Source organism: Bufo gargarizans, chromosome 8 (genome assembly GCF_014858855.1).
Source record: "Bufo gargarizans isolate SCDJY-AF-19 chromosome 8, ASM1485885v1, whole genome shotgun sequence".
Taxonomy (NCBI): domain Eukaryota; kingdom Metazoa; phylum Chordata; class Amphibia; order Anura; family Bufonidae; genus Bufo; species Bufo gargarizans.
This window is the reverse complement of record NC_058087.1, coordinates 180,071,845-180,332,802: the sequence shown is the minus strand read 5'-3', so window position 1 is coordinate 180,332,802 and position 260,958 is coordinate 180,071,845. Positions and strand designations below refer to the sequence as shown.

At 45.7% G+C, this 260,958-nt stretch overlaps 4 protein-coding genes, 1 long non-coding RNA gene and 2 other non-coding genes across 14 annotated transcripts in view; 1 reads left to right on the top strand and 6 right to left on the bottom strand.

Moving 5' to 3' along the window:
- Positions 1-5,288, bottom strand: part of LOC122944987 — a 14,521-nt gene extending 9,233 nt beyond the window's left edge. The window contains exons 1-5 of the long non-coding RNA XR_006391075.1: positions 5,208-5,288; positions 4,729-4,789; positions 4,458-4,530; positions 1,577-1,637; positions 1,306-1,378 (exon numbers count right to left, since the gene is read on the bottom strand). This is a non-coding gene — a long non-coding RNA (uncharacterized LOC122944987). The remainder of the gene's footprint in view (positions 1-1,305; positions 1,379-1,576; positions 1,638-4,457; positions 4,531-4,728; positions 4,790-5,207) is intronic.
- LOC122945900 lies at positions 1,447-1,529 on the bottom strand. Its single transcript, XR_006391170.1, has one exon. It is a non-coding gene; the product is annotated as a small nucleolar RNA SNORD60 (small nucleolar RNA).
- Positions 4,599-4,681, bottom strand: LOC122945899. Its single transcript, XR_006391169.1, has one exon. It is a non-coding gene; the product is annotated as a small nucleolar RNA SNORD60 (small nucleolar RNA).
- A 256-nt stretch (positions 5,289-5,544) lies between the features above and the next one.
- On the top strand, positions 5,545-40,455 carry TRAF7 (TNF receptor associated factor 7). Of its 8 annotated transcripts, none has more exons than XM_044304956.1 (21): positions 5,545-5,646; positions 25,348-25,465; positions 25,827-25,884; positions 25,993-26,084; positions 27,868-27,984; positions 28,774-28,866; positions 31,275-31,308; positions 32,292-32,475; positions 33,505-33,639; positions 33,887-34,104; positions 34,333-34,406; positions 34,490-34,538; positions 34,615-34,742; positions 34,901-34,983; positions 35,374-35,413; positions 35,519-35,635; positions 36,194-36,316; positions 36,573-36,692; positions 37,163-37,294; positions 37,658-37,777; positions 38,457-40,455. In XM_044304956.1, exons 2-21 carry the CDS (start codon positions 25,388-25,390, stop codon positions 38,469-38,471), a joined length of 2,010 nt encoding a protein of 669 aa, XP_044160891.1. In that variant the 5' UTR covers positions 5,545-5,646; positions 25,348-25,387; the 3' UTR covers positions 38,472-40,455. The 8 variants fall into 8 exon arrangements, with proteins under 8 accessions (XP_044160891.1, XP_044160895.1, XP_044160899.1 ...); XM_044304960.1 differs by having other exon boundaries at positions 5,599-5,646; positions 25,348-25,397; XM_044304957.1 differs by lacking the exon at positions 5,545-5,646 and adding an exon at positions 18,452-18,670.
- LOC122945498 (proline-rich extensin-like protein EPR1) lies at positions 5,860-10,746 on the bottom strand. The gene is made up of 2 exons (XM_044304562.1): positions 10,655-10,746; positions 5,860-7,756 (listed from the first exon to the last, which is right to left on the bottom strand). The coding sequence occupies exons 1-2, from the start codon at positions 10,744-10,746 to the stop codon at positions 5,860-5,862; spliced, it is 1,989 nt and encodes a 662-aa protein (XP_044160497.1).
- A 5,313-nt stretch (positions 40,456-45,768) lies between the features above and the next one.
- Positions 45,769-186,222, bottom strand: CASKIN1 (CASK interacting protein 1). The gene is made up of 21 exons (XM_044304306.1): positions 185,688-186,222; positions 108,458-108,509; positions 95,895-95,992; positions 95,083-95,228; positions 91,435-91,530; positions 90,856-90,986; positions 88,724-88,832; positions 87,617-87,725; positions 87,270-87,364; positions 85,359-85,476; positions 78,604-78,795; positions 77,214-77,312; positions 72,403-72,518; positions 71,738-71,807; positions 61,350-61,444; positions 55,602-55,712; positions 55,263-55,364; positions 54,580-54,718; positions 52,227-54,266; positions 50,530-50,914; positions 45,769-50,163 (listed from the first exon to the last, which is right to left on the bottom strand). The coding sequence occupies exons 1-21, from the start codon at positions 185,779-185,781 to the stop codon at positions 50,064-50,066; spliced, it is 4,497 nt and encodes a 1,498-aa protein (XP_044160241.1). The 5' UTR covers positions 185,782-186,222; the 3' UTR covers positions 45,769-50,063.
- Positions 186,223-217,473: 31,251 nt separating this feature from the next.
- Positions 217,474-248,540, bottom strand: LOC122944728 (hexosaminidase D-like). Its single transcript, XM_044303303.1, has 14 exons — positions 248,245-248,540; positions 244,993-245,083; positions 242,980-243,235; positions 240,417-240,526; positions 231,130-231,217; positions 230,479-230,643; positions 229,325-229,508; positions 228,489-228,560; positions 222,228-222,432; positions 220,933-221,015; positions 220,780-220,858; positions 219,962-220,063; positions 218,878-218,967; positions 217,474-217,810 (listed from the first exon to the last, which is right to left on the bottom strand). The coding sequence occupies exons 2-14, from the start codon at positions 245,079-245,081 to the stop codon at positions 217,618-217,620; spliced, it is 1,716 nt and encodes a 571-aa protein (XP_044159238.1). The 5' UTR covers positions 245,082-245,083; positions 248,245-248,540; the 3' UTR covers positions 217,474-217,617.
- Positions 248,541-260,958: the final 12,418 nt, after the last annotated feature.

Genomic DNA, 260,958 nt, shown 5'->3' with positions numbered 1-260,958 from the left:
AGAAAAAGCTAAACGTCGGATCCGGCAATGCGCCGAAACGACGTTTAGCTTAAGGCCGGATCCGGATCAATGCCTTTCAATGGGCATTCATTCCGGATCCGGCCTTGCGGCAAGTCTTCAGGATTTTTGGCCGGAGCAAAAAGCGCAGCATGCTGCGGTATTTTCTCTGGCCAAAAAAAACGTTCTGAAGACATCCTAATGCATCCTGAACGGATTTCACTCCATTCAGAATGCATTGGGATAATCCTGATCAGGATTCTTCTGGCATAGAGCCCCGACGACGGAACTCTATGCCGGAAGAAAAGAACGCAGGTGTGAAAGAGCCCTAAGTTCTACTACTACTACATGATAGGTACTGTATTAGGAGGCCGGATATTGAAGAATTACCAGCTAGTAGTTAGTGTCACATCTTCAAGGCCATGTTCACACCATCTGCAGTGCACAAGTGACAAATGCAACATCTAAGCTCCGGCAAACATCCATAGGCCCCCATGGAGTCGTTATGATCATGCACTATCCCAGTATTTAAACAGGCTTTCCAGGAATAAAGATTATTTTTAATCCAATCCCTGCAGCTTTCCTCCACAAGTCATGCTTCCCACAGCTCTGGTCCGCCAGGCTGAGCCCCGCATGTCCATGTTCCAGTCCTTGGACAGCTTACATCTGGTGCTGCATGGTGACATGCCGCGCTGCAGCAGTGACGTGGCCACAAGCAGCACATCAACACTGAGGCCAGTTATTGGCTGCAGCAGAGGACGTGCCCCCTGATGTACAGTCTGGGGCCCAGACATGTGGGAGCCAGTGAGGACTACTGGAGCAGCAGGAAGCAAGAAAGTATTTTACAGAGGCAGGCTGTAGGCGTTTGCTAAAAACAGCATCCCCAGCTGCTGCAAAACTACAACTCCCAGCATGCACATGCAACCAATTTGAGAAAGCTCCTTAAAGAGAACCTGTAACGTCTCTGGACATGTCCGTTTTAGTAACTACTTGCAATGTGATTGGGGATCATCATGACTGTAGTGCCATTCCTCCTGCAAGAAGTTATGAATTGTCAGCAATGTGCAATGAAAGTCCAGATGGAGCCGCCTGCACAGTGACACTATCCGATCAGTGCTGCCAGGGTCAGTGACACTCCCAACTGGTAACACCCATCTGGACATTCATTCATAACATCTAGAAGGAATAGTAGAGGACTAGCACAACAGTCAAGACTAGAGGCTCCAGAATTACTACATGGGGAATAAGCTACTAAGATGTCAGGAGAGGAGACCATCCTCTGGCCACTACCATAGATATAGTACTTACCACTTTCCAGCAAGCAGTGGTATGGCGGTCTTCTGCAGACTAGGATTAAGAGCTACTCATGTCCTCCAGGAACCTGTAAAGGACAGGGATGGGTTAATGGCTTAACCAGACCTCAGTGCCTACACATTTCTTACTGCGCATGTGCCTCAGCCCAAAGAGCAGAATCAAGAAGCTGCTTTCACAGTTTCATATGAGGTGTCAGAATTTAGGATACATCCCAGGCAGCTGCAGGACAAGGGGAGGAGGATCAGTGAGAAACCCCCAAAATTACCTCGTCAGGGAGGGTCCGATAGAACCGCCACAGCGTGGCACATGGTGGAAGGAAGCTCCACCTACAAAGCAAACAAAGAACAGGTTTAGGCAGCTGGAAGAATGCAATACAGTGCAGGCAACATATGGCGGAGATCGCCCCAGACTGTAGACTGCGGTGGAGTCAGCTTGTGACCCCATACTGGAGCACATTCACTCAAGAGGTAGAGACGCCCTTGAAGGATGCACAGATTTAAAGTGTTTGGTCCATTCAAGTCATAAGAGGGTTCACGTGCATCCAGTAACCCCCTCAGCCATCACTAGGGGGCACTATATACCCATAGTGAGACCACCAAAGCAGCTACCACTGTATGAGCCAACTCTGGGAGAGGCAGCAAAGAGCGCCAAAAGGGATAAAACACCGCACTGCACGCAACTCCAAGACGTGCAGAAGACTAACATTAGAACAGTCAGACCCCAATATTACAGTAGAATGCTCCGCCACCATCTCACCCGCTCGGCCTCTCCACCGGGCATCCCTCTAAAAAAAGGCCGACTAGTCCCAAAATAGAGAGATGGACTGCTGCACGCCTATTGGTCCACATGAGCTGCTGGCTCTGGGGTGGGGGGGAATGAAGGCTGTTTGGGTCTGATGAGTTTTTATAAAGGAAACTAGTCTATTTTATTTTTTTCTTATTGAATACTCAATCATAAAAAATAAATAGAATACTCCATTTCTAAAATGGTTTACTGCAGCCCTAGTCGAGTATCTTCAGGATTAGGGCTCATTCAAACAGCCACATGTTCAATTCCACACCTGTTCCGGAATTCTGCGGGATTTGTGCAGACCCATTCATTTCAATGGGGCCCACAAAAGCTGCGGACAGCGCGCCATGTACTGTCAACATCTATACGTCTGGTTCTGCAGCTCAGCAAAAAAACAAACCACATGTCCAAGTTCTTGTCCACAACTGCAGACAATAGGAGGGCTGTGGAGTCGGTAGATAAATGCTCCGACTCCTCCGTTTTTGGTACTTCCGACTCCTCTGTATTTAATAATGCAAATGTATTTTATACATTCCTTGAAGGAAAGCGGCAACATACAGCTGTTCCACCAAGTTCTCCTAATCTCTTATAGCAGGGGGTAGTTGGGCAGAAGCTGCTGCCTTCTCCTTTGTGCGCGGATCTTCTGCTAAAGATCGGGCAGTGGGGGGATTCAGGAAGAGGCATTTATTGTAAAACATGATTTCCCTAGTAGAATCCCATATAAGCTAACAATCTGAGTTTACAAGTATTTATAGCCTTAGCTGAATGACAGCAGTTTTTCAAATGGTTTACAGCTTCTGTCTTTAACTATTGACCATCCATTCCCTTCACTTATACAAGTGTCTCTAGTCCTGCAAAAAAACTATTTACTTAATCCGTTATCAGTGAGAGGCTAGGTAAACCATGGGCGTTGCGTTCCCTGTAACAGCGGAACACAACACAATGGAAAGTATAAGTATTGCCGCTCCTTAACTGTGCCTTGCGTGCCGTATAGTGAGGTATAGGAAAAGCATGCTTCTTCACGGTCACTTAACGTGTTTGTTTTGCGGTAACGTGACGCACTGCATGCATTGGCCTTTATTCTTACAATAGAGAAGTAATTATAACTTTGTGAATTGGGACAATAACTTTTTTTATAATTCCAATTTAAATTTAGTAGGTGTAGGAGTCAGTTCATTTTTGCCGACTCCAGGTACCCAAAATTGCCTCTGACTCCACAGCCCTGGACAATAAGCATTTTCTATCAGTGCCAGCGATGTGTGGTCAGCGAAACGCACAGGACGGTATTTGTTTTGCAGATCTGCAGTTTGCTGATAACAGGCCTGCAGCTACCGTCTAGTATCAGCCGGCCACAGATACAACCATTATGTTACAGCCAGGTCTCCAGGTAAGTTCTACTACTACACGATAGGTACTGTATTAGGAGGCCGGATATTGAAGAATTACCAGCTAGTAGTGTCACATCTTCAAGGCCATGTTCACACCATCTGCAGTGCACAAGTGACAAACGCAACATCTAAGCCCTAGCAAACATCCATAGGCCCCCATGGAGTCGTTATGATCATGCACTTTCCCAGTATTTAAACAGGCTTTCCAGGAATAAAGATTATTTTTTAATCCAATCCCTGCAGCTTTCCTCCACAAGTCATGCTTCCCACACCTCTGGTCCTCCAGGCTGCGCCCCGCATGTCCATGTTCCAGTCCTTGGACAGCTTACATCTGGTGCTGCATGGTGACATGGCGCGCTGCAGTAGTGACGTGGCCGCAAGCAGCACATCAACACTGAAGCCAGTTATTGGCTGCAGCAGAGGACGTGCCCCCTGATTTACACAGTCTGGGGCCCAGACATGTGGGAGCCAGTGAGGACTACTGGAGCAGCAGGAAGCCAGAAAGCATTTTACAGAGGCAGGCTGTAGGCGTTTGCTTAAAACAGCATCCCCAGCTGCTGCAAAACTACAACTCCAGCATGCACATGCAACCAATTTGAGAAAGCTCCTTAAAGAGAACCTGTAACATCTCCGGACATGTCCGTTTTAGTAACTACTTGCCATGCAATTGGGGATCTTCATGACTGTAGTGCCATTCCTCCTGCAAGAAGTTATGAATTGTCAGCAATGAAAGTCCAGATGGAGCCGCCTGCACAGTGACACTATCCGATCAGTGCTGCCAGGGTCAGTGACACTCCCAACTGGTAACACCCATCTGGACATTCATTCATAACATCTAGAAGGAATAGTAGAGGACTAGCACAACAGTCATAAGAATAGAGGCTCCACAATTACTACATGGGGAAGAAGCTACTAAGATGTCAGGAGAGGAGACCATCCGCTGGCCACTACCATAGATATAGTACTTACCACTTTCCAGCAAGCAGTGGTATGGCGGTCTTCTGCAGACTAGGATTAAGAGCTACTCATGTCCTCCAGGAACCTGTAAAGGACAGGGATGGGTTAATGGCTTATCCAGACCTCAGGGCCTATACATTTCTTACTGCGCATGTGCCTCAGCCCAAAGAGCAGAATCAAGAAGCTGCTTTCACAGTTTCATATGAGGTGTCAGAATTTAGGATACATCCCAGGCAGCTGCAGGACAAGGTGAGGAGGATCAGTGAGAAACCCCCAAAATTACCTTGTCAGGGAGGGTCCGATAGAACCGCCACAGCGTGGCACATGGTGGAAGGAAGCTCCACCTACAAAGCAAACAAAGAACAGGTTTAGGCGGCTGGAAGAATGCAATACAGTGCAGGCAACATATGGCGGAGATCGCCCCAGACTGTAGACTGCGGTGGAGTCAGCTTGTGACCACATTCACTCAAGAGGTAGAGACGCCCTTGAAGGATGCACAGAGTTAAAGTGTTTGGACCATTCAAGTCATAAGAGGGTTCACGTGCATCCAGTAACCCCCTCAGCCATCACTAGGGGGCACTATATACACATTGAGACCACCAAGCCAGCAGCTACCACTGTATGAGCCAACTCTGGGAGAGGCAGCAAAGCGCGTCAAAAGGATGAAACATCGCACTGCACGCAACTCCAAGACGTGCAGAAGACTAACGTTAGAGCAGCCAGACCCCAATATTACAGTACAATCCTCCGCCACCATCTCACCCGCTCGGCCTCTCCACCGGGCATCCCTCTCTAAAAGGCCGACGACTGCGCTGTGCCCAAATTATATAGAGACGGACCGCTGCACGCCTATTGGTCCACATGAGCACGTGATAACGGTTCAGCCAATGATACGCGTTTCTTATTTTTGGGAATTTATTTGAAGTAGGAGAGGGTTAAAACCAGCTGCCTCGCCCCCTATGCTGACGCAGGGAGTCAGCTGATGAGAGAACAAGCATATGATTGGTTGGTGGCGAGAGTCGCAGACGCTGTCGGGATTTGTAGTTTAGCTTGTGAGAAAGGTAGTCGGTTTTCTCCCCAAAAGGACTACGATTCCCATAGTGCTGATGGTGGAATGGGAATTCCCGGAATGTGTCCGTGTGTTTGAGGGGGAGGGGCTGCTGCGCTGTTAGTGGAAGCCGGAAAACATGTCTACGGATTGGTGAGTTTGTAACGGAGGAGACGGTGGTCGGGGTGCGGGGTTGTGGGGGGCCTGGGGGGTTACCTTGGTATCTGTGGTGACGAGAGGCCTGAGGAGACAGACATGTCGTGACCGAGTATGGCGGGGGAGCTGTGTACTGATACCATCACTGTGCATATCGTGATTGTGAGGGTGCAGGAGTGTGCAATGTGTGAGGGGAGGAAAGGGGGGAGATCAGTCACTGGAGAGGTGGAAGGTGGAGGCCACAGGGTGAGGGGAGGGTTGGAGAGGTGACAGCAGGGATGACAGGAGGACTGGAGGGGGAAGGTGAGGGTAACTGGAGGGATGAGGGGAGGACTGGAGGTGGAAGGTGAGGGTAACTGCAGGGATGACAGGAGGATTGGAGGTGCAAGGTGAGGGTAACTGCAGGGATGACAGGAGGATTGGAGGTGGGGGAAACTGGAGGATGAGGGGAGGACTGGAGGTGCAAGGTGAGGGTAACTGCAGGGATGACAGGAGGATTGGAGGTGCAAGGTGAGGGTAACTGCAGGGATGACAGGAGGATTGGAGGTGCAAGGTGAGGGTAACTGCAGGGATGACCGGAGGATTGGAGGTGCAAGGTGAGGTTAACTGGAGGGATGAGGGGAGGACTGGAGGTGCAAGGTGAGGGTAACTGCAGGGATGAGGGGAGGACTGGAGGTGCAAGGTGAGGGTAACTGCAGGGATGACAGGAGGACTGGAGGGGGAAGGTGAGGGTAACTGCAGGGATGACAGGAGGACTGGAGGGGGAAGGTGAGGGTAACTGCAGGGATGACAGGAGGACTGGAGGGGGAAGGTGAGGGTAACTGCAGGGATGAGGGGAGGACTGGAGGTGGAAGGTGAGGGTAACTGGAGGGATGAGGGGAGGACTGGAGGTGGAAGATGAGGGGAGGACTGGAGGTGCAAGGTGAGGGTAACTGCAGGGATGAGGGGAGGACTGGAGGTGGAAGGTGGGGGTGACTGGAGGTGGAAGGTGGGGGTAATTGGAGGGATGAGGGGAGGACTGGAGGTGGGGGTAACTGGAGGGATGAGGGGAGGACTGGAGGTGGAAGGTGGGGGTAACTGGAGGGATGAGGGGAGGACTGGAGGTGGAAGGTGGGGGTAACTGGAGGGATGAGGGGAGGACTGGAGGTGGAAGGTGGGGGTAACTGGAGGGATGAGGGGAGGACTGGAGGTGGAAGGTGGGGGTAACTGCAGGGATGAGGGGAGGACTGGAGGTGCAAGGTGAGGGTAACTGCAGGGATGAGGGGAGGACTGGAGGTGGAAGGTGAGGGTAACTGCAGGGATGAGGGGAGGACTGGAGGTGCAAGGTGAGGGTAACTGCAGGGATGAGGGGAGGACTGGAGGTGCAAGGTGAGGGTAACTGCAGGGATGACGGGAGGATTGAAGGTGGAAGGTGAGGGTAACTGGAGGGATGAGGGGAGGACTGGAGGTGGAAGGTGAGGGTAACTGCAGGGATGAGGGGAGGACTGGAGGTGGAAGGTGAGGGTAACTGCAGGGATGAGGGGAGGACTGGAGGTGGAAGGTGAGGGTAACTGCAGGGATGAGGGGAGGACTGGAGGTGGAAGGTGAGGGTAACTGGACGGATGAGGGGAGGACTGGAGGTGGAAGGTGAAGGTAACTACAGGGATGAGAGGAGGACTGGAGGTGGAAGGTGAGGGTAACTGGAGGTGGAAGGTGAGGGTAACTGCAGGGATGAGGTGAGGGTAACTGGAGGTGGAAGGTGAGGGTAACTGCAGGGATGAGGGGAGGACTGGAGGTGGAAGGTGAGGGTAACTGCAGGGATGAGGGCAGGACTGGAGAGGTGACAGCAGGGATGCTAGAAGGACTGAAGGTGGAGGCCACAGGGTGACAGGAGGACTGGAGGGATGAGGGGGTGGCTGGAGAGGTGACAGGAGGGTTAGAGAGGTAATAGGAGGACTGGAGACATGAGGGGAGGGATGAGGAGAAGGCTGGAGATGTAACAGGAGGGAAGACCGGAGAGATGAGGAGAGGGCTGGAGAGGTGGCAGGGGAATTGGAGGTATGAAATGGACTGGCGGGATGACAGGGGGACTGGAGCTGTAAGGTGAGGGTAACTGGAGGGATGAGGGCTGGAAAGGTGAAAGAAGGGGTGACAGGGGGACTGGAAAGGTGAGGGGAGGACTGGAAGGATGACAGGAGGACTGGAGGTGGAAGGTGAGGGTAACAGGAGGGATGAGGGGAGGACTGAGGAGGTGACAGCAGGGATGACTGAAGGTGACAGGAGGACTATAGGGATGACAGGGTGGCTGGAGAAGTGAAAGGTGACGGAATGACTGGAAGGCTTACAGGGAGACTGCAAGTGAAAGGTGAAGGCCACATTGTGATGGGTGAGGTAGCAGGAGGACTGTGGAGATGGGAGGACTGGTGATTGGTCACTGGTTTCATTTTCTAAAAGGCCTCTCAAAAAATGTCAGCTGTGATCTGATTGGTTGCCTGGAGTAACTTGCCTTTGCAGCAGTCGTGCGTCTTGTTGTTTTGCTGCAGATCTTCATGTCTGATACATTTTCTCGATTATTCTTATATATTTTTTGGATGGGTTGTAAAGTATTTTTTGTGGTTGTTCTTCATTATTAAGTTGGTAGATGCTGGGTTCACACCTGAGCGTATTCGATAAGCGCTTTTTACAGGTGTCTTTATCGGGTGTTTTTTGGGGCGTTTGTGTGATTAACCACAGAGGCATCCAATGAAAAACTGCCACAATACGCGCGACAATACGCCCCAAAGAAGCTTCTGTACTTCTTGGGGCGTAGGGCATTTTACAGCGCGTTCGTATGCGCTGTAAAACGCTCAGGTGTGAACCTAGCCTAACACTGGACTGCCCCCCCACCGAGGACACCCCTAATCTTCTCTTATTAGCCATCATGCCCCCTTTAGACCTCATGCACACGGCTGTTGTTTGGGTCAGCATCGCGGCTGAGATGCGGACCCATTAACTTCAATGGGGCCGCAAAAGATGCGGACAGGACTCCGTGTGCTGTCCGCATCCGTTGCTCCATTCCGTGGCCCCACAAAATAGAACATGTCCTATTCTTGTCCGTTTTGCAGACAGGAATAGGCATTTCTATAATGGGCTCCCAGTTCCGCAAATTGTGAACCGCAAAACACGGCGCGGTCATGTGCATGTAGCCTTATCCACAGGAATGCTCCTCCTGTGATCCATAAATCGGCCCAGTGGGGACAGGTTATTACGGCTCTGGCGCTTCCATTCTGTTCAGGTTGCAGTGTTCTTTAATTCCAGGATATCACAGTCCTCTCTCTGGTGTGAACAGAGCCTCGTACACATCACCGGACATGACTTTGTGATGTCAGAAACGGAAGATTATACAGAGATCAGCGGCGCTATTGACACTGCTTATCTCTACTCGTCGGAGATTATCTTTTTGCAATGTTGTTTTTCTAGTGCAAATCATTGACGCATCTAGCGCTCACCTTCCCTTTAAAAAGTAGTTTTTCAGTAGCTACAATTGTCTCAGCTGCTGCAGAACTTCACAATACACACCTCCCCTCAAACTCCATGTTTACAGCCTGCGCTCCTATCGATTTTCTCTCCGTATTTTATGCTTTATATTATGTGGCTTCACCAGGATTTGTGTATTTATCACCAGTCCATATGTTCTAGAAGTCCCTGGTGCGGTCCTATTCCCCCTCCATAAGTTAGAGTGGGCACCTTATATCACTGCACTAGATCAGTCATGCCCAACCTGCGGCCCTCCAGCCCTTGTAAAACTACAACTCCCACAATTCCCTGCTGTAGGCTGTTCGGGCATGTTGGGAGTTGTAGTTTTGCAACAGCTGGAGAGCCACAGGTTGGGCATCCCTGCACTAGATCAACCATTCATTTGAATGGACGGCATGTAATACTACTTTTTCCCTCTAGTGGCCACTGCAGGGAAGTGTATGGTACCCTAAGGCCTCTTTCACACTTGCGTTGTCCGGATCCGGCGTGTACTCCACTTGCCGGAATTACACGCCGGATCCGGAAAAACGCAAGTGAACTGAAAGCATTTGAAGACTGATCCGTCTTCAAAATGCTTTGTGTTACTATGGCATCCAGGACGCTATTAAAGTCCTGGTTGCCATAGTAGGAGCGGGGGAGCGGTAAAGTGTAGTGGGGAGCGGGGGAGCGGTTCAGAATGACGTCAGAGTGCCCCATGCGCATGGATGACGTGCCATGCGATCACGTGATCCATGCGCTTGGTTCGCCCTGATGTCACTCTGGAGCGCCCGGGGAGCCGCACGGACGGTAAGTATGCTGCTCCCCGCTCCCCACTACACTTTACCATGACTGCCAGGACTTTAGCGTCCCGGCAGCCATGGTAACCATTCAAAAAAAGCTAAACGTCGGATCCGGCAATGCGCCGAAACGACGTTTAGCTTAAGTCCGGATCAATGCCTTTTAATGGGCATTAATTCCGGATCCGGCCTTGCGGCAAGTGTTCAGGATTTTTGGCCGGAGCAAAAAGCGCAGCATGCTGCGGTATTTTCTCCGGCCAAAAAACGCTCCGTTCCGGAACTGAAGACATCCTGATGCATCCTGAACGGATTTCTCTCCATTCAGAATGCATTAGGATAAAACTGATCAGGATTCTTCCGGCATAGAGCCCCGACGACGGAACTCTATGCCGGAAGAAAAGAACGCAGGTGTGAAAGAGCCCTTAGTAATCTGTGGTAAAGAGAGGCTCTTCCAAATTGACATTTAATGGAATCTCTGGTTTTCCCTTTCATCCTCCATGACGGCATACCATGAGAGATGACCCGCCTCCAACCAGGTAGGGACAGGAAGTATAAGTTTGACTCTCCTCCGGCTCCTCCTCAGTGTCTTCCTGTCCCTCCAGGTAGGAGATGGGTTTTCTCTTATGGTCGCCGACCATGAAGAAAGAAGTAGAAGAAGGAAAGATGCCATGTGAGGAGGCAGCAGGGTCCGGTCCCCATTGGGGAAGCCGGGCTCTGGAAGACCTGTCTCTTACCTGCTGCTGGTGCGGGCAGACAGGTCCATGTGGGGCCGGACACTCAGGGAGTCCCTCCGGTCGGTGCGATACTCCACACTGCGATCCGGCATGGCCGGCGCTCACAGTGTCGTCACCGGAAGTGGACGCGCGTTATGCGTTCCACAGCTCACTTCCGGACTGGGGCCTGAGAGCACTTCCGGGCGGTGGAGCGCATGCCGGCGGCGGCGGGAAAATTCAAAAAACGCACAGGATTATGGCGGAAGTCGTCCTCTGATCTGAGGTCTGGAGGTAAAAACTATTTAAAGAGGGGGAACAGTGACCTTTGATTCCCTAAAAAAGATGCTGGACCCAGGTGAAATTATGGAGAACACTCAGGGATCCGTACTAGTGAGTAATTTACCAGGACAAGGGTAAAAGGCAGTATATTCTGTTAGATTAACCCTTATGTATTTTCTTTCTTTCTGTATGTGTGCAGAGCGAGAAAGAGAGTGCTCAGAAAGCAAAATCTAGTCAGAGGGCAAAAAAGTGCAGTCTCTGTTCTATTAAACTTTCTGATTCTTCTGATAGGAAAGTGTGTAAAAAATGCACTGACAACATTTCTAAGGATTTAGTTCCGTCCCTAAAAGAAGAACTTAAAAACACAATTAGGGAAGAAATCAGGGCTGCTATGTCAGATACCTCATTAATTCCTTCCTGCTCCAAGCAAGCGCAGGGACCAGCGACAAAAGCATCTGATTCAGAATTGGAGGAGGACTCAGAGTCAGGTGAACTCGGGTCTGAAGATTCTGGTTCAGATTCCGAATTCAAAAACTATCTTTTTTCATCAGAAGATACCAGAGAATTAATTAAGGCAGTTAGAGCCACTATGGATCTTTCTGATGAAAAAATCTGCAGATCAGTCCATGACGAGATGTTCAGTGGTTTGGAACAGAGATCTAACCGAGGTTTTCCGGTGCATAAAAACATGCACGATCTGATTAAAAGAGAATGGAGGTCCCCGGATAGGAAACTATTCATTCCTAGGACAATAAGGCGACGTCTCCCCTTTTCTAGCGAAGACGAAGCCTTGTTAACCACCTGCCCTAAGATAGATGTTTCTCTGTCTAAATTAGTGAAGGGTCCTAACGCCTTACCATTTGAAGACATGGGGTCATTAAGGGACCCCATGGATAAAAAGACAGATCAGACTCTTAAAAAAACATGGGAAGCTTGTGCTGCCCTGTTCAAACCAAACCTAGCGGCAACCTCAGTATCCAGATCATTAAAAAAATGGCTCACACAGTTAGAATCCCTATTGAAAGGCGGTAGTACATACGGTGATCTTAAAGATTCCTTTCCGCTCCTAATCAAAGCGGTGGATTTCCTATCTGATGCCACTGCGGAATCTGTCAGGATAGCTGCTAAGGCATCTGGGTTAGCGGTCGTGGCAAGAAGGTCCCTCTGGTTAAAATCCTGGTCAGGTGAGGTCAGTTCAAAATTAAAATTATGTACCTTACCTTTTCATGGTAATCTATTGTTTGGGGAGGATTTAGAGTCCATCCTAGAAAAGGCTTCCGATTCTAAAAAGACTTTTCCCAGAGATTCCGGGAAGAGGAAATTTCCCTTTCGGAGAGTTAAAAAAGGGACCCCCTTTCAAGCAAAGAAAACTAACAGGGACTCAGGCTGGTCAAGGGGAAGAAACCAGAAGAGTAGAGGGTACCTATTTTCTTCAAAGAATACGGAACCGTCAAAGCAATGACGCCAGTGCTCAGGTAGGAGGGAGACTAAGTTGTTTTTTAAACTATTGGGAAAAAATTACAACAAACCCTTGGGTCTTAAATACGATCTCGGAAGGCTACAAAATAGTTTTCCGTCTTCCTCCTCCCTCAAATATTTTCAGGGTAACTCCTATTCAAAAGACAACTGTTCTCCAAACAAATCTGGAGGAAGGGATTCGGAAGCTTCTGGCTCAAAGGGCCATAATTCCGGTTCCCTATTCTCAAAAAGGTCAGGGATATTATTCAACCGTTTTTCTAGTAAAAAAACCAGACGGGAAATTTCGGTTAATAATAAACCTAAAAAACTTAAACAGATTCATACAGTACAACAAATTCAAAATGGAGACAATAAGATCAACCGTGAATCTGCTGAAAAAGGGGGACTTTTTAGCCTCCCTAGACTTAAGAGACGCATACTACCACATTCCGGTATGCAAACAGTCCCAAAAGTTCCTGCGGATAGCGGTTTATTTGGGGAAAGTTCTGTTCCATTTTCAATTCCAGGTATTACCTTTTGGGATAACATCGGCCCCCAGGGTCTTCACAAAGGTGATGCTGGAACTAGTGGCCCACCTGAGAAGGAGGAATATCTTGATTATTCCGTATTTAGACGACCTACTGATAGTAGGCGAGTCAAAACAGTCACTAGAGAACAATCTCTTTGTGACCTGCCAGACGCTGTATCTGGCGGGATGGCTAATAAATTGGGAAAAATCAAAGCCAATCCCGTCCCAGGAAATAGTTTTCCTGGGCCTCTCCCTGGACACCACTCGTCAAACGTCTCTTACAGAACAAAAAGTCTCTGGAGTGGTAGAAAAGGTCTCACGGTTTCAGAGTCATCCATCCTGTTCGATACGAGAAGCCATGAGACTACAAGGGACCCTGACTTCTTGCATCCCTGCAGTAAAGTGGGCTCAGTTCCACTCTCGAATTCTACAGCAGTGGACGCTGGCCTGCTGGGACAGAAGCCAGGGCTCTCTGGAACAGACAGTTCTGGTTCCTGTTTCGGTGAATCAGAGTCTTCAGTGGTGGAAGCAAGTAAGCCACCTACGCCAGGGAATTCCGTGGAATACGGAGGAGCAGGTTTTCATCACTACAGATGCAAGTCCTTGGGGGTGGGGAGCGCATTACTCTCATCACTATTTCCAGGGGGCCTGGGTAAACCACCAGAAAACTTGGTCCTCAAACCAAAAAGAATTGATGGCAGTTTGGGAGGCCATAAAAGTGGCGAGTCAAGACATAGAGGGAAAGGATGTCCAAATAAGATCAGACAACACCACAGTGGTAGCGTATTTAAACCATCAAGGCGGAACAAGAAGCCTATGTCTGAGTCAAATAACAGAAAAGATTTTTTCCTGGGCAGAAGGAAATATAAGATCCCTTTCAGCGGTCCATTTAAAAGGAAGCTTAAATGTGAAAGCAGACTTCCTAATCAGGGTCAAGATATATCAAACAGAGTGGAGTCTGAAGGAAGAAGTTTTTCTCCAAATAACCCAAAAGTGGGGAGTTCCCCAAATAGACCTCTTTGCTTCAGCCACAAACGCAAAAGTAGACCGTTTCTTCTCCCTCAATCCAAGAGACAAAAGCGAAGGCATAGATGCCTTTTCAATAAAATGGAGGTTCCATCTAGCTTATGCCTTCCCCCCCCCCTACAACTAGTGTCTCGGGTGATAAAGAAGATAAGGCAAGACAAAGCCCATGTTATTTTGATAGCTCCCTTATGGCCCAAAAAATCATGGTTTCCTCTTTTGAAGGTCATGTCAATCCAAAGTCCATGGATCCTTCCTTGGGATCAGGATTTGTTGTCGCAGGGTCCCCTTCTCCATCCCGAGGTGGAAAAGCTACATTTGGCAGCTTGGAACCTGAAAGGTTGATCTTAAAAGCTAAAGGCTTGACAGATCCCGTCATCAATACTATGTCGGCCAGTAGAAAGGAGACAACCTCTAAGATCTATAATAAGGTTTGGAGAACCTTTAATACATGGTGTGTAAAAGAAAAAGTATCCCCTGAAAAATTTTCGGTCCTTTCAATTCTAGGTTTCTTACAGTCTGGGCTGGAGAAAGGTCTTCGTCCCAATACTTTGAGGGTTCACGTATCAGCCCTTAGTGCAGTTTTTGATGAAAAAATTGCAAATCATTCTTGGGTTGTCAGATTCCTTAAAGGGGCAGATAGACTGAGACCTTCATTGAAAGCTATGACTCCACCATGGGATCTTAATTTAGTTCTATCAGGTTTAACAGAAAGCCCCTTTGAACCTTTATAATCTGTCTCTATAAAATATATAACACTTAAAACCCTGTTCTTAGTAGCAATTACATCAGCCCGCAGGGTTAGTGAAATCCAGGCCCTGAAAATTAATGAACCTTTCTGTGTTATCTCTGCAGATAGAATTACGTTTAAGTTAGACAACTCCTTCCTTCCCAAAGTTGTGTCTAATTTTCACAGGCAAGAAGAGATATTGGTTCCCTCGTTTTGCGACGACCCGAAAACAGAAGGGGAGGAGAAGTTTCATAAATTGGACGTGCGGAGAGCAGTGCTTATATATTTAGAGGCCACGAAGGTTTTCAGAAAGACGGAGTCCTTGTTTGTTCAGTTTCTTGGCTTAAACAAAGGGCAGAGAGCGACAAAAAATACCATTTCAAGATGGATTAAGACGGCGATCTCAGATTCGTATAAAGCGCTAGGGAAATCACCTCCTGAAGCCTTTACAGCTCATTCTACGAGATCGGTTTCGGCCTCTTGGGCAGAGAGGGCAAACGCTTCATTAGAGCAAATTTGTAGGGCAGCCACCTGGTCTAGCCCTAATACTTTTATTAAACATTATAGAATCAATGTTAAGGCAGGTCAGGATCTAGCCTTTGGGAGGAAAGTCCTTCAAGCTATAATCCCCCCCTAAAATTGTTAATATGTTATATCTCATGGTATGCCGTCATGGAGGATGAAAGGGAAAAACCAAATTACATACCGGTAATTCCCTTTTCATGAATCCTCCATGACGGCATAGGGGTTTCCCACCCTAAAAAAAAAAAAAAAAAAAAAAAAAAAAAAAAAGAGGTATATGTAAATATAGACGTTCATAAGATTATGATAGGCCTACACATAGGTGATGGTGTGTGTGTGATGGTGTGCAAAAAAAAAAAAAAAAAAAAGATTCGAAAGAACACTCTCTAGGCTGTCGATCCAGAAAGACACTGAGGAGGAGCCGGAGGAGAGTCAAACTTATACTTCCTGTCCCTACCTGGTTGGAGGCGGGTCATCTCTCATGGTATGCCGTCATGGAGGATTCATGAAAAGGGAATTACCGGTATGTAATTTGGTTTTTGTATCAATAAAGTTTAATTAAATAAAATTAAAAAAAATTATGCACGGATTGTACAGTCCTTGATTTTATTTCAATAAACTTTATTTATGCACAACAGGAGAATCCCTTTAAGATTATTGGTATGCCCTGTCTTATGATAGCCTGATCTCTCCTATCATTGAAGTCAATGGAAACACGTTGAGAGGAGGAGCCTGTGCGGCTGCTTGTGGGCTGTCGTGTGGTTGTTCTCAGGGGGGTGGGGGGGCCCTAGGAGTTTCATACACCTGACATGTACAGTACAGACCAAGTTTGGACACACCTTCTCATTCAAAGATTTTTCTTAATTTTCATGACTATGACAATTGTAGATTCACACTGAAGGCATCAAAACTATGAAGTAACACATGTGGAATTATATACATAACAAAAAAGTGTGAAACAACTGAAAATATGTCATATTCTAGGTTCTTCAAAGTAGCCATCTTTTGCTTTGATTACTGCTTTGCACACTCTTGGCATTCTCTTGATGAGCTTCAAGAGGTAGTCACCTGAAATGGTTTTCACTTCACAGGTGTGCCCTGTCAGGTTTAATAAGTGGGATTTCTTGCCTTATAAATGGGGTTGGGACCATCAGTTGCGTTGTGGAGAAGTCAGGTGGATACACAGCTGATAGTCCTACTGAATAGACTGTTAGAATTTGTATTATGGCAAGAAAAAAGCAGCTAAGTAAAGAAAAACGAGTGGCCATAATTACTTTAAGAGATGAAGGTCAGTCAGTCCGAAAAATTGGAAAAACTTTGAAAGTGTCCCCAAGTGCAGTCACAAAAACCATCAAGCGCTACAAAGAAACTGGCTCACATGCGGAGCGCCCCAGGAAAGGAAGACCAAGAGTCACCTCTGCTGCGGAGGATAAGTTCATCCGAGTCACCAGCCTCAGAAATCGCAGGTTAACAGCAGCTCAGATTAGAGACCAGGTCAATGCCACACAGAGTTCTAGCAGCAGACACATCTCTAGAACAACTGTTAAGAGGAGACTGTGTGAATCAGGCCTTCATGGTAGAATATCTGCTAGGAAACCGGTGCTAAGGACAGGCAACAAGCAGAAGAGACTTGTTTGGGCTAAAGAACACAAGGAATGGACATTAGACCAGTGGAAATCTGTGCTTTGGTCTGAGTCCAAATTTGAGATCTTTGGTTCCAACCACCGTGTCTTTGTGCGACGCAGAAAAGGATGGACTCTACATGCCTGGTTCCCACCGTGAAGCATGGAGGAGGAGGTGTGATGGTGTGGGGGTGCTTTGCTGGTGACACTGTTGGGGATTTATTCAAAATTGAAGGCATACTGAACCAGCATGGCTACCACAGCATCTTGCAGCGGCATGCTATTCCATCCGGTTTGCGTTTAGTTGGACCATCATTTATTTTTCAACAGGACAATGACCCCAAACACACCTCCAGGCTGTGTAAGGGCTATTTGACCATGAAGGACAGTGATGGGGTGCTGCGCCAGATGACCTGGCCTCCACAGTCACCGGACCTGAACCCAATCGAGATGGTTTGGGGTGAGCTGGACCGCAGAGTGAAGGCAAAAGGGCCAACAAGTGCTAAGCATCTCTGGGAACTCCTTCAAGACTGTTGGAAGACCATTTCAGGTGACTACCTCTTGAAGCTCATCAAGAGAATGCCAAGAGTGTGCAAAGCAGTAATCAAAGCAAAAGGTGGCTACTTTGAAGAACCTAGAATATGACATATTTTCAGTTGTTTCACACTTCTTTGTTATGTATATAATTCCACATGTGTTAATTCATAGTTTTGACGCCTTCAGTGTGAATCTACAATTTTCATAGTCATGAAAATAAAGAAAACTCTTTGAATGAGAAGGTGTCCAAACTTTTGGTCTGTACTGTATTTGCGTTCTTCTTCATTGTGTCCAAAGTGATTGACTCCGGGGGCAGCTTTCTGTCTTCAGTTAAGGCTGTGTTCACACGGGCGAGATTTCCGCGTGGGTGCAATGCGGGAGGTGAACGCATTGCACCCGCACTGAATCCGGACCCATTCATTTCTATGGGGCTGTGCACATGAGCTGTGATTTTTCACACATCACTTATGCGTTGCGTGAAAATTGCAGCATGCTCTATATTGTGCGTTTATCACGTAACGCAGGCCCCATAGAAGTGAATGGGGCTGAGTGAAAATCGCATAGCATCTGCAAGCAAGTGCGGATGCGGTGCGATTTTCACGCATGGTTGCTAGGTGACAGTCTATTCACTGTATTATTTTCCCTTATAACATGGTTATAAGGGAAAATAATAGCATTCTGAATACAGAATGCTTAGTAGGTGATCAATTGAGGGTTAAAAAAATAAAATAAAATGAACTCCCTTTCTCCCCTTGATCGCGTAGTTCCCAAACCTGAACTTCTGTGAAGAAGTTCGGGTCTGGGACCACAGTCGGTATTTTATCACACGCGTGCAAAACACATTGCACCCGCGCGATAAAAACTGAACATCGGAACGCAATCGCAGTCAAAACTGACTGCAATTGCGTACCTAATCGTGCGGGTTTGCCGCAATACACCGGGACGCATTCGGACACGCCCGTGTGAACCCAGCCTTAGGGAGAGCAGCTCTGGAGCACAAACTGCTGCTCTGATGGGTGGAGTACTGTGCAGACTGAGCAGCAAGGTTTTATTATTAGTGTCTGTGTAGGGGTCGTCCAGCCAGCTTGTATGGGCCCCGTACTCTGCCAGCTTCCCGTCCCGCTCGCCAGTACATTGCGGCGCGCAGAGCTCGGCGGCTCCTGCCAGGGATTTTCCACTCTTGCGTCGCCCACTGCTGGACATGCCTTTGTGTTTACATCACTCCCTGCTGCACGCTCAGCGCTCGCACTCACGTACACTCTCACAGAGACTGGGGACGCTTGTGCAATCTTCCATCAGGAGGAACTTCCTGGGCTCGGCTCTGGCTGCAGGACAAGGTACGGAGGCTGCGACTCTGCGGTGGGGGGCTGGGGAGACCAGGGGTAGCCCCCCAGCAGATGTAGCAGTGCTGGACACAACTGTGCGGGCTGCATGTGTCCTGCAAGGTACACGACTTCTTATCCCGAGTCCCTATCCTTCATACATGCCTTAACCTAAGGGGGCACTTTTATTGGAAGCGGGGGGTGGGGTTGTTTTAAATATCACAGTTTTTGTGCTTTTTTTTTTTTTTCACCCCTGAATGTTGTGATGTTCGACAGGAAAACATGTTCTGTCTGTGCTGTACCTTGTATAGAACTTGCATGTCCTCAGTCCTGTCTACAGTGCCTTGCAAAAGTATTCACCCCCCCCCCCCCTCTTGACTTTTTTCGTATTTTGGTGCCTCACAACCTGGAATTAACATGGATTGTTGGAGGATTTGCCTCATGTAATTTACAGAACTTGCCGACAGCTGTGAAGATGTTTGTTTGTTTTTTATTGTGAAGCAAACAACAAATGGGACAAAATAACAGAAAATGTGCATAACTATTCACCCCCCCAAGTCAATACTTTGTACAGCCCCTTTTGGGGCAATCACGGCTCCAAGTCACTTTGTATAAGGCTACTTTCACACTTGCGTTCGGGTGTCCGCTTGTGAGTTCCGTTTGAAGGGGCTCACAAGCGGCCCCGAACGCTTCCGTCCAGCCCTGATGCAGTCTGAATGGACGCGGATCCGCTCAGAATGCATCAGTCTGGCAGCGTTTGGCCTCCGCTCCGCTCAGCAGGCGGACACCCGAACGCACCTTGCAGCGTTCGGGTGTCCGCCTGGCCGTGCGGAGCCAAACGGATCCGTCCAGACTTACAATGTAAGTCAATGGGGACGGATCCGTTTGACATTGACACAATATGGTGCAATTTCAAACAGATCCGTCCCCCATTGACTTTCAATGTAAAGTCTGGACGGATCCGTCTGACTAACTTTCACACTTAGAATTTTTTCTGAAATATAATGCAGACTGATCCGTTCTGAATGGATCCCATCGTCTGCATTATATGAGCGGATCCGTCTGTGCAGACCCCAGACGGATCCGCTCTGAACGCAAGTGTGAAAGTAGCCTTTAGTCTCTATGAGCTTCCCACATCTTACCGCTGGGATTTTTGCCCATTCCTCCTTGAGAACTGCTCCAGCGCCTTCAGGTCGGATGTTTGCGCTTGTGAACAGCAATCTTTAAGTCTGACCACAGATCTTCTATTGGATGGAGATCTGGGCTGTGACTCGGCCATTCCAACACATTTACATGTTTCCAGTTAAACCAGTCAAGTGTTGCGTTAGCCGTGTGTTTGGGGTCATTGTCCTGCTGGAAGCAGAACCTCCGTCCGAGCCTCACATCACGCACAGAGTGGGACAGGTTCTGCTCAGGAATATCCCTGTATTTAGCACCATCCATCTTTCCCTCCATTCTGACCAGTTTCCCAGCCCCCCCAGTATGATGCTGCACCACCAGGTCTCACTGTGGGGATGGCGTTCTTTGGGTGATGTGATGTGTTGGGTTTGCGCCAGACATAGCGTTTTCTTTAATGGCCAAAAATTTCTATTTTAGTCTCACCAGACCGGCGCACCTTCCTCCATACATTTTGGGAGTCTCCCACATGGCTTTTCACAAACTCACAACGCGCCTTTTTGTTTTTAGCTGTAAGTAATGGCTTTCTTCTGGCCGCTCTGCCATAAAGCCCAACTCTATGGAGCGTACGGCTTATTGTCGTCCTATGTACAGATCCTCCAGTCTCTGCTGTGGAACTCTGCAGCTCCTCCAGGGTTACCTTAGGTCTCTGCGCTGCCTCTCTGATTAATGCCCTCCTTGCCCTGTTTTGGTTGGCATCCGTCTCTTGGCAGGTTTGCTGTTGTGTCATGTTCTTTCCATTTGGTTATGATAGATTTGATGGTGCTCCTGGGGATCATCAAAGATTTGGATATCTTATTTTATAACCTAACCCTGACTTGTACTTCTCCACAACATTGTCCCTTACTTGTTTGGAGAGTTCCCTGGTCTTCATGGCAGTGTTTGGTCAGTGATGCCTCTTGCTTCGGTGCTGCAGCCTCTGGTGTGTATATGTAATGACAGATCCTGTGACACGTAGATTGCACACAGGTGACATCATGTCACTAATTATGTGACTTTTGAAGGTAATTGGTTGCACCAGAGCTGTTTATGGGCTTCCTAACAAAGGGGGTGAATACATACGCACATGGCAGTTTTCTGTTTCTAAACAATAGTTTTATTTATATATTTTTCTTATTTCACTTCCCCGACTTGGACTATTGTGTTCTGATCCATCACATAAAATTCAGATTAACAAAACATTGAACTTAAGGCAGTAATGTAACAAAATCCGAAAAAAGTCAAGGGGGTGAATACTTTTGCAAGGCACTATATCTATCTTCTCACAATGTATTAGCTATCTTATAATCATCTATCTATATTATTTATCTAATATCTGTCTATCTTCTACATTTTAGGCCGCTCTGTAGACAGGTTGAATGCAGGGGTCATGTATGCAGCACGTGTACAGACATGGAGGGTCAGGGAGGTATACAGCAGGTGTATATAGACCTCCCCCCATGCTCAGGTTTTGGGGCTCTTACCTGTCAGTGTATTGGTGGGGGCAGCACAGTAAATGGCTGGACTGACCTGTTTTGTGGCCGTGCATGTTATTTTTGCATTAGGTTTTCAGACGGGCAGTCGGTAATTTCTGCTCCTGTTTATCGTAGCCGTGTCACGTGTTCACATTGCACAGATTCCTCCTCCAGCAGGTAATGGACATAACTGACCCCTCGGACCTTGGCCGGGACTCAGGACTGTCAGCAACTCTCATCATCCACAGGGCGGCACAGAACGATCTGTGCAGGATTACAGGAAAAACATGCAGGGTAATTGGGGGGGCTCAGCCCCGCCCCTCTGGGATACCGGACCCCTGATCCCTGTTACAGTGGGTCGGTGGCCGTGCTCGCCTGACTGTGGCATCTAGGACATATGACGTATCCTGTGGATATACCGTCACTGTCTGTGCACCTTTACAGGGGGTTCAGACCTGAGCGTTCTGAAACGAGCGCTCTGTATGCGCGATTGTACGGGCGTTTACAATCGTGCATACAGAGACAGGCGTGCACACATTGTCGCGCGTTCCCGAATATCTATGTGCGGGAACGCGCGACAAACGCCCCAAAAAAAGCTCAAGAACTTGTTTGAGCGTCGGGCGTTTTACAGCGCGATCGTACGCGCTGTAAAACGCCCAGGTGAGAACCATTCCCATAGGGAAGCATTGGTTTCTCCTTGTTGAGCGTTTTACAGCGCGTAGGAACGCGCTGTAAAACGCTCAGGTGTGAACTTAGGGTTAGGCCCTGTTTTCACATGTTGGATTTGACTGTCAGATTGCAGTCTGGACTCCATGCCGAAGTGTCAGGTCGGACCTCAGTGTTCCCCTCGTGGATGTCAATGGGCTTTTTGGTAACCCCGTTCACATGGAACAGAAAATTTCTGCAAGAAATGACGTACGATGGGAAAACAATCAGTAGTTTGCCCGGAAAAGCTGAGGATGAGCCCATAGAGGAGAGCCTCAGTCCTCTATATGCTAGTAATAAGGACCCGGTATACACGTGCATCAGGTGTTATGCAGAAAGCACCATATGGCGGCACACAGACTGCTGATGGGTCTGTAATAAGTAGCTGTATCCTGTCATACAGGCTCCGCTCGCCCAGCTTTGTCCTGTGCATGGACCATAAGGATCGCTTTGGGTTTAGTGTTCCTCCTTTAAAGGGCATCTGTCAGCAGTTTTGTACCTATGACACTGGCTGACCCGTTACATGTGCACTTGGCAGCTGCAGCATCCGTGTTGGTCTCATGTTCATATGTGTCCGCACTGCTGAGAAAAATTATGTTTTAATATATGCAAATGAGTCTCTAGGAGCAACGGGGGCGTTGCCATTACACCTAGAGGCTCTGCTCTCTCTGCAACTGCCACATCCTCTGCTTTTTGACAGGGCCAGGCAGTAAAAACGATATCACACCTGGCCCTGTCAATCAAAGTGGAGAGGGCGTGGCAGTTGCAAAGAGAGCTGAGCTTCTAGGTGTAATGGTAACGCCCCCGTTGCTCCTAGAGGCTAACTTGCATATATTAAAACATAATTTTCTCGGCAATGTGAGCACATATGAACATGGGACCAACACAGATGCCTTCAGCTGCCAAGTGCACATGTAACAGGTCAGCCAGTGTCAGGTACAAAACTGCTGACAGATGCCCTTTAAGAGATATCAGCAGCCCCTCTGTGAGTTGTATGGTGTGTGAGAAAACACTCTGCATTAACGGTTGGGACGGCCCGGGGTCGTGTCTTGGAAACAGTCTTTGTTTTTACTGCTGTTTCCACATAAGAACTTTCCAACAGCGTCTAATAGGAACAAGCTGTGGGAATGTATAGAGCGGATCTCGTGCGCCTCGCCGCTATACGACCCTCCAGAGCCTCCTGCAGCTACAGCCTTTCCTGCGTAGATTATAAGCAGATCCGCCTATCCAAGTGTATTATGTGTGTCAGAGGAGGACTGCAGAGCTCGTACTGACAGCGAATGTTCCCAAGATAAGTGGGGAAGACATTTTACAAAGTCCTGTGACGCAATCCCAGTGTTTCATACTGAATGTCACTGCCATCATGTCTCAGCGTGGAGCTTAGATCTCATCTTCTGTGTATCTGGAAGGAACCTTCCCCCAAGGGTGCACTTTAAATGAGCTAAAAGGGGGGCAGTGAGGGAGGTGACTACCTTTAAAAAAACGGATATCTACTATGATACCGCCCTCTATGGAGAAAAATCTAACTGCTATAATATTGACCTCTGTGCACAAGTGTAAGTCTACTATAATACTGCTCCTATGTACAAGAATATAACTACTATAATACTGCCTCCTATGTACAAGAATATAACTACTATAATACTGCTCCTATGTACAAGAATATAACTACTATAATACTGCTCCTATGTACAAGAATATAACTACTATAATACTGCCTCTATGTACAAAAATATAACTACTATAATACTGCCTCCTATGTACAAGAATATAACTACTATAATACTGCTCCTATGTACAGGGATATAACTACTATAATACTGCCTCCTATGTACAAGAATATAACTACTATAATACTGCCCCTATGTACAAGAATATAACTACTATAATACTGCTGCTATGTACAAGAATATAACTACTATAATACTGCCTCCTATGTACAAGAATATAACTACTATAATACTGCTCCTATGTACAGGGATATAACTACTATAATACTGCTGCTATGTACAAGAATATAACTACTATAATACTGCTCCTATGTACAAGAATATAACTACTATAATACTGCTCCTATGTACAAGAATATAACTACTATAATACTGCTCCTATGTACAGGGATATAACTACTATAATACTGCTGCTATGTACAAGAATATAACTACTATAATACTGCTCCTATGTACAAGAATATAACTACTATAATACTGCTCCTATGTACAAGAATATAACTACTATAATACTGCCTCCTATGTACAGGAATTATTGTACTGAAGTGACGTCTAGGGATCGACCGATTATCGGATTTACCGATATCGGCCGATATTCAGGATTTTGAACGCTATCGGCATTTATTTTGCCGATAGTGTATGGGGAACACAGATCGCGCTGCTGACAGCGCTCTCCGTGTTCCCTCAGCAGCAGTGTCTCCTCCCCCTGTGCTGCTGCTGCCAATGAGAGGACAGGGGACAAGAGGAGGGGAGGAGCTATGGCCACTGCGCCACCAATGAAGCTTAATCTCTCATTTATTCATATACAGGAGGCGGGAGCTGCAGGATCACATAGCCGGCTCCCGGCCTCTATGAGCTGTAGCTGCGATCTGCGGTAGTTAACTCCTCAGGTGCCGCGGATCGCAGCTACTTGTCATAGAGGCCGGGAGCCGGCTATGTGATCCTGCAGCCAGCTCCCGCCTCCTGTATATGAATAAATTAGAGATTAAGCTTCATTGGCGGCGCAGTGCTCCCCCCAAGCCCCCCAGTATTAGACATTGGTGGCGCAGTGCGCCCCCCTTCCCCCCCAGTATTAAGCAGTGGTGGCGCATAGGGCCCCCCACCCCAGTCGCAGCCCCCCCCCCCACCCCAGTCGCAGTGCGCCCCCCCCCACAGGATCCCCTCCATGGCAGCCAGGACGCTATTGAAGCCCTGGCTGCCATGATAAGCTCCATGCTGCTGTGTGCACAAAGCACACAGCAGCAGGGACAGTGTGAGCTCCTATTCACCCTGATAGATCTCTATCAGGGTGAATAGGACAAGGTTTCTAGTCCCTAAGGGGGCTAAAAGTTAGTTAAAAAAAAAAAAAAAAGTTACAAAAATAAAAACACCAAAATATTAAATATAAATGAAAAAGAAAGATTTACAAAAAAAAAAAAAATACACATTAACAATAAACATTAATTTTCAGCAGATTTGTGGGAATTTTTTATTTTTTTTTCAAAAATGAAAATTCCCAGAATATCGGTATAAGCTATCGGCCTGAAAGCTCACAAATTATCGGTATCAATATCGGTCGATCCCTAGTGACGTCCCCTATTTCTGAGTTCTCACAGATTTTTATGGCGGTTTTCTCTTTTGTCTGCAGAGAGGATCCGCGCTTCTGCCCAGAGATGTCGGTGTAGATTATGACCTCGAGTAAGAATCCAAGATTCAGTCCTTTTTCAGCTGGTGCCACGAACACACCACCAGAAAACACCGCCGGGGTACCAGCCTTTTCTCCACACTCTTCCCTGCTCCTCGTCTTGTGTGACTCCCACTTCTGATATAAAACAAATTTGGTTCTAATTGGGAGGGGAAAATTAATGTAAAAGTGTCCTCCAGGTGGCGCTCTTCTACCTCTGGGTGATCAGCATCCAGCCCTGATTATTGTTGGGCTGACGATATGTCTTTTGAAGAGGTTTGTAATTGTGAGCCCTGTACCGCCATCTTTCATCTTCTTTGTTGCCCTTTTTTATACCTTGCGCTTTCTTACATCCCCTCCTCCACCTCCATTCTTTACTCTTCCATTGTTCTCCATCGTTCATCATTTTATAAGTTTAGTTTTTTTGTTTTTGTTTTTCTTAGACCAGAATGGAAACCACGTTTGGTCCAGCCTTTACACCGGTGACCACCATTACTAAAGGTAAAGATTTTGGGCTGTTTAGTGTTTTTGTCTTTACTGAATAGGTTAATAAGACACAAATGATATTTACAATATATTAAAGGGGCCTTATCTGGTTTTTTCCTACAGCGGATGGTGCAAACACTTTCAAGCAGCACCGCCGGACGCCCTCCTCTTCCAGCACCTTAGCCTTCTCACCTCGAGATGATGATGATGTCATGGTAAGCAGCAAACACAACCTCAAGAAGTTTTATAGAGACCAGGGGCCCATTTGTGACCAGACTAAATATGCGCCCTCAGCACATCCAGCAGCCAGTCCTACCTATGGTGACCTTCGCCAGTTCAATAGCCGGTCATTTCCCCTGTGAATTTCTCTTTTTTGGTTATTCAAATCATTTTTCCAAATTTTTTATTTATAATTTTTTTTTTTTTTTTTTTTAGATACCAGTATTTGTTGTGAAATTGGTTGAAAATATTATAAAAGCAAAGAAGTGTCCATTTTTTTTTTTTTAATAGCACAAAGTACTTATAATATAGATATTTAAGTTGTGCCCCTCTTTCCATTGCGGTCCTTTTTATGTGCAGGAAGTATAGTTTTGGTTCTTCGGGGGCGGGGCTATACGATGTAATTTCTTTGCTTATTTTTATTATTATTCGTTTTTGTATTTATTTTCTTTGTACATTGTGTCCCCCTCCCTTAATTAGGTTATAAGAGATGTTCAGGGGACAGTTCAAAGGGGTTGTCCAAGATTTTGATATTGACTGTCTTTGCCCATATCTGATCGTTGGGGGGGGTTTCTGACTCCCGACACCCCAGCCAATTAGCTGTTTGAATAGGCCGTGGAGCTTCAGTGACCGATGTGGCCAGTGACGTCACAGTCATCGGTCACATGGCCTCGGCGCAGCTCAGTCCCATTCAAGTCTGTGGGCCTGGGCTGCAATACCAAACATGGCCACTATACAAAGGACGGCGCTATGCTTGGTTATCTGTGAGGAGCCTCTTCAAACAACTGATTGGCTGCAGTCCCAGGATTCGGAACCCCACCGATTAGATATTGATGACCAGTCTTAAGGATAGGCCACCAATATCAAAATGTTGGAGAGCCCCTTTAACATGCATTTTTATTTTTTTTCTGATTTCCTCTGTAACTGGTGCTGAGATGTTTGCCTCCCGACTGCACTTTAGGGCCCGTCTGGGTTTGCTGAGATACAGCAGTTTCCCAGCACCCGGTGATCATGTGATCGCCAGGACTACAGCAGTTAGCGGTGGGCGATTATTGATTGCGGAGTCTACAGTGATCAGTAATAAACCGTCTCTGCCTTTCATCTGGGCAGTCCTGTCTCTGAAGCCAGTTCTCCTCTTCTCCAGCTGTGTCATTTCTGTCCATCTGCAGACTCTGCTGTCTCTGCGGAGTTGTTTTTGGACTAGAATTTTACTGGTGCAAGAATCCACCCGAAACCATAAAATGCCCCTATATGACAGATTTTTGCATGAGGGCGCAGAGTTCCACTTCTGCAGCAAGCGTGCTGACTGCCAGGAACTTCCAGAACGCATCGCTCTGTGCCAGCTTACAGAGTGCTGGTAATACAGTGGGCAGGCCATCAGCCTAGCTACGAAGGGGTTAAACCCAGTGGGTATAGCATTCCCCCTATATATCCCCCTCCCTCCTTCCCCGGCCTCCTCACATATCCAGCAGGAAGCAGCCAAGCTGACCGAATTCAATAGGAGGAAGTGTCTGCATATACACTCTCAGCGGCACTGCCAGGACCGAGGCTGGAGTGTGGAGCCGCCACTGATATATAGGGTGTCCGGAGCCTCCCCTGTTCCAGGCAATGCGGGCGAATGTGAGATCGGCTCGGACGCTCCGGGATTAGCCGCTGGAGGGGCCGTCCACCCGAGACTTATAAAAATGTGAGCCCCCCCCAAAGCGGGGCCTGACGGATGGACATTGTACGTATGACGTCTCTCATGGTCGCATCCCTTTGGGTTTCTTTTCTTCGCAGCCTCCGATTAGCACCTCGCGGCGCTCGGACTCCGCCATATCTGTCCGCTCCTTGCACTCCGAGTCCAACATGCCCTTGCGCTCCACCTTCTCACTCCACGAAGAAGAGGATGAGCCGGTAAGCGGAAAATCTTAAGAGCTGTAAGTCGTCCGGCCCCGTGTCGTGCTCGGTCCTGGGTGGCTGCCCCCGTACATTACACGTGTCCTGCGGCCGCAGCTTCATGCATGGGGTTCGGTAAACCATTACATTAGGACCCCATTTGTCATAACCCCATTTTATATGTCCTGTGTGGGGACCCCCTTCTGTTACATGCTGCCCAACAGTATCCTCAGGAAATACTTGTATTTCCCTTAAAATAACAAATCGTTAGCGTTTTTGTTTTTTTCCCTTGCATTGTGCCGTTTCCCTGATATCCCTCCTGGAAATGTGTGAATATATTAACAGCTGGGTGTCACCTTCTCAGAGGAGGCAAGTTAGCCCTGATTGGACAGGGACAGACCCATGGCGCAAGGTAGTAATCATTTGTCGATGTCTTGTTTCCAGGGGGAATAATAGAGGGATCGAAAAGATGCTCCGGAATTTTTATGTTATGGGGGTTACAAGTTTTTGCTAAAACAGCGGTGTCCGGAGAGCGGACCGGTCCTCTGTAAAATGGCTTTCCAAGCACAGAGATGGATCTGACACTGGTGTCCGATTGGGGGGGATCCGACTGCTGTGACCCCCACCCACACTGGTCAGAGGATGGAAGATAGCTGCACTGTGCTTATTATAAATGCTGTTCCATCATTTTATAATAGTCACATGACGGGTGCAGGGAGATGAGCACAGGAACTCCCATCATTCAGGCGTCTCCAGGGTACAGCATGGCTATGGTCTCATTCACACCTGCCCTCTGTGTCCATACAGGACCCCCTGGTATTCGCGGAGCAGCCCTCGGTGAAGCTTTGCTGCCAGCTGTGCTGCAGTGTATTTAAAGACCCTGTTATTACCACGTGCGGGGTAAGTGACCTTTTGACATTGCCTTAAAAGGGTTTTCCAGTCTCCTGAAAAAATTCTGCCACTTTCTAATAACATTTGTGTTTCAGTTTCAATATCTCTGCTGGCTGTCAGGGAATGGTCACATGCTGAGGGTAGAAACCTGTCCTGGACTAGTCCGGTTCACACAGCTGAGGGTTTGCTGCCATGTGTGCAAATTAGCACGGTCTGGATCTGGGCGAGATTTATGCAGAAAACTGCAGCGGTTTCAAAACTACAACCCCCAGCATGCTCTGACAGGCTGCGGCTTAACAGTTTGGCAACAGCTGGAACGCTGCAAGTTAGAAAACAGTGGCCTCTACTGACTACGTGTAATAAAGCTGTGAAGCCTTTGAGTGTGAACAAGAACGCTTATTGCCGAACCCATGCCATTTTCCTCTAGACAATCCCAGGCACCTGTTGGGGGTGGTAGTCTTCTTTCATTTTCAGCAATATCTGGGGAACATTTCATGTGTTGATGGACCCGACTTTTGGCAGCGTCGGTATAGCGGACGGCAGTGTGTTGTTTGGCAGCCGGCAGCACTTTTTGGCTGGCGGCGGCTCGGTGCACCTGTAGCTACATCTGTTCTCAGTGCCTGCTGGGAAAGTAGTGAAAGGGGCTTCTCATATCCAGAAAGCCCGGGGGAAATAATATGGCCGCCGGCTCGTTAGTGTCGATCATGTCGCTCGGCCACTACAGTTATAGGCTGATAACGGAGGACAATAGACTGCAGGCAGCTGCGGAGCCATAGGAGATGTGACGGACTGAAGGTTCGTGTCCCTTTAAAGACGACCTTTCATCAGTTTAGCCCCTTTAAAGACTACCTTTCTCACCTTATAGGGTTCGTTGGCTGCGTTGATTTCGGCGCCTTATATTATAATGAGCCGACTCTAGTATAACTGAGTTGGCTCATAATATAAGGCGTGGAAATCAACACGGACGAACAGGGGGGGGGGGGGGATTCTTGGGGGGCCACCCTATAAGGTAAGACCATAATTAGACTAGGGCTAAACTGATGAAAGGTCCTCTTTAAGGCTCGGCACTCCCCCGGAAACCTCCGAGCAGTGCTGGCCCAGCCGTGGAAAGTTCTGCAGCAGGAAGCGCTCGGTTTCTTGCCCAGTATTGCTTCACAGCCGGCACCCAGCGCAGGAAGGGGGCAGGGAGCATGTAATATCTCCGGGGGAGGGGGGGGGGGGACCTCTCTGGCCAGAATACACAGTGAAAGTACAAGATGTGCGATCGTGAGAGAGAACCGAAAAGAGGAATCACAAGGAGGAACGATTGAGAAACCTCATAGGGCTGGTGACATGTGCACGCCCATATGCAGTGCGACTGATTTGTGTCCGTCTATACAGTAGTATTGGTTTAAAGGGGTCGTCCATGACTGATGTAAAACATGAGAATCGGACAACCTCTAACAAAAACCAGAACCGGCCCTGCACCTCACATGGATCCGGAGAGCTCCCCATTCATTGCGCCATTTGCTCTGCTTTGATTTATTTCAAGCAGGCAGTTCAGAGAGTGTGTCCTTTCTGCAGCAGCTCTCTCCCTATCACAGCTCAGACTGCATGTCCTCTCTGCAGCAGTTGAAGGATTGAACTGAGCACAGTGCGACCGCCTCAGCGATGCTACCCAGGTGGACGGAAGAATAAGTAAAGGAACAAACAGCAGGTGGCGCTATACAGATGCATTTTATTGCATAACTCAGTGGCCATACTACATTTTTTATTACATGCAATTACAAAAGTATTCAGATCCAGGTGCTGGTTTTTAAAATGTAGAATATTTTTCGTGGGACACCCCCTGTAACCCCTTGACGACCAGGCAATTTTTTTATTTTTTTGCAATAGACTGCTATACTTCCATATGCCTTTATATTTGCCTGTGCATAAAAAATACAGGGCATCTGTTAGGGCACTACACCTACAAGAGACAGTCCTGGGCACCTCCATTTGGGTCCTGGGTGTGATTGTAGTGGCACCAGTCCTTGCCCACTATGGCGAGCCACAGCTTCTATAGGGTTTCACCTTCCCCCTACCCTTGTGCATTGTCCCTAATCAGGCTTGTGAGGGTTAAGTGCCGGGATCAGCGTTTTCTATGACCACCCAGCACCTGTCAGGTCCATTTCTTTTTTAGAGCGATGTCCTCTTTGCAGAAAGAGCATCAATCTGCTGTGTGTCTCCTCGTTAAGCCACTAGGTGGCGCTGGCAGCCATTGACTCGTCTCTAATACAAATAGGTTAATCTTTTCTTCCGTCCCCCTGTGTATGGATTATGTGACAGCGGATCAGAGAATGGATTGATGAGGCTGCGGGGCCTCGGCGGGCGGGTGTAGTATAGATAAGAGGGCGCTGTCTGGACCGCTGCTGACTCTTGTCCCCTCTGCTCCACAGCATACGTTCTGCAGGAGGTGCGCCTTAACATCTGGTAGGTAGAGTCTTCTGTTACTACATTATAGTCTTTTCATAGGACGAGTCAAGGGGGAGACTCCGATATTTATTCATTTGCTGATTTGAATGGCCTGTAATGACCTGAATAGGAGGCCCGAGGCTGCACTACTGAGACATTCTGATGCCGACATGTCCCCTTCTGATATCTGACACTAAATATAGCAATATCTACATCCTACAAGTGGGTGTCATGTATATCTATGTGAGGAGAAGGGCATTAATACATTTAGTGATTTTGGAATCTCAGTAGTGCAGCCTCAAGCTTTGAGCCTGGATCATATGTCTGCCTTTTCAGATCACTCCATACACTCTTATGAGAGCCGCCATTGAGACGGGTCACATGACCATGCTGCCAGGTCTAACTAGACTGTTTAAAGTGGTTTCCCGGGCATTTGATTTTATTGGCCTATCCTCAGGATGGGACCTCAATATCTGATCGATGGGGGTCTTACCTTAACTACCTGCACCTCCACTGTTCAGCTGTGAGCGACGCAGCCTTTTCCTAGATCAGTGACATCATATTCATCGGTCACATGACCTAGGTGCAGTTCACTCCTATTCAAGTGAATGGGGCCGACCTGCAATACCAAGCACAGCCACTATACAATGGACGGCGCTGTGAGAAGGCCACGGTGCTCCGGTGAGAGCCACAGCCTCTTCAAACAGCTGATCGGCAGGGGTGCCAGGAGTCGACCCCCCCCACTAATCAGATACTGATGACTTACCCTGAGGATAGGTCATCAATATCAAACTTAATTGGGTTAATCCTGCTGTCAGAGGCCCTTTCATAACCTAACAATAGAAAGGTTATAGCCGTTTGATCAGTACATGCAGAAAACCCCCCAAAATTGTTCCGGTCATTAAGACCCAAAGCAGCGTGGGCATTAAGGGGTTAAGTCGGGTGTCTGATTAAATATTTGCACTGACATAATCCTGTTTCCTTTTCTCTCCTCGTACCAGAGAAGTGCCCGGTGGACAATGCCAAACTAACGGTGGTGGTGAATAACATCGCCGTCGCGGAGCAGATAGGGGAGCTTTTTATCCATTGTAAATACGGCTGCCGGCCCTGCGCCAACGGGAAGCCAACGACATACGAGGTGGACCCCCATGGCTGCCCCTTCACCATTAAACTAAGTGCCAGAAAGTAAGTGTCCGGTGAGGGTTGCATTAGGGAGGTACAGGTACTGAATCCTGGTGGCGGCCAAACGGGCGCAGCCTCCAAGGTGAATGGCGAAGAAATCCTCCTATCCTCACAATAGATTGGAGGGGGTCCGACATCAGCACCCCCTGCCCAGCTGTTTAAACTGGCCATGGCACTGGGGTCTGAGCACTGCGGTCTCTTCCTCGGTCTGTGATGTCACATCCATCAGCCACATGTCTTTTGTGCAGCTCAGTCCCATTCAAGTGAATGGGATTGAGCTGCAATACCAAGCACAGCCACTATACAATGGATGGCGCTGTGCTTGGTAGAGGCCACAGCTCTTGTCCAAAGAGGTGATCAGTGAGGGTGCTGGGAGTTGGACCCCCACTGATCAGATACTGATGATCTATCCTGACTATAGGTCATCAAAGTTTTCTTTTTTTTCCAGGAGTTTAATGTTGATGGCCTATTCTCAGAATGGATCCATATCTGATCGGTGGGGGTCCAACTCCTGGCAGCCCCACCGATCAGCTGTATGAAGAGGCCATAGTGCTCCAGTGAGTGCTGCAGCCTTCTCTCTGCTCACCAATCACAGCGCCGTCCATTGTATAGTGGCTGTGCTTGGTATTGCATCCCTGGCCCATTCACTTGAATGGGACTGAGTTGCACCTAGGTCATGTGACTGATTAATGTAATGTCGCAGGCCTAAAAGGAGACCACAGCGCTCACTGCAGCACCCCAGCCTCTTCAGACAGCTGATCGGACCCCCACAGATCCAATGGTGAGGGGATGACCTATCCTGAGGACATCCACAATATAACATTTCTGAAAACCCCCTTTAATCACTGGAAGTCCCTACCTTGACAAAGGGATAACTGCATATGAGTACTAAGGTGGGAAGCCTCTGGAAGATTTGACATGATGGGCGTTGTAGTTGACTAACACTGGATTGTTTGACTACTCCTCTTGTCAGTATGGCTCTACGACTCGCGTCTCATCCCTCGCATCTTTCCTTCTGTTATGTCGTTGCAGGGACCATGAAGGCAGTTGCGATTATCGGCCGGTGCGTTGTCCTAATAATCCGAACTGCCCCCCACTGCTGAAAATGAACCTGGAGGCCCACCTGAAGGAGTGTGAACACATCAAGTGCCCTCATTCAAAGTATGGGTATGTTCAGGGGTGGGGTGGAGTAGCTCAACCCACATAGAAGCTGCTGGTGGACAGAGCATACATGACATACAAGGCTTATAGGGACCCCGTCTGTAAACGTGCCCCACAGGACCCATTTAGAACCGGTTTGATGTATGCACCAGGAACTTTCCGGGAACATATGGCAAACATACTGCCGTGTGAATGTAGCCTAAGGGTGTTGTCGTGCTATATGATATTATACCTGCTTCCTTCTGCCATCCAGGTGCACGTTCATTGGGAACCAGGACACCTACGAAACACACCTAGAGACTTGTAAATTTGAGGGTCTCAAGGAATTCCTCCAGCAGACAGATGACCGATTCCACGAAATGCAAGTGGCCATGACACAGAAAGACCAGGAGATCGCCTTCCTCCGCTCCATGCTTGGAAAACTCTCAGAGAAGATCGACCAGCTGGAGAAGAACCTAGATCTTAAGTTTGGTAGGTCGTGGTCCAAGTCCGTTTTCACAGTGGCCTTCTAGCTGCTGTGAACTGTGCTGTTTCAACATCCTGGGAGTTGTAGTTTTCCAACAGCCGAAGAGCCACGAGCTAGAACCGGACATGAATAAACAGACTAGACAACCTATGAGTTCCCAGGAATCGGGCTGGGTGGAGGCTGACTGTAGGGTTGTTCCTGCTCCTGACCTGAACCTTGTTTTTCCTTTACAGATGTCTTGGACGAGAACCAAAGCAAGCTGAGCGAAGACTTGATGGAGTTCCGTAGAGATGCCTCAATGCTGAATGTGAGCTGAGAAGACATCAGAAAGTAAGTGCCCTCCTGCTGTCCCGCACGTCGCCTCTGACCATACACTTCTCTGTGTTACAGGATGAACTTTCCCACATCAACGCTCGGCTGAACATGGGAATACTTGGCTGTAAGTAGAAGACAAGACACTAGCCTGTCACTAACCCATTACAGCTGCTCCTCTGACTGCCTGTTCTTCTCTGCAGCCTACGACCCCCAGCAGATATTTAAGTGTAAGGGCACTTTTGTGGGGCACCAAGGCCCAGTGTGGTGTTTATGCGTCTACTCCATAGGAGATCTGCTGTTTAGTGGCTCCTCTGACAAAACCATAAAGGTAATGAGTGTTTCCATACTCGCTATGTGTGGTCCTGGCCCTGGCTGTGAGCGCGGCCCTGGCTGTGAGCGCGGCCCTGGCTGTGAGCGCGGTCCAAATACGGACCTTATGTGGTCCTACTCCCTTTATCACCTTCCTTACACTGGCATCTTTTCTAGGTGTGGGACACCTGTACAACGTACAAATGCCAAAAGACGCTGGAGGGGCATGACGGCATCGTACTGGCCCTTTGTATTCAAGGGTGAGTCCTTAAACCACTGTGTGAAAACCGTGTCATTGTCATTGCTTTTGTTACATTATAAGCCGTCAGCGTCAAGTGTTCAGTTCTTCTGCAGCGCCACCACAGGAGAAATGAAGCATTACAGAAATCGGTGGGCTGTGTGTGTAATGCAGGACTGGACAGATCCTCCAGAGACGCTATTTGTAGCTGTTTTTTGCCCTGAGTAATGGGTTGAGTTGAGGGTCTTGAACAGGAGACCCCTCAGAATAGGGTGTATGATTGTTCAGATGTGTCCATTACTATGACTAGAAATGATGGCGGCACACTGAATATCTCCCGCGCCTCTTATCACAGTACGTTGGAGTCCGTCTAGTCCATTGGTATTGATTCCTTGTTTCTCCTGTTCTACAGAAGCAAGCTCTACAGCGGCTCAGCGGACTGCACTATAATTGTGAGTATGATGGCCGGAGTGTTCCCCAGATGCAGGTACCTGGAGGAATGATGGAGGACAGCCCAATTCATTGTGATCTGCTATAGCGAGTGTCTCTGCTTTCAGGTGTGGGACATCCCAACTCTCATGAAAGTGAACACTATCCGAGCGCATGACAACCCAGTGTGCACTCTAGTGTCCTCACACAACATGCTCTTCAGCGGCTCCCTGAAAGCCATCAAGGTTGGTGCCCATCTCTGTGGGTTTCTTACAATTAGCCAGAGTCCGACCGACCACTGGGAAAATGTCGGACCCTAAAGGTTATATACAGATTTGCAAACAATTGATTTTTCTCTCTAAATCTACATGAAAAATGAGGCAAGTTTGCAGTAGGTCTTAAGTAAAAATATCCTATTGTTTTTCTACAGCCTCTGTGCGGAGCTATGGTAACAGACAACAAGCCACTTCTGTGTCGTGTAATCCTGCAATCTTGCAGTCTCATACTGTCTTCCATTTAGCCTCTGCATTATGCTCCCATATGAGCCAGAAGTAGAGGACAGACAGAAGGGAATGGGACTGCAGGATCAGACTACACAGGGCTTGTCTGTTACCATGGAAACTCATAGTTGTGCAATGAATTTGCAGAAATAAAATGGGAAAATTCTAATTAACACTTATTGCAAAATTGAGAGAATAAAAAAAAAACTATTTACAAAGGTGGACATAGCCTTTAACCATTTATTTTAGGATAGTAGTAGGAGATGACCAGAAGTGACACCATGTTTCTTTTCCTCTGTGCAGGTTTGGGACATAGTGGGTACAGATTTAAAGCTGAAGAAGGAGCTGACCGGTCTTAACCACTGGGTCCGTGCACTGGTGGCCTCACAGAACTACTTGTACAGCGGATCCTACCAGACCATAAAGGTAAGAGATGATGATGAGGGCAATTCTGTCATATTAAAGGAGCACTCCGGGGAAAAAGGTGATGTGCTGTTTTATCACTAGAGCAGGGCTGAGGGGGCGGAGCATGACACAGATTTCAAGAACACCATGGAGAATCCCTGTGTCATGCTGTACCCCTCAGGCCCTGCCTTTAGAAATAGCACAGCCTATCAGTTCCTTAGAAAGGTAAAGAAGATATTAAATATCATCAGAACATTTCTTCTGTTGTCTTCACCAGATATGGGACATCCGGAGCCTGGAGTGTGTCCACGTCCTGCAGACGTCGGGTGGAAGCGTTTACTCCATTGCCGTCACCAACCACCACATCGTGTGCGGGACATATGAAAATCTCATCCACGTGAGTAGAAATGTTAATTCACACATACTACATAAGAATTCTATAAAATAGAAGGATGTGGAAAAGAGATCTACGGCCCGACTCTCAATATTCTGCAGAACTACTAGAGATCCCTCTTCTATTCCGCCATCTTTATTCTGGTGACTCGTAGCTGTCATCAGGGACGGATTGGCCATAGACCGTACAGGGGAATTTCCCGGTTGGCCGATGACCTGGGGGCCGCCTGGGCCCTCCTCATGGCGGGCCAGTGGAAGTTTTTGGGGGTGTATTTTGTGATGGACGGTAATATATGGCTCTGTTGGCGCGGTATAATGTGCCACAATATGGTATTGCTGGCCCTGCCTTCCATCAATTTGGGCCCAACTACAAAACGGGGCCACTTCTAGTATGTTTTTCCAGGCAAGTCCACCCCTGGCGGTCTTCTCTCTATTTTTCCTATATCACCAGTTTTTGTTCTTTATCTTCTCCAGGTCTGGGACATCGAGTCCAAGGAACAAGTTCGTACATTAACCGGACACGTTGGGACAGTGTACGCTTTGGCCGTCATCTCCACCCCTGACCAAACTAAGGTTTTCAGTGCCTCGTATGACAGATCTTTACGGGTACGTGACTCCTTATTGCTTCCATTATCCAAAAATGACTATGGGGGCCACAGTTAAGATGTCAGCTTTCCTTATTGACCTGTTTATTAAACTCTGGCCAAAAGTGCGTGCAAGTTCTGTGGGGAAATAAGTGGCAGCCATAGTGCTGCTTATCACTGAGAAATCCGATAAACACAACCACCGATGTCACTAGAGGCTGTGCCAACAGCCATAGACGCTGGTGCCCCGCATGTTCAGATATCTCGGACCTCTCCAGGGGATTTGCATAAAAGTCTAACTCTTTAGCTTCATGCCTGAATCTGACTGGATCTAACCACTGAGCGTGACATCTCTTCTCTGCCACTCTCTCTTCTTCTTCTTAAGGTCTGGAGTATGGATAACATGATTTGCACACAGACATTGCTGAGACATCAGGGCAGTGTGACCGCATTGGCCGTATCCAGGGGACGCCTGTTTTCCGGTGCCGTAGACAGTACAGTAAAGGTAAGTTCTGGCCATTGCTTTGTGTGGTGGCATCTGAAGGCCACTAGATGGCATCATTACTGCAGGCCGTTCCTAGCTTGGACTTGCATGTTTGGGATAGAACACCATGAAGGATTGTCTGGATTGGACAACCACTTTCCAGATCCTGATGTTGGGTAGGCTAGTTTCACACTAGCGGCCGGGGACTCCAGCGGGTGAACAGCCTGTCGGATCCGTCCTGCCGCTAGTTCACGTGTGCCCCTGGACTGCCGCTCCGTCCCCATTGACTATAATGGGGGCGGAGTTCCGGCGGCAGCGCACGCGGAGAGGTACTTTTAGTCTGACTGCCTCTCGGAGTGCGCTGCCGCTGTAACTCCGCCCCCATTATAGCGGTGACAAAATTATCCCATTACATGGAATTCCCATTGATTTTCCATGGAAGCCCTTTACCTACCCATGGCAAAAGATACCCCTCTGCAGTGCCCTCTGATAGATGGGCGGTCTCTCCCATAATGGGGTCCTTACTTCACAATTCCCTAATAAATCATACTTTTTGGGGAAAGACTTGCTATTTTTCCACTTTAGGCTTCATTAAAAATTATCTATAGTCAGGTACTACTGCCCATGACAGTAACTCCCATCTTCCATCCCTTGGCTGCATTGTGTGTCTGCCACTTACTCATTCTTCTTGCCTTCTTAGGTCTGGACCTGCTAATTGTGACCAAACTCCTCCAGTTATAGCCTCTGCCCAAACCGCTGCCAAGTCTTCTGTGCCAGCCTTCCACATATGATGCCACGGACACGTCACTTTTGATAACAGAACTTTTTTGGGACCTTGTCCTCCTCCTGCTGGAACGTTTTCTCCCAGTTCTGAGCTCTGACACCACAGCGATATTGGAACTAAATGGAACAGCGGACAGGAAAAAGCCAGTTCACCCTAGCTGTGCCCGCTGTGCCCTCTATGCTGGGCAGGAAATTATAGTGATAAAGGTGACTGTGGGATCAGGAATGGATAGTCAATATTTATTACGAGCCGGACAAGGGTTAAAAGTCATTGTCTTATTGCATCATGGGTTGCTCCAAAGTAGTGGCCGCCTGAGCTATGAAGTTGTTTCTCTTGTGTAGGCTTACATTAGCTTGACACATTCCACCCCGATCTGCCCGGGCATTGTGCCCAGTGCGATAATGTGATAAAATGCTGCCGGGTCCGCACATGGCAACTGCCGGCGACAGGACACAGGCCTTTTTCAGAGGATCATATACATTGTTATATACAGTCTCCACAAAAAATGTTACTTCCAGACTAGTCGAGTTATGATAGATCATGCCACTAGGTGGCACCATTCTCACGGCCGCACCTTGTCTTTATCCCTGTCCACCGCTGGAGGGCATAAGTGCTTGCGTCCTACTTCCCGTCCTGCTGTAGGTATATACTGTGGTGTATTCTACACTACAAGGCGGGGAAGTATGGCACAAGAGTCTCTGCCATGCTGAGAAGAGGGGCATCGTGACGAGCTGTAGACATCATTAAGAAGGGGAGCGGTACCATATATAGTGGGAGGAGCACCCCAATATTCTTGGCATAACAGAAAAGTCAGTTTGTGACTTTTATTTCAGGGGGTAACGGGCAAATGGCAAATCCTCCCATTACTAAATGCAAATGTGTGGAGTAGCCAAGATCTACTTGGATTGGCACAGTTGCCTTCGCCTTTAAGGAATGTAATCCGCACCCCCCTCAATACTGTAATAACCCACGTACGCCTTGGGTCCCTACACCTGGGCTGGGCGCTTATCGCTGCTGTGACCCCCAGTCTGGTTGTCCCATAACCACCAAAGAATGTGACCCATGATCAGACCCCACTGTCTCGCTCACTATGGACCTGAGGAGCTCGATGATAACATGGAGCTATAGGAAGGTATTTAATGTACAGGTTTGACTATCTAGCTCTTGTAGAAATAGCTGGCGGCATTGCTGGGCCTTGTAGTACCTGTGGTCTGTACCATTGTAAGGGGTGGGAGGGAGGCGGGTCTTGTACAAGCGCTCTCTTCTTTTTGTCACAGATGTTTTTACGGTTTTGTACACAATGTATTGGTGTATAGGTCGTCCCGCTCGTGATTATATACTGTGCACGCCCATCACTGTATATACTGTAGATTTTTATCATTATTTTAAATGGACGCTCGACGAGGTTGGTGCTCAGAACCGCTTTCTCACGTCACTACTGGATATATCGGACTATAAAAATCCTAAGGGGCATTTACCTCCAAATGTAAAAAAATTCTATAAAAATCACCAGCAAATAGCAGTCCTGGGTGACAGTACGGCAGCAGTGATGGGGGTTGTCACCCAGCTTTCCCAGAGGCTGACAACACAAGGACTTCTGTCTCCTGGTGATTTTGTGGGATTCTGGAGGTGCGTGCTCGCTCCTCATCACTACTTTTCACGCGCTCTCCTGCCTGCAGCGAGCACAGGGGGTCTGGATGGATCATACTAATGGGGCCCATTCCCATCTCTGTCCATCTTACTTCCCAGCAGTGACTCTCCAGGTACGCCTCGCGCCTCGCGGCATCCCGGCTTCACTCCCGTCATACATCACTTTCCATAAACTCATTTTTTGAGCCCCTTTTTCTACGGTTTTTAAATATTGTATTATAGAATCAGCGAATCTTCATTAAAAATAAAACTGAAATGAAGGTAAGTGATCGTTATCTGTGTCATTTAATATCGCCATCCTCAACTCGGCATATAGCACTGCCAAAGAGGGGCCCCAATGGGAAATCTGTAACAAACACCCCACCATGTGCCGTTATTACTGATGTCCCCTTATGTGACAGAGCGGCCTTTGGGTAACCTTAAAGGGGTTGGCCCATTTGAGACTGTGGCATATCACTAGGATATGCCATAAGTGTCAGATAGTTACAGGTTCCACCTCTGGGACACACTCCTATCTCTAAAATGTGGCCCCCAAAGTGCAAAGAGAGCAGCTGTGCACCCTCTATTCACTGCTGTGGGAGGTCAGAAAATAGCCGAGCACTTGCATGGCATATTTCCGGTGAAAGGAGAGGTGGCCTCGCTTGCACAACTTACACTCCATTCACTGCTTTAGGACTAAAAATAGCAGAGCACACTCACTTGGCTATTTTCGGAACACCCATAGCAGTGAAAAGAGTGCAAGCGGCGCATGCGCAGTGTGCTTTCCCTCACTACAGAGTCCTCATTCTGGAGGAGCGAGTCTCGGCGGTGGAACCTGCACCTATCTGATGGTAGCATATACTAGCAATACCATATCAACATCCTAGATGGGACAACCCCTTTGAAAGAGCATCTGTCAGCAGTTTTGTACCTATAATACTGGCTGACCTGTTACATGTGCGCTTGGCAGCTGAAGGCATCTGTGTTGGTCCCATGTCCATATGTGCCCGCATTGCTGAGAAAAATGCTGTTTTATTATATGCAAATGAGCCTCTAGGAGCAACGGGGGCGTTACCATTACACCTTGAGGCTCTGCTCTCTCTGCACTGCCTGGCCCTGTCAATCAAAGTGCAGAGGTTGCAGATGATCTAATACCAGATGAAGCCTATATGTAGTAGTGATAAATTAAATGAATGATAAAAGTTATCGGAATAATCTTAGTCTTCATGTTTCTGAAACAAAGTCTTGCAGGAATTAATGTCCTGCTGATCTGGTCCAGGGGAGGACTTAAAAGGGTTTTCCAAGATTTTTTTATTTTTATGATGACCTATCTAAAGGATAAGTCATCAGTATCTGATTTGTGGGGGTCCGACTCCCGGGACCCCCCACGATCAGCTGTTTGAGAAGGCACCGGCGCTCCTATGCGGGTCGTGGCCTTCTCTGTGCTCACCAAGCACAGCGCCGCACATTTGTATAGAGGCCATGCTTGGTATTGCAGCTCAGACCTATTTACTTGAAGGGAGCTGCTCCTAGACCATGTGCCAGATGAATGTGTTAACGCTGGCCTAGGAAAAGCAGAGAGAAGGCCGTGGCGCTCACAGGAGCGTCGGTGCCTTCTCAAACAGCTGATCAGCGGGGGTCCCAGGTGTCGGATCCCCACCGATCAGATACTGATGACCTATCCAGATGATGGGTCAGTATAGAAATCTCAGAAAACCCCTTTAATGATCTTTTTGTCAGGGCAGAGGGAGGAGGACACAGAGGAGGAGGAGAGGGGACATGGCTGATCTCCAGATCAATTGAGATGAAGACGGACAAGCCAGGATTACCTTTTATTTTAATGTTTAGTGTCCATGTAGACCACTCCTTAAGCGTATGTAAATGGTATCATCCTCCTCCTAGCAGTAGTGTATATATCCTCAGGACAGGCCGCCATTATCTGATTGGCGGGGTCCAACACCCTGCAACCGCACGACTATCAGTTGTTACCGAAGTAGCTTCAGCACCAGAACTAACAGAAATTGCCCTTTACATAATGTTTCAGCTGACTGCAGCCACCACTAGGGGGAGCTGACTGGATAGGATTTTGAGCTCAACAATAAAACATACAGTGAGCTCCCTCTAGTGGTCGCTGCAGGCAAGGAGAATTAGATTATTTATTTCTACATCGATGCAGGGGATGTGTGTCAGAACAATGAATATTAAACAAATTAATTCAGCACAGAATATTGATACATTTAGATTAAAAAAATATATCTGCCATGACATCCCTCTCCTATACCAGGCTGTTCGTACCAAATGTAATGAGGTTTGTATACTGACCTGTCTATAAGGGGAAACTGTATCTGAAAATTCTGCACTTCCCATGTGCATCATATTTGTCATTTATTGTCAGATTTTCCGCTAAAACACCCCAATTTATTTAGACATTTAGATCATAAATGGCACACTGACATATACCACAGGCATCACCTGGGTCAGCTTCTCATGGTACAGATGTTGAGCCATGTCATGACCATTCATTTATTACAGTACAGAAGCCTGCTCGCGTATGACGTGGATGTGCTACACGTCACATGAAAAAAAAATGGCTGCAGCAGCCACCACTCATTGCATGGGAATTTATAGTTACCATTAAACTCAATGGACACTGTACAAATCTCTGTACACTGAGCTCTCTTTACTGGTGGCTGCAGAAAAATGCAGATGTTTTACATCGGCAAGCAGAGGAAGGAGTTCCCCCTCATGGTGGGGGGGGCCTCATAGCAACAGCGGGGTCTGTCTTTATGGTTAGTACGCCAAAGGGCTTCCTCAGCATGCTGTCATGGAGGCTATATGTAGCAGTCACCAGAGGGAGCTCACTGCATATAGTAGGGTGCCCCCCCCCCCCCCCTGCCCAATCCAGTTTCCCAGTCACCGTCATTCACCCAAGCAATGCAAGGTGCAATGCCCAAAATTTCTGATTAATTTTTTTATTATGCAAAATAAATTGAAATTAACATTTTTAATAAAGTCACACCTGGCCTCGCCCACTTTATCTGCCTTGTATGTCCTAAAACGTGAAACCGGTGCTTCATAAAAATGGCGCTTGTTTTGAACATATTACATAAAATGTATTTTACACCAGACAACTGGCAGGATACATTGAAAGCCTCACCTGCAGCCACCACTAGGGGGAAGCACAGTGCATAGGAATTTACGCAGTTAGATTATTACAGCCTCAATCAATTATGTTTGCACTAAGCTCCCCCTAGTGGCAGCTATGTGTATAAAAGCTCCTCTGTACAGATTATGAAATTAATCAGACTTTTGTACCTAAAGATAGAACGGTGAGTTGTAGCCATTGGAAAGGTGTTCTACATTTAATGGAGCTCTCACTAGTGGTCCTACTGTGGGTTTAGCTATGGGTCTCATTGATGTAGAAAAACTCTCCACTCTACTCGCCATATAACATCTCACCACCTGTGCACTTGACCCAATCTCATCCCTAACCTCACCACTGTGTTTATCCCAGCCCTAACTCATCTCTTCAACCTATCATTAACCTCTGGTATCTTCCCCTCTGTTTTTAAACATGCTACCATTACACCCATCCTCAAAAAGCCTTCACTTGACCCATCTGCTTTATCCAGTTATCGCCCCATATCGCTTCTTCCATTTGCCTCAAAGCTACTTGAGCAACATGTCCATTCTGAACTGTCCTCTCACCTCTCCTCCTGCTCCCTCTTTGACCGCCTACAATCTGGCTTCCAACCCCCACCACTCAACTGAGACTGCCCTCACCAAAGTCACCAATGACCTACTAACAGCCAAAACCAGAAAACATTACTCTGTTCTCCTTCTCCTTGACCTGTCCTCTGCCTTCTCCATTACTCTGTCCTCCTTCTCCTTGACCTGTCCTCTGCCTTCTCCATTACTCTGTCCCCCTTCTCCTTGACCTGTCCTCTGCCTTCTCCATTACTCTGTCCTCCTTCTCCTTGACCTGTCCTCTGCCTTCTCCATTACTCTGTCCTCCTTCTCCTTGACCTGTCCTCTGCCTTCTCCATTACTCTGTCCCCCTTCTCCTTGACCTGTCCTCTGCCTTCTCCATTACTCTGTCCTCCTTCTCCTTGACCTGTCCTCTGCCTTCTCCATTCCTCTGTCCTCCTTGACCTGTCCTCTGCCTTCTCCATTACTCTGTCCCCCTTCTCCTTGACCTGTCCTCTGCCTTCTCCATTACTCTGTCCTCCTTCTCCTTGACCTGTCCTCTGCCTTCTCCATTCCTCTGTCCTCCTTGACCTGTCCTCTTACTTCTCCATTACTCTGTCCTCTGCTTTCTCTATTACTCTGTCCTCCTTGACCTGTCCTCTGCCTTTGACACTGTCGACCACTCCCTTCTGTTACAAACTCTCTCATCTCTTGACATCACTGACCTGGCCCTCTCCTGGATCACATCATACCTCACAGAACGGACGTTTAGGGCTCTTTCACACAAGCAGATGCCGTGTGGGTAATCCGCTACATGAAAGAGAGCCGAGCCCCGTCCCGGACAGCAGAGACACGGAGCATTAACATGATTGATAATGCTCCGGCCTCTCTCTGACCTTTTTACTACAAAATCACAGTGAGATAAAGTTGTCACCGTGATTTTGTAGTAAAAAGGTCACAGAGAGGCGAAGAGCATTATCCGTTATGTTAATGCTCCGTGTCTCTGCTGTCCGGGACGGGGCTTGGCTGTCATTCACGCAGCGGATTACCCGCACGGCATCCGCTCATGTGAAAGAGCCCTTAGCGTCTCCCACTCTCACACCACCTCCTCGTCTCATTCCCTCTCTGTTGGTGTCCCGCAAGGCTCTGTCCTGGGACCCCTGCTCTTCTCTATCTACACCCTCGGCCTGGGACAGCTCAGAGAGTCCCATGGCTTTCAGTATCACTTTTATGCTGACGACACACAAATCTACCTCTCTGGTCCAGACAGCACCACCTTACTATCCAGAATCCCACAATGTCTATCTTCCATATCCTCCTCCTTCTCCTCTTGCTTTCTAAAACTTAACATGGATGAAAGAATTCATCATCTTTCCCCCATCTTGCTCAACTTCCCCAACAGACCTATCTATCACGATCAATGGCTGCACACTCTCCCCGGTCAACCTAGTTCGCTGCCTTGGAGCGACCTTGGATTCTGCCCTCTCCTTCTGACCGCACATCCAAGCCCTTTCCATCACCGGCCGCCTCCAACTCAAAAACATCTCCCACATCCGCGCTTTCCTTAACTTTTAGTCTGCGAAACTGCTTGTACATGCCCTCATCATCTCCCGCCTAGACTACTGCAACACTCTCCTCTGTGGCCTTCCATCTAGCACTCTCGCACCCCTCCAATCTATCCTCAACTCTGCTGCCCGACTAAACTTGAAATTGAGGGAGGGGCCCGAGTTAGGAGACAGCCCCGGGCCTATTGTGCACTTAATCCGCCCCTGAGTGGAATCCTTCAAAAGAAACCTAAAAACCCACCTCTTCAGACAAGCCTACAACCAGTGACCCTGCTGCCTCTATACCGCCATGACCAGCTTCACCCGCACCTACGGTGTCCTCACATACCATGTAGATTGTAAGCCCTCACGGGCAGGGCCCGCTCTCCTCCTGTACCTGTCTGTAACTCGTCCTGTTCATGCTTAGTGCAATTGTCTGTATTATGTATGTGCTCCGCTCATCATATGTACAGCGCTATGGAATGAATAGCGCTTTATTAACAAATAAGAATAATGTAGCATAGTGAATATTCAATCTTTGGTCAGGGCCAAGATCGGTAGCCTTAGTCTCTCATCATGGTGTCCATCCTGGCACAAAGGCTATAAGACTGGTCACCCCTCCCTCGCAGAGCTGCCCACAACCACCAGAGACCCCTCCTATATTGGAGACAGATCAGGAATCCTAAACTTCTTATAACGGAATATGAATTCACGCACACATGCCAAAATGAAAAAAAGGAATTAACAAAAACAATTTTTATTTTCTCAGACGTATCGATAACGGCGTCACAGATCACAAAGAAAATGCAATAGTCATCAACCGTAAAAGCACAGCACTGTAGGGAAAGCACCAAGATGCATAGCTGTCACAGGACGGGTGTACAGTACAGATCTCTTCCATAACTTAATCATAAAAAATAGATATATATATACTATGTATATATATGTTATATATGTATCCATCATGTAGACCTTTCGTGAATAGTTTAGGATTTTCTCGCTGCCTTCTTCATAAATAACACTCTATGTATTCGTATATTTCATTTATAATTGTACATTTTATTTATTTATTTTTTTTATAGTAGTTCTGTCATTTGTTTTCCAGCAGTGAAGGGGTTATTACGTCTGCGGCAAAAGAAAAAAAAAAAAAAACGTAGGCCCCGTGAAGATACGAGGGGTCCCTGACGACCGTATACACCATATCCGCCACATATCACGTCTTTTAGTTCACACATACACCCCCCCTCCCTCAGTACACACAACGGATATACTTATGGCACAGTATGAATGGTATAGGGTGGGGGTAGGGAGCGGTGACTAGAGGTGCAGCGCTGGGCACCATGACTGCTCATCTGGCAGGAGGCTACAGGCTAGGCTTTATTACGTGCCTATGGAAATTAATATTTTGTGTCCATGAGACATGAGCGGAATCGAATTGAAACCTGAAATCTGTCACAAAAGTATTTTTTGATAACCTCAAATATTACCGTGTTCTAGCCAATAGTATTTTGTTTTACAAAAAATTAACAAAATTGCATTCTGTGTCACAAAATTTGGATTCTGTGAAACAATGGTAATTTAGGTCACAAAATGTCATTCTGTAGCACCATGTACAACAGTACACAACAATGACGCCGCATCTTATGCCTATAGATCTGTCGAGAAATCGTATTTTTGTGACAATCGCTATTTTGTACCATCTATCATCTTGTGACATATTCGTGTTACACAATGATATTCTGTGTAACAGAACGGTATTAAAGTTCACGAAATGTCATTCTGTAACACCAAGTTGTGTCTCGTCTCACAAAATAACATTACAATTTTGTCACCGTTAGTTTGTGACATCTATCATTTTGTGACACACTCGGTGTCACAAAATGTCATTCTGTAAAACAGAAATTTAGGTCACCAAAATGTAATTCTGTAACACAATGTTGCAGATTAAAGAACAGTGGTGCCGCGTCTTATGCCTATACATCCGGTGACAAATTCTATACTTGTGATCGGTGACTATTTTGTGCAATTTTGTCACCGTTATCTTGTGACATCTATCATTTTGTGACACATTCGGTGTCACAAAATGTCATTCTGTAAAACAGAATGGTAACTTAGGTCACCAAAATGTAATTCTGTAACACAATGTTGCAGATTAAAGAACAGATTAAACAGATTAAAGAACAGTGGTGCCGAGTCTTATGCCTATACATCCGGTGACAAATTCTATACTTGTGATCGATGACTATTTTGTGCAATTTTGTCACTGTTATTTTGTGACATCTATCATTCGGTGTCACAAAATGTCATTCTGTAACACCACGTTGCTTCTCGTCTCGCAAGAGAACAGTACATGACATTGGTGCCGCGTCTTATGCGTATACACAGTATCTGTTGAAGAATCCTATTTTTGTGACGACCACTATTTTGTACCATTTTGTGACCGTTATTTTGTGTCACAAAATGGTACTCAGTATAACAAAACCGTATTATAGGTAACAAAATGTCATTCTGTAATACTAAGTTGTATCTCATCATGAAATAACATTACATCACCATTTTGTCACCGTTTTTTTGTGACATCTATTATCTTGTGACACATTCAGTGTCACAAAATGAACGGTTTTATAGGTCACAAACTGTGATTCTGTGACCCCATTTTGTGTATTGTTTCACAAAATAACAGTACTTGACTATTTTATACAATTTTGTCACTGTTATTCTGTGACATCTATCATTTTGTGCCACAGAGTTCACTTTTGTGACAGTTGGATTTACCCCCGACTACGTTCATGTATTTTGTGTGTACAATTTTTTGGCCTCTTCTAGTTGAGATTTTTTGTTTCGGGCATAACTTAGGTCTAATGGTCCATTGACACTGGCATAGGCCACCATCATCAAGCAGTCCCGTTGTCAGTGCCAGACTTATGTAGAGGACAGCATGTTCAAAGACCTGCCCTTGTGGCACCTTAAATTGCGCCAGTTTAGAAAGTGAAAGCTGAATTCTGGTTGCCATAGTCAACGACACCGCATTTCCCCAGTATTAACACTTATATAATCACTTTTAGGCCTAATTTTGAGGCAAATTTCTTTGGTCCCGAGCCCCCACACTCCCAAAAGCAGGGGCATTTCTGCCCGATCCAGCACCCAATGTGTAATGTCTACCAGCACCGGCCCCCTCACCCTTCAGCATAATATAATATGGAAGCAAGGCACAAACCAACAAATAAAAAATTCTCTATATACACATAAATAATGGGAACCAAATGTGCAAAAATATAAAACACATAAATCAGCAGATGTCGGGGGTTTGTGCTCTCTCATTTTCTGTACATATTATCCAGAAATTAGGATGGGGCGGAGGGGATTGGCGGCTATTCCGTGGATTCTGTGGATTTCCACGCACCAGTTATGGAATTTTTTTTATCTTTCAAAAATATAAACGCCCCAATTTGGACTCCTCCTCCATGACCCTCCTATCCTGAAATATAAATTCTGTGCTTTCTTATTAGTTGCTGGCGGGTAGAGGGATCGGACCTTGGGATTCGGGCTCTCCCATCTTTGCGCTCCAGGAATGGGAATGAGTCAGCGGAAAGTGGAGGCGCCATGGTGGTGGTGGTTCTGTGGTCACGGGATCCGTCAATATTTCTATTCCTGGTCCCCCCCTGAATCTCCAAAATACTTATTATTTCTGATTTTGTAAAATATTTTCTATGTAACGGAAGATAATTTTTATTTTATCATCGGTGGGTTAAAATCTATATTTGGTAAAATAGGATATAGATAAATATGGGTGCAAAAATATACCTTATTCCCCTATCTGAGATATCATTGTTAAAATTTCTCAATATAACTAATAGGGGTAAAACACTGTGGATGCTATACATCTGCTGGCCACCAGGTGGCAGAAGACAACCGAGGAATGTTCTAGGCAGGGCTCTCTACTTTTGCTCTGTGATTTGCATGCTCAGTGGGTGGTTTACATGGATGGAGGGGGTAGATTTGCGTTACGCTGACTACAAATGGCTATTGGGATACCGATTGGATGATGAGAGTTCAGGTAATGACCTGGTGTTTGCCTTGTTGAGTCTAGTCATCACCATATTCTTTCAGGGGGGCTTCTAAATTCTCACCAGCAGGGGGTGCTATAATCACCTTCAGACAGCCGATAACGATGGGGGGAAAACGTCTATATCCATTTCTCACACTGAATGGTAACCGCAATCTTAACAAGACGAAAACAAGAAATACAAAAACGGGAAGCTTTCCGCGTAAGTTATGGGTCTGACGTCCAATAGGAGGCGTGCTGCTCCGCTGCTCAATGTGAACCCTTAGTGCTAACAACACAGCGTAGTCCTCACGGTCCAGGTTATGACTGAACTCTGTGCTGCAATGCATTCTGGAACTTTTCTTCACGTTTTTTGGACCGCCAAAGCCATAGCCGTTGCCGCCTCCCGGTTGACCTCGGCCTCCCCCTCCCCGAACTGACTGAGCACAATCCTGAGGTATTCGGCTTTACTTGCTTGTGCTAAGGTTTAGACGTGTTCTGAGACCAGGTGGCAGAAATCGGAAGGGCCCTAGGAGGAGGCGGGTGGTCTGTACAGGACCCAGCAAGGGAAGCGGAGGCAGTCAGTATGACCTTGCCTTTGAGGAGAGCACTGTAGCTTCATTCCAACATGGCGTCCAGCTGGTCTGCGAGGTCGTCGAACATGCTGCCTATGTCATCCAGGATACTGACTGTACTCTTCTCCTCCAGGGATGAGCTACTGGAGAAGGCGAGAAGAACAAAGCAGAACATCAGATACTCAACAAAACGGGGTTGACCTGTGATCTCTCACCGATTGGTCAAAACAACTATGGTGCCAACTTGTGTGAGCTTAGACAGGACGTTCCCCCCAAATCCTGACTTGGTATGGCCAACTCATGCCTATATTAAATGGGTTTTCCAGGAGAAGAAATACAGCGCCTCTCCTATCCATGGGGCATGTGTGGTATTGCAGTTAGCTCCACTGAAGCGATTGAGACTGAGCTGCAATACCACACACAAACTGTGGGCAGTGGCGGTGCTGTTCATGGAAAGAAGCAACCCTACTGTTCACAAACCCCACCCTATGCCTGTAGACCCCACTTACTCTTTCTGTGCGTCCTCCTGCTTGATCTTCTCCTCCACAGCTTGCAGGGCCGCAGCCAGCGAAGCACTGGTCTCCTCCAACTTCTGTTGTGCGGCTTCACTGCCCCCTCCTTCTAGGGAAGAGCTTGTGATCGACAACCTAGGGGGTTTGATGGGGACCTGTAGGGGGTGACCCGGAGTCAGAGGCTTAGCAGGGCTGGAACACAGAGACGGGGGCGTGCTGGAAGGTTTGATGTTGTTGGGTTGCTTGACGGGAGACGGGGCCGGAGTTGAGCTTGCGCTAGAGGATTGTATGATCGCATGGGGTTTGGTGGGCTTAGGAGCTGTTGGGGGAGGAGTAGGTTTGGGAGAGACGGGTGGAGGAGTTCCCATTACCTTCTTTACTTCTGAAATGCAGAAAGAAATGTACGTTACTCCAGATTATGGTCAAAATATCAAAGGAAAACTTCACTTATGACCATCATTTTCGGCAGTTTTGTTCTCCAGTCACCTCCAAAGCTAAATCTGCAGGAGCGTAGATAATGTTGACCCAATTGAGTTAAGGGGAACTGTAAACACATTTCAAGCGGCAACTAGCAGAATTCTGTAATCTGCTTTGGATGTGAATGGAGAAGACAGCACAATATAACCAAAGCAAATTCTCACAATAGGCCCTTACTCCCCAATAGCTAACATATATCTAGGAGGGTCATTAGTTTACAGGTCCACAGACGCACATGGACATCTGTATGGTTCTGCTCATAATATGGAGGCTCATGTAAAACACCTGATGGGGGAATGGGAATGAATGAATCCATGGGGCGCAGAGAATGACCCTTCCCCTCGCGGTCCTCCATATTTATTGGTCTCATACCTTCCCTTATGTCTGAGTGTGCCTCATAATCCGGTGAATGGTTTCCCATCAGCCGGAGGGGATCAATATCATCCAGCGCTTTGTGTTAGTAATTCTAATGTTCTTCTCTCGCTGAATCAGAGTCATAGAAAAGCCAGTGTGACGGAAAGAGAACATTTTCATGGTTGGGAATCCGACTGGAGACTGACTAGTAATAATTCTAAATGGAGCCGCCATGTTTCACAGTCCTTAACACGTAAAATAAATCTCCACCGTTTATCATAGGTCCAAAATTCTGTGCAGATTCATTTCTTAATATCTTTACAGCGTTCAGTTCATTTGTCTTATACAGAGCTCCAAAATCCCCTGAATAGAATATTTGACTTCCTGCAGTCCGCACTAGAGGGCGCTCAATGCATACTATGTTATTGAGGAGTTCAGTGTATAAGTAGTATGCAGTTAGCTCCTGAGTTCCCTCTAGTGGTGGCTTCAAGCAAACAGAATTGTATCACTTTGGAACTCTGTATCAGATAAAAGGATCTCCGACCTTCATACAAATATATTAAGAAATCAGTCAGCAGAGATTTGGGAACCTATGTAGATAAGAGATAAGGGAAGATAATATGGTGTTCAAGGGTGGACAATTACTAAGTCTATTAGCTATGACTTCCACCAGTTCCATGAGCAAAGGGGTCTCAGCTCTTTAGGGGCTATTAACTTCACAGTGACTGGAATCTCAACATTGTGTTCCGCGAAACTCCCCTTATGAAGATCCTACCACTCATTACCCTGTTACCTCTGCACTTAAAGGCCCCAAATCTTCACTAAGCTAAAAAGAAAAACATTTGGATCACAGGTGTCTTTACCTCCTCCGGGACCTGTGACTTGAGTCTTCTTTGTGGGAGTGGAAGGGGTCTTTCCAGGAGGGTGAATAATGGTGGGCTTTGGTGACACAGGTGGTTTAATGCTGCGCTCTGGGGTCTGCAGTATATGTTCTGAGCTGTCCTGTCGTCCTACTGGACCCACGCTCAGCTCCGAAACAGGGCGGCGTTTTACTGTGCCCATTCCATTTTGATAGACTACCAGTGGCTCTGCCCCTCCACCGTCCTTGTCTCGGGGCTTTGGCCTGCGCTTCACTGTGTCTGATTCTGTCAGTAAGAATTTCATATCTCCAGGATGCTGGCCCTGTCTGGCCTTCACCCGGCGCTTAAGTGTCACACTGGACTCAACAGAGGTCAAGTCCGCGTGTTTGGCTTGTTCTGCTGTTAGAGAGCCTGCCTGCTCCTTTGTTGATGGCCGTGGACGGTGTTTAACAGTAAGCTTGCGCTCTTCTGCAAATGGGATTACTTCAGAAGGACTGCACGGCGAGTCAGGGGGCTTCGAGGCCTCTTGGCGTTCTCTCCGTGCTGCAGCCACTAGTCCGGTTACTGGTCCACTTATGGTCCTCCGACGATTAACTACCTCTCCATCCAGTCCAATGGCTTCACGGTGCTTGACACCAGCCACAATCCCTGGAAGTCGGTGAAGTTCAGGGCTGCCTGGATGTGGCATGAGGTGAAAGCAGTACCCATCAGACCCCCTTGGTCTCTGTCCAGATATAGCCCTTGGTCCCCCACCAATGGATGATAGTTCTAGCATGGCAGTAATGCTCTTTACACTGCCAGCACTTCCAGTGTCCACTATGCCACCAAAGTCACTAGCTCTCCTCTGTTCCCTATAGCCCTCGCCACCTGCATCCTCAGCAGATAAACCATCACCGAGGTTGGTCCCAGAGATGGCAGAACTAGAACGCTTGGGTGGTGGTGGTGGGGGTCCTTTTTTCCTGGGACGCACTGCAAAGGACTGACTACGATTAACGTTCTTATCAACCCCAGATTGTGATCTTACAGAGTGGCTCCTACCCACTCTTCTCTGTCCTGTACCGTATGGACCACCATCAATAACCAACAGCTCTTCTTTATCTCCATCAGAACCATCATATCGATTCAAACTATGTGCCCGCTTCTTAGGACGTCCATGCTCTCCTTTTCCTCCTTCCTGAGCATCTTCATCATCATCTTCTCCCTCGCCCGCCGGTGGAAGGCATAAGACTGGAACTGACACTGGCAACACAGGCACTGCCTGTGCCAAGTGGGAAGGGACTCCTTCACCCTCAATAGGCTGTGGAAGAACATAAGCAAAACCTCTATGGGTGGGAGACTGAGGCAAGGAACGAGGAGACATGGGTCTGTCAGAAGGTGGAAGAAGCTGAGGTGTTGGCTTCACTTTGGCAGTAGCTTGTGGGGTATTAACTGCTTGTGGTGATGAAGGGGTTCCCTTAGTTGGGGTTTGTGGTGGGGTATAGGTCTGTCCTCCTGAAGGAGGGAACGACTGCCGAGGCTTCCCTGGAACTGGTGGGACGCTGGCCCTTTTTACTGAATGTCCATGCTTGAGGGGCCTGGATTCTCGGGTTACATCTTCTCTCTTCACTTCTTCTGTCAAGTATTCCTGGCTCTTCGACATAACAGCACTAGGCCCTTTGCTTCCATCACCCAAGAGTTCCTGGGAACTGCTGATGTGCCTAGCTCGACCACTCAGACTCCCTTCATGATGAAGCCTTGCTCCAGAGGGTCCTCTGTAAGAACCTTCTCTGTGGTGCGGTGCATGATTCATTTGATTTTCAGAGCCATCTGGAGTGTCACCAGTCATGGCTGCTTGCAACTCATCACTCAGCTCACTGTCCTGGAAGGTCTTCATTTTTGGGGACTGACACTCTGCACTGTCCGGTGGAGGAGACTCGATCGACATTGACTCCAGGTTCTTCTGCGGTGGTCTTCTTCTCATGCTGCCTGAATCGAACTTACCATACTCAGACCTCTGGATCTCAGACAGTTTCTTTACGGCCAACATCAACTTTTTCTGGTGACCTTAAATTAAGAAAACAAAAAAAGGTCATTGAGTAGGAGATGTTGGAAAAACTGTATTAGCACAAGTTTGGAGTAATGAGGGAAGTAAAGTTGGCCACAGCTATCAGCCAAATGAGCGTATGGCTGAAGCTGTCTTTAGAGTAAGGCCATTGGAGGCCATGGGCTAAAAAATGTACATGGAAGGCACAGGACCACCCAACCCAAACAGCAATGATCTTAGGATATTGTCATGGGTATAAGGAAGGATTGCAGCCACTAAACATTATAAAACTCTTTACCTCTAGAATATAATTATAAATTTTCATGACCTTACCCAGCTTGATGATTCCAATTTCTTGCAAATCTTCCCAAGTGATATCGGTAATGAAATCAATGTTCTCATAACCATTTTCCACCAGGACCTTGTAATACTGACCAAGCCCAATCATTGATAGCCAAAGGGACAGGTTTGCCTGAAGTGAAGAGAAAATATGAGCATGAAAACTGCTGTGCACCATTTTTTATAGAAAACACCAAGGTCATCATAATCAAGGAAGAATTAAAGGGGTTGTTGCATGAAGACAACTCCTGCCTATATGCCCATCATGGAAGGAGGTCCTCCATCTAACAGCCACAATTAGGGATGAGCGAATCGACTTTGGATGTTTCATCCGAAGTTGATTCGCTCATCCCTAGCCACAATGGAGAGCTGATCTGTAGGAAAAGCTTCCATTCTGGTGGACTTGATGCCATTTATACTAGCTGGCTGCAAAATCAGCTGTTTTCTGGGAGTGTCTGGAGCCAAACCCCTGGCAATCTTCCATGCCGATTCCCATATGAAAGGGGTTATCTATGGTGAGACGCAAGTTCAGCCATCACAACCTAGGTTTACAAACACAACTGACAATTTTCCATGGAGACGACAGGGTCGTAAAGAGGAGGGCACATCTTCTCTTAAAGCGTTATTCCTATCTCAGCCTTTCATGGCCAACATGGTCTTCTAGTTCGTACACTCACTGGTTTGTAATCAGGAAGCCATTCTCCGATATTGAGGCTATTGATTTCGGAGAAGATCTTTTTCCTGTGCCCGGGTTTAGTCACTCCAATGGCTGTGAGATCCTGTGAAGAAAGCAGAACTTGATAAATGTGCCTGGAGCATATATACTGTATGCCTCATAAATAGTTAATAAAGATGATGGTGTCCTAAAGTCCTAAGCTTTTTGGGCATTTGATGGTCACTATGGGTGATGTAAATGTGATTAGTGGTCTGCAATCAATGAACCAATGGTAGGTCCTAGTGGACCATTTGATCTATACTTAGAAAGTCCCATCCACAATAAGTTATCAGGTTCTCACCTCGGGCGTCATCCGGCTGATGGTCGGGATGTCATATCCAGAATTAATAAAGTTGGGAGCATACAACTGGAGCTGAAACTTGCACAACCACTGGAAGACGGCTTCTGCGCTCTGTGAACGTGACAAGGATTATATTACAGGAAGAATATCTCTCGTATATTTCGGTCACCTCCCCCCAATTTCCCATTACATCTTCTAGGTGGTCTCTTATCTCGGAGCGCCCATGTTACCCAGTTAGTGTGATGATATCCTGCATGGTGGTGTATGTACCACAGGGGCGAGAGAGGGCCTGCCATTGAACTGCTTCTTGCTATCATAATCGCTACCTGTAACCACCACTTGAGGGAGCTATCCATATGTATACAGATCCCATTGAGTTCTATGCTAATTTTATAAAGGAGCTCCCCCTAGTGGTGGTGGTAGCAAGAATTATATCTTCAACTCAAGAATCTGAGCTTCTCTGTACAGATATAGTTTGCAATTAAAATAGAATGAGCAGAATTAACTTTAATAAAGACGTAGAGCATTTTTCGGCGTGGGGCTCATTTACAGTGGAGCTGTGAGGCAGTATGATTTCTGTGTACGCCCCTCGCTCTGCTATGTCCATATTTTAATAAGGTGCATCCTCCTCAGATAATACTAAGACATTTCTGTGTACCGGGAATACACTAGAACCCATTCGGCGACGGTCAGGCTGTAATGGTTGGTTAGTGGCGGTCGGTGTATCGCTCTAGATGTCTGCAGGATAATATATTATATGCTGCAATGTGTGACATTCAGCTCCAGTCTATGAAGGCTGTGGGATTAGGAGGAATCCGGCTTCATAGATCAATCTGTTGTCAAGATGCCCGCTACAGCAGATTTAGCGCATTTATCTTGATCAGTGAAGTGTGGCGCGGTGTTGGGTCTGACTCGTGAACCGCTTAGCAGAGTGGAATTGGGCGATTTCCTGCGGTGCTGTTTGCTGGTGCTAGCTATTAGATTCATTAAAATTTCTGGCGTATAGCATTGTTTGTTGTCTCATTATTATTCCGGCTCCGGTCGGGCTGATGGGGACGGTAACGTAGCGAAAAATGAAACGGACCGCGAAAGAGAAATACTTATTTAGGAGCGATATGCCATGGGGTGTGTCGGCATGGCCCAGGCCGTCTGCTGTGGCATATGTGTACAGTATATACAAACATGGAGATGAAGGACGGAAATGGACGGCAGGGGCTGAGACGATGGGTGGCCATTACTAAGTGAAAAGTGCTAGAATAATGGCACAAGTGACGTCCCGTAAGAAGAGTTGGGCTTTTTTGTTTGGAATATGTATGACAAATTTGTAAAATTACGTGGAAAAGGGTAAAAGTTTAATTTACTGCCTCCATCACAGTCCACAGCTGAATGCAGTCTTACAAACCATCTGCTCTTTCTCTTCATACTTTTGCTTCTAACTTCAGGGGATATCTCTCCTAACCCTGGCACACCCTTTTCTAATTTCAACCCCTTCCACATCTCCCATAGTAACTGCAAATCTCATAAACATTCGTTGTGTGTCCTCTTTTCCTTCTTTTAACTGTGCGCTCTGGAATCCACAGTCGGTGTGTAACAAGCTCCCATACATTCACAACTTCTTTCATACTAATTCTCTTAACCTGCTGGCCTTCACCGAAGCTTGGATTCAGCAATCTGACACTGCTTCTCCTGCTGTTCTATCTTATGGTGGCCTACATGTTTCACATACCACCAGACCTGACAACAGATAAGGTGGTGGAGTAGGTGCACACTTTCTAGGTTAATACCCCGGGTTCCATTGCTCTTATTCCAATCTTTTGAGGTCCACACTCTCAGACTATGCCATCCTCTCTCGCTCAGAGTGGCGGTTATTTACTGACCCCTTGGCTCACAGACTTAGTTCCTAAATCACTTTGCTACCTGGCTGGCACACTTTTTGTCCTCAGAACTACCAACTCTCATCCTCCTCTCTTGGACTTTCACAACTTTCAAACTTTCAAACTTTCAGACACATAAAGACAGTAACGCACTTGACCTGGTCTCTTTGCAGCATTTGAGACTGTAGACCACCGTCTCCTCCTCACCATGCTCCTAAAGGACAATGTTCTCTCTTGGTTTTCTTCCTATCTCTCTGGCCGCTCTTTCAGTGTGTCATTTGCTGGCTCTGCCTCCCCTCCTCTCCCTCTTGATGTTGGGGTTCCTCAGGGTTCAGTCCTTGGTCCTCTCTTCACAGCCCCAGTTGGAAAGGATAACAGCAGATTTGGTTTCCAGCACCATCTCTATGCTGATATCACCCAACTAAATACTTCTTCCCGTGATATCACCCCTGCTGTACTACAGAACACCACAGCTTTAGGTGCTCCCTAAAACCACAACTTTTTAGGTTAGCCTATCGCATCCCCTGATCTAACTCTGCTCCATTCTCTGTTCCCCTATGTCAGTTATGGAGAACCTTTTACAGACAGAGTGCCCAAACTGCAACCCAAAACACACTTATTTATCTCAAAGTGCCAACACGCACTTTAACCTGAATGCCAATATAGTATATCTTCCATGTACTTTATCATGTAGCTGTAATAGCCTGCCTACATTCAGTGCGCTGTCTGCGCTGTTCATAGTGAGCCCTGCGCTGATGAATGGCAGGAAAAGTCTAAGGCATACTGGTACACCATACCAGGGAGCGGGTGCCCACAGAGAGGGCTCTGAGTGCCACCTCTGGCACCCGTGCCATAGGTTCGCCACCACTGCCCTATGTCATCCTTACAGCATCATACTTCTGAACCTGATCGATCGGCAGATAACCACCACACCCCATGCTGTCAGAAGCACTACAGATATCAGCTGGTGGCGGCTCTTGCAGTCTTATATCTACTCCCATGTTTTAAGATGGCCGGACCAATGTACAAAACATGCACTTGTTACCTTCTGTGTCCCCCCTACCTCCTTTATAGATTGCAAGCTCTTGCGAGCAGGGCCCTCGTTCCTCTTATTTTAATTGTTGAATTGTCTGTTGCTATGTTATTTATGACTCTGATTTTATATGAACCCCCTGATTGTAATGTTGCCGCTATATAAATAAAGATTATTATTATTATTAATGCTGCAGCTTATGTAAAAATCTCCAAGCACCCCCTGCTAGTTCAGTGTCTTGAAGATGTACTCCTTAGACAAGGTACACAGTGACTGCACCAGCAGAACAGTGAGTGCAGCTCTGGAGTATAATACAGGATGTAACTCAGGATCAGTACAGGATAAGTAATGTATCTACGCAGTGACTGCACCAGCAGAATAGTGAGTGCAGCTCTGGAGTGTAATACAGGATGTAACTCAGGTTCAGTACAGGATAAGTAATGTATGTACACAGTGACTCCACCAGCAGAATAGTGAGTGCAGCTCTGGAGTGTAATACAGGATGTAACTCAGGTTCAGTACAGGATAAGTAATGTATGTACACAGTGACTCCACCAGCAGAATAGTGAGTGCAGCTCTGGGGTATAATACAGGATGTAACTCAGGATCAGTACAGGATAAGTAATGTATGTACACAGTGACTCCACCAGCAGAATAGTGAGTGCAGCTCTGGAGTGTAATACAGGATGTAACTCAGGTTCAGTACAGGATAAGTAATGTATGTACACAGTGACTCCACCAGCAGAATAGTGAGTGCAGCTCTGGAGTGTAATACAGGATGTAACTCAGGATCAGTACAGGATAAGTAATGTATGTACACAGTGACTGCACCAGCAGAATAGTGAGTGCAGCTCTGGAGTATAATACAGGATGTAACTCAGGATCAGTACAGGATAAGTAATGTATGTACACAGTGACTGCACCAGCAGAATAGTGAGTACAGCTCTGGAGGATAATACAGGATGTAACTCAGGATCAGTACAGGATAAGTAATGTATGTACACAGTGACTGCACCAGCAGAATAGTGAGTGCAGCTCTGGAGTATAATACAGGATGTAACTCAGGATCAGTACAGGATAAGTAATGTAATGTATGTACACAGTGACTGCACCAGCAGAACAGTGAGTGCAGCTCTGGAGTATAATATAGGATGTAACTCAGGATCAGTACAGGATAAGTAATGTATGTACACAGTGACTCCACCAGCAGAATAGTGAGTGCAGCTCTGGAGTATAATACAGGATGTAACTCAGGATCAGTACAGGATAAGTAATGTAATGTATGTACACACTGACTGCACCAGCAGAATAGTGAGTGCAGCTGCTGTGTGTGAATATACCCTAACACAAACCTGTACTTAGTGTTGACCTGTCCTTATGATGACACCATTGAAAAGTCTATAAACCATTATTAATACTAATGACCATACATGCAGTGGTGGCGGGTGTCTCTGTGTGTATAGAAATGATCTACAGTATACACTCCATAGACAATGGCGGTGTAGGTACAGACCTTCAATCAGCTTTCTTGTAGCTACATGAAAATAAGTATGTGGAGTCAGGATCTGCACCTGCCATAATGTAAGACTAAGTACAGCCATGTCTGGGGAGAAGGAGAGGCAGGCGGCTTCTCTTACATATGGCCATTAGTCACGGCTGGGAGATCAATGCACATATTGATTGAGGATAAGAATAAACTCGCTCAAGGTGAACCCTCTAACAGCAAAACTCCCCCATGACGGAGATCTGCCTGCAGGACAACAGATAGGGGGCGAGCGAGTGCGGGACACCCAGGGTGTGATGATGACGAGGCCGTCTATTATCAGGTGCATTACAATGGTTACTAGAAGGGAAGCTGATTACTTAAAAGGTTAAATAGTTAAAAGGTTTACTTAAAGGGTTAAGCTGATTACTTAAATGGGTGCTATCAGATTATAAAAACATGAAACCGTGTATCCCTCATCCATGGTTTGTTTCTGGTATTTGAGCTTCTGGTCCATGTAGGCGGCCATGTTTTTTTAAAATCTTATACAATCGCTTTAAATAGTGACATGGTTATAAAGATTGAAAATCCTCCTTTCCCCTATAAAGTCTCTACAGGCGAAATGTGAAGGTCTCCCAAGAATGACGGGGATTCATAAACCATAGCTGCCAGGATTGTACTGAATTTTCAGAAACAATCCAAACAAATGAGGCTTGTCCTGGACTGGAAATGGGCAGGGCTTATGTAAGCCCCACCCAGAAGTCGATGGTGCTGGGCGGGTTTGTGGCATGTCCGGGGTTGGAGCGTAAAATGACCCAAATTCACCAACAGAAATGTTAGTAGGTACGCATATTCTCACTCCTAGAGGAAATACGTTAGGAGTGGGGGTTGTCCCTTTAAAAAATAAAGGGCGGCTAACACATTATAGAAAGTGACTACCACTCCTGCCGTAGGACGCATGCTGTTCATGCACTCTGCTAGAGGGTAAATTGAAGGATTGTCCGGTTGGAATAATTTCTTTATATATGGGGTAAAATGGGTTAAAAAGAAGCAGCATTACTCACCTTGCTGATGTCCTGCTGCTGCTGTTCTCGGGCCTACAATTTCCACACTGGTCCTGATGCAACAAACAGGAAGTGCCTAGAGATGCCTGCTCAGCCAATTACTGTAGGTCCCCTCTGTGGCCAGTGATTGGCTGAGCAGGCATCTCAGTTATTTTCTGTGTATCGGGACCAGTGGTGCCCGGCAATGACAGAGATCAGTGAGGTGAGTAATGCTTCTTTTTTCCATATACAGTAAAAAAATGAAATCCTGCTGAAAGACCCCTATAATCACATTACCCTGTCACTGTCACTTACCTTCCCTTCTGTCATGGCTTCCATCTTCTTTGAGTGGTCTCCATGCAATTGCTCATTGTAGGGACAGCTTGTAAGGCTCTGGGGTCGTCCGGATCCTTCAAATAAATGAGAATTTTTTGAGAATATGATTGTGACACCCGCAGCCTCTAATCCCAGTTGGGGACAGCGAAGAATTAGCAGATTGTTAATAATAAAAATCTAAAATTATCTAAGGAGGAATCAAAATTATAACGCAAACCATAGTCTATAGAGGGGGACGGACAGGGGTACACAGTACACTCAGCACCAAGGAGCCGCCATTTACAGGTCACAAGGTAGGAGCAGAATACTATAAATACTATGGTAACTAATAGTACAAAGCAATGCCATAGATCAGAGCAGAGACATGCATTGACAGGAGGAGTAACTGGGTACAGGTCACATGGGAGTACAGGACAAGGCAAAAGAAGAGCTATCAGGATACAATAATAAACCAAGATTGTGTTAGTACAAAATTAGGATTATACAGTAATCTGTCAGATTAGTCCCAAAGCAGAGGGAATAAAGGGTTAAGGCAATACAATCAATTATTCTAATGCAATATTAGTTGTATAAATGCAGAATGAAGTGAATCTCCACCTTTTGTCATCATGTCATTTTTAGGTCCAACATTTGGAGCTGATTAACTTTATTATATATCTTTATAGCAGTCGGAGAAGCAAAGCCTTTGTAAACTTCTGTCTGCCTGCAGTCACCACTAGGGGCAGCTTACTGCATGCAGATATATACAGTCACCACTAGGGGGAGCTTACTGCATGTAGATATATACAGTCACCACTAGGGGCAGCTTACTGCATACAGATATATACAGTCACCACTAGGGGGAGCTTACTGCATACAGATATATACAGTCACCACTAGGGGGAGCTTACTGCATGCAGATATATACAGTCACCACTAGGGGGAGCTTACTGCATGCAGATATATACAGTCACCACTAGGGGCAGCTTACTGCATACAGATATATACAGTCACCACTAGGGGGAGCTTACTGCATACAGATATATACAGTCACCACTAGGGGGAGCTTACTGCATGCAGATATATACAGTCACCACTAGGGGGAGCTTACTGCATACAGATATATACAGTCACCACTAGGAGAAGCTTACTGCATACAGATAGATACAGTCACCACTAGGAGGAGCTTACTGCATACAGATATACACAGCCACCACTAGGGGGAGCTTACTGCATACAGATATATACAGTCACCACTAGGGGAAGCTTATGGCATACAGATATATACAGTCACCACTAGGAGGAGCTTACTGCATACAGATATACACAGCCACCACTAGGGGGAGCTTACTGCATACAGATATATACAGTCACCACTAGGGGAAGCTTATGGCATACACATATATACAGTCACCACTAGGGGGAGTTTACTGCATAAAGATATATACAACCACCACTAGGGGGAGCTTACTGCATACAGATATATACAGTCACCACTAGGGGGAGCTTACTGCATACAGATATATACAGTCACCACTAGGAGGAGCTTATGGCATACAGATATATACAGTCACCACTAGGGGCAGCTTACTGCATGCAGATATATACAGTCACCACTAGGGGGAGCTTACGGCATACAGATATATACAGTCACCACTAGGGGGAGCTTACTGCATACAGATATATACAGTCACCACTAGGAGGAGCTTATGGCATACAGATATATACAGTCACCACTAGGGGAAGCTTACTGCATACAGCTATATACAGTCACCACTAGGGGGAGCTTACTGCATACAGCTATATACACTCACCACTAGGAGGAGCTTACTGCATACAGATATACACAGCCACTACTAGGAGGAGCATACTGCATACAGATATATACAGTCACCACTAGGGGGGCGCTTACTGCATACAGATATATACAGTCACCACTAGGGGGAGCCTATGGCATACAGATATATACAGTCACCACTAGGGGGAGCTTACTGCATACAGATATACACAGTCACCACTAGGAGGAGCCTATGGCATACAGATATATAAAGCCACCACTAGGGGGAGCTTACTGCATACAGATATACACAGTCACCACTAGGAGGAGCTTACTGCATACAGATATATACAGTCACCACTAGGAGGAGCTTATGGCATACAGATATATACAGTCACCACTAGGGGAAGCTTACTGCATACAGCTATATACAGTCACCACTAGGGGGAGCTTACTGCATACAGCTATATACAGTCACCACTAGGAGGAGCTTACTGCATACAGATATACACAGCCACTACTAGGAGGAGCTTACTGCATACAGATATACACAGCCACTACTAGGAGGAGCTTACTGCATACAGATATATACAGTCACCACTAGGGGGCGCTTACTGCATACAGATATATACAGTCACCACTAGGGGCAGTTTACTGCATGCAGATATATACAGTCACCACTAGGGGGAGCTTATGGCATACAGATATATACAGCCACCACTAGGGGGAGCTTACTGCATACAGATATATACAGTCACCACTAGGGGGAGCTTATGGCATACAGATATATACAGTCACCACTAGGGGGAGTTTACTGCATAAAGATATATACAACCACCACTAGGGGGAGCTTACTGCATACAGATATATACAGTCACCACTAGGAGGAGCTTATGGCATACAGATATATACAGTCACCACTAGGGGAAGCTTACTGCATGCAGATATATACAGTCACCACTAGGGGGAGCTTATGGCATACAGATATATACAGTCACCACTAGGGGGAGCTTACTGCATACAGATATATACAGTCACCACTAGGAGGAGCTTATGGCATACAGATATATACAGTCACCACTAGGGGAAGCTTACTGCATACAGCTATATACAGTCACCACTAGGGGGAGCTTACTGCATACAGCTATATACATACAGCTATATACAGTCACCACTAGGGGCAGCTTACTGCATGCAGATATATACAGTCACCACTAGGGGGAGCTTATGGCATACAGATATATACAGTCACCACTAGGGGGAGCTTACTGCATGTAGATATATACAGTCACCACTAGGGGCAGCTTACTGCATACAGATATATACAGTCACCACTAGGGGGAGCTTACTGCATACAGATATATACAGTCACCACTAGGGGGAGCTTACTGCATGCAGATATATACAGTCACCACTAGGGGGAGCTTACTGCATGCAGATATATACAGTCACCACTAGGGGCAGCTTACTGCATACAGATATATACAGTCACCACTAGGGGGAGCTTACTGCATACAGATATATACAGTCACCACTAGGGGGAGCTTACTGCATGCAGATATATACAGTCACCACTAGGGGGAGCTTATGGCATACAGATATATACAGTCACCACTAGGAGAAGCTTACTGCATACAGATAGATACAGTCACCACTAGGAGGAGCTTACTGCATACAGATATACACAGCCACCACTAGGGGGAGCTTACTGCATACAGATATATACAGTCACCACTAGGGGAAGCTTATGGCATACAGATATATACAGTCACCACTAGGAGGAGCTTACTGCATACAGATATACACAGCCACCACTAGGGGGAGCTTACTGCATACAGATATATACAGTCACCACTAGGGGAAGCTTATGGCATACACATATATACAGTCACCACTAGGGGGAGTTTACTGCATAAAGATATATACAACCACCACTAGGGGGAGCTTACTGCATACAGATATATACAGTCACCACTAGGGGGAGCTTACTGCATACAGATATATACAGTCACCACTAGGAGGAGCTTATGGCATACAGATATATACAGTCACCACTAGGGGCAGCTTACTGCATGCAGATATATACAGTCACCACTAGGGGGAGCTTATGGCATACAGATATATACAGTCACCACTAGGGGGAGCTTACTGCATACAGATATATACAGTCACCACTAGGAGGAGCTTATGGCATACAGATATATACAGTCACCACTAGGGGAAGCTTACTGCATACAGCTATATACAGTCACCACTAGGGGGAGCTTACTGCATACAGCTATATACACTCACCACTAGGAGGAGCTTACTGCATACAGATATACACAGCCACTACTAGGAGGAGCATACTGCATACAGATATATACAGTCACCACTAGGGGGCGCTTACTGCATACAGATATATACAGTCACCACTAGGGGGAGCCTATGGCATACAGATATATACAGTCACCACTAGGGGGAGCTTACTGCATACAGATATACACAGTCACCACTAGGAGGAGCTAACTGCATACAGATATATAAAGCCACCACTAGGGGGAGCTTACTGCATACAGATATACACAGTCACCACTAGGAGGAGCTTACTGCATACAGATATATACAGTCACCACTAGGAGGAGCTTATGGCATACAGATATATACAGTCACCACTAGGGGAAGCTTACTGCATACAGCTATATACAGTCACCACTAGGGGGAGCTTACTGCATACAGCTATATACAGTCACCACTAGGAGGAGCTTACTGCATACAGATATACACAGCCACTACTAGGAGGAGCTTACTGCATACAGATATATACAGTCACCACTAGGGGGCGCTTACTGCATACAGATATATACAGTCACCACTAGGGGCAGTTTACTGCATGCAGATATATACAGTCACCACTAGGGGGAGCTTATGGCATACAGATATATACAGCCACCACTAGGGGGAGCTTACTGCATACAGATATATACAGTCACCACTAGGGGGAGCTTATGGCATACAGATATATACAGTCACCACTAGGGGGAGTTTACTGCATAAAGATATATACAACCACCACTAGGGGGAGCTTACTGCATACAGATATACAGTCACCACTAGGAGGAGCTTATGGCATACAGATATATACAGTCACCACTAGGGGCAGCTTACTGCATGCAGATATATACAGTCACCACTAGGGGGAGCTTATGGCATACAGATATATACAGTCACCACTAGGGGGAGCTTACTGCATACAGATATATACAGTCACCACTAGGAGGAGCTTATGGCATACAGATATATACAGTCACCACTAGGGGAAGCTTACTGCATACAGCTATATACAGTCACCACTAGGGGGAGCTTACTGCATACAGCTATATACATACAGCTATATACAGTCACCACTAGGGGCAGCTTACTGCATGCAGATATATACAGTCACCACTAGGGGGAGCTTATGGCATACAGATATATACAGTCACCACTAGGGGGAGCTTACTGCATACAGATATATACAGTCACCACTAGGAGGAGCTTATGGCATACAGATATATACAGTCACCACTAGGGGAAGCTTACTGCATACAGCTATATACAGTCACCACTAGGGGGAGCTTACTGCATACAGCTATATACACTCACCACTAGGAGGAGCTTACTGCATACAGATATACACAGCCACTACTAGGAGGAGCATACTGCATACAGATATATACAGTCACCACTAGGGGGCGCTTACTGCATACAGATATATACAGTCACCACTAGGGGGAGCCTATGGCATACACATATATACAGTCACCACTAGGGGGAGCTTACTGCATACAGATATATACAGTCACCACTAGGGGGAGCTTACTGCATACAGATATATACAGTCACCACTAGGGGGAGCCTATGGCATACAGATATATACAGTCACCACTAGGGGGAGCTTACTGCATACAGATATATACAGTCACCACTAGGGGGAGCTTACTGCATACAGATATACACAGTCACCACTAGGAGGAGCTAACTGCATACAGATATATAAAGCCACCACTAGGGGGAGCTTACTGCATACAGATATACACAGTCACCACTAGGAGGAGCTTACTGCATACAGATATATACAGTCACCACTAGGAGGAGCTTATGGCATACAGATATATACAGTCACCACTAGGGGAAGCTTACTGCATACAGCTATATACAGTCACCACTAGGGGGAGCTTACTGCATACAGCTATATACAGTCACCACTAGGAGGAGCTTACTGCATACAGATATACACAGCCACTACTAGGAGGAGCTTACTGCATACAGATATACACAGCCACTACTAGGAGGAGCTTACTGCATACAGATATATACAGTCACCACTAGGGGCGCTTACTGCATACAGATATATACAGTCACCACTAGGGGCAGTTTACTGCATGCAGATATATACAGTCACCACTAGGGGGAGCTTATGGCATACAGATATATACAGCCACCACTAGGGGGAGCTTACTGCATACAGATATATACAGTCACCACTAGGGGGAGCTTATGGCATACAGATATATACAGTCACCACTAGGGGGAGTTTACTGCATAAAGATATATACAACCACCACTAGGGGGAGCTTACTGCATACAGATATATACAGTCACCACTAGGAGGAGCTTATGGCATACAGATATATACAGTCACCACTAGGGGCAGCTTACTGCATGCAGATATATACAGTCACCACTAGGGGGAGCTTATGGCATACAGATATATACAGTCACCACTAGGGGGAGCTTACTGCATACAGATATATACAGTCACCACTAGGAGGAGCTTATGGCATACAGATATATACAGTCACCACTAGGGGAAGCTTACTGCATACAGCTATATACAGTCACCACTAGGGGGAGCTTACTGCATACAGCTATATACATACAGCTATATACACTCACCACTAGGAGGAGCTTACTGCATACAGATATACACAGCCACTACTAGGAGGAGCTTACTGCATACAGATATACACAGCCACTACTAGGAGGAGCTTACTGCATACAGATATATACAGTCACCACTAGGAGGAGCTTATGGCATACAGATATATACAGTCACCACTAGGGGGCGCTTACTGCATACAGATATATACAGTCACCACTAGGGGGAGCCTATGGCATACACATATATACAGTCACCACTAGGGGGAGCTTACTGCATACAGATATATACAGTCACCACTAGGGGGAGCTTACTGCATACAGATATATACAGTCACCACTAGGGGGAGCCTATGGCATACAGATATATACAGTCACCACTAGGGGGAGCTTACTGCATACAGATATATACAGTCACCACTAGGGGGAGCTTACTGCATACAGATATACACAGTCACCACTAGGAGGAGCTAACTGCATACAGATATATACAGTCACCACTAGGAGGAGCTTATGGCATACAGATATATACAGTCACCACTAGGGGAAGCTTACTGCATACAGCTATATACAGTCACCACTAGGGGGAGCTTACTGCATACAGCTATATACAGTCACCACTAGGAGGTGCTTACTGCATACAGATATACACAGCCACTACTAGGAGGAGCTTACTGCATACAGATATATACAGTCACCACTAGGGGGCGCTTACTGCATACAGATATATACAGTCACCACTAGGGGGAGCCTATGGCATACACATATATACAGTCACCACTAGGGGGAGCTTACTGCATACAGATATATACAGTCACCACTAGGGGGAGCTTACTGCATACAGATATATACAGTCACCACTAGGGGGAGCTTACTGCATACAGATATATACAGTCACCACTAGGGGGAGCTTACTGCATACAGATATATACAGTCACCACTAGGGGGAGCTTACTGCATACAGATATACACAGTCACCACTAGGAGGAGCTAACTGCATACAGATATATAAAGCCACCACTAGGGGGAGCTTACTGCATACAGATATATACAGTCACCACTAGGGGGAGCTTAAGGCATACAGCTATATACAGTCACCACTAGGGGGGGCTTATGGCATACAGTTATATACAGTCACCGCTAGGGGGAGCTGATGGCATACAAATATATACAGCCACCACTAGGGGGAGCTTATGGCATACAGATATATACAGTCACCACTAGGGGGAGCTTACTGCATACAGCTATATACAGTCACCACTAGGGGGAGCTTATGGGATACAGATATATACAGTCACCACTAGGGGGAGCTTACTGCATACAGATATATACAGTCACCACTAGGGGGAGCTTACTGCATACAGATATATACAGTCACTATTAGGGGGATCTAAGGAGTTTTCTGCATACAGATATATAGAGACGCCACTAGGAGTAGCTCAGGAGCTTACTGCATACAGATATATACAGTCACCACTAGGGTGACCTTATGGCATACATATATATACAACTACTACTAGGGGGATCTCAGGAGCTTACTGCATACAGATATATACAGTCACCACTAGGGGGAGCTTACTGCATACAGATATATACAGTCACCACTAGGGGGAGCTTACTGCATACAGATATATACAGCCACCACTAGGGGGAGCTTATGGCATACAGATATATACAACTACTACTAGGGGGATCTCAGGAGCTTACTGCATACAGATATATACAGTCACCACTAGGAGGAGCTTACTCTATACAGATATATACAGCCACCACTAGGAGGAGCTTACTGCATGCAGATATATACAGCCACCACTAGGAGGAGCTTACTGCATGCAGATATATACAGCCACCACTAGGAGAAGCTTACTGCATGCAGATATATACAGCCACCACTAGGAGAAGCTTACTGCATGCAGACATATACAGTCACCACTAGGGGGAGCTTATGGCATACAGATATATACAGTCACCACTCGGGGGAGCTTATGGCATACAGATATATACAGTCACCACTAGGGGGAGCTTACTGCATACAGATATATACAGTCACTATTAGGGGGATCTAAGGAGTTTTCTGCATACAGATATATAGAGACGCCACTAGGAGTAGCTCAGGAGCTTACTGCATACAGATATATACAACTACCACTAGGGAGATCTCAGGAGCTTACTGCATACAGATATATACAGCCACTAATAGGGGGAGCTTACTGCATACAGATATATACAGCCACCACTAGGGGGAGCTTATGGCATACAGATATATACAGTCACCACTAGGAGAAGCTTACTGCATACAGCTATATACAGTCACCACTAGGGGGAGCTTACTGCATACAGATATATACAGTCACCACTAGGAGGAGCTTACTCTATACAGATATATACAGCCACCACTAGGAGGAGCTTACTGCATACAGATATACACAGCCACCACTAGGAGAAGCTTATGGCATACAGATATATACAGTCACCACAAGGGGAAGCTTACTGCATACAGATATATACAGTCACCACTAGGGGGAGCTTACTGCATACAGATATATACAGCCACTAATAGGGGGAGCTTATTGCATACAGATATATACAGTCACCACTAGGGGGAGTTTACTGCATAAAGATATATACAACCACCACTAGGGGGAGCTTACTGCATACAGATATACACAGCTACCACTAGGGGGAGTTGATTGAATACAGATATATACAACCACCACTAGGGGGAGTTTACTGCATAAAGATATATATAACCACCCGGTATAGAGAGTTTACTGCATAGACATATACTGCCACCACTAGGTGGATCTTACTGTATACTGTTAGTACATTGAACTTAATAATGACACAGTATGCAGTAAGCACCCAAGCTCCCCCTAGTGGTGGCTGCAGGCAGACAGAATGTTCTCATTCTTTATCTATGCAGCATAGTTGGAGCTCTGTATCAGAAAAACACAGCTCCAACCGCTATAAAGATCTAATAGGAAATTATTTAGGACCTATGTAGATTGAAAGAATGGAAGATCACGTTTAGTCTAAAATTATCCTCAGTAAATATAAGACCTATTCAGCCACTTTTAGCTATATCTGTTTTGCAGAAAGCTGAGTGACAAACGATGCTGCTCCTAGAACAGCTTTCCTAGGGTCCTCACTGACTAGAGCGTCTGTTTGCACAAATCGGCAGATTCATAGATTAAGAGTATGTGAAAGCTCGGTGGAAGCCGTAAAGGCACCATATTAGTTGCCACCCAGCATTCCCAGGCACTGATACAACTATCACCAAGCTTGAAGTCTTATATTTAGTGGTGATTTTGTTATTTTTGGAGCCAATGTTTAGTTTGAGTTTAGACCTCAGCGGAAAATAAACTGATGCACCTATAGGGAAATACTGGGTAGAGTTCTGCTGCGGAGACCTGGGGAGAACGAGGAGACCCCTTGTGCCCTCCCAATAACCTGGCCCTGGTTTTAGACCACCGGCATGACTGAGTGGTGGGAACCCATAAACTTTCAGGTGTAACTTGAAGCCCCTAGTGTCTTCTAATGTGGCAGAGGGGCCCCTCAAGCCCCCGGGTGTAACATCTACCTCTGCCCTTCAGGTCCGGCCCACCCACCCCCTACCAGAACCGCGCAGGCCTCCTCAGTATTGCTGTATTGTGCATCAGGTTTATTTTCTAGAAGATCCGGCTTCTTGGACTGGATTTATTTCTCCACGCACCTGTGTGGCCCTCACAGGCGTCTCCGGGCTCCTGCCCCAATGCCTTCTGGGAAAGAACAGTGGCGAGCAGCTGAAATGGAACGGACGTGAGGACAGAACCGAAAGAAAAGGATGTAAAGAGGGAAAAAAGTGAGATGGAGAAATATGTGATGTCCTAACACCCACTATTCACGCCGCTCCTCTGGGCATCAGATTTAACATAAAAAACTTCTGTAAACTAGGGCACCCCCCCCCCCACCAGCCCCCTCTACACAGCACTGCCTACCTCCACCCAAGACCCACCCAAATCCCCATCCATACTAGGTCTATCCTTGGGAAACTGAGATCTGAGAGGCTGTTTGCCACTGCCTGACACTGAGGAGCAGATTCCAGGGCTTCAGGTTGGATCATTATATCCACCAGTGTGAACACCCTGCAAACAGCAGCCAAGATATCAGCTTCCTTGACACCTGTCGATATGATTGGCAGAAGAGCTTCACTTTAATCTCACGTTTAGAGGGGAGTTAGGCTTTTGCTTCTGTCAAAAGCGATGCAGACGTTCCAGCACCCATGTATAGGGAGGGGGTGCTATGACCTTTGCATCACATATATTCACCAAAAGCCTAGCTCCACCCCAGATTTGATGCCACCCACTCTAATGCCACCCACAGGCCCATTCTTTATACCTTGACCCCCTCTGCGGAAGCAGGTATAGCATGGGGGCTGCCAGCACTCTGGCCGCTCCCAGAACTCCGACCGCTGGTGGCGCTTCCTGTGCTGCCCATGCTGCTGCGATCACCACCTGGCATGGGGGCAAGAACATATTTGCATTAAATCAACGTATAAAGCCCCTCATTTTTTGTTGTGCCATGTTCCAGGGTTGGGGGGATGGGCATCGTTCCCTAAATGTGTGCTATCGCAGCACTGTACATCCCGCACCCCTCAGTGCATGCATAATCCAGCACGGTAGTGCTTCCCCTGCTGCCCATGCTGCTGTGATCACCACCTGGCATAGGGGCAAAAACATATTTGCATTAAATCAGCGTATAAAGCCCCTCATTTCTTGTTGTGCCACGTTCCTGGCTTGGGGGATGGACATCATTCCCTAAATTTGTGCTACCACGGCACCGTACATCTCAGCACCCCTCAGTGCATGCATATTCCAGCACTGTTGGCGGTTCTTCTGGCACACCCCAGTCGTGTAATGTCACGGCACGGTGTGTAAAACTGGCAGGTACCAAAGCAAAAAAATAATCTGTGATCTGATGGAAGACACACGGCGGAAAACGTGAGAATGAATTATTTATGAGACACAGGGACTGAAGATGGGGGGAGGCGGTTGCTATCTGTGAAAAGGCCCCATGAATAGCAACCGCCCTTTAATCCATTTCACGGGTCCCAGATCAGGGCGTGTGCGGCGCGGCACAGCAGTCAGGCGGTGAAGTGGTTAATAGGGTCGGTGACATGAAGGGAAGGCATAACTTGGCTTGAGAGTCGGAAGAATCCAGTGGGTGACGAGTCCTTAAAGCTGTGACCTTAGACTTAATCTGGATTATTAATGAAGGGGGATTTATGGGATTTTGTACAGAAACAGCGCCACATCTGAGCACTGGTTGCAGGTGGTACTGCAGCTCAGCCTTACCTCTATGGTGATGAGTTGTAATACCACTGACAACCAGTGGACAGGGGTGGCACTGTTTCTGGAAGAATTCTGTACAGCCTTATAGGATTGGTGCAGTTTAGCCCAGAGGGGGGCACATACTATTTAATTGCAACCTGGCTGGAATAGGTTAAGGGGTGCTCTGAATTCTACATATTGTATGGCAGAAATGTGGGTGACACGACCGGATGGCTCCTCTTCTGTTCTAGTCACCATGCCGGAGAGCCGAGCATGCTGTCCATATCGTTACTCCATTATTATAGATGTAGCAGAGCTCAATTTGTTATTAAAAGTGGTTGTCCCTGAGCTAAGTATAATATAATATGGTGACCATTCAAACCAGTGGGTGACCATGTACTATATTGGTGTGGGCTCCGTGCAGGGTACCCTTCTCTATAAAGTCCATATAGTCTTATGGGGCATATAAGGACAACCTCTTAAAGGGGTATTCCAGTAACAACAACCTATGCCCTATTTACTGGCTAGGAGCTACAGTAACTGTTAGAACAGTGGGGATCTGACCGCTGGGACCCCCAACAAGCATGAGACTGGGGGTCGCGGGTCCCAATATGAATGTAGCTGCGGCAGAGCATGCGCACTGATGCTCCATTAACTGTCTATGGGAATGTCGGTGACAGCAAATACAGCACTCGAACTGCGCCAAATGACACTGTCAGCTCTGCTACACCCACAAAAGGTAAAAAAAAGGTGAACTTTGCCATTTAAATCAATAGGAATTAATTATTTGAGGTTCAGGAGAAAATCATTGCCTTCACATAAAGTAAACTTGCAGTCCGATGAAAAACTGCGTCGGCTCTGCTACACGTACCCGTATTAACTCCAAGGCCCGAGACTTTTACGTGTCATTTGAGATCATTTGTCAAGTCCCTGCTTTGGACAAAGTAGAACTGACCCAAGGTCTATAATCAAATACAAAGGGAGCGTCTCTGCAGAATAATCGGGTGAATGCGCTTCTCTCATAGAACGCGATGCTTTTAGCGGACAGCGATTTCTTAAAATGTTCCCGATTACACATTAAACTCCAGTGATTGAGATCTCACTGTCCCCGGGGAATGGTCGCCACAGTCTCACCAGCGTTTTGACCGTAGGAATTTCTCTCTTTAATCGTCCCCTCTGTATAGAGTTTACAATACGGCGGCTGCATGACTAGTGACCTCTCCTTGTGTGCTGGACCCGGGGGGAGGGTATCTGATCAAAGTGTTCCCCAGGCTACAGGGGAAAACACCAACTTAGAGGGAATCTGTCACCCCAATTTTAGACTATAGTATTAAATACGTAGTACTGCAGATAAGGAGTCCAGATCACTATTTTATATTATAGCAGTTATATTCTTGTACATAGGAGCAGTATTATAGTAGTTATATTCTTGTACATTAGAGCAGTATTATAGTAGTTATATTCTTGTACATAGGAGCAGTATTATAGTAGTTATATTCTTGTACATAGGGGGCAGTATTATAGTAGATATATTCTTGTACATAGGAGCAGTATTATAGTAGTTATATTCTTTTACATAGAGAAGGAGCAGTATTATAGTAGTTATATTCTTGTACATAGGAGCAGTATTATAGTAGTTATATTCTTGTACATAGGGGGCAGTATTATAGTAGATATATTCTTGTACATAGGGGGCAGTATTATAGTAGTTATATTCTTGTACATAGGGGCAGTATTATAGTAGTTATATTCTTGTACATAGGAGGCAGTATTATAGTAGTTATATTCTTGTATATAGGAGCAGTATTATAGTAGTTATATTCTTGTACATAGGAGCAGTATTATAGTAGTTATATTCTTGTACATAGAGAAGGAGCAGTATTATAGTAGATATATTCTTGTACATAGGGGGCAGTATTATAGTAGTTATATTCTTGTACATAGGGGCAGTATTATAGCAGTTATATTCTTGTACATAGGAGGCAGTATTATAATAGTTATATTCTTGTACATAGGAGCAGTATTATAGTAGTTATATTCCTGTACATAGGAGCAGTATTATAGTAGTTATATTCTTGTACATAGGAGGCAGTATTATAGTAGTTATATTCTTGTACATAGGAGCAGTATTATAGTAGTTATATTCCTGTACATAGGAGGCAGTATTATAGTAGTTATATTCCTGTACATAGGAGCAGTATTATAGTAGTTATATTCTTGTACATAGGAGCAGTATTATAGTAGTTATATTCTTGTACATAGGAGCAGTATTATAGTAGTTATATTCTTGTACATATGAGCAGTATTATAGCAGTTATATTCTTGTACATAGGAGCAGTATTATAGTAGTTATATTCTTGTATAAAGGAGCAGTATTATAGTAGTTATATTCTTGTACATAGGAGCAGTATTATAGTAGTTATATTCTTGTACATAGGAGCAGTATTATAGTAGATATATTCTTGTACATAGGGGGCAGTATTATAGTAGTTATATTCTTGTACATAGGAGCAGTATTATAGTAGTTATATTCTTGTACATAGGAGCAGTATTATAGTAGTTATATTCTTGTACATAGGAGCAGTATTATAGCAGTTATATTCTTGTACATGGGAGGCAGTATTATAGTAGTTATATTCTTGTACATAAGAGGCAGTATTATAGTAGTTATATTCTTGTATAAAGGAGCAGTATTATAGTAGTTATATTCTTGTACATTAGAGCAGTATTATAGTAGTTATATTCTTGTACATAGGAGCAGTATTATAGTAGTTATATTCTTGTACATAGGAGCAGTATTATAGCAGTTATATTCTTGTACATAGGAGCAGTATTATAGTAGTTATATTCTTGTACATAGGGGGCAGTATTATAGTAGATATATTCTTGTACATAGGGGGCAGTATTATAGTAGTTATATTCTTGTACATAGGAGGCAGTATTATAGTAGTTATATTCTTGTACATAGGAGCAGTATTATAGTAGTTATATTCTTGTACATAGGAGCAGTATTATAGTAGTTATATTCTTGTACATGGGAGGCAGTATTATAGTAGTTATATTCTTGTACATAAGAGGCAGTATTATAGTAGTTATATTCTTGTATAAAGGAGCAGTATTATAGTAGTTATATTCTTGTACATTAGAGCAGTATTATAGTAGTTATATTCTTGTACATAGGAGCAGTATTATAGCAGTTATATTCTTGTACATAGGAGCAGTATTATAGTAGTTATATTCTTGTACATAGGAGGCAGTATTATAGTAGTTATATTCTTGTACATAGGAGCAGTATTATAGTAGTTATATTCTTGTACATAGGGGGCAGTATTATAGTAGATATATTCTTGTACATAGGAGGCAGTATTATAGTAGTTATATTCTTGTACATAGGAGGCAGTATTATAGTAGTTATATTCTTGTACATAGGAGCTGTATTATAGTAGTTATATTCCTGTACATAGGAGCAGTATTATAGTAGTTATATTCTTGTACATAGGAGCAGTATTATAGCAGTTATATTCTTGTACATAGGAGCAGTATTATAGTAGTTATATTCCCCAGTATTGGCATATCTATAAGAAATGACCATTGTCTATACATATACAGTATAGTTGTTGTAATATTGTATTTAACTGGTGAACTCTGACCCTCACATTAGCACTGGGGACCCTTCATTATAAGGATCAGTGGGGGTCCAGTGGTTAACTCCCACTGACCATAAGGCAAGGGTCAATCTTAGCAACATGCCATGACTTTACAAGATAGAAATATCCCTTTAACTCAAGAGTCCAATTCATAAGATTAGATAACAATAATGAAGACACATCAGTATAAATAATTGTAAAACAACATTTGGATATGGTGTTTGCAAGGTACCTGCAAATGGTTTCCTCAGTACCCAAATTTCCTCCGGCGGGGCCACAGAAGTGGGGCCAGGAGACATATGAGACGGACTGGATTCTGATCCTCGAGAACCTTTATAAAAACATGTAGACATAAGTAAAGATCTAAAAATATAACATGTGTGCAGGGAATTGACTAAAACCTGATAATTGCATAGATATAGAGATATGAAACCAAGAACTGTATTTCTTGCCACTCGTCTGCAATGTTTCCCCATACAGAGCTCCATTCCTTGCATCAATATATGAAATGATACAATTCTGTATGGCTGCAGCCACCACTAGAGGGAGCTTAGGCGCTTACTGAGGAGTTCAATACATTGGTTGTATGTATGAAGGCACCTCAGCTCCCCCTAGTGGTGGCTGCAGTCAGGCATAAATTTATCATTTACTTGCAAAGACTGTTTGGAGCCATGGATTAGAGACACATATATTCTTAGATGTTTTTTGAGGTCTGGAAACGCCAGTCACTCCTTGTTTCTTTGTCTGGCACAGGCCTCCTCATCATTACATAGCACTAAACCCATTATCTAAACGCTCTTTGCAGTCACAGTGGCTTTTAGAATGCAATGTCCCAGACCACATCATTGATCGACTCCATTTCTAAAGTCTTTCTGATAAGCTGTTCTCGGAGTTCTAACCTAACAGGGACAGTGCTAAAAAGAGGGGAAAAACAAAGGCCTTGGGTAATCGATTAGAAGTAGACCGAGTCTGGAGGCAAGTTCGAAACTGAAATATTTCTGACATTTGCTGGTCCCTATAACTTAGGACATCTGAATAATAAAACAAGTCAATGCTTGTACTCACCACTGCTGAGCGCCCCCTAACTCCCAATTGGAGGACTGCAAGAAACTTTTTCGCCTATGCAAGTTTAGTGTCTCGCACCCAGTTGTGCTCACACAGCTGCAATATGTTACATAGGCTGCATAGAGCAAAGGGCCCCTGTGCTAAAAGAGCATTTGGGGCCCTAAATCTCCAGCAGCTTGCAAAGAGAGGGGTATTTGTCATAGACCTCCTCGATTATGACCTCCCTATTAATGCTTCTCACATGTTATCTAGTGCCTTAGCTCTCAATGTTTGCTCCCAGAAATCCATTTCTTGCCCTGTACATGGGTATTGTTACCCTGTGTTCACTTGTATGTGCTTTAAAAACACGCTCAAGCCAGCGTGACCAGAATCCCTTTATACCCACGGACCTAAAAACTGTTCTTTGCTCTACTTTATCAGATTTTTTAGCTTTTTTTTTTTCAAAAAAAGGAGAACATAAAAAAGTAACAATGCAAAAATAAATAAAAACAAACAAACAAAAAAAAAGAAAGAAACAATACAAATAAGAAGCACAGAAAGATGGTGGCGTGGACTACCTGGTTCGTAATGCAGTTTCCCTGCAGGAAAGCAGGACTTTTGGTAACCAAATGTACTGAAAAGCATTGGATTAGAATGTGGTGGCGGCATCAGGCAATGGAAGGAGTGGTGCAGGTCACCATTAGATACTGGTGCCCTTCGTACGGTGGGCTGTGGCCTGGGGTTTTCTATGTGACATGAGCCCCATGAACCTAAAGGTGAAAATGGTAACAAAACATAACAACAACAACAAAAAAACAAAAAAAAAACATGGCAATAAAAAATATTTCCAAAGAAATAAAATGCAATTAATAAATAAATGAAAAGCAGCTCATGATACAGAAACAACTCAACTGTGATATGTATGAAGTAAAAATAATGGAGAGTACTTTGCAAGGTGGTGGGGGGGGGGGGGGGGGGGTTGGGGATGATCTTATTAGTCCGGTTTTTCTGTATGCATTGTAATTGGTGAAGGATGTGAAGTTACTCTAGGGACGCTGGAGGATAGCGGGACTCGCCGGCACTGAACAATGGCTAAAGCTTTTGTTAAATCAGGGCACTGTGTGCTCTGTGGGCGGGGATCCGGGGCTCGGGACCCTGGGCGGCCCGGGGGCGGGGTGCGACCCGTAATGCGGTTCTCTCTGTTGATATGCGGTTTGACTGTAGGCAGTGATATGATACATGTTGTATGGGTGCTATTAGGGGACAGGGCCGATCTTTGGTGGTGCCCTTGTCCGCATTCCTTTTAAAATGCCGGCGATCGCCGAGTGATATTCGACCTGAGTCCCCTTGCACCTGAGATACTGGTGTGATTGTATGTGAGGTACGGCTAAGCTGGGCATTAACTTTCAATTTTAACTATCTGGGGATGAGGCACCAAAATATGTAGGTGGGGTCTTTTTCCTTTCTTCACTGCGGTTAGAAGACTGCTGGACCCCCTAGGTTGCCTTAAGAAATGTTTTCGATCACAGATCGTTGTAAGCCCGCCATGCATGGTTAATGTGAGTACCAGGCGAATGGACCTAAGATTGTTAATCCTGTCCTTCTTCACCCATATTTGAGAGTGGACGCGTGGGGTGTACGCCCGTTCCCTGGTGGCCGCAGGCCCCCGATCTCTGCCCTTTATAGACACTAACATGCTAAGTTAGATGCTGTATGTGTTTGCCCGATTGGGCTGTTGATGTCGGGGGAGCCCCGCTCTCCTCTTAGCAAGTGAGATCTTCACTTGATCTGTATTATCCCCATAAGTATGGGTAATTGAGTGAAAATATTATTAACTATGTTTATAAATCAGAAACTTACGGACTTCAGGATCTTATAATAGCATAAATGTTATATGGATATGTATTTTTGTATTACAAATAAAATATTTAAATAAAAAAAAATAAAAAAATAATGGAAACTATATGGAAAACCCTCACATGGGTGGTGAGTATCCGAAAACATAGGACTGCCACGTGTCACTGGGTTAGAACTCATTAGGAACAGAATTCTAATAGATGGCGGCGTCCAGGGAGCAGTGCATTGTGGGAGCTCAGTCACACAGTTAGGGCGCATTCACACAACCGTATCCGTTTTGCGGTCCGCAATTTGCAGATCCACAAAACACAGATACCAGCCGCGTGCGTCTCGCATTTTGCAGTCCCACACATTCCACCCTTTGTTAGAAATGTCCTTTCCCTTAAGTCCTAACCAGCAGCACAATAATGAGGTATTTAATCCCCCTGTACTAGTAGGACAGATGGAATTTTTTATCAAATGAATGACTAATTAGAGACCCCTGAGCCTATATAAGGATATCTAGTGGTATTACATTCCTTTACCCTGCTACTGTCTCTAATGGTCTAACATTAATGCCATCTGTGTATTTATTTCACACTGTGCATTTCTATTATTGTTATGAAACTGTTATGTTCGTGTAATATGCCTGGTTCACCAGCAGGTGGCAGCATGTATGGCAGAGCTATCTTTAGATAGAATGGAACTTACCATTCCATTCTCCCCATTTTGGGCAGAGGTGGGCCAGTCCTGCTTCCTACCAGAAGGAGGGGTTGCAGTTCTAGTTTGTTGCAGTTTAGACTCCAAAGTGGAGCTGAGAAGACATAAAAGATGTAGCAGCGAGGGGAACGTTCCACCTCCTGCAGCAGAAGTCTCAAAAGGGAAGTAGCTCATAGAGCACCATGACTTCTTACAAATCAACAGACAGAGTGTCACTAGGGGGTCAGCAGCCAGAAGCACCCCACTCCAAAGATATCAGAACAGTCCTAAAGTCCAGCTGCAGAATAAATCCGAGTTTAGCACAGCAGAGAGAGAAAGCAGAGTACTCAAGTTTGCCTGCCAGTTTATGCCAATGCCTGCTGGAAGAGAAAGCCGGAAAATTGTCTGGATGCAAGTTGATGCGAGTAAAGCTGTTGAACTTTATAAGAGTCTGGACTCGACTTATTCTCCACAATTACTCATCCCCTTTATTGCTTCGGAGCCTAACCCTGGGGAGCGACGGTATCCAGGTTGGAGCACCGTGTGTCACAGAGACTATTAAGGGCCGCACCACACCACTCAGCATTCCTATAGACCTAGGACACGATCGGCCCTAGGGGGCCACACGTTGCACTACCATGTGTTTTTTTCTGTCTTGTGTGGACTTGGACAGATGGGTTTTCTTTGCTTGTGGATAGAACTAAAAAGTCAAAATGTTAGCCATGTCTATTCTTTGCATGCATCCTTGTCGAAGAGTCCTTGATAAAAAAGGTTCCTGAAAGGTTTGCCAATGTGTGGCCTTAACCCTAAAAGTCATCTCCCTTTAATAGCCACCATACATACCCTGGGTAGATAGTTTATGGTTGCCATTAGACTGGTTTAGGCCCAGTTCACACATCAGTTATTTGGTCAGTTATTTCCATCAGTTTTCGTGAGCCAAAACCAAGAGTGGAGTCTACACAGCGATAAGGTATAATGAATAGATCTGCACCTGGTTTTGGCTCACGATAAGGGTCCATTCACACGTCCGTGTGTGTTTTGCGGATCCACGGATCCGTGGATCCGCAAAACACGGACATCGGCAATGTGCGTTTCGCATTTTGCGGACCGCACATCGCTGACACTTAATAGAAAATGCCTATTCTTGTCCGCAATTGCAGACAAGAATAGGACATGTTCCATTTTTTTCGGGATCGGAATTGCGGACCCGGAAGTGCGGATCCGCAATTCTGGATCCGGGCAGCACATTGTGCTGCCCCATAGAAATTAATGGGTCAGCAATTCCATTCCGCAAAATGCGGAACGAAATTGCGGACGTGTGAATGGACCCAAACTGATGGCAATAACTGATCAAATACCTGATGTGTGGACTCAGTCTTACTTTGTTCAGAACTTGGGTTCGTCCAATTTTGTTAGAGCCCCTTTTAGAAAAGTGTCCACATCTTGGGCTAATGAAATCTGATCTTGCTGGATCAGATGTTTGCGTGTAGCATATAGCTCACACTTGCATGTTGAATTTAGAGTTCTCAGAAGAGACTGCACTGTGGCGGTCTATTTGAGTTCTACCACACAAGACGGCCCTCCTTATGGGTATACTTCTGGTTAATTCCCCATTATTGTGCTGCTGGTTAGGACGTAAGGGAATCGTTGATTTCTAACGTTAATCTGTTTTCCCTTAATCCTAACAGCAGCACAAGCTTCCGTCCCTAAGTACATTACTTCATTATAATGAACACATGGCAGGAGGGGCCAGATATCCTTATATAGGCTCAGTGGTCTCTTATTAGTAATTAATTTGATTAAATAAAAAATTCCATCTGTCCTACTAGTACACGGGGCAGAAATACCTCATTATTGTGCTGCTGTTAGGACTAAGGGAAAACAGATTAACATTAGAAATCAAAGAATCCTTGTATGCAAAATGGACTAGAATAGGATATGTTCTATCTTTTTTGCGGGGCTGAGGAACGGACATACAGATGCAGCACAGTGTGCTGTCCAAATTTTTTGTGGCCCCACTGAAATGCATAAACGTGGTGAAATTCTGTGGATTTTCAGCAGTGGAATTGAAAAATTTGCAGCAGGTACAGTAGCAGCAAACGGGAGAAATCTCATCCACGTGCTGCGGAAATTCTCTGAATCAACATCCGCACATGACTTGACCTGTGGTACGAATTTCCACGGCACATCAATTTATGCTGCTCATTTCCACCGTGGTTTTCACCTTTTGCAACGCAGAGTGAGAAATCCGTTGCAAAATGACATCTAACTGGGATCCACGGTAGATTTTCTGGAACGAATACCTCACATGTAGATACACCCTTAGTGCTAAGCTGTTAGGTCACATGTCTGACAGAGGGGTCTGTTTCCAAGGACAACCAGCTCTCGGAATGAAGAAAATAAATGAAATAACTCAAAATCATTAAAAAAATATATATATATGGTGTAATTTTTATGCACCTCTGACATGTCTCTTTTAGTAACTACTTGCATCCCCCGTGTCATAACAATTCTGAAGCATCTATTCTTATGACTCTGTGTTGTGCCGTTTCTCTATTATTCCTACTAGAAGTTATGAATGAATTGCCGGCAGTCTGCAATGAAGGTCCATCTGGGTGTTACCAGTTTGGGGTGTGTCTGATACTATCCAATTAGCACCGCTAGTGTCAGACTGTGCATGGACACACTCAACTGGTAACACCCAGCAGGACCCTCACTGCAGACTGCTGGCAATTCATTCATAACTTCTAGAGGAATAATAGAGGAGTGGCACAACAAAGAGTCATAAGAATGGATGCCCTAGAATAATAAAGCGAAGATGTAAGTAAAAGAGACAGGTCAGGAGAGGGGACGGGTTCTCTTTAACTTATGAAATGTTTTCAAAGGAGAAGGTGTTGCCATCTGGACATGTATAACATATTGACGGGATAGGACATAAATGACTGATAGGGGACCTGCACCCATCTCAAGAACTGAGACATGACTGAAGGGCATGACACGCATGCGCAGTGTCCACTCCTTTCGCTGTTAGGGGACTTCCAGCAGGTTCGGCTATATTTGGAAGTCCCACAGCATTGCATGGACAGGACACAGTAAATTTGGGACCTCTTGCTCCATTCACCCTATGGGATTTTCGTAGAACTTGGCTATATTCGGAAATCCCACTGCAGTGAATGGTGAAAGCTGTGGATGCGCAGCGTACTCTCCATTCACATCGGGTGAGCGTGCTCGGCTATTTCGAGAAGTCCCACAGCATTGAATGGACAAGACACCACACATATGTGGCTGGCCAGCCCTCCATTCTCCGCTATTGGACTTCCATAGTATTTTCAGAAACCCCATTGCAGTGATTAAAGGCTATGTACACCTCCGGGGGCAATTTTTTTTTTAGGATTGAATTTGACTCATTTTGGGCTAAAAATCACGTATTCAGCCATTCTGTCACAAAGGGTTAACAGCTTGTCTGGCGGTGTCACATAAACCTTGTGTATCTAATAAACCTTATCTCTAAATTGCTAAAAGGCCATAAACACTTATTTAAGCCACATTCTTATCAGTAAGATAAGGATTGAGCTATAATGAAAGTTTAGGAGGTCAGAGGTGAGAGATAAGGAGCCGTCAGCTGAGCTGCCTGACGGAACAGAGTAAAAATACAGAGCCTGCTACTAAGGAATCTCAAGGCTGTACAGAGAAAGGGGCTCAACATTTTTAATAAAGACCAATTGAAAAAGTGATTTTTATCTCAAAATTAGTACAATGCAATAATAATTTTTAAAAATTGCCCCCGAAAGTGCATATATAGCCTTTAAAGAAAGCCATGCATGAGTGACATGCTCTTCATTCACGTCAGGGCCCTGTTTTTGCGATAGGTGCTGGTCCTAGAGGTGGGACTCACACCTATAAGACATTTATGTCCTATCCCATCCATATGCCATCAAGGTCCAAATGGGACAACCCCTTCAAGATAGTCAGATGTGCAGAAAATGCTGCCCAGTTGTATTCAATTGGAAATAATCGGATAAACCCGTCACCACGTGTGTAACCACAATCACCGGCCTCACATGGGAATTATTTTAGGGTCGGTGTTACACAAAGCGCAATTATGGCCGAGAAAATGGCCACTGGGTGTGACAGAGCAGGTCCCACAGGTTGTGGTCACTTCTGTGAAGGAGACCAATCAGGTTGCTTCTTTCATTTTCCCAACAGCCTGTGAAAAATGTGAGCTGCAATCTGATTGGTTGCTATAGGCCACTGCTCCACTTCTCCTCTACGGGCCTAGTTCAGATTTGTCTGGATGAAGCTGCACACTGGCTGAGGACACCACATAATTAGATAAGCTGCCTTTGTGAAGAATTTTTCCTCCCGTCTGTATGGCGGCATGGTGCGCGCTGCCAATCTAATCTGGTCGTGTTCAATCCAACTATAAAAATAGTTACGCTGTAATATAATGAGGCTGCTGATTAAAAGGGACAACAGGATGTAATTAAACTGTTTACTAAAGAATCCGTCGATGTTCGCGAAAGCGTATCGTAGCCCATAATGGAGGGGTTGTCCAGGATTAGAAAAAACATGGCTGCTTTCTTCCAAAAACAGCGCCACACCAGAACGCAGGTCGCATGAGGTATTGCAGCTCAGCCCCATTCACTTCAAAGGAGCTGAGTTGCAATGCCAGACTCAACCTGGGGACAGGTGTGGTGCTAAGTCTGTAAGGAAGCAGCCATGTTTTCGTGATACTGGACAGCCCCTTTAAATATGGATAACACATAGCCGTATAATGCTGCATAAAGAGAGGCTTTGCCTGTTCGCTTGCTGATGGCCTCCACCAGATTGGCCGGGAAGTAGCCCACTCTATCATTGCCCGTCCTGTTGTCATGAATGCAACCTTTCCACCGACCGTCAGGATGCTGCTCCAAAACCTGCCCATAGGGGGAGAGAGAGAGAGAGAGCCACGGTGAGAACACGAACAAGATGGACTGTGCCGCCAAAGGGCAGATTCACGTGGCCATAATAAGGACACCATTTTAGCCTTTGCATTATGACCGTAACACCTGGACCCTCCGTGGTTTTACTGGACCTGTCTTGGTTCTATTGTGATCCAAGCAAGGCTCAGTGGTGGGAGGGAGGTCTGGGGATTGCGGTTTAAAGGCCTCTTTCACATGAACGATACGGATTGTGTCCGGATGCGTTCAGTGAAACTCGCACCATTTCGCTAGCAAGTTTAGTCAGTTTTGCCTGCGATTGCGTTCAGTGTTTCAGTTTTTTCGGCGCGGGTGCAATCAGTTTTAGGCCTCATGCACATGACCGTTTTTCGGGTCCGCATCCGAGCCGCAGTTTTTGCGGCTCGGGTGCTGACCCATTCACTTCAATGGGGCCGCAAAAGATCAAACATCCGTTGCTCCGTTCCGAGGCCCCGCCCAAAAAATATAGCATGTCCTATTCTTGTCCGTTTTGCCGACAAGAATAGGCATGTCTACAATGGGCCGCCTGTTCCGTTCTGCAAATTGCGGAAGGCACACAGACGGCTTCCGTTTTTTGCGGATCCGTGGTTTGCGGACCGGTACAGTCGTAGCATGAAGCATTAGGCTACATGCACACGAACGTTGTTTGTTTCCGTGTCCGTTCCGTTTTTTTGCGGATAGGATGCGGACCCATTCATTAAAATGGGTCCGCAAAAAATGCGGACAGCACACAGTGTGCTGTCTGCTACAGTATATCCGATCCGTAGCCCCGCAAAAAAAATAGAACATGAGTTGACCTATTCTTGTCCGTTTTAGGCATTGTTACAATGGATCCGCCCAAAAAAACGGATGGCATTGCGGGCCGCAAAACACATACGGTCGTGTGCATGTAGCCTCAATGCGTTTTTTTTTTTTTTTACAAACATCTCCTAGCAACCATCAGTGAAAAACGCATAGCATCCAGACTGTATCCAGGTTACATCCGGATACAATGCGTTTTTCACTGAAGCCCCATTCACTTCTATGGGGCCGGGGCTGTGTGAAAAACGCAGAATATAGAACATGCTGCTATTCTTCCGCAACGCAGAAATAATGCATGAAAAAAAAACACTCATGTACACAGACCCATTGAAATGAATGGGTCAGGATTCAGTGCGGGTGTTCTGCGTTCACTTGACGGATTGCACCCGCGCGGAAAACTCACTAGTGTGAAAGAAGCCTAAAAGTATTTTCTGAGACTTTACTACTCATGACTTATCCTCAGGACAGTTCATCAATATCTGACTAGTGGGGGTCGGAAAACCCCTTTAATTATAAAATCTGCCCAGGATTAGAAAAAACGCTAGTGTGTGGTATTATAGCACAGACCTTCAATAGAGCCGAACTGCGAGGTGTGGCGCTGTTTTTAGAAGGAAGCAGCCATGTTTTTTTTCTAATCCCGGACAAGCCCTTTAAGGACTCATGCACATGAAAGTAATTTCTTTCCGTGTCCGTTCTATTTTTTTTTTTTTCCGGACCGTATGCGGAACTATTTATTTCAATGGGTCCGCAAAAAAAAATTAAGTTAGGGCTCATGCACACAACCGTGTGTATTTTGCTTCCGACAAAAATGGATCAGCACAGAATATTGATGACGTCCGTGTGCATTCCGTATTTTGCAGAACGGAACCCGGACCGCAAAATACAAAGAGACGTGTGCATGAGGCCAAATAGTCTGTTACGGCTGCGCTGGACGTAGGCTTAACACTCACCGTGATCACGTCTCCCATTTTAATATTGAGACTGGTCAGATCGTAGTTATTGCAGTAATCCTTGAGCGCCCTGACCTGCAGAGCCGCCGAGGCATCTGGGAAAGACGGCAGAGAAATAAAACGGTCACCAAATTTATAGTGCAATCATGCAGTCTTGGTGGCCTCATACCGGCGGGCCGGGAGATGGGGTGTAAAGAGGTGGATTGGCAGATTGGCCAAGAGGGGTCAGATGACCTGCAACGTGACTCCTTGGGTACCAGGTCAACGGCCAATCAGAGAGGAGAATATTCTATCTGATTTTGGGGTCATTCTTGGGGTGATATAGCCATAAATTGGGGGTTCCTTACCTCGTAACATCTGCTTAATCTCTTTGCTGGCCTGAGTGCCCGTAAACTGATTGACGATGTCCAGGGCTGACTGATTGTAGGTGTTCCTCACGTGAGCATTGATCCCACTCTGCAAGTGAAAGCAGACATTAGATCACGCAGCGCGCAGGGCGGTCAATATGGAGGAAATCGAGTCCTTACAGGACAGGTTCTGCCTGCATGTAATAAGATGTGGGGAGGACAGGGTTAAAGCAAATAGAAGAAAACCGCAGGGACCGCATACCCTATGGCTGCCCGTTTTATCTGCCACGGTCCCTCAGGGTTTATCTTTGAAGTGGTGAGAATCAGCCGGGCCCCTGAGGAGTCCTGGACTCTTGGGACCGCCAGATCAAAAAGCATTAAATCTCTCTCTACAGGATCCAAACCTCCGGGGCATTTACAGCCGCACAAAACTATTAGAATACCACGCTCTACATCTGCAAGACGAGAAGAATTCAACTATTGCGGTCAAAAATGACCAAAAAATTCCATTTGTCTGGCATGTGGAACTGGTACTGGAAAATCTGCTAGACTTGAACCATGCCAATCCTGAGGTTTCCAGATTATTGGAACCAGGGGTGGACTTTACCACCACACAAACCAAGCAAGTGATTGGGGCCCCAGAGATCAGAGGAAGCCGCCTGTGCAGCCCATTCAACTGCAGAGGGGCCCAGACGGGTTAGGGGAGCTGTTCCCAGCTGTGGATCAGTAGTAGAAGTGCCCAGGCGTACTGGGTTGGTGAATTATAGACAAAGGGCCTCCGTCCTGGGAACCACCCCAAACCACATGGGAACTCCTTTTTAAAGGCAGGAATTATAAAACCCCTGCCCATTTTTGGAGAGGAGCAATCCAAACCTGCAGGGACTCTCTATGAAAATGATGGACTGTCCCTGCAAATTCAGGGCTTTTGGGAAGTATACTCAGGCTGCACTGCTAGGCTGATAGTGAGGCTTAGCGGTACGATGGGGCGGAGCTTACTGGTACAAAAGGGTGGAGCTTAGTTGTGATGGGAGCTTGAGGCACCAGAAATGATGGCAAATGGCGGGACGTCCTAATAGCGTACACCATGTGTTACCTCCAGATACCTACATCCAGAAGGAGCCGCACCACCTCCGTTTTCCCGCACAGGGCCGCCTCGTGTAGAGCTGTTCCCGATTTGGTTTGACGATTAATATCAATTCCCGCTTGCAAGAGGAGCCTGGAAATACACAGAATAAGGAAACTCATTCGTAGGACTTCATAGCGAAGTCTAGGGTGGTGGAGCCTCACATGAGATGTGGAGAGACCCTGTAGAGATGTATATGTCACACCAGAGAGGAATGCTGGGAGTGACCACCCATGTGAGCTTCTCCCTCCCCGCTATCACATCATCTATGTGAGCTTCTCCCTCCCCGCTGTAACGTCTCAGCGGGGAGGGAGAAGACTCACCTTCCATACATGGGCAGAAAACGCATTAAAAATAGTTAAATAATAAACGTCAACCTGATATAAAATAGTAATGACAACGATAGGTAAAATCAGGAGGGAATATCCGTTAAAACGCCAGTAAATATAAGTCGTGCTGTGTTGTCCGGATGAGGCAGCTTCGGGGGGTTTAGAAACATGAAGAGAGCAGTTCAGGTTATAACAGCCGTCAATATTTCACAGTTATTGGCGGCTTACACCAGCAATATAAGGGGCAGTGTTACTCCCGATGCTGCCGTCTGCTGAAAGTAAGAGAAATGCCTGGGTTTTATTACCAAATATTTCTAGAATTGAGGCGATTGAGGCCGAAATGCGTCTGACAAGGTCTTTTGTCATGTACAATACAGGAACTCACAGCGTATAAAAGCTCTGCAAAGCTCATCTTGTTCTAAGATGGACATTATCCTGTACCCCAAGTGTCAGCGTCATTATCCTGTACCCCAAGTGTCAGTGTCATTATCCTGTACCCCAAGTGTCAGCGTCATTATCCTGTACCCCAAGTGTCAGTGTCATCATCCTGTACCCCAAGTGTCAGAGTCACTATCCTGTACAACAAGTGTCATTATCCTGTACCCCAAGTGTCAGTGTCATTATCCTGTACCCCAAGTGTCAGCGTGTCATTATCCTGTACCCCAAGTGTCAGCGTGTCATTATCCTGTACCCCAAGTGTCAGTGTCATTATCCTGTACCCCAAGTGTCAGCGTGTCATTATCCTGTACCCCAAGTGTCAGCGTGTCATTATCCTGTACCCCAAGTGTCAGTGTCATTATCCTGTACCCCAAGTGTCATTATCCAGTACCCCAAGTGTCAGCCTCATTATCCTGTACCCCAAGTGTCATTATCCTGTACCCCAAGTGTCATTATCCAGTACCCCAAGTGTCAGCCTCATTATCCTGTACCCCAAGTGTCATTATCCTGTACCCCAAGTGTCATTATCCTGTACCCCAAGTGTCAGCGTCATTTTTCTGTACCTCTAGTGTCAGCGTCATTATCCTGTACCCCAAGTGTCAGTGTCATCATCCTGTACCCCAAGTGTCAGCGTCATTTTTCTGTACCTCTAGTGTCAGCGTCATTATCCTGTACCCCAAGTGTCATTGTCATTTTTCTGTACCTCTAGTGTCAACGTCATTATCCTGTACCCCAAGTGTCAGTGTCATTATCCTGTACCCCAAATGTCAGCGTCATTATCCTGTACCCCAAGTGTCAGCATCATTATCCTGCACCCCAAGTGTCAGCCTCATCATCCTGCACCCCAAGTGTCAGTGTCATCATCCTGCACCCCAAGTGTCAGTGTCATCATCCTGCACCCCAAGTGTCAGTGTCATTATCCTGTACCCCAAGTGTCAGTGTCATTATCCTGTACCCCAAGTGTCAGTGTCATCATCCTGTACCCCAAGTGTCAGTGTCATTACCCTGTACCCCAAGTGTCCGTGTCATTATCCTGTACCCCAAGTGTCAGCGTCATTATCCTGTACCCCAAGTGTCAGCGTCATTATCCTGTACCCCAAGTGTCAGTGTCATTATCCTGTACCCCAAGTGTCAGCGTCATTATCCTGTACCCCAAGTGTCAGCGTCATTATCCTGTACCCCAAGTGTCAGTGTCATTATCCTGTACCCCAAGTGTCAGCGTCATTATCCTGTACCCCAAGTGTCAGTGTCATTATCCTGTACCCCAAGTGTCAGTGTACCATATGTTGCACTGGTCAGATACACCCCATGATCAGGGAGCTGCGACGCTGGTCCAGTTACTTCCTTACCTGATAATATCGATGTGACCGTTCTTGGCGGCCAGGTGCAGGGGGCTGGTCCCGTTGGGGTCCGTACTATCTCCGGGCTTTGGCTCTAGCAGCGCCGCACACATGTTACTGTTTAATAACAGCTGAACGACCTGCAGATGATAGAGGTGGATCCTGCTGTTAGAGGATGAATAATTCAGCGGCAGGACAAGTCCCTTGGCATCAATGTCAGATATCACAACGCTTCTCCGTCTCATCTCTGCCGCTGGCTCCTTCATGGTGCGGCCCCTTTATTCTAACAATGGATTGTGATGAACATTTTAGTATCCTGGCAGGTTTCTGGTGGACAGCGTTTACTGAAGATAATTCTGAAGTTATACAGCCTTGTAAAAACACGCTGCCTCCTCTACCTATCCATGGTTTAATGGCCGCAGGAAAGACAAAAATATTCTAATTCCAAAGTAATGATCCAGTCCTGCCCTAGAGAAGCCTACAAATTTCTGCATGATCACCATCTAGTGGCCAGAAACGGTACTACCACAGATTACAGCATTGGATTTCAGTGTCAAGACTGCTCTCCAGAAAACAGCAAAAACTTACCCCAACTCTTCCAAACTCACACGCCAGGTCCAGAGGAGTTTTTCCAGAGATATCCATGATACAGGGGTTAGACTGGTGCTGAAGTAACATCTCAGACTGGAAATCAAAGGAAGAAAATACACAAATCAAGAATCATTTCCAGACAAAGCAACCTAGACTGGAGAATTTACCTAGCAATGCAGTGATATGTCTGCTATTTTACAGCTGTAATGGTGGCCATTATGATCTGTCAGAAGAGGACACTCATATATAGCGGTGCTTTTTGGATTCTCTCTAACAGTTAAAGGGGTATTCCGGGTGTTAAACATTGGACAGTCCTTGGGATAGGCCTCCTCTGAGCCATTGCTAACCATCAATCCGAGTGGAGACGTTCACAACAGAAGGGGAATAACGTTCCGCTTCTGCCCCCTCATTTCACTGGTCAGTGGGCATCGGACCCCCACTAAAGCTTCTGACATGTCTCTTTAAAGGGCGTATGGAGACTATGGAGAAGGGTCCCTCACTTGAACGGAACGGAGGCATTTTTTTTTCGCGGTGCAGAGGGATCAACTTGAATGGGTCTGCATCCGTCTGTGGAAACCGCCCTGATGTTGCAAATTGCGGTCCCCAATGCGCGGAACGGCCGTGTGCATGAGGAATTAATGTGTGACACTGAACGCAGCTTCCTAAAGCTCCTCCGACCCCTTTATCTCTCCTCATGCATTTAACACCTTTTGCAGCATCTCTCCGCTTTCACTCGTCCGCACATCTTTTCTATGAGCCGAGATCGTCACATTTTAATAACAGACCTAAATACACGGGTATTTATAGCGCATTCGGCGGCGGCGTTATCACAAAGGAAAGAGGGGATTTCATATTTCATATAAACGCCGACTACCTCATCTGAACCCTGAAAAAAAAAAAAAAAAAGGAAAAGGGGGGGGGACATCCTCTGCATCATTAATATTGCGTTCCATAAAATATTCCCTTTTATGCCTGCCGCGCAACATAGATGCTCAAGCGTCAAGATTCAGTCACACCCTGGGAGATCAATCCGGAAACAGAACCGATAATCCGAGGAACAGAAGACTGCTGATCTCCATACAAAGCCTAAAAGGGTGACTGCAGCGAACCTCGATATCCCTGAGCCCCTTATGCCTCACACGTGTGGGTTGAAGAGGATGAGATATGAGGAGCTGTTTCTGGGGGTCCTCATACAGTGGATATAAAAAGTCTACACACCCCTGTTAAAACTTCAGGTTTCTGTGATGTAAAAAAAAATGACATAAAGATAAATCATTTCAGAACTTTTTCCACCTTTATGTGACCTATAAACTGTACCACTCAATTGAAAAACAAACTGAAATCTTTTAGGTGGAGGGAAGAAAAGAAAAGAAAAAACTATAATAATGTGGTTGCATAAGTGTGCACACCCTCTTATAACTGGGGATGTAGCCGTTTTCAGAATTAAGCAATCACATTCACAATCCTGTTAAATAGGAGTCAGCATACACCGGCCATCGTGTAAAGTGCCTCTGATTAACCCCAAATACAGTTCAGCTGCTCTAGTTGGTCTTTCCTGAAATCCCACAGCAGAAGCCACGGTCCACAGAGAGCTTCCAACGCATCAGAGGGATCTCATTGTTAGAAGGTATCAGTCAGGAGAAGGGGACAAAAGAATTTCCAAGGCATTAGATCTACCATGGAACACAGTGGAGACAGTCATCATCAAGTGGAGAAAATACGGCACAACAGTGACATTACCAAGAACTGGACGTCCCTCCAAAATTGATGAAAAGACAAAAATGAAAACTGGTCTGGGAGGCGACCAAGAGGCCTACAGCAACATTAAAGGAGCTGCAGGAATATCTGGCAAGTCCTGGCTGTGTGGTCCATGTGACAACAATCTCCTGTATTCTTCATATGTCTGGGCTATGGGGTAGAGGGGCAAGACGAAAGCCTTTTCATACGATGAAAAACATCCAAGCCAGGCTACATTGTGCAAAAACACATCTGAAATCTCATAAAAGCATGTGGGAAAAGGTGTTATGGTCTGATGAAACCAAGGTTGGACTTTTTGGCCATAATTCCAAAAGATATGTTTGGTGCAAAAACAACGCTGCACATCACCAAAAGAACACCATACCCACAGTGAAGCCTGGTGATGGCGGCATCATGCCAGGGGGCTGTTCTTCTTCAGCTGGAACTGGGGCCTTAGTTAAGCTGCAGGGAATTATGGACAGTTCCAAATACCAGTCAATATTGGCACAAAACCTTCCGGCTTCTGCTAGAAAGCTGAACATGAGGAGAAACTTCATCTTTTAGTATGACAACGACCCAAAGCATACATCCAAATCAACCAAGGAATGGCTTCACCAGAAGAAGATGAAAGTTTTGGAATGGCCCAGCCAGAGCCCAGACCTGAATTCGATTGACAATCTGTGGGGTGATCTAAAGAGGGCTGTGCCCAGGAGATGCCCCCCCAGGTTTAGAGTGTTTTTGCAAAGAAGAGTGGGCAAATCTTGTGCCATGCTGATAGACTCCTACCCAAAAAGACTGAGTGCTGTAATAAAATCAAAAGGTGCTTCAACAAAGTATTATTTAAGGGTGTGCACACTTATGCAACCATATTATTTTATTTTTATATTTTTTCTTCCCTCCACCTAAAAGATTTCAGTTTGTTTTTCAATTGAGTTGTACAGTTTATAGGTCACAATAAAGGTGGAAAAAGTTCTGAAATGATTTATCTTTGTCTCATTTTTTTACATCACAGAAACCTGACATTTTAACAGGGGTGTGTAGACTTTTTATATCCACTGTATAGACAAGCTGTCCCTGTGCTGCCTGTGACTGGGAGATAAACTGTGCTCAATAGGGACTTTGGGTTCCACAGGTTTAAAGGGTCACAACTTTTTTCACGTCTGTTCTAGGGTTCTATCTACTGGGAGTCCATTTTTATGTGGGCCTGATTTGTGAACTGGGCCTCAAAGGGGTGTGGCATGGACAGATTTGTATAGAGAGACTGTTTTGGGGACATCCCAGGGCCTAAGCAGGGGTGGCCCTTACAGCTATATACACAATTTGACCCTAGATATTTTGGGTATGACAAGAGTCGGACTGAAGTCTTCTGGGCCCACCAGAGGAAATGATACTGAGAGCTCACCCACTGTGCATATAGGGCCTTGAGGTCCCATTATTGTCATAGCTTGGGCCCACGGAAGGATCCTCTGGTACTCTGGTGGGCCCATCCAACCCTTGGGAAGACACTGGGGGAACAGGATGATATGCCTCCAAAGTGTCCCTCTTTTGGAGGGACAGTCCCTCTTTTTGACAGAAGTCCCTCTTTGATCCTTAAATGTCCCTCTTTTTGACCTGGAGAATTAATGCATGAATGCAGTTCTGACGGAGTCAGTAATTATGCTTTGGGCGGAGTTTGAGGCATGGCCTGGTATAATAAAAAATTGCCACGATGCGTTGGGAGGTATGGGATGATGGCTGAACCTGGAGGCCTACTTGGATTTTCTGAACCTGCAAAACCATATACCTATCTACAATCCTGGATTTTACAGGACAATGGAGGCACAGAAGATACCATAGGAAGACTAACCATAGCAACCAACACGATCACCTTAGACATATAATAAAGTATAATAGACACTTTTTACCTACCACATCGTAGTGTCCATGCTGAGCCGCCTGGTGCAATGGGATCTGCCCCTCGTCTGACTGGATATTCACCGCAGACCCAGACTTGAGAAGCAGCTTCATAGGTTCCTTCTTGCCCTGCCAAGCCGCGTAATGGAGCGGACGCATCCCTGTGTGACAAATCCAACACTGATCAGTGCCCTCTGCCGGCCAGTTCCACATGGGCTAACAGTCCTGTGAAGGTGGACACCACGATGGAGCTTCTGGTGTAACACCTTAACCTAGGCCCACCACCTGGCCATCGATGACATCGCTATCTTACCCCAGCAGTGATCATGGGTCATAGAACACACTGGTGATCCATATGTCAACTAATTCATATGAATCATATCTTTTAAGGGGTTCTGCACATTTGTCCATGTCAAAACTAAACCTGGTCTCCAAAAATACTTCTATCCCCTTGTCTGCATTACCCCCAAAGGATGCATTTATGGTAGACCCAGTTGACTACTTCAACCATGAAGGAAAAGGCAACAGAAAATGTCCCCAAAAATTGCCAAAATTTAGAGAATGGAAAGCAACATCTCAGGTCCTTGGAGCTTCCTAAATTACTAGATCCTCCTGTGGTCTAGATGTTCTCCAATAACCTACATCAGCTTCCTGGGTTCTTTCTTGACCACAGATTGTGTGAAAATCAGTGCAACTAGAGGGACACAGTTAGTGGTACTCCTGTCATGGATGGATGCCATTGGCCGGGCATAAAGCTGCACCCTAAGCCTCCAGTTCTATTATCGTCATCCCTGACTCGTGTCCTCACCATTGACTCGTCCTCTCACCTTTGTTATCTTTAATGTCCACAGCGGCCTGTGCTTCCAGGAGCAGAGAGATGAGCTCAGTGTTCCCTATGAGGGCCGCATGGTGCAGGGCCGAGAACCTGCAAGAGACAAAATCCACACAATGACATTCGGCGGTGCTGTTCCTCGGCTTCCCCTATGAATGAATTACTAGCAGTTTGCAGTGATGGTCCAGAAGCGTGTTACCAGTTGGGGGTGGGTCCCTGCACAGTCTGACACTGTCCAATCAGCGCTGCCAGTGACTGCACACCCTGACTGGTAACACCCATCTGGACCTTCACTAAAAACTTCTGGCAATTCATTCATAACTTCTATCAGGATATAATAGAGGGATGGCACAACACAGAGTGATAAGAATAGATGCTTCAGAATTGTTATTACATGGGGGATGCAAGTAGTCATTAAACAGACATGTCAGGAGAGGTAATAGGGCGTCTTTAAAAAAAAAAAAGAGCTGTGCGGTGCTTCACCTCCCCTGTGGTGGCGCTGCAGGGGAATTCAGCACTTACTGATTGGTTCCTAATAATTTGCACGGCATCGCATGGAGATACTGTGATGGATTCAGACAATAAGCAGGCGGATTACAGAACCTGGCAAGTGCAAGAGACTTTACGAATCTCAACCACATGCCACTTCAGGGTCGGGGGGGGGGGGGGGTGAAATCTGCAGCGAATCGGCAGTACATTCCGCTTGGTAACACTTTGGTGGAGATTTGTGGAGAGTTTAACTGCAGAATATTTCCGCAACAATGAGGACTTAGGTTATGCCCACATGTATGGGAAAATCACCCCTAGGGTATACCCACATGTATGGGAAAATCACCCCTAGGGTATACCCACATGTACCAGAAAATCACCCCTAGGGTATACCCACATGTACCGGAAAATCACCCCTAGGGTATGCCCACATGTACTGGAAAATCACCCCTTGGGTATGCCCACATGTACCTGGAAATCACCCCTAGGGTATGCCCATATGTACCGGAAAATCACCTCTAGGGTATACCCACATGTACTGGAAAATCACCCCTAGGGTATGCCCATATGTACCGGAAAATCACCTCTAGGGTATACCCACATGTACTGGAAAATCACCCCTAGGGTATACCCACATGTACCTGGAAATCACCCCTAGGGTATACCCACATGTACTGGGAAAATCACCCCTAGGGTATGCCCACATGTACTGGAAAATCACCCCTAGGGTATACCCACATGTACTGGAAAATCACCCCTAGGGTATACCCACATGTACTGGAAAATCACCCCTAGGGTATACCCACATGTACGGGAAAATCACCCCTAGGGTATGCCCACATGTACTGGAAAATCACCCCTTGGGTATGCCCACATGTACTGGAAAATCACCCCTTGGGTATGCCCACATGTACTGGAAAATCACCCCTTGGGTATACCCACATGTACCGGAAACAAATGTGGACTGAGTTAAACCAGGACTACACCTACACGGGCCGAGCTGCCATGAGCATCCACTGCGCCAGTCCTGTGTCAGCGTTCCAGGACATAGCTCGCCCCAGTGCCCAAGGGGCGGAGAGGCCGCAGGTAACGGCGCACCCCTTAGGCTAGGTCTACACAACGACATTTGTCGTGCGGCAATAAGTCGCGCGACAGATAGGGCGCAACATTTGTCGTGCGACATTTTGTTGCACTAATGTCGCGCGACAATTTTTATAATGGCAGTCTATGGTGTCGCACTGCAACATGCGACATGCTGCGACTGCGACGCAACAGTCGCAGAAAAATCCATCTCGAATGGATTTTCTGCGACTGTTGCGTCGTAGTCGCAGCATGTCGCATGTTGCAGTGCGAAACCATAGACTGCCATTATAAAAATTGTCGCGCAACATTGCTGCAACAAAATGTCACACGACAAATGTCGTCGTGTAGACCTAGACGTAGTCAGCTAATTATAATTAGCTGACTAAGGGGCGCGCCGTTACCTGCCGCCGCTGTTTTGATGCTGATTAGGACATCAGGGCGAATGTTAGTGAATTCCGAGCCACGCTGGATAAAGTTGTACAGGTTACTGAAGCAGAAAATCACTATGGAGATTTCCCCTCCGCGCCTCCTGCCCGATACTGCAAAGTCAATGCCAGGCGATGCAGAATTACATGCTCCGCTGCCAGGGGGTACAGTAATTTATGTAAAGCAGCCAGGAGCCAGTGCCAATAGACGAGCCCTGATGTACGGTACACTGTGTATAGCTCAGCACAGGGACTGGATCCGAAGGATCTGACAACAGTGACAGATGTGACGCCTGACAACACCTGCAAATCTGTTAAAGGGGAACTCCACTCTTAGTGTATGTGCTAGGACTTTGCAATAAGCTTCATCCACTCTGTAATTTGTGTGAGGTGTTCAGTTTCCCTGCAGAGCCCCCGCAGGTGAGATGAAGTATTACACAGGCAGCAAGGGTTCAGTTTCTCTGCAGAGCCCCCGCAGGTGAGATGAAGTATTACACAGGCAGCAAGGGTTCAGTTTCTCTGCAGAGCCCCCGCAGGTGAGATGAAGTATTACACAGACAGCAAGGGTTCAGTTTCTCTGCAGAGCCCCTGCAGGTAACTAGTCGACGAGTGTTCAATTCCTCTGTACAGCCCCCGCAGGGGAAATAAAGCATTACACGGGCCGCAAGGGTTCAATGATCCTGCAGAGTCCCCACAGGGGAAATTAAGTATTACACAGGCGGCAAGTGTTCCAATACCCTGCAGAGCCCCCGCAGGGAAAATACAGCATTACAAAGGCAGCAAGGGTTTAATTTCACTGCAGAGCCCCCACAGGTGAAATTAGGTATTGCACGGGCAGCAAGTGTTCAATTTCCCTGCAGAGCCCCCACAGGTAAAATTAAGTATTACACAGGCGGCAAGTGTTCAATTTCCGTGCACAGCCCCCACAGGTGACATGAAGTATTACACAGGTGGCAAGTTTTCAATTTCCCTGCTGGTGACATGAAGTATTACACAGGTGGCAAGTGTTTAGTTTCCCTGCAGAGCCCCCGCAGGGTAAATGAGGTATTACACAGGAAGCAAGTGCTCAGTTGGCACCAATATCGGAAACCTATAAGCACCAAATAACACCAGCTTAGGGACCATATCCCTAATATTTGGTCCCTGGGTTAGAATCATTAGGCCTAAGCGCTACAATTTTACACAAGACTTTGCTCCAGCTTCTGGAGCTGGTCAACACTACTACTACTACTACTACTACTACTTCTCCATTCTCCCCACCATCTCCCTATCATCCAGGGGTTTGTTTCCCATAGCTATGCTTGTGGCACGTGTGGAGAGGAGATCTCAATGGTGGTTATCAAGACTCACAAGTTCTTATCACCCATTATAATATGAAATGCAGCCATCTTGATCTAGGCCCAGCTGCAGCCTCTCATTGCTGCCCTCTGGTGGCTAAACCTCTGCACCGCCGGGTAAAGAGCTTTCTCATATATAGTGATTTATTTTAAGTTATATAAAAAGAAATAAAAGCTGAAAATATAAAAGTGTTTGCAATAACAATAATAATAATAATAAAAAAAAAAAGCAAGTTAAAATGCTGCCCGTCAGCGCTTGTGTATGCAAATCAGGTAATTAGCATTCTGGCAGAAGCAGAGCACAGTGACTTATGTGCCACATTTGGAGATGCTCTCCAATTAGCTGGCCAGATGTGCTCGCTTTAATCAAAAGCAGCTCATGAGGACAGAGGCCACTAGGTGGCGCCCTCATACATTGACAGAAATCTGTGTGCTGTTATAGGCCTGCATTGCAGGTCCCACTGGGAGCGTAGCTGACATTTGTATCTGACAGTCTGATGTAGTGCGGGCTTTGTATCCTCCGGTACATGTCAGGTCTGACTTGGACATGATGCTGGGGCAGTAGGAGGAATTCGGTGACTATGACAGAAAAATGGTCATCCTTTCCAAAAATGATCAGTTCTCATACCAGCCTCATACACTGGTGATATACATCTGTGTGTCCTCATCACAAGAGGCACTGTATACTAACCCCCCTGCATCATAGGAGCCTGGATAACCTGTTAGGAGGCGTGTCTATCAACAAGCTTGCTGACCGTTTCCAACCTTACTGATTGTTACTAATAACAAAGGGCAGAAATACGAGTGCAGCTCTGGAGTATAATACAGGACGCATGTCAGGATTAGGCCTCATGCACACGACAGTATTTTTTCACGGTCCGCAAAACGGGGTTCCGTTGTTCCGTGATCCGTGTCCGTTTTTTCTTCCGTGTGTCTTCCTTGATTTTTGGAGGATCACCAGACCAGAAAAGTGAAAAAAAAATCTAAGTCAAGTTTGCCTTGAAAATGATAGGAAAAAAACGGACATGGATCACGGACGCGGATGACAATCTTGTGTGCCTCCGTGTTTTTTCTTTGACTTGACTTGAATGGGTCCGCAAACCGTTGTCCGTCAAAAAAAATAGGACAGGTCCTATTTTTTTGACCGTCAGGAAACACGGACGCGGATGACAAACGGTGCATTTTTTCGAGTTTTCAACGGACCCATTGAAAGTCAATGAGTCCGCAGAAAATCACGGAAAACGGAACAACGGACACGGATGCAAACAACGGTCGTGTGCATGAGGCCTTAGAGATGAGCGAATTTCATGTTATGAAATTCGTTCACGCTTCCTTTGGTGGTAAAAGCAGAATTGCGTTATGGATTCCGCTACCACGGACCATAACGCAATTCTATGATGGAATGCATAACGGAAAGCCGTTAGAGCAGCGGTTCTCAACCTAGGGGTCGCGACCCCTTTGGGGGTCAATCGGCCCTTTCCGGGGGGTCGCCTGAGGCTTCCTATTGTGGGGCGCCCGTGTAGCGTTATACTACCCTACCTCGTGAGCAGTGGCGTCGCCAGGGCCCCCCCCCCTACATCATGTTGTGCCCCCCCAACTAAAATGCCCCCGTTCCCGCCCCCCAAGTGAGCCGCCGCCGCAGTCAAGCACAGGGAGATGAGCGCTTCCATTGCGCTCATCTCCCTTGTAATCTGCCTGTGCTGCGGCGGTGCAGGGGAGGGAGAGGTGTGTCCCCTCCCCTTCCTCTGATAGGCTGCCGGCGCACTAGGCCGGCGCAGGCGGCGCGATGACGTCATCACGCCGCCTGAGCCTTACAGCGCGGGACACAGGCCAGAAGAGGCCTGCATCGCATCGCTGACACTGAGGTAAGTATAAGTGTTTTTTGTTTTTTTATTACAATACTGGCACATGATGATGATGGGGGGGGGACTTAATACTGGCTGGCACATGATGATGATGGGGGGGACTTAATACTGGCTGGCACATGATGATGATGGGGGGGACTTAATACTGGCTGGCACATGATGATGATGGGGGGGACTTAATACTGGCTGGCACATGATGATGATGGGGGGGACTTAATACTGGCTGGCACATGATGATGATGGGGGGACTTAATACTGGCTGGCACATGATGATGATGGGGGGGGACTTAATACTGGCTGGCACATGATGATGATGGGGGGGACTTAATACTGGCTGGCACATGATGATGATGGGGGGGACTTAATACTGGCTGGCACATGATGATGATGGGGGGGACTTAATACTGTCTGGCACATGATGATAATGGGGGGGACTTAATACTGGCTGGCACATGATGATGATGGGGGGGGGGACTTAATACTGGCTGGCACATGATGATGATGGGGGGGGACTTAATACTGGCTGGCACATGATGATGATGGGGGGGACTTAATACTGGCTGGCACATGATGATGATGGGGGGGACTTAATACTGGCTGGCACATGATGATGATGGGGGGGACTTAATACTGGCTGGCACATGATGATAATGGGGGGGGACTTAATACTGGCTGGCACATGATGATGATGGGGGGGGGACTTAATACTGGCTGGCACATGATGATAATGGGGGGGGGACTTAATACTGGCTGGCACATGATGATGATGGGGGGGACTTAATACTGACTGGCACATGATGATGATGGGGGGGGACTTAATACTGACTGGCACATGATGATGATGGGCGGGGGGACTTTATACTGGCACATGATGATGATTGGGGGAGGGCGACTTTATACTGGCACATGATTGGGGGGGACTTAATACTGGCACATGATGATGATGGGGGACAGGGACTTAATACTGGCACATGATGATGATGGGGGACAGGGACTTAATACTGGCACATGATGATGATGGGGGGGACGGGGACTTAATACTGGCACATGATGATGATGGGGGGGACAGGGACTTAATAGTGGCACATGATGATGATGGGGGGATGGACACTTAATACTGGCACATGATGATGATTGGGGGGGGGACAGGGACTTAATACTGGCACATGATGATGATGGGGGGGACAGGGACTTAATACTGGCACATGATGATGATGGGGGGGACGGACACTTAATACTGGCACATGATGATGATTGGGGGGACAGGAACTTAATACTGGCACATGATGATGATGGGGGGGACAGGGACTTAATACTGGCACATGATGATGATGGGGGGACACTTAATACTGGCACATGATGATGATTTAGGGGGGGACAGGGACTTAATACTGGCACATGATGATGATGGGGGGACAGGGACTTAATACTGGCACATGATGATGATGGGGGGACGGACACTTAATACTGGCACATGATGATGATTGGGGGGGACAGGGACTTAATACTGGCACATGATGATGATGGGGGGGACAGGGACTTAATACTGGCACATGATGATGATGGGGGGGACAGGGACTTAATACTGGCACATGATGATGATGGGGGGACACTTAATACTGGCACATGATGATGATTGGGGGGGACAGGGACTTAATACTGGCACATGATGATGATGGGGGTGACAGGGACTTAATACTGGCACATGATGATGATGGGGGGACGGACACTTAATACTGGCACATGATGATGATTGGGGGGACATATCAGATATTTACATTACAATTCATAACAGTAGCAAAATTTGTTATGACGTAGCAAGGAAAAGAAATGTAATGGTTGGGGGTCACCACAACATGAGGAACTGTATTAAGGGGTCACGGCTTTAGAAAGGTTGAGAACCACTGCTTTAGAGGCATTCGGTTACTCATTCCGTCATAGTAGAAGTCTATGGCCTGTCCCTTTACTGGACAGCGACTGCACATATGTGGACTCTTCTCTGCCCAGAATGGGCACGAGGCCCAGGTGTAGCTGCGGGGGGCTGGCAGAGCACATGCACAGGGTGCCGGAGGACATTTCATTTCCTGGGTATTTATACAGAGGCCTTGGGCAGCAGACTGAGCCTTTGACGCGGCTGATGACAAACAAATCTAATCAGAGAACAGCTTTCACTAATAAAGGGTTAATTGTGAGCCCTGTAGATTACCAGCGGTAAAACCTCACATCTCTATCAGTATATCTGCTCAGCCCTATGTAAGTGCCAGTCTTTACTGATGTCTTGGCATCCTATTCCTGAAGCAGGAGTCCCTGGATGAGCAGGGGCCTCCGCTTGCTGTGTGCCTTCAGGCTGTCTGACTGTAAATGAACCTTAACAGCTAAAAACAAATTCATGCTAAAAAAAAAAACGAGTAAATGAATCAAATCTACGCAATCTTTCCGAAACGCGCCTGCCATGAGGTAAATGGCCTCTCCAGCGCCGTTATTCTCTAGCAATCAAAATTGGCAATTAAAACAATGTTATATTAATTAACTGCGACAAATCCTTAATCCGGAGGCTGGACCTCTGTCAGGAACCGGTGCTGATCTCATGAAATGGCAAATATTACTCTGGATGGGAGCGGCGAGTATATCTGGCGGTATAAGAGGCGCGTTGTAATTATTTACATTCAAGAGGGGCTCAACTTACTCCGGAAAAAAATAAAACCCTTAAGGTTTCCGAGCTGAAGAATCTCATTCCCTTTCAGAAAGTAATTATTTCTGTGCAGCGCGGTCCGTTATCCCCGGCCTCATTAACACCTCTTCTGTAGCTGCGCTCTCATGCATTTGTTAGTGTAAGTGTTGACTATTCGACTTGTCTTTTTATTTAAAAAAAACCTGATGTCCTATTTTGCTCCTGGTTATTCTTAAAGGGACACTATCACAATTTTTTGGCGAAAAATGAAACATTATTTTTGTGGATTTTATACCATTGCTATTTATGTTTATTATTTCCCAGTATTATTTGCCTTACGGAAACAGCCGTGAATGACAGACTGGTCCGTCCCGAGCAATCACTATCTGTTTTACTGTAGGCTGTAAAATCAGATGCTTTTCTACAGCGTGTATAAAGGTAACATCGACATCTAGTGGCCAACATGAAAATTGCAAGGTTTTTTCATTAACAGTCTCAAAGGACTCATGCGTGTTGGCTGTACAAAGGCACACTGGCCCAGATTTACTAAGCCTGTAGATGGCGTAAACCTAGACAGGCTGCCTAGATCTGCGCCAGATTTATAACAAGTGCCTGTGCCCCTGGAGCTTTGCTGTAGGTTGTAAAGTGAGGTGCTTTTCGTCAGTGTGTGTAATGTAACAGCGACATCTAGTGGCCAATGTGATAACTGCAATGTTTCATAAACAGTTTTCTTTAACAATAGTCACAATAAAAAGCAATTAAAGAATAAATGTCTTAAACAGGACCTTTCACCGCTCCTGACATGTCTGTTTGAATAGCTCCATGCATTCCCCATGTAATAACAATTCTGGAGCCTCTATTCTTATGACTTTATGTTGTGCCATTCCTTTATTTTTTTCTACTAGAAGTTATAATTGAATTGCTATTAGTCTGCAGTAAGGCCCCTTTCATACGGGCGAGTTTTCCGCGCGGGTGCAATGCGTGATGTGAACGCATTGCACCCGCACTGAATCAGGACCCATTCATTTCTATGGGGCTGTTCACATGAGCAGTGATTTTCACGCATCACTTGTGCGTTGCGTGAAAATCGCAGCAAGCTCTAGTTTGTGTGTTTTTCACGCAACGCAGGCCCCATAGAAGTGAATGGGGCTGCGTGAAAATCACAAGCATCCGCAAGCAAGTGCGGATGTGGTGCGATTTTCACGCACGGTTTCTAGGAGACGATCAGGATGGGGACCCGATCTTTATTATTTTCCCTTATAACATGGTTATAAGGGAAAATAATAGCATTCTGAAAACAGAATGCATAGTACAATAGCGCTGGAGGGGTTAAAAAAATAATAATAATAATTAAACTGACCTTAAAGTGGTTATCCCATCTTAGATAATGGGGGCATATCGCTAGGATATGCCCCCATTGTCTGATAGGTGCGGGTCCCTCCAATGGGACCCTCACCTACAAAGAGAACAAAGTGAAGAAGGTTGAGTAGGGCGCACCGCGCATGTGCAGCCGCCCTCCATTCATTTCTATGGAGCCGCCGAAAATAGCCGAGCACTGGCTCGGCTATTTCCGTCGGCCCCATAGAAATGAATGGGAGCGGTGGCCGCGCATGAGCGGTGGCCGCGCATGCGCGGTGCGCCCCCATTCACTTCAATTGGAGAGGCGGGGAGCTGGGCCTGGTGGTGAACGGACCCCGGGAAACCCGGGGTCCTCCAGCCACAACTTTCCCCGGCTCCGTTCTCCTTGTAGGTGCGGTTCCCAGAGGTGGGATCCGCACCTATCAGACAATGGGGGCATATCCTTGCGATATACCCCCATTGTCTAAGATGGGATAACCCCTTTAATCAACTTGCTCGCGCAGCCCGGCTTCTTTTCTGTCTTCTTTTTTGCTGTGTGCAGGAAAAGGACCTGTGGTGACGTCACTCCGGTCATCACATGGTCCGTCACAAAATCTTTTACCATGATGATGGATCATGTGATGGCCCATGTGATGACCGGAGTGACGTCACCACAGGTCCTTTTCCTGTACACAGCAAAAAAGAAGACAGAAGAGAAGCCGGCTGCGCGATCAAGTGGATTAAGGTGAGTTTAATTTTTTTTTTTTTACCCCTCCAGCGCTATTGTACTATGCATTCTGTATTCAGAATGCTATTATTTTCCCTTATAACCATGTTATAAGGGAAAATAATACAATCTACAGAACACCGATCCCAAGCCCGAACTTCTGTGAAGAAGTTCGGGTTTGGGTACCAAACATGCTGATTTTTCTCACGCGAGTGCAAAACGCATTACAATGTTTTGCACTTGCGCGGAAAAATCGCTCATGTTCCCGCAACGCCCATGTGAAAGAGGCCTAAGGGTCCAGAGGGGAGGTAACCAGCTGAGGGTGTGTACCTGCACAGTCTCACTTTATCCAATCAGTGCTGCCCTTTTCAGACTGTGCAGGTACATCCCCCCAACTGGTTACCTCCCTCTGGACCCTTACTGAAGGCTAATAGCAATTCAATTATACCTTCTAGTAGAAAACATAAAGGAATGGCACAACATAGAGACATAAGAATAGAGGCTCCAAAATTGTGTATTACATGGGGAATGCCTGGAGCTATTAAAACAGACATGTCAGGAGCGGTGACGGGTCCTCTTTCAAATATACCATTAATAAATGATAATATAATATAGTAAATGATCACAGTCTTTCTTTATGCCACACGTATAGCTTTCGCTGCTTACAGTACGGCTTTGTCACACTTTGCAGTACTGGGATTTCATCTGCTCTTAGGATATTATCTTTGGTATACTTTGTTATATGGGTTGTTGTTTGTGTGAAAAGACGTTTCGCGGGTGTAACCTGTGATTTTCTGTGCTGGTTCTCCCTATGGACCTCGCTTCATATAGAAGAAGAGAATGGTTTTGCCCTCAAGACCTTGGAAGATCTCGCACTTGTTAAATAAGTGAAACGCTCCCCTGGCCTGTATATCCTCGAGATGTCAATCCTGAAGAGCTGAGATACAGACAGGTCACACATTAATATACAGGGGGTGTTGGCGTCATGCTTATGTACAGGCTGCAGATGAATTATTCGGGGATCAGTATTGGCAAAATAATAATATTTATTATCTTGCCCAGGTGGTTGGGAATGGCCATATTTTTTCATTTTTTGGAGTTAGCACAAAGAGAAAATATATCTACGGTAATTTATCCTGGTTTAGGTATCTTCAGTTACGTTCAGCACTTTCTAGTATTAAAGAAAAAATCGCTTTTTGATATAGACACCTCCACATTTTTGCACGATTTGATAGTAAAGACAGCACAGAGGGTTAAAATTTCTCAATGTTTTATAAATAGTTATGAATATATATATATGTTCCTCTGGGCAAAATGCCTGGAGAAGGGATTGCCCAATGGTTCAATCGGATGATTGGGACAATATATTGGTGAATGTGGGATTACTTTCTCTATATTTTAATCACATATTGGTTCAATTTAATATTTTACACAGAATTTATGTTGCACCTTTATGGCTTAACAAACAGAGTTTGAGAAACACCTCTAACGGCCCACGGTGTGAGCCGCCTGATGCAGGTTATTTACGTATGTTTTGGACTTGTCCAGAACTAAAAGAATATTGGGGGGCAATACATAACTATATTACCCAAAAATTGAAAGTGGTGATTCCAAGAGTGTTGGATTTTGAGCGATATATGTGGCATAAATATAAAAGTATTTTTTGGTTAAAATACCGTAATGTTTTTGGCAAGGCTCCTGATGGCACGGGCTTGGTTTTCATCTAATAATCCAAGTATGAATACATGGTGAAATCTCGTTAACAAGATCAAAATGTATGAATATGTTCTATATAAACAAAGAAACTCTGAGGATAAGGGTCCATTCACACGTCTGTATGTGTTTTGCGGATCCACAAAACACGGACACCGGTAATGTGCGTTCCGCATTTTGCATGGACCGCACATCGCCGGCACTTAATAGAAAATGCCTAATCTTGTCCGCAATTGCGGACAAGAATAGGACATGTTCTATTTTTTTCGGGAATGGAATTGCGGACCCGGAAGTGCGGATCCGCAATTCCGGATCCGGGCAGCACAATTCCGTTCCACAAAATGCGGAACAGAATTGCGGACGTGTTAATGGACCATAAATGGCTTAAGATATGGGAAGAATGGAATTTCTAATTTTCTTGCCTCTCTCCTCATTATTCTCTTTTTTTTTTTTTTTGGTGGGGTGGGGGGGATGGGAGACGCATCACAAAGGGGTGGGAGTTTGGGTGGGAATTGGGGGGGTAAGGTTTACGAAATGGAAATAATAATATGGATGTTTTACTTTGTATGGTGATATCATTGTTTAAAGATTGAAAATAAAATTTATTAAATATAAAAAATATATAAATATATACAGGGGGTGTTCGGCACTGAGGGATGCCCGCTCTTCATCCGAATCTGCCTGACCAGGAGTTAGTATATGAGATTTATGAAGTCTAATTGATTTTGGTGGGTGAATCCTCCTCTACAGATGTAAATAAAGGGGAGTCCAGGAAAAGACAATGTGAAACCTGGGCCTATTTTAGTATCTAGACATTTTCAAGATCTCTGCTTGCAGTCGGTGAGTGCATACAAAGGAACAAACATATATTACATATTCCATATACCAGGAGAAAGAGCAAGTTACTCACCCATCAGTGTCTTGAAAATTTACATTCACTCTTTTGGCGGATCCGAGGAGCTCTGTGACAAGGAAGGAGAAAGGAAATAATTGAGGACTGATGTAATTCATGAAATAAGAGCTCATGCTGAACATGGCAGGTATGACACAGGTGTTTGACCAAATTTGCTATCAGGAAAGGCATGTAGTAAATCATGCGACATGCAAGGACCTACAAAAGTTTTTGTTTTTTTGTCTCACTAGGATGGTAATGTTGCAGTTCTGAGGGTGGCCAGCAGTGGCTGCTAGAGAGCTCCCTCCTGGTCTGCCCCACAGCAGATTTTTACTAGGTCCCCCATCATTCATAACATAAACCATACAGATAATACCACAATACAGAGACCAGGGAATACCGCCTTACATGATTTATGTAATACATAATACTGCCTTATACAGGCCATATAATACTGTCACACTGAGCTTGCATAATGCCACAGTACACAGCCCATGTAACATCACTGTAAATAAGTAATGACCACATACACAGCCACCTTAATACTGCCAGACACAGCCCACATAGTACCAGCATACACAGTTCATGTCAACTGACATATTGTCTGACTTGATACTGCAATACACAATTCACAAAGTATACACTACGTGCAGAATTATTAGGCAAATGAGTATTTTGAGCACATCATCCTCTTTATGCATGTTGTCTTACTCCAAGCTGTATAGGCTCGAAAGCCTACTACCAATTAAGCATATTAGGTGATGTGCATCTCTGTAATGAGAAGGGGTGTGGTCTAATGACATCAACACCCTATATCAGGTGTGCATAATTATTAGGCAACTTCCTTTCCTTTGGCAAAATGGGTCAAAAGAAGGACTTGACAGACTCAGAAAAGTCAAAAATAGTGAGATATCTTGCAGAGGGATGCAGCGCTCTTAAAATTGCAAAGCTTCTGAAGCGTGATCATCGAACAATCAAGCGTTTCATTCAAAATAGTCAACAGGGTCGCAAGAAGCGTGTGGAAAAACCAAGGCGCAAAATAACTGCCCATGAACTGAGAAAAGTCAAGCGTGCAGCTGCCAAGATGCCACTTGCCACCAGTTTGGCCATATTTCAGAGCTGCAACATCACTGGAGTGCCCAAAAGCACAAGGTGTGCAATACTCAGAGACATGGCCAAGGTAAGAAAGGCTGAAAGACGACCACCACTGAACAAGACACACAAGCTGAAACGTCAAGACTGGGCCAAGAAATATCTCAAGACTGATTTTCCTAAGGTTTTATGGACTGATGAAATGAGAGTGAGTCTTGATGGGCCAGATGGATGGGCCCGTGGCTGGATTGGTAAAGGGCAGAGAGCTCCAGTCCGACTTAGACGCCAGCAAGGTGGAGGTGGAGTACTGGTTTGGGCTGGTATCATCAAAGATGAGCTTGTGGGGCCTTTTTGGGTTGAGGATGGAGTCAAGCTCAACTCCCAGTCCTACTGCCAGTTTCTGGAAGACACCTTCTTCAAGCAGTGGTACAGGAAGAAGTCTGCATCCTTCAAGAAAAACATGATTTTCATGCAGGACAATGCTCCATCACACGCGTCCAAGTACTCCACAACGTGGCTGGCAAGAAAGGGTATAAAAGAAGAAAATCTAATGACATGGCCTCCTTGTTCACCTGATCTGAACCCCATTGAGAACCTGTGGTCCATCATCAAATGTGAGATTTACAAGGAGGGAAAACAGTACACCTCTCTGAACAGTGTCTGGGAGGCTGTGGTTGCTGCTGCGCGCAATGTTGATGGTGAACAGATCAAAACACTGACAGAATCCATGGATGGCAGGCTTTTGAGTGTCCTTGCAAAGAAAGGTGGCTATATTGGTCACTGATTTGTTTTTGTTTTGTTTTTGAATGTCAGAAATGTATATTTGTGAATGTTGAGATGTTATATTGGTTTCACTGGTAAAAATAAATAATTGAAATGGGTATATATTTGTTTTTTGTTAAGTTGCCTAATAATTATGTACAGTAATAGTCACCTGCACACACAGATATCCCCCTAAAATAGCTAAAACTAAAAACAAACTAAAAACTACTTCCAAAAATATTCAGCTTTGATATTAATGAGTTTTTTGGGTTCATTGAGAACATGGTTGTTGTTCAATAATAAAATTAATCCTCAAAAATACAACTTGCCTAATAATTCTGCACTCCCTGTATTGCATCATAACCCACGTAATACTACCAGACACAGCCCCCGTAATATCGCCACGCATCTCATGTTATACTGCTATACACAGCCTCCTAATACTTTCATATACAGCCCACACAATACTGCCATACACAGGCCATGCAATACTGTCACACAGCCTATGTAATACAGCCATACAGAGCTCATGCAGTACAGCCATACACAGCCTACATAATACTGCCATAAACTGTAATGTAATACTGCAATACACAGCCCATGTAATACTACTATTAACAGAAAGTGACAAGATCTTCAGCTCACCAGCACATGGCCATTAACAGAAAGACTCTAGGTGACAAGATCTTCAGCTCACCAATGCACGGCCATTAACAGAAAGACTCTAGGTGACAAGATCTTCAGCTCACCAATGCACGGCCATTAACAGAAAGACTCTAGGTGACAAGATCTTCAGCTCACCAATGCACGGCCATTAACAGAAAGACTCTAGGTGACTAGATCTTCAGCTCACCAATGCACGGCTATTAACAGAAAGACTCTAGGTGACAAGATCTTCAGCTCACCAATGCACGGCCATTAACAGAAAGACTCTAGGTGACAAGATCTTCAGCTCACTAATGCACGGCTATTAACAGAAAGACTCTAGGTGACAAGCTCTTCAGCTCACCAATGCATGGCTATTAACAGAAAGACTCTAGGTGACAAGATCTTCAGCTCACCAATGCATGGCTATTAACAGAAAGACTCTAGGTGACAAGATCTTCAGCTCACCAATGCACGGCCATTAACAGAAAGACTCTAGGTGACAAGATCTTCAGCTCACCAGCGCATGCCCATTAATAGAGAGACTCTAAGTGAAAGATGTGACGCATGCTGCTCGCTCCCTACATGTGCCCACAGTATAAAAACCTGGCTGCTAAATAACCTCCCACCTTTACTCAAGCTGCTTCATTATAGAAGAGAGCATCTGATTGGCACCATTACCCAGACTGAAGTTGCCAAACTTCTTGCCAAATTCAGACACCTATATTCGGCCTCCTCTCCCTTTTCGGTGGGGCCTTGTTCCTTGAGATAGAAGCAGCTCTCGCTAGTAGGACCATATCCTGTGGCTATGCCATAAATATCTGGGTGGGACAACCCCTTTAAAGGGGCTTTCCAGGAGTACAATATTGATGATCTATCCTCAGGTGAAGTCATCAATGGGTGGGGGTTCGACTCCCTGCCACCCCGCAGATCAGCTGTTTCAAGAGGCCACAGCCTCCTCTCAGTTTACCAAGCACAGCGCCTTACATTATATAGTGGCTGGGCTTGGTAGTGCAGCCCAGGTCCATTCACTTGAGCTACATACAGGCCATGTGACCGATGGATGTGACGTCACTGGTCTGGAAAGAGGCCACAGTGCTCACCGAGGATGGTCCAGTGATATTAAAATCCTACAAAGGCCCCTGAGGTGACCACAGAAGATCTTTATGCTCTTTAGGAGACAACAATGGTCACATTCTGGATTAAACCATCATCCCTCCAAATACCTGCAGGAGAAGACGGCTGCTACAGACAGTACACAGGCTGCCATAAACAGCGCTCTTTTTTCTGCTGACTGCAGCCAATGACAAGGAATCGATTTTACCGTTTTATCAGGACATTAGCACAACCGATACCGATATACAATGCATTTCTGGGATTTTAAGGGGTCACACACTCTCGGGTCTTCGTCTGCACCTCCACATTTGACAGATGTTCGTTTCATCGAGTTGCGCCATGATAAGAAAAACAATGTCTCTGGATGATGGTGGTGGTGGTGGCGGGTAATTACCCGTCCTCCCACCCACTTTCCACACCAGTCTGCTCCCTTCTATTTTACTTGCAATTAACAAGGCAAATTAGCACATTACAGAACCTGTCAGCTCCTGACACATGGGACGCTCGGCTCCGCACGGAGAAACGGCAGGAAATGGGAACGGTCGCCTTGCAAACAGCGATGATGGTGCAGAAAACAGCTGTCTGCCATGCTGAGGAAAAGTGCCAAGAAAACCTGGCAAAGAAATGAAGCCACTCAGTAAACGTGATGGAAAGATGATTCGGCAATATAACCAGTATACATATAGTACAACCAGTATACACAGTATACATATATAGTAATAACCAGTATGTACTGTACAGGATTCACTGCACCCAGAGTCAGGGACCCCACAGCGAACCCCCAATAAAGTGCAAGCACAGAACCCCATGACATCCATCATAGTGCCTCCATACAGTGCCAGTCAGATTCTCCTATACAGTGCCAGTCACAGAGCCTAATATACAGTGTCACATAGAGGCACCATACAGTGCCAGCCACAGTGCCCCTACACAGTGCCACCACATAGCTAATATACAGTGCCAACCACTGTGCCTCCTATATAGTGCTAACCTCAGCGCCTCCTCTACAGTGCCAACCACAGTGCCTCCTATACAGTGCCAATCACAGAGCCTAATATACAGAGTCACATAGAGGCCCCATACAGTGCCACCACATAGACTAATATACAGAGTCACATAGAGGCCCCATACAGTGCCAGTCACAGAGCCTAATATACAGTGTCACATAGAGGCCGCATACAGTGCCAACCACAGTGCCCCTACACAGTGCCACCATATAGCCTAATATACAGTGCCAACCACTGTGCCTCCTATATAGTGCTAACCTCAGTGCCTCCTCTACAGTGACAACCACAGTGCCACCACATAGCTAATATACAGTGCCAACCACTGTGCCTCCTATATAGTGTTAACCTCAGTGCCTCCTCTACAGTGCCAACCACAGTGCCTCCTCTACAGTGCCAACCACAGTGCCTCCTATACAGTGCCAATCACAGAGCCTAATATACAGAGTCACATAGAGGCCCCATACAGTGCCAACCACAGTGCCCCTACACAGTGCCACCACATAGCCTAATATACAGAGTTACATAGAGGCCTCATACAGTGCCAACCACAGTGCCTCCTATACAGTGCCAATCACAGAGCCTAATATACAGAGTCACATAGAGGCCCCATACAGTGCCAACCACAGTGCCCCTACACAGTGCCACCACATAGCCTAATATACAGAGTTACATAGAGGCCTCATACAGTGCCAACCACAGTGCCTCCTATACAGTGCCAATCACAGAGCCTAATATACAGAGTCACATAGAGGCCCCTATACAGTGCTAACCACAGTGCCACCACATGGACTAATATGCAGTGCCAAACACAGTGCCTTCTATATAGTGACAATCACAGTGCCCCTATACAGTGCCAACCACAGTGCCCCCTATACATTGCAAGTCACAAAGCTAACTATGCACTTACAATCATACAGCCCCCTATACAGTGCCTCCTATACACAGTGCCACATGGAGGCCCCTATACAGCGCCAACAGTGCCTCCTATGCAGTGCCAACCCCACAAAGCCCCCTATATAATGCCACTACATAGCCTAATATACAGTGCCATATAGAAGCCCCTATACAGAACCAACCATAGTGGCCCACTATACAGTGCCCATCACAGAGCTTACTATTCACTGCCAATCACAGAGCACCCTATACAGTGCCACCACATAACCTAATACACTGTACAGTACCCCATAGAGACCCCTATACCGTGCCAACCACAGTGCCTCCTACACAGTGCCAGCCACATAGACCCTCCTATACAGTGTCAACCACAGTGCCTCCTACACAGTGCCAGCCACCAATCCTGGATATAGCCCTGGCCACCTACTCCTCCACTAATTATCCATTGAAAGGCTATCCAATATGGTTAAGGAGCACTATAGGACAGACGCATGGTTATCTAGGAGCAGCAGGATGATGCCCCTGTGCCCCTGTACCCCTGCTAGGTATTTAGTGGTTCTTTCGCTTTAATTCATTGTCATGCAGTTGGTTAGTAGGACCAGGGACAAGGCTGCGTTTCTGAGGTCTGTATATGGAAGACCTTTAGGAGGGGCCAGATAGCTAGAAGACATCTAGACGTCTCCAGAGGGCAACTCCATTGAAGACATCCTCAGGGTAACATGTGTCTTGCTACTACCACCTCTTTTCGTATCATACGGGCGTTGGCCAGGTGCTTTGCTGGAAACTGGTCAATGAGGACCTCACTCATTTGTCCATGGTGACTGTTACATTACTATCATAGTTCAGTAAACTTTTTATGCACCTAAGCCTTGTTAAGCCTACTTATTCCCGGATCTCGGAATTCACAGTAATTCAGTAATCATACCTCCGGTAAAGAGTCTCAGTTCTGAAGGTACCATCTACCTATCAACATATCCACTTCTAGGGATTTGCCATAAAATGAGCCCCTCAGGAGACCCTCCTTACAAAAACAGAAAACAGAATGCGTCAATCAGCTTTTCCACAAACAAAAAAAGCTATAGAAATAAAAAAATTGAGAGGATTAATGTATTTGTCAAGAAGGTATCAGCTCCGGTGACGTGATTTGATGATAAGATTATGGCCGGATATTTATCGGATATTATAATTTATGCATACAGTCATTTGGCACTCGTGTCATTACCACATGCCATCTATAAGCTGAGGAGGAAAGTGTGCACGATTGAGAGGTGATCACGACACAAGGGGGGCTGTTGCTATGGTAACCAGAGCAAAGCATTAGATGGGAAGTAGATGGAAGAGCTCAAAAGGTCAGCCTTTCACTGCCTGTGAAGAGAACAGGCCTATAGAGCAGTCATTACCGCCTAGCCCAAGGCCATTCCTTAGTAACTGCCTCTTTTACTGTAGCAGAATATCACTTAAAGGGGAAGTCCATATAAAAATAACTATCAACAATAGCATTGGTAATGGTCTCTGTGCTGGAGCCTTTGCTGGTTCCCAAAGCATGGCTGACCCTGCTCTATGTACACAGTGACTGTACCAGCAGAATAGTGAGTGCAGCTCTGGAGTATAATACAGGATGTAACTCAGGATCAGTACAGAATAAGTAATGTATGTACACAGTGACTGTACCAGCAGAATAGTGACAAATGCTCTAAAGAACCCTAGATGATTCTAACTAATCGCCATCTATTCTCAGGATCAGTAAAGGATAAGTATAGTTATTTATGTACACAGTGACTCCACCAGCAGAATAGTGAGTGCAGCTCTGGAGTATAATACAGGATGTAACTCAGGATCAGTGCAGGATAAGTAATGTATGTACACAGTGACTGCACCAGCAGAATAGTGAGTGCAGCTCTGGAGTATAATATAGGATGTAACTCAGGATCAGTACAGGATAAGTAATGTAATGTATGTACACAGTGACTGCACCAGCAGAATAGTGAGTGCAGCTCTGGAGTATAATATAGGATGTAACTCAGGATCAGTACAGGATAAGTAATGTAATGTAATGTATGCACACAGTGACTGCACCAGTAGAATAGTGAGTGCAGCTCTGGGGTATAATACAGGATGTAACTCAGGATCAGTACAGGATAAGTAATGTAATGTATGTACACAGTGACTCCACCAGCAGAATAGTGAGTGCAGCTCTGGAGTATAATACAGGATGTAACTCAGGATAAATACAGGATAAGTAATGTAATGTATGTACACAGTGACTCCACCAGCAGAATAGTGAGTGCAGCTCTGGAGTATAATATAGGATGTAACTCAGGATCAGTACAGGATAAGTAATGTAATGTATGTACACAGTGACTGCACCAGCAGAATAGTGAGTGCAGCTCTGGAGTATAATACAGGATGTAACTCAGGATCAGTACAGGATAAGTAATGTATGTACACAGTGACTGCACCAGCAGAATAGTGAGTGCAGCTCTGGAGTATAATACAGGATGTAACTCAGGATCAGTACAGGATAAGTAATGTATGTACACAGTGACTGCACCAGCAGAATAGTGAGTGCAGCTCTGGAGTATAATACAGGATGTAACTCAGGATCAGTACAGGATAAGTAATGTAATGTATGTACACAGTGACTCCACCAGCAGAATAGTGAGTGCAGCTCTGGGGTATAATACAGGATGTAACTCGGGATCAGTACAGGATAAGTAATGTATGTACACAGTGACTGCACCAGTAGAATAGTGAGTGCAGCTCTGGGGTATAATACAGGATGTAACTCAGGATCAGTACAGGATAAGTAATGTAATGTATGTACACAGTGACTCCACCAGCAGAATAGTGAGTGCAGCTCTGGAGTATAATACAGGATGTAACTCAGGATCAGTACAGGATAAGTAATGTAATGTATGTACACAGTGACTGCACCAGCAGAATAGTGAGTGCAGCTCTGGAGTATAATACAGGATGTAACTCAGGATAAATACAGGATAGATTAACTCTATCTGTACATCATGTTCAGTTGGACATACAGTATGACAGCTTCTGTGAATACATAATTGAAAGATAGAAATTTTTATCTGCAACAGATCCACCTGCAAAAAAGATGCCAAAGGTACAGGGGGCAATATTCTTCCATAGGCACATACGTAGGAGCCCCAGGAACCCAGCGGTCACAATTTATCAGCACACATAGCAAATATGAGCCCAAGAAATGCTCATTTACTAGGCACGAGATCCCTTTAACCAACATACTGATTTCAAATTTTTGATCAACTACACAAGTTCTTGATGACACAGAAATGCTGGTCACGTGCATATATCAGGCAGTGAGCCATATATCAGGCAGTGAACGGCCCCCTGCAGGTGACAGGCGGTACAGAGGTGTGTCTGCATGCTGAACACGAGCCATTTCCAATCACTACAAAGAGAGTGTGCGTCTAAGAGGCAGAATGATAGAATCCCTGCAGAGCTGGAATCGCACTCCCACTGGGCACAGTCACACTTTCCTTCACGGCTCTGGACCTCCTTTTAACCCCACTGCCATTGTGGCGGACCAGCTCTTCTTTCACCTGGACTATGTGATCATATTAGCTAGTCATTTCCATGAACTGTCCATTAGTAGGAATATGAGGAAACGGAAAAACAAATTCTAAAGCTTGACTAGGATTAGAAAAACATGGCTGCTTTCTTCTAGACACAGCGCCACCCCTGTCCACAGGTTGTATCCGGTACTGCGGCTCAACTTCATTGAAATGTGAAATCATTCTGCATTTATGTGCGACCCGAATCGTTCAATGTAACGCGTTTTAGACTGCAGTACGTTGCACCCCTGGGTCTAAATACACGTCTACACGTTTGCCATGCCAGAGGCGCACAATGGGAGAAGGTTGGCACAATGTCTGTGGAGGCAGACAGTGCAATAAGGCGGGGGTGCTAGAACAGTGCCCTGAAACTTTGCCCGGTTCCTCCGTCCTCCTTTTATTCTTAATGAAAAGCGAAGACAGAGACACTTCTATTACCCCCGACTATTACTCCTGGCATATTCCCATCTAAGCCTTGGCTGCGGCTCGGTGGGAGGATAAATGAGATGTCAGGCATCGCACCTCTCGGTCCGCACCGCGCTGAAGTTAAGATCCGTCATGTAGCACGGGGGGGGCGGGCAGAGGCGGGCATATGTTCAGCGGAATAAGGATTAAATCTTGAGAATTAAATTAGGCGAGAGATTAACTGCGACTAATATAAAACATGTCTGAACGGTGTCGTGGTCTGTGGACGTTCACATTTCCATAGGACGCATGAATATGGTGATGAGTTGAACATTTCAATGGCGGGGTGTGGAACGCGTTGGAGCAGCTCATTATCAGGGTTAGATCATTTCGCTGGCAAGAGTAAAAGCGGTATTCTCATCTCAGACAATGGGGGCCTATCGCTAGGATGTCTGATAGGTGCGGGTCCCACCTATATCGAGAACGGAACCCTGAAGGTGGTGGAGGGGGCACTGCGCACGGGCAGCTGCTCTCTATTCATTTTCTATGGTGCTGCAAAAAAAGCTGAGAGCTGGCCCATAGAAGTGAGCGGTGGCCGCGGTGCACTCCCATTCACTTCTATAGGGAGAGCGCTTGGTGGTGGCCGGACCGGAGTCCTCAAGCCACCACTTTGCAGGGCTCCATTACCGATATAGGTGCAGGTCCCAGCGGCGGGACCCGCACCCATCAGACAACAGGGGCATATCCTAGTGACTTATTCTTTCAGCCGTATCTCGTCTCGACAGAGTTTATTACACAGACATTTCTTATAATTGGGGTCATTTATCAAACTGGTGTAAAGTAGAACTGGCTTAGGTGCCCACAGCAACCAATCAGATTCCACCTTCCATTTTCCAAAGGAGCTGTCAAAAATGAAAGGTGGAATCTGTTGCTATGGGCAACTAAGCCAGTTCTACTTTAAACCACTTTGATAAATTATCCCAAAGGTCCCTATAGTGTCTGCAGCAGCTATAATGTCCCTAGAGTGCCCCCAGTAATAATAACACCCTATATTGTGCTCCAGGTAATAATGCCTATATAGTGTCCCCAAAAATAATGTCCCCTAATAGCAACGCCCCAACACTGCCCCCACATAATTTCCCCCATACTGCCCCCATATAATAATTCCCCCATACTGCCCCCATATAGTAATTTCCCCCACACTGCCCCCATATAGTAATTTCCCCCACACTGCTCCATATAGTAATTTCCCCCACACTGCTCCATATAGTAATTTCCCCCACACTGCTCCATATAGTAATTTCCCCCACACTGCTCCATATAGTAATTTCCCCCACACTGCTCCATATAGTAATTTCCCCCACACTGCCCCATATAGTAATTTCCCCCACACTGCCCCCATATAGTAATTTCCCTCACACTGCTCCATATAGTAATTTCCCTCACACTGCTCCATATAGTAATTTCCCCCACACTGCCCCCATATAGTAATTTCCCCCACACTGCCCCCATATAGTAATTTCCCCCACACTGCCCATATAGAAATTTCCCCCACACTGCTCCATATAGTAATTTCCCCCACACTGCCCCTTCATATAGTAATTTCCCCCACACTGCCCCATATAGTAATTTCCCCCCCACACTGCCCCCATATAGTAATTTCCCCCACACTGCTCCATATAGTAATTTCCCCCACACTGCTCCATATAGTAATTTCCCCCACACTGCCCCATATAGTAATTTCCCCCACACTGCCCCATATAGTAATTTCCCCCACACTGCTCCATATAGTAATTTCCCTCACACTGCTCCATATAGTAATTTCCCCCACACTGCCTCCATATAGTAATTTTCCCCACACTGCCCCATATAGTAATTTCCCCTCACACTGCCCCCATATAGTAATTTCCCCCACACTGCTCCCATATAGTAATTTCCCTCACACTGCTCATATAGTAATTTCCCCACACTGCTCCATATAGTAATTTCCCCCACACTGCTCCCATATAGTAATTTCCCCCACACTGCCCCATATAGTAATTTCCCCCACACTGCTCCATATAGTAATTTCCCTCACACTGCTCCATATAGTAATTTCCCCTCACACTGCTCCATATAGTAATTTCCCCCACACTGCTCCATATAGTAATTTCTCCCACACTGCTACCATATAGTAATTTCCCCCACACTGCCCCATATAGTAATTTCCCCTCACACTGCTCCATATAGTAATTTCCCCCACACTGCTCCATATAGTAATTTCCCCCACACTGCCCCATATAGTAATTTCCCCCACACTGCTCCATATAGTAATTTCCCTCACACTGCTCCATATAGTCATTTCCCCCACACTGCTCCCATATAGTAATTTCCCCCACACTGCCCCATATAGTAATTTCCCCCACACTGCTCCATATAGTAATTTCCCCCACACTGCTCCATATAGTAATTTCCCCCACACTGCTCCATATAGTAATTTCCCCCACACTGCCCCATATAGTAATTTCCCCCACACTGCCCATATAGTAATTTCCCCCACACTGCCCCATAGTAATTTCCCCCACACGGCCCCATATAGTAAGTTCCCCCACACATGCCCCAATAAGTAATTTCCCCACACTGCCCAATATAGTAATTTCCCCCATCACTGCCCCAATACTAGTAATTTTCCCCCACACTGCCCCATACTAGTAATTTCCCCCACCTGCCCCAATATAGTAATTTCCCCACACTGCCCCAATATAGTAATTTACCCCCCCACTGCTCCAATATAGTAATTTACCCCCACACTGCCTCATATAGTCATTTCCCCCACACTGTCCCCATATAGTCATTTTCCCCCACACTGCCCCATATATTCATTTCCCCACCACATGCTCCCATATCGTCATTTCCCCCACACTGCCTCCCATGATAGTAATTTGCCCCCACACTGCGCCTCCCATTGAATGTAATTTGCCCCCACACTGCCGCTCCTATGAATGTAATTTGCCCCCACACATGCCCCAGTTAAGTAATTTTGCCCACAAACAGCCCGTTAAGGGAATTCACCATGACGTAATTTTCCCCCACACTGCTCCCCATGAAGTAATTTGCCCCCACACTTGCTCCCCATGAAGTAATTTGCCCCCACACTGCTCCCCATGAAGTAATTTGCCCCCACACTGCTCCCCATGAAGTAATTTGCCCCCAAACAGCCCCATGAAGTAATTTGCCCCCAAACAGCCCCGTTAAGTAATTTCCCCATGAAGTAATTTGCCCCCACACTGCTCCCCATGAAGTAATTTGCCCCCACACTGCACCCTTATGAAGTAATTTGCCCCATGTAGTAATCTGCCCCAAATGAAGTGATTTGCCCCATGTAATAATCTTCCCCCAAACTGGTCCCCCTCATGTCCTCCTCTGCCCCCCAAAGTTGGCACACACCGAAAAAAAAACTAAAAGCTAATACTTACCTGTGTCCGGGATGGTGAGGCATTGAACCTATTGATATGAATGGACATTGTGCAATACTTCATTTCTCCTGTGGTGGCGCTGCAGGGCAAGTAAACAATTACTGCCAGGTTTCCCCACAGATAACAGCTGATCTCTGGAGGTTTTAGCAGAAGGACCAGGGGCCTCACTATAGGGGAAGAAGAGGCAGCGGCCCTTTTGGGGGATCAGACCCAGAAGGGGCCCCCTCAGGAAGAGACTAAAAGATTTTATTGTCAGGGCACCCTCAACAGCATTAGGCTACTTTCACACTAGCGTTCTGCTTTCCGCTCGTGAGCTCCGTTTGAAGGAGCTCACGAGCGGAGCAGAACGCCTCCGTCCAGCCCTGATGCAGTCTGAATGGATGTGGATCCGCTCAGACTGCATCAGTCTGGCGGCGTTCAGCCTCCGCACGGCCAGGCGGACAGCTGAACGCTGCTTGCAGCGTTCAGGTGTCCGCCTGGCCGTGCGGAGGCGTGCGGATCCGTCCAGACTTACAATGTAAGTCAATGGGAACGGATCCGCTTGAAGATGACACCATATGGCTCAATCTTCAAGCGGATCCGTCCCCCATTGACTTTACATTGAAAGTCTGAACGGATCCGCTCAGGCTACTCTCGCACTTAGAAATTTTTCTAAGTTATTAATGCAGACGGATCCGTACTGAACGGAGCCTCCGTCTGCATTAATATGATCGGATCCGTTCAGAACGGATCCGATCAAGCGCAAGTGTGAAAGTAGCCTTACACAATGACATTATATACAGTACCACTGGACGGAGTGGCTGCTGGGCCTTGTCTGAGAGCTCAGTCTTGACTAGTCACAGGAGTGGGGGTTGCACATGAGATGGTGAGATGGAGGTAGCAATATGCCCCCATTGTCCATGATGAGACAACCCCTTTAAAGGGGTTGTCCAATAGTACAAATACAACCCACCATGCCCGGGCCCCTCATATAGACAAAACTTACCAGGTCCCTTGCACCCATGTCCTTCCGATTCCCTGCACGGCCAACGGTGCATCTCCCCATCGCTCGGATCAAAACATCCAGCGATGGGGGGTGCAGCCAATATCAGGCCACAACGGTGACCGGCCTCCCTAGCGTCACCTGCGATACTAGGGAGGTTGGTCACCATTGTGGCCTGATATTGGCTGCTCCCCCATCGATGGATGTTTTGATACGCGCAACAGGGAGATGCACCGTTGGCCGCGCAGTGATCCGGAGAGGACTAGGGGGCCAGGGACCGGGTAAGTATCGTCTATAGGAGGGTCCCGGGGATGGTGTATTTGTACAATTGGAGCACACATGTAAACAATCAGATCCCTTCTTTCAATTCAAAATCTGAATTAGAGATATGAAAGCTGCAATCTGATTGGTTGTTAGGGGCAATAACTCCATTGTTGTCTTTTGAGGCTCAATATAGTTAGAAAGGGACAATATAGGTTTGTCCAGGACTCTTAACCCAGTAAGACGCCATCCATACTTACCTGCTCCTTGCCACTCCATTCTAGCTCCCGGGCTGCCTTCCCCGAACTTCTAATCCCTGCATGTAAACCTTCTGCAAGGATGGGGGTCACAGGAACTGCTGCAGCCAATGACTGGCTTCAGCAGTCCCCAAACCACACGTCACCTCACACACTGCTGAGGCCAGTCATTGGCTACAGCAGCCAACATGACTCCATCCGTGTAGGAAGTTCATAGTTCACACTTTGCAATTGGTAAATTTGGGACAAAAGGCCCCACCCCAGGAAAGACTAATAAAGTGCAGGGCCGTCCATTTATGGGTGGGGCTTACATAAGCCCTGCCCATTTTGGTCTAAAGCAATGCAAACTTGCAGGGACTCTGTGAAAATCAGTGACAGTCCCTGGAAATTCATCTCGGGAGCCACGGAGCCCGAGTGGAGCGGAGCAGGTAAGAAGAGATCTCTTCATGAGACTTAAAACCATAATCCTGGACGCCCCTTTTAAGGTTATGGCGGAGGTGGTTGCTATGGACACTGAGTGCGAGAAAGAATGCGTAAGGCTCTTGAGACTCACGAAAAGGAAAGTAAATGATGATGGAGAAGAAAGTTAAGACGTGCGCAAGTTCCTTTCATCTCAGTGACACCAGAGCGGCTCTTCTCTAGATCGTGCGGCTGCCGCGTGTTATCTGATGTCGCTATGGCGGTATGGCGGGGCCCTGTCTATAGGCTTTACCTAGAGAAGAGACGGCAGTTGCTAGGTTACCAGCTTCTCTCTTCCCTTCCGCCATCCGACATAAAGAAAAGGCACAGAGATCTAAAGGCGCCAGGGCTCCCTGCAAGCCTCGCATCTTACTTTATAATGCACAGTGATGCACTTGGCCGTCGAGGACACGCCCCAGGTCTTCACTCTCAAGAATGGGGCCCATGTGAACATGCCCTTAAAGAGAACCTGTTGCCTGGGGCCACTAAACTACCAGCATGCCACTATGCAGTTAGGGTTCAGGGTAACGAACCTGCCCACAGCAAACTCCTCTGGAGGCCAGGACTCTTCTCCAGCGGCATGGGCTGCACCGATGAAGTGGAAAATGGTACACTTTGCTTCAATGTAGGAAGACCATGTAACTGCTAAGGGGCCCTGGGAAAAGGGGGCCCGATGCTGAACTCCTTCCTCTTCTCTGGCAAGAAAGCAGTGGTTTTTTTTTTCAGTAGTGGCCACTAGGTGGAGCTCAGTGCAATGTCTACATTTCTTTGTACTGAGCTCCCCCTAGTGGTGGCTGCAGGCAAACAGCTTTGTAACAGAGGAGAAGCAGATTTATCTGTGTATATAGTGAGAAATATGGCGGTCAGAATGAGCGCAATAGTTGCGAAGCACTAGGTGGAGGACAACGTTTTTCATTAACAATCTTTTTATTAAAATTTATTTCAGTTAAAAGAAAAAAGTAAGGCCTCTTTCACACGAGTGTGTCCGGATAAGGCCCGGATGCGTTGCGGCAAACCCGCCCGATTGCGTTCCGTTGTTCAGTTTTTATCGCGCGGGTGATAAAAAACTGACTGTGGTACCCAGACCCGAAGTTCTTCACAGTAGTACAGGTTTGGGTTCAAGGTTGTGTAGATTGTATTATTTTCCCTTATAACATGGTGATGGATCATGTGATGGACCATGTGATGGACGCAGTGACGTCATCAAAGGTCCTATTCCTCACAGAAGAAGACAGAAGAGATGCGCGAACAAGTGGATTAAGGTGAGTTAAATTATTATTATTATTTTTTTAACCCCTCCAGCCCTATTTTACTTCGCATTCTGTATTCAGAATGCTATTATTTTCCCTCATAACCATGTTATAAGGGAAAATAATACAATCTACACAACCTTTAACCCAAACCTGAACGCTCGTGTGAAAGAGGCCTAATGGGAAATTGGGTAGGGCGAGGCCTTTATGCTACGGGCCCTGTGAGATCTGTGCTTGCTTCACTGCGCATGTGCAAGGTGCACCATCCCTGGCTTCAGCGTGCACAGTGTGTATCATCATCATCATTTTTCAAGACCTCTGCTAATGGGAACGTTACTGTTTACATCCAGAGGCTGAAAACTTATAGAGGCCTAAGGGTATGCTCACATGGAGGGTTTTGCCACTGTAAAAACCTTGAGTTTTGCATTGTGCATGCCGGTGGTCCGCCCGCAGTTTGAGCCCCATTCAATGGAAGGGGACACCCCCTGCATCCGAGCCAACAAGAAACAGATATCCCTTTTTGACATGGTTGTGAAACCCGCCTGGAAATAGTCCATGGACTCCTACTGAGTGAGGACTAATAGTTCTCACAGCTGAGGGTTTGTTACAATTGTTTCCAGCCTACATGATCCAGTCTAGAGTGAAGTGAGTAAAAGCACAGAATTCAGGTTAGGCGTCTCTGTTGTAGATCAGGGACACCATGACGGACCCCAATGGGATCTATCGGGTCGGTCAGGCGCCGTTAGTGTCCGTCTTGTCCTATGACGGTGCAGCACAACAGAAATAACAAAAATGGGAACATGTTACTTTGCTACAATGTATCAATGCAGCTAACTACTAGCTCGGCCTTAAAACACCCGTCTCCCTACCCCAAAGATGTGCGGCACTAGCTCGCCCATAAAACACAAAGCTACTGTGCACCACATGGGTTAAATCTAGTTCTTGCTCGCATGGGCTGAGCTGTGAACAGTACATTCCAGGGACTGACACACTGTGATGGACTCCTCTGCTCCGAACACCTCCTCTTCTGCACACTGCCGCTGGCAATTGTGATTAGTCAGCCAAATGGCCTGCATGTCTCCATTCCCCGTCATAACCTCTTCCTATACCAGGGGGGACCATGCTGCCGAGAAGGCGGGCGCTAATCCCCCCCCAACAGCGGCCTGACCTGATTAACAGCAATAGACACAACTGCCGTCTGATTCCCAGCGGGTTCTGCCATACATAGACATGCAGAACCCGGACGTGGAGCTGCCAGGTGCCCCTGATCTCTAGGGTGGTCCCAGGTGTTAGGTTTTTACAATCCCTTTGTTATAATGTTGTGCCAGTGAGTGTACAGCTTCCCCACAGCACTCCCGCAGGGAAAATGAGGCATTACATGATGTCCACTGAAATCAATGGTCTGTCCTTGTAATGCAAAGTCCTCCAGAGGGAGAGAGGTTATAGGTAGACAGGGAGGGAAATGGGGGTTAAGCTATGCATGGGTTTCTCCTAAGTGTGCCAAATTGTTACTATTTTTTTGCTAATAACCTTGAATTTATGCTCCCCGGACTAATACTCATCGATCAGGAGCATTTCAGGAGTACATCCAGTGGAAAGGATCTTCTGCCATGCTGTAGATAAAGCTGAGGAGATCACAGTGTGTCCTCCGGACCGCCACTCATTCTCCATCTCTATAGAAAGATGAAACCCCTTGGGCACGGCTCAGAGATTTCAGATTCTAAGCAAAGGTTCCAATTTAAATCACTGATACTTTGTATCGGATTTCTGGATACCTTTCCATAATGTAACAAAGTAACTGGCACTGACTAAAGCGACCAATCATATCTTATCGTTCCAGGGCTATAGCCCTGTAATGTATTTATAGACCAGGTCTACTGTAATTGAAGGGGTATTCCCATCATTTTCGGAACCCATAGAAGTCAATGGAGAAAGATGCGCATGCACAGCAAGAGGCAGGGACCACACTTGAAATAGGAGCAGGTGTCAGAGGTGGGACCTGCCACTATCGGACATTTATGGCATATCCTATGGATATGGAACAACCCCTACTCGCTCTGCCATTTTCAGAACTCCTATAGAAGTGAATAGAGAAAGACACGCATGCGCAGCAAGAGGCAGGGACCCGTGTTTGAGATAGGAGCAGGTGTCAGAGCTGGGACCTGCGACTATCGGACATTTATGGCATATCCTATGGGCGTGGAACGACCCCTGGCCGATATAGAACAACTCTTGGCGCTTATTTTCAAACTCCCATAGAAGTGAAAGGAGAGAGCCGCGCATGCGCAGCCACCTCTCCATTCCCAGCGGAGTAAGATAGGGGCACCGTTCTTGAGACAGGAGCAGGTATCAGAGGTGGGACCTACACCTATCCAGCATTTATGGCGTATCCTAACGATATGGAGAAACCCCCTTAATTAGTCTAGGTTCCCTCAACACCAGTCCTAGTTACGTATAGGGGTCCCCATGCTCGGGGGACTCAACATGACCAAATAATAATTGGATGGACACTATATCTGGATGGGTACTATTTAGCTTTGTGCTAAAAACTGCAATCTGATTGGTTATTATGGCCCACACTTCCATATCACTTTTTTATACATGGGGTCCTTTTTAGGAGGGTACCTATAGGAGGTGTAGAGGTAGTGGTAACAGCCAGGCCCTGGTGGAAAACCATGGCAGCTTTCCTGCAGGAACAGCGCCACACCTGTCCTTTGGTTGTGTCTGGTATTGCAGCTCAGCTGAAGTGAATGGGGCTGATCTGCAATACCAGACACAACCTGTGGACAGGCGTGGCGCTGTTTTGGGAATGTTTATGAAATCCTGGAAAACCCGTTTAACAAGGAAAGAAGAAATTGTGAATTCCCCTCAGGTCTTCCTTGCAGCACAGTTTCTGTTCGGGGATCTGTGTTGCTATACTTGGTAAATCTTCTCCGTGGTGCTTTCTCCCCAGGGCACCATATGTGTATTTTTGGAGCTCGCATGCGAGCTGTTTGCTGTGAGTTAAAAGCAACTTCAAGGGAATACCAGAATTTAGTAAAGCCTCGGCCCTCCTGCCGCCCGGCATAGTCAGTCGTGAGAGGGGCACATGGACCCGTCTCATCTGGTGGCCAAAAGTAATTTTAGACGACCGTTTTCAGCACCAGTGTCCATTGGGCTAGGCTCCATGAACGAGACTAGGTTTCTGGTAGATCCTATACACAGAAGTATATATATATCTATATTTATATAGCTAATTTGACCGGAGAACTTACACTTTATCTGAGATTTTAATTCATAACATCGCAGTATGGGCAAAGACCGCCAGTACAGTCTGAAGGTGGCCACACATCTATCGCTATGGACTATGGAAGGAGAGCACAGGACACTGGTTGTAGTATTTAGTCCAGGCACGCTCAACCTGCGGCCCTCCAGCTGTTGCAAAACTACAACTCCCATAATTCCCGGACAGCCTACATCTATCAGCCTACAGCAGGGCATGGTGGGAGTTGTAGTTTTACAACAGCTGGAGGGCCGCAGGTTGAGCATACCTGATTTAGTCAAAGTAGGGCAGTATTATGGAGTCACCATATAGTGCTGTTCAGTCACAGTATGGCGGTATTCTTTAGCTATAGTAGGGATGTGTTATGCAATCATTGGATGGTGGTTTATTTAGTCACTGTATGGTGGTACTAGTCAATCACTACATGGCAGTATTATTCAGTCACGGTATGGTGGTATCATTCGGTCACTGCATGATGGTATTGTTTGGTCATTTTATGGCGGTATTATTCATTCCCTGTATGATTTTACTATTAGTTTGTTGTAAGCTAATGTTATTCATTCACTACATTATATTATAATTCAGCCACTCTATGGCACTGGTATTATTTGGTTACTGTATGGTAGTATTATTTAGTCAAAGCATGGTGGTCCTGTTTAGTCATTGCATGACAGTATAATTTGGTTGCTGTCTAATGAGATGGTTTGGTCACCGTCTTATTCATTTACTGTGCGATAGTAGAATTGGGTTACTGTATGGCAGTGTCATTCATTCATTAATGTTAGTAAAGTCAATCACTCTGTGAAGGTATGATTTTATTACAGTCACTGTATGATGGTATCATTCAGTTACCGTAGAGTGGTATTATTTGGCTACTGTATGATGGTATTATTCAGTTACCGTAGAGTGGTATTATTTATTCACTGTATAATTTGGTTATTGTTAGGGATGAGCAAATCCGAAGTCGATTCACATAAAACTTTGTTTCAATACTGTACCGAGCGAGTGCTCCGTACAGTATTAGAATGTATTGGCTCCGATGAGCCGAAGTTATTACTACGTGAAGTCTCACGAGTGGTACCTTGGAACCGAACCCAAGTTCGGGAAATGTTTTTTTACAGTATAAATCCATTTCTGAAGTTATTATGCGAAGTCTCACGAGACTTCACGTAGTAATAACTTTGGCTCATCGGAGCCAATACATTCTAATACTGTACGGAGCGCTCGCTCGGTACAGTATTGAAACAAAGTTTTATGTGAATCGACTTCGGTAGTCTCATCCAAAGTCATCCCTAGTTATTGTATTATTCAGTCACTGTATGTTGGTATTGTTCATCACTGTACACTAGTATTATTCAGTTACTTTGTGTTGATATAATACTCTGTCACCCTCTCTAGAGTGGTATTACTCAGTCACTGTGTGGTGGTATTATTTATTATAGGGTTGGTGGTATTATTCATTCACTGTATGACGGTATAATTCAGTGATTTATATTATTCATTCACTGTATGACGGTATAATTCAGTGATTATATTATTCATTCACTGTATGACGGTATAATTCAGTGATTATATTATTCATTCACTGTATGACGGTATAATTCAGTGATTATATTATTCAGTCACTGTATGACGGTATAATTCAGGGATTATATTATTCATTCACTGTATGACGGTATAATTCAGTGATTATATTATTCAGTCACTGTATGACGGTATAATTCAGTGATTATATTATTCAGTCACTGTATGACGGTATAATTCAGGGATTATATTATTCAGTCACTGTATGACGGTATAATTCAGTGATTATATTATTCATTCACTGTATGACGGTATAATTCAGTGATTATATTATTCATTCACTGTATGACGGTATAATTCAGTGATTATATTATTCAGTCACTGTATGACGGTATAATTCAGTGATTATATTATTCATTCACTGTATGACGGTATAATTCAGTGATTATATTATTCATTCACTGTATGACGGTATAATTCAGTGATTATATTATTCATTCACTGTATGACGGTATAATTCAGTGATTATATTATTCAGTCACTGTATGACGGTATAATTCAGTGATTATATTATTCATTCACTGTATGACGGTATAATTCAGTGATTATATTATTCAGTCACTGTATGACGGTATAATTCAGTGATTATATTATTCATTCACTGTATATTGATACTGCTCAGCCACTGTGTGGTGGTATTATTTATTATACGGTTGGTTGTATTATTCAGTCACTGTATGATGCTATTATGTCATTACTAAACAGTACTTTTATGTGGGCACTGTATAGTGTTATTATTTAGATATCATGAGCAGATACTACTATTTTCCATTTTATATTCTCTCTCCAAAAAAATATGTGAAGGGCACAGCCAAACACTTTAACCAAGCCCTAAACAGCCCCAGTATTCCATATACCGGGCCATAAGGCCTCCCATCTGGCTGCCGCTTTTACCAGATTTCATAAATGAACTCAACTGCATGAAAACTAGAGTATCTGATGGCGGGGGTGGCATCCGGATGGTTCAGCATATGGGGTCCATATTATTTAGTTCTTCACCATGCATACATGTATTTCTTTAGGCCTCTTTCACACGGACGTCATGGTATTGGGCCGGATAAGATGCGGGTGCGTCGCGGGAAGATGCGCGGTTTGGGTTAGGTGTTGTGTAGATTGTATTATTTTCCCTTATAACATGGTTGCTAGGATACGATCGGGATGGGGACCCGATCATTATTATTTTCCATTATAACATGGTTATAAGGGAAAATAATAGCATTCTGAATACAGAATGCATAGTACAATAGCGCTGAAGAGGTAAAAAAAATAATTTAACTCACCTTAATCAACTTGTTGACATCACTGTGCTCATCACATGGTCCATAACATGATCCATCACCATGGTGACGGATCATGTGATGGACCACGTGATGAGCGCAGTGACGTCACCACAGGTCCTTTTCCTACTGCACAGCAAAGATGAAGACAGAAGAGAAGCCAGCTGCGCAAACAAGTGGATGAGGTGAGTTAAATTATTTTTAATTTTTTTACCCCTCCAGCCCTACTTTACTATGCATTCTGTATTAAGAATGCTATTATTTTCCCTTATAACCATGTTAAAAGGGAAAATAATAATGATCGGGTCTCCATCCCGATCGTATCCTAGCAACCATGTTATAAGGAAAAATAATACAATGATCGGGTCTCCTAGCAACCGTGCGTGAAAATCGCACCGCATCCGTACTTAGGCTGGTTTCACACGGGCGTTGCAGATTGGGGCCGGATGCGTTCAGGGTGCGTTCAGTGAAACTCGCACTATTTTGCAAGCAAGTTCAGTCAGTTTTGTCTGCGATTGCGTTTAGTTGTTCAGTTTTTTTCTGCGCGGGTGCAATGCGTTTTGATGCGTTTTTCACGCGCGTGATAAAAAACTGAATGTTTACAAACAACATCTCTTAGCAACCATCAGTGAAAAACGCATTCCATCCGCACTTGCTTGCGGATGCAATGCGTTTTTCACGCAGCCCCATTCACTTCTATGGGGCCAGGGCTACTTGAAAAACGCAGAATATAGAACATGCTGCGATTTTCACGCAACGCAGAACTGATGCGTGAAAAACAACGCTCATGTACACAGACCCATTGAAATGAATGGGTCAGGATTCAGTGCGGGTGCAATGCGTTCACGTCACGCATCGCATCCACGCGGAAAACTCGCTCGTGTGAAGGGGACCTTAGAGAGCACCAAAGAAAAGCTCAGTGTCATGCTCCGCCCCCTCAGGTCATGATCTAGGCATAACGTCCATGTGTCAGTTTTGTCTTTAGTGTTCCTTTAATCACTGAAAATGCTTGAAAAAAATTGCCCTTTTAATCTACGCCCATAGGGTCATCACAGTGAAACATTTTCTCAAGTCGTCATGAATATTATAAAGGAGCATTCCGGGCAAAACTATTGGTATTCTTAGCATTGGACATAGAGGGGCGGCGCACAGGGTTTCTCCTTTTGGTGGCCCTTGGATTCTTGTGTCAAGCATTTAGGGATGTGCTCTGTAGTCTAAATTCATTTTAGGAACTGATCTGGGGGCTGATTATTTTAGGGGTGTGTTCTTGGGTCTGAATACATTTAAGGGATGGGTCTGAGGTCTGATTAATTTTAGGGGTCTAGTCTAGAGTCTGTTTAATTTAAGGGGTGTCTTGGGTATGATTAATTTCAGGGGTCTGGTCTCTGGTATGATCAAGTTAAGGGGTCTAGTCTGGAGTCTGCCTAATTTTTAGCGTTGTAATTTGGCATCTGATTAATTTTAGAGGCCTGGTCTTTGATTCATTTTAAGGGTATAGCTTAATTTTAGGGGTCTAGTCTGGAATCTATTTAATTTAAGGGGTGTTTTCTTGGGGAGGATTAATTTCATGGTTCTGGTCTGGAGTCTGCTTAATTTTAGGGTTGTAACTTGGGATCTCATTATTTTAGAGGTCTGGTCTCTGTTAATAATTTTATAGGTCTAGTCTGGAGTCTGCGTAATGTTAGGGGTGTGTTCTGGGATCTTATTAATTCCAGGTGTCTGGTCTCTGGCCTAATTAATTATAGGCATATAGTCTGGAGTCTACTTAATTTTAGGTGTGTGTTCTTGGGTCTTATTAATTTCAAGGGTCTGGTCTCTGACCTGATTCATTTTAGGGGTCTAGTCTTGAGTCAGTTTGTCTGATCTGAGGTCTGGAGGCCACCTAGATCCTTGCAGGCAACCCTGAAGTGTCTGATTGGTTATGCAACCATTGGAAGTATAGCCTGCAGCTGTCCAATCTGCTAAATTACTAAAGTAAAAATTCCTCTCCTTTGCTTCTGACAGAGAGACATAGACACAGTCTGTGCAGTCCATGAATGCTGCATTAATCGGTCGCTTCCACCTACAGGATATCCACCAGAAAAACAAATACAGAGCCGGGATTCTGGTTATGAAGGGGATTCGCGATGGACAAATATTTCCTTCAGTTCTATGGACCATTCCCAAACTTTTCCGGTAAAAAAAACTTCTCTCTGCACATTACTCATTTTTCTATAAAAACATACAGACTGGGATAACAAGCTGAGTTCTCCTCGCCACCTCGAACGTCTGGATGTGTGATTTCTGCGAAACCATGTCTGTTTACTTCTACAGATTTGTAGGCCGGGAATAGAAACATCATCGTAGCCGTCCTCACACGTCCTCCCCTTATGTAACATATTTCATCTTACTAGATATTTTTACAAGCAAGCTGCCATTAAAAAAACATGAAAGGAGAACTCTGCATTATGTCTCATGTGTTACTTTAATGAGTCTTATGTCATCGAGGCCATGTGATAATATTTTTACTACGTGTCCCCATGCTACGACTTGCGGTTCCTGTGCTCTAGCAGTGTTATCACGTGTTATTACTGTTATCACAGAGAGGTTTTCTTTGTCCATTAAAGTTTTTTTTGGGATACAATATTGATGACTTATCCTCAGGACAGGTCATCAGTTTCTGATCGGTGGGGGCCCACCTCCCGACAGCCTAACCAACCAACTGTTTGAAGACCCTGCGGCGCGCCAGTGAGCGCTGCAGCCTCTTCCTAAACATGGCCTAGGCACAGCTCAGCCCGATTGAAGTGAATGGGCCTGGACTGCAATACCAAGCATAATGTCACGGATGGTGTTACAGAAAACTAGAAGACACAAATGAAGATCCGACTGACTTGATCCAAAACTAAGGAACAAAAAGGTAAGCCCTGTAACAGCCCTAGCTCTCTCCCTTACTGCTCAGCCTATGCAAAAATCTCAATGATAGAAAATTGCATACCCTCGTTCCTCGACTGTATGACACCTGAACACCCTATAATAGTGAGGGGACACGACCACTGGCTCCCTACACTAAATACGGAGGGAGTCAGGGTCACCTAGGATCAAGCCCACAGGAAAACAGAAATAAACAGACTGATCTTGTGGATGCAGCAGTAAAAGCTTCTAGCATCAGCACACTCCAGGAAGTTACATAAACCGCAAGGTAAGGCAGTATGGGGAGGAGATATATAGGGAGGCAATCACTGCTAATAGATGACAGCTGGGAGAGGGAGGAGAGATGTCAAAACGAAAGCAAAACAAAAGAAGATCATGCAGAAGGTACTGAAGAACGTCTAACAGAACTTCTCAAAGATCTGGTGGTGACACATAGCCATTATACAGTGGAAGGCGCTGTGCTTGGTAAGCTTTGAGGAGGCTGCAGCACTTACTGGAGCTGATCGGCGAGGGTGCCGAGAGTCGGATCCCCACCAATCAGATATTGCTGATGTATCCTGAGGATAGATTGTCAATATCGTATTCCAGGAAAGCCCCTTTAAACAAGAGCTAGAAATCTGATGGGATGCACAGCCATACCCATTAGATAGCTGATGTCTGACAGCTATCCCTCCCGTTGCAGACCCCCATATTGCACATGCCAAATTCAATATCACCGCTGCACGCGTTTCAAACCAAAGAGACATGCAAAACAACAACCTGGCTGCAGCGAGAGAGAAGTAATTGCTATTACTGAAAGGCCACTGGATGTTTTCCATAAACTCGTAAAATGGCTGCACGTTCTGCTGTGGAGAGCGTAATAATAAAGTATGGAGACACGGTGAGGATCAGCGGGAGGCCGTACAGCTGTAAGAAGTACAGCTTTGAAGCACAAACTGCTGCTTTAGCTAGCAAAATAGGGTGAAGGGGGCATGCACGACCACCGCTCTATTCAAACTCCTTACTACAGTGGTGCAGGGAGGAAGAATGGGGGCCTCGGGACCCCTGTTCTAGTGATCGGAGGGGGTCCCAGAGGATAAGGAGGGGAGAGCAAGTAAGTGTCAATGTATACTTTTTTTTACAGGTGACTGGATGACTAAAGACAGTTGTCCATAACCTCCAAAATGGCAGTCAGTAGATGTATTTTCTTGTCTCCAGTAGGAAGTACAGCTCTGAAGCACAAACTGCTGCTTTAGTATGCAAAAAAGGGTAAAGGGGCCTGCTCGACCACCGCTCTATTCGAACTCGTCCTCACTGCACCACTGTGGGGGGTTCAGGACCCTGGTTGGATAAGGGAAGAAGTCAAGGAAGTGCCAGTGTATACTTTGAAACAGGTAAGTGACTGAGTGACTAAAGAGAGTAGGCCTTAAAGGGAGTGTCCAGGAATTTACAACATGGCTGCTTTCTTCTAAAAACAGCATCGCCCCAATGGAGTCAATGGGGCAGAGCTGCAATACCACACACAACCTGTGGACCAGGGGTTGGTGCTGTTTTTGGAAGAAAGTAGCCATGTTTTTCTAATACAGGACACCCCCTTTAACCTCCTAAAGGGCTGACTTTAGAGGCAACTTCTGCAGTAGGAAGAACAGCTCTGAAGCACAAACCGCTGCTGCTTTAGACGGGACTCCAGTGCTCAGCATGGGGGAGGCTGGAGAATATTGGCAACGTGACCTATTAACCGGAGACAGTTTGGGTCGGCGAGTAGTCCTGGGAAGACCTGGAATGAGATCCAGCACTTGCAGCAGTAATTCAGCCGTCCTGGGGTATCTGGCACCAGTGCAGGAGATCTGTGGGATCTGCCAGCTGAATGCAATAGACTGATACAAATGTAGTTCATATGGAGACATTATGAAATGAGTCCATCTCCCGGAGCTGGTATCAGATATAAAAATGTGGTCATAAACATGGGGTTGTCTTCTGCTAGACCTTTGGGGCCAACCAGAGAACTGACAGACACGGAGAAGAGAAGCATATGTGTATATTTTTTATGTAGGTGAGTGACTGGGTGACTAGACAATGGGTCATAACCTTAAAAATGGCTGACAATGGATGCAACTTCCTATTTCCACCACCAGAAGGAACATCAGCTCTGGAGCACAGACTGCTGCTTTAAAGGGATTCTGTCATCAAATTTTTTCGATATGGAGCTGTTCATATCATCCTCTCAGTCTCCATGATCTAATTAAAAATATACTAGTTTTACCCCCACCTGTCCTTTCATTTTGGATAAAAATCGGTTTCTATTAATATGCTAATTACCTTACTAACGTGCTCAAGGGGCTGTCCCTCCATCCGTTTGTGCCCAGCCGCGCCCCTTAAGTCAAAGCCCAGCGCCGCCCCACTGCTAATTATGTACTAGCAGCAGCCTCAGCGAACAAAGCGCACTTCGCTCGCGGGCGCTGACCATTGGATTTAGGGTGCATGCGCGAGATTACGGCGCACCATCGTCGATGAGAGTAGTGCATAATTAGCAGTGGGGCGGCGCTGGGCTATGACATAAGGGGCGCGGCTGGGCACAAACGGACGGAGGGACAGCCCCTTGGGCACGTTAGTAAGGTAATTAGCATATTAATTCTTGGTCTACTCTAGACTCCAAGGATGTTTTCTTTTAAACCCATTAACTACTCTAGTTAATTATGGCAAATTATTTGGATTTGGCAATATAAAACAGCAACCAGATCCCTAACCTTCCCACTCAGTAGCTACAAAACCTAAAAGGGAACTTTGTCATCGTCCGTCTCACCTTCCCCCATTTACTCCTTCATTAAGAGTAAGATAATTTGGTAACATAGGCAGTGCCTGTGGAGGAGGATAGGCTTCTTCAGTCCACTTCAAATCCAAAGAAACCTCTTCAAGTCGAGCATGTTCTTCTACCTGGTTGGAGAACACTGAGACAGACTGACGACTGCCCAAGAAGCATTGGTCTCCTGGTTGGAGATTATTGAGCTAGAATGGTGACCATCCAAGGAGTTTAGATCCTACAAGTGATTGAGCCATGTGAATATTGTAGAGCCAGCCTTACATGACTGGAGTCTATGTATGGAGAAGAACCAGAACCCTCTAGACCAGGGGTGCACAACCTTTTCTGGTTGAGGGCCACATTGTCAAACTGAAGGAATCCCAAGGGCCGAAAATAAAAGTTATAAGGGTATTAGAAAAACTGAAATACTGTATTTATGGTGCATTGTACATACAGTATATATCATAAATGTCTGGTTACACCTCCAGGATTTCCATCTAATGGGAAAATACTTGAAAAATACATGTGAGCAGCTGCAAGACATAGACATGTCTGTCAGCAGATGATTGGGGGCCACACAGAATGATATCGAGGGCCGCCTGTGGCCCCCGGGCCGCAGGTTGTGCACCCCTGCTCTAGACAAACAGAAAGAGATTTGTAAGATGTTTTAGTCCTCGAGCAGATGGAAGATTTTACTTCTTCTCTGCCTAAAAATATATTTACCACAATAAACCCGAGTGCATTGCAATGGCTGGTGAACTGAATCATTCAGCCTGAGGGACTTTTATATAACCAAAACCCACAGAGACAACAGCGATAGAGATCTAGACAAGACAATACCCAGGCAACCGGACTGTGATGGCACACAGGTGGAAACCGAGCATGTGCTGAGCAAGCATAAATCCGAGGAGGCGGCAAAACAGAGCAGGCACCATGTCTGTGCTGGCTCATCGTGAGTTAAGCATAATTACCAAAATGTAAGAAATAAAATTCAGGACATTTGATCCCTGCCCCTCGGACCGCCTGGAAACATCCACATAAACACCCTAGACCACTTACAAAATGACCACTTTGGTGCCGGACTTGTGTGATTTTCAAACAAAATCAGGACAGTTGGCAAGATAGATAGATAGATAGATAAATAGATAGATAGATAGACAGATAGATAGATAGATAAGAGATAGATAGATAGATAGATAGATAAGAGATAGATAGATAGATAGATAGATAGATAGATAGATAAGAGATAGATAGATAGATAGATAGATAGATAGATAGATAGATAGGAGATAGATAGATAGATAGATAGATAGATAGATATGAGATAGATAGATATGAGATAGATAGATGGATAGATAGATAGATAGATAGATAGATAGATAGATAGATAGATAAGAGATAGATAGATAGATAAGAGATAGATAGATAGATAGATAGATATGAGATAGATAGATATGAGATAGATAGATAGATAGATAGATAGATAGATAAGAGATAGATAGATAGATAGATAGATAGATAGATATGAGATAGATAGATAGATAGATAGATAAGAGATAGATAGATAGATAAGAGATAGATAGATAGATAGATAGATAGATAGATAGATAGATAGATAGATATGAGATAGATAGATATGAGATAGATAGATAGATAGATAGATAAGAGATAGATAGATAGATAAGAGATAGATAGATAGATAGATATGAGATAGATAGATAGATAGATAGATATGAGATAGATAGATATGAGATAGATAGATAAGAGATAGATAGATAGATAGATATGAGATAGATAGATATGAGATAGATAGATAGATAGATAGATAAGAGATAGATAGATAGATAAGAGATAGATAGATAGATAGATAGATAGATAGATAGATAGGAGATAGATAGATAGATAGATAGATATGAGATAGATAGATAGATATGAGATAGATAGATGGATAGATAGATAGATATGAGATAGATAGATATGAGATAGATAGATAGATAGATAGATAGATAGATAAGAGATAGATAGATAGATAAGAGATAGATAGATAGATAAGAGATAGATAGATAGATAGATATGAGATAGATAGATATGAGATAGATAGATAGATAGATAGATAGATAGATATGAGATAGATAGATATGAGATAGATAGATAGATAGATAGATAAGAGATAGATAGATAGATAGATAGATAGATAGATAGATAGATAAGAGATAGATAGATAGATAGATAGATAGATAGATAGATAGATAGGAGATAAATAGAGAGATAGATAGATAGGAGATAGATAAGAGATAAATAGATAGATAGGAGATAGATAGATAGATATGAGATAGATAGATAGACAGATAGATAGATAGATAAGAGATAGATAGATAGATAGATAGATAGATAGATATGAGATAGATAGATAGATAGATAAGAGATAGATAGATAGATAAGAGATAGATAGATAGATAGATAGATAGATAGATAGATATGAGATAGATAGATATGAGATAGATAGATAGATAGATAGATAGATAGATAGATAAGAGATAGATAGATAGATAAGAGATAGATAGATAGATAGATAGATATGAGATAGATAGATAGATAGATAGATATGAGATAGATAGATATGAGATAGATAGATATGAGATAGATAGATATGAGATAGATAGATAAGAGATAGATAGATAGATAGATATGAGATAGATAGATATGAGATAGATAGATAGATAGATAAGAGATAGATAGATAGATAGATAAGAGATAGATAGATAGATAGATAGATAGATAGATAGGAGATAGATAGATAGATAGATAGATAGATATGAGATAGATAGATATGAGATAGATAGATGGATAGATAGATAGATATGAGATAGATAGATATGAGATAGATAGATAGATAGATAGATAGATAGATAAGAGATAGATAGATAGATAAGAGATAGATAGATAGATAAGAGATAGATAGATAGATAGATATGAGATAGATAGATATGAGATAGATAGATAGATAGATAGATAGATAAGAGATAGATAGATAGATAAGAGATAGATAGATAGATAAGAGATAGATAGATAGATAGATATGAGATAGATAGATATGAGATAGATAGATAGATAGATAGATAGATAGATAGATAGATAGATAAGAGATAGATAGATAGATAAGAGATAGATAGATAGATAGATATGAGATAGATAGATAGATATGAGATAGATAGATATGAGATAGATAGATAGATAGATAGATAGATATGAGATAGATAGATAAGAGATAGATAGATAGATAGATAGATAGATAGGAGATAAATAGAGAGATAGATAGATAGGAGATAGATAAGAGATAAATAGATAGATAGGAGATAGATAGATAGATATGAGATAGATAGATAGACAGATAGATCCTGAGCCGCCACAGACTGAGCGCCCACTACAAGCCGAGGTAGTGCAGACTGTGCCAACAGCGAGACCAGAAGGCTGTGGAGGATGTGGCCCACTTCCTGCTCCGGTGCCCCAAATACTCAGCCATGACGGACACCCACTTCAGGAGACTGTCTGATCTCTGCCCAGACTTCACCTCCAAGAAGGAAGAAGAGAGACTCTCCATACTGCTGGGGGAAGAGGAGAACACAGCGGCCATAGCAGCACAATATATTACTGCCTGCCATAGACTGAGAGGAGCCTGATATACCATGGACGCCTATATCCCCCGCCCCCAGCCCTACCCAATTATTTTCCACTTGCTTTAGCAATGCTATTGTATTTAGTCCTGCCAATAAAGCTGATTTGAACTGAATTCATAGATATGATAGATAGATAATAAATAGATATATTATGGAACGTGTGGGGCACAGACAGGGAGACGTCGTTGTTTCGGTGCAGTATATTTGGCATACGCAGTGTTTGGTTTGGTTAGGTACTGGTGGCACACCCCGGAGGGAGCAGCACAAGCATGTTACATAAGGTCTGGTAAGATGGGTGTGAGACATAAGGCTGAGGTCACAGTGCCAATACCAAGGCACGTCACCCACACAGGGCGGGCACCATTACTAGGAATGGTTGTTTCCATGTACAGATGTAGGGTGTATATCATAGCACCTTTCATGGAGTTTTTCCTCCAGAAGTCACCTCAGTATGTTACACTACAACACATCCCAGGGTGTGAATACATCCCAGGGTGTGAATATTACAGGCACTGTACAGGTACATACGGTATACATAGGATTGGTTATACCGTCTGCCCCTCATTCTGTGTACCGTCAAAGAGCATTCAAGTCACCATACCAAAAAGAGCACTACACGGGGCCAAGGTAACCATGCTACACATGGCCGCCACCACCAGTGCGCTCAGCAAACACAACATATCGGGGCAGATTTATCAAAACTGGTGTAAAGGAAAACTGGCTTAGTCGACCCATAGCAACCAATCAGAGTCCACCTTTTATTTTCCAGAGGAGCTCTGACAACTGAAAGGTGGAATCTGATTGGTTGCTATGGGACAACGCAGTCAGTTTTCCTTTACACCAGTTTTGATAAATCTCCCCCCCTCCATAGTGTCTAAATAGGAGCGCCACACAATGCCAAAAGTAATAACATCACACAGTGATCAAATAATAGCATCATCCACAGACCAAATAACAGCTCTGCACACAGTCTGTGGTGGTGGCAAGCCTCAGGTGCCAGGCCATAGGTAGCGCCCCCTTCAGCACGGACAGGTGATGTTACATTGTCCGCTTGACTCAGTCACTGCTCTAAGCTTTGGATCCCGGACTTGTATGTCAGCCGCAGATCCCCCCTCCCCCACCGTCCTCCTTCCCCGTCTCTTGCGCTGTTCAATTATTTACATTAACAAGTATTTTGTTCCGGTCCTCTTCTAGGACTCAGGGGGAGCGGATCCAACACCTCCGCTATAAGTGAATGCAAGCAGTCATCTTGTGCCATTCACTTCAGCCGATGACTAGGAGCTGCTTCAACAGGTGAGGTGGCAATCCCACAGCACTCCGGGCATCCAACATAGAAAGCAGAATATAAAAAATATAAAAATCACTAGTAAATAGATAAATCATCTACTATCTGTTCCTGGAAAAGCTGGATGATATATATGACCATTAGTATAAATGCCGCAGCAATTGTCGGCCTACCTACCGCCCTGAGGATGGGATTCATGGACAGAGCCTGGCAGATTATTCCATTCAGGGGTCAGGGAAAGCCGAGTGCCACTAGGACTACCCTAACGAATGTCACTCAGCTTTTCTGGATATAACTTCTAGAAACGACAGCTGTGACTAAAGGATCGACATACTATTCTGGTTTTGGAGAATGAGTGCCGCCGCCTTGTCTGTGTAACCTTGGACAAGGTCACTGATGAATTTTGAGCACATTATTTCTAAAATTAGATTGTGAGCTCTTCTGGGAAGCGGAGACAGGCAGATGGTAAAGTTGCTGATTATTTTAACTGTGTGATAGCACAGCACAGTGCAACCAACTTACTGAACGATTCATACATTATGTGCTAGGACTGCCAGATATGACGGCAAGGAAACTGGACATATGGGAGAAGCCATGATCTTGATAAAGGCCTGAAAAAATATATACTGCCCCCAGGAACATGAATGTAATTGCTATAAAACTCTCCCATGTGTGCAGGGGCGGATTGGCCATAGACCTTACAGGGAAATTTCCCGGTTGGCCGATGCCCAGGGGGCCGTCCGAGCCCTCCTCACGGCCGGCCAGTGAAAGTTTTTGGGGATGTAGTGTGCTGGCAGTACTTTGTGATGAACGGTGGCTTTGTTGGGGTGGTATAATGTGCCACAATATGTATTGCTGGACCTGTCTACTTGTGTTGGCCCTGCCTTCCATCAATTTGGACCGACTACAAAATGGGGCCACTTTTTGTATTTTTTCCAGGGCCACTTTAACTTTCCTGTACGCCCCTGCATGTGTACAAGAATAACGAAATATATACTGACTTCTGTGTACAAGAATATAACTACTATAATACTGCCTCCTATGTACAAGAATATAACTACTATAATACTGCTCCTATGTACCAGCATATAATTACTATAATACTGCTCCTATGCACAAGAATACAACTACTATAATACTGCTCCTATGTACAGTATATAATTACTATAATACTGCCTCCTATGTACAAGAATATAACTACTATAATACTGCTCCTATGTACAAGAATATAACTACTATAATACTGCCCCCTATGTACAAAAATATAACTACAATAATACTGCTCCTATGTACAAGAATATAACTACTATAATACTGCCTCCTATGTACAAGAATATAACTACCATAATACTGCTCCTATGTACAAGAATATAACTACTATAATACTGCCTCCTATGTACAAGAATATAACTACTATAATACTGCCTCCTATGTACAAGAATATAACTACTATAATACTGCTCCTATGTACAAGAATATAACTACTATAATACTGCTCCTATGTACAGGAATATAACTACTATAATACTGCCTCCTATGTACAAGAATATAACTACTATAATACTGCTCCTATGTACAAGAATATAACTACTATAATACTGCCTCCTATGTACAAGAATATAACTACTATAATACTGCCTCCTATGTACAAGAATATAACTACTATAATACTGCTCCTATGTACAGGAATATAACTACTATAATACTGCCTCCTATGTACAAGAATATAACTACTATAATACTGCTCCTATGTACAAGAATATAACTACTATAATACTGCCTCCTATGTACAAGAATATAACTACTATAATACTGCTCCTATGTACAAGAATATAACTACTATAATACTGCTCCTATGTACAGGAATATAACTACTATAATACTGCCTCCTATGTACAAGAATATAACTACTATAATACTGCTCCTATGTACAAGAATATAACTACTATAATACTGCTCCTATGTACAAGAATATAACTACTATAATACTGCTCCTATGTACAGGAATATAACTACTATAATACTGCCTCCTATGTACAAGAATATAACTACTATATTACTGCTCCTATGTACAAGAATATAACTACTATAATACTGCCTCCTATGTACAAGAATATAACTACTATAATACGGCTCCTATGTACACGAATATAACTACTATAATACTGCTCCTATGTACAAGAATATAACTACTATAATACTGCTCCTATGTACAAGAATATAACTACTATAATACTGCTCCTATGTACAAGAATATACCTACTATAATACTGCTCCTATGTACCAGAATATATCTACTATAATACTGCTCCTAAGTACCAGTATATAATTACTATAATACTGTCCTCTATGTATATATTTGTTATAAATCTTTTTTAATGGAAATACATTTTTCCCACAAGAACTAGTCACATTCCTGGATTATAATCCTGCCATACTCCCAGCAACACCTTGATGTGCTAAGCTATTTACAGAAGAGCAAACATATTCCCGTGACATCAGCAGTGAGGAGGCGATATCTTTATTTCCCTAATGCATTTTTCTCACATTCATAAATCCATTATAGCGCATATAAGATACAAGCAGCAGCCATCCTCCGCAGCCTGCGCTCTCATGTAAAGGCTTATTTGTCAACTTGAATGTATCTGCATTCTTTGCAAGGTACGGAGTGCAGGCTGTAAATATACACTGGAATACCGGGTATAATGGAATGTGTTTACGTCAGTGTAGGGGTCATTACATCTCATTGCATTGGCTTATGTATTAAATCTCCACTGTCATCATGCATTTGGTTAATTTTAAATGAGAACTTCAAGATCTCTCCTAACCTCCTCCTACTATGTTGTATTCCAGTGCTGAGCTATCAATTCTACAATGCTTGTGACCAGTGTCGCACTGGGGTACTTAGGGCCCACCAGTGAAACTGATTCTGGGGGCCCACCTTACGGCTCCTGCACACTAACTTATATTTTTTCCATGTCCGTACCGTTCACTTCAATGGGGCCGCAAAAAGAAAAAATGACTCCGTGTGCATTCCGTGTCTGTCTGTCCGCATGGCCGTTCTGCAGAATGATAGAACCTGTCCTATTACTGTCGGCATTACAGACAAGGATCGGACGGTTCTATTAGAGGCTGTTCTGTTCCGCATAATGTGGAATGCACACATCCGGTATCTATGTTTTGCGGATCCGCAATTGGCAGACTGCAAAGCACCCAACGGTCGTGTTCATGAGCCCTTACAGTGATAACAGGAATATTACAGATGGAGTATGATGGCCGACACTCACAGCACAATGCACAGACATACATGTGGCAGGACTTACACATAGATGGATATCCTGCACTTAAGTCATTCAGAAACAAGACACATGCAGCGCACACCGATCACTCATCGTACACATGTGGCACACAAGACACTTCTACGTGGCTCACATGCCGCTGATGCATATGTCACATACTGCACATACACCACTGATACATAGAACATATATAGCACACACCAATCACACATAGGAAACACGCAATGCACACACCAAGACATATTTGCCTAACCCTATTAAGTGTAGCACACATAAAGGGGTCCTCTCACTTCAGCAATTGGTATTTATCATGTAGAGAAAGTTAATACAAGGCACTTACTAATGTATTGTGATTGTCCATATTGGCTCCTTTCATCACATTATACACAGCACGTATTCGTGGTTATTACCACCGTGTAATCCAGCAGCGGTGGCCGTGCTTACACACTATAGGGAAAGGTGTTGGCCTATGCGCATTTCCAGCCTTTCCCTATAGTGTGTAAGCACGGCCACCACTGCTGGATTACACGGTGGTAATAACCACGGATACGTGCTGTGTATAATGTGCTGGAAAGGAGCCAATATGGACAATCACAATACATTAGTAAGTGCCTTGTATTAACTGCATGATAAATGCCATTTACCGAAGTGAGACAAACCCTTTACCCCCTTTAAGCATAAATGTCTGGCATGAAATTTACCAAATCGTAACCTCCTCAGATGGCACATAATCTACAGTATAATTAAAAGGGTTGTCCTACCATAATGACCTATCGCCTATCTACAGGATCGGTGATAAATATCAGATTGCTGGGGTCTGACTGCTGGAACACCCACTGATCATGAAAAAAGGGGTCTCCTAAGAAACAAGAGAAATAATGACTCCTCCGTCTTATCTCCGGGCACAGGAGACTGGGGGCCCACCGAGGAAACCCCCGGCCTCCCCGGTGGGCCAGTCCAAGCCTGCTTGTAACAATAGCTCTGCCCATGACAACAGTTCTTGGTACATTGGTACTTGCAGGCTTGGACTGGCCCACCGGGGAGGCGGAGATAAGACAGAGGAGTAATTATTTCTCTTGTTTCTCAGTAGAGATAATTATTGTAACCACTAGGTGGTAGTATCGCTCAGTGATGCAGCCTCCTACTGATATAAAATGTACAGGAGGCCCCGCAGTATCTTCTAAACTTCCCGGCTGCTGGCAGTGAAGGAGGAGTGAACATGTCTGGCCATCCTCATGCCCTCCCTACTGTCAGAAAACTGTGGCTGCTGGAGAGAAGGACTCCTCTGTGGTTCTGGGCTGATTTCTCAGGTGTGAGTATTGAGCTGTAGGAGACTGTAAGGGGGAAATAGGGGATTTGTTTATAGCAGACTCAAATCTGCGTATGTGTGCTGCTCTCTGCAGAGTTCAGAGTGGCAGATTTTGGGCCAGATTTTTTATTTGTTTTATTTTTTACACCCAAAGAAAACCTTTAAGGATAGGGAATGTGAAAAGGTCCATCAGCTATGACACGACAGGTGACAAGTGTCTGATTGGTGGGGGTCTGACTGCTGGGACCCCCGTCATCAAGGGAACTTGGTCTTAAGACCCTTGTGTATGTAGATTCGTGGTAATGTAATTGAATGTCTCAGGACCCCTTTTTTCATGATCAGTGGGTGTTCCAGCAGTCAGACCCCAGCAATCGGATATTTATCACCTATCCTGTAGATAGGCAATAGGTCATTATGGTAGGACAACCCTTTTAAATATAATGTAGATAATGTGCAATCTGAGGAGGTTAAGATTTGGTAAATTTCATGCCAGACATTTATGCTTAAAGGGGTTAAAGGGTTTGTCTCACTTCAGTAAATGGCATTTATTATGCAGTTAACTCAAGGCACTTACTAATGTATTGTGATTGTCCATGTTGCCTCCTTTCCATCAAATTATACACAGCACGTATCCGTGGTTATAGAATATAACTACTATAATACTGCTCCTATGTACAAGAATATAACTACTATAATACTGCTCCTACGTACAAGGATATAACTACTATAATACTGCCTCCTATGTACAAGAATATAACTGCTATAATACTGCCTCCTATGTACAAGAATATAACTGCTATAATACTGCCTCCTATGTACAAGAATATAACTACTATAATACTGCCTCCTATGTACACGAATATAACTACTATAATACTGCTCCTATGTACAGGAATATAACTACTATAATATTTCCCCCTATGTACAAGAATATAACTACTATACTACTGCCTCCTATGTACAAGAATATAACTACTATAATACTGCTCCTATATACAAGAATATAACTACTATAATACTGCCTCCTATGTACAAGAATATAACTACTATAACACTGCCCCTATGTACAAGAATACAACTACTATAATACTGCCTCCTATGTACAAGAATATAACTACTATAATACTGCCTCCTATGTACAAGAATATAACTACTATAATACTGCCCCTATGTACAAGAATACAACTACTATAATACTGCTCCTATATACAAAAATATAACTACTATAATACTGCCTCCTATGTACAAGAATATAACTACTATAATACTGCCTCCTATGTACAAGAATACAACTACTATAAAACTGCTCCTATGTACACGAATATAACTACTATATTACTGCTCCTATGTACAAGAATATAACTACTATAATACTGCTCCTATGTACAAGAATATAACTACTATAATACTGCTCCTATATACAAGAATATAACTACTATAATACTGCCTCCTATGTACAAGAATATAAATACTATAATACTGCCCCTATGTACAAGAATACAACTACTATAATACTGCTCCTATATACAAGAATACAACTACTATAATACTGCTCCTATGTACAAGAATACAACTACTATAATACTGCTCCTATATACAAGAATACAACTACTATAATACTGCTCCTATATACAAGAATACAACTACTATAATACTGCTCCTATGTACAAGAATATAACTACTATAATACTGCCCCCTATGTACAAGAATACAACTACTATAATACTACCTCCTATGTACAAGAATATAGCTACTATAATACTACCTCCTATGTACAAGAATATAACTACTATAATACTGCCCCCTGTGTCAAGAATATAACTACTATAATACTGCCCCCTATGTACAAGAATACAACTACTATAATACTACCTCCTATGTACAAGAATATAGCTACTATAATACTGCCCCCTATGTACAAGAATACAACTACTATAATACTACCTCCTATGTACAAGAATATAACTACTATAATACTGCCCCCTGTGTCAAGAATATAACTACTATAATACTGCTCCTATGTACAAGAATACAACTACTATAATACTGCTCCCAGCAATCGCCTATTCGCTAGCGGAGGAGACCACTGCTATTTCATGCAAGGATCTCCTCCGCAGCATCGCTATGCCATCGCTCGTCCCCATGTTGTATAGTGGGCGCTGGTGGCAGATCGTTATTAGACACCACGATCTGCCGACTGCAAACAATAATTGTTTGACATGTCCAAAAAATCAGGATTGCCCAATGAACGAGCGTATGCGGTATTACACTGTATTACACGCCGGCAGGTGTAATACAGGCTTTAGATTATTCGTGCAGGATTAACTCCCGGAGTAATAGAACTGTGATGTAATTATCTATTCGCACATCTACACATTAGATCTGACCCAGCACGTTGGACCTGGAGAAGACATCTTGCTGATCAGCTCTGATAGCCCCGCGCTCCTCAGGACATTATCTCTCGTCACCCGTTTCCACTTCTTCTGTGACAGTGATATAAGTGCATCGATGAACTTCATGTGGCCGGTACAAATGACTTTGTAATTGAATAATAAGCCACAATATTAACGTTCCTCTCTTTTTAATATGATTTTTCTTGGCGGCGAGCACAGAGAGGAGACCATTGCTGCCTGAATTGATGAGAAGCGCATCAATAAAACATGTTCTTTCAAAAGGATGTAACGGCGACTTAGCTGCAGAAATCCTCCCGCTACATCATACTGTCCGAGCATGGATTGTGTTATTCCATCCATGATGAGAAGACGTCAGTCAGGCTCTGAAGATACTGAGAAGGGATTGTGCTGAGATACTAGAAGATAATGGCCGGGGCAAGTAATGCTTTCTGTCACCATTGAACAGGCCTCTGTGTGACATAAAGTTATTCCCACTGCCTGATAGATTTTGGGGTCCACCTGTCCTCCGTAGAGGGGGGATGCCCCATTCTAGATCCTAGAAAAAGCATCTCTCGCTCTGGAGGACCTGTCCTGCATTATACAATCCATCGATATGAATGGACACCGTGTAATGCTTTATATCGCCTGTGGTGGCGCTGCAGGGAAATTGAACACTTGCTGTTGGGCTCCTCTACAGATTAACTGTTCATCTGAAGTTTTGATGGCTTCAGGGTCACATCATAAAATTAGAATTATACGCCAAATTTTTTTGCTTATTTTTGCAACAAAATCTGCATCTTTTTCTAGGTGGCGAAAAAAAAGGGGGCATGGCGTGGGCAGAGAAGAGGGCGGGCCAGCCTGTCTCATTCAACATTTTCCATGCCAGTTTATGGCGTGGAAAATGGCCTTAAACTACGGCAGCAAGGGAGCTGGCGCAGTTTAAAGCACGTCGCACGGCCGGCGGCACAAAGGTTTCTACATAATTTAGGCCCATCCGCTGCCAGCACAAGACCGGCGTCTTAATAAATGACCCCCTAAATTCTTATATTTATCACAAATTCCTGAAACTGGCAGAGAAATAAAATGTTTAGCCATATTCGAGAATATATATGACTCCATAAATGTGGAGGACGAGTAAATAAGAATAACGCCCGCATCCACCGAGCTGATGGGTCTATGAGGAGCGGGCCGGAGGAAATGTGTTTTCATCTTCATGAATAGATTATAAGCTTCTGCAGCCGGGGATTCTCCTGTTTTCCTAGACATACAGGGCTCAGAAGAGGATAGTCCCAGACCGGGTACTGTCTATAGCAATTAGACCAAAAGGGATAATGGAGGATCACACAATGAGGAGTTTGTCAACATTTTAAACAACTTTATTAAACACAGCGCTAGGACAAGAGGACACGGAAGCCGTACTATGTCTGCCTACATCATTTACAGGGAGGCAACACTATCTGTACATACATCATATACATGGAGAGATAGTAAGGCAGTACTATCTGTATCTACATCATTTATAGGGAGCGACAGGGAGGCAGTACTATCTGTAGCTATATCATTCATAGGGAGAGACAGGGAGGCAGTACTATCTGTACCTACATCAGTTACAGGGAGAGACAGAGAGGCAGTACTATCTGTACCTACATCAGTTACAGGGAGAGACAGGGAGGCAGTACTATCTGTACCTACATCATTTACAGGGAGAGACAGAGATGCAGTACTATCTGTACCTACATCAGTTACAGGGAGAGACAGGGAGGCAGTACTATCTGTACCTACATCAGTTACAGGGAGAGACAGGGAGGCAGTACTATCTGTACCTACATCAGTTACAGGGAGAGACAGAGAGGCAGTACTATCTGTACCTACATCAGTTACAGGGAGAGACAGGGAGGCAGTACTATCTGTATCTACATCATTTATAAGGAGCGACAGGGAGGCAGTACTATCTGTATCTACATCATTTATAAGGAGCGACAGGGAGGCAGTACTATCTGTACCTACATAATTTACATGGAGAGATAGTAAGGCAGTACTATCTGTATCTACGTCATTTATAAGGAACAACAGGGAGGCAGTACTATCTGTACCTACATCAGTTACAGGGAGAGACAGGGAGGCAGTACTATCTTTACCTACATCAGTTACAGGGAGAGACAGAGAGGCAGTACTATCTGTACCTACATCAGTTACAGGGAGAGACAGGGAGGCAGTACTATCTGTATCTACATCATTTATAAGGAGCGACAGGGAGGCAGTACTATCTGTACCTACATAATTTACATGGAGAGATAGTAAGGCAGTACTATCTGTATCTACGTCATTTATAAGGAACAACAGGGAGGCAGTACTATCTGTATCTACATCATTTATAAGGAGCGACAGGGAGGCAGTACTATCTGTACCTACATCATTTACAGCTAGAGACAGGGAGGCAGTACTATCTGCATCTACATGATTTATAGGAAGCAACAGGGAGGCAGTACTATCTGTACCTACATCATATACAGGGGGATACAGGAAAGCAGTACTATCTGTACCTGCATCATTTACAGGGAGAGACAGGGAGGCAGTACTATCTGTACCTGCATCATTTACAGGGAGAGACAGGGAGGCAGTACTATCTGTACCTGCATCATTTACAGGGAGAGACAGGGAGGCAGCACTATCTGTACCTACATCATTTACAGGGAGAGACAGGGGGGCAGTACTATCTGTACATACATCAGTTACAGGGAGAGACAGGAAGGCAGTACTATCTGTACCTACATCACTTACAGGAAGAGACAGGAAAGCAGTACTATCTGTACCTACATCATTTACAGGGAGAGACAGAGAGGCAGTACTATCTGTACCTACATCATTTACAGGGAGAGACAGGGAGGCAGTACTATCTGTACCTACATCAGTTACAGGGAGAGACAGAGAGGCAGTACTATCTGTACCTACATCAGTTACAGGGAGAGACAGGGAGGCAGTACTATCTGTATCTACATCATTTATAAGGAGCGACAGGGAGGCAGTACTATCTGTATCTACATCACTTACAGGAAGAGACAGGAAAGCAGTACTATCTGTACCTACATCATTTACAGGGAGAGACCGAGAGGCAGTACTATTAATATCTATATTATTTACAGGATATCTGCTTTCATTCAATGGTTGCTTTTATCCAGAGGATGAAAACCTGATTATATCCCAGTCACACAGGGTTTGGACCTGTTTCAGTTGAACACAATCAGGACAGGATTTCTGCCTCTGGATGTAAGAAAATGAATGGCTTCATTCACAGACAGCAAGCAGCTATTTTGAAAACAGTTAAGAATGTAAAGCATTGAAGCATGTCCCTTTCACACAAACTCCACCTGTAATCTGTGTCACAGGCCTGAGACAGCTTCCGCCTATTGATATTCCCCTGCCCTGCGCCCACAGATCTCAGAGGTATTACCTTTCCGCGGAGCGCTGTGTAGATGGCGGGCGGGCCTGGCATTCTGATGACTGAGTCGACATTACTTTGGCAGAGAGCACAGCGCACAAACAGAATACATTAGATTAATAATGGATCCAGAGGAGCACGGCAAGAGGAAGAATTACAGGCTCCATCAATTGTGTGAACGCAGAGTGCGGTGACCTCGTCTGTCCTGGAGGGAAAGGGTCTTAATAACATTCTGCTACCAAGACATGGCGTTCAGTCTGGGACTAACCTAAGGGACTGTTATTCACTTATTCATCCTACAGTCTGTCAATTTCGCAATTCTCCTAAAAAATGAATTAAAAAAATTCCACATAAAACCGGGGTTCGTGATCAGCTGATCGCCAAGGGGGCAGGTGTGGCTACCCCAACTCATTTTAGCCAAGCGTTTCCCCTGTGGTGGCCAAAACAATAGCTGCCCATAATGAACGCCTTACACTGTGATTTCAATGGACACCATGTAATGCTTCATTTGCCCTATAGGGGCAGTGTGGGGGAATTGAGCACTTTCTGACAGGTTCCCCCAGAGATTACAGCTGAATGCTTTGGGTCACAGCAGCAAAATATATTGTAATGATACTTCCAGGATCAATCATGATGGATGGCATGTCTTGGGGTTGGCCCATCTCAGACCGATATGCCATCAAAGTCAGATAGGTCCTAATCCTATCTCCAGGAAGTGGGCCCCGAAGAAAAGGAGAGCGCACCGCGCAGGCAAGACTGCCTTCCCATTCACCCCTACAGGACTGCCGGAAATAGCCAAGCCGGTGATCAACTAATTTTTGGAACTCCCATAGCGGTGAATGGAGCATGGCCGTGCTTGTGCTGAGTGCTTTCCTTCACTTCCGAGGGCATGTTCTGGAGCTGCACCTGTCTGACATTGATGGCGTATCCTAGAGGTGTGCCATCAATGTCTGAGATAGGAATACCCCTTTAAGTAAATAAAGTATGGAATAACTGCAGTGTGATGATGCGGAGCTTGGCGATAGAGCATACTCTCACATGATCTGCTAGCGCGACACCTTCACAATCTCATTAGTGCAGCCTCTTCCCGCTCCACAGTCATGTGCTGCTTCGGATCTGTCGTATTAAGAGTTCTCCCTCCGCGGGGGATTCGGACGGCGTTCAGGACGACACATGGCACTCAGCGAAATTAATTTAGCTTTGGATGTGTGAGGCGCCGCATGCAGAGAGCATCATGGGATTACTGAAGAGGACAGCCTCTCAGCTCTAAAGGATACATTGTATTCTCAGTGTTTCCAAAACAAATTGTACACAAAATGTAGAAAATAATACATTCTATTCCCCCATCATGCCTCAGGAGGGAACACAGATTTCATATATAGGGTAGTCTGCTTCCTCCAGTGCTCATTGTCGCCCCCTACAGAGCAATACACAATGAGGTGCCCTGGGAGTGGGGGAAGGGAAACGACAACTGCTCGGAACACATATCTGATCAGGATTATCAAAATGGTTGTCAGTGCTGGTAATTAGAATAAATATCAGCTGTAACTGGTATACACTGCCCCCTATGGACAAGAAACTGGATCTGAACAGGAGGGAGAAGTTTCCCATGCTAATTTGCCTTCAATAGGGCGTGTCTGGGCAATTTTGAGGGTGTTCTTGAGATTTTTGGGTTCCAGACTAAATAGAGGACCCTACAAGAGGTGACAACCAGCATGGCTGCCCTTGCAGGTCCCAGAGTGGTTGTCACCTAGCTGTATGATATATTCATGTAGTAATATGGAAGGAGTACCCAAAAGCAAAGCGGATGGGACCAATCAGGGTGGGACCCCTCTTTCCAAGGGCCCTATAGTCTGCATTTATGTTACATGAGCCTTGCCTATGGGAGAGTTATGGCAGCCAATAGAATCAGGTAAGTACACATATCTACCTCTACACCCAGCATCAGGCGTCCTGCTAATATCCCCCGGTGCCGAGCCAGTGACACCTGCGCCAATCTCTGTGCAATGAAACGAGACTTCGACGCATTACAAAGGGGATTACATGGGCATTTGTGGGATTACTGAAAGCTCGGGGACACGAGGCGTTTTGAACGGAGACAATAAAGGACTGCAGAACCTAATATGTTAAAGGGGATGTCATGTCAGATCAATCCCTGTTCATATGCCCCATTAGGGCAAAAGGGCGGCGTGGAGGGGGTTCCTTAATCTATGAGCCAGAGTGCGCTTGCTCAGCATAATTGGGCTGAAAGATATGCCCATTCACTTGCAGGGGGCCCCAGCAAAATCAGCTGTCTCCCTGGGGTCTCAAGATGTGACGTGATCAGCTCATTGCCCTGACTGCTCTATTGTTAAAGGGATTTTTCTTATAGGCAGGGACATATAAAGACCCCCTTAGCAAACCAGTATGAGCCCCACCATTCAGAAAAACCAACATTTCATTCTTAGTAAATTCATAATATTTTGGTTTAAATGCGCTGTGGTTTTCCTGACTTAATAAATTATATAATTGTGGCTGCCTGCAGTCACCACTAGGGGGAGCTCACTACATATGGATTTATACAACTAAAACTGAATGGTAGCTGTATACATTAGTACTTAGTGAGCTCCCCCTAGTGGCAGTTGCAGGTACTCCTTGTAACAGTGTGAGAGCACCCTCATGCAGAAAATCCACCATTTTGTTCTTAGTAATTTCACAGTATTTCTGTATAAGGAGCTCTGAGTTTTCCTGATGTAATAAATTCTATAATTCTGTCTACCTGCGGTCACCACAAGTGAGCTCCCCCTAGTGGCAGTTGCAGGTACTCCTTGTGACAGTGCTGGGGCACCCTCATGCAGAAAATCTTCCATTTTATTCTTAGTAATTTAATGTTTCTCTATAAGGAGCTCTGTTTTCCTGACTTAAATAATGATATAATTCTGGCTGCCTGCAGTCACCACTAGGGGGAGCTCACTGTATATAGATTTATACAACTTGAGCTGTATACACTTGTACTTAGTGAGCTCCCACTAGTGGCAGTTCCAGGTACTCCTTGTGACAGTGTTAGAGCACCCTCATGCAGAAAATCCACCATTTTATTCTTAGTAATTTGATTATATTTCTATATAAGGAGCTCTGTTTTCCTGATGCAATAAACTCTATAATTATGTCTGCCTGCGGTCACCACTAGGGGGAGCTCACTGTATATGGATTTATGCAACTTGCCTTGAACTGAATGGGGGCTGTATACATTTGTTCTTAGTGAGCTCCCCCTAGTGGCCGTTGCAGGTACTCCTTGTGACAGTGTTAGACATGCAGGAGAAGCTCCTGTGCTCTGTCTCCATACTCCAGTGCACATATGCAGAATCACATCTCATATCAAATATTGACTTTGTCCCTACCCACAATTCCCTGCGTCCTCTACTTCCTATCCTTCACTGTACTGACAGCTTTAATTGCTTTTCTGATAGATGACAGTGACACTAGAGCAGCGTCCTGTGACAGATAGAAGAGAGGAAGAAGCCTGAGGACCATAGCGGTGACAAATCAATTATATCGCTCATTGTATGTGATCCTGCATGCCAAGGAGGGTGAAGACGTGAGGCCGCATGCATCCCACACATCACCTATGCATCCATACCCCGCCCCGATATATATGCCGATATACATCATTATTAAAGTGATACACAGAATTATATTTCCTTTTGCTGTTCTCTTACCTGACTGCGTGCCAGTCCTCACTGTCACCTTCGCATTCTATTCTTTTACAATTATGCAAGTGATTCAGGGTCATTTAATAGCTAAATCTCCCATGTTCTTCCAGTGCATTGTGGTGGATTTTTTTTTCTCACTTCAGTGTTTGGTCAGTATTTGTAAGCCAAACTGAGGAGTGAAACCTGCAGAGGAAAGTATAATGGGAAGACTCGTGCCTCCTCTGTGTTTTCTGTGTTCCTTAATAGTCTCATGAAGACGCGACTTCACCCTCATGCAATTTTCATCCATTTCAATGTCGCACATTATGATGGAAGGAGGTTTACTCCGTCTGAAGTTGTTTTCTTATCTTAAATTTGATAAAAACTCAGAATAGAAGAAATATGAACAGGAGGGACCTGGATTTGATGAAGAAGTAATTATGGGTCTGAAGTCGGAGTGGGCAGCGGAGTCTTGTCGCAGCAGACGGCGACACGTGTGAGGTCTGTGGAGTCATGGATTTCATCAGTGGAAGTAGCTGTTAGTATGGGAGACCTGCCGAGACCTCTCCGCCGTCCTCCACAATGATCGCGACTTTACCCTCCAATTACTCTAATAACAGCACCAGGTGGGAAGATGATGACTACTTTTACATGTAATAAATAGATTACTCACTGCTCGACATGCAGGCTGACACAGCGTCAATGAGAGCGACTATAGGTCACCATCCATCATATTCATCGCAGGCTCCAGGAGTGTTCATCTAGGTAAAGCCTATATCTATCTATCTCTCCATTGATCATGTTGCCGTATGCTATCCGCAAAAATGCTGATCCGTTTTTTTGCGGATTAGATGCTGACCTATTCACTTCTATGGGGCCCTTTTCTATTCCACGGTTCCGCAAAACAAATGAAACTGTCACGGATGGTGTTGCAGAAAACAAGAAGTAACAAATAAAGACCCGACTGGCTTGATCCCAAACTAAGGAACAAATGGGTGAGCCCTATAAAAGCCCTAGAGCTCTCCCTGACTGCTCAGCCCATGCAAAGATCTTTATGATAGAAAGTTGCATGTCCACGTACCTTGACTGAGTGACACCTAAAAACCCTATAATAGTGAGGGGACACGACCACCGGCTCCCTACACTTATTACGGAGGGAGTCAGGGTCACCTAAAATCAAGCCAACAGGAAAAGACAAATACAGAAATAGACTTATCTGAGGAACCAGCAGTAGTAGCATCTAGCAGTGAACACAATCCAGGAAGTAGTATAAACTGCAAAGTGAGGCAGTATGGAAGGGGATATAAAGGGAGGCAATCACTGCTAACAGATGACAGCTGGAAGAGGGAGAAGAGATGTCAAAGCGAAACCAAAACAAAAGAACATCATGCAGGAGGTACTGAAGAACGTCTGTCAGAGATCTGGCGGTGACAGAAACATGTCCTATACTTGTCCGTGAAAATCAGGACATGGCCCCATTGAGGTCTATGGGTCCGGAAAAATACTGAATGCTATCCGGACAGCATACGGCCGTCTGAACGAGCCCTAACCATGATGAATGTGCACTTCCTGTTAGGGGAAGGAGGTGATAATTTTGGGTGAAAGCAAATGACTAGCAGTAGTCAGAGATTTTAGTGGGTGACAAGTAGCTTCCTTTTTCTACATGACTTTTAGACCCAGAGAGGAAAGGGATGCAAATGATCTCTTAACAAGCTCTGCCTCTAATGCCACCAGATGTAAGGAGGCTATCCTATAAGTCAATGTTCAGCTCTTTAACTAAGCCTTGAGACATGACTTGGATATTAAATAAGCCAGCATCTCATCTGCAGACAGCTGTTTCAGGGTGATTGCCCCCTCATCAGTGCAGAGCAGAGAGTACTGGCTTAACTGGGGGGAGAGGCCTGTTAGGGTTAGGAGGGTACTGTCTCTCCTTAGGGAGAGAGCGCCTTAATCAGTGTGAGGAGACTTATAGGCCATACATGCTCCTCTGGAATTCTGGGAGGAAAGGGATGCAAATGAGCTCTTAACAAGCTCTTCCTCTAATGCCACCAGATGTATTTTAGACCCAGAGATGTAAAGGAACTTTGAAACAATTTTTCCAATTATTCTAACAGACTACTGTTTGCCTTATTTTACCTAATAAAATTTAACTTTTAATATAACTTAATATTAAATCCCTTCTTTGACCATTAAATTATTTCCGTTAAAACTATCAGTTGTGTCGCCTCATTATTTGTCACATTACTCATCAGCCCTGTTGTACTTGGTGCTATAATATTTGTGGTTGGAGACTGGTAGCCGCGCGCTGGCTCCTGGCTCTTCTCCTTAGGGCTCATACACACGAACGTGTGCGCCCCGTGGCCATGCCACGGCCCGCAATTTGCACGAACACCAACCGTGGGGCAGCCGCAGCGGATCGCGGACCCATTCACTTTAATGGGTCTGCGATCCACCTGTTCTGCAAAAAGATAGGACATATTCTATCTTTTTGTGGAACGGAAGTACGGGATGAATCCGTAGTACTCCCGTAGGGTTCCGTTCCGTGCTTCCATTCCATGGCGATGGATCATGTGACGGACCATGTGATGAGCGCAGTGACGTCACCACAGGTCCTTTTCCTCAAAGATCAAGACAGAAGAGAAGCCGGGCTGCGCGAACAAGTGGATTAAGGTGAGTTTAATAAAAAAAAAATTTTACCCCTCCATCACTATTGCACTAAGCATTCTGTATTAAGAATACTATTATTTTCCTTTAAACAATGTTATAAGGGAAAATAATAAAATCTACAGAACACCGAACCCAAACCCCAACTTCTGTGAAGAAGTTCGGGTCTGGGTACCAAACATGCCAATTTTTCTGGTTACCAAACATGCCAATTTGTGTAAAACGCATTTAAATGTTTTGCACTTGCGCCGAAAAATCGCACATTTTCCCACAACGCACCCGCATTCTATCCGGCCCTCACACGCGACGCCCCTGTGAAAGAGGCCTTATAGTACCATATAGGATGGATCTGATTGACGCTGACTGGAACTTCTCACTACTATGAAGAATAATATTATAATAACACCAGTGATTCTACTTAGATGAATTTAAAACTGTACATGATTGCATTAATCGAGCTATCCAATACATGATCAGGTTAACCAATTCTTTTATTAATTCATATATATTTCATTACATTTTAATACTTCATGATTATATGAACGAACGCATCTTACATTATGCTCCAAATCATGATTAATATAATAAACTAGCAGAAGGAGCCGGCTTCGCTCGAGTATATTCAATCTATTTCATTTAATGTTTGTGTGTGTCGTTAAAAGGTAGACAGTATCCCCCATAACAGTGACCTCTTCAGCACCCCGCCCCCTTAACAGTTAATTCCACAGCCCCCCACCCCTTAACACTGAACCCCCCCTCCCCCACACAGTGCCCCGCCTTCTTAAAATCAGATCTCCACAGCAGCCCGCCCCTTTAACAGTGAGTTTCACAGCACCCTACTCCCTTGACAGTGACCTCCTCATGGGTCCGCCCCCTTAACAGTGACCTCCGCAGTGCCTGCCCCTTTAACAGTGACCTCCACAGTGGCCTGCCCCTCTACCAGTAACATCCACAGTGAGCGCCCCTTTAACAGTGAGCTCTACAGCAGTTGCCCTTTTAATAGTAGCCTCTTACCCCTTAACAGTAACCTCTGCAGTGCCCGCCCCTATAACAGTGACCCCTGCAGCGGCCTGCCCCCTTAACAGTGACCTCCGCAGTGCCCGCCCCTATAACAGTGACCTCTACAGCGGCCTGCCCCCTTAACAGTAACCTCCTCAGTGCCCGCCCCTATAACAGTGACCCCTGCAGCGGCCTGCCCCCTTAACAGTGACCTCCGCAGTGCCCGCCTCTATAACAGTGACCTCTACAGCGGCCTGCCCCCTTAACAGTAACCTCCTCAGTGCCCGCCCCTATAACAGTGACCCCTGCAGCGGCCTGCCCCCTTAACAGTAACCTCTGCAGTGCCCGCCCCTATAACAGTGACCTCCACAGCGGCCTGCCCCCTTAACAGTGACCGCCACAGTGCCCACCTCTTTAAGTGAGCTCCACAACAGCTGCCCCTTTAATAGTAGCCCCTGCCCCCTTAACAGTGACCTCCACAACGGCTTCCCCTTTAATAGTAGCCCCTGCCCCCTTAACAGTGACCTCCACAACAGCTGCCCTTTAATAGTAGCCCCTGCCCCCTTAACAGTGACCTCCACAACAGCTGCCCCTTTAATAGTAGCCCCTGCCCCCTTAACAGTGACCTCCACAACGGCTGCCCCTTTAATAGTAGCCCCTGCCCCCTTAACAGTGACCTCCACAGCACCCTGCCCCTTTAAGGCTAGGGCTACACAACAACATGTGTCGCGCAACAATTTTTATAGTGATAGGCTATGGCGTCGCACTGTGACATGCTGCGACTGCGACACGACAGTCACAAAAAATCCATCCAAGATGAATTTTTCTGTGACTGTCGCATCGCAGTTGCAGCATGTCGCATGTCGCAGTGCAACACCATAGACTATCATTATAAAAATTGTTGTGCGACACATGTAGCGGTGTAGTTGTGCCCTATGTGTCGTGAGACTTATTGTCGTGCGACACATGTCATCGTGTAGCCCTAGCCTAAAGCTGACCTACCGCAGTGAAGAAAAATGGCTGGGTTGTTATGGAAACCTGCAGTAAAACTGTGTGTATGTGGAGACTAAGAGCCTGTGAGCTCCTATTGGCTGATAAGGGACATGTGACCGTGTGTATGGCAGTTGGGATATGAAGTGAAAGACTTGCAGGCTTCTATTGGCTTATGCAGGTCATTTTGTGGGAATATCTCAGGAACGGTACGTCCTAGAGAGCTGTGACCCCGCAAGATTTATTTCCAGGTAGCAAGCGATGTGTACACCAAGTGTCATTGAAATCGATGGTTGCGTTTTTGAGTGATCGCGGAACATACATACATATATACATCCTTCATATATATAGATTATTATTATTTTCTGATCATGTATTTACAAATCCCTCATAGTTAGGCCTCATGCACACGACCATAGTTGTGGTCCGCATCCGAGCCGCAGTTTTTGCGGCTCGGGTGCGGACGCATTCACTTCAATGGGGCCGCAAAAGATGCGGACAGCACTCCGTGTGCTGTCCGCATCCTTTGCTTCGTTCCGTGGCCCCGCAAAAAAAATATAACATGTCCTATTCTTGTCCGTGATGCGGACAAGAATAGGCATTTCTACAATGGGCCACCAGTTCCGTTCTGCAAATTGCGGAAGGCACACGGGCGGCTTCCGTTTTTTGCGGATCCGTGGTTTGCATGAGGCCTTACCTTATATTTACAATCATGATTCCAAATTCATCTAGGGCATATTTTATTATTTACAATGTTCAAGTCTAATAACCTTATGATGGTATTATATTCTCAATCATGTCTACCATTTTGTCATAACCTATTTAATGTTCACAATCATGTATCTTTACCCTAACCCTAATATTCTGATCATGTCCTATCCTAATACATTTTTAATAAATAATTTATCCCCCCCCCCCCCCAAAAAAAAAAAGAACAAAAAACTTTCAGTACAAAAGTGAAGACTAATAAAATGATATTAATTAAAAAAGCAAAAAGATAATATAATAAAATAAATAAATATATAATAAAAAAATATTAAAATGTATCACGGTCATCTGCTCAAAAATTGACTCATTGAATAAATCATCTTGAGAATTTCAGACAAAAATGACAGTGAATAAAAACAAATTGATGAAAAGGCAGAAGAATAGATAAAAGCTGTTTTGCAATGATCTGCTCAGGAATGTACTCACTATATGAATCATCTTGAGAATCTCAAACAAAAAGCACAAAGATTAATTTAAAAAAACTTGATGAAAAAGACACATAAATGATGCAAAAAATAAATAAAAAGTATTACAATTATCTGCTCTGGAATGTACTCACTGAATGAATCACCTTGAGAATAAAAAGAAAACTAATGAATTGAGAAAAAAAAGGCACAAAAATATATAAAAATTGTATCACAATTATCTGCTCAGTAATGTACTCGCTGTACTAATCTCCTACGAACAAAGGAAGTGTAATCAAAAAATACAGATAAAAAAAGACAAAAATATCTAAAGTGTATCACAATTATCTGCTCAGTAATGTATTCACTGCGTCAATCTCCTTGAGAATTTCTGATAAAATATAAAGATTAAGCAAACACCATTGATAAATAGGCGCAAAAATATGATATGATAAAATGTATCACAATCATCTGCTCTGTAATGATCTCACTGTATGAACCATCTTGTGAATTTGCCCAAAAAATTGATGATAGTAAAAAAAATAAAAAAAATTACAAAAATGTATCATAATAATTTCTTGGTTTCATTATGTTTGAAGTATAATTGACAGCAGGACCTTCAGGGACCACCCTCCAGACTACTAGAAGTTCTACTGGTCTTACTTAGTAATGTAGCCTGAAGGTCCAGCAGAAGACAACCCCCTATGGAGGTGACATTGGAGTTGACCTCATCGCCAGGGTCCATTTCATATGGGATGAATAATAATTCATCAGATGATATATCCTGTGTGTAACTATATGTTCTATATAGATGGATGGTGGGCTCACAGAATCATCTCTTCTGATGGGCCCAACCAACCCTAGTCTGATGCTGAGGAGCTTCTTCAGCCTTAGGAGATGTGGTGTTGAGTATCCCGACAGAAGTTGGTAAATGTAACCCCTTGTTGTATTCCTTTTCTAAGTGTATTTCTTGCGCTGTATAAATATCTCTGGCTCAAATTGTATTCCCTCTGTTGACTTCTCCTCACAGAACAGCAGTGAGGCCTCCAGGAGACCATGTTTGGTGATGCTCATCAGATAAAGATAAACTATTCACTTTCTTTTTTTTTTTTTTTAACTGACCTAGAATGCCCTTTACGTACCATGCCTGATGATGCTACACTAGGAATATTCTGCCGGGGGATTATAATACGAGGGAAGTAGAAATGTGAACAGAACCCAATTCTGGAGGAAATACAAGACATTGGACCATGTTCTTGACCCTTCTATTGGATGGCCAGATTTGCACGTGATATAGTAGGATTAATTAAACATAACTCAATCTTGGATATACTTAGGTTGCAATGTTTGGTATAAGAGCTAGATAGCTACAGAGGGGACGTCATGTATCTAGACAAAGGAATTCTTTAGCTTTCATTTTCCTACGCTGAAATTTCTTAATTGTGTCCAGATGCATACTATGAGGATATATACATCCCTGTTTGTTAAAACACGCCACAATCCTATAGGCTCATTTGTATTTTTAGGTTGTAAGGGTGACACCCAGGTGTTTGCTAATAAAATTGGTCTTCTGCCGTTTGGGATCGGAAGAGGAAGACCCAAATACCATCATGAGTCACGTCTAGTGATGAACACTGAAGAGAAGAGAGTCCCATAGCAAAGACCAAACTGGGCCTTCTTTGTTACCCCCATGAGCTCTGGCCAAATTTGCACCCTTTGCTCACAAACAATAGGGTTCCTTTGGAGAGGAGATCCCTGAACAGGTCCTCAACACCCAGGAGCATAGAGGATGAAACCATAGAGCTCCACATATCATGGACGCCTCTTGGAGGAGGTCTCTAAATTTTTATTAGTCACATGGCCTATGTGCTGCTCGGTCCCATTCAAGGACTGAGCTGCAATACCAAGCACAGCCACTATAGATGGTATGGCGCTGTGCTTGGTGAGCTGTGAAGAGGCTGCGGCCCTCACTGGAGCACCAAGGCCTCTTCAAACAATTGATCAATGGGGATTCCGGGAGTCAGACTACTATCAATGAAATATAGAAGACCTTTCTTTCTAGGAAAACCTCCTCTTTAACCTATTTGCCCCCCCTCCGCCCCATCTACCACTCAGAAGCATACCTTGTAGTCCTGGGGCCCCAAAGCAAAATCATTGCCCCCCCACCCCCAACTATCATGCTTCATTCACATACTGGTCTTCTCACATGGGAAGAGAGACCTTATGGGCTTCTCAAACTTCACGGCCTAGGTGCACCACTAGAGTTACGCATCCGCCGTCTCCTAAACACACACTTTGGAGTTAGGTTTGCATAAAATTTAGACTGTTGACAAGTATAGCTTTGTTATTGGGTTGCAAATACCTGTACAGGTCTTTACCTCTCCCGAAGAACCACATCAAGGTGAGGGAATGGCATAAGTGTCGTGGAAGGGGGGAGAAACACTAGGACCTTCTGACCTGGATGGCACGTTTGATCCTTGCTATGGGTCCCCTCTCTTCTTTTTACACCACTGACAATAACATGCTTCTTTGGATGGATTCTTACATGCAATTACAAAGGTGCCGGTCATAAACAAAATGGCAGACTCTGCCTGATAGGGCTGCTCCTGCTGATCAAAACGATACCTGTGTTGTAAAAATTAGTTACAGCGTTCCCGAGAAAAAATACTTTTATTCTTGAAGCAGGTGAGGGCTTCAGTGCATCAGTGGGCGGGGCCTAGCTTTCCAGAACTGACCACGCCCCTCGGCACACTGAAACCCTCAGCTGCATAAAAAATAAAAGTATTCTTTTCATGGGAACTCCACAACTGATTCTTACAAGACAGGTATCATTTTAATCAGCAGGATCAATCCTATCATGCAATGTGCCTGGTTCACTAAGGTTGATCCTGCTACAAGTGCTCTTTAAAGGAAGTAACCAATACATAAGCTATTTGCTGACTGATGCCAATGATTTCACACGTAATGTAATCCCTGTGGGGCTTTCCTGACCTTTGCCAGGTGTCTAATGTTAGAACGAGGAAAGTAAATGAACCCCCCACGGAGCTGACATGCACATTCAGCAGAGCCGGGTTTGTATGTTTTTCAGAGGATTCAGCTGGTTTATTTATTTAATGCTTTGCTGACAGGAAGTGCAATTGTGCGTAGGAATATATCTTCCCCACCACACAACCTTAACCTCCCACGTCCTGACATTTCATCTCCATAGTGCCGACCGTAATAACGTGTTTATACCTTTAATAAATGACTCAGGTCCCAGTCTGTGAAAGATGGAGAGGATCTGCGATGTATCATGCTATTATATTAAGATAATATACGGTAAATGGCGGCCTGTGGGTCCGGCTTTTGGACCAGCTCCAGTAACAGCGCAGATCTGCGTGCATGCGGGCGCGCTCGGCCATGTGCTGTATAATAAATGTTCCAGAAAGAAAGCTTTATGTAACGTTCTCATGATGTTCATGGCCCCTCGGGGGTACGGGTTGTATATTGCGCCGCTTATTACATTACCCGGGTCTGTGCTGCTGTGACGGCGGAAACAATATGGAGCTCACAAATGACTTGGCGGGATGTAAAGACTACGTGAAAGCCATTACAGGCTTCTATCTGCTCCATAGTCAATCTGAACAACGGCAGCTTAGCAGCTTGGCAAATGGGCCCTTGGAGTAAAGTGCAGCGAGTTAAACACATCAGGGGCCAATACGCCAAATGCTGATGGCGCTCCACGAGCGGTATTTAACAATGGAAAATGTGGCCCAGAATGCTTGTCGATTGATTTAATGTGGCAAGAAGACCATGCGGGGGCGATCAAAAAGGATGCCGCGCGATTTAAAATGGCTTTCCCTCTTTGCCGCTGTATATTTGCAGAAGATTGCAACCCAAAAATTTGCAGTTTTTATAGTTAAAGGAATTCTCTACTTCTCTGTTAGAAAAAATACTTTGACAAAGAGCTGATCACAGGTTCTTCTGCTGCTGGGACCCTCAGCGATCAGCTGTAATCTGTGCAGGAACCCAGCAGCAAGTGTACCCTTCCCCTGCAACGCCACCACAGGAGAAATAAAGTATTACACATTTTGGGTCCTCCAGGGTTACAAATGTTGCTATGGTCGATAGGTGAGGGCTCTGAATGACATAACTTCACTATGCTGGGGTATTTGAAAATGGGGCAAGTGCCCCTTGATATTGTCCGTACAGTACTAAGGACCCCCCCCCCCCCCCCAAAAAAAAAAAAGAAGAAGAAGAGCAAACGCTTGTTCATTGGGTGATTGCATCTTTCACGTTAGCATAGAAATGCATCTTGGTCAACAGCTCATCACTAGTGTTGATCGCAAATATTCTAATTGCAAATTTTTATCGCGAATGTCCGCACGTCAAGAATTCGCAAAGATTTTGAATATAGTGCTATATATTCGTAATCGCGAATATTCTAGATTTTTTTTTTCCATCAGTAACCTCCCTTCTTGCTTGTGGGCCAATGAGAAGGCTGCAATGTCTTTGTCAGAGCTTAGCAACATCCCTAGCAACCAATAGGAAAGCTGCCTCCCCCTTACTATATAAGAACCTCCCCAGCAGCCATTTTCTGCAGTTTTTTGCAGTTCTGAGAGAGAGAGCAGTGACATTGCTGTGTCATTACATTAGATAGTTAGTTAGTTAGCTCTTATATATATTACAGATAGTGGGAGATAGTCAGTGTAGCGGTTCCAGTGCAGGGTGTTAGGTAGTGTGATAGGGATTACTGTTTCTCGGCTGTCCATACATACAAGCTACAGACATAGTGCTGTGATGTCACAACAATACTTAGTGCACCAATCAGTAATATCTACTCAGACCTGATAAAATGTGAAGTTGCATGTATTGCGCAAAAAATATGCACATCATTAGTGCCGATTTTCGCAATCGCGAAAATAATGACGAGATCACGAATTCTAGAATTTGCGAATTTATTGCAAATATTATGCGAAAAGTTCGCTAAATATCGCAAAAATGAATATTGCCTATGCCGCTCATCACCCTTGCAAACAATTTACAATCTGAAGGGGGATGAATGATCGCACTAACGATCAGTCGTCCCCCTTCCAGGATGTGTTGGCTGATATAAAGGTCCTTTAACTGAGTGCCAGTTGGCTTGTTATATCATCTGTTGCCGCTCGTTTAAGGCCTGAGTAAAAGCACCTAAAGCCAGGGGCGTAGCTAAAGGCACATGGGCCCTGGTGCAAGAGTTCTGCTTGGGCCCCCCCTTCCCTCGGTGCTTTGTGGCCAGGGGCAGGGAGGCACATGGCTTTTGTGCCGCCTAAAGCAAAAATTGAAACGGCACCCCCCGCAATGTCAAATTCTTGACCTAACCCCTTCCCTCCAGCCAGAGATGTCACTTGACCAGCATGCACCTCCTGTGGCACAAGGGTCTTTGGGCCCCCCCCAGGCTCCTGGGCCCCCTCTGCACCCCCTATAGCTAAGCCTCATGTAATTAGGCTCACGCAGAAGAGACCGCTCAGTGACATCTGCATAACAGGAAGGTGCACCATAACTACGTGTTACCAGGTGAGCGGACGCGCAGGATTTGTGCCAGGGCTGGCGGCATCTCCGACTACATAAATCGTACAATGACCATCTATCAGTGCTCCCCACAGTCTCCATCTTTAAACAAGTGGAAGAGATCAGAGTGTACGCTGCATTTATCACAAACTTCCAGCTTTTGCCCAGATACTGTGGCACTCGTGCGGCCTAATGGGAAGTTAACAGGTTGTGCGCTGGAATCCGCTAAAGTCAATCCTCCCCGCACACGGTCTGAACGAGTACAGGGAATGTGTCTCAATTTTTAAAAGGGCACAAGACCTGTCTATCTCCCTTTGCTGTGCAAACTACTGCACCCTGTTATCTGCCATTTTTGGCTTGGGAAAGGCTGAACTTAGAAGAAGGAGTTCATGATTTCAAGGATAAACCCATTCTGTCATAAAACATAAGGAAAAACGTAAATGCCGCTTGCAAACCCGGAATAACGGAACATTGTGCTTGGCCGGGGCTGAGAATAAGAGGGCATTGTGATCGCCGCTTCAGATAATTCTCATAAACCTCAAGGACATGTGCTATCATGATGTGGGGAGAGCACACTGCGGAGATATCACAGGGACTATGGCTCCTGGACTTTAGGGCCTTTTCTGCAACCTCTACACCCCCATGCAGTTAAAGGGGTTTTAAATCTTGATGGCCTATCCTCAGGCTTAGGTATCTGATCTGTGGGCATGCAGGTGAACACTGCGGCCTCTTGCCCTGTGATGTCTCATTTATGGTTCATATGGTCTTTGTGCAATTCAGTTCTATTCAAGTGAATGGGACTGAGCTGCAATGCCTACACAATGGATGGCGCTGTGCCTGGTGTGGTATGAAGAAGCCGCAGCCCCTTCAAACATTTGTACATTTGATTTGGTGCCAGGAGTTGGACGGATTTTGATGCATTCTCACCACGGATTTCCCCCATCACTTTGAATTTAAAGGGGTTCTCCGAAATCTCGTATATTGATGACCTAGGTCATCAATAATATCAGATCGGCGGGGGTCCTGCTGGTCAGCTGTATGAGGAGATGGCGCGAGCAGTGTGCTGTCTATGGCAGAGCACGTGCCGTCTTCTTGTGCAGCTGATCGGAGGGGGTGCCAGGTGTCGGACCCCAACCGATCTGATATTGATGACCTATCCTGAGGATAGATCATCACTATAGGAAAGCGCGGAGAACCCCTTTAAGTGAAATCTCTGCCATGCTCGTTTTTCCATGTGGAAGAGAGTTGTCAAATTCAGTACAAATACAATTATTTTCTGTGATTTTCTGGACCATTTTGTGACGCAGAATTTAGTTTTGTGCAGCATTATAATCCACGTAGTGCAGGCATCTCAAACTGCGGCCCTCCAGCTGTTGCAAAACTACAACTCCTACAATGCCCTGCTGTAGGCTGATACCTGTAGGCTGTCCGGGCATGCTGGGAGTTGTAGTTTTGCAACAGCTGGAGGGCCGCAGTTTGAGATCCCTGACGTAGTGTTTACAAAAGTATCCCATGTTGACAAAACACTTTTTGATACAAAATGTCCTGTTTATAAACATCCCCTATGCAAGTGGTAGGCATGGCAGGTAGGGGGCGCCCCATCAGGACCTGAGGAGTCATCATAACATGATGCAGGCAAATAAACAGAGATTAGTCCTGCAAACCAGGACGGTGCGGGAGCCTAGGAGATGTTACAGATTAACAGGATTAGCTGCTGTCCTGAACTCTCTGCAGTAAAACAAAGACATCATTTTACATTAGCAGGGAACGCTCCAACCACAGGGGCGAATGTTACTGTTTTGGGAGCCAGGGGTCTGAAAATAATATGTCTGGGGTCAGCAAATCTGCCTTGATGCGCAAAGGCACGTAGACGAGGGATTCATCAATGCCTAACTTGCCATTCAGACTCTGGGAAAGTTGGGTGAGAAGCAGGAAAATAAACAGGGGGTCTCATAGCAAAACTCATCCCCAAAAAGAGCAGGGGGTGCAAAGAAGAAACATGCTATTGCAACCTGGATATATAGTGTGTGCATGAGTGTACAGCTACCATTAGGAGCATACCAGATCCTTGGCCACCAGACAAAAGACCAGAAATGTCTGCCTACTACTTACTTCCAAGATTTATAAAAATGATATGGATATTTTAACACAGAGCTCAAAATCTCTAAGATGAAATAATTCTGACTTCCTGCAGCTACCACTAGGTGGAGCTCACGATATACAGATTGATTCAACTGCTATTGAACTCATTCATGCAGGGAGCTCCCCCTGGTGGTGGATGCAGGTAGGCATAGTCTATGATTTCTGTAAGCAGCAGGAGCTGTTCGTGTCCTCGCTCTCTCTCACAATGGGCCCTATTGCAACCCACGCCCTTGCCTCTATGGGGGCCATATTGGTTGTCACCCCATTGCATGAATTAACATGATTTTCAACGCCATAATATTCTCAATGTAATTCAGAGAGCCTGCGAATGAGCTAACTAGGATTGATTTCATGTTACATGGGGGGGGGGGGGGGTGTTATTCAGGTCACCGTATGGTCTGATTGCTCAGCTTGTTCATGTCTTTCCTCGTTCTCCTCCATGAAGAGCTGATAAATGACCTCTACAACGAGCTGATGCTGAAACTGACAACAAAGAGGCAAGCGCTAGGTGTAAATGTAGAGCAAACACACTGCCAGCTGCCGCTAACTGGGGCGCCCGTCATGGGGCTGACTGTATAACACATCCAGAGGAGAGGGCAGGGGGGCATCGTCAGGTATTGTCCAGGGACACACAGCGGAGTCAATGTAAGGACGTTTTCATGTATGTTACAAAGAACCAATCTAAAAAAACATTAAGCCTTAAATAACAGGAATAAAAATGTATAAAAAATGTATATTAAATATATCAGAGCATTGAATATCCATTCATTGTCTTTAGGCCTGTTGACGCCCCTGCTCTGTCATCCTGGCACGTGGCAGCAAGTGAGTGAGGACTGTGGCCAAATATTGGCTTATTGGTTTTGCCATTTCTGCTGCATTTTTGTATTGGCTTTAGGCCTAGTTCACACGAACGTATGGCTTTTATAGTTTTTTGCGGTCAGTTTTTCACGGATCCGTTGTTGAGTTACGTTGTGTTTCCGTTTCCTTTCCGTTTTTCCGTATGCCATGTACAGTATACAGTAATTACATAGAAAAAATTGGGCTGGGCATAACATTTTCAATAGATGGTTCAGAAAAAACGGAACGGATATGGAAGACATACGGATGCATTTCCGTATGTGTTCAGTTTTTTTTTGCAGACCCATTGACTTGAATGGAGCCACGGAACGTGATTTGCGGGCAATAATAGGACATGTTCGATCTTTCAACGGAACGGAAAAACGGAAATACGGAAACGGAATGCATACGGAGTACATTCCGTTTTTTTGCGGAATTATTGAAATGAATGGTTCCGTATACGAAACATAAAAAAACAGCCCGTACACTCGCAAAAAAAACGTTCGTGTGAACTAGGCCTTAGACTGATCCTTTTTTATCTGGGAGGGTTGTCGTCACCCATTTCCCTCTTTAGCACCCTGAAAAACCCTGCACCCGAGGGAAACGCGTCGGGACAGCGTAGGTTGTTTGTAAGGCACACACAAGGATAGGTTCCAGTTCTGTCTTTCTTTATCTTTTATTATCTTATCCTGACCGTACGCCTGTTTTTGATTGATCTACTCCACATGTAGCGGGAGCAAGGAAGTGATGTCATTGCGCATCCTGTGCCGAGCACAAGAACGCAGGGACTGGGGAATGATCATCATTCCGCGGCCTCAGAGCTCCGTTATGTAGACCTGCAGGAGCGATGAGAGAGCCAGCAGGTAAATGATGAAGCAGGGAGACTTCACCGTTGCGCTCAACTGTCTCTGCATCCTGAACTTAACAGTCAAGAAAGCGATATACTGCAGCCTTCCCGGGACAGAAATCAGATATGGTTGGGAGGTATGTGGTAGGTACTTAGCCCCTGCTGGGGGTGGGCACTGAGCAAGGCTTGCTGCAGCAGCAAGTGAACTAAAAGAGAATCTTTTCTAGCCATCAGGAAGCAGGTGACAGTGTATATAATATCTACTACAAATTTAACTAAAGATTTTCCCTCCTACATGTACATAGGAAAAAATGTTGCGGTAGTGCCAGAAGTTGCGCACATTTCCCTCCCGGGGGTGCACAGGAAACCAAGATCGTGCACACCAGGCCAAGCATGTGGAGCGGAGGTGACTAAGGTTGCTGCAACAAGAAGATGGACGCATGTCGCTGCAGTGACCCACAGAGCATATAAGGCAGGGATCTCAAACTGCGGCCCTCCAGCTGTTGCAAAACTACAACTCCCAGTATGCCCGGACAGCCTACAGAAGGCATGTCCAAAGTGCGGCCCTCCAGCTGTTGCAAAACTACAACTCCCAGCATGCCTGGATAGCTTACGGCTATTAGGGCATGCTGGGAGTTGTAGTTTTGCAACAGCTGGAGGGCCGCACTTTGGACATGCCTAGCCTACAGGTATCAGCCTACAGCAGGGCATTGTGGGAATTGTAGTTTTGCAACAGCTGGAGGGCCGCAGTTTGAGATGGCTGATATAAGGTAAAACGTCTATTTCCCCTGCAGATCTGTGATAGAGGTGGCAATGCAGCTCGTGATGTGGAGCACTGCTGGAGGGCGTGTGTGGGATGATGTACCACCGACGATGAGATGACCCTGCAAATGAGACACCCGTCGATGACGGCCAGCGGCGACGAGCTGACACGGATCATGGGAGGAGATGGAGTCTCTCTCCCAACCAAAGCGCCAGGTGAGAAGAGGTAGGTCCCGGGAAAGAAGAAGCATTGAGGTTAGTGCTGCCAGGCTATAAACAGGAGCCAACACCTGGTCTGTGCGTCAGCTCCTCAGGCAAGTGTGAGAAGCTGCAAGAGGAAAAGGAGAGACCTGGAGGCCAGAACATCGCTCCTGGATCAGATAGGTCCCGCTTGGGATTTATGGACTGTATATAGTTGCAGAGACTGTATGTACATAGAAGGACTACAAGTGATGCGCCTTTAAGAGACTGTAACCAAAAAGAGTCTAGTACCCTCATACTGAGCGACGTAACCAGCAAGCCTATGTACCCGAAATACAACATTGAGAAAAGTACCGCGCCCTCCAGTGGAGTGAATATATGTATATATTGTACAGTAAAGTCTGTGTGCCTCTGCCCGCCTTATATTTTACCATCTGAACAACTTGCAAGAGGGGTGTGCCCTCCTCGAGGCACACCCCTGTATCAGACAGAATCCGGACGCTCTGGGTGATACAGGCGGCGCCTCCATGCTTATGAAGGATTGCTGGGATATTCTGATAGCGATTTCATGCATTAAGAAGTTTATTGAATTAATCCCATTACATCTCGTGCACGCACAATCAGCGCTGATCTTTTCCGGGCCGCGTTCACAAGCGCTATTCAGACAATTTAATTAATTGCTCCGGTTGCTGAATTAATTTTTTTTCTTTTTTTTCCGCCCCGTTCCTCAGCCCTGGGTTTAGAAAATTAACATATTTTTGTACTGCAGTCTAATTACACGGCCCAAGTTTCCATGGAAACGGGGATAAGGAGGGAAGTTTTAATATGTAATCTATTGAGATCCTGTTGGAAAAGAATCTATCTCGGATAAAGAAGAAGAACCTGCGTCTGCATTACGGATGCCGGGGACGGGAAAACAAATGGTATTCAGTCCAAGCAATGTGCAATGTGTTGTTGCACAACTACAACTCCCAGCATGCAAAGACTGCCTACAGCTTTCAGCCTACAGCAGGGCATGGTGGGAGCTGTAGTTTTGCAACCGCTGGAGGGCCGCAGTTTGCCTATCACTGACCTATCCTGAGGATAGCTCTTCAGTATTAAAGTCTTGGAAAGCCCTTTTAAACTAGTATCCCAGCTCATAAGATTCTGCATGGAATCCATCTCCCATTGTGGGAGGCCATGTTGTCATTCCTGTTGCTGCGGTTTATGGCCACGACTGCACAATACAGGGCATAATTCGCGCGGCTGCATTTTTTTATGAACTTTTCAGTTTCCCTATAATTCCGAGTTCCTTTGGTAAAATACCTTCCTTTGAATAGCGGCCATAACTGGAATTCTATGAAGATCAGGTTGCGTCGCTGTGTGCCGGCTCCTGAGCGAGGAGATGACAGCGTCTTTATCTCTGAGCACCAGCTGCTAAATACCCTCCTGTATGTGCAGGACGCCGAGCATCCTCCTGTCCATGAGACACCATGCAGCAAGCACATCTTGTATTATGTATGAAAATATGTTGACAACTCTTGAGCCAGCCTGGACCCGGATCCATCCAGGACAAGGCCAGAGAAGAAAAATTACAGAAGCAGGCCAGATGTAATAGAGAGGTGTAGAGAAAGTACAGTAGAGATAACTTGTCTGCAAATTATTCTATAGCATATGTGTTCAGGAGCTGCCTCTGTGCCTGAGCATACTTACTAACAGTTTGACCCACTGAGAGAAATATACACAACCCAAGGTGGATTCTGGGGTTGTAAGTATAGCATCCTGTTAAAAAAAGGAGCAGAGTTTTTTCCTGCTGTTCCAGAGAACCACCCTGCTGGTTGCATCGTACTGCCTAAAGTGTACATCCCATGCCTGGATAGTTATGTGTACAAGTTAGCTAGTGAAGTGAAGAGTAAGGAAAATCACCTTGAAGAGACACCTTTTTGGCCTGTGCAGCTGAGACACCTGTAACAGCTGTGAAAAGAGCATTTGGCGTATAAACTGGGGGTCCATTGCATGTTAAGAACTGTACTGATCTGTTTGACTTGAATGCTTCAGTAATGTTCTGCTGCACAACTGCCTCATCATTGCTTCCTGCACCGCTACACTGCAAAGTGTTGGCCTCACGACCCTGCCTTGCACCTCAACCGTCATCAGGCAGGAGAAACAGGTGCAACCTTCCTATCACTGCACGCCAGCCCAGGGAGTATCAGAACTGTGAGCACCACAACTACTAGCGCCATGCGGCCACCCTCGCCCTAGCGACCTGGTCACTGCACATTGAACAATCTCTTTTAGTTAGGTGTTATGCTGGAGGTCTGCGCCTGTTGCCCACGTGTGTCCTCCTGTTTTCTCCCAGCCGGCCACTGGAGCAATACAGCTCTGTCCATTACACGTAGGGTGAGGCCTGCTGCTCGCTTGCTCACCTGTAGGGGACATGCACGGGTCTAGACTACATTCATACAAACGTGAAGAATGCCTGTGTGACAGACGATTTTGTAAGTCAATGGGGCAAATAAAATGGCTAGTGAATAGTGTCCGTCCAAAAAAATAGGACGTCCAATTTTTGTTTGCACTGCCAGATGGACCCCACTAAAATCAAGAGGCCTATTTTTAAAAGCCATTTAGACAGGAGTGCCCCGCCTAATGGCCAATAAAAACTGGTACACTCAGAAAAAAGGGTCTTTCAAGGGTTAAAAAATAATAATAAAAAAATCCTCATCCACTTACACGACATGGATCATGCACTCTGCAGTGGACCTGTGCTCCCAGTGTTGTGACCATGCCGGGAACCTCAGTGGTCCATTGGAAATAAGGCCATAAAATATGTATGGGGGGGGGGGGCACAAATGGGGCCAATATATATGTATAGGGCCACAACTGAGGGCAATATCTATACTGGAGCACAACTTGGGGTTTTAACTTAAAAATCCAATGAAATGTATCAATTTTTAATGGCCGTTAAAAATAGATGCTAAATAGTCAGACGGCCAGAAAATGGATGTACCAATGGTTGAAAAATGGCCATGAAAATCTGATGCTGTGTCCGTTTTTAAAATACTTTTTTTTCAATGTTGTGTGCGTGTAGCCTTAAAAGGCTAGTGCCCATACACCTCTGTCTTCCCTAGCTGGTCACCTTAGGCTATTTAAGGTACCTCCCCATGTGGGAGGGTGCCAAAGCAACAGGTTTTAGTTGTCCAGTGTCCTGCTTAGGTGCGCCATCGTCTTGTTTTGCCTGTCAGTGTACTGACCTCTGCTTGTTTCTGGATTTGACCCTTCGCTGCCTGACCTGACCTCTGCCTGTACCTCATACCAAGCCTGACCTGCCTGCCCTGATGCTCAGACTGACTTTTGATTGCACTAACTCTGCCTGCCCTGACCTTGGCCTGTGCCGTACTACAGGTTGGCCCCTACCCCGATGCTTTGCTCCAGTGTCTCTTGACACTCATGGATTAGCCACCCTTTGAACTGAGACCCCTCCAGGAGGTAGAAGCCTGGTGCTTCCTCTGCAGCAGAGTCCAGATCCTTGCATAATGGTGAAAGGGTGAAGACCAGGGGGCTGCCGGGATGACTCCCTTAGAAATTGCCCCAAGTCAAATCAGTTTAGTAGGTAAAAGTGGATCTACATCTGCTTCCATAACAGAAGCTTCCCAAAAATAGGCTTGTCATAAGTGCTCTGCTGCTGAGACCCCCAGCAATCAGCTGTAATTTGCAATTCAGTTTCCCTGCAGTGCCACCTCAGGGCAAGAGCAGCATTGCAGGGTGCCCATTGAAATGAATAAGATATGGACGTACCAGGTCCTCCAGAGCATGATATGCTCTTTGTAGCTGCTCCCTACTCTGGCTAGTGATGAAGATTATAAATAATGCCCCCCAAATTAATGATATGACGTCTACCTGGATGATAGCTACATCACGTAACGTCACCGCAGAGTTCGAGCCTGTGAGGGAGCATTTCCGTAAAGCTGCTATCACTACATTTAGCGGCATGAAAGTTATTTATTCTGCAATTACAGGATGAGAATATCGGTCTCGCAGTTCAGACGGGATTCCTGCATTGCGGATGATGAAATACCCGACTTACCTTGAAACCCTGACAAAGGGAAACAGCGGCAAATAATCTCCGTAATTATCATGTAGGAAACGTTAGGTCGGCTTTTTGCTGAGATGGAATTTCTAAATAACTACGTGAAGGAGTAAAGATGGAGACAAATTGCACCTTAGTAACAAGTCCACCTACACAAGTGACCGCAAAGAGCCTCAGTCCTGCCATCACCTTCCTGCAAACTCTCAATAAACAAGCTTTATTGACCCAGCATGTACATCGGCGCACACTTCACGGGGTGACGGGGGTAGGTATTTATTTACCCTATTAATTTGGGAAGCCCAGATGAGTCGACTCGTCACCATTGTGAAGTTGGCATGTAAATAACTCCTGCAAGCGACATACAGTATAGATCAAAGAGAAAAAAACTGCACAGAGCTCTATTATGGCAACCATGGTTAGGAAACCCTAATGTGTGCCACCACCAGGTCGCCTGACACTTGGGGCTTGGAACCACCATCATTTTGTTAAAGAAAAGAGTCAAAAAGACTTTAAAGAGCACCTGTCGAATTAAACCAGACATACTGCCCGTTAGGAATGATTCTGCTGAATAAAATGATACCTGAATGGCGAAAATCCGTTGCACCATTCCAGAGAAAACAGAGTTTAATTCCATATGCAAATTAGGGAGGTAGTCCAGTGCAGTGATTTCCTGCATTTGCCCCTCCCCTTCTCCGTTCCTCGGTGATCTCAATATCTAAGTTACATAAGGATTTAACTCTGTTTTCTCCGGAACACAACAACAGATTTTTGCAATTCAGGTATCATTTTGATCAGCAGGATCAATCCTAACAGGCAGCATGCCTGGTTTAATAGGTTTGATCCTGCTGATAGGTGTCTTTTAAAAGAACAACTAAGTGTTACTCACATCCACCAGTGCCATTCCATCACTAGTCTGCTCTTCACATCCTGGTCATTCCTCGGAAATGCCAGGAAGCAACCGCACAGCCAATCACTAGGTGATGCCATGATTAGTGACTTAATGGTGTAAAATAGGTCAATACGTCACCGATCCCCCACAACTCCCATTCCAATGCTTTCCAGTTTACTGCCCATCTCTACTGCCTTCTTTCTCACCACACAGGAACTGTCTGCTCAGCCAATCACTGGCTGAGGGAGGTCACCTCTGTGATCTGTGATTGGCTGAGTGGTCATTTCCTCAGTGTTGGGAGGGACCAGGAAGTAAAGACCAGTGGGGGTCCGGGAAACATTGGAACAAGAGCGGTAAGGTGAGTACTGAATTATTATTTTACTCCATTCTGAGCCTTTTTGTCAAATATCTTGTCCGGACAACCCCTTTAAGCTCGGTACGCAGCAGAATGATAAATGCTGCTCTTGCAGACATCAGGCTAATTCTGTCATTTGAGATCAGTACAAGGAATGTGATGTTAGGACTAAAGGGGTTTTCCGAGATTTTTATACTGATGACCACTTGGAACCGAACACGAGTTCGGGAAATGTTTTTTTTTTACTGTATAAATCAATTTCTGAAGTTATTATGCAAAGTCTCGCGAGACTTCGCAAAGTAATAACTTTGGCTCATCGGAGCCAATGCATTCTAATACTGTACGGAGCGCTCGCTGCAATATCAAGCACGGCCACTATACAATGTAAGGCGCTGTGCTTGATGAGCACAAAGAAGGCGGCGGTGCCTTTTCAAACAGTTGATCGGCGGTGGTCCCGGGTGTTGGATCCCCACCGATCAGATACTGATGACCTATCCAGAGGATAGCTCATCAGTATTAAAATCTCGGAAAACCCTTTCAATGTCCACAAGGTTGGTTACTTCTCCTTCGCCTTTGGAGGTGTGAACTTCTATGAGGAGTGGGGCCACCATGAAGGCCTCCAGTGGAGAATGGCATAGGAAATGGTAACCAAATGTGGCCCATGTAGACTCTAGGAGAGGGTACTGTGTAGGTCTAACTTTTCTATTGTTTAAATTGTAGCACAGACCGTACCGCGTCATGTGACGTTGCACAGTACTCGCGGCATACTTGCGGCAGCAGGGGCTGCGTACACAAGCAGACACATCATGTATCCTTGTATACTAAATGTGCGGCCTGCGCCTCTGTAGGCACAGAGCCGCTCCCGGACCAGCAGTGAATAATGACTTCGGCCGCCCGTGCTGACGCGTCTGCTTTTATTAATGACTTGCTAAATGCGTTTCTCGTAGATTCTCAATATCAATGCAGGAGACCGGGGTGCATCACTAGAAGTAAGGGCAGGAGCGTAGCTATAGGGGTAGCAGTCGCTATCAGGTCCAGGAGCCTGCGGGGCCCAAAGACCCTTGTGCCACATAAGAAAACACCAGTATTATAGAAAGTGCATGCTGGTCAAGTTACACCTCTGGCTGGAGGGAAGGGGTTAGGTCAAGAATTTAGCATGGGGCGGGGGGGGGGGGCATTTCCATTGCTGCCTCAGCCAGCACGAAGGCTATGTGCACCCCTGCCCCTGGCCACAGGGGGGCCCAAGCTGAACTCTTGCACCAGGGCATATGAGCCTTTAGCTATGCCCCTGAGTAAGAGGGTCCCATTACAAAAACAGGAATGGGCCATGGAGCAATGGAAGAAGGCAGCGCTATCTGATGAATCCCATTACGTCGTGTAGACGGCCGGTTGGGTGTGGGTCACTTACCTGGGGAAGAGATGGCATCCGGATGCAAGTAAATAAGTAATGCTGGCGGAGGCAGTGGGCATCATGTGGATTTGACACCATCTACCTAAACATTGTACAGATAAGTACCCACTCCCCTTCGTGGCAATGGTGACCCCTACTGGCAGTTTCATCAGGATGAGGGCTTATGCAAACGAACGTGTGTCGCCCGTTCCGTGAATTGGGGATGCAAATTGCGGTCCGAAATGCACGGGCACCGTCCGTGTGGCTGGTGCAGACGGATGCAGACCCATTCAACTTGAATGGTTCCGTGATATGTCTGCACCGAAGAAGTTCTATTTTTTTGTGGTGTGGAGGCACGGACAGAAAACCGTTCCGGACAGGCTTCTGTGCCTCCGTTTCAAGTGAATGGATCCGCATCCGCGATGTGGTGCACGAACGGCCGGTGTCCTTATATTGCAGATCGGCTGTTTGTGGGTCCCAATACGGGCACCGGCCAACAGCGGTCATGTGCATGAGCCACACTGAAAAAACTGTTAAGGAAAATGACTAAGAGATCTCCAAATTCTGAGATCTCCTTCTGATCGTCATCTGTGGGATCCATGGAGGCCGCACCGAGAAACTTACAGGATCTGCTGCTACCGTCTTGCACCAGATCCCACAGGAGTCCAGGCCTGAGCCCTTTTAGCAGCACCAGGTGGAGCTGCCCAATATTAGGCGGTTCACGTCCAGTTGTGCTATCTTCGTTGCGACATTATGATATATACGGTAGATAACAGACGGTATAAACTAAGAGCGCGGCCAGTATAACATTTCTAGAATTCCTATGAGCCTCCCACCCCACCCCCCAGCATACTGGTTCTCCCCAGTCTCATTATCTACCGTACATCCATGGTGACGCCTCCCAGGCAGCGGTATCCGCTCGTCTATCTGTGATCGCCCTTGTTCACAATGTAGCTGATCAATACAATATATGTGAACTGAACTTTAATTGACGCAGCTGGGGATCATCCAACCAAGAGCGTACAATTTCACGGTGAGAGACCACAAACGATTGAATTGGGGCCGCCACTGACTTCAAGGCGGAGATCAGACCCCTTTGGTACTGCTCGGAGATTGCTGTGTCACACAACATTTAAATCAATGGCAGCGAGAGAAATCTCTGAGCAGTGCCAAAGGGGGTTGGGTCATTTAGAACCCAAGAAATCAGTCACGGCGCCTGATCGCAGACTGGGGTCTAGCCATCGGGGACCTGTCGGAAGGGTATTTTCACTAGACTTCCCCTTTAAGCAAGTTTTACAATGTTGTGCTTCTATAATCAGATAAACAGCAAAGTACATTGTCAATACTGAAAATGGCTCGTCGATACCACGGTCATTTTCCCGTTTTAAGCAAAATTGTAGCAATTTCCGCCAAAAGGGAGCTGAACCGTACGTGATGCTTCAGAAATCAATGGCGTGAAAGACAGCCGCGATTTTTACAGTACAAACCAGATCCTTCTAGGGACCTGGGCAGATCCGCAAAACACGGATACCGGCCGCCGCTACCATAGAAAATGCTAGTTCTTGGACAAGAATAGGACATGCTCTATCTTTTTTGTGGGGCCACGGAACTACAGATGCGGACGGTGTGCTGTCCGCATCTTTTGCAGCCCCATTGAAATGAATGGGTCTGAATGAGGCCTTACAGTGTATTTCCATCTGAGAAAGATACTGGAAGACTGCTGACACTCCATGTCTATCTGATAACAAAACTGTGCCTTTTTTTTCCATCTACTTAGGTCAACATTTTGCGCAGATCCATTTCTTGATACATCTTTATAGCTCCAAATCCAAAAATGAATAATAAATATAGAGTGAAATGATAAAAGTCTGCCTGCAGCCACCACTAGGGGGAGCTCAGGAGCTTACTGCATTCTTTTGTATTATTGATTGTATGCAGCAAGCCCCTGAGCTCCCTCTAGTGGTGGCTGCAGGCAGACAGAATCTTATCATTTGACTCTGGAGTTATTATGAATGTGATAAAGATATATTAGGAAATTACTAAATGACAGTGTGGACCTGCACTTTAAAAGCGTATTTAGCATGCATTTTTTACAGTATGGTATCAGCAATACTTTCTGTACCCAACTCCACCTGGATATATCCACATTTAGTTACTTCGTAAATATCAGAACACAATATCATCTGCAGCCCTCACCCCCTCCCAAATTCCCACACTTTCACAGGGTACTGCACAAGTAGCAATCCCATAATGCTTTGCTATCAGAACCCCTGCCTTTTGCAGCTGACTGCAAGTCACATCCTCATGAACTGACAACATGGCTTACCTTTACAAATGCAATAATTTAAAGAGGAGCCGTCCCCGCTCCTGACATGTCTGTTTTAGTAACCACTTGCATTCTTCATGTAATAACAGTTCTAGAGCATCTAGTCTTATGGCTCTATGATATGCCATTCCTCTATTATTCCTGCTAGAAGTTATGAATGAATTGCCAGCAGTTCACAATGAAGGTCCAGATGGATGTTACCAGTTTGGGGGGGGGGGGGGTGGGGTGTTGCTACACAGTCTGACACAGTACTGATTGGATAATCTCAGACTGTGCAGGGACCTTTATCGCAAACTACTGCACGTTTTGTACATTTTTGGACCTACTTAATAAAAGAAACCATTGAAAGATATGCTGGCATCACATGTCTTTTCTGGAACTATCCTCAGGATAGGTCACCAAGATCTGACACCTGTCGCCCCCATGATCAACTGTTTTCATCAGGCGCTGGCACGGGAAACAAAACAGTGAATGCAGCTGGAGCTGAGTTGCAGTACCGTGCACTGCCACCGCACGGTGGAGGGAGCTTCCTTGTTTCTGGCTCCGTCCACTGTGTTGCGCCAGGCAGCTGATCCACGGATTTGCCGGCTGTCAGACTCCCACCAATCGGATATTGATGACCTATTGATTGATTGATGCACGGTCCTCAGCAACCACTTTGCATTTATTAAAACCAGAGCACATCAGAAGCCGCCATTGCAGATGCCGGGATCCTCTGATGGCCTCCTCCCGCGCTGCACGTCACATTTATTTCACGATAAGCAGCACTTAATGAACGGTTTCAGGAATACGTCTCCTAAGTGTTTCCATATTTGGAGAGAAAGCAGCTGTTTCTGAACAGCGGCGCGATAGACGGTGCACGACACCACAAGTGTCAGAGATCAGGAGTCTAAATACTAAGAGGATAAGGTGAATTTATCTATCCTACTTAAATCTCAATTTCCCGACCAGCTGTGCCCGCCGCACATTGCCCAGCACCGCCGCTGAGGTCAGGGAGTGTGGCACTGCTTCCAGGCGTGGTCGTTTAGTCACGAAATCAGCCACAATTGCTATATCGAGGCACTGGTCTGATTGGAGGCAATCATGATTGGGGCTGAGCAGCTATGGAGATCCGAACTTAAAGGGGTAGTCCGTCATATAATCGTATGGTATCAGGAGGATATGCTATAACACGGTGATCACCCGATGCCCGATCTCTAGACCCTTTGCTTTGTCCCTTAATGATAAACTAACAACGAACCGCGCGGACCTCCAGCGATCAGTTGTGATCTGTGGGTGTTTAGTTTCCCTGCAGTGCCTCCACTGGCGAAACTAAGAATTACAGGTCTTTCACCCTATAAGGCCTCATGCACACGGCCGTTGTTTTGGTCCGTTTTGGCGGCTCGGATGCGGACCCATTCACTTCAATGGGGCCGCAAAAGATACGGACAGCTGTCCGCATCCGTTGCTCTGTTCTGTGGTTCCGCAAAAAAAAAATATAACATGTCCTATTCTTGTCCGACAAGAATAGGCGTTTATATTAAAGGCTGTCCGTGCCGTTCCGCAAATTGCGGAACGCGCACAGACGCCATCCGTGTTTCGCGGATCCGCGATTTGCGGACCGCAAAACACACCACGGTCGCGTGCATGAGGCCTAAATCTACACTTTGCTTTATTGTTTTCATACCTATTTTGAGTAATTTCATGTTTGTTTGTTTGTTTTTTTCTCCATCCATATGCAAGGTGTCTTTCAAAAATCCAGCTGGTCGCCCCTGGAAACAGACAGCAGCTTAGCTCCACCCCTCTGTCAGACATGTGACCTCTCAGACTTCACAACTGATGTGTAACCCGAGCTCCCACAATGCTGTGGAATTCAAGGGTGCTCTGAATTTAGCTTTAGACGTGACTGGAGAGGGAAACGGGATCCTGGATCGGGATTTACAAGCTTACTCCTCAACATTATCTGTGAAGTTTTGCTCTAAAATGTTGTAAATTCTTGATTCGCCGCAACAAGTTTCTGGTTCCTTGGGAAAGCTGGGTGACTACCAATATCTCCATCAATACGGCACCCAGCTTTCCAAAGCTCCTGAATAAAACAAATCATCTGTAACCAACTGAAATGTCAGCTGAAAGGTAGCAGAGTTGTTATCTCGACTTGCCCCCATGACCACAAGTCTCAGGGTTCAGAATGAAACACTACAGGGACCAATCACAGTCCCGGCTGCCATTTTTAGCAGTGATCTGATTGGCTACTACACATTTTCAAGAGACGGCCCCTCCCCAATGACTCCTACAGCTTAAAGTGCACCAGTCATCATGTGCAAGGTTAACTAACTCCGCCCACGCAGATTCTGATTGGAGGAGAGGTGGAGTCAGGCAGGACTCTCCTCACCATGCAGGAAGTGTGGAAGCTGCCTACAGCCCCCCTAGTGGCTCCTATTTAAAATGCAGGTGCCCTTTAACATTGCACAATGCATCGCTGATCACCTCCTCCACCCAAGATGTTTCCGCCAGTTTAATAAGAGGTCTTATGACTTACTAGATAAGATGCACCGCACTGACGCCCCATGGCGAATTTAACCCTATAGTGGACAGACAAGTCACATGTAATAAAATAACAGACATCGGTAACATCTACTCCTTGATGGCGTACCATATGGGGAGGAATTTAAAGGGGAACCCCATCTCATCTAAATTTCTATACATTTGGAAGATTTCTCCTTTATTGTTCCTTATTGGAAATTTCTGTTTGTCCTACACATTAATGTTGGAAATGACACCTACCCCACAGTCACTGATGCTACAAGCCTTGGCGGACATCTTGGCAACTAAATAAGTTCTACAGCATCCATTTTTGGCATCCATATTTCATCCCAGAATGGGAAGGGGGTGGAGGGGTTGGAAACCATTGGGACCCTCTCCAGACCCTTGAAATGATTACAGCTCTAGAAGCCCATTTATCTTTTTGTCCTCAAACATGGCGGACCCTTCTTCCCAACCTCCACCAATGATATCCTGTCAATTTGCCATCTATTTTTACAGCGGGTAAACCCCGCAATTCTGTACTGCTGAACTGGGTAAAAAAGACCAAACCAAACCAATGTGATTGGTCCTATAATCATGAGTGCAACCAACATCCATATAGAAGATAAAGGCGTACATAGATAAGGGGGCCACGTATTCCTTTTCCGTGCCTCCTCTAGCTATTGCTGCCTTTAAGGTAGGTACACTTTTACACATTAACATGAATGAGAGCTCAATGCCAGGCAGCCCCCCATTATACAGGAAGCATATCGTGCTGGTGGCGGTGGATACGCTTTCATTTCCCATGCATTCTCCATATCCTGTAATAGACATCATTTTTTTACGCTTCTACACTGATAGGCGTAATACCCTGCGAGATTTAAAGGGACGCTAAACCTTAAAGGGACACTCATACTATATTACTAGAATATGAGGGATCAATGTGGTCACCCCTGACAATCTCTAGAGTGACTGTACCTCCTATGGGTTCCTTCCTATGGCTGCACAGTCAGCTTATGACTGCAATGGCCTCCGATGGGAGACAACCTGGCCACCGCTACCCCCACCGTTCAGAAGTGGGTGGCGTATCCGGTAAACGTCTTTCCTGAAACAACATGCCCACCTTACCCACTTGCCAAGCCAGTGAATGAAATCTATTGCTCTCTCTTATCAACCATTTCAGGCTAACAGACCCCCATGATTATTACTATGTCACCCAGCTCCAATGCTGAGATACATTTACATACACAGCTGTGACCTGTACACACAGCGCTTCTTTAGGGTGAATTCACATGCAGCAGATTTGGTGCAGAAATTTTGGTGACTGAAAATCAGTTCCATCCCCTGGAATGAAGTTGTCCAGGCGGCAAACACATGGATTTCTACAAACCCCGTTTTGCGGAATGGGACTGATTTTCGATCACAGAAATGACCCACTGCTGAATTTCAGTTCGCCGCTGGCCCTTTAAGCAGGGGTTCTAATGACACTGCAATTAAGGTGGGGTCTAGCGGCATTAATAAGCAAATTTACAGTACTCCGCGGATCCCTTTATCGGATTTGCTTCTTATTGCAATGAATTCGATCAGCTAGCCCGTTAGATTGCAAGCTCTTGAGCGCCCACGTGAGTCAACGGTAGATGATACTAGTAACAGCGGTCGGTCCCCCCATCTCTATGGCAGAGCTGACTTGTACGGTTTGCTCAGCGCTCACTCCAGGGAAAAAAACTGAGATTGCTCACACGGTGCCCAAAGACATTGAGATGACCCATCACCATACCAGTGCCCAGCTGGTCGCCTCCGCCATCTCAGGAAGGGTAGACCGAGGGGTTAATTCCAGCCACCCAAATGGGTATGTAGCCCATACCCAGCTCCTGTCTAGGTCCTAACTGAGGCGTGGTGCCATCTCCCTACCCCAAGATCCCTGCCAGGAAGAGACCCCCAAAACTATGCCCGCCACCAGAAGGATAATTTTTTGTATTTTTTTAACCCAACGTGTCTGTATTACAGCCGGTCCCCTCCCACCCCTGCATCTTGCAGCAATCATCTAGCATCTGTAGAACGCCCATCACCCACCACAGATGAGGGTCCTTTCACCCCCTTTCTCCGTCTCAGGAGGGACCAGCTGAGCGATGTGATGGCATTAACCCTTCAAGCACTGCACCCCCTTCCATCGTGATGGATGTCAAGCCATGACCTTCTTGGATTCTGCGACCAAGCTGGACACGGATAGCTCACAATTGCTGCAAATGACACGTGTTACATGGCATGCATACGTATGTTACATCCGTCACCACTTTTTGCACAAGGGTTTGAGCCTTTGCATCCCGGAAAGAAGGGATGCTCTGCAGACACCCCCTGGATTTCTGATACCCTCCCATTCCCGTGCTGCGTTCCCCATCCATGTCACATTTTTAGTGCATTCCAGGACGATACAATGTATCAAGAGCTAATTAATTCTTTGTTGATTTAATCCCTTTAAACCACTGATCCAATTAAAAGCATCAAGGTCCTACTCACTGGCTTTGCCCGCTTTGGGTCTCTGCAGCAGCTTCTGAACCATGCCCAGGTCCTCGGCTTTCACAGCCTGGAGCAGCTCCTGGTCCTTCCCCATCCTGCTTCCTTGTGGAAGGATCAGCCGGGGGTTGCAGCAAGGAAGGGGGTGATCCTGCGGGGGCTCGGGTAGGTCCTTATAGCCAGAGCATCCTTTTTGGAAGAGGTGCTGATGATGATGAAGAGGAGGAGGGGAACACGGATCAGACACCCAGCAGCAATGTAGGGGGAGATGGGGAGAGTGTGTCAAATGTGCTGGGGGGGAGCACAGACACCTCCAGCCAGGAGGAGCCAGGGAGAGACTAAGAATACGAGGGATGCAGGAACCATCATCCTGGAAGGGAACGGATAAGGGGGGCCCTGGGGCTCGAATTCAGGGCTGGGGTCCTGCAGGTCCCCAGATGAAGCCAGGGTAAAGATGGGGAGGGGGGAGTCAGGGATGCAGTGTGACAAGAGATGACAGTGTGTCTCCAGGAGGGGAGGGAGTGGGTCTCTGGATGTGTGTGCCGTCTCTCTCCCCCGTCCCTCTCTCTCTGTCTCCTGATCCCTCCTCCCATCCGTCTATTCCTGTATTGGCTGCACAGTCTCTGAGCTGCATCCAGAGGCGGAAGGAGGGAGCGCAGCGCCACACAGCAGCAACCACAACCGCACACTGCGCGACTACTACCACAGCACTCCTACACTACTACCACAGCACTCCTACACTACTACCAGAGCACTGCTACACTACTACAGCAGTACTACTACACTACTACCACAGCGCCACACAGCAGCAATCACAACCGCACACTGCGCGACGCTACAGCGCTGCTACACTACTACCACAGCAGTACTACACTACTACAGCAGTACTACTACACTACTACCACAGCGCCACACAGCAGCAATCACAACCGCACACTGCGCGACGCTACAGCGCTGCTACACTACTACCACAGCAGTACTACACTACTACAGCAGTACTACTACACTACTACCACAGCGCCACACAGCAGCAACCACAACCGCACACTGCGCGACGCTACAGCGCTGCTACACTACTACCACAGCAGTACTACACTACTACCACAACACCGCAACACTACTACACTACTGCCACAACACCGCTACACTTCTACCACAGCACTACTACACTACTACAGCAGTACTACACTACTGCCACAGCGCCACACAGCAGCAACCACAACCGCACACTGCGCGACGCTACAGCGCTGCTACACTACTACCACAGCAGTACTACACTACTACCACAACACCGCAACACTACTACATTACTGCCGCAGCACCGCTACACTTCTACCACAGCACTACTACACTACTACAGCAGTACTACACTACTACCACAGCGCCACACAGCAGCAATCACAACCGCACACTGCGCGACACTACAGCGCTGCTACACTACTACCACAGCAGTACTACACTACTACCACAACACCGCAACACTACTACATTACTGCCGCAGCACCGCAACACTACTACACTACTGCCACAGCACCGCAACACTACTACCACAACACCGCTACACTACTACCACAACACTGCTACACTACTGCCACAACACCGCTACACTACTACACTACTGCCACAACACTGCTATACTACTACACTACTGCCACAACACCGCAACACTACTACCACAACACCGCTACACTACTACCACAACACCGCTACACTACTACACTACTACCACAGCAATGCAACACTACTACACTACTGCCACAACATTGCTATACTACTACACTACTGCCACAACACCGCAACACTACTACATTACTGCCACAGCACCGCAACACTACTACACTACTGCCACAACACCGCAACACTACTACACTACTACCACAGCACTGCTATACTACTACCACAGCACTGCTATACTACTGCCAAAACACTGCAACACTACTACATTACTGCCGCATCACAGCAACACTACTACACTACTGCCACAACACCGCAACACTACTACATTACTGCCGCAGCACCGCAACACTACTACACTACTGCCACAGCACCGCAACACTACTACCACAACACCGCTACACTATTACACTACTACCACAACACTGCTACACTACTGCCACAACACCGCTACACTACTACCACAACACCGCTAAACTACTACCACAACGCCACTACACTACTACCACAACACTCCTACACTAGTACTACCACAACACCGCTACACTACTGCCACAACACCGCTAAACTACTACACTTCTACCACAACACCGCTAAACTATTACACTACCACAATGCCACTACACTACTACCACAACACTGCTACACTAGTGCTACCACAACACCGCTACACCACCACAACACTGCTACCACAACTCCGCTACACTACTACACTACTGCCACAACACTGCTACACTACTACCACAACTCCGCTACACTACTACCACAACTCCGCTACACTACTACCACAACTCCGCTACACTACTGCCACAACACTGCTACACTACTACCACAGCACTACTACCACAACTCCGCTACACTACTACACTACTGCCACAACACTGCTACACTACTACCACAACTCCGCTACACTACTACCACAACTGCCACAACACTGCTACACTACTGCCACAACATTGCTACACTACTACCACAGCACTACTACCACAATTCCGCTACACTACTACCACAACACTGCTACACTACTACCACAGCAGTACTACACTACTACCACAACACTGCTACACTACTGCCACAACACCGCAACACTACTACCACAGCACTACTACCACTACACTACCACAACACTGCAACACTACTACCACAGCAATGCTACACTACCACAACACTGCTACACTACTACCACAACACTACTACAACACCGCAACACTACTACACTACTACCACAGCACTACTACCGCTACACTACTACCACAACACTACTACCACAGCAATGCTACACTACCACAACACTGCTACACTACTACCACAACACTGCTACACTACTACACTACTGCCACAACACCGCAACACTACTACACTACTACCACAGCACTACTACCACTACACTACTACCACTACACTGCAACACTACTACCACAGCAATGCTACACTACAACACTGCTACACTACTATCACAAAACTACTACACTACTGCCGCAACACTGCTACACTACTACAACAACGCTGCTACACTGCTACCACAGCACTACTACACTACTACCACAACACTGCTGCACTACTGCCAAAACACCGCAACACTACTACCACAGCAACTCTTCACTACCACAACACCGCTAAACTACTACACTACTACCACAATGCCACTGCACTACTACCACAACACTACTACACCCACAACTCTAGTACACTACTGCCACAACACTGCTACACTACTACTACAACTCCGCTACACTACTACACTACTGCCACAACACTGCTACACTACTACCATAGCAATGATACACTACTAACACAACACTGCTACCATATTACTGCACTACACATATACATCTACACCGCTGATATCATAACACTACACGTATACATCTACACCACTGATATTATTATATAACACTACACCAGTGGTGGCGAACCTAAGGCACAGGTGCCAGAGGCAGAACTCAGGGCCTTCTGTGGGCACCCGCACCCTGGAAAAAGTCTTTGACGTACCAATATGCTTTACACCTTTCCTGCCATTCATCAGCGCAGGGCGCAATATGAACAGCGCAGGCAGCGCACTATGAACAGCGCAAGCAGCGCACTATGAACAGCGCAGGCAGCGCACTATGAACAGCGCAGGCAGCGCACTATGAACAGCGCAGGCAGCGCACTATGAACAGCGCAGGCAGCGCACTATGAACAGCGCAGGCAGCGCACTATGAACAGTGCAGGCAGCGCACTATGAACAGCGCAGGCAGCGCACTATGAACAGCGCAGGCAGCGCACTATGAACAGCGCAGGCAGCGCACTATGAACAGCGCAGGCAGCGCACTATGAACAGCGCAGGCAGCGCACTGCATGCAGGCAGCTAATATAGGTAAGTGATAAAGTACATGGAAGATACACTATACTGGACTGTAGTATTCAGGGTAAATTGCTGTGTTGGCACTTTGTGATAAATAAGTGGGTTTTGGATTGCAGTTTGGGCACTCGGTCTGTAAAAGATTCGCCATCACTGCACTACACGTACACATCTACACCGCTGATATCATCATATAATACTACACGTTTGCATCTACACCGCTGATATCCTCATATAACACTACACGTACACATCTACACCGCTGATATCCTCATATAACACTACACGTACACATCTACACCGCTGATATCCTCATATAACACTACACGTACACATCTACACTGCTGATATCCTCATATAACACTACACGTAAACATGTACACCGCTGATATCCTCATATAACACTACACGTACATATCTACACCGCTGATATCCTCATATAATACTACACGTATACATCTAAACTGCAGTAATCATCATATAACATTAGAAGATCACATTTCATACAAATCTTCCTGTTTGAGTAAATATGCCCGATTATCGAGGTTCTGGGCCCTGACTCCTGTCCCCCGGTGAATGTTTAATTTCCACATTGTGAATAATATCATCACTTATCGGGGGGAGATTTATCAAATGAGTGCAAAAGGAAACTGGCTTAGTTGCCCGTAGCAACCAATCAGATTCCACCTTTCATTTTCCAAAGGAGCTCTGAAAAATGAAAGGTGGAATCTGATTGGTTGCTAGGGGTAAATAACAGAACGGGACCCCCAAAGTCAGCTCAGAGCGGCCATGCATGCGTGGTCCCCCTCCATTCACTTCTATAGGAGATCCTAAAGTAGCCATGTGTTAGCTTGGCTATCTCTGGAAATCCCAAAGAAGTGAATGGAGCGGTGGCTGCACTTGTGCCGTGTGTTCTCCATTCATCTCTATGGGACTTTCAAAAATAGCCACGCGCACTTGCTCCTTTTTTCCAGAAACCCCATTGAAATTAATGGAGAGCACTCTGCAAATGCCTGGTGTGCTCTCCTTCACTTTCAGGGGCCCGTTTTAGGGATAGGAGTGGGTCCCAGAGGTGGGAACCGCACCTATCTGACATTGGGGGCATATCCTAGCGATATGCCCCCAATGTCCCTTTAAACATGATAGATATGGCGGATGGCGGGAAGGGGTTAAAGCGGACCTGTCACCTCTGTTTTAGTAACTACATGCATTCCCCATGTAATAACAGTTCTAGAGCATCTAGTCTTATGACTCTGTGTTGTGCCATTCCTCTATTATTCCTGCTAAAAGTTATGAATGAATTGCTGTCAGTTTACAACGAAGGTGTTACCAGTTGGGGGTGTCCCTGCACAGTCTGATACTGGCAGCACTGATTGCATAGTGTCCCCCCCAACTGGTAACACCCATCTGGACCTTCATTGCAAACCGCTAGCAATTCATTCAGAACTTCCAGCAGGAATAATAAAGGAACGCCACATCACAGAGTCATAAAAATAGATGCCTCAGAATTCTTATGATATGAGGAATGCAAATAGTCACTAAAATAGACACATCAGGAGAAGGGACGGGTCCTTTTTAACGCCCAGCCTCCCAATACGGAAGACAATTGTAAGCAAATTAACCCTTGCATGGCAGCCTTATATCACAGGAGATGCATGTATTGTCAATTCTCAGTGGGAGTAAGAAGGGAAAAATTTAAATAATGGCCATTCACTAAGCAATATCACAATTATAATAGGCTCATTTCACACGACCCCTGATGACCCTGCCGGGCCTTTAATAAACCCTCGACTGCTGGGCCCGGCCAATGCAGGAATCGATCCATCTGCTCATGCCTTCGCTATCCTGCTTTAACGAGCACAACACGCCTCAGTGATCTGCACTACTGCTCTGCTGCCCCGAGTCAGTAGGCTGCACCAAAAGCCCTAGTATGGGCAGAAAACTGCCTGAGACCCTCCCACTGTGAACTATAAAGTAAATGGACCGCCTTTCAGCTCTGCTACATTAGGGATCAGCTTTGTCAGGATGTCCAAAATCTACCTTTCCCTCATACTTTACACCACAGCTCCACTTCTTCAGATTAGATTTTGTGCAAAAAGGCAAGGAATGTGCAGAATTATATTCTAAATAAAACACAGACTGCACGTCCATGTGCATAATTTATAAACCGTACAAGAGGCACTTTGTATACTTTTTGATCACAATGCATAGGTCCACTCACCCCGTCACGGTGACCTCCTTCAAGGGGGTTCCTACTTTCATTTGGGACAGCACCACATGCAGTATTCTTATATAAAGAGAACATGGATCGCATATTCACATGTGGTGGTCGCACGTGTTCATACAATATCATTCCGTTACATGCAACGCCTAAGCTTTATTGCCATTCAGCAACTATAAGTAATACTGCCATACTGTGCCTCAGTAACAACACCATACAATACCAAATGGTCCCCACATAATAGTGGTATTCAGTAACTATGTAATGCTACCTTATTGTTCCTCAATAATACCACCATACAAAGCCAAATAGTGCCCACATAATACTGCCTTCAGTAACTATGTAATACTACCATATTGTGCCTCAATAATAACAACATACAATACCAAATGGTGTCCATATGACAAAGCCGTTCAGTAACTATGTAATAGTGGCATTCTGTCCCTAAATAATACCACTATACAAAGCCAAATAGTGCCCACATAATACTGCCATTCAGTAACTATGTAATACTACCATTCTGGGCCTAAATAATACTACCATGCAATGTCAAATAGCATCCATATAATGCTGCCATTCAGTAACTATGTAATACTGCCATACTATCCCTCAATAATACCACCATACAATGCCATAATACTACCATACAATTTTAAATAGTGCACACATAATACTATGTAATACTGCCATATTGTGCCTCAGTAATACCATCATACAATGCCAAATAGTGCCCATATTATACTGTCATTCAGCAGCTATGTAATACTTTTATTTTGTCCCTAATACCACCATGCAATGCCAAATAGCACCCATATAATACTGACATTGAGAAGTTATGTAATACTGCCGTTCTGGCCCTAAATAATACCACCATACAATGCCCATAAAATACTGCATTCAGTAACTATGTAATGCCACCATTCTGGGCCTACATTAGACCACTATGCAATGCCAAATAGCACGATATAATACTGCCATTCAGTAGTTTTGTAATGCTTCTATATTGTACCTCAACAGTGCCACCATACAATGGCACCATCCAAATGGTGCCCACATAATAATGCTATTTAATTACTATGTAAGACTGCCATACTGAGCCTCAATAATACCACCATACAAAGCAAAATGGTGCCCACATAATACTGCCATTCAGTAACTACCATATTGTGCCTCAATACCACCATACAAAGTAGTGCCTACATAATGCTGCCAATAAGGCACTTTGGGCATTTAGATCTAGGGTGAGGGGCAGTGATTGGAAGCTCTACGCTCCCGGCTGCCGTGTGCTCGCAGGATTTTTCTGCCGGCAGCAGACATGGCCGCTTGTCTCCTGGGGGCAGAGGACAGGTAATCATTACGCAGCAAACGCAGAGGAATCCGCTCCAACTCTCCACTTTCCACTATTGATTCCTTCCAGCTGCAGGAGCTTAAAACCACAGAGAAAGAAATATGGAGCCCCACAGCAGTGCAGGGAACAGCAAATGCTGATCTCTGAAATGGGCAGTGGGACTGGCAGTGCCACCCCTCATGGCTGCAGAAGTCGGTGCTGAGGTGGCCAAGGCCTAACCTGTAAGTCAGCGTTTGGTCAGTGATTTCCATTAGTGATTTTGAGCCAAAACCAGTTGTAGTTTTTTCCCTTATACCTTATGTCTGTGGAGATTCCAGTCCTGGTTTTGGCTCACAATCACTGATGGAAATCACTGATCAAACACTGATGTGTGAATGTGGCCTAAGTTACAGAAATATCCGAGCCCTGCGTCTTCAGCGACAGTACGTTTTTTTTTCTATCAAACATAAAGGGAACTCTGCCATGCACAAGGGCCCAACAGCTCCGCAGCCAGGGGGTAACTGTGCATGTAATGTAGTCACTATATAGCATTATAATGTAAGCACTATATGGCAGTATTATGTAGATACTATGAGGCACATTTATTAAGACCGGCGTTTTAGACGCAGTCTTAAAGCCCCATAGCTGGTGCTGGCCTCTCTATAACCTCCGAGGTGTCTTACATTTAGACCAATTTCTACGCCTAAAACTGGCGTGAGCGAAGCAAAGTTGCAGATAGTAGCGCAACCTACTGTTGCGCCGCCATCTGTGTCTGAAATATGCCTACATGTCATCATAATGTAAGCACTATATGGCAGTATTATGAAGGCACTATATGGCAGTATTATGTAGGCAGAATAGGGCATTATAATGTAAGCACTATATGGCAGTATTATCTAGGCACTTTATGGTATTATGTGGGCTGAAACTATATGAAGGGCTGTCTGCATGTCTACATGTGTCTCAGGGGCTGTGGGGGTCAGGACAATGTTTGCTGTGGAGCTGTGTAAACCAGACAAGGAGGCGATGTCCCGCTTGCATGTGAACATCTCACACCCCTGTGAACACGCCGCAGGCGACACATCTGTCCTGTGTGAGGTCAAACATCAGCTGACAGGCCGCCTGATAACGGTAATGATTCAGGTTACAGCTTTATAAGGTGCCCATGAAGCCTACAGCAAGAAGAGGAGCAATGTCACAGATCGCAGAAAATCAGACCCATAGTTGGGGCGGAAGGACACGTAGACCCATAACATTACCAACTGCAGTGCCCCCATATTGTTAGCTGGTACATAAAGTACTCCCATATCTCTGCATGCTACATAGAGTGAACTCATATTATTGCTGGCCATGGTGCCCCCATAACTTTACCAGCCTTAATACTGCCTTATATCATTTGCAGCCACGTAGAGGACCCCATATCGCTAGCAGTCCTAGACAGTGCCCCATATTGTTATCAGCCACAAACAGTACCATCATATCATTGACAGACATAGACAATGGTCCAATGGCAGCAATAGGGAGCGCCCCATACAATTAGCAGCTACATACAATACCCTCATATCATTTGCAGCCGTAGACAGTGTCCTAAATCATTGACCGCTATAGACAGTGCCCCATATCACTGGCAGCCGTAGACAGTGCCCCATATCACTGGCAGTTGTAGACAGTGCCCCATATTACTGGCAGTTGTAGACAGTGTCCTAAATCATTGACCGATATAGACAGTGCCTTATATCAGTGGCAGCCATAGACCGTGCCCCATATCACTGGCAGTCGTAGACAGTGCCCATATCACTGGCAGCTGTAGACAGTGCGCCATATCACTGGCAGCCGTAGACAGTGCCCCATATCACTGGCAGCCGTAGACAGTGCCCCATATCACTGGCAGTTGTAGACAGTGCCCAATATCACTAGCAGCCATAGACAGTGCCCCATATCACTGGCAGTCATAGACAGTGCCCCATATCACTGGCAGTCATAGACAGTGCCCCATATCACTGGCAGCGATAGACAGTGCCCCATATCACTGGCAGCGATAGACAGTGCCCCATATCACTGACAGTCGTAGACAGTGCCCAATATCACTGGCAGTCGTAGACAGTGCCCAATATCACTGGCAGTTGTAGACAGTGCCCCATATTACTGGCAGTCGTAGACAGTGCCCCGTATCACTGGCAGTCGTAGACCGTGCCCCATATCACTGGCAGTCGTAGACCGTGCCCCATATCACTGGCAGTCGTAGACAGTGCCCCATATCACTGGCAGTCGTAGACAGTGCCCCATATCACTGGCAGTCGTAGACAGTGCCCCATATCACTGGCAGTCGTAGACAGTGCCCCATATCACTGGCAGTCGTAGACCGTGCCCCATATCACTGGCAGTCGTAGACAGTGCCCCATATCACTGGCAGTCGTAGACAGTGCCCCATATCACTGGCAGTCGTAGACAGTGCCCCATATCACTGGCAGTCGTAGACAGTGCCCCATATCACTGACAGTTGTAGACAGTGCCCAATATCACTGGCAGCCGTAGACAGTGCCCAATATCACTAACAGGCATAGACAACGCCTCTTAGCAAATCCAGGCTGCCCTCTTAATGACTAATTTGCTCCACCCAAGGTTAGAAACACCACCCCTCATGCCACTAGTGCCCATGCACCAATTATGGCCGTGCCTCCCCGTCGCCATATTGGACTGGGCACAACCAGCAGTGCATACAGTTAGAACTACCAGAATCCCTATACAGTTTTTAACTAGATCCTTCTCGATGTGTTGGGCCCTACTCACATTAGAATCCGTACAATGTATGAGATGCTCTATAATATACCCGTATATATTGTGCGGTATAATATGGCTCGCCAACCACTGTACATCTCCCTTCACCACTACGTTTCAAGTCATGTTTATGACCAGAACTGCATCGTCTATAGAATATTCCGAGTATCTGCCGCCGCTAGAAGGAGCGGGGACATCCGCATGAGCCGGACAGTCGTGGGCTGTTATGTGGCAGAAATGTCTACATTTTACTTCTGACAGATGTACAGGGCCAGTTCAGCAAAATATGCAGCCGGAGGCGAAATTAAACACCCGGGGCTTGGGGGGGAATTCACCTCACTGTTTGAAAAGTCAGAGTAAACGATCCCCGAGGCTGTGGGGGGCTCCGTCCTTTGCGGTCAGAAATGCCAACATTCAAATTCCAACAGAAGCAGCATTTTCTGGAGCTCATTGTAATTTCCTTCCCCTGTATGGAACCCTATGACCATTAATAGCCGCCCTTTACTTTTCTTTCTCTATTAAAGGGATCATCCTGTAAAAAGTCCCAAAATGTATCTTTTTAAAATTTCTTTGTATCCCCCTCAGTACTGCTGCTAATCTGTGTTACTGCGGGTGTGCTGCCGGGCAGTCTCCCAAATCTTCTTGCCTGCACTCTGTATGTCCTTCACTCTCCCCTGCTCCATATAACCACCAGGTCACAGTTTCTTTCCCCCTCTGGTAGCTGCTTATATAGTCCCAAGCTCAACCACTTTACTCTCCTGGTAGCTGTTAACATAGTCTCAAGTAAATTCCCTAGTCAGACCCTTCCCCCTCTGGCAGCTGTATATATAGTCCTCTGTAAGTTCCCACTCAGTCTCCTTCCACCTGTGGCACTGGTATCTGTAGACACCAGTATGTTTCCAGTCTCCAGTGAAATCCCAGGTAGTCTCATTCCTTCTCTGGCAACTGTAAACATAGTCCCCAGTAAGTTCCCAGTCAGACTCCTTCACCCTCTGGCAGCTTTAAACATAGTCCCCAGTAAGATCCTAGTCAGTCTCCTTCACCCACTGGCAGCTTTGAACATTGTCCCCAGCCAGTCCCTTTCCCCTTCTTTCTACTGTAAATATAGTCTCAGCTAGTTCAAAGTCAGTCTTCTTCTCCTTTATCAGCTGAAAAAATAGTATCTAGTCAGTCTCCTTACCCACTTTGGCAGCCATAAATATAGTCCCATAAGTTCCCAGCCAGTTATCTTCCACCTATGGCCCCTATAACTGTAGACCCCAGTATGTTTGAAGTCCCCAGTAAGATCCTAGTTAGCCTCAATCCTTCTCTGACAACTTTTTAATATAGTTACAAGAAGTTCTCAGTAAGTCTCCTTCACCCTGTGGCAGCTGTAAACACTGTCCCCAGTAGGTTCCCAGTCAGTTCCTTTCCTTTTCTTTGTGCTGTAAATATAGTCCCAGCTAGTTCAAAGTCAGTTTTCTTCTCCTTCTTGAAGCTGTAAATATAGTCCCCAGTCAGTCTCCTTCCCTACTTTGGCAGCCATAAAAATATAAACTCATACATTTCCAGGCACTTGTAAATAAAGTCCCAATGAATTCTGAGTCAGTCTCCTTCCCACTCTGGCAGCCATATAGTCCCCAGTAAGATCCCTTGCAGATTCCTTGATCTGGGATCAATAGATCTTATAGTTGTCAGATTATCAGATATTTTTGGAATTTTCTGACTGGTTCTGATTAACAAGCAGATTCCAGATTAAAGGAATTTTACAGCAATGGTTTCTAAAACACTGGCTGAATTTACATCTTCTCCAGATTAAGGAACCCCAAAGGTGTTTTATATGGCAGATTTACCATTCAGAAAGCTAGGTGACAACCCCCATGTGACCTGTTAGGTAACCAAATTGGTGGTCACCCAGCTTTTCCAGAAACCTACCAACCTGATAAGCTGGAAAATCAGTGCAGCAGTAAAACCACAGTGCTGACTCTACAGCTTGCAGGAGCTCCTCAGGTTCCCGAGAGCCTCACATGGAGTCATGCATGGTGCCACCTGTCCCACCAGTTGTGTCACAGAGAATGTGAATTGTGGCTTCAACAACATGTAAATCACAAAGTAGTGAAATCCAAACTTCACTGTGACATTGAAGGGGCCGCGACCTCCGGACTGAGCTATTGGAATCCAACATCTGGTTAGATGGGACCTGCATGGGCTGCCTGGACCCAGAAGGACCTTCCATTTTGGGGCACATGGTTGACAGAATTGACAGGATTCTGGGACAGACAAGCAGTTTAAAAAAGGGTTCATGGCTCCTTTCTTCCAGAAACAGCACCACACCTGGTCTGTGGGTTGGGTCTGGTATTGCAGTCCAATGAAGTGAATGGGGCTGATATGTAATACTAGAAACAACCTGCGAACAGGGGTGGTGCTGTTTCTGGAAGAAAGAAGCCATGTGTGCCATTCTGGACAACCCTTTAAGGGCTCTTTCACACCTGCGTTCTTTTCTCTCGGCACAGAGTTCCGTCGTCGGGGCTCTATGCCGGAAGAATCCTGATCAGTTTTATCCTAATGCATTCTGAATGGAGTGAAATCCGTTCAGGATGCATCAGGATGTCTTCAGTTCCGGAACGGAACGTTTTTTGGCCGGAGAAAATACCGCAGCATGCTGCGCTTTTTGCTCCGGCCAAAAATCCTGAAGACTTGCCGCAAGGCCGGATCCGGAATTAATGCCCATTGAAGGGCATTGATCCGGATCCGGCCTTAAGCTAAACGTCGTTTCGGCGCATTGCCGGATCCGACGTTCAGCTTTTTCTGAATGGTTACCATGGCTGCCGGGACGCTAAAGTCCTGGCAGCCATGGTAAAGTGTAGTGGGGAGCGGGGGAGCAGTATACTTACCGTCCGTGCGGCTCCCGGGGCGCTCCAGAGTGACGTCAGGGCGCCCCACGCGCATGGATGATGTGATCGCATGGACACGTCATCCATGCGCATGGGGCGCTCTGATGTCACTCTGGAGCGCCCCGGGAGCCGCGCGGACTGTAAGTATACCGCTCCCCCGCTCCCCGCTCCTACTAAGGCAACCAGGACTTTAATAGCGCCCTGGCTGCCATAGTAACACTGAACGCATTTTGAAGACGGATCCGTCTTCAAATGCTTTCAGTACACTTGCGTTTTTCCGTATCCGGCGTGTAATTCCGGCAAATGGAGTACACGCCGGATCCGGACAACGCAAGTGTGAAAGAGGCCTAAGAATATCGAAAATCATTTGGATGACCTCCCCATTCTGTATGAAAGCAACAGGACTCTAGGGACAATGGACCTCTGTGTGATGGACTGTCCCATAGTTACTTAGCCGTGAGTGGGACATGTGTCAGAACCCTGTAATGAGAAGCACCCCCCACATGTCATGGGAGCAATGTTCTTCCTGCTATCTGTCCCTCAAAAAGTAACAAGACGGATTTATTACAAAGAGGAGACACAATGCAGATCCGAGGAATGACCTCAGTGTCTCATCCATTGTTTGTAGGTTACAGTAAAGATACATAAAATATAAAACGTCTCCTAATCTTCTCATATTTATGTAATACAAAGGAATGTCAGATAGATGGATGGATGGATGGATAGATAGAACAGGGAAAGAGACTACCTGACCACAGATGGAAACATCTATATATATGGAGCACAGAGCGACAGCTCAGTACATACAGAGAGGAACAGTTACGACAGCACAGTAAATAAAAGTGGCAAAAAATTGCTGAATCTTTGCCGAAGCCTAGGACTCCACATCCTCAACGGTCGCACCAAGGGAGACTCTCTAGGAAGGACTACATTTAACTCCCATGTGGGTAGCAGCGTAGTGGACTACGCCTTCACAGACATGGACTCCGCAAATATTATGGCCTTCATAGTCAGCCCACAATCGCACTTGTCTGATCACATCCAAACATCCCTATATATTAAGTCCACAAACAAACCACCAAGACAAATACCTCAGCAGGCCGGGCTCTTCACACTACCTCCATCTTATAAGTGGTCCAAGACATTGGCTAAGAAATATAAACAGGTGGACAATAAACCAGAAATCCAAGGGATGCTCTACTACTTCAACAACAAGGTGTTTGAGATAAACCCAGAAGGAGTCAACAAAGCTGTAAGAGATCTTAATAATATATTTTACACCATGGCAGAAATGGCTGACCTGAAAAAGTATAGCCACCTGAAGAAAAAAGAAAATAACCCCAACACTTGGTTTGATGAGGAGTGCAGAGCTGTACGGAAGACCTTGAGATTGGCCTCAAATGAAAAACATTGAGATCCCAACAACACCAACCTACGGGAAGTCTACGACACAACGCAGAGGCAACACAAAACCCTCCTCAGAAGGAAAAATCAAGAATATACCTCAACCAAACTTACACAGCTTCAAGATGCCCTCCAAGATAATTCCTTCTGGGAACTATGGAACCACCTGGGCACAAATGAGAAGAAAAACAACCTCCATATTCAGAACGGCAACATCTGGCTCCAGTATTTCAGAGACCTCTACAGAGACATCCCAAAAGAAGAACGTAACACAGACCAAGAACAAATGAGGTCAAAAGAGTGAAGAGCATGGAGGAGATACTTAAAGGGAGTCTGTCACCTACCTGACCGGTTTCAAACAGGTGACATTGTTCAGTGGGGCACAAAGAAATGATACAGACGTTACCCGTATTTAGTTCTTCAGATGCTTCAAATCGCCCAAAAAGGGCATTTTTATCATATGCTAATGAGCCGTCGCAAGTGCCCAGGGGCGGATAGTTTTCTGAAAGTGCCCAAGTTACCCCGCCTCACTCGCGCCTAACTCCGCCCCTCAGTAAGCTCAGGCCAGCCCTGTGGCTCTGTGGCATCATATTTTCCTATAGGCTGTTCGCGCATCACTGCCGGGTATGGGCATGCGCAGTGTTCTGTCCACTGTATGTAGAGGGACAGGGTTATGGAGTGCGCATGCACCAGTTACTGGCATGAAATCGGCGCATGTGCACTGCATATCACTGCATGCCCAGGCCCGGCAGTGATGCGCGAACAGCCTATAGGGAAATATGATGTCACAGGGCTGGCCTGAGCTTACTGAGGGGCGGAGTTAGGCACGAGTGAGGCGGGGTAACTTGGGCACTTTCAGAAAACTCTCCGCCCCTGGGCACTTGCGACGGCTCATTAGAATATGATAAAAACGACTTTTCGGGCGATTTGAAGCATCTGAAGAACTAAACACGGGTAACATCTGTATCATGTCTTTGTGCCCCACTGAACAATGTCACCTGTTTGAAACCGGTCAGGTAGGTGACAGACTCCCATTAAAGATTTCCAAAACCCACTAGACTCACCCATAGCACTGCAGGAGATATCAGAGTGAATATCCACCATAGGAGGTAAGAAAGCCAGCGGCACAGATGGCATCCCACCCGAAATGATTAAGTAGAGCCCACCAGCAATACAGGCAGCCATAGCAAAACTGTACAACGTTGTGCTAAGCGCTGGCTACTTCCCCCAAGCCTGGAGCCAAGGTGTCATAACCCCAATACACAAGGGTGGGGACAGGTATGACCCGGCCAACTACCGAGGGATATGGGGCAGCAGAAATCTGGGGAAACTATTCAACAGTGTCCTGAACCAGATAATCCTCGGCTTTCTCACCCAGCACAATGTACTCAGGAAAAGCCAAGCAGGGTTCATGCCAAACTACCGCACCACAGACCACGTCTACACCCTGCGCCGCCTCATCCAGAGCCATGTCCACAACACAAAGCAGGGAAAGATAGATGCTTGTTTCGTGGACTTCAAAAAGGCCTTCGACTCGGTGTGGCATCCAGGATTGCTCCTGAAACGATTGGAGAGCGAAATAGGAGGAAAGACATACAACGTCATCAAAAGCTCCTACACCGAGAACCGATGCAGCGTGAAGGTAAATGGGAAAATAACGGCTTACTTCCAGCAGAGCCGAGGAGTCCGACAGGGCTGCAGCCTCAGTCCAACTCTCTTCAACATTTACATCAACGAGCTGGCAGCGGCTCTGGAGTCCTCCTCAACATCAGGTCTCATCCTCCATGACACCGAGATGAAATTTCTCCTGTATGCAGATGACCTTCTCCTACTATCACCAACTGAGAAAGGTCTCCAAGACCAGCTAGTCATTCTGGAGAAATTCAGCACCACATGGGCCCTTCCCATCAATTTAAAACAGAGGAAGAAAACAAAGTCAGCCAGGCCCCCTACCCTCACGCTACACAAGCACCCTCTTACAGCCACCAACAGGTAGACCTACCCGGGCCTGATAATTGACCAGACTGGGAGCATCAAATCAGCCATTGAGAAGCTGAAAGAAAAAGCATGCAAGACTTTCTACAACGTCAGAAGACAACTGTACAACCTCAAGGCACCCATGAAGGTCTGGCTTAAAATCTTTGACTCATTGCACCAATCCTCCTGTATGACAGTGAAGTCTGGGGCCCTTACACGTACCCCGACTGGTCAAGATGGGATTCCAGCCCAACAGAAATATTCCACCTGGAATTGTGTAAGCATCTGTAGTGTCCCACTAGGTAGGGGTGGGCACTACACAAGGGTCAATTGGTGTGCGCGTTACTCCTACTCACAAGGAACAGAAATGTCATATTTAATTCTGCATTTAATGTATGTTCTAATGTGTTGTTATAGGCAATGTACCCCTGTATGATGCAATAGCAGGCCTAGTTGGGTGTAGTTAGACATCCCAGACACTAGAGGGAGATAGGGAGCCCCTAGTATAAATGTCCAGGCAGTGGTGTAGCGTGGGTTGCCAGCACCCGGGGCGAGCCATGTATTGCGCCCCCCCCTCCCAACCTGTGGACACGCCCCTTTTACAGATAATGTAGCAGTCCTATATAACACCACAGATAACATGGTGGTAACTCTCTAAGTACAGATGATGTAGTAGATGGGTGTGAGGCCCCAGAATTCAGAACACGTACAGTGTGACCTGAAGTCTGGGGCCAGGATGCAGCAGGGTGGGCCAAATTCTCAATCCACCCCCTGAACCCTACCATGAAACAAATATGTGTTTGGACATTACATACATCACTACAAAATATACAGTATAAGGCTCCATTCACACGTCCGCAAAATGGGTCCGCATCCTTTCCGCAATGTTACGGAAAGGGTGCGGACCCATTCATTCTCTATGGGGACGGAATGTGCTGTCCGCATCCACATTTGCAGATCCGCACTTCCGCATCCGTGCTTCCGTTTCCGCAAAAAAATAGAACATGTCCTATTCTTGTCCGCAATTGCGGACAAGAACAGGCATATTCTATTATGTCGGCAATGTGCGGTCCGCAAAATGCGGAACGCACATTGCCGCTTTCCGTGTTTTGCGGATCCGTGTCTCCGTGTATCCGCAAAACACATTGCGGACGTGTGAATGGAGCCTAATACAGCACCACATACCTCATCCATCCAGTGATGTCTCCTGTGATGTAGACTTTCCTTAACGTCTTTATTCGGAGATAAGACCGCCATGACACCTTCTTTCAGCTGCGCCTCTACAGTTTCACAGAAAGCATTTTTAGATTCCTCACTTTACTATCATCCTCCCCTCCTTGTACCTCAACACTGTTATCCTGCTGCCCCCCAATACTGTGGTAGAGCCAGACAGATAGGAGGACCAGAGTTGATGCACACTCATATATACTAATATTACAGAGGGGCCATTATATATTATAATAATACATAGGGGGCTATTATATATTATAATAATACAGAGGCGGCCATTATATATTCTAATCCGTGTGGAGGGGGCATAGAGGCGGCAAAACTACTGTGTAGGGATGAGCGAATTTGTTATAAAATTTGTTTGTGCTTCGTTTGGTGGTAGAAGCAGAGTTGCATTATGGATTCCGTTACCACAGACCATAACGCAATTCTATGACGTAGAATGCATAACGGAATGCCTTTAGAGACATTCCGTTATTCCTTCCGTCATAATAGAAGTCTATGGGCTGCATAACGGATCTGTCCCATTTCAGTTATGCAGGAGAGGACTACCCTGCATAACGGAAACGGGACAGATCCGTTATGCAGTCCATAGACTTTTATTATGACGGAAGGAATAACGGAATGTCTCTAAAGGCATTCCGTTATGCATTCTACGTCATAGAATTGCGTTATGGTCTGTGGTAACGGAATCCATATTGCAACTCTGCTTCTACCACCAAACGAAGTGTAAACAAATTTCAAAATCTGAAATTCGCTCATCTTTACTACTGTGTGGAGAGCGCACAGATGAGGCAAAAGCACCTTATGGAGTTAAAGGGAGTCTGTCATCAAAGTTTCACCTTTTTAACCCTTCCCATAGCTTTCTAGCAGCCTTGCAGTTAATAAAAACATTACCTTTTATGAGCAATCCTGGACTTATAAAACCGGCAAAAAACAACTTAGTAGTATATGCAAGTGAGGGCTCGCAAGTGCCCAGGGGCGGCGTTACCCTCGTAGGTGCCCAGCTAACTCAGCCTTATTGTCGCTTCCCCCCACCCATTCTTTCCCTCTGACCGCCCATCTACTTACTTTTTGCTTCGCCGAGATCCTGCGCCTGCGCACTTAGTCCATTAATTACCGTGATGCCGTAAAAGGAATGGGCATCGCAGTGCGCATGCGCCGGCCGACAGACTTAGTGCGCAGGCGCGGGATCTCGGCGAAACAAGAAGTAAGTAGATGGGCGGTCAGAGGGAAAGGATGGGCGAGCAGAGGGAAAGACAGGGCGGGGTGAAGCGACGATAAGGCTGAGCTAGCTGGGCACCTACGAGGGTAACCGTGCCCCTGGGCACTTGCGAGCCCTCATTTGCATATGCTACTAAGTTGTTTTTTGCCGGTTTATAAGTCCAGGATTGCTAAAGGTAACGTTTTTATTAACTGTAAGGCTGCTAGAAAGCTATGGGAAGGGTTAAAAAGGTGAAACTTTGATGACAGACTCCCTTTAAAATACCTAATGTAAGGGGATGTACTGTATGGTGAGCAATGTAACTGTGGGTGACTTTATAAAAGCTTCTAGCAGCTCTCACACCCCTCATATACTCCACTACAAACTACATAAAAATACAGCCCCCAAACCCCTCACCAGAAATCACTGAGCACAGCATGCTGTAAGGGCCTGCACTCTCCCTGCTCTGGACGCTGCTCTGCTTCTCCTTACAGCCCTTTTCCTGCATCTGGCACAGTCTGTAAGGGGCGGGAGGAAGCGGTCACATGATCTTATGACATCATTCCCTCTAAGAAGCCAATACATTCTAGACCTGTCCTGAACCTATGAGGCAGAATTGAAATGCCTGCTTTCCTCCTTTAGAAAATGCCTGCTGCCGGGCGCCCCCTGCAATTTGGCGCCCGGGGCAACGGCCCCCCCCACGCTACGCCCCTGTGTCCAGGCCCAGACAGGGAGTGGGAGTGCAGAGTCAGGAGTCTGAGAAGACAGAGGTTAAAAAGCCTGCTCCTGACATGCAGCTGGATAGCCCAGGCTGCTAGTGATGTCCAGGAGGCTAGTGAGAAGCTCCAGCCTGCCTGAGAACAAGAGAGCCTAAGTTAGTAGTGATGAGCGAACTTCTGTTTTAAGTTCGGCGTCTAAAGTTCGGCTTCCGGTTAGCGGAGAATCCCGATATGGTTCCCGATATGGATTCCGACTTCCGTTGTGGTCCGTGGTAGCGGAATCAATAATCGGCCATTATTGATTCCGCTACCACGGACCACAACGGAAGTCGGAATCCATATCGGGAACCATATCGGGATTCTCCGCTAACCGGAAGCCGAACTTTAGACGCCGAACTTAAAGGGGTTGTCCAGGTTCAGAGCTGAACCTGGACATCCCTCCATTTTCACCCCGGCAGCCCCCCTGACATGAGCATCGGAGCAGTTCATGCTCCGATGCTCTCCTTTGCCCTGCGCTAAATCGCGCAGGGCAAAGGCATTTTTCAGAGTTCCGGTGACGTACCGGGCTCTCCATGGAGCTGACAGGAACCCCGGTGACGTCACCGGCACTGATGGGCGGGATTTAGCGCTGCCCTAGCCAGTAAAACGGCTAGGGCAGAGCTAAAGCCCGCCCCTCAGAGCCGGTGACGTCACCGAACACACTGCTGGCCGGAAGTTACCGCCCGGCAGTGTGTTATTAAAAACAAAAGAGCCTGTGCCCTGCGCGATCTAGCGCAGGGCACTGGAGCGCATCGGAGCATGAGATGCTCCGATGCTAGGCTCAGGGGGGCTGCCGGGGGGAAAATAACGGTATGTCCGGGTTCAGCTCTGAACCCGGACAACCCCTTTAAAACAGAAGTTCACTCATCACTATTAGTTAGCTCTGAAGATACCCCAGTTGCAGGATCCAACCTCCTGGGAGAAAACCCACAGTAATCCACCTTACAAGGGAAGGCGATCCAGGGTAAGCTAAGTGACCCTGATGGGCAGATCACACTAGAAAGTGCAGCAAGAATCTAATACCTGAGGAAGAAAGTAACCAAGGATTTAAGCCACCCTTTTAGGCATCCGGGCCTTGGGAGATAAAGCCAGAGCAGGAGTTCTAGAAAGGACAGTGTACATTGATTCTGAGGAAAGGTACAACCTGCTGCTGAGTGCTTGTGAAGTTTACCCTCTGCGTATCTTGCATGAATATTGCCTGCCATTTTGTGAATAAGCCTCCTTGTGGAACTGTGTTTGAAAGACTGTACTCCTACCTGCTGTACAAAGTTGGATTGTTCAGTAAAGTTACGTTTGGTTCACTATATACTTGTGTACCTCCATCATTCCAACCACCAACCGGCGTGCCACCGTCCAAAGGCACTGGCGTCACGAATACCACAGGGACCTTGCCCCAGGCACACAAAATACCTGTAACATCCAGGGCACCTCATCTACCATCAGGCCTGGTCCCTATCTACAGAGCGTGCCCCAGAGGAACTGTGTCTACCTCTCCTTCACTGCCACGCGCCTGCCCAGGGTTCTTCAAATATAGTGAGTACCCTCGATTGCCCATAACCGTGACCTCACTTCGTCATCCCCTGCAGGTCTGGCGTGTTGCACATCTCCTCCAGGTCCATCGGAGCACCTCTAACAGTGCCTGTCGAGGGGAGCTGGGCAGATTCCCTCTACACTTTACAATCCAGAAGAGGGCGCTATCATTCTGGGGCCATCTACATGATAGTAGTGACCATCACCATAAAGCCTTGCTACACCAAGGTATCCCAGGCAAGGCAAAGCCCCAAAATCAACTTACTGAGACTCAGCCCGACCAGATAATCACCCCACACCACCTCACAAAAGCCGAGATCAGGAACACAGTAAACAAGAGACAAGAGGAATACGTCAGTGAATGGAGGAAGGAGGTGAGAAGCTGACGGTGTACCAGAGCCTGCAGAGAGACTACAAACTGGCCCCATATCTGGAGAAACTAGGGAACCCCAGAGACTGGAAAATCCTGACCTGCTACAGACTGAGCGCCCACAGCCTGGCCGTCGAATCCGGATGGCATTGACAAAGCTGCATGCCTAGAGAAAGCAGACTGTGCCAGCAGTGCCACCTGGAGGCGGTGGAGGATGAGGCCCACTTCCTGATATACTGTCCCAAATACTCAGCAGTGAGGGACATCCTGTCCTGTATACTCTTGCAGCACGAGACCCGATGGATCTTTCGGCTGCGCACTGTATCACCTACCGGTTTGAATGAACAGCTTCGAAACCTCCCCTAAAGCCATCTCTACAGTAATGACATAGGTAGGATTGTATGTCTTACTCTATGTATCAATACCCGGGCACTATGTATGTACGGATTACCAATGGACACATCCCTCATCTAGGTTTAAAATGTGCGTACATTTCCACTCCTCTTTGTAGTTGGACAATGCTCAATTATAATTCATATCCCAGTGATCTGATACCGTGACTCCTTTGGCTAATTTACTGTGACCCTCTATAGGATCTGATTCTATAACCTTGAGTCTAGGTCTCTTTATACATATAAACGCCGAAAATTTCTTTTGATTTAATATGGTCTATATTAAACGACCATTTCGCGATCGGTTGCTGGGGACGCGCCCGGGACTCCTGGCAATCAGTGTCAGCTGATCGGCCTGTTAATACGTCACCTAGCTTGAGCAGCGTCCTTGGAGATTCCTGCAGAGCGGCCGAGTCATTGCGCATGTGCGCACGAGCATCATTTATGATACGTAGGTACTAAATCACCGCGCATGCGCAGTAGACCTTGTTTCGTTACACGCCTTGATGCGATACGCTGGACAGGTTATTGCCTCATCTGGCATTTCAAAACTGGCGCTAAACATAGCGCGGGTGCGACTTATTGCCCGCGGCTAGTCGGATGCCCGTATTGTAGTTGAGGAGCTTTATCCAGTACTCCTTCCAGCAGTCCATATAGTTTACAGACGATCATATGGGTGTGTTATAATTGCTATCACCCGATCGTCTCTGTTTTAAAAAGTCCTAGTTAAATTTCCCCTGAGGATTTCGGAGATATGAAACGCGTATGTAGGGAGCGGGACTAGATTAGGGCCAGTTCACAGGGAGAGGTTCCTGACGGGGTCGCCCTTTTAAGGACGAGTGCCCTGTGGTTAGGCTGCTACTCTAATTAGTTATTAGGGGAAGCCCTAGATCATACCATAGGGTCTAATTAGGGTTGCTCCGACCCCGCCACCTCCAGCAGCTGAGTGTCCGGTTTGGAGTCATTCACTCCGGTGTCATCAGGACGCACCCTGGACTTCGACGATAGAGCGGTAGGAGTACGGTTTTCATCCCAGGTGCCGCCGAGCACCTTGCTTTATTTCATCAACTGTTTGGGTGCCGTCGCACACATTGACCTGTACCACCGCCGCTCTCCTGATTTTATCAATTTCACATTTAGGGCCTACCTTTTAATTTCTATAGTAAAAGTTATGTTTTAATATAACCAATAATCACTATTTTGTGCTATTGACATCCTGTCCTGTCATGATACGCCACGGACTCCTATACACCGACCCCGGGTGTGTCCCCATTCCTCAACCCCCTATTTCCCACATGCTTTGGCAAACCTAATGTATAATTTTAGACCTGCCAATAAAGCTTTATTGATAGATAGAAAATGTTGTGCTGAGAGCCGGCTACTTCCCCCAGAGCTGGAACCAGGGCATCTTCACCCCCATACACAAGAGCGGAGACAGGTACGACCCAGCCAACTATCGAGGGATATGTGTCAGCAGAACCTGGGGAAACTCCTCAGCAGTATCCTGAATAAGAGGATCCTCAGCTTCCTCACCCGGCACAACATCCTCAGCAGAAGCCAAGCAGGCTTCATACCAAACCACCGCACCACGGACCACATCTACACCCTGCAGGGCCTCATCAAGAGCCATGTCCACAATACAAAGCATGGAAAGATCTATGCCTGCTTTGTGGACTTTGAGAAGGCTTTTGCCTATTCCTGAAACTTCTTGAAAGCGGAATAGGAGGAAAAACATATGATGTCATCAGAAGTTCCTATACTGAGAACAGATGCAGCATGAAGGTGAATGGGAGGAGAACGGCTTATCTCCGGCAGAGCCGAGGGGTCAGACAGGGCTGCAGCCTCAGTCCAACCCTGTTTAACATCTATATCAATTTGCTGGCGGTGCAACGGCCACGGGTTTCTTAGGCTAAAGGCACACTATCAGGATTGCATGCGGATTTTCAGCGCGGATTTGTGTGCGGGAAAATCCGCACCGTAGGTCATGTACATTGTATTCTATGAGAATTTAAAATTCTCAATGCACATGATGCCGATTTTATCCTGCACAGATTTTGACCCGCGATGTGGATTTTAAAATCCGCAGCATGTCAATTTATTTTATTTTCCTGACCGGATTTTCTTCATTCACTTAGTAAAATCTGCATGCGGAAAATCTGCACCGAATCCACACCAATTGATGCAGATTGACCGCACAGATTTGCCTGCGAACACCTACAGATTTCAGTGCTGATTCTCCGCACATGAATCCTGAACGCGTGCATGTACCCTTAAAGTAAATGTTTTTCGTGACGCCAGTTGCAGTGAAGCAACAAGGGCTCAGGGCCCCTTTTAGTGATACTGTGGATGGTTCCCAGATGTAGGAATACCAGAGTGGTGTAGGGTAGCCTATAATAACCTTTATGGTTGCTGCACGTGTCACAGTACTCCTACCTGGATACCCTGGAACCCAGGTGTTGTCGTCCGAAGCAGACAAAGGGGGTAGTTGAATGATGGGATGAAGAATAAATTGAGTCCAGACTTTGTGATGAAGTTGAAAAGCAGCTTTACTTGGCATAAACGTTTCTCCAAACAGTTTACAGACTTTATCTTGGTCCCCAGCAGGCTTTGGCATTAACTGTGCCAGGCAAACTCCTCTCTGCTATGTCTGTTGCTCTCTGGCTCTGCTGTACTGTCAGGGTAGCTGTAAACTTAGCTTTAGCTGAAGGCTGCAACTTCTTTGTTTGTAGTCTGTCTCTAAACTGGTCCAGGGAACTTTACTCCTGACTTCAGAGGCTTCCAGCTTCTGTCTCCAAATCCAGCTGAGCTGAAGGTGCTCCAGCTGGCCTGGGCAAGGCCACGTCCAACAGGGATGTGCACCTGCTGCACACCCTACCCCTGTCTAGGGAAGACCTAAACTGCCACTAACTGGTCCCCACCCTTCCTGCAGCCAGTCGGACACACCCACCACACCACAGAGGGGGGTGTTAGAATGGTAGGAAAGGTTCAACTCTATGTAACTATAGCTCTGCCATTTATGCTGCCATCTGCTGGTGAACCAGGCATATTACATAACAGTTACATGGAAAGAGATATGCACATTATATAGGATCTGGAAATAAATGCATAGAATGACATTAGGTTAACCAATAAAGACAGTAGCGGGGTGCAAAAGTTGTAATGTCAGTAGCAGGCAGGCATCCTCAAACTGCGGCCCTCCAGCAGTTGCAAAACTACAACTCCCAGCATGCCCGAACAGCCTACAGCTATCAGCCTACAGCAGGGCATTGTGGGAGATGTAGTTTTACAACAGCTGGAGGGCCACAGTTTGAGGATGCCTGCTCTAGGGCGTTACAGCTGCGGCCCTGGAGTCCTCCTCTGCACCTGGTCTCACCCTCCATGACACAGAGGTGAAATTTCTCCTTAAAGGGAACCTGTCACCTGGAAAAGACAATTTACACTAATCACAGTACCTTAAAGTATCTCTCATAGTGTGCCCAAAGATGTATTCATTTCTTCTTTTTGCGTTGTGCTGTCTCATAAAATCGACTTAAAAAACTGTGTTTGGCACCTTTTTGAAGTCGTGCTGAAGTCACGGGGGCAGCGGCCTCCTTGACTCAACCGTCGGATAAGCCGCTCCTCCGCATATTGATGGACATTTTTCCCTGTAGCCGTGACCGCGCTCTTCTCACGCATGCAACGTGCGCGTCCTGCCGCAGCATGATCCCGGCTACGGCTCCCTCCCTGGCATCTGCATGTTCACTGCGCCTGCGCCGTTTTATACAGCGCGCTCATTGCTTCTCCCCTGCGGCGTGAGCGCGATCACTGTCTGCTTGCACTGCAGCGCAGGCGCAGTGAACATGCAGATGCCAGGGAGGGAGCCGTAGCCAGGATCGCGCTGCGGCAGGATGCGCATGCGCGAGAAGAGCGCGGTCACGGCTACAGGGAAAAATGTCCATCAATATGCGGAGGAGCGGGATAGGGGCGGGATTTTCCGACGGTTGAGTCAAGGAGGCCGCTGCCCCCGTGACTTCAGCACGACTTCAAAAAGGTGCCACACACAGTTTTTTAAGTCGATTTTATGAGACAGCACAACGCAAAAAGAAGAAATGAATACATCTTTGGGCACACTATGAGAGATACTTTAAGGTACTGTGATTAGTGTAAATTGTCTTTTTCAGGTGACAGGTTCCCTTTAATGCAGATGATCTTCTGTTACTATCGCCAACTGAGAAAGGTCTCCAAGATAACCTGAAGATCCTGGAGAAGTTCAGTAACACGTGGGCACTGCCCATCAATCCAAAGAAAACCAACATCATGGTGTTCCAGAGAAGAAACCGGAAAGCAGCCGGGCGTCCTCCCTTCCTGCTAAACAACTGTCCACTTTCAGAAACCGACAGCTACACCGACCTGGGCCTAGGAATCAGCCAATCAGGGAGTTTTAAGAAAGCCATGGAAACACTGAAAAACAAGGCGAGCAAAACCTTCTCTGCCATCAGAAGGCGTCTGTATCATCTTAAGGCACCAGTGACCGTCTGGCTTACAATCCTTGACACCATCATCGTCCCAATCCTCCTGTATGGCAGCGAAGTCTGGGGCCCAGACATATTCCCAGACCGGGCAAAGTGGCACTTTGGGCCAACAGAACTATTCCACCTAGAACTCTGCCAACACCTTCTCCAGGTCCACAGGAGCACCCCAAGCAGCGCCTGTGGAGCAGAACTGGGCAGATTCCCACTCTACTTTGCTGTCCAGAAGAGGGCGCCATCATTCAGAGCCCATCTGCCTAGCAGCAGTCCCAGCTCCTACCATCACAAAGCCTTGCTACACCAAGAAGCCCCAGAAAAACAAAGCACCCTGCAACAAGTCACCCAAACCCAGCCTGCCCAAGCCACCAACCAATACAGCCTGGCAAAGGGCGAAATCCAGAGGACGATACACAAGGGCAAAGAGGAGTATATCAGAGTCTGGAGGAACGACATACGAACATCACAGAAGCTGACCGTATACCAGAGCCTGCAGAGGGAGCACAAACTGGCCCCATATCTGGAGAAACTCCCCAATCCAAGAGACCGACAGATCCTGAGCCGGCACAGACTGAGCGCCCACAGCCTGCTCATTGAATCCGGGCGTCACCCACAGAGGTACATGCCCAGGGAGAGCAGACTGTGCCAGCTGTGCGACCAGGAGGCCGTGGAGGATGAGGCTCATTTCCTGCTGCGGTGCCCCAAATAGCAGTGAGGGAGACTGACTTCAGGAGACTGTCTGATCTCTGCCCAGACTTCACCTCCATGGATGAGGAAGAGAGACTCTCCATACTGCTGGGGGAAGAGGAGAACACAGCGGCCATAGCAGCACAATATATTACTGCCTGCCATAGACTGAGAGGAGCCTGATATACCATGGACTCCTATATCCCCACCCTGGACGTGTCCCCATCCCCCAGCCCTACCCAATTATTCCCCACTTGCTTTGGCAATGCTAAAATGTATTACGTTTTTTAGTCCTGCCAATAAAGCGGATTTGATTTTGATAGATAGACATGAGAGAGAGAAAGATATGAGATAAATAGATGAGATAGATAGGATTTTGTACATAAAGCCTCCACATGCCTTTCACAGATCGGGATCAGTACAAATCGATACAGCTCAGATGAGCTCTTGTAGATGCAGCACAGATTGACGGCATTAATGATCTCAGCACGGATAGGGCAGGGCGGGCGCTGCGCTCCTATAGGGACAGCTGGGATGAATCTAACGGTCGCCTGCCTGGGCTCTGCATATAGTAACACAGCAGAGTATCTATTTACACAGAGACGGTGGTGTGCCTACCATTGTAGCAGGCCGTTATGGGGTCCATGGTGGGAGAGAGCACAGCACTGAACTGCTTACCCTGCCACAAGGGGGAGCTCACTGCACACAGATTTATACTGCCTCTATACAAAGTCATAGCAGCTATCTGCCGCTAGGGGAAGCTCACTGCACACAGCCCCCATACACTGTCAATGCAGCTAGCTGCCACTAGAGGGAGCTCATTGCACACAGATTTATACAGTTGTATAAATCCATATGCTGTGAGCTCCCCCCAGTGGTCACTACAGGGAGACAGAATTATGTAATTTATCACAGAATTCTGGACCAAAAAGCTGAATGATGGACACTAACTATTCTAAGTCTTGCCATGATTCCTGTATAAATCCCTACTGTGACGACAGTCTAGATATGACCTTGTTCCGTACAGGTACCATAGGGTGCTATGATTAGACATTGCATTAGGTCTAGTGCAGTGTCTGAGGGGGTGGAGCATGACTCAGATTCTCTCTTTGATGTTCTATGTATCTTTGTGTCATGCTCCACCTCCTAAGCCCTTGTATCAGTTTTGCACAGACTGTTTAGTTGATCTATACAGAGCGTAATAACATAGTGGATTACGGCTACGGAGCGTTATAATTGTGCTCTATCACAAAGATATAAGAACATCTGGAGACGGATGGGGGGCTTCTATGGGGGGAGTCAGAGCTCACGGTCTTCAGCCTGTTTGTTTTCCACATAATAGAAGAAAGCATTATAAATGCCGGGTTAAAGTAATAAGAGGTCTTGGCAGCCTGAGTGTGTTCATAATAATTATCATTAAGTAAGGAAGGGATAATACTTTCCATTGTCTTGCAGGAATGGGGGTAGGGTAAGGAGCAGGGAGACGCGTCAGTCGCCATTCTCTGTGCTACACCGACTCCTCTCAGCTGCCCCTCAGGACAGATTTGCTGTCATACTTGGTCTTATACAGTTGTGAGGAAGGAGTAATACTGCCACACTGTGGTCAGTGTTGGTACTGCAGGAGAAGAATTTTATATTTTATGGTTGGTGCTGCTCCTGCAAATAAGTATGTAAAAACTGCAGCATGTCCTGAAAACCCAAGCAGTTTTACCCCAATTGTATGAATGGGACTATAAACAGCATATGTGAACACCCTTAAAAGGAGTTTTCCAGGACGTTTTGTGGATGGATATTGATGACCTATCCTCAGGTCTGACACCAGGTACCTCCACTGATTAGCTATTTTGGGCAGCCGTCAGCACCAGAAACTATATAGTAAATCTATAGTTTCCAGCAATTGAATTTTCTATTTTAGCTCTTTTTCAAATGAATGGGAGCTGGGCTGCAGTACCCCAGAATGGCCACTGCAAGGTGGAGGGAGCCTTTTCCCTCCAGCTCCGTCCACTGTATAGTTTCCAGCAGATGCTTTAGATAACCGATTGGTGGGGTTCTGGGTGCTGGCCTGCCACCGATTTGATACTGATGACCTATCTTGAAGTCCAGTAAAATCCCTTTAAAGGGCATCTGTCAGCAGTTTTGTAGAGGCTTATTTGCATATAATAAAACATCATTTTTCTCAGCAATGCGGGCACATATGAACATGGGACCAACAAAGATGCCTTCAGCTGCCAAGTGCACATGTAACAGGTCAGCCAGTGTCATAGGTACAAAACTGCTGACAGATGCCTTTTTAATAGGCAGCACATTTTGCAGCCAAAGTCTTTACTCCACAGGGAATTACATTGTAAATTAAAAATATTTAAAAGCATAGCCTATAGCTAAAAAGAAATGTGCATGTACAAAAAAAAAAAAAATCAAGACATCGACCTGCTTCAGATTTACAACCCACAGAGCAGGTCAGCGTCCGCATGGATTTTTTTTCCCACTGCACGTTCAAATCTCACCCATTTTGCTGCTACTGTAATATGCTGGAGGACAGAAAATACACTGCGTGTGAGCACACCCTAGAGCAGAAATTTGGTGTATTTGCCCCAAAGGCTCCAGTGTGAATGCCTCTCTGGTGCCCTCTATGGACCTTTCATCCTATCCAGGCCTGAGCTGTTGATAGCAGATTGGACGCATGTAATAAGTTGTGAGCAACGCTGAATAAACTGCAAGTTAATTAAGAAAATAGGATTTATTTAAACCAACACAAAACAGCATTAAAAATACTAAATTTACATAATGTATGTCAATTAATTTAACAATTTAAAAAAATATAAGAAGCAGAGAAGATAAAATCACCCAAAACTCCATTGAAAAGTGGTCTTCGGAGGGGGGGGGGGGGGGAGGCGATGTCAAAGATGATGATTAGCATGCATAATTTATGGTGGTACCAAAAATTGGTCACAGTAAGGCCTCAACCGTGTCCATTGTTTGCAGTCCGCAAATAGCGGATCCGCAAGACAAAGAAACCGCATTTTGGAGGGACGTCCAGCCCTCAGTAGAGCAGCCCTATCCTATGGGCAAGAATAGAACATGTTCTGCTCGGATGCGGACCCAAACCACGGTCAAGTGCATGAGGCCTAAATGTGGTCTGGATAATGGGGGTGGTCTTCTATAGTTTTGTTTTTTGCTTTTTTTCTGACCAAATTGCGAGGGGCAAGATATTAGTAGTCAGGATCTTATTAAAAAAAAAAATCTTTTTGTTATCGGCATGGTTAGACACCTGATTATATGATTTTTCTGCTGTGTATGAACTGGAATGCAGCGGGATGTCACCTTGGCAGGGAGGGAAACGCCAAATGGAAAAGGACTTAGGAAAACTAGAAGAATGGTCAGAACTCTGGCAACTGAAATTTAATGTGGATAAGTGCAAGATAATGCACCTGGGACGTAAAAACCCAAGGGCAGAATATAGAATATTCGACACAGTCCTGACCTCAGTATCTGAGGAAAGGGATTTAGGAGTAATTATTTCAGAAGACTTAAAGGTGGGAAGACAATGTAATAGAGCAGCACGAAATGCAAGCAGAATGCTTGGATGTATAGGGAGAGGTATAAGCAGTAGAAAGAGTGAAGTGCTTATGCCGCTGTACAGAACACTGGTGAGACCTCACTTGGAGTATTGTGCGCAGTACTGGAGGCCATATCTCCAGAAGGATATAGATACTCTAGAGAGCGTTCAGAGAAGAGCTACTAAACTAGTACATGGATTGCAGGATAAAACTTACCAGGAAAGATTAAAAGACCTTAATATGTAGAGCTTGGAAGAAAGAAGAGACAGAGGGGAGATGATAGAAACTGCTAAATACATAAAGGGAATCAACTCGGTAAAGGAGAGCATATTTAAAAGAAGAAAAACTACCACAAGAGGACACAGTTTTAAATTAGAGGGGCAAAGGTTTAAAAGTAATATAAGGAAGTATTACTTTACTGAGAGAGTAGTGGATGCATGGAATAGCCTTCCTGCAGAAGTGGTAGCTGCAAATACAGTGGAGGAGTTTAGGCATGCATGGGATAGGCATAAGGCCATCCTTCATATAAGATAGGGCCGGGGGCTATCCATAGTATTCAGATATATTGGGCAGACTAGATGGGCCAAATGGTTCTTATCTGCCGACACATTCTATGTTTCTATGTTTCTATGCACGGCAGGCAGCCATTTTGGAATGTACATAAAGTATAATGCAGGAGACAGTCCTGAGTAGAGATGAGCGAACTTCTGTTTTAAGTTCGGCGTCTAAAGTTCGGCTTCCGGTTAGCGGAGAATCCCGATCTGGATCCGGATATGGATTCCGACTTCCGTTGTGGTCCGTGGTAGCGGAATCAATAATGGCCGATTATTGATTCCGCTACCACGGACCACAACGGAAGTCGGAATCCATATCCGGATCCAGATCGGGATTCTCCGCTAACCGGAAGCCGAACTTTAGACGCCGAACTTAAAACAGAAGTTCGCTCATCTCTAGTCCTGAGCTACTACTGACTGTATAATTTGGAGTAAAGGCCGTTCCCAGACCCCTGCTTTTGTTCAGTGTATGGCACGGGTCACCCTTGCCTGGTTCCGATTTCAAGCAAATTCCAGTCTGCAGTGTTCTAGGCGGGAACCGGTGTCCTTCACTTTGTCACCATGACCTTTGGGCGGGCATTGAGTGGTAGAATCTCCTGGAAATCTTTTGCCAGTTCTCGTAGGGAATCCATGTACGGATTCACATTCTCTTCCATCCACTCTTCCACCGTGTCCTGGAAATAGATGGAATCGAGCTCGGATCGCAGGGCCTGTATGTGGGATTCCCATTCTTCATTGGCTCTGGAAGAGAATGGAAGAGGTTCATGAAGGACATCACGCTACCTGGGGGTCATGCTGTTATTTCTGGCCATTCGGCCTATGTTTTAATTTTACATAAACAGCGCCACTTATGTATATAGGCTGTCTCTGGTATTGCAGTTAAAGGCTGTGTAAGCCTTCGGGGGAATTTTTTTTTTTTTACGATTGCATTTTACTCATATTGGGATTAAAACCATTTTTTCAATTGGTCTTTATTAAAAATATTCAGCAGCTTTGTCATAAAAGGTAAACTTCTACCTAGCTGTGAGAATGGTACTTTCACTGTCACTTTGTGCCGGTCATCTAATAACCCTTATTTCTAAATTACTAATAGCTCAAAAACACTTATTTAAGCCACATTCTTATGAGTAAAATAAGAAGTGAGCTATAATGAATTTTTCTAAGGTCAGAGATCAGAGATAAGGAGCCGTTAGCTGAGCTGCCTGATGGAACACAGTAAAAATACAGAGCCTGCTACTAGAGAATCTCAAGGCTGCACAGAGAAAAGGGCTCAACATTGTTAATAAATACCAATTGAAAAAAAATATTTTTTAGCTCAAAATTAGTATAATGCGATAATTAAAAAAATGCCCCCAAAAAGTGTTCACAGCCTTTAGGTGTTGTCATAGGGATACAGAGTCTTGTAACCAGGCAGAATCCAGCCACTACAGGTAAGACAATGATAAATGATGCACCGCACCTATGATCACATTTGTAGGAAGCGTTGTCTTGGGGATTATATTCTCATAGAAGGCATGTAAACTTAAAGGGGTTTTCCAGGACTTCAAAATTGATGGCTCATCCTTAGGTCGGCCGATCAGCTCTCCAGCTAGTGCCACTTCCCCTTTATTGTTTACCAGGCAAACAATGAACTCGGCAGAGCACCACCACCCCTTCCCAAAAGCCGCTTGGCAGGGGTGCTAGCAGTAAAGATAGGCCATCCAATTTAAAGCCCTGGAGATCCCCTTTAACCTACACAAGGAAGATATCTATTAACACATGTCTATGACATTTCCTCATGTGTGATTTATTTTTATTTTTTTACTCACTTTAAGATTTTTGCACTGAATGTCTCCATTTTATGCGGATTGCCAAATCGGTGCGCCCTGTGGTAGCGCGAGAACCAGCCACTGATTTCACTGCACAAGAAAAAGAAAGAAAGTATCATCACACTGTAATACAAAAGTGCTTCATAGCATATAATACATGATACATACAAGATGCTTCAATGCAAGTAAAATCTAACCATGGGGCCCTACAGAAAACCTCCAGAAGGGGCCCGCTAGGCCGTAACCAGCAGATTAATATTTCGCAGCATTATTACGGTCTTTACTGTATCCCCTGCCTCTCCACTCCGCCTGCAGATACAAGTTTTGTCCTTCCGTCATAGGGGCCACTACCTGCACCTCGCCTCTAAGGTGGCATTTTAAACCAGCTGGGCCCTATAGCCCTATAGGGGACTTCTGCGTTGGAGCACTGTTGCGCAGACGCCAGTACCCGGCTCGCACTGGAGCTGTACAGGTCAAGTTACTCAGCGTTTCAATCACCAGTTCACACTGCCCTCAGATAGACATAAAACTGGTGACAGATGTCCGCTTAAGTTTCCGGTGTAATATGATCATGACACATGGACAGGAGAATGAGGTCTAAGTTTTCAGTCTGCGCCATAGTGCAGCCCACGTCCGTCAGTTATGCCCGTACTGCCCTCATATCGCACAGCACAGTTGACTATAAGGTACTTGGCTCAGAAATATTGAGAAGCACTGCCCTGTGCCATGCTGAAGGTTGTGGTGGTGATGCCCTGCCACACAGTGTTGGGGATACAACAGCATGCACCATATACAGTATTGTGTATTAATATCACGTGACCAGTAGATGGCGCTGTGTGTTAAGGTTACCAGTTGTGTATATCTGTAAAACTTGTTGGTTCTCTCTCGCTCGTTTTATACCAAGATGGCTGCTGTTACAGTTTGCTGAAATGTCTTGGATGTTTGGAACTTAATCCATACAAATAAACCAAGTTCTGCCTCATCACAAGCTGCTAGTGACTTCTCTAACCCACAACCAACACACAGCTCATACATCAGGCACCAGCGCCCCTGTATTAGTTTGATGCTGTCATTCATTCCTTACCTGTCTCCTTCAGTGATTTCACGGACCTTATTTTTCAGATCACTGTGGATTTTTCTCACCATGTTATAAATTTCAGCTCCAGGAAATGCACCGGTCCCTTCACTGCAAGTAGCAAATCATCAAATATTAGATTTCTGCCCTAAACCTAATTATGAAGCCTCAAATTAAATAGAGAACTGGGACTGCAGCCTCACTTAAAGGGCATCTTTCGGCAGATTTGTACCTATGACACTGGCTGACCTGTTACATGTGCGCTTGGCAGCTGAAGGCATCTGTGTTGGTCCCATGTTCATATGTGCCCGCATTGCTGAGAAAAATGATGTTTTAATATATGCAAATGAGCCTCTAGGAGCAATGGGGGCGTTGCCATTACACCGAGAGGCTCTGCAACTGCTGTGCCCTCTGCACTTTGACAGGGCCAGGCAGTGTAAATGTCATCACACTTGGTCCTGTCAATCAAAATGCAGAGGGCGCAGCAGTTGGAGAGAGCAGAGCCTCTAGGTGTAATGACAACGCCTCCGTTGCTCTTAGAGGCTCATTTGCATATATTAAAACATCATTTTTCACAGTAATGCGGGTACATATGAACATGGGACCAACACAGATGCCTTCAGCTGCTAAGTGTACATGTAACGGGTCAGCCAGTGTCATAGGTACAAAACTGCTGACAGATGCCCTATAAATATGGCTGCAATACCAGACACAACAATGGGACAACGGGGGCACGGTTTCTGGAAATAAATTTGCAGATACTTTTTACCTGATCCAGGACAACCCCTTGAGTTATAACACGCAGTGAAGACGCAGGTTGTAATTACCAAGTGTTTTTCTCTACATTGATGTTGCTGAAGCCCAGGATGTGAGAAATGTCCTTCTTGGCCTCCTCGGTGAATTGTCCTGCGTGGGAGAAGGCAAGTGACAGTGCTGCAAATTAGACACCGCGTCTCGGTGACATCGGCGAATGCACTTACCGTACTTGAGAGTCTTCAGACACACAGCCAGGGAAGGGATGCCCACCGGCAGCAGCTCGCACAGCACTGAGTAATGGTCGTACCTGCGGGGACAGACAATGAGCGGTCAGTCAGTGACGGGAACAGCGGAGGAATAACCTCCCAGCTATGATGACATCATCAACACAATATAGCAAATCAAAGCATCATACTCTGCCGAGCAGGCAGTAAATGCACAAGACACTGGCATAAGAGAGCGCCGAGCGGTACAGGAGTACCAGGACACACTCCCCGATGTACCCCAGAGCCGCAGGGTTAGTACATGATGTAGACACGGATGTATTTACAGTACAGGATCTCATACAACACATGTAAGTAGCCTGCGGCTTGGCAGCTGCTCGGGAACTTTGAAGCCTATAATGTGATGCCAATTTTATGCCACTCTCAGTTATTATACATCATGAGAGCGAAGATGAAAGCTGCCCTCTGCAGTCATACATCCCAGACAGCGCAAGGGGTTGTCAGGTTAGCAGAAGCTGTTAAAGGGGTTGTCCGAGATTTTTATATTGATGGCCTTTCCTCAGGATAGGTCACTAATATTTCCCATAGATGAGATCTGACTCCTGACAGCCCTGTCAATCAGCTGTTCGAAGAGGCTGGGGCACTCAGGTGGGAGTCACACGGCCTAGGAGCAGCTCAGTCCCATTAAATGTGAATAGGCCTGGACTGCAATACCAAACACGGCCTCTATACAATAGACGGCGCTGTGCTTGACAAGAAGGCCGCAACATCCACCAGAGCGCTGGGGTTTCTTCAGATAGCTGATCAGCAGAGGAGCCGGGTGTCATACCCCCCCACCTCAAACACTCAGAAAACCCCTTTAACAAAAAAAACATTTAATTGCCTGTTCGATCTTCTAAAAAGTGAAGATTCAATTTTAGACATTTTTGTCTGTGCCCCAAGAGGAGCGTCATTGAAATATGTCAAAATTTCTAGTAAAAGAAATATCAGGGCAGTGCCAAAGAGATTAAAGGGTTAATCTGAACAAGGACATTTATGGCATATCCACAGAGACCACCCTTCTTGAGCACTGGGTCTCATGGCTGCTGTGAGAGTACTATGGGAGTACTGAAATAGGAGAGTAAGCATGCTCGGCCATTTTCAGAACTCCCATAGATGTGCATGCCCAGCCACCTCTCCATTCACAGCACACACACAAGACGAGATTCGGGGTCCCAGAGGTGTTCCTGTGTATATGCCATAAATGTCCCAGATGGGAATAACCCTTTGAACACAACCACCGCAAGGTTTCTGACCTCTGCCACCCGGTCAGAGCAATGCCGCTGTAGTGGATCTTGGGGAACTTTCTCATACTGTTGATGACTTTCTTCCACTCCTGGTGGTTCTTCATGTGCAGGTCCATCGGGGTCCACATCTGGGCTGGGCCGGACGCCCCTTTAAAAGCACTTGCAAACCAAATATTTGTAAATCCACTTTTCTCATATTTAGAAATAAAGGACTCTGAGAACAGAAATATAAGATATTCCCATTAGATATAAGATCTTCTCAGTGCAGGCGCCCCAGGCTGGTAGGGCTGTACTTTTATATAAAGGTCAGTCCTGCCATCCCCGCTGCCATTACCCCTGTACAGGGGAACTTCCCCAGAAGACCACTTCTTTTTAGACTGATTTTCCTACCCTCTATATTCTACAGAAGCTGTCCCTCTAGAGCAGACCACACATCTATCCGATCAAAGACCACTTTTTCTAGCAAAGTTTTCAGTAGGAACCCCCTTTGATAAGATCATGCATTGGACTTTGTGAACTTGTCTGGATGCAGGTCTGGGCTCTGTCACATCACTGCCCTGGAGTGAGCAGGAGACTGGCAAGGGACAGAAGTGCAGGATCTTCGAGAAGGGGAGAGTGCTGCCAAAGAGTAGGGTCATGGTGGGGACTAGGAATGAGAGAAGGATCCATAACAAAGTATGAAAGGAACCACCACCTATCCAACCAAAGACCACCCATCTATCCAACCAAAGACCTCTTTTACAAGCACATTTGTCAGTGAGAACCCCTTTGAAAAGACCATACATTGGACTTACTCGCAGGTCTGGGTTGTGTTGCATTACTGCCCTGGAGTTAGCAGAAGACTTGCAAGGGACATACGTGGAGGATGTCAGAGAAGGGAAGAGTGCTGCCAAAGAGTAGAGTCATGGTGGGAGCCAGAAATAAGGGGAAGCCATGCTGGGGGCCAGGAATGAGAGTGGAGCAATGGCGGCGATTAGGAATGAGAGGGAAGCCTAGTAGAGGACCAGTTAATAAGAGGGGAAGCAATGCCTTGGACTAGGAATGAGAGGAGAGCCATGTTAGGGACCAGGAATGACAGGGGAGCCATGGTGGGGGACCAGGAATGGGATGGGAGCCATGGTGGGGGACCAGGAATGAGAGGGGAGCCATGGTGGGGACGAGGAATGAGATCGGGCCATGAGGGGGGGGGGGACCAGGAATGAGAGGGGGGCCATGGTGAGGACTAGAAATGAGGGGGGAGCCATGGTGGGGGACCAGGAATGAGATCGGGGCCATGGGGGGGGGCTAGGAATGAGATGGGAGCCATGGTCGGGGACCAGGAATGAGAGGGGAGCCATGGTGTGGGACCAGGAATGAGAGGGGAGCCATGGTGGGGGACCAGGAATGAGATCGGGAGCGATGGGGGGGCTAGGAATGAGATGGGGGCCATGGGGGGGGGACCAGGAATGAGAGGGGGGCCATGGTGAGGACTAGAAATGAGGGGGATGCCATGCTGGGGACCAGGAATGAGAGAAAACACCATAACTGAGGAACATGTATGACAGGGGGAACCATAATGAGGATGAGGAACCATAATGAGGATGAGGAATGCGAAGAGAGCCCTTCTGGGACTAGAAATTATGGGAAGGGCTTGCTGGGGCCTAGGATTGATAGGGGATCTATGGTGGGGACTGGGAGACATGTTGGAGACCAAGAATTAGAGGGGTGCCCTGTTGGGGACCAACATTTGGCAGTCTTGAACTGGGAAAGGAAAGGGCCACCATGGGAACTAAGAAATAAAGGCAGACACCTATGGTATTGCATTTTGCATGGTTACTTGTGCACAGTAAGTCCTAGTCTTGGACTGGTCCTGTGTGATATGCCGATGTGATGGCAAGCATAACAAACATGATTTCGACACTTTAACCTTCAGTCTGTATAATTTCTTCTTTAAGAGGACCACTCCCATAAAAAGGTCAACTCAAAGAGGTTTGCCTGCACTTGGTAAATGTACAACTCACACTGAGATTTCCAGGCTCCAGTGATGATAACAACCGTGCATTGTCCCCCTCGGCCTCGCCTAACCAGTCGCATTCCATCTGTCTTACTAGCGATGGCGCCAAGTCGTTCTCCTCAGCCTCCTTACAAGCTAATCGCAGTGATAAGCGGTTTAATGTGCTTTGCATGGCTGTGGAGCTCACAAAGCGAGAAAATCTGCCTCTACCTCATTAGGATCAGGAATTTATTTTAATACGAGAAATACAAAAAAAGACGGGACAGAAAATGTCTAAATGCGAAATGAAGAGCAAATACGCGGCTGCAGAGAAGACTCCGAAAATCTCAACCAACATTAATATGCAACGTACAAAGACATAGCTAACACTGTGCAGAATAGACAAAGACTCCTCCCTGACTGCAGGGGGCAGCATTATACACTCCATCCCCGCATGTTTCTACCTCTGTTTGGGCCACGTTTCAATTTTCAGCCTTTATCTGATAGAGGTTAGATGGACAGTACATACGCTATTCTTGCCATGTGGCACATATATAGATTAACTCTCTTCCAAGAGCCAGAAAGCTCCGTCGGCAGTGCCACCTAGTGGAGGTAGCTACCCTACAGTGCATGTCTGAACCTTTATCACGCCTAAAGATATTTCAAACACCAAGAGCATTCTCCACCTGAAAGAGGTTGTCCCATGAAAAATATTCTGCACTTTTCAAACCAGCACCTGGATCTGAATACTTTTGCAATTGCATATAGCCAAAAGTATAGCCACTGAGTTATTCAATGAAATGTATGTGTATAGCGCCACCTGCTGTTTGTTGTCTTATTTCTTTGCCCACTTTGCTGAGGTGGACGCACGTGCCCAGTTCCATCCTTCAACTGCCTCTTGAGCTGTAATAGGGAGAGAGCTGCAGCAGAAGGGAAATGCCCACATGAGTTGCAGCAGAAAGGACACACCCATGAGCTGCCAGCTTGATATAAATCTAGCAGAGCAATTGGAGCAATGAATGGGGAGATCTCTGGATCCATGTGAGGTAGAGGGCTCGTTATAGCTTTGTTAGAAAGAGATTGTCACGTACTGCATGATGTGCGATTTTCTTCATGGTTCGTTATCATTAGTTTAATCTTAGCATTGCATTGTGTCAAAAAATTTCATTTTAATTTCTTTAAAAAAAATACCAAATTTACTAAAAATGTTGAAAAATTAGCAAATTTCAATTTCTCTACTTTTATAATAGATAGTAATAACTCCAAAAATAGTTATTACTTTACATTCCCCATATGTCTACTTCGTGTTTGAATCATTTTGTGAATGCCATTTTATTGTTTGGGGACGTAAGAGGGCTTAGAAGCAAATCTTGAAATTTTTCTGAAAATTTCCAAAACCCACTTTTTAATGACCAGTTAAGGTCTGAAGTCACTTTGTGAGGCTTGCATAATAGAAACCACCCAAAATGACTCCATTTTAGAAACTGCACCCCTCAAGGTATTCAAAACTGATTTTTACAAACTTTGTTAACCCTTTAGGTGTTCCTCAAGAATTATTGGAAAATGAAGATGAAATTTCTGAATTTCGCTTTTTTGGCAGATTTTCCATTTGAATAAAAAAAAAAATCCCACTAACAACGCAATTAACAACCAAACGAAACTCAATATTTATTGCCCTGATTCTGTAGTTTACAGAAACACCCCATATGTGGTCATAAACTGCTGTACGGGCACACGGCAGGGCGCAGAAGGAAAGAAACGCCATATGGTTTTTGGAAGGCAGATTTCACTGGTATAATTTTAAGCTGCCATGCCACATTTGAAGACCCCCTGATGCACCCCTAGAGTAGAAATTCAAAAAAAGACCCAATTTTGGAAACTACGGAATAAGGTGGCAGTTTTGTTGGTACTATTTTAGGGTACATATGATTTTTGGTTGGTCTATATTACACTTTTTGTGAGGCAAGGTAGCAAAAAATAGCTGTTTAGGCACCGTTTTCATTTTTTGTTGTTTACAATGTCCATCTGACAGGTTAGATCGTGTGGAATTTTTAGAAAGCAGGTTGTTACGGACGCGAGTGCACCTAAAGCAGAGGCATTAGGGTCATCTGAGGCAGGGTAATAGTGGGGATCCTGGAGCAGAGGTATTAGGGGGCCAACTGGAGAAGAGGAAATATTAGGGGTGCATTTAGAGTGGGGGCATCTGAAGCTGTGGCACTAATGGGCGTGCACCTAAAGCAGAGACATTGGGGGGACCTAGGGCAGAGTCCCCCCATTGCCACTCAGAACTCTGCAGAGAGCAGCACACATACACAGATCTAAGTCTGGGCAAACTAACTGAGTAAAAAAAAAAAAATCATACAAGTAGCCTTTCTCTACATGATAAATGCCTATTGCTGAAGTGAGACATCCCCTTTAGGTGTTCTACACTTAATAGGGTTAGGCATGCTGCGGTTTGCTCTCCGGTATGAGAACGGAACGGAATTCATTTTGGAGCATTCAGTTCGGTTCAGATACGTTTTGTCCCCATTGACAATGAATGGGGACAAAACGGAAGCTATGACCTACGACTGATCAATACTGAAAAATATTAACGCTAGTGTGAAAGTAGCCCAAGTCTTTAAAAGTGTTGGAGCAATGTCAAGTACCACGTTGCTATGTTTCTATTTCCCTTACAGCTGCTGTCAGAAAGGCAGTCCACGTCTTCTCGGAGGCATCCATTGAGGCCATAGCTTCAGTGGTCTACCTGACGGTAGAAGTTGCTGAGGTCATAAAGGATGAAATGGACCCTACTACGGATTCATTTACGTTCTACACCGATAGTAAGGTTGTACTTGGATACATATACAACCAGACAAGACAATTTTACATATACATTAGCTATAGAGTTGAACGCTTCAGAAGCTTCTCCACTCCCGGACAGTGGCATTGCATCTCCACCGACCTCAATCTAGCTGACCGCAGAACAAAGGTCTACTCCTGTTTCAGGCCTCATTGATCACATGTTGCTGTCACCCCCAAGTTTCTTCTTTCAGGACCTTTGTTCATTACCTGCTGAGGCCAGTTATGAATTGGTGGAAATCAGACCTACAAACTACGCTCTATACTACAGCGATTCCTAAATTAAGGCTCAAGACACACTGCTTTGAGCGTTTCTCAAGACGGTCATCTCTTGTACTAGCTACTGCTAAGTCTAATCCACATTGCTCGATCTTGTGCAAAGGATATCTCTTCAGGCTGCCATGGTTGGCACAACCGTAAGGATAACCCTTCAGTTGTGGATATTGAACTTGCAGGAGAAGCTGTCATTCGGTGTGAAGTGCAAGAAACTTCGTATGAAGATAATGTTACCTGAAGAAGGAAGCCTACCATAAGGAATTTCCATCTTTAAACATTTCCACTGGATTACAATGTGGGTTGGTGGATGTGTCGGCATGTTGTGGCTTCCCCCATCCGAAGATGGGTTTCCCCTGGAACTTACCGGATTACTTTCTTCAAAATTTGCTGTTCCAGAATGTAAATTAGACTATACCATTGTTATTGTTCACATACTTATATAGAACATTTTGCTCAGAAATATTATTGTGAAATCTAAAGATTTCAGACAGGGAGTGTCATGTCTCATGTCTTTATGGTTCATTATCATTATATTGTATTGCTGCATACATTTGTCCCTCTCGTCTCCCTGTATGTCACCCGCTTCTTGCTGCCCCTCCCTCCTTCTTGCCCATAGTAGCCATTTTATGTTATATCTGCACGGGTGTTTTCATGTGCTGCTCAACTCTGCCAAATTATCATCTTTTCACCTACTGTTTTGGTGCATAACTACAAGATTTCAGCTTGGAATAAATTCAGCTGGATTCTTCACACATGCCTGAGCAGTTGAGTAAATCTCTGTCTGATGAGAGTCTGAAGTAAGTACACAGTTCAATACAGATTGCCATTGTTACATGGAACCATTGAGCACAACGCTTATTGTCAGGATATTGAGTCGGAACAATTTTTACATCAATCATGGGATAACCCCTTTAAAGTGCTTGGTTTGGCAGATACCCTTAGTCATGCTGCAAGGCCTGTTAAAGGGTGTCGGGCACTGACTACATTGTAGTGCCACCTAGTGAAGGTATCTATAGAGACTTTCTCTTGGAAGAGAGCTAATCTGCATATATGCTTTTTGCAGGGAGCACCACCCTAGCCTAGAAAACTCTTTACGTCACAAAACAGATCCATTTATGTTAAATGTAGAAATATGTCCCAATACTCGACCGATCAGAAGAACGATGAGGTTCAGGTCTTACCTGTTTGCTCCATATTGAAATTCCCATGGTAGAGCCAAAGAACTGGAGACACGTGCTTTGTGATCCCGGAGGCTGCAAGAGATTGTGTGACATCAAGTGAAAAGCAATATAAGACGTCAGATATAGTTGTATCTTATTACACAAGAGTCATGTCAGCAAATCAGATTGACATTGGCAGCATCTGCCACTAATCTAATGCATATGGAGGTCTCCTGACTGACAGGGAAAGCCTATGTGTCTTACAGCACGCTTGAGACCTGCTATCACTACACCTTGCTCTCTTCCACTAGGTCTCCCTTCCCTTCCTAATAAGGCACGATCATATGACTGGACAAGTCACTGCCTGCTACGGGATCAGTACACTCATATGCTGAAATACTCTGTGCTGCTGGAGAGCCTCCTTTCACTGTGAACAAGCAAGTCACTGCCTCCTGCAAAACCAGCATGCTCATATCCTGAAATATACTGGCTGCAAAACACAAACATATAGTTTACGACCTACTACTTTTCTCCATCACCCCCTCATGGCGCTGACTTGACACACGCAGCCCTATCCTCACAAACATAACCACTTCCTGCCCTAACATCAGCACGCTCATCTTTTTAAAACACTGACGCGGTAGGTTTTTGCTCCTTTCATTAACAGTTGGTGACCTTGCACATTTGTACGTTTCTCTCCTTGTGAGGTACATGCAACATGTCAAAGAAAGTGGACAGGTCACTGCCTCCCCCCCATGTTCAGCACACTCATCTGCTGCTGCTGCAATCTTTGCCATGATCTGATTGGATACAGTGTGTCATAGCTCCACCCACTTCTCGCTCCGATAGGCTCTTACCCTGTATGCTCTCTGTGCTCAGCTTTCTCAGCATATCATCCCATATGAGCTGGTTCTTCTCGGGGAACTCAGCATGGAGGAAGCTGACCACATTCTTCAAGTGATACAGGAACATCTTGCCCAGGTCTCCTTTGTTACTGTTTAGCCAGGATTTGGAGTCCTGCCCTTCCCCCAGATGGTAAACCTATAGATATGGAGGATAGGAGGTAGTTATAATGGATGGTCTAGTCTACAAGGTAAGGCACAAGTCCACATTTACAGCATCAATCTATATATAATATTCAGAAACCCTGTAAAACACATCTCTTTAATGACGTCCTTCTTGTTCTGATCACATCATACTCTCTGCACCTCATGAGCTACAATTTTATATTTGTGCCGCTTTCCGTCATGCATTACCCGGTACTTAAGTAATCGTCCCTGACCCCGTTCTTGTTTTTGTAGGGCCATCACTATTTGACTATCAATCCTGAACTTTGCTTTGCTCCTGCCTATGCTCCCGCCTTACACGTTTTCAATACTGCTCCTGGTACTGACTTCTGGCTGATTCCTGACTACGCTCCTATCTCATACTTTGAGATGTCACATCCTGTCTACTCTTCCGATGACGATCCTTGGCTCCATTCTTGACCATGGCATTGCGACGCTAATCCAAAGTGAACCTCCTGCAGCAAATGCCTTTAAGCCGGGAATACACATTAGTTAACCTGGCGATTTTGGTGGCAGAGGCCGACCATGTAATGTGTATAGGGGCCCCCACGGCAGATGTGGGTTGGATTTCAGTGCACCCAACCCTTCTCTCTCCTGGTAACATCTGTTGAGGGAAAGATGGGAGCTCCCCATACACATGAGATTGCCCAGAAATGTGGGTTCAGCCAACCACAGTGTAATGTATTTAGGGGCCTAACATCGGTCACAGTTCACCGCTGTGAACATGCATTGTAAAGCTACTGAACAAGCAGGGGGTGCTGGGAAGTGTTGGATCTGAGAGCTAATGGCAAACCAGGATAGCTCTGAATGCAGCTGCTGGCATGGCGGACATGCATTATTAGCCCCAAATCAGTACATGATACTGCAGTGTCCTCAATGTGTTCGCTTTACAGCAGTGTGGTGAAAGCAAGTGAACGGCACCTTCCTAGGATAAGTGTTCTTACCTCGTCAGATCCAATATGGACCCAACTGCTCATTGGATGCTTTTCAAGAACCTGAGTGAGGATCATCTTGACCAGCGGCAGGGTTTCCGCATGGTGAGGGTTCAGGCTGTTGGGGTAACGATCCACCTCCCTCAGCGCTTTATACTTGTCGTGCTTCAGGATGTACTGTATAGAAGGAAGCGCTTATTTTAGCTTATGTAAAACTGCCCCTATCGTAGCAAAAAAAAAACAAAAACGGACACCAGTTACCTGCACGTAAGGATTCATATCTGGATGGAGTTAGACTTAAAGGGGTTTTCCTATCTTATAACGTGATGGCATATCGGCTTCACTACGTGATCGGTGGAGGTGTAACTGGGTCCACCATTAATTACAAGAATGAAGGAGGGGCAGCGATATTAGACTGTGTCCCCTTCACCGTTTTTCCTGGCCACTCGCTGTACAGGGGGTATGTTCGAGTGCACAGGGCCGGCCTCACTTACCTACACAGCCAGGTGGCTGGGCTGCCATTTTGCAGCTCCTTGATTTTCAGGATCATTGGGGTCCAACTATAATAAAGTGACGGCCTGTCCAAGCACTTGTGAGGGTCTCTAGTGGGACCCTTGTATAAAATACAGTATGTTTTATTTCCTACGGTAACGCAGCACGTACCTCCATGTGCCCAAACGTCTGCATGAGTGGTACCACTTCTAGGTTGTTAGTCTCTGCAAGATGCAGAATCTTCTTCAGGTCATCCTCACTGCAAACAGCAAAGGGGAATCAGATACACAGTTAATATACAAGTCACCACGTCTGACGGCGAGAGGGTTGAAAATGCACGCACGCCCTCTTACAAGGAACATGTACCCTCGTCAGCTTGAGGTGCTCCTTTCTCCTTCCGACACTATGGGGCGCAAGCGTGGTATTTGAGGGTGGGTTAGATGCCCTGTGTGTCTGTGCCATGTTTAAGGCTACTTTCACATATGCGATCAATAACAGTATCAATTAGGGGGGATATGTTGGTTGCTGTATTTGGTGATGGTTATTACATACGTGCTTTTGATCGTATGTGACGATTCGCCTCCCAGGCCGCTTACTTCCACGCTTCTGTATGTGTACTGGTGCCGGCACCTATTCCCAGCGCATGCGGGTTGGAGGCTTTAAGACGCCAACTGTGTTGCGTGGCTGTATGGATTGCTTCTTCGTATAGGTTCTTGCGCTCTGTATATACTGCTGCGTTATTTCTCCAAACGCGTTTCGAAACCGCCTGGGCTGCTTCTTCAGTGGACAAATGTATAATGAAAATGAGGGACAAAATTATTCCCTATTTAGGGATAACGACATCTTTAAGATGTGGACCGGACTTTCTCAAATCAGTATTCTTATTTAAAACCTGGACCGGACTACAGATGGTCTGTTGTTCCTTTCTCGGTTATTCAGACTTAGCGATTTATATGCAATCATATTATACACCTATACAAACATATCAGCTTCCTGATTGCACATATTATATAGCTCTATGTCTTCCTTTATGTTACTCTATATTTCATTCAGACCCCGCAATTTATACGGGGACTTTATAAATACTTGTTTTCACACATTCACGCGTTATTTTTCAAAGTATGTTCCTTTGTCAGATGATACTAAAAAGCTTCTTATCTCGTGATACTTATAATGACTGCTTTGTGTCCTATTCAGACCTTGCAGGTTATACATAGCTCTTTTCTGTAATATATATATATATATATATATATATATATATATATATATATATATATATATATATTATATATAAAAATATATATATATAATATATATATATATATATATATATATTTTATTTATTTTTTAATATTATATATGACTTGCAATTTGAGTGAGATCTTTATTTTTACATACCTTTTTGTTAGAAAATACAAATACAAGTAATAAAAATAGAAAATAATAAAATTAAAAGTTTTAAAAAAGTACATTTAACGTGCCATAGAACAACTGGGAAATGAGAATGGCTTGAGTCGTTATAGGGCTAGTGGGAGGATGCAGGGCATGTTGTTGCGCTGGTTAAACAGCCCGGCAATGACCTGTCGTGTAAACCTACCACTCGCCCTACCTTTTATCTGATAGGAAACCAAAAATCTCCATTTCTGAATTGAGCCCCAAAGGTTCCATCAATCCAAATTGATAAATCATTTTAGATTCATATCTTGACATTTTTAATGTAAAATCTCCTCCCCTCCAATCCTCCTTCACAGATTGAATCGCGACATCTCAAACCTGATGGATCACTGGAATGATACATTTTAAAATGCTGAGATACAGTAGGTTTTTCATATCCTTTTTTAATGTTGTTAATCTGTTCTGATATTCTGGTCTTCAGCATTCTTCCTGTACGTCCCACGTATTGTTTGGCGCATGGGCACTCCGAGATATCTATTACATGTTTACGTCTCTTTGATTTCCCAATTAAATGTATTTACTTGCGATATTACTGTAGTTGTTTTCCTGTCAAACTTCGTGGCTTTGCAATTACTGCATATGCCAGACCTATAAAATCCTTTAAGGTTTTCCCATGGAGTAATTATTGACCTTTCTTTTTGTCTACTTATTGTAGGGGCTACTTGTAATCCTAAATTAGGAGGAGCCCTTGTATACACTATCGGTGTATTTTTTGGAAGAGTTGTCGCCAGTATTTTATCTTCTTGTAGTAGGTACCAATACTTTCCAATTATATTGGTTATTTTTTTATACTCTACATTAAAAGGTGGTACAGATTTGGATGACTTTTCTGTTTCCCCATCTATATTTTCCTTTGCTTGAAAGAACATTTGTCTGTCTAGTTCCCTTACTTTATTTAATGAATTATTTAGTAAAGATAGGGGATATTTTTTCTCAAAAAATTGGACCTTCATGGACTCTGCTTCTATTTCACATTGATTCACCTGTGTGCAGTTCCTTTTAAGTCGATGGAATTGACTAAATGGTACTTTTAACAACCAGCGAGGTAAATGACAGCTGGTATTTAGTATAAAGCTATTTTTTGCTACTGATGTTTGATAAGTACTACATATACATTTTGATCCCTTGACTTCTATATTTAGATCTAGAAACTGGATTACTTACATTTGATACAATTTTTTTAATTAAAGTCATTCTTATCCAAGTCTTCTATAAATTTCATCAACTCCTTATGTATCTTGCAAAATTAAAATTATATTGTCAATGTACCATCGCCAGAGCACCAGACTCGTCCCCAGCTTAGGTGTTCTTTGTCTGTTCCCAGGCTGCCATAAATAAATTGGCATAGCTGGGGGTGAGTCCGGTGCCCATGGCGGTACCGGTCATCTATAGATAAGGAGATTTAAAATAAAAATTATTATGTGTAAGAACATACCTGATGCCATCTAGTATAAACGGTATTTGTTCCATTTTTAGATAATTTTTCTGAGATAATATTTTTGAAACTGCTTGTATGCCTTGCTCATGATTAATAAGGGTATAATAAGGGTATACAAGGAACTGACATCAAGTGTTGCCAAGATCCAATCAGGTTTGTATATCAGATTTTCAAACAAACAGTTTTACTACCATAGTGGTATGTTTTAAAAGGGAGTCTGACCGGTTTTAAACCGATCACATAGTTCAGTGGGACACAAAGACATGACACAGATGGTACCTTTGTTTCGTTTTTCAGATTATCCAAAATCGCCCAAAAAGTTGTTTTGATGATATGCTAATGAGCCGTCGCAAGTGCCCAGGGACGGAGAGTTTTCTGAAAGTGCCCAAGTTCCCCCGCCTCACTCGTGCCTAACTTCGCCCCTCAGTAAGCTCAGGCCCGCCCTGTGACATCATATTTCCCTATAGGCCGTTCGTGCATCGCAGAGGCACAGAGATATGCAGTGCGCATGCGCCGATTTTACGCCATGCGCACTGCATATCTCTGTACCTCTTTCCACTGTGGGCAGAACACTGCGCATTTCCGGGCCCGGTGTAACATTACATTACCCTACTTTGTGAGATTTCCCTACCTCCTAACTTATGGTCGCACTGCTAATGACATGAGGAGGCGTTCCTGAGTTTTGACGGTCTGCACATGCGCAAACAGACAGTTTATGGAAATCTCAGCGGAGTTCAGCTGCACACCGGGACACTGCGCATGCGCCGAAGGACCTCAGTAGGGAAATATTACGGCCCAGTGCGCAAGCGCGGCTAACTCCGACCGGCGCATGCGCAGTGTCCCGGTGTGCAGCTGAACTCCGCTGAGATTTTCCATAAACTGTCCGTTTGCGCATGCGCAGACCGTCAAACTCAGGAACGCCTCCTCACGTCATTAGCAGTGCGACGAAGTAGGGTAATGTAACGTTACACCGGCAGCGATGCGCGAACGGCCTATAGGGATATATGATGTCAGAGCCACAGGGCTGTCCTGAGCTTACTGAGGGGCGGAGTTAGGCGCGAGTGAGGCGGGGGAACTTGGGCACTTTCAGCAAACTCTCCGTCCCTGGGCACTTGCGACGTCTCATTAGCATATGATAAAAATGATTTGGATGATCTGAAAAGCAAAACAAAGGTACCATCTGTGTCATGTCTTTGTGTCCCACTGAACTATGTGATCGGTTTAAAACCGGTCAGGTTGGTGACAGACTCCCTTTAAATATAACGGAGTATCTTTAACATGTGGTTGTAAAAACTGGTCTAAATATTGTGATAAGTTACATGTCCGTGAACCTATTCCCGAAACAATGGGCCTACCAGGTGGGTTTATTGGGTCTTTATGTACTTTGGGGATACAATAGAATATTGGGAATTTTTTGTAGGTACCTAAAATAAAGTCGTATTCTGTTTTATTTATAATACCCATTTCTTTGGCCTTCTCACATATGTTTTTACATTTTTCCTCATATGTTTTTATTTGATCTTCTAGCATTAAGTATGTACTAATATCAGACAACTGTCTAATGCACTCTTCATATTTCTCAGTACTTAGAGTCACAATTGCTCCACCTTTATCGGCAGGGCGAATCGTGATTTGTTGATTTTCTTGGAGATCCTTCAATGCCTGTATTTCGTCTTCACTTAAGTTGCACTCTTATTTTTAGTTTTCAATTTCCTAATATCATTCTCTACTGCTACTTCGAATGCTGATAATTCCTTACTCATTTCCTGTTTCGGATACATTTTTTATCTTAATTTTACATCAACATGCCTTTATGTAGATGTTGTTGGACTATGGTTCAAGCTATTTTTTATTAATACGATTTTACAATAAAGTAATAGAAACAGTTGTGCGTTTCCATCTTCAGGGATTAATGCAATTCAATAACATATGCATATGTGTATACACAATGTTCTGAGATGTCAAAACCTAAAGCAATAGAGAGAAGTGGGTCTGTGACCTTGAGTGGATCTCAAGTATACTGTAGGATGTTTTCAGGCGTTAAAAAACAAATAGTAGATACAAGAAGGCAGACAAAGAATTTAAACTCACGGACTTACAAGGGGAGACAAGACGGGTACGAGAGGTTAAGGGATAGGGGTAAGACCTGTAACAATAATACCGACCAGCTAAGGAGTATCGCCATTGGCCAACCAGACCAAGAATTGTAAAGAGTTGCGGAATTGGAACCAGGGTTCCCAGGTCCGTGTAAAGCCAGATGCTGAGCCGCGACTCTCTGCCCCCAGCTCCTCCATGCAAGCAACGGTATCGAGAGCAGTCACCCAAGTTATTTTCTGAAGACTCTCTTTCGATCTCCATTTACGAGGGATTATTTGTCTCATGGCCAGTATGAAGAATCTGAAAGTTCCCTTTTTGAATTGTTGTATCTGACCCGGGAAGACAGATAGCAAGGCTATGGTGGGTGAAAAAGGTATATTAGACCGGTAAAGAAAGCTATATAGGGTGAATACCTCTTGCCACAGAGGTGCAACCCTCGGGCAATTCCACCATATGTGGAGCATCGTACCAATAGCTGTCAAGCAACGCCAACAGGTATCGGATAGAGAAGGATAGAACTGATGAAGTTTTACCGGTGTCCTATACCACCTAGCCAGTATCTTGTAGTTGAGTTCTTGAGGCCTACAAGATACTGTTGCTTTGTGGGTGAATAACAAAGATCTCTTCCATTGTTCCCCTGTAAGAGTGGTGCCCATCTCCTCTTCCCAGGAGAGGATAAATCTGGGGGCTGATGGTGAGGTTTCGGCCACCCTGTCCCAGCACTCAGTAAATTATAGATGAGTGAGATGTCATGTCCAGGAGCCGAGTCCGTGACACACAGCTTTGCAAAGTCTGTTAAAGGCGTGCATAATTGCAATCCAGGTGGCATGAAACTGGTGGGCACTTGACTAGTAAAAGTGAATGTGTTGGGTATTGTGAGAAGTGTCCGATCTGTAAAAGACACTGGGTGCTTTATGACCGGCTGTGATTTTGGTCTGTTTTCTTGAAAATTTTGTGCGAACTTTGTGATTCTTGTGTAGTGCTGACTGCTTGTGCATAGCTTTTTTCAGCAGGTCACTTTCTAAAATGGATTTGCGGGGCACGGAGAAGACCGAGGATGTCAATCACCTTTACAGGAAGGAATGCTGAAGACCAGAATATCAGAACAGATTAACAACATTATAAAAGGATATGAAAAACCTACTGTATCTCAGAATTTTAAAATATTTTATTCCAGTGATCCATCAGATTTGAGATATGCGGCGATTCAATCTGTGAAGAAGGATTGGAGGGGAGGAGATTTTACAGCAAAAATGCCAAGATATGAATCTAGAATGATTTATGAATTTGGATTGAAGGTACCTTCGGGACTCAATTCAGTGTAGATTGGTTTCCTATAAGTTAAAAGGTAGGGCGAGTGGTAGGTTTACACGACAGGTCATTGCCGGGCTGTTTAACCAGCGCAACAACATGCCCTGCATCCTCCCACTGCCCCTATAACGACTCAAGCCATTCTCATTTCCCAGTTGTTCTATGGCACTGTTCTATGTATTTTTTTCTATTTTGGTTTTTTATTTTCTATTTTATTTTTTTATTACTTGTATTTTTTAACAAAAAAGGTATGTAAAAATAAAGATATCACTCAAATTGCAAGTCATATAATATATATATATATACACACACACACAAAAGAGAAAAGAGCTATGTATAACCCGCAAGGTCTGAATATGACAAAGCAGTCATTATAAGTATCACGAGATGGGAAACTTTTTATTATGGTCTGACAAAGGAACATACTTGAAAAATAACGCGTGAATGTGTGAAAACAAGTATTTATAAAGTCCACGTATAAATTGCAGGGTCTGAATGAAATATAGAGCAACATAAAGGAAGACATAGAGCTATATAATATGTGCAATCAGGAAGCTGATATGTTTGTATAATATGATTGCATATAAATCGCTAAGTCTGAATAACCGAGAAAGGAACAACAGACCATCTGTAGTCCGGTCCAGGTTTTAAATAAGAATACTAATTTGAGAAAGTCCGGTCCACATCTTAAAGATGTCGTTATCCCTATATAGGGAATAATTTTGTCCCTCATTTTCATTATACGTTTGTCCACTGAAGAAGCAGCCAAGGTGGTTTCGAAACGCGTTAGGAGAAATAACGCAGCAGTATATACAGAGCGCAAGAACCTATACTAAGAAGCGATCCATACAGCCACGCAACACAGTTGGCGTCTTAAAGCCTCCAACCCGCATGCGCTGGGAATAGGTGCCGGCACCAGTACACATACAGAAGCGTGGAAGTAAGCGGCCTGGGAGGCGAATCGTCACATACAATCAAAAGCACGTATGTATTACCCATCACCAAATACAGCAACCAACATATCGGTGTTTGAGTAAGCAGCTAATGGCGTAATCTGCTCAGTTTACAGCGCATGACAATTGTGCCATTTATTGAACTGATCTAACAAACAGTGGTGGCGAGATCATACAGTCATAACATCGTGTCTTTTATGGAACTTATCAGGTGGTAATTATAAGACTATACAAATATAACAATATAATATACAAAATGGCCACAATCCGTCCGGGGTAAATCAATCAAGAGCGCGACTCTGGGCAAGTTAAACACAACAAGATACCTTATAGTGCGAGAGCTCCGCACTAAAAATACAGGGGCCGTGACTACTAGATTTTTTTATGCCATAGTTTATATATATTATTTTTTATTTATTATAAGGTCTTTTATTGTCTCAGGATATTGCATCTAGTGTATTTTATATCTATGCACAGATTTTGCAATAATAAATTGAGGTATATTGTTATCATGAAGCCAGTCATCTATTATTTTATATTTTACTTTCACATATGCGATTTGGTTGCAGGTTTTGAGATCCGGCAGAGGATCGGATCCGTTTTGATCACACATCCGGATGCATCCGTTCCATTAGGATGCGGTTGTGTGAAATCGAAACGGAACAAACTGGATCCATCACTAAATACTTTCAAAGCCAATTGGTGACGGATTTTTATTTTTTTTAGGATCCTAAAAAACCCAGATCCCTCACCATTGACTTACATTCTTTTTAGTGACGAATCCAGTTTGTTCCACTTCGATGACCGGACACAAAACCACAGCTTGCGGTGGTTTTGTGTCCGGTCACAAAACGGAATGGTGACGGAAGGGATCTCTTTCCATTCAGAATGCATGAGGACCAAACTGAAACGTTTTGGTCCGGTTTTGATAAGATCCTCTGCCGGATGTCAAACCTGGAAAAGCCAAAAAACGCATATGTAAAAGTAGTCTAAGATGTGTATTATGAGTGGAGACATCACAGGTGGCCTGTGACACGGAGTTATGCTGGTATGGGCCATATACCCTCAGACGGGATGTCAATGCCGGCTACAAAAGTGCATCTATGTAACGTGTATATTGGGAAAGTACACGGATACTCATTGGCAAGTAAGGGGTTAAAGTGGTTTTCCAGCATTTTTATGTTGATGACCTATCCTCAGCATCGGCCATCAATATCTGAATAGTGGGGGTCCCGAGTTGCTCCAGAGCCTGAACTACACGGCTCCCCCCACTCTGTAATGGACAGAGCTGGTTATCTCAGACTGTATGTCCCTGTTCAGACCTGGAATAGTGCTCTACAGCAGTCTGCACAAAGATAACCCTCTTAAAGGGGAACTCCAGGAACAGAGAAGGAAGAGAAGAGAGCGCTGTCGGTATTGGTAAAAAAAGGATTCAGGTGTGTATAGTATTAGTTTGATTTTTTTTAGGCCCCTTTCACACGGGCGAGTATTCCGCGCGGATGTGATGCGGGAGGTGAACGCATTGCACCCGCACTGAATCCCGACCCATTCATTTCTATGGGGCTGTGCACACGAGCGGTGATTTTCACACATCGCTTGTGCGTTGCGTGAAAATCGCAGCATGCTCTATATTCTGCTGAGTGATCCCGGCTGAGTGATCAAGTGGATTAAGGTGAGTTCAATTATTATTATTATTTTTTTAACCCCTCCAGCCCTATTGTACTATGCATTCTGTATTCAGAATGCTATTATTTTCCCTTATAACCATGTTATAAGGGAAAATACAATCTACAGAACACCGATCCCAAGCCTGAACTTCTGTGAAGAAGTTCGGGTTTGGGTACCAAAAATGCTGATTTTTCTCACGCGAGTGCAAAACGCATTACAATATTTTGCACTCGCGCGGAAAAATCGCGCATGTTCCCGCAACGCCCGTCTGAAAGAGGCCTTATTGGCGGAATGCTGCGTTTCAGGGCTGTTCTGGCCCCTTCCTCAGATTCAATACCAACAATTAAATAGGAATTCCAGAAAAATAGGCACTAAAACAGATCCGAAGAGAGACGGAATAAGAATTGCTACTAAATATAGATTTTGAATGGACATGAATAATTCTATTCAATCATTCGCTAACACCCTGCATACCCTCTGAGTTTCCCCTTATGTTCTGCGGACCAGAGGGTTGCCGGATTAGCAGAACCTCTCACCTGTAAGCATATGGAGACTTCAAGATGGCCAGCTCTCCAGTAAATGGAAACATATCCTCATATTCAATGAGTAAACCATTGGCCCCAAGCTTGGAGAGAAGAGGAAATATCTAATAAGGAGAGAAAAAGAGTCATCAGGATAACGCCCCCAGACATGACGTCGCACCTCCGCTTTTGCCAAGAGGTTCTGCAGCAAGAAGGATCCTGTATAAACTTGCACAGCTGAATTAGCGCAATTTACATTCTGGGTGTTAGATGTCAAATAATTAATAAACCAATTACCGTTGCTTCTCATGTTCACTTTGAAATTCCCTTGACTCATGACTAGAAGTAGGAATCATGTAAGGAAACGAGTGATTATTTCTCCACCTACTGTAAGAAGGTACAAGGAATCATGGTAGATAGGCATGTGTCACAGAGGTTCCTGTCCTCGGTGGAGTAAGAGACGGTTTTCTGTGTCAGCAGCAGTTGCTGTTTGACACCTTGCTAGCTAGTATGGCTGGAAATAGCTGACCTGGGATGGCTTTTACTGGGGAGTAGTTAAAGTGCTTGGTGGGTGACTACTCCCCACGGTCCAGGCCGGGTTTTGGCAGCACCTGGCTGTCCTTAAATAGACAGCTGGGCTCAGCAGAGATGTCTCTGTTTTTGGGATCTGAGGCTTTGTGCCGTGCTGGAGGGCTGAGAGCCGCACGCTGGGGAAACAGGCCCCCTAAAGCCTGCTGTGGACTACTGGGGGCATAACTGCCAGTAAGGTAACTTGTGTTATATGCAAAACCCCACACTACATAAACTGTGAAAAAAAATATCTGATTACTATGGCATTTTAAACGTACCTTTAGGGTCCATTCACATGTCTGTAAGTGTTTTGCGAATTCCGCAAAACACGGACACCTGCAATGTGCGATCTGCAATTTGCGGACCGAACATCACAGACACTATAATAGAAAATGCCTTTTCTGGTCCACAATTGCGGACAGGAATAGGACATGTTCTATTTTTTCAGGAACGGAATTGCGGATCCTGAAAAAATGGATGCAGATCCCAGAAATGCGGATTCGCATCCGTTCCAGCCCCATTGAAAGTCTTGGTCGGTTACTTTGATCTCATTGATCAGGGCCATAGGACAAAAATGATCAATTTTTTGCATAACATTTTTTGTCCAAATCCTCCTCCCTCTGCATTTTCGTCTGATTTCCGCAAACTCCATGTCGATGACCATACTCCACCATTTATTTAGCAACGTGATGTTTATCCCACCAGCTCATCTTCCAAAGTGTGGTCTTAAGGCGGAACCGTACTCAAATGGAGAAGAAGGTGGAGGTGTAGCAGGGTGTGAAGAAGGTGGAAGACAAAGGTGTACACTCAAACACACCCTCACACACCTTTAATTTGCTACAGTCTACTTTACAAACGTTGGATTATGCGATCGCAACTACGATGTTTTGAGCAATAATCATCACGTCTAAAAAGGTCATTGTTGAAACGTTCAATACACCCAAAACAGGGGTGGATTCCCCATAGACCTTACAGGGAAATTTCCCGGTGGGCCGATGCCCAGGGGGCCGTCTGAGCCCTCCTCACGGCCGGCCAGTGGAAGTTTTTGGGGATGTATTTTGTGCTGATGGGGGCAGTATTTTGTGATGGACTGTGGTATTTGGCTCTGTTGGGGCGGTATAATGTGCCGCAATATGGTATTGCTGACCCTGCCTTTCATCAATTTGGGCCTGACTACAAAACGGGGCTAGTTTTAGTATTTTTCCAGGATCCGCCCCTGCCCAGAAACGACTCGTTCTTTTCTCAATCGTTCCGATAATCGCTTTGTGTAAAGGCGCCATTAGAAGGAGTTCCACAGATTGAGCACTCCTACTCCTATGTAACATGAGACAGAACAGTTGCTAAGGATGTGACAATCCCATTGAAGAGACTGTGGTATCCCCTGCCACCAGTTATGGCTATACTGTGCCATTCCCACCTTGCTTTATTAATCAGATTTTCCTAGAAATAAATTAAATGTGGAGAAACAACATGAGACTGGATCAAGATGATCACTCAGGAATCCCTACTAGTCACCAATTTTTTTCACACAGAATCAGCACCTCTCTGTGGATTTTATGTACTGCCCAGGTGATATATATAATTTTTTGTGGGTTAAAAACACAAAATGGTGGGTTTGCGCAGAGAAATGTCTCACAGGTGATCACTTACATCCAGGAGCAGATTAACACTGCACAGACAGCTTACTAAATACCAGAACCCTCTCCACTTTGATTGGCAGGACCAGAAAGTAAAAACATTTTTACTGCCTGGTCCTGTCAAAGTGCAGCGGGTGTAGCAGTTGCAGAGAGAGCAGAGCCTCTAGGTGTAATGGTAACGCCCCCGTTGCTCTTAGAGGCTCATTTGCATATAATAAAAACATCATTTTTCTCAGCAATGCGGACACATATGAACATGGGACCAACACAGATGCACATGTAACAGGTCAGCCAGTATCATAGGTACAAAACTGCCAACAGATGCCCTTTAAAAAGTTCTGCAATATACAATGATGAGACGGTCCTCTCACCTGCTCATAGTAGGACACTTTCGGAGGCGCTCCCTTCAGATCCAAGTGGACTAGCTTCATCTCGATGCCACTGAAATCTTTCAATGCGACCTCTCCTGCCGCTGTCTTTATCTTTGGCTGAGGAATTATTTCCTCCTCACGTTGCGGCTCAGGAGGAAGATCCTTGATTATCGGGTCTACTGGATCTTCTGCTTCCTCACCCCAAAAAAAGTTAGCTCTTTTTTCTACCATTACAGGATGCGTTACCTGAGGACGACTGTAGACAGGAAAATGTGTGAAAATATCTGCTCAAGTGTGAGTGAAGATGGATAGAGAAGATATATTGGACACACTGGAGAAGATAGATAGACACATGGACAAGTTAGATTTAGGACATAATTATCTCCATCTGGGTTGAACTTGTTTTTTTTGGGTTCAACAAAGGAAATTATTTTGAGGGCTCCCCCTCCATCTATACTTTCATGGCTTGTGAATTTCTTCATGTTCAGCTTCATATGTTTCCTAGTGAAGCTTTTACATCTCATTATTGTATCAGAGCCCAGCCCACCGGAGGATCAGGGTGGCCGACTGTCCAGAAATGTCTAGACAGTCCATAAAAATAAGTGACTTTTTTCTTGTGTCCGTAAAAAAACAAAAAACGTGTTTGTGATTTTATTTTTTTAGGTTGGACGTACTTGACTAGATTATTTTGGTGGTAATTCTCATCATTTTGCAGCTCACAGTAAATTCTGGTGATGAGCTATTATCAGTATATTGAGCTATAGACATGGATTACTTATAATCTTTATCATTCATTATTGTTTTCCAATTTGTCCGTAAAAAATGTTGGCTGTCCGTGATTTTAGGATAAGATGTCCAGAAAAATTCTGGTTGCCAACCCTGCAGAGGATTTCTGGTGGTCCAGACTAACTCTGCCCAGAAATAAGCAACACCACACAGTCATTGAGACTGGCCATGTTATTGAGGGAGCTGACAGTCCAAAAACAGATGTGGACCTGGTGAGCCACCATAAATGCACAGAAGGGTAATGGGCGTAGGACGTGTCCGGCATAACTGGGATGAACACTCAACATAACCTATTGAATCCCCGCTTAATCCCAAACCAGATGATCCAAAATTCCCACTAATCCGACAAATACTCCAAACCTCTTATACTAATTATGTCGCAGAGGCTTCACAGACAAACGTGTTTCAGATTTTACGAGCTTCATGTGCGTTATTTCAGTAAAGCAGGGCTTGGCCTTTACAAGAGCCATGAGTCTGCAAATAAGGCAGAGGTGCAATAAATCCGCCAAACCAGGGGAGCCCGCTGGGTGCTGGTGGGCACTTACAAGTCATAATGCAGCAATGCCAGGAAGGCCTAGCTACCCCTCTGGGCAGCCCCCCACAAGTTCGGAGAGGTCCCAGATCACTATTCAGTCTATCTTATGTCTCTATGAAAAATAGACACTTGGTATAAGCTTAGATGTGACACCTTAACACTGCTCTTCTCCAGTCACTAACTTTACTAGACATACGCCAGCTTTATTTGCACAATCATATAAAAAAAAAAAAATAGGTGTATACACACAGTCTTCCCCGTCCAGGTCCTTTGTCTATTAGCCAAAGCAGCCACAAAGAGTGTCTCTGTCTCTAGACTACCATGTCTATAGATTGCACATGCAGTCCATTCCAAACAGTGTGGTAATACCTTATTTCGCCTGCGGGAGTGCTGCAGGGAAATTCAACACTTGCTGAACACTGGGCAAGAGGGCATCCAGTGATAAGGGAACCTGAAGGGGCCCAATAAGGGGACACCAACTCCATAAATGACTCCTTTTAATATATTTTATACAGGGGCCCAAGAGCTCCTAGCTTTTGAGAGTTGACCTTACTTGATTTCTGTTGCAAAAATTAACCTTTTTTAAAAGACCATGAGTGTTTATTTGTCTCCAACTTGGCTGGTGTCAGCGATCATGCGCCTCATGGCTAAAGGCTATGACACTAATATAGTGTGTGGAGGAAATCACTTACCTGCCTCTTTGAATATACTTTATCATAGCCAGTGCCACAATGACGAGGACTCCCAAACGCAGAAAATGAATTTTCCTTTGGTAAGACATCTCTATGGAGAGATTGGAGAAATAAAATTAAAACCTGACACCAAAGCTGAACTACACAGCTCCCTCCATTGTGTGGCGCACAAAGCCGGTTACCTGCAGTTACCGGCTCCAGCCACTACACAACAGACGGAGCTGTGGAGTTCTTCTGCTTCTGATTGGTGGGTCCTGAGGATAGGGCATCAATATTAAAATTCTGAAAACCCCCTTTAATTAGTTCTGGGACTATCATTGTAATTTTAAAAAAAAACATTGTAACTTGACATCTACAGAAAAGTAGTAACTGCCTAAAAATGTGAAAATAGAAAAAAAAATAAGTAACTAGAAATTACCATAACTAAATTAGATAAGGCAAGTCTTTAAAGAGAGTGTCAGCAGTTTTCACCCTGCAAAACTGCTGATAGAGCTGAATGGGGTCAGTATGAGGTGGGTATACCTCATCCTGACCTTTATGGCAGCTTTAATTATCAGAAAGATTGAGAAAATGAAGTTTTATTACATTGGCTGCTGTACCCGGGAAGCAGTCCCCATCATAATGGTATGATCATCTACCTCACCATGTCCTTTACTTAGCTCTGTCAGCAGTTTTGCAGGGTAAAAACTGATGACAGACTCCCTTTAAACTGGCTATACGTACGCATAAGGCCAAGTTCACACTTCAGTTTTTTGGTCAGTTATTTCCATCAGTAAGTTCTGTGAAGACAGCCCCAGAGCTGGAATGGTGTGGGGAGATCACGTCACAAGTACCACTTAGGGGCAGGGGGAATTTTATTAAATTCCTGGACAACCCCTTCAAGGCAAAATCATCAGTTTGGCTCAAATTAATCAAATTGTGGCATGTAATATGCACCCTCAGATTAGGTGGGACTAATCTATGCTCTAATCTGTGATGGCGGCCTCCCAACCTTCCCCCGACAGGAGAGGTCAGCAGCGTCTTATTTCCCGCTGATTGGTGGAGGCTGGTAAAAGGTAAAATTAGGACACACACAAGTTTAATTTAAAGTCATAAATGTCATATTTCATTAAAACAGTTCAGCCCTGTACCTCCAATATCCCATCTTAAATGACGGCCCCCAACTGGTCGACGGTCCCTAATTTTAAGTGCAGGGGCCTAAACAAAAAGTGGTACAAATACCGGCTGGATATAATCAAATAACAGGCCCGGTCAATACCAGGCGGTAACTTCAGAAGTATAATGAACAGTCAGAGGTAAGGTCAAAGTCAAAGCAGAAGTCAAGATACAGGAGTTCCAAAATGTACAAACATTAGTGTGGCAATGAAGACCAATCACAGCGACCTGTGCGGCCGGACTCGCCGACTGATCATGGACAGGTAAGTACTTAAAGCAACATCGTCACTATTTCAAACCCTCCTATACCGCGACACGGTCACAATTTTGCATTAGCTACGAAGAACAATTGACGTTGCATTACCACTGACTTGTTCTTGGCGCCATGTAGTCCTGGCCTCCTTGAATTTTTTTTTACTTTTTGCTGAACTTCCAGGACGATACCTCCCATCATGCCAAAGTCCAAGTTTATATTGGAGATCCCTGGATAGTCAGGGATTTCTGAGCAGGCGAGCCAATGTTGTCATGAGGGTCTGACAACTCTGGATCCAGGGGGAATGAATAATGAGCCAAAAAAATAAATTCATTAACCCCTTCACGCATTATGACGTACAGGTACGTCATTGCGCGACAGGGGATGTATGGAGCGGGCCTCTGCAGTGAGCCCGCTCCATACGCACAATCTGCCGGCTGCATGATGCATCCGGCCGCACTAACAGGAAGTGGCGATCGCGCAGGCCCCTGCCATTCAACCCCTCCGATCGGAGCCGCCCCAGTGAAATCGCGGGGCTTCCGATCAATTGCCATGGCAGCCTGGACGCTGCTGAAGCTATTCAGGCCTGCCATGGCTTTCTCCATACTGAGCTATGCACGAGGCACAGCGCTGAATGGAGTGTGTAAAAATCCTATTCACCATAATAGATCTCTGTATTATGGTGAATAGGAGATGGGATCAAAAGATCACATGTACGAGGCCCCTATGGGGGCCAATTGCTGTAAAAAATAAATAAAAGTTAAAAAAAAACAAAAAAAAACCCCACTATATTAAAAGTTTAAATCACCACCCTTTCCCAATTTTACATATAAAACTACATAAACAATAAAAAAAATTAAACATATTGGGTATCGCCGCGTCCAAAAATGTCTGAACTATTAAAGAATTTTTAAAAAATTCTTGTGCGGTGAACGCAGTAACCGAAAAAAAAATGGTAAAACACGCGATTTGCCATTTTGGCCCAAAAAAAACATTTGAATAACTGATCATAACGTTGTATGTATTACAAAAATGGCATCAATGAAAAGTACAGTTCGTTACACAAAAAACAAGCCCTTATGAAGCTCTGTAGACGGCAATATCAAAAAGTTATGGCTGTCAGAATATAGCGATGCAAAGAAAATTTAGATTTTTCTGAAGATTAAATTTTTTTTTTAAGTAGTAAAACAAACAAACAAAATTTTTTTTTCAAGTTTGGCATCGCCGCATTTGTATTGAGCCGCAAAACAAGAATGTCAGGTCATTTTTAGTGCATAGTGAACGCTGTGATGTCAAACCCCCAAAAACCTTGGTGGAATTTTGTATTTTTTTTTTCAATTTTGCCACACAAATAATTGTTTCCCTTATTTCTAATACAGAACATGGTAAATTAAATGGTGGCATAAAAAAAATGCATCTTGTCCCACAAAAAAAAAAAGCCCTCATATAGCTATGTGAACGGAAAAATAAATAAAAAAAGTTATGGCTTTTGGAACATGAGGAAAAAAAATTAAAAAGTTAAAATTTTAATTGGCCTGGTCTTGAAGGGGTTAAGTTCTGCATATCCCATTATCCCCTGGCATATCCGAGGAGGTCCACAGTCATCACAATCATTTAGATTAAAAAGGGGCAGCATAACCTAGGATCACGGAGGGTAAAAGGAGGAAATTCTGACCGTACAGGGTTAAAATTGGGTAACAAGAATATAACAGTACGGAAGGAACGGAGTGAGAGACTGGCATGAAAAGGTGGCAGAGCCCATAGGCGGCATTGCATTATTGCTTCAGATAACAGTACCCAGGCTTCCTATGAGAAGGAAGGGGCAGAAATGCAGATCTCATTACCTGGTCACCCCATGAATTCCTCTGCAGGTGTCGGAGCGAGCAGCCGGAGAACTGCTGCAGGCTGTCGGCTTGCTGCGATCTTACAAGGACACACCAGGAAGTCCACAGCAGAACCCGTATTTCCTGCTCTGAAGAAGTGACACAGGCTTTACTGTATCAGCGGGTGATCCCGTGAGACAATGAACGCACCTGTCAGTCACCAGGAGGACAGCCATGGCAGGGGTTAACGGGCTGCGAGTCACCAGGATGTGCGACGTTCACGAGGATCGCTCCTGACCCCTGCTCGACTGTTCTGCTATAAAACATAAAGCTTCGGCCGCACCTACTAATATACAAAGAAGTGGCAATCTGCAGCTACCGAGCATGCACAATGCAAGAGCTGCGACATACTGGCGACATCAGGCGAGGGCGTATTAACCCCGAACCGCCCCAACCACAGCACACTGCGCCAAAGCCCTCCATTTAACGTGTTTGCCAGCATATAAAAGCATATCAGCACTGAAGAAACTGCTCCACACCTGTCCATGGAAGTGTCTGGTATTGTAGCCCTGCTCTATTGAAGCCAATGGGGTTGAGGTGCAATACTGCACACAACCAATGGACAGGTGTGGCGCTGTTTTTGGAAGAAAGCCATCATGTTTTTCTAATCCTGGACATCTCCTTTAGGCTCCATTCACACGTCCGTGATGTGTTGCGGGTCCGCAACACACCAGCCCGGCACCCCCATAGAAATGCCTATTGTTGTCCGCAAGCTGCAGACAAGAAAAGGACACGTTCTATCTTTTGCGGAGCTGCGGACCCGAAGATCGGGGACGCGCTCCGCAATTGCGGATGCAGACAGCACACATTCCGTCCCCATAGAGAATAAATAGGTCTGCACTCGTTCCGCAAAATTGCAGAACGGATGCGGACACATTCTGCGGACGTGTGAATGGAGCCTTAAAGGGAACCCGTCAGCACCAAAATGGATCATAAACCGCCAGCAGTACATTAAAGCTGTTAACATCCGTCTTCTACTGACGTTCTTGTGTAAGATGTCTGAGGCTCATGATCGCTGTAAAACAACTTTTATTCCCCCGCAGGTCATATGCAAACGAGGCTTCCTTGCTTCGAGTCTAGGTAAGCACGTCCCCTAACCGTCCCCTCTTTTCTTAGATTGACAGTGCCTTTTGCGCTGTGGCATTAGAAGAATTTTGATGTCTCTGACTTTTAGTCTAACCAGACTGTAATTCCTCTAGCGCCGGTCTATGTAAACAGTAGGTTTAAAGAGCACATGCTTGGAATAACTTCTTTATTAACTTCAACTTTTCTTCATATAAAACTGCCACCTCCGCAGCAGATCGTCCATCTACAAAACACGTGTTGAAAAGATATCACAAAATGGCGGTACGATTAAGATGGTGGTTCAACTGTTCAATCTTGTCAGTCAACATAAAATGGTGGATATATTTCTCTCTTCAGTATCTGTACTCGCACTTTAAAGTTATTTAAGCGCTTTATCATCTCTCTGAGAGGTATATCTGAGGTCTAACTAATAGTTCTACTTGCAGTTAGCAGTGACTATTTGTAGATTGGTTGAGTATGATCTGGTATGGTTGTATGCAATTTGGATTGCAATATGGAATCTGAATGCTTACAATTTGTAGCTTGCAATTGGTTTTGTATTTGGCAACTTGAACTTGCAATTGGTGGAACTGTAAGTAAAATATATATATATACACACACACATACATACACACACATACACACACACACACACACACACACACACACTTCAGTATACAGTTCTAAACACAATTCTAACAATAGGAACATTATATAACTGTTTTAAAGGGCTTCTGTCACCCCCCAAAACTCATTTTTCATTTTTTGGGCATATTAAAATCCTTCTTGTACGACTATTCCTTATATAGGGCTCTTACCTTGTTCTGTGGCTTCGTTTCATAAAAAAAAAAAAAAAAAAAAAGTTTCGAGCTTTTAAAATATGCTAATGACTTCACTACCAGCAAGTTGAGCGGTTACTTGCTGGTAGCCGCCGCATCCTCCTTTTAAAAAAAAAGCCCCCTCCTCCAGTTGATTGACAGGGCCAGCGAGCGCTCTCCTCCTCCGGCTGGCCCTGTCTGCAATTCAAATCCCGCGCCTGCACCTTACGTGTCTTCATTCGGCGCAGGCGCTCGCTTCCTCAGCACTTCCTCAGTGCGCCTATTTTAAAAGCTCGATTTGTTTAATAAAACAAAGCCACAGAACAAGGTAAGAGCCCTATATAGGGAATAGTTGTACAATAAGGATTTTAATATGCCCAAAAATGAAAAATGAGTTTTGGGGGGTGACAGAAGCCCTTTAAATACCTATTTTGGCCTCTTGTTCCCATAATACAGGCTGTGTGAGAAGCTGGCTCTGATTTGTCTAGACTTCTGCCCAGCAACAACAGATTAACACTGTACTTTCTGGTGTGTCACTGAGCTTACCTTACATTACAAAATGAATCTTAAAAAGGCATATTATATTTTTCTGCTTCTGTGAACACAAAATATAACAGTAATATGACATCCAAAACATGATGTCACAGTAAATAACTCTGCTTTTGTCTTTAACACAAATATAGGAACTGTATTAAAGGCTATTGGCAGGTCTAGCTGTATACTCACATAAGGCTATACTAGCAACCTAGGACAGGTCTTAGCTGGCCTGCTACAGAGTGGCCTTTTAGGTAGCTGCTGCATTTAGTTCAACCGTATAGAAAAACGTAGCAGACTGCGCATTCCTGTACAGAGGGCACAGCAAAAAGAACACAAAAACGTACACTTTGCAGTATTTTAACAATGGCACCCTATGGGTAATGCATGCTACTGCAAGTTTATAGTATCATACATCAGAGACTTGTGAAGGAGGTATACTCCAGGAAATTTTCCTGACGACGATAAGGCAGTGTGCACAGAGCCTTAGCTTTCCATTGCAATCCTGATCTTTTCCCCCGTCATAGGTTACCCAATTCTCTCCTAGACTGTCACAGATCAAGCACTGAATTTAAAGGGCATCTGTCAGCAGTTTTGTCCCTATGACACCGGCTGACCTATTGCATGTGCACTTGGCAGCTAAAGACATCTGTGTTGGTCCCATGTTCCTATGCACCCGCATTGCTGAGAAAAATTATGTTTTAATGCATGCAAATGAGTCTCTAGGAGCATTGGGGGCGTTGCTGTTGCTCCTAAAGCAGGGTTTCTCAGGACCCACCTACCGGTCAGGGTTTGAGAATATCCCACAGAATGAATAGCTGTGGTAAGTCCTGATGCATGGACACTAATTATATCACCTGCTCAATACTAAAGAAATCCTGAAAACATGACCGGCAGGTGGGTCCCGAGGACCGGAGTTGAGAAACCCTGTCCTAGAGGATCAGATTTCTTTGCACCTGTCGCACCCTCTGATTTGACAGGACGAGGTGTGATGGCGTTTTATCCCTGCCTGGTCCTGTCAAAGTGCAGACGGCGCAGCAGTTGCAGAGAGAGCAGAACCTCTAGGTGTAACGGCAACGCCCCCATTGCTCTTAGAGGCTCATTTGCATATATTAACATTTCATTTTTCTCAGTAATGCGGGAACATATGAACATGGGACCAACACAGATGTCTTCAGCTTCTAAGCGCACATGTAACAGGTCAGCCAGTGTCATAGGTACAAAACTACTGGCAGATGCCCTTTAATCCTATGCACAATTTGATAGGAGGGAGAGAAGGGTAGAGATAGGAGGGACAAAGCATTTATAGGAAACCTGCATGACTTAGTGCTCAAGTGCTGCTAAAAATGGCTGCCGCAGCCTGGAAAGGAGGTACGCTGCAAAGATCTTCCTTATCACCAATATTATTATTATTATTATTATTTATTATTTAAGCGCCATTCATTCCATAGCGCTGTACATATGATAAGGGGTGCACATACATAATACAGACAATAAACAAAATGAGTTACAAACTGGTACAGAAGGAGAGAGGGCCCTGCCCGTGAGGGCTTACAATCTACATGGTATGGGAGAAGGACACAGTAGGTGCGGGTTAAGTTGGTCATGGCGGTATAGAGGCAGCAGGGTCACTGGTTGTAGGCTTGTCTGAAGAGGTGGGTTTTCAGGTTTCTTTTGAAGGATTCCACTGTAGGTGAGAGTCTGATATGTTGGGGTAGCGAGTTCCAGAGTATGGGGGATGCACGGGAGAAATCCTGGAGTCGATTGTGGGAAGAGGCAATAAGAGGAGAGGAGAGAAGGAGGTCTTGTGGGGGTGTATCGGGAAATTAGCTCAGAGATGTAGGGAGGGGACAGGTTATGGACGGCCTTGTATGTATTTGTAAGTACTTTGAAGTGAATTCGTTGGGCAATGGGGAGCCAGTGAAGGGATTGGCAAAGGGGAGAGGCAGAGGAATAATAGGGTGAGAGGTGGATTAGTCGGGCAGCAGAGTTGAGGATAGATTGGAGGGGTGCGAGAGTGCTAGATGGAAGGCCACAGAGGAGAATGTTGCAGTAGTCTAGGCGGGAGATAATGAGGGCATGTACAAGTATTTTCGCAGATTCAAAGTTAAGGAAAGCGCGGATGCGGGAGATGTTTTTGAGTTGGAGGACGGCAGGTGGTGGAAAGGGCTTGGATGTGCGGTCGGAAGGAAAGGGCAGAATCCAAGGATCACTCCAAGGCAGCGGGCTTTGTTGACTGGGGAGAGTGTGCAGCCATTGATCGTGATAGATAGGTCTGTTGGGGGGGTTGAACAAGATGGGGGAAAGATTATGAATTCTGTCTTATCCATGTTAAGTTTAGAAAGCGAGAGGCGAAGAAGGATGATATAGAAGATAGACATTGTGGGATTCTAGATAGTAAGGTGGTGATGTCTGGACCAGAGAGGTAGATTTGTGTGTCATCAGCGTAGGAGTGATACTGAAAGCCATAGGACTCTATGAGCTGTCCCAGGCCAAAAGTGTAGATAGAGAAGAGCAGGGGTCCTAGGACAGAGCCTTGCGGGACACCAACAGAGAGGGAATGAGACGAGGAGGTGGTGCGGGAGTGGGAGACGCTGAATGTCCGGTCTGTGAGGTATGATGTGATCCAGGAGAGGGCCAGGTCAGTGATGCCAAGAGATGAGAGAGTTTGCAACAGAAGGGAGTGGTCAACAGTGTCGAAGGCAGAGGACAGGTCAAGGAGAAGGAGGACAGAGTATTGTTTCTTGGTTTTGGCTGTGAGTAGGTCATTGGTGACTTTGGTAAGGGCAGTCTCGGTCGAGTGGTGGAGTCGGAAGCCAGATTGTAGGCGGTCAAAGAGGGAGCAGGAGGAGAGGTGGGAGGACAGTTCTGAATGGACATGTTGTTCAAGTAGCTTTGAGGCATACGGAAGAAGTGATATGGGGCGATAACTGGACAAGGAAGATGGGTCAAGTGAAGGTTTTTTGAGGATGGGTGTAATGGTAGCATGTTTAAAAGCAGAGGGGAAGACACCAGAGTTTAGTGATAGGTTGAAGAGATGAGTTAGGGCTGGGATAAACACTGCAGTGAGGTTAGGGATGAGGTGGGATGGGATTGGGTCAAGTGCACAGGTGGTCAGATGAGATTTATATAGTGCGTGATCGGTGGCGGAACTTAAAGTTCCAGGGCCCTATGGCAAAATCTGTACCGGCCACTACCTACCTAAGGTGCCATACACATTAGACGTGCGTTGGCCTAACCCGCTGTTTTCAGCAGGGCTGGATAACCATCTGCTGGGTATGAAATGTTCAGTAGGCCTATGTCTGGGAAAAGAATGATCAGACATGCTGAATTTCAACACGCCCGATCCTCAGCTGAGAAGTCTGGCAGAAGAGAGGCTTATTCCTTTCTTCCCACTGAGAACACACGCATGCTCGGCCAAACCAAGTAAGCATGTGTACGGGGATCTTGCTAGGAACAGACGAATGACAGGTATTGAAAGTGTAGAGTCACCTTTACTTGGCAGGGGGGCCTTTGGACCCCCTCAGAGGGGAATGTGACTGCACCCTCGGCAATCAGTCCCTACACAGTGGGTTTGTATTACCTAATGTGAAGGCCAGTCATAGACTTCCATCGTCTCCTGGGGCGGTGTGACGATCTTCTCACATTACAAAAGATGGAGGAGAAACGGAGAACATTCTGTGAGGTTAGGCATGAGGTCAGCAAAAGAGCCAGGGGCGATGACAGCAGAAAGCACACACCCTGCGTTATCTATTCACACCCTGTGAACATACAGTATATGCAGTGTATACACGTGAAATCAGAAGACATGTCATCCATGTGACAATTGCAGGGGTGAGATGTGACAGCTGCGGCCAGCGATTGCCTGCAGTGGTCACATGCCCTGTGTCAAACCGGATGCTGATGCAGAGACCCTGGGCCTCTAGAGTCGGGACCCAGCGGCATAGACCAGGTAAGCATAATCACCTCCATGACTCCGGCCATGCTGTGGGGTCTATAAAAAACATCATAAAAGTTGAACAACATTCTACATGTTTTAAACCTGCACCTGGGTCTGAATACTTTTGCAATAAAATGTAATTAAAAATTTTGTATAGACACTGAGCTATTCAATAAAATGTATATGTACAGCACCACCTACTGCCTGTGTGTGTGTGTGTTAGATAATGTGGCAGTTAGAGGGAGAGAGCTGCAGCAGAAAGGACATGCACTGAGCACCCCCGTCCTCCACAGCATCTCCCCTCATACACTGAGCACCCCCGTCCTCCACAGCATCTCCCCTCATACACTGAGCACCCCCCCAAGCATCTCCCCTCATACACTGAGCACCCCCCCAGCATCTCCCCTCATACACTGAGCACCCCCCCCTGCATCTCCCCTCATACACTGAGCACCCCCCCAGCATCTCCCCTCATACACTGAGCACCCCCCCCCCAAGCATCTCCCCTCATACACTGAGCCACCCCCCCCCCAAGCATCTCACCTCATACACTGAGCACCCCCCCCCCAAGCAGTCTCATACACTGAGCACCCCCCAAGCATCTCCCATCATACACTGAGCACCCCCCCCTGCATCTCCCCTTCATACACTGAGCACCCCCACAGCATCTCCCCTCATACACTGAGCACCCCCCCCAGCATCTCCCCTCATACACTGCAGCACCACCCCCCAAGCTTCCTCCCCTCATACACTGAGCCCCCCCCCAAGCATCTCATACACTGGAGCACCCCCCAACCAAAGCATCTCCACATCATACACTGAGCACCCCCCAGCATCTCCCCTTCATACACTGAGCACCCCACCAGCATCTCCCCTCATACACTGAGCACCCCCCCAGCATCTTCCCCTCAGACACTGAGCACCCCCCCCCCGCCATCTCCCCTCATACACTGAGCACCCCCCCCAGCATCTCCCCTCATACACTGAGCACCCCCCCCCCAAGCAATCTCCCCTCATACACATAGAGCACCCCCCCCCTGCATCTCCCCTCATACACTGCGCACCCCCCCCCCCTGCATCTCCCCTCATCCACTGAGCACCCCCCCCCGCATCTCCCCCTCATACACTCAGACACCCCCCCCCCCCGCATCTCCCACTCATACACTGAGCACACCCCCCCCCCCCCAGCATCTCCCCTCATGTACTGAGCACCTCCCCAGGGTGACCACATTTCCCTAACTGCCATTCAGGGACACTTACTTTCACAAGTGCATTTCGTCAACTTATACTGAGACTGGAAAAAACATATCTGCCTGTGCATTCTTCAGTGTTTCTGCACTGTACTGAGCACCCCCACATCCCCCCTCATGTACTGAGCACCCCACATCTCACCCTCATACACTGAGCACCCCCCCTAGCATCTCCCCTCATACACTGAGCACCCCCCAGCATCTCCCCTCATACACTGAGCACCCCCCCACCCCCCCAGCATCTCCCCTCATACACTGAGCACCCCCCCCAGCAATCTCCCCTCATACACTGAGCACCCCCCCCCCAGCATCTCCCATCATACACTGAGCAGCACCCCCCCAGCATCTCCCCTCATACACTGAGCACCCCCCCCAGCATCTCCCCTCATAAACTGAGCACCCCCCCCAGCATCTCTCCCTCATACACTGAGCCACCCCCCCCAGCATCTCCCCTCATACACTGAGCACCCCCCCCCCCTGCATCTCCCCTCATACACTGAGCACCCCCCCCCAGCATCTCCCCTCATACACTGAGCACCCCCCCCCCCAGCATCTCCCCTCATACACTGGCACCCCCCCCCCACGCATCTCCCCTCATACACTGAGACCCCCCCCCAGACTCTCCCCTCATACACTGAGCACCCCCCCCAGCATCTCCCCTCATACACTGAGCACCCCCCCCCCAGCATCTCCCCCTCATACACTGAGCACCCCCCCCCCAGCATCTCCCCTCATACACTGAGCACCCCCCCCCCCGCATCTCCCCTCATACACTGAGCACCCCCCCCCCCATCTCCCCTCCCCAATGCTACATCTCCTGAGCACCCCCCCCCCCCCGCATCTCCCCTCATACACTGAGCACCCCCCCCCCCGCATCTCCCCTCATACACTGAGCACCCCCCCCCCGCATCTCCCCTCATACACTGAGCACCCCCCCCCCCGCATCTCCCCTCATACACTGAGCACCCCCCCCCCCCGCATCTCCCCTCATACACTGAGCACACCCCCCCCCCATCTCCCCTCATACACTGAGCACACCCCCCCCCCCCCCCCCCCCAGCATCTCCCCTCATGTACTGAGCACCTCCCCAGGGTGACCACATTTCCTAACTGTCATTCAGGGACACTTACTTTCACAAGTGCATTTCGTCAAACTTATACTTGAGACTGGAAAAAACATATCTGCCTGTGCATTCTTCAGTGTTTCTGCACTGTACTGAGCACCCCACATCCCCCCTCATGTACTGAGCACCCCACATCTCCCCTCATGTACTGAGCACCCCCCAGCATCTCCCCTCATACACTGAGCCCTAAGAAAGTATATGATGTCCGATTTTTATTTTTCGCATGAGTCATGGCCGAACCCCATGGGATGACACAACGATGCAGTTGCTTTATTAGGCAATTGATCTCACAAACGTTAGGCTGGCTGAATGCTCGCCCCTCCCCCACACTCATGCGAGATCGGACAATTGTCCTGAACAATTATTGTTGCTCCTTGTGATAATTGGCATTTGATACATCTGACAGACGCTCATCTCCGCTGCCTCGTCGGCCTACTGCAAAGGTGCACATTAATAAAGGCACCAAGACGTAGAACTAGACAAAAGGGGGCGTTTGGTCAGCAGTTATCCTATTTCACCTAGAGTAGTATTATTTTCTATGTCATGAATTGGTTTCAGCAGGTGATCTGTAAGGAGGTGACTGTTGCTGTTAGAGAAATATACATATATTATATATTCCATTCATTCCATAAGAGAATATTTGCACAATACTATTTACTAGGTTTTATGCTGTATGCCAGGCTTCCATTGCTGTGCTGCAGGGAAACCGATCATAATATCACTCTGCCATCTAGTGGCCACATACAGTAATTCAACTTAAAGGGGAATTCCAACAACAGACATTTATTGAATAGTCCTAGTCTATTCCATAAATGGTTTATAGAACTCTGCACTGGCATATTAGGGGAATAAGGATATGAAGATCACAAATGAGGACACCGGCCCCCCATTGTCTCAGCATTAGAACCCCCATCTATCAGATATTAACCAGAATCCAATTCCATCAAGCTGATACTGATCAACCAGATGGATTTATACTCCTTCCACCATTACTACCTTAAGCCTTACTTGTGGCAACAGCGTTAGGGCTCATGCACACAGCCATAAGTATTTATTTTTTTGCGGGGCCACGGAATGGACGTGCGGATGCGGACAACACACAGCGTGCTGTCCGCATCTTTTGCTGCCCTATTGAAATGAACGGGTCCGCATCTGATCCATGCGGACAAACTATGGCCGTGTGCACGAGGCCTTATAAGAAAGTATCTGGAGGGTCTCCGCACATAAATATAGAAGACTAGGATCAGGCATGTTGGATTTCAGCTGCCTGATCCTTGTATTCTTTGGAAGATAAGCTGCTGCCAGAGGCGTATGGAGGTGGCACTCTTCCCCCTCTCCATTCACTACACGCCGAGCATGCATAGGAATGGGATGATCGGGAGAGATAGCCGACAGTTACCTGGTGTATGGCCGGTGGGAGCTGCGGACCATGTAATGTATGCGAAGGTTGGAGAGAGAAGGGTTGTGCATGTCTGATTTCAAAGGCTTTCTCCCATTCACAAAACATGTATGTGTATGGAGGGGATCGGGAAAGATAGCAGGCAGCAGTTTTCTCCTGTGTATGGTCAGTTTTATGATACAACCTCACGGTGTGGCCGGCCGTGTGACGGTAAACCACGTCCACCTGCAGTGTCCCACTCTGTGTTGGAAGTGGGCCCCTTAAATCTCATGTATGTCATTTTATGCAATTGTATTTTCTATGTATTGTAAGAAGGTACCCGACATCATCGTGGATGGAAGGCATGTGTCACAGAGGTTCCTGGCCTCGGTAAAGTAAGAGCCGGTGTTTTATGTGTCAGCAGCAGCTATTGCTAATTGACACCTTGAGAGTTAGCATGGCTGATCCGGGACAGCTCTTACTGGGAGTAGTCAAAGTGCTGGGTGGGTGACTACTCCCTATGTTCCAGGCCGGGTTTTGCCAGGTATAAAAACCAGCCAGCACTGCCAGGTGTGTGGACTGAGGGCTCTGCTGGGATTTGAGGTTTGAGCCGGGCTGGAGGACTCAGGCCCCTCTAAAGGCGAACAGGCCGCCTATGGACTTGATGAGGCTGAACTGCTAACAGGGTGTGAATTAAGACCCAGGAGAAAAGGTGACTTATTGTTTATGGGGGGTCAATTGATGGCACAAGTGCGGCACTGGATGGCAAACAGGCACTGGATGGCCCAAGGGGGTAATGAATAGCAAAATGGGGGCATTGGATGTCACTGTTATGGGCGCTGAGTATAAGTGATAGGGCTCATGCACAGAACCGTATCTGTTTTGCGGTCTGCAAGTCGCGGATCCACTAAATAAGGTTACAGTCTGTGTGAGATTCACAGATCTGAAACATTTTCTACATACACAAAAGACCCATTACTCTCAAATATTGTTCACAAATCTGTCTAAATCTGTGTTAGTGAGCGCTTCTCCTTTGCCGAGATAATCCAGGTGTGGCATATCAAGGTGCTGATTAGACAGCATGAATATTGCACAGGTGTGCCTTAGACTGCCCACAATAAAATGTGCAGTTTGCTCACACAGCACAATGCCATAGATGTCGCAACGTTTGAGGGAGCGTGCAATTGGCATGCTGACTGCAGGAATGTCTACCAGAGCTGTTGCCCGTGCAATGAATGTTCATTTCTCCACCATAAGCCGTCTCCAAAGGCGTTTCAGAGAATTTGGCAGTACATCCAACCGGCCTCACAACCGCACCAGCCCAGGACCTCTGTTCTGCCAGAATACTATACCTTATCCGAATGTTATACCCTCGTCACTTCCGGTGACGCGGCCGCACCGGAAGTGACGAGAATCAGCTGGAGGGGGGTGGTGTGCGGCGCTGCGCAAGCGCAGATCCACTGGCAAGTCGAAATTATAGCACCGCCGTGGGAGAAGCGCCCACTTAATGCGCAAAACTGTCCGGGACACGCTGCGCCTGCTGGGTAGGAGAGGGTGCGCACGCGCGGCTATATGCTCCTGTCGGCAACACACACACACACACAACAGGATTACACCTCGTGTGCGCACTCAGGGGTAAAGAGATCTGATGGAACATTTTGCACTGACAAATCTCCCTACCCCTGAGTGTGCACACTCCTGATGTGTGTGGCCGACGGGAGTATATAGCCGCGCGTCTGCCCCCTTTCCTACCCAGTCGTGGGTCTGGGCGCAGGCACAGTGTCCTTCGGATGGTTTCGCGCATTCACATTAAGTGGGCGCTTCTCCCGCGGCGGTGCTATAACTTTGACTTACACATGGATCTGGGTTTTGCGCAGCGCAGCGCCGCACCCCCCTCCTCCAGCTGATTCTCGTCACTTCCGGTGCGGCCGAGTCACTGGAAGTGACGAGGGATAGCATTCTGACAGAACACCTCCACATCCAGCATGTTCTCCTCCATGATCGTCTGAGACCAGCCACCTGGACAGCAGCAGCAACAATCGGTTTGTATAACCAAAGAATTTCAGCACAAACTGTCAGAAACCGTCTCAGGGAAGCTCATCTGCTCGTCGTCCTCATTGGGGTCTGGACCTGACTGCAGTTTGTTGTCGGAACCGACTTGAGTGGGCAAATGCTCACATTCAATGGCGTCTGGCACATTGGAGAGGCGTTCTGTTCACATACGAGTCCCGGTTTTCACTGTTGAGGGCAGATGGCAGACAGCCTGTGTGGTGTCGTGTGGGTGAGCGGTTTGCTGACGTCAACGTTGTGCAGGGGCGGACATACCGCATATGCAGCCGGGGCTGCTGCTGTGGATCGAGTGGCGCATGGTGGCGGTGGGGTTATGGTATGGGCAGGCGTATGTTATGGACAACGAACACAGGTGCATTTTATTGATGGCATGTTGAACGCACAGAGACACCGTGACGAGATCCTGAGGCCATTGTTGTGCCGTTCATCCACGACCATCACCTCATGTTGCAGCATGATAATGCACGGCTCCATATTGCAAGGATCTGTACACAATT

Coding starts and splice junctions, on each gene's coding strand:
- CASKIN1 (XM_044304306.1), bottom strand. CDS start 185,781: ATGGGGAAGGACCAGGAGCTGCTCCAGGCTGTGAAAGCCGAGGACCTG. Junction 90,987..91,434: donor GTGAGTTTGGAAGAGTTGGG/GTAAGTTTTTGC, acceptor TATCATCTGCAG/GTCGTTCAGCTGTTATTAAA. Junction 71,808..72,402: donor CTTCCGCAGAGGGGGTCAAG/GTATAAAGAATG, acceptor GTTCCATTTCAG/CTGCTCGCCACTGTTCTTTC.
- TRAF7 (XM_044304956.1), top strand. CDS start 25,388: ATGACCTCGAGTAAGAATCCAAGATTCAGTCCTTTTTCAGCTGGTGCC. Junction 28,867..31,274: donor CTGTTATTACCACGTGCGGG/GTAAGTGACCTT, acceptor TCTGCTCCACAG/CATACGTTCTGCAGGAGGTG. Junction 34,984..35,373: donor CTGGCCCTTTGTATTCAAGG/GTGAGTCCTTAA, acceptor CCTGTTCTACAG/AAGCAAGCTCTACAGCGGCT.
- LOC122944728 (XM_044303303.1), bottom strand. CDS start 245,081: ATGTCTTACCAAAGGAAAATTCATTTTCTGCGTTTGGGAGTCCTCGTC. Junction 231,218..240,416: donor AAGTCTCCATATGCTTACAG/GTGAGAGGTTCT, acceptor TGCTGTTTGCAG/TGAGGATGACCTGAAGAAGA. Junction 222,433..228,488: donor TTTCAATATGGAGCAAACAG/GTAAGACCTGAA, acceptor TTCTGTTCTCAG/AGTCCTTTATTTCTAAATAT.
- LOC122945498 (XM_044304562.1), bottom strand. CDS start 10,746: ATGCCGGATCGCAGTGTGGAGTATCGCACCGACCGGAGGGACTCCCTG. Junction 7,757..10,654: donor TCTGCCCGCACCAGCAGCAG/GTAAGAGACAGG, acceptor TCACCTTTCCAG/CCCTCATCCCTCCAGTTACC.